General features: G+C 32.1%; 10 protein-coding genes and 1 pseudogene across 19 annotated transcripts; 7 read left to right on the forward strand and 4 right to left on the reverse strand.

Annotated features, from left to right (window-relative positions):
* Nucleotides 1-8,260: 8,260 nt before the first annotated feature.
* On the reverse strand, nt 8,261-35,476 carry LOC139525531 (rhophilin-2-B-like). Of its 4 annotated transcripts, none has more exons than XM_071320929.1 (16): nt 35,283-35,475; nt 28,307-28,422; nt 27,427-27,555; nt 26,823-26,898; nt 26,059-26,136; nt 25,592-25,710; nt 24,617-24,672; nt 24,284-24,336; nt 23,667-23,816; nt 21,728-21,823; nt 21,274-21,430; nt 19,080-19,199; nt 18,312-18,432; nt 17,505-17,658; nt 15,404-15,553; nt 8,261-14,003 (listed from the first exon to the last, which is right to left on the reverse strand). In XM_071320929.1, exons 1-16 carry the CDS (start codon nt 35,349-35,351, stop codon nt 13,656-13,658), a joined length of 1,992 nt encoding a protein of 663 aa, XP_071177030.1. In that variant the 5' UTR covers nt 35,352-35,475; the 3' UTR covers nt 8,261-13,655. The 4 variants fall into 4 exon arrangements, with proteins under 4 accessions (XP_071177030.1, XP_071177032.1, XP_071177033.1 ...); XM_071320931.1 differs by lacking the exon at nt 24,284-24,336 and adding an exon at nt 24,354-24,406; XM_071320932.1 differs by lacking the exon at nt 24,284-24,336 and having other exon boundaries at nt 24,564-24,672; nt 35,283-35,476.
* A 2,503-nt stretch (nt 35,477-37,979) lies between these two features.
* LOC139524674 (RING finger protein 151-like) lies at nt 37,980-40,778 on the forward strand. Its single transcript, XM_071319665.1, has 2 exons — nt 37,980-38,307; nt 39,213-40,778. Exon 2 carries the CDS (start codon nt 39,225-39,227, stop codon nt 40,077-40,079), a length of 855 nt encoding a protein of 284 aa, XP_071175766.1. The 5' UTR covers nt 37,980-38,307; nt 39,213-39,224; the 3' UTR covers nt 40,080-40,778.
* An 11,982-nt stretch (nt 40,779-52,760) lies between these two features.
* Nucleotides 52,761-116,941, reverse strand: LOC139525532 (protein virilizer homolog). Of its 2 annotated transcripts, none has more exons than XM_071320935.1 (38): nt 116,819-116,941; nt 115,536-115,648; nt 113,919-114,005; nt 113,649-113,697; nt 112,446-112,587; nt 111,121-112,107; nt 110,676-110,767; nt 110,462-110,521; nt 109,934-110,035; nt 109,156-109,289; nt 108,806-108,885; nt 107,117-107,277; nt 106,486-106,692; nt 105,317-105,405; nt 104,009-104,123; nt 103,450-103,728; nt 102,684-102,798; nt 101,889-102,038; nt 101,252-101,395; nt 99,514-99,717; nt 98,971-99,056; nt 97,899-98,045; nt 97,126-97,294; nt 95,874-96,010; nt 95,369-95,568; nt 93,393-93,599; nt 92,312-92,417; nt 77,241-77,312; nt 76,040-76,200; nt 74,914-75,175; nt 72,963-73,065; nt 67,447-67,726; nt 66,780-66,841; nt 63,650-63,873; nt 61,876-62,008; nt 61,290-61,395; nt 60,173-60,289; nt 52,761-52,921 (listed from the first exon to the last, which is right to left on the reverse strand). In XM_071320935.1, the coding sequence occupies exons 1-38, from the start codon at nt 116,882-116,884 to the stop codon at nt 52,843-52,845; spliced, it is 6,027 nt and encodes a 2,008-aa protein (XP_071177036.1). In that variant the 5' UTR covers nt 116,885-116,941; the 3' UTR covers nt 52,761-52,842. The 2 variants fall into 2 exon arrangements, with proteins under 2 accessions (XP_071177036.1, XP_071177035.1); XM_071320934.1 differs by having other exon boundaries at nt 72,858-73,065.
* Nucleotides 64,344-66,217, reverse strand: LOC139522549 (tigger transposable element-derived protein 6-like; annotated as a pseudogene).
* Nucleotides 78,607-83,169, forward strand: LOC139525533 (lachesin-like). Its single transcript, XM_071320936.1, has 7 exons — nt 78,607-79,008; nt 79,252-79,361; nt 79,942-80,200; nt 80,578-80,741; nt 81,193-81,394; nt 81,830-82,063; nt 82,933-83,169. The coding sequence occupies exons 1-7, from the start codon at nt 78,948-78,950 to the stop codon at nt 83,067-83,069; spliced, it is 1,167 nt and encodes a 388-aa protein (XP_071177037.1). The 5' UTR covers nt 78,607-78,947; the 3' UTR covers nt 83,070-83,169.
* A 10,580-nt stretch (nt 116,942-127,521) lies between the features above and the next one.
* On the forward strand, nt 127,522-129,456 carry LOC139525282 (uncharacterized). The gene has a single exon (XM_071320484.1). The coding sequence runs from the start codon at nt 127,522-127,524 to the stop codon at nt 129,454-129,456; it is 1,935 nt and encodes a 644-aa protein (XP_071176585.1).
* Nucleotides 129,457-138,223: 8,767 nt separating this feature from the next.
* Nucleotides 138,224-155,246, reverse strand: LOC139524675 (cysteine desulfurase-like). Of its 2 annotated transcripts, XR_011664833.1 has the most exons (14): nt 155,059-155,246; nt 148,611-148,702; nt 147,727-147,843; nt 147,153-147,290; nt 146,179-146,277; nt 145,495-145,588; nt 144,756-144,890; nt 143,983-144,140; nt 142,583-142,688; nt 141,569-141,650; nt 140,775-140,858; nt 140,286-140,375; nt 139,216-139,780; nt 138,224-138,642 (listed from the first exon to the last, which is right to left on the reverse strand). XR_011664833.1 is itself a non-coding variant. In XM_071319667.1 (13 exons), exons 1-13 carry the CDS (start codon nt 155,177-155,179, stop codon nt 139,717-139,719), a joined length of 1,380 nt encoding a protein of 459 aa, XP_071175768.1. In that variant the 5' UTR covers nt 155,180-155,235; the 3' UTR covers nt 138,224-139,716. The 2 variants fall into 2 exon arrangements, 1 of the variants encoding a protein (XP_071175768.1); XM_071319667.1 differs by having other exon boundaries at nt 138,224-139,780; nt 155,059-155,235.
* Nucleotides 155,247-158,995: 3,749 nt separating this feature from the next.
* LOC139524676 (pyruvate dehydrogenase [acetyl-transferring]-phosphatase 1, mitochondrial-like) lies at nt 158,996-164,108 on the forward strand. Its single transcript, XM_071319668.1, has one exon. It carries the CDS (start codon nt 159,283-159,285, stop codon nt 160,792-160,794), a length of 1,512 nt encoding a protein of 503 aa, XP_071175769.1. The 5' UTR covers nt 158,996-159,282; the 3' UTR covers nt 160,795-164,108.
* A 7,634-nt stretch (nt 164,109-171,742) lies between these two features.
* Nucleotides 171,743-183,096, forward strand: LOC139524677 (uncharacterized). Its single transcript, XM_071319669.1, has 10 exons — nt 171,743-172,162; nt 174,250-174,468; nt 175,754-176,035; nt 176,505-176,663; nt 177,809-177,973; nt 179,457-179,594; nt 180,680-180,712; nt 181,379-181,451; nt 181,804-181,903; nt 182,630-183,096. The coding sequence occupies exons 1-10, from the start codon at nt 172,027-172,029 to the stop codon at nt 182,774-182,776; spliced, it is 1,452 nt and encodes a 483-aa protein (XP_071175770.1). The 5' UTR covers nt 171,743-172,026; the 3' UTR covers nt 182,777-183,096.
* A 3,249-nt stretch (nt 183,097-186,345) lies between these two features.
* LOC139524678 (uncharacterized) lies at nt 186,346-200,487 on the forward strand. 5 transcript variants are annotated; one of them, XM_071319670.1, is made up of 10 exons: nt 186,346-186,476; nt 186,701-186,857; nt 187,514-187,732; nt 190,638-190,919; nt 191,358-191,495; nt 194,313-194,474; nt 196,685-196,729; nt 198,425-198,485; nt 199,139-199,238; nt 200,234-200,487. In XM_071319670.1, the coding sequence occupies exons 2-10, from the start codon at nt 186,713-186,715 to the stop codon at nt 200,405-200,407; spliced, it is 1,326 nt and encodes a 441-aa protein (XP_071175771.1). In that variant the 5' UTR covers nt 186,346-186,476; nt 186,701-186,712; the 3' UTR covers nt 200,408-200,487. The 5 variants fall into 5 exon arrangements, with proteins under 5 accessions (XP_071175771.1, XP_071175773.1, XP_071175774.1 ...); XM_071319672.1 differs by having other exon boundaries at nt 194,322-194,474; XM_071319673.1 differs by having other exon boundaries at nt 194,325-194,474.
* A 24,880-nt stretch (nt 200,488-225,367) lies between these two features.
* Nucleotides 225,368-240,377, forward strand: LOC139522550 (uncharacterized). Its single transcript, XM_071316020.1, has 3 exons — nt 225,368-225,548; nt 237,721-237,957; nt 239,728-240,377. The coding sequence occupies exons 1-3, from the start codon at nt 225,479-225,481 to the stop codon at nt 240,267-240,269; spliced, it is 849 nt and encodes a 282-aa protein (XP_071172121.1). The 5' UTR covers nt 225,368-225,478; the 3' UTR covers nt 240,270-240,377.
* Nucleotides 240,378-254,130: the final 13,753 nt, after the last annotated feature.

Below are 254,130 nucleotides of genomic sequence, written 5' to 3' on the forward strand. Positions count from 1 at the left end.
TTTTGATTTTGCCATTTGATCAGGGATTTCGTTTTGAATTTTCTTCGGAGTTTGGAATTTTTGGGATTTTCTTTTGTCTATATGCCTTTTTGTTTTTCTTTGTTTGCATATTTGTATTTTTTTAAAGTGATTAAGATTAAAAGACAATGTTCACTGCTTAAACCCTTATTTGACATTTTTATTATGTCTGTTTCTTGGTTCACACATCGTTGTCAATATAATGGAATTTTATGCGACTGTTATACAAGTGAGGGGTTTAGTTAGCTATAACACTAGGTTTGATTCACCATTTCAAAATAATAAAATGCCTGTACCAAGTTAGGAATATATGACAGTTGTTATCCATACGTTTGATGTGTTTGATCTTTTGATTTTGCCATTTGAACAGGGACTTTCCGTTTTGATTTTTATTCGGAGTTCAGAATTTTTGTGATTTTCTTTTTTCTTTTTATATGCCTTGTTGTTTTTCTGTGTTGACATATATATATTTTTTTATAGTGATTAAGATTAAAACACAATGTTGACTGCTTTAACCCCTATTTGCCATTTTTATGGTTTCTTGGTTCATACATCGTTGCCAATATAATGAAATTTTATGCGACTGTCAACAGTTATACAAGTGAGAGTTTTAGTTAGCCAAAAAAAAAAAACAGGTTTAATTCACCATTTTCTACATGAGAAAATGCCTGTACCAAGTCAGGAATATATGATAGTTGTTATCCATACGTTTGATGTAATTGATCTTTTGATTTCGCCATTTGATTTGAAACTTAAAGTCTTTCTGTTTTAAAGTTTCTTCGGAGATCGCGATCGGTAATTTTGGTTTTTTTTTACATTTTTTGTAAAATACTTGTAGTCAAAATGATCGTGAATTAAATTAAGTTCTGTCCTCATGGACTTCATTTTGCTTCTTTTTAAAAAAAAAACTTTTTCGGTTCGAGCGTCACTCACAGATAAGTCTATTGTAGACGAAACGCGCGTCTGAAGTACAAAATCCTCCGACAAAATCATAATCTGGTATTTATGGTCAGTTTATTTATAGTAAAAACCGTTGTCATCAAAAAGTCATATGGATTTTAACAACTCTTGGTAGTGCATTAGACATGTTAGAGTTCCGAACTGTCATTGGTTCAGTTGGCGGAGATCTATACACATGCGAATCTTCTTTTATGCATTAAGCGTGGATGTGGATGTGGTTGTGGATGTGGAGTTCTTTATGGAATCTTTATGGGATTCTCTCATGTTTTGTTTGTTACCTTGGTTTATATTTTTAAACGATTTATGAGATTTAAACACTAGTTAAATCTGTTGCATTGATACATCTCGAAAGAAATGTGATAATATATTGTAATTACTTTAAATATATCAATTGTTGTAAAAGCTGGTTAGAAATGTATTATCGCACAATGACGTTATCACCTAAGCTATGACTAAGACAAAACTTGATTACAAGTCATCATAGTTTACTTAGTGAAAATGTCGGCATATATATAAGGTGTTAGTTTTAGATTGCCAATGTTATTTTTGTCAAGTTCTACAACACGTCATACTTTCTTTTTATTGTTTCGGATTCTCGTATGTGCACACCTTGAAAATGAAATATACTGTCTGTCTTTAAAAAAATTCAATTATGAAAGACATATTTATTTCTAGAGGTATATTATACAATCATAGCACTTGTTCAAATCACTAGTACACCTGAGTTCATTCGTTACACGTCGAGATCAATAATAAGAACATTGACCCGGAAATATTGTCTGGAAACTAACATTCCACCGTCTGACCGATATATTCATACGCCTTAGAGTTGTAAACAAACAAATGTTATTTGTAAACATGACACAGCATGCTATTAATACATTTAGTTGGAAAAGTTTTTCACATGATGTATAGTCTTATTTTCATTTTTAATACGCAGTTTCAACTAAATTCAAGATTGTAATACAGATTAGAAGTGTGAGACTGCAACAAACGGTTTACATGGTTTAACTCGTTACTCTTTCCGTTTCGATTTCATTAACCGAATACAAATACTGCAGAATGGTATACTAAAACCGTGAAGTCTTGAAAATATATCAAATAGTATCATAGTAACAAAATTCTAGAAAACATATCAAATAGTCAAGTATAAAGTTTAAAAATCACACTCATTAAAAATCCCTTTCCAGGAAGCTGCTCATCATGATAGGAGGCCGGTTAAAACCAGATTGCAAATTGTTCTGTGTGTATTTTACACCAAATGAAATGCAAAACTTAGTCTAAGTCTGAATCACTGTCATAACTAGTAAAATGACTTAAACATTCACTATTTCCATCTTCAGACTTATAATGATCCCTACTTTTAGATGTTAATAAAGATTTGAATTGGAGTCGCCGAACAGCTTCCTGTATTAAAGTTTGTTCTCGTAATAATTTTTCCAATGTTTTAGATGAGTCCATAATTTTTGCTTGATAAGTCTGTTTTTCTTCATTCGTACAAGAGCAATTTCTAGAAAAACATCTTGAACATTTCACCGGCAAGAGTGTGTGCAATCCATTACAAGCACGTGTTCCCCGGCTGATTGTTTTCACAGGATCATGTCTATTACATCTAAATGTCAGCTTTTCACTAATTCTGTGACTTAAAGTTTCCACTTCCTTTAAATTAAATGTATCGTCTATATCCACACGTTGAACTTCGTGAAATTTCATTCTTAATAATGTTACCAATCAACAGCACCAATGCCGGAAATTTCTTTGTTTACGATCAATTTGTTTGACCTCAAAATATTTAACCTTCCGAGAAATATAGTCCGATTGAGTTTTTCTACGAAAATTGGTAGGAATAAGTTAAGGATACCTTATATTTTATCTTCAAATACTCTTAAGATCTTGTTTAGCTCACCTCTAGTAAAATATGAATCATTGAAGATATTTTCAAGTTTTAAAAAAACAGGCGCTTATTTTGATCATTCAGTGAGTGACTGATATTTAAATGTTGTTTACAAACATCTGTTTAAGGTGATTCACTTCTTGGTTGTTTATAATTTTGAACATTGTTTTGTTTAAAATTTAAAATGAACATATGTTGCGTTCACCACTATTTCTGAAAAGAAATAAAAATAAAAATGTATAAACAGTTATTAATAGAATATATATATATGTATTGTTGTTACGTAAAAATACTGAAAACTGCATGGGCATATAATGCCCTGCTTAATGGACAGATAACATATTCAGATTCTTTTCTGAAAATTTACGTTTAAACAAACTGAAACGCCTGAAAGTATTTATTTGAATGCGTTTTATGTCTCCGGTATCAATAAACAATTATTATATTCAGCATGTTGATGATATCAACAATTACGTGTAATTAGTAGACAGTTATCACTATATCGATTTTTGTAAATAATTTACTCATTAATCAACATGTTAAGCAGATGCATCATATGAAACAGAAAAATACATTTTCCACTAATTTAGAAGTGGTTATTTTCCTAAATATTTTCCCTATATATACTCTACTTTCGCGATGGCAACTCATCAAATATACAGACTAAAGATAGAAATTGTTACAAATTATGTTTGAGTGCTTCTTGCTTTTTTTCAATTATTATGTAGGTCAGTATGGTAAAATAAAGGGGGAATTACATTTCTAGTTACTTAATCAGTAGTATCATGGAAGTATTTCATTGACAATATAATGTTTAAACAATTTGTTACGAAAGAGGAAGATAGTTTTACAGCCGTGTAAGATTTACTATTAAGTATATATAAGCTTTATTTCATATTTATCACACAATGGGGTTATACTTTTTTCTGTGATTTAAGACATTTTGAATACAAAAGTCTCTCTCTTATTTGAATACCCGAAGCATATGCTGTTCATATTGACTTTCTCCATTTTTACAGACCTCAGAAATTCTTGGATACACGGGCACTTTAAATATCTTCCTCTTTAAATGGCAAGGTTATGAGCACTAACTTTTAATTTACACAATTCCGGCGATCTGGTCTATTTCTTGAAGCATAAACATAAGCTGCATGTTCACTCATTTTGTAAATAAAGGCAACAGAAGTATACCGCCCGGCTGTTCGAAAGTCATAAATCGATTGAGAGAAAATAAAATCCGTGTTACAAACTAAAACCGAGGAACATAATAGTACATTTCCACATGCTTATAGTTATCAAATATACCAGGCTTGTAATTCAATACGCCAGACGCACGTTTATTCTACATAAGACTCAGCAGTGACACTCAGATCAAAATAGTAGGTGCAAATTTGATGAGCATTGATGATCCAAAATCCAAAAAGTTGTGCCACATACGGCTAAGGTCATCTATGCCTGGAATAAGAAAATCCTTAGTATAATTCATACTTTTACAAACAGTAAATTTATAAAAATGACCATATAATTGATATTCATGTCAACACCGAAATACTGACTAACTACAGAATAAAAACGAACATGTAAAACACTCTAGACAAATGTTAATTTTGGAGATGCTGAAATATTTGCATGTTGTTCCTGAAAACCTTGGCCAATTATTCTTTGTTTCATAAAACTGAAATGGGGTTTAAAAGTGAGTTTAACGTTTGACAAATATGATAAACTCATAATTATCAAAAATATCATTATACATTATACATTTGAATTATATAGAATAGAATTAGCTCGTCCAATACAACATTTATCTCTATTTCAGTTTAGATCACAAATTGTGAGAGCCTTAAGGAAACATAATGCCTGTACAAAGTCAGGGATATGACAGTTGTAATCCATTCGTTTGATGCGTTAACTTAGAGCTTTTGATTTTGCCATTTTATTAGGAACTTTCCGTTTTTAATTTTGATTGGAGTTCAGTATTATTGTGATTTTACTGTTCGCATACACATACTCGATTTTTGATAACTCATCTTTGTTCGATAAATACGACACTTATTTTCATAACGCAAATGAAAGCGGATATTATCAGAATGCTATATAAAAAGTGATGCAATCTCAAAATTAATGACAAATGATTAATGCTGACTGTATTAAAAAGTTTGCAAAATTATTTTCTTTGTAACTAAATTTGAAAATTTAGTCTATATCCTATTTGTATCCCTATCAGTGGCTATAATTAAAAAACAATCATTAGCAGTTATAACAAGACCCCTTTAACATGGACTGATTCATTCCCATTTTTTTCAAAATTATAATCAACAGTCGTTTAAAGTAGTTCTAAATTAAAAATTTGAAATCAATAAATGCTTCAAAACAAGTCATAACTTTTTTTTTAATATTTCCTGAATTTTTTTTTTTTATTCACCATATAAATATATAAATCAGTTTGTAAAACAGCAATACCATTTACGAACCGGTCAAGGTGACGGATCCGATACTGTTTTATAGCTAGTTAAACCTCGTACTTATACAACAGTCGCATCAAATTTCATTATATTGACAACAAACAAAAATTGAATCATACCCATATAGATTTTACTACAATGGCATTCCTTTACTTCAGAATGCACGCAACAACAACAAAAAAACGATGAGTATAAGTTACCACAGACAAGGAACGCATTGCTGCTTTACAAAGAGTACTTCGTATGCAATAAAAAAAACTATCGATTTAAAACTTGTAGATTAGAATATTTGTATATTAAAGATACCGTCTCTAATGGTAAATAGCATCGGAAACAATGATGAGCATAAAATTCGTCAATAACAAAAGCCCTAGAAATAGTCTTTTTCATACTAGAATTCAGATATACTGGACTGGATAAAAAATGAAGATGTATATCGAAAAAGACAGTAAACCTTCCAATAAAGGCAACAGTAGTCTTACGCTGTTCAATAATCATAAATAGATGAAGGCAGCGATCACAAACCAAAACCAATGGACAAATTCAAAATAAGAATAGCTCAAATAGACAAACCGTACATGAATCATCACTACACGACTCATCCTAAACGAACCGCGTCTGCACGATAATAGAACCAACTAATTACATATTTTAACTCATCATAGATGCCAGGATTTAAATTGTGTACTCTGGATGCGCATTTCGTGTACAAAAGACTCATAAAAAGGTCGAATTTAAAAAGTGAAAAAGCCCCATAAACTACGCAGTTGAAGAGAATTGATGATCCTAAATTCGAAAGTTTTGTCAAATACAGCTGATGTAATCTATTCCCGGAGTAGAAAATCCTTAGTATTTTGAAAAATTAAAATTGAAACCTCATCACAACCAGGAATATTTCATTCAAAATAGTCATTGTAGAGGTCTCAAATACATTTTCCAAGAAAAAGAACGAAGACAATTGAACACGGATATTGACGCCGTTGTTAACCAAATCAAATTATGAGTGATTACCACATGATTAAACATTGATAACCACTTGTATTGCTTATGTTGATGACGACATCGACTGCTGACGTTTCAACATTACGGTTTCGATCCTTTCACATCCTCGGCTTTCAAATATTTGGCTTTGAGCGTTCCTGATGAAGGTAAATCCAGAAAAGCGCTTCAGACACATGAAATTTTATAGCGGGTTGTTTTCATTTTTTTTTACAATACTGAGTCGATACTTCGGGTGGTGGATTATCAGTCCCAAAGAATATCATCAGCTCAGTAGTCAGTACTCAGTCCTGACATGATTTATGTGACGTATAAAATTTTCTGACGTCAGACACACAAATCAATGAATGTGTTTGTAGATAGATGTTTTTGTGTTCTGTTAAATTGTTCCTTTTAAAATTGTTATACCATGATGACTGATGTACCCATATTTTGACTATTTTATTTCTTGTGTCTGTTTAGTTAACACATAAATGTAAATATAACGGAATTTGATGAGACTGTCACCAAAGTGAGAGGGTTAGCGCTATAAAACCAGGTTTTATCCACCATTTTCTACATTTGAAAATGCCTGTACCAAGTCAGGAATATGACAGTTCTTGTCCATTCGTTTTTGATGCGTTTTGTTATTTGATTTTGCCATGTACTGCAGGGAAAGTTGGCTTCATATGGATTTGGCAATTTTTTCAGGTGATATTTGATTTTAAATAGCTCTTCAAAATTTTCGACCCTTTTATGTCCTTGGATTTCAGAGTTGAAATTAAATCCAGGAAAGTGCTTCAGACGCATGAAATTTATAACTTGTTGTTTTCATTCTATTAGCCCAATTTTAACAAGGAGTTTCAGATTTAAGTGTTGATATTGCAGACAGCCACAATCATAAATCCATTTAACAATAAAAATCATTGATCTGATCTGATTGGTCATTTTGAAAACAAGTAAAAAATGTTGATCTCAAAAAAATGGAAGAAAACTGATAAGATTTATTGAATTTTCAAATAGTCAGACCAGAAAAAAATCTGAACTTGATCTGTAACTTGTCATGATAAAACCAAATATCAAATCCATATCTTCAAGGTCGGAGAAAAATTTCGTAAAACGGATTTACTGACTGACGGATTGACAGACAGAGTGATAACCTTAAGACTAATTACAAAAGGAGGGAAACAATTCTTTCTTCCCAAAGGGGCAATGTCGTTAGATACCATACATATCTGCACAATTATCAATAAATTCATATACTAAATTAGGTACATTATATTAGCATCAATATACCATTTTTAGAAACATGCGTTTTTAAACTGTAATAAATATTTGAAGTTAGCATATAAAAGCTATTTTGGAAGTCGCTGTTATTCCTCCATTGAACTGATAGAATAATTGTAATGTGATGTCTACCAACAGGTATACATTCCTAGACAGGGTTAAAGCATACTAATGGCATATAAATGTATAGCCTGATTTCTACTTGATCATCACACAGTTGTAGATTGTTTAACTAGCTAGGTAGCAAACAGGATAACAATCTGTAGGAAAACATCTGTCCTAAACTTAGACCGAACTTTGACCTATAATTGTTTACTTTTACAAATTGTGACATGGATGGAAAGTTGTCTCTTTGGCACTCATTCCACATCTTCTATAAATATATTTTCTGACAGTGAGCAGAACAGCATTTCTCCTAAATTCCAGTCTTGGAAAAGAGGTTGTTAGTAACAGTTTAAAAAAACCAATTTGGTTTTGTACCGTACAGAATCATACAATCCACAGTGTGACATTTACTTCCACAATATCATTGAGGTATTGAAGCATGCTTCATAATCTTTGGTCGGGTTGTTGTCTCTTTGACACATTCCCAGTTTCCATTCTCAATTTTACATGGAAAAAAACCTTCAGGAAGTTAAAAGTAAATGTCAAACTTTAAACATCACATTGTAAGTATTTATTTATTGCTTTTAATTGCTTTAACATCACAATTTTGTATACATGAATACTGTGATCAAATATATATGTAAATATTCAACATAAAATATCTATTTCATAACAACCTCTTTAACAATATGTGACAATAAATCTAATAAAATTTCACAGCTTATTGGGATGTGTATGTTCACACACTTCACAGACATTGGGATGTGTAGGTTCACACATATTTCATTTGCTTTGATTAATACTTTAAATTCGTTGGAAAGCAACAACTGTGTTACACTGTGTAGATATCAATTCACATGAAAATTTATCTGGTTTCACTACAAGTAATTAGATGAAATATAAGATAAAATTAAGCACCTGTTTGTATGTTAAATATACGTTAAAAATGTACACAAAAAATTAAGTTTTGTCAATATTTTGATTATTTGTAATAAAATTATAACTAGCTTAATGCTTTTTAAAAATGTTTTAAAATAATGCAAAAAATACACATGGTAAATAAACTACAAGTTACGTTTTTTGATTTTGACAAGTTTTAGAATTCAGCAATTATTAACATCACATTACTCAATGTTGCTTGTTCCTACAGTTTTAAATAGCTACTTTTTTGAATTAAATTACAAATGTATTTAAAAAAAAAATTGTAAAAGGAAAAGGACAAAAGATACCAAAGGGATATTCAGACTCATTGAATTCGAATCTAATTAACCTGCATTATACAAATTAAACAATTCACAACCATCAATGTGGATAAAAAAACACTTTATTAACCATATTGTATATATAGGGCCAGTGTTCTACGCTGGCCAATTTACACTCCAGTTAGGCAGAACCTGACATAATATTTTTTAACCCTGATCATACCACAAATGACCTTCACAGTGTTTAATTATAAAATTCAATTGACCCTGTTGACTTTAATTTATTATTCTGGTTATATGAATTGCCTATTTGCCAGTTTAGGTTCAACATATTTTATTTGGAAGATAAGCAAAAAGCATTAGACATAAGTTATAACAACATCATAGAACTGTTATATACTTTGTCAAATTTGTCTTTCATTACCTTTAAATTCTTTATCATGGTATTCCCAGATATCCAGTATCATCCACTTTTAGCCCCATTAACAGGACTACCTTTCAAATTTCTTATATAATAAAATCAACATTGTTTGTCAGATAAATTAAGTAGAAATAAAAAACATGCTGAATTGTCCTAATAAGATATATAAATAATGTTCATACATGTAAAAAAATATTTTTGAATTCTTATCTACTAGTTATAACTTTAATTCAGAAAAAAATGACAACATAACAGCAGTATTTTATACTGTGTGCACAATAATAAAATTAAAATAACACTATCTTTTTTATTGATGTTTGGACGTAAAATAATACAAGTTTGATTATCAAAAATACCATTGTCTATAAATAATGCTGATAAGGTTATTTTCAAGTGCCTTTCTGTGTAAAGAAAAAGATTTATTGGCTGAAACCCTTATTCATCAAATTCTAATTATTTCAGCTTATATAAATACAATTTGTTTTCTAATGTTTTGGGACCAATACTGCAATAATTCTTAATTTGAGGCTTAAAATACAGAATAGTATCGACAGAAAATCAACTTTCTTTTACTTACAAATTTCACACAGAAAAGTAACCTTTTGTCAAGTAGGTTCGTTCAAAAGGACCTTTCAACTGTAACATGTATGTGATCAAATTCTTTTCGTCTTTTACACAGAGAAGCTTTTAAAATACAAGATGGATATAGCTAAAAATTATCAAGAAGAAAACATTTTACTACACAATTTTTTGGATGGAATCATAATGAAACAAAAACATGCATAAAACAATCTTATATACTTTCCTAGTGCAAATAATGGTTATACACAGTGAGTTTCTCTTAAATTTAATTAGTGTACATATGTGTTGTACCACAAACTATATATGACTGCTTACCTTAACAAAACAAACATATGCACCACAAATCATTAAATAAAACATGATGGTATCTATAACATAACACGTGACAAAAAGCTCTGTAGAAAGCATTAAATAAATCTGATTAGTTTATGTCAAAAATAAAATGTTAACATTTATATGTGAAAGTTTTCGTAAACAAAAACTTTTAAATTTACGATTGATTTGAAGATTTAGATAGTCTAGATCTTCTATTTTGATTATTCCTGAATAAGGTTGCCTCATTTGAGTTTTATTTAGTTTTTATGCCTCTTAAGAATCTTAAGGATTTGGTGTACAAGTAATTTATTTTTTTGTACGACAAAACCAATATAACGCTAAGCCATTTGTGAATATCCATTCTTAAGAATGTTTATTTATATACTGTGGATTCATTATTATTTGTTGTATACCAACTTTCGTGGATTTCGTGGGTACAGGTAAACCACAAAATTAAATGTCCAACAAATGACAAATTTTCTATAGGTTTGTATGCAGACTTCTGCAAAACCACTAATAAAATATCCAAGAACATTACAAGTTCTCCTTTATCCAAGAAAAATTGGTACCAATGAAAATAAATGAATTCACAATATGTAGGACTAACAGTAACAAACCAGTGTGAGCAAAGTTATAATACTATCTATCTGAGTATACGTGTATATAATAGAAATATGAATAAAATATATTTATATATTGCATAATATCATAAAATACAGTGAAATTGTTTTTATTTAGGAACTAACTAATATAGTAATTAAACTAATACGGCCAATACACTATGGCTTTTAAAATTATCTATAAATATAACATTTTTTAACATAATGTGGTTAAGTATATTTCTGGCTTGGCAAGTACCAGTCTTTATATATATAATAAACCCTGTGATTGCAATAAAAATCATTTATGAGTTAATAACTACAATACTAGTTGGTAATTACATCCCTAATGTAAGTCTGTTCATTTATCACTATATCACAGAAAAGCAGAGACCAGATGGACAATGAAAATAAATGGACTTGACTGTTAACTACATTTCATGAAAAATATATAAATTACTTCTTTAATGAAAATCTGCCCTAATCAAAGCTAAAACTGCTTATATTGGTATGGACAATGTTAATGTCATTGTAATAATAGGTATGTCTATAGACCAAAAAAAATGTATGGTTGAACCTTTATAATACATAGATAAAATATATTAGACTCTAATATCCATCATTGGAGTTATCCATAGCACATCATGTTTTTCCTTATCTATATATTGAAATATGTATTGTCAAACTTGTATGTTAAGGTTGGAGACATACTTTATATTCAATCTGTCTGATTACGTAATACATGTAGTATTGAAATAATAATTTATTTCATAAAAAACTGAGACAGAATTAACAGTACACATCATATGTTTACAGAAGTACTTGCAGAACAAAATTCTTGCAAATTAATGTATTAACCTCAGTCCTTTGCCTCTTTCTGTAAAGGTCAAGTAAGAATCTTATACACAGCTTTTATCACTTCAATTATAACTTAATGAATCTATCATCTTTCACAGATTTTATCTAACTTGGGTCTAGTAAGTAAATTATTTATTATAGTGACATGTGTAAATTATGTACAGATTATAAACATATAATATATGATAAATATTAATACACCTGGCCCAATGGACCTATAAGTCACCTTAATGTATTCTGTTTATATATGTATTAAAAATTCGATACATAAGAATCAAAAATGAATTGAACCAACAGGAATTTTACGGGGACTAACAAATTACTTGTTCCCAATTCTATGCCTGAAACCCAAAATTTCTCACAAAAGAAATAATTTAACTCAGTGAAACAAATACAAAATATGCAAAACTTAACAAATTACCAACCAGCACACAAACATGATAAAAAAGCACAAATATATATATAGCACTGATGTGTTATAAAAACTAGTGATTTTTTTCATTTGACACAGGGGAATTTTGATTGTTCCATGGCACAGGATCAATGTAATATATACAATACTAGTGATGTTACAAATCATGTGCTAAGTGTATCATTGCAAAAATATATATACAAAGCTGACATTTTAAAACAGTGCTAAAATTATTGAAAAATATATAAGTTTTAAATGGAAAAAAAAATCAAACAACTGAATAAGATTTTTTTCTCTCATTATTACAGTACAACATTTTTTTCTTCTTAAACCAATGCAAAGAAGAAGAAAACTTATCGAATCCTCTTATAAGGCTCTGTTAGACTTAAAATTTTTAACAAATTAGACCTTTTGCCATCATTTTCAAAGAATGGCATTTCAAATCAATCTTCACAAAGAAGCATTCATTCGTCAGAAGATGATAGAACAAACAACTTTATACGGTTTTAAAAAAAATTGTCACAGAATTTAAAAGAAATTATAGATTTTCAAATGAATATTCATAAAAGACAAACTGTGTATAGTTTTGTTGATATAATGGTAAAGTTATTGCACAGTTAGAGATAAATGTTTATCATTGATGAATAATGGCAGTATGTATCTCTGTTTAATTATGCTTTTTCAGAAATATTTTTTTAAAAAGATGTTCTTCATAATGTTTTTGGTTTTAAGGTCATATTTTGTATTTTAGGACAATCAACATTTCATGCATGGACAAGCTCTGCAAAATGTTACTCTTTGACCATAGCTATTTTATCTGCTATTATAGAACATAACATAAGCAAATATTTATTTATACCACACTTTGTTTTAGATAAAACTGTCAATCCAGAAATAACATTATGACCAAATAAAACCCTTTCTGGCATGAAAGTAGAAATTACCCTGACTGTATTATTTTATACTCCAAATCTACATTTATACACTTTTGACATCTACATGTATTACACATTTGACATTTACATGTATAACTCATTTAACATTTATATCTAACTTTCTACAACTATACAATGTGCAATCTATTCTATGGATTTCTGATTACTAGTCTAAACATAGGTATAAACACAATGCTGTCTTTGGTATACAGTTGTACTCATTATTTTCTTTTGATCAAAATGAACAATACCATAAACTCAAAATACACATAATACAATCTAAATGTAGTTACTTATTTCTCTTTCCAAAAAATGTAAAAATAGAAATGCATTTACATATAAACATTGAACATGCAAATTTATCTTGAAAATAAAATATTTGATCAACACTGAATTTATCTTAATTCCCAAAAGTATGTCTGACTAATTATTAAACTTCATTCTTATATCTCTGTTATAAGAAACCAATTGAGAAACATTTTAAAATGGAAAGTAAAAAAACTATATTTTGGCAAAAGATCATTAGCAAAGTACTTTTTTTCACTAAAGATAACAATTTTTCGACCTGCTTAAAATAATTTGAGTTTATAAGTGTGTTATCCCACCAATATTTAGCAGTATAAAAAATTATCTTAGAAATATTTCTCCATCTTCTAACTCTTTACTCTTTTCAGGCCTGTCTGACTTTTCTTTTGAACCTTTCCTCATGAAAATCCACGGAGCACTAAGTCTACTACGATTACTTTTAATACTGTGACTAGACAAACTGTCACCCTTCATGTTCATTGGTGACCTTGGGGTACAGGGTGATGATGACCCTCGTGAGGAATCAGGGACTTCGAGCGGTGTTGTCAGTCTCAGTTCTAATGAATTGCCACACTGTCTAACATAATTAACAACCTCTTCATGTTTAGCCCACTTAGTATCTCTGCCACAAACAGCCACTACAAAATCACCAACCTTCAATCTACCAGCCTGAAAAACACAGTACCAAATATTTATAAAACTGGATGCTAATATTGTATTAGATTTATTACTGGTTTCCGACATTGTGTAAAAGTTATGACTGTTACTGATTATGTGACACATTTTTTACTGGTTACTGACATAGTGTTAAAGTTATGAATGGTACTGACAATGTGACATATTAGATCATATTACTGCATGGTTACTGACATAGTGTTAAAGTTATGAATGGTACTGACAATGTGACATATTAGATCATATTACTGCATGGTTACTGACATAGTGTTAAAGTTATGAATGGTACTGACAATGTGACATATTAGATCATATTACTGCATGGTTACTGACATAGTGTTAAAGTTATGAATGGTACTGACAATGTGACATATTAGATCATATTACTGGTTACTGACATAGTGTAAAAGTTATGACTGGTACTGACAATGTGACATATTAGATCATATTACTGGTTACTGACATAGTGTAAAAGTTATGAATGGTACTGACAATGTGACATATTAGATCATATTACTGGTTACTGACATAGTGTAAAAGTTATGACTGGTACTGACAATGTGACATATTAGATCATATTACTGGTTACTGACATAGTGTAAAAGTTATGAATGGTACTGACAATGTGTCATATTTTTTACTGGTTACAGATATTATGTAAAAGCTATGACTAGCATTTTATACTGTGTAATATTTATGACTGATTGTTTCACAATGTGCTGTATTTATGATAGATAATCAACATTACACATTCTTTTGATTGGTTACCAGCATTGTTTGGTATTCAGGCTGGATTTATTACTATCACAGAGAGATACCAGCATTGTTTGGTATTCAGGCTGGATTTATTACTATCACAGAGAGATACCAGCATTGTTTGGTATTCAGGCTGGATTTATTACTATCACAGAGAGATACCAGCATTGTTTGGTATTCAGGCTGGATTTATTACTATCACAGAGAGATACTAATAACTGATTTAAAGCATGGTGCAATATTTGACACACTTGTTCAATGGCAATATATAATATCTATGACTGCTATAATAGTATTGAATAGCTAATAATATGATATACATATCACTTGTATAACAACTTATATCTTTTCCACAGCTTGTTGGTTTATGGTCAAAATATACAGTTTTTAGATAACTGTGAAAGTTCATAATTATATTGGTACTTTTTTTTGTGTTTTGAACAACAACGGCTTTAATATCATACACAAGAAGTTTTCTACGGTTTCATTATGTGTAATTTATATATCCTGAATTAAAAACATAAGAAAATTCAAAGTATCATAGATATTTTTAGTTTTCCTTGTCTTAACAGTTTTTTCAAGTTATTTTTTATAATGTGGTAATACTTAACAGATATTTTATATATCAATACACTAACCTCAGCAACACTCCCCTGTTCTATCTCAGCAATCCTAACAGGACAATCTCCTCGAACACTAAAACCAAATCCTTGCTCATGATTCTTCTTCAGAATTACTGTCCGTGGAGCAGACCACTCATTCTTAGCATTAAATATTGCAATAGGACCCTAAAAATTCAATGTATAGTTCATTATTAGCATCAAATATTGCAATCAGATTATTATTAGATTAAAATATTTAAAGTGTATTCTAATACAACAACGTTTGTAACTTTCATTGGATAATGTCACTAATTTTCATGGCATCAATTGATAATTGATGCTATGGAACGTATGCACAAGGGTAGACAACATGACAGATTTTGAATACATGTTTTTACGTTGTTTTCTGTCAGTTTCATTAGAATGCAGATAACAATATTGTATTTTAAGCTCTGACGGCATCAATTGGTGATTTGATGGTCGCAAACACCTGTTTACTGTCTCGGCTAACGCGTCATTAGTAAACTTAATTTGCGACCATCAAATCACCAACTGATGCCGTGGGATCTTAAACTAGAGGCTCTAAAGAGCCTGTGTCGCTCACCTTGGTCTATGTGAATATTAAACAATGGACACAGATGGATTCATGACAAAATTGTGTTTTGGTGATGGTGATGTGTTTGTAGATCTTACTTTACTAAACATTCTTGCTGCTTACAATTATCTCTATCTATAACAGTACTTTCTGTGGAAAATGTTATTGAAAATCTTCAAATTCTCAGAAAATTGTTAAAAATTGACTATGAAGGGCAATAACTCCTTAGGGGGTCAATTGACTATTTTGGTCATAGTGACTTATTTTTAGTTCTTACTTTGCTGTACAGTTTATCTCTATCTATAATAATATTCAAGATAATAACAAAAAAACAGCAAAATTTCCTCAAAATTACCAATTCAGGGGCAGCAACCTAACAACCGAATATCCAATTCATCTGAAAATTCCAGGTCAGATAGATCGTGACCTGATCAACAATTTTACTACCTGTCAGATTTGCTCTTAATGCTTTGGTTTTTGAGTTATAAGCCAAAAACTGCATTTTACCCCCTTGTTTTATTTTTAGCCATGGCGGCCATCTTGGTTTGTTGGCCGATTTACCGGACACATTTTTTTAACTAGATACCCCAATGATGATTATGGCTAAGTTTGGTTAAATTTGGCCCAGTAGTTTCAGAGGAGAAGATTTTTCTAAAAGATTACTAAGATTTACGAAAAATGGTTAAAAATTGACTATAAAGGGCAATAACTCCTAAAGTGGTCAACTGACCATTTTGGTCTTGTTGACTTATTTGTAGATCTTACTTTGCTGAACATTATTGCTGTTTACAGTTTATCTCTATCTATAATAATATTCAAGATAATAACCAAAAACAGCAAAATTTCCTTAAAATTACATATTCAGGGGCAGCAACCCAACAACGGGTTGTCTGATTCATCTGAAAATTTCAGGGCAGATCGATCTTGACCTGATAAACAATTTTACCCCATGTCAGATTTGCTCTAAATGCTTTGGTTTTTGAGTTATAAGCCAAAAACTGCATTTTACCCCTATGTTATATTTTTAGCCATGGCAGCCATCTTGGTTGGTTGGCCGGGTCACCGGACACATTTTTTAAACTAGATACCCCAATGATGATTGTGGCCAAGTTTGGTTTAATTTGGCCCAGCAGTTTCAGAGGAGAAGATTTTTGTAAAAGTTAACGACGACGGACGACGACGACGACGGACGCCAGACGCAAAGTGATGGGAAAAGCTCACTTGGCCCTTCGGGCCAGGTGAGCTAAAAACAATACAGTTATCTCATATCTTCAATTCTAGAAAGTCAATCAATTTTAGATGATACAGTACTGTTATTATGCTTGTACTCGTAAAGTATATTTCCCAACAATTATCTTCATTTCTATAAAAGCTGTAGCATGCAAACATAAACTACAGTTAAACCTGCTATATAGATAACCTCTGTTAAAAAAAAACTGTCTATTCAGGTCACCTTTTTTTATGCTGTGCATTTTTAATCCCAATGCAAAAGTCACCTTTAAATGAAGGTTTCACTGTACAAAACTATTTGCTTAAACCTACCAGTCTAGCGAATATATCTTTGACCTTGACACTTTTGAAGTCTGGTGTAAGTGTTTCTAATGTTCTCTCTGACCTGGGGACGATGGTCTGTGATAGAACAAGATCTAAATTGAAATTATCTTCTTCTTCTAGTTCAGAAAACTTCTTTAAACATCTATAAAAAAAATTGGGTTATAGATCATGGTTGAATTTTTGAACAGCATATAGAAAAATCTGCAAAGATATCATGGCAGGTCCAGCACCACATGTGGCACCCATTGTGTTGCCCACATAAGTACAAACCTGATGATAAGCCTAGAAACAAAAGACAGGATTAATGTTACAACATTTGAATATATCGGTCATCATCTGTGACACACTCATTCCATAATGGTCAACCTACTCATAATTGTGTTAAAAAATTTCAACTTTACCATTTGGAGGTGTTTGAAATCGAGATAGGAAATGCAAGCTCTGGAATATTGAATATCCACTGGGAGATATATACTCTATATACTCCATATGCAGTTGCTGCTGGAATGTTGCTACATAGAAATGAAAAGCTCACAATTGGGAAGCTGAAATCATCTCTTTATGTGGTAAAGTTTTCTTCTCCACCGACCCTTTATACTTTAACTGTTACAGTCCAAATAAATTTAATCAGATTACTAATTCAGTCCTGGACCCCTGCTTTTGAATATGTGTTCTAGGATATATGTAATGAAAGATAAATATGTTTACGTTCTGATGTAAATTATACATACTATCGTGAGAAGTTTTCAGTATATCAAGAAAGGTGTCAATATTTTTAATGTAAATTATACATACTCATCATGAGAAGTTTTCAATATATCGAGGAAGGTGTCAATCTTTCTAAGTTGTTTACATAAATCATGTAGACGTAAAGCTTCTTCGTAGCAGTTCAATGATTCTTTCAAATGAGCTTTCCCTAAAAATAAAGAAAATAAAAATAATAAATTGCTGTCCTATCTTCTATAAAATTGAGAAAGGAAATGGTGAATATGTCAAAGCGACAACCACCCGACCATAGAGCAAACAACAGCCGAAGGCAACCAATGGGTCTTCAATGTAGCGAGAATTCCCGCACCCGTAGGTGTCCTTCAGCTGGCCCCTAAAATATCCCTAAAATATGAATATATAGAAATAAGAAAAAAAAACAGCACAATAAAGGATGAACGGATGGCAGATTGGGTAATGAATTGTAAATTTTTACATGCATATCAGGAGGGAAACATGTTAACATGAGAATATTATGAGACCAACATTTTTATTGAGGTCTACAAGGTAACAATCAACAAAAAGATATGTTACCTTATTACCTGAACACATTATTCTGAATCTTGTCTGACTAGTCTTGCTCTAATTCCTAATTGCAGCATGCTTAGCAGAGAAGCAGCAAATACTAATTTTCAAGTTTTTGTTCATGTTCGTTGTTCTTTGTCTGTGATTGCCTGTCGTTTTTATTGGTTTTTATTCCGAGTTGGGCATTGTTGTGTGTGGTCTGTTATGATGTCCACTTATCATGAGGATTTACCAAAATTTCAGTTTTTTTTTAAATATTTAAACTAAACCTACCTATCTGAAGTCTTTCTTCAGGACTACGTGGGATTTTCATCTTGCTATTCTCGTTTGTATCTTCTTCTGTACTGAGATGAGCAGAAAGGAAATACTGAAGTGAATATTCATCCTCTACATCTGTAATGTAAAAACATTGTTTATACATGGGAGTATACCAACTGATCGAAGATATTTCAATGAACTATGTATACCCTTGTAAAGAAATAACCAGGGATTTCAGTATTTTAGCATAAATCAGGCTGTTGGTTGTCTTTATTAAATTGTTTTACAATTTGTCAGAAACAGCCTTTTACAACTTGTTATATAGTATGGGTTTTGTTCAGTGTTGAAGGTGGTTGAGTGCTTTATAATGGTCTATATCCTCTAACTTTTGTCTTTGGTGGATAGTTGTTTCAATGGCAATCATACATATCCTTTAATTAGAACATTTTCTTCCATATTCATGTTTCATGAGACTTTTGATATGCAAAATTTTTGAATGAAATATTGCCAAACTTTACATTCTTCCAAGTCATAAATTTCTATGATTTGATCTTTATTTAACATTTAACAGCTGCCAAAACAATATTATGTAGCTCTGGTGATGAAAAGCTTATACATAGATTGGTATCAAACTTAAAAGGAAAACTAAATTAAATTGTACTGCTAGTACTGTTGTCAAAAAAAATTTCACCTATGAGAAAAATAATTAACAGTTTAAATCTCAAAATTCATATATCTCAATGCTGAACATATGATGGCTACATTGATTTTTTTGTGATATTTGAGGTATTTATAAGCAAAGTACAGTACATTCCGGTTATTTGCATAGCCTATTTGTCAGACGAAATTATGCAATAAAGCGGAGTATGCTTATATCCGAAATGCCAAATTACGGAGTCAAATAACATCGATAGTGCAGATCAACAAAGAAGGAAGATGAACGTCCATAGTCCACTTACAACATATTGAATGCTTATTTATTCTAATAAAAGTTATTTGTCTAGTGTCATACATTTTATTTCATTGTGTATTCTTTCAATAAAGATTATAAACACATTTTGTTTAGTTTATTTATGTACCGATTTTTCCTTTACCTGAGATACGAAAATAAAATTGTTCTAAAAATAGATTTGTTTCTATGACCCAGATGTACAAATTACATTGTTACACCTTGTTTAAAATAAACTGTTTAACAATACTACACAGTTTATAATCATTGTAAACAATAATTGTGCAATGAACTGCCTTTGATATTCAGTATTTACCGATTACACAGTGATGTGACACTGTTACTTTAACACCGCTAGTTTCGTTTATGCAAAGCAGTTCACAGGTGATGGGGCCATGCACGGGTTATTTGCTGGACACGAGTGTTGAAAGTGAGAAATATATAATAATCAGAAGTTAATTTTCTTTTAAAAAATATTAAAAAGAAAAGATTAATGTATAAAATTCTTCAACCATATATAAAAGCCCTGTAATATTTAACATAAATGTAGATCACCCAAGCTGAATTACAAGATTACACATTGGATAATGATCGATAATTAGCAGGCGTTAATGTTTTAAAAATTCACCCAAAATGGAATCTATGAACAATGTTTGAAATCCAATCAATAATTAACACCTTTTGAGATAGAAGATCATAGAATGGTTGTGTTTTTACAACAATCAGCTGATTGACATTTTTATGACCTCGAGGCTTAAAATAGAATATGGGAAACTTTACCTGTGTACACATCGAGGACTTTTTTATAATCATATAAACACGAAAGATACTGTTTTAAAACTTTATTTGAATTACACACAAGTAAATGTGAAATAATAATGAAAATTATGATGCATTCAAGTAAAATATACTTACCAAATTGCCGTTTCCAGTCAAAAATCTCGTCAGTTTTAACAGAGCATATCTAGCTGGCGATTATTTTCTATGCAATAAACCGAAATGCCACTTGTAAGGCTATGCATATAACCGGACAATTTAACATTAGGTGAATGGGAAATGGTTTCGTGCAGGAGAAAAGTATGCAATTAACCGAATTATGCTATTAAGCGGTATGCAATTAAGTGGAATCGACTGTAATATAAAGAGTACAAATGTTAACATTTTTTATTTTTTTTTAATTTTCAAAGTTTCTTGCCAAAAAATTAAATAAATATTTCATCTACGAAACCCTCATTCATATATTTTGACTGATTTTCTCACCATTAGGATCTAATATTGCACAAGCCATATTGTGGTGAGCCAGAGCTTTGAAATACTCATGTTTAACTTGAGCCATTGATATCCACGAGTAAGGTATGTAATCCTTTACTGGGTCAGAGGACATCAATAATGCTGTCTCTTCATAATACACAGATACCTGTAAAAAATTTACAAATATAGCTATAAACAAAGAAACATGAAAAAAGTACAAATGAAGCCATAAATACAGACAACTCAAATGTAGGGAAACTAGATTTTTTGAAAACACAAGTAACAGGAAAGTAAAGTCATTCTTAAATATGAAGATTCCAGACAAAAATGTTGAACTGGTAAAACTGAAAATGCAGATACCTTAGAATAAGATAAACTGTTATAATTGAACAAAAGGTTCCTAATATTAAAGTTACTTATAATTCATCAATAAATATTTCTAAAAGTTGAAAATATGTCTTACCATCATGGCTTCTTGAGCAGCTTTGATATAAGGCACCATTCCATCCTGCAGATCCTTCATAACAAATCTTTCAAATACACATTCTTGAGCTTGACACTGAAATTATAACAATGAATAGGATACTGTTTATACATAATTAATCGATACCAAGGCTATCATTATATATTGATAAATTGATTGGTGTTAAACGCCACTTCTAACACTCTGTTGATATTTTTTGGTGATCAGTTTATATTGACGTGGGAAATAGATGTTTCTGGAAAGAATCACAGGCCTTTGGCAAGAACTAACAATCCTTTTGAATTAAGATTGGAGTTGAATGCACATGTGGGATTTGATCTGACAACCTTAGTGTTGACAGGCTAGTGATACAGTAGTTAGACTAATTAGACCATGTGGCCACCGAGGTCGCCATCATTATATAGGAATACTATTTACAGCAGATTCCAACGAGTATGAAGCTAAATGTAGATTATTTGGTTAGCTTCCTTGCTAGCTCAACCATGAAATCATTATTAGGTAAGGTACGTCAATCCTTTGGGTGGAGTCAATAGTTAAACAGAGAACCAATCAGAACTAGTGACAGAATATAAACATTGTAAAACTTGTTTTACAAGTCAGTTTAAAAATAAGTTTTCAATCTAAATTTAAAATTTATTGATAAGTATAAGATCATTTACAAGCATGTTGTAGGTGTGTTTGATTTGCCAATTTTATTTCAATCAATTACTCTGTTCATTTATAAATCCAGTTATGTGTATGTATAAGGTTAATGACCCCTTCTGTAGCCTTTGAATTACGAATGTTTCAAACTGCAATAATATAAAAACAGCAAAGATAATGAATAAAAGAGATGGGCCATTTTGTACATTTACAATGAGGAAACTTCGATCAAGCATTATTATTTGTAGTTTTATTGCATTTAAAAGTTAAACGGGATTTTGTGGCAAATAAACCAAGATTTTTTGTAGAAAATCCACAGATATTTTTGTTATAAAATTTTAAGCATAGATTACTCACTGGATTTTCTATGATGTGCTAGCGTTTATTGTTTACAAAAAGTCCTAGACAACCGTTAATGTAAATTAAAAAAATTTGTCCGAAGTTACGAAATTCGAGCGCACCCTAGAAGGTGTACTTGAATTGGTCCATATATATATTTGTTTAAACCAATATCTAAATTTATAAACTTGCTTTAATGAAATCATTGCTAGCACTGCTTGCAAAAAATCCTCCATATATCAAGTACTAAATTGCCAACAATGAAAGTGCAAGGGGAAATGCTGTGGATTTTCTATAGAGTTTCAATTTGTTGAGCATTGAATCAACACAAGGGTACATCATCCTTGAACAAAACATAAACCGTAACTCCGCTTCTAATTTATTGTAATACATAAAAAAATTTAATTCAATCAAAAACTATAAGAAATGAAATTTAATTTGCAAAGTTGTTTAGGGAAACCTGTCAGTTGTATGAAACATACATATTATAAACAGGCCATTGATATGAGTGTTTTCATTGGATGATGAATTGTCCTCCCAATTTTGAGGTAATAATCATTTCATGGTTGAGCTAACAAGGAAGCTAACCAAAGAATCTACCTATAGCTTCATACTCGTTGGAATCTGCTGTAATATATAATGAATCAATACCTATGTTACTTGTCCTACTTATTATATTATCTAAATTGATTATCAATGTTTTGCCATCAGTCATATGACAGATATCTTATTAGTAAGAAATATAAAATAGAATAGTCAATCTAGGCTTGTCCTGTATATGTCTTTTGAATTATTTGAGTTGTTTGGTTGCTGTCTCACTGTTGTGTGAACCAAATCTCTATTTATTCAATCTGATATCATGTTAAATGAACAAGATTGAGTGAAACAGCTCTGCATAAATAAAGGCCTTATTCGTATAATGAGAAGCACCACCTACCATCATGAGCTGTACTAACATTGTCAATGATTCTGGTTGCATGTCCATACTGGGAGGGTTTGTGAAGTGATTGTGTATGTACCCTAATGTTCCCGCTGCCAACTGGAAGCTCTTTATAGCAGATTCTATTCCAGATTCCTTTGTTCTATCCTAAAATATACCAAATTCTTAAATTTACTCATTAAAAGACTATCATTAACACTAAGTGACATTCAAGGCTGTCAGATGCATACTCAGAACACTATATTTACTTGCCTGTCTATCAAACAATCGTAAGGAAACCAACATTATTGTCTCTTCATTTAAATCTGTGTAGTTGTAAGTGTATTTTCTCATTATTCTGACAGTTACAATCTAACTAATTCAATTTTATATAAATTGCTATGATTTTATAAATCTTCAAAAATATGAAATTTGTTGCTATAATTAACATCATCAATTATGACAAATAAGTTGTCTTTGTATATAAAAAGTACCTTGGTGCATGTATATTGAAATGATTTTGTATGAAGCATCGATATCAAACAGTACAAGTCTTCTATCATTTGTTATTAACAATAGATATAAGAAGATGAGGTATGAGTGCCAATGATGCAACTCTCTGTCCAGTCACAAACCTGTTTACAGCCTATCTGTGTATATAAAGCACCAATATTAAACAGCACACTGCCTTTCTCAATAACAAACCTGTTTACAGCCGATCTGTGTATATAAAGCACCAATATTAAACAGCACACTGCCTTTCTCTATAACAAACCTGTTTACAGACAATCTGTGTATATAAAGCACCAATATTAAACAGCACACTGCCTTTCTCTATAACAAACCTGTTTACAGACAATCTGTGTATATAAAGCACCAATATTAAACAGCACACTGCCTTTCTCAATAACAAACCTGTTTACAGCCAATCTGTGTATATAAAGCACCAATATTAAACAACACACTGCCTTTCTCAAATCCTATTGTCTTCTGTGTGTTTGGCACACCAGTTAAGGAATCATACCTGAATGGACAGAAAACATAAAATTCATTTATTTTTGTAAATTTTTCAAAATGTTTGTTAAAGTTTATTGTACATTCTTATATGACACTCTTCTTTGGCTTTGGGTACAAAGCTATGTTCTAATTCCAATAAAACATGGGCTGCAAGTGATTGACGTCACAATTAAAATTGCAACATCAGTTGAATTTTGAACAAGGCTGGAGATCAACATGGACATTTGTGTTGGTGTTGCTGGCTAGGAAATTAAATAAAATCATTCTAAAAGTAAGTTGAAAAAGTATCTGTTCAATTTTTTAACGTCAAACTGTATTTTTTTTATAACGTGTTTTGTTCATCAAATCATAATGGATGCCTTTTGAGTGTGAATTATAGGTCCAGTTTGAAGTACAAATGTTCAAAATTGTCCTATTAGAATCAAAATAATTCTATTGTGTCATGCTCTATGCCTATTTTAACATGGGTAGGCATTATATTTGTGAACATTTAACACCTCGCTAATGCTCGGTATTAAGATATTAACAAATGTAATGCCTACCCATGTTAAAATGGGCATAGAGTATGGCATGAAAGAATTATTTCTTAACTATACTTCATATACCTGTATGAAACAGACCATGTTTTTCTTAAAGCTATACATTGTTAATTCCATGAATATCATATGACCTGAAAACAAATAATATCGAAATTTGATGCCAATTTTGTTTCCTAGTAAAATGTTACTTTCCTTATTGTATAAATAAAAACTGATGTAACTGAAACACTAACTTATTCACCTGTAATAAACAAGGAACAAATTCTATATGAGAATATGAGAAAGACTGAATGACTTAATGAGGTTAACAATAAAATTATAAATTTTACCAACTTAAAAACTACAGAAACATCTTTCTCTCTTTAAAAAAATCTATCTTTTGCTTACCAGTGAAAATGTAAGCCAGTCATCTTATCAGAAAATCTTTTCTCCACATAATACAACTGATTGACATACTCTGTTAACAATTCAACTCCTTCTTCATTTCTCTGGGGAGTTCTTATAGCCTGCAACAAATATCATAATCAGCATTTGTAATGAGTTACATAAGAGCAATTGCAATAAGCTTTAAAGTTTCAGTCAATTTTTTTAAACAGTATATGTACATGTAAATCTAATAATTTAGTGAAAAATCACTCTACTAGTTTGGAGTGATTCATATTGAAATTGGGCGGTTTTTATCCTGTCAAACATTGTATAGAATAGACTGACTAATATTTCAGATAACACCCATTCACTGTGGAAATTCACGATCAGAATTAACTTTTAATTGAATCACCTCACATGTACAGTGTATAAAGAGTGATGTCAAACGAACTAAGGAGCAAATATATAATTGTCAAAGAGATGTATACCTTTCTAAACAGTAATAGTTCATCAATCTCTGTCTGATAAACAGATCCATCTTCACTGTAATGTTCCAATATAAAGTCCTGCAATACAATATACTTCTACATAAGTTCATTTCATATTTATTTTACATGATTTATATTTTCCAGGATTACAAAAAATTGAAACAGTAAGTCCTGGCAGTGCTTGATGGAGGTACCACGATCAACAACCTAATTAAATTGGCAAATATTCTGTTCATTATTAGATAAAAGTTTGAGTCAACATTGCAATAACTGTATGCCATACTTTAAAATTCAACCTAGATAATTGCTTCCCTATAAACTGAATCTGATTAATAATTACTGTACGTTCACAGTAGATCTACAACAGGAGTTTATCCAATCACACCCCAGACACCCACCTATTAACGGCTATTTGGAAAAGGCCTAAACAAGTAACTGTTTAACATTCATATGATATCACTTCTACAGTCTCAGTCTTATTTCCTATGGATTTTGCTTCTTTTTTTTTGGGGGGGGGGGGGATTTACATTTCCAAGTCATGTACTGTAATTTGTATTTTCTTATTTTGAACACTTCAATATTGGGTTTCTTTCAAATACTATTTTGTTTTCTATGCAATGTTAGTATCGTCTTATTTCTTTTCCTTTATTCTTATTGTGATATTCATTCCTACCCTTTATGTGTTGATTAGAAGATGTATGTTCCATATATAGTGATTTTGTTGGCTATTTTAATTATAAGTATGTATTGCATTATTTGATTACCTTTATAGGTATTTCAATATCACATTCTGTTGTTTCTTTCAGTCCTAATGGTATCATAGGTACATTACTGGTACAGCTAAAAAACAAAATTAAAGATCAATTACAATCTAAATAATCATCAACTTTTTCACAAGATAAGAGTAATTCACTGTTTAAATTCATTTTCACATTTAGAAGTGTATAGTTACAAATAAATAATCATAGGTGTCATTGCAGAGGAAATTGTTTTAGGGAGAGACTTGTTAATAAATCTATTTGGCATTATTGGACCTACTGTTTAAAAGACCAGTCTTCAAATACTACTTTAAAATATTTGAAGGTAGAACCGAAAGATCCCCAACTGTATAGCATTGTTTGTGCACCAACAAATATAGGAAAGCTTTAAAGCAGAGGCATAAAAATTGAATCTCTTACATAAGCCCAGATAAATGAAATTGATAAAACTGTAAAGTTTTAAGTGACATTTTTAATACCTGATATAGGCTAAATGCACATGTATTACCATTTAGTTGCACGTTTCTTTTCATCTGATTGTAATTTTGTATTTCAAGGTTACAATCTATATTAAACATAATGTTGTACTAATATTAAGATGTATACATACTTTTCATGCTGGTAAACGATGACATTGCTGTTTAGATCTGAGAGTTCTTCTTTCAATAACTGTATATTAGAATTAAAGAAAGATAACTCCACAGCCACCAACTCCTTTAGTCGTTTGTTGCCTGTAGCCCTGTAAAACAAATTATAAGTGTTATGTACATAAAGGACCTTAGGTGGACGAACTATATATAGCTACAATCAAAATTTTCATCTGAACAAAAATTTCCACTGGACAGTGTTCTAAGAATCAAAGCATTAAGGGCTGTAAAAGCAATTGCTGCCTAGTTAATATTGCTGTGTCTCTTATTTTTCATCCACATATATTTGTTTGTCCATAAAAACATTGAACTTGACTATGACAAAATCATTGACATTTTTTCTGTACGAAATCAGAGGAGCATGCTTCTGGTGAACCATATGGCTTTCACAATAGATATGTACAGAAGTCATCATTAGAAAACTCTCAATAAATGTTTTGGTGGATTCACTTTTATTGATAAGTGAATAAAGTAAAACATCAATTATATTAGTATGTATGATCAGATACATCTGGGTTGTGAATCACAAATTCTCATTACATTCTTTAGATGCTAGTTATGACCTCTATTTCAGTGACTGACTTAGCCAGGGAGAATTTTCCCATGTCTATTTTTTTACTGACAAATCCCACATAATATATTGGTACATATAGTTTTAATTTGGATCCATCCAATCAATATTATTATAGAAAATTAATCGGGAGAAATGGGCATAAAAAATGTCCAATTCTTACAACTTTAAAACTATCAAAATTACATTCACATTCTACAAGTCAGGATCCGTTAAATTAGTGCATTTTACACTTATTTTAGGTTTTTTAGCCCCAAAAAGAAAAAAATTACCTAAAAAGGTTCTCTGCTCCATTTCTCATACGTAGTTCACGATTGATCTGATCATTGAGTTTAGATCTTCGTGATTGTAACTTCCCTCTGGCAGTAGAGATCAAAGGATCTGACCCCTGAAAAATTAAACCATCAAGCATAAAACATGTTATATATATACAAATTGATGATTGTGACCCTTAAATAATTTAAATTAAATGGTCAGTAGCTTATATTACTACAATTTTACATTGTCTCAAATTAATCTGTTGATCTTTGGTTCCCTGGACTGACTATGAAATGGAATAAAGGTTGGATTTGACAGTCGGATGAGCTTGTATGTCAAACATTCCTTATTTAGATAGGAAATGTTTTACATGTATTGATAACAATCATTCCATGTTTAAAATCAAATCTAATGTGACATTTAAAATTCAATAAATCACATTTAAAATTGTCAAAATATTTTTTCTTCATGCAATGATCAGTAATAAAATGTCACAAATATCTTGTATTTAGTTTCATAACATAAGTATGAATAAATTATTTTCTAATATTCTGATTTTTCCTTTTTTTTATTGTAAACATGTGAATAAGCCAAAATACTTTTCCGCCATAAAACTTTCAAAGCATCTTATTGGAGATTTAGAAATAAATACATTGTATGTGGGAACTGAATATGTAATTTCACTAATTACAGTTGATCTTGTCATTATTGACAATAAAGTTCTCCGACTGAATAAATTTTAAACAATTTAATAACAGTCCACATAAAAAGGCCACAACATTTAAATTCCCGCATACCAATTCAAAAGTGAATTTAACGTGATTAGTGAACCATGTCAAATACTATTATATACAGATAATAAAGACACACATCATGTGTAAAAAAAATAATTAAAATATTTTCCCTTTTAAAATAACAGAAATACCTACATTATGATTATTTATACATCCAATGATTAAATCTATATTATCCATCAGATTCGTCAAATAATTGTATAACCCATCATGTAAAATTATGGGATAGATAGATAGAAATTGCCGTGAAGTGTTACAATCCAAAGACTAATGCTTGTTAAGTGTGGTCGTAATACTGACAGTTTTTGCCTGAGGATTATAACGAATATTACTACCTGTAATACATGATGTTGCAGAAGGTTGACATTAAAATTCAACCTTGAATTAAACATGTTTTTATATAATGACAAACTATCAAATAGTTTTTATTCTCTCCTGTTTCCACCAAAGTCACCACTCACAATCATAAACATTCATATTGTATGCAATAAAATCCATGTTTTCACATTTTGTATGTCAAAAAACATTAAATCCTGCAACATAACTGCAAAATCTTTTATTTGATAAAAGTTAATGTGAGCAGAACTTGCTGCTTGCATGCAAGAATCAATTTTTATAATGTTGAGACGCTGTAGAAAACATTGATGAACATTTCATCACATAATTTTCATGAAATAAAATTAAGAATGGAAATAGGGAATATGTCAAAGAGACAACAACCCAACTAAAGGCCACCAATGGGTCTTCAACGCAGCAAGAAAATCCTGTACCTTAAGGTGGTCCTCAGTTGGCACCTACATAAAACTGTGTACTAGTTCAGTGAAAATGGAAGTTTCTGACGGTGTATGTTACACTGTTACAGGTACCCTTGGTCAAAATAGAGTCTTGTTTCTGACAGCATATCTTGAAAACAAGAATGTGTCCCCAGTACACGGATGTCCCATCCGCACTATCATTTTCTATGTTCAGTGGACTGTGAAAATGGGGGAAAATCTCTAATTTGGTATAAAAATTAGAAAGATCATATCATAGGGAACATGTGTAATAAGTTTCAAGTTGATTGGACTTCAACTTCATCAGAAGCTACCTGGACCAAAAACTCGAACGGTTTACCAAAACTTTAACCTGAAGTTTGGACAGACGAAAGGACGAACAGATGCACAGACCAGCAAACATAATGCCCATAACCACCATAAATGAGACATAAAAACATGACATGTTGAATAACATACTTTTTTCACAGTCCCTGCTATTGAATTCACTATATATATGTTGCATTATGTTCTTCAGTTCATTCTGCTTAATCAAAAGGATTGGACAACTTTTAGATAATTAAGACTATGAAAAGTAAAATATAGACTGCCAGAGCCTCAATGATTTGTGTGTGGTCTTTAACCCTTTCATGCCGAATGTATCCTTTTGGCACACCCGCACGCATGCCGAATGTATCCTTTTGGCACCCCCGTGTAGATGCCGAATGTATCCTTAAGGATACATAGATTTCTATTTTTAGACGGTCACAGTGCAAACAGTAAAAATAACGTTTAAACATGTTTCTTGGCCCCGTTGCTCCATGGATGTTATGATAAACACCAAATGCATTCGATATTTTAGTATCGGGCGTAAAAACACTGTTAAAATATGTTTTTTCAAAGATTGTTCAGAAAAAAAAAACTCGTGAAAAACAAAATGGCGGAATCATAAACAATCGTTGTACGTATATTTTGGAGTTGTGAGAAGGATATTTGTAAAACAACCTGAAATCGAGACTTTGATTATCGCCATCAGGTGCACGACTGTAAATAATTATTTCTCGTTGCCGTTTGACAGTCAACCTTTCATTACCGATTGAGTCAGAGTCTTTTATCATCGTTATAGACACTCTCAGGAGTCTGTAGTGCTACAGGTTTTATTTCTTTTCATTGAAAGGCTGTACTGCAGTATGTAGGTCGACAAAACGAAAGTCCACTTTCATTAAAAATAGAATCGGATATTGACAAAATTGACAGCTGAGTCTATAAATAGTGCAGTTCATAAAAACACGTGTTGTTATATCTCATAGATTTATTATTGGCACTGGCTACGGTTACATGGAAATGTAACAATAATGAAAATATTATTATTACGTTGGAGACTAATTGCCGGAATGCAAAGTTGGGTAAGGAACCGATTAATTACGAGTGTAACAATAATTATTGAGGCTACGGTTACATTGCGTTATTGTTACATGAAAAACAGCAATGTTCGATGGGACTAGTAATATGTACTAAATAATAAAAGTTGAAGACATTATCTTATATTAACAATACATACAAGTATAACATACAATTTTTTGATTTTTTTTATAGTACGTCCTCCATTGATTCTGAAATCGGACCCGGACATCTCTTAAACTGAGTTTTACTATGCGTAGTGTTGTGTGTTTGTTTTTTCTACATTGGCTAGAAGTATAGGGGAGGGTTGAGATCTCATAAACATGTTTAACCCCGCCGCAATTTTGCGACTTTCTCAAGTCAGGAGTCTTTGCATGGCCTTTGTTAGTCTTGTATGATTTTTTTAATGTTAGTTTCTTGTGTATAATTCGGAGTTTAGTATGACGTCCATTATCACTGAACTAGTATACATATTTGTTTAGGGGCCAGCTGAAGGACGCCTCCGACGGGCGCGGGAGTTTCTCGCTACATTGAAAACCCATTGGTGACCTTCGGCTGTTGTCTGCTCTCTGTTCGGGTTGTTGTCGCTTTGACACATTTCCCATTTCCATTCTCAATTTTATACATGTATACAGAAGTTCACAGTGTTAGTTCACAGTTAGCAAACTTTGCTTTTGATGTATCAATTTTTGGTAAGTGCGTTTGTATAGCTGTATGAAATTTGTGTCTTGATACTGTGTCAGTTTCGTTTCAAACGCATCCCATGCAAGATTTAAATTTTTCACCCAAACAAAATTGGTAATAGGAATCTCTTCATCTTTTGTTCAAAGTATAGTGACAGTAATACGAGTAGGTGTGCAGTTAAATACTTAAAAGTGAACAGTTTTCTCAGCCCGAGTTTTCAACAACAAACCATTGAACAATATTTTTCGCCTTTGGCACTACTAATTTGAAGTAGTATCTTAAAAGAACATCAAATCCATTAATACCTAAAACTATTTAAACACCATTTGTTGAATAAAAATATTTATTATTTATTATTTATTATTATAACAAGTATTATTTAGTAGACATGAATGAATTAAGCAACAAAACTATATAGAAGATTTAAGTTTAATAAATCTAGCGTACATTGCTGTTTTTCGTGTAACAATAACGCAATGTAACCGTAGCCTCAATAATTATTGTTACACTCGTAATTAATCGGTTCCTTACCCAACTTTGCATTCCGGCAATTAGTCTCCAATGTAACAATAATATTTTCATTATTGTTACATTTCCATGTAACCGTAGCCAGTGCCTTTATTATTTTACATAAAAATGGTTTCGAAAGATGAGACAATATTCTGCAATCTTATTCGTTTTTTAATCGAGTGTAAATTATTTTCCATGATGTATCTCGTCTTGTGACAGAGGTTTTTAAAAGTCTTGTTCAGCATACAAAAATTTTAAAAGTTGTTTTGAAAAACAAATAATGTTGACAGAGAGTATAAAAAAATCCTGAAAGATGCCAAGATGATTATTTTTATGTAACAAATTGTTTTCTTTCTGATTTAAAGAATGTCAAAGAAGGGAAGTGACAAAAATTCTATTTGTTTTAGAAGGGAAGGGAAAATTATTTTTTTCAGAATTAGAAAGGGAAAAAAAATGTTGCTGAATTAAGGGAAGTGATTTTTTTTCCCAAAAGTGAAATAACATAAGGTGTTGTCTGTTGCTTTTGATTAATCATGTAGTATGGAACATTGTATTAAAAATTCAGAGAGATTTACACTTAAACTAGAGTTATTGTTCAGAAACTAAATGTCTTCGGATGCCACTGATGACGACAACATGATGCCATTATACCTGAAGATAGTGTAAATTTGTAAAATACATTGAAAATTATGGCATAAATAGATTTCCTTGCTACAGACTAGGACCAATGTTGGATTTGTTTATAATGCAAGGTTCAATTGGTTTTTATAACAGAAATTATGCTAGGAATTCATTTATCGTTCTTATAATTTTTGCAACAGTTACATTGTATTCATTGTATTTGTTAAGTCCTTGGATGCAACCCAATGATGTAGGATATTCAAAAATTAAGGATTTTTTAAAAATGATAGTATTTTTTGTTTGTTCATGTTTTAATGTCATAATGTGAAATTCAATTACAAATTAAAAAGTTTAACAAGTCAAACTCATGCTTTTAAAATTATTGATTTACACAGTCATTGACAGTCAGCATCGGACTCTTAATTGTAATACAACATATTTTTATCATAATCATGATAATGGAACACTTTACAATCCTTTAGTAGTTTAAATTAAAGTAAAAACTCAAATATTAACTGTTACTTGATTATCTAAAGAAATTATATATCTTAATTTCAAATTCATTTCATAGTTTTATAATCAAATCAATTAGTACAGTTTACATTCATAATCAAAAGATGCATGTTGCATGGTCTATAACTGTGGAATTTACAATTTCTAGGTCATTAAAACAATTTCAGTTTTAAACTTTGTCCTCTACAAATCTATATTCAACATACTACAAAAACTTGTACTAAATTTCTTGTTGTTGATGCTGCAAATCATCAATCCCAGTTCATAACTTTTGAATTGAATTTGACACTTAAAGGGGTGTATGACGAGGGGGGTAGAACTAGAAGGGGTCCTAATCCCGAAATCCCTCGCTTAAAAACATGGATCCTGAGGTCCCGATATTAAAGAAATTTAAATCCGACATCCCGAAATTCTGAAACAGAATTCCGGGATCCCAAAAGGGTCAATCCCAAAATCTTGAGCTTAAAAACACCTGATCCCGGAGTCCCGATAAAGGTCCTACCCCTCCTCTATGACTGTAAGAAAAACTTGTAACAAAGTTACCAAAACAAGAAAATGTCTCTTGTAACATTGTGATGCAGATAGAAAAAACTTCAACACTAAATTAAGGCTGACAGCTGAATTGAAGTTATCCATGACTAAAAGGAGAAGCCATGCAGACTTGAAATTGGAATTTTTACAAATGACAATTCATGAAAATTTTGGTTATTCTTTATTGAAATGAATTATTGAATATATCTACATGTATATATAATTACATTTGTATATCAGCCTTTTCAACACTTTTTATAACAATGAATGTAGGAATGAAATGTTTTGAGTCACGACACATGTTTTTTTTCTTGAGTGAGTTCCTTGTCATGAAATTTTCATCTAAAATGGAGATCCTGAACATTTAAATATGGACTCTGTCTTCTTTTATAGGTAACACCTGCCTCATTATCAGCATGACAAATGTTGAGGGGGGAAAACAAATATGTATTGCAGAAATGAGGGGGGTAATGGGAGTACCTTCATAACGAATAACAATAAAAATTCTTGCCAAATGACGTAAACAATTTTTTAATGCAAGACGATAAAATGTACATTTTCTTTTAGATGAAAAGAAAATTGACTGATTTTAACGAATCAAGTTAATTTTTTTCCTAAAATGACGGTAACAATAATTATTTCTTCCTCTGACGAATCACGATACGGATATTTTGACAAATCACATTAAAATTTTAAACCAATTTGACGCTAACAGTAACCGAAAATGACCACTTGAAGCCTGACAATAAAGAGCATTACTACCCTTAGTCCATTCAAAATAATATGACGTCTTGAAAGGCTTTTTTTTTGCTTTGATCGACTATAGTACCATCAGAAATGTGACTAAAGCAAGTCTATTGCAAATTCCAATACACCTTATCGCTATTCCCGCTTGACCCGAGAATCTGTCCCGCTTGAACTTTTGACGTCATACAACAATCTCTTTTCCATTGTGGCGTCAGATATTTTCTTTTATGACGTCAAAATTTTACGGGAACTTGTGTGATGTCCAGTAATGGCGGACAAATAGCGATAAGGTGTATGTTATTGATACAAATATGTGATAAAAAATTCACTGTTTTGATATCATTTTTAAAACAGACAATACATCTATTTCATGCAACGAGCAGGTGAGTGTATAGGTAGATAAATGTGTAAATTGTAATTCATAATAGATTAGAAACCTTTCTCTTGCTTTTGTCTTCACTCTTGGGTGTGACTGGGGTCCCGTTTGTAGTCACTCCATTCATCATGACAGGCGTGAAACATAATCCACTTCACGGTAACATTTTAGACATCTTCCTCTTTCACTTGAAACTTTATCTCTAGAAACCAAAGGCAAAAGGTGTGACGTTAACTGTATACAGGATACCAGATCAGAATATAGGAATCCAGTCAAAATGTAAAGGACAATATGTGTAAGTTAGTCCCGTAAAGTTTGTACTTTCAAATCAAATTATGAGAAATTATTGCAAATTTTAGGACGCCTAAGGGCATATAAATTTACAAACAAGAAAATAAATGAAAGACACACATTGTATAGATCATTTTAGAGAAAAACATTCATTAAACATTATTTTATGAGAGCAAGCTGGGTGCAAGAAAGATAACTCCAATCTATATAGTCACTAAAAACTTAAAAGAAACTACTAGGCGATGAGTTGAAAAACATATTTAATTGTAACTTTTTCATTGCTGAAAGACATAAATTTATACCTGTTCATATCAGCGTTGACTGAAGTACATTTTGTATGAAGCGCAGAAACGCTTCATTCTAAACATGTGCACACGGTCAATGCTTTTCACCCCAATGTTATGAAGTTACGAAAAGAAGCATTCAATACTTATAATTACGTTTTTTTTTAGCTAAAATCATGAAAACACGAATTTTATCAATTTTTTTTTATTTAATTCACTTGTGTACTTTTTTATGGGACCTGGCCTTTAGTGAAATAAAAAGTTTCAGTCAAAAGTTTCAAAGTTTTAAGTTATTTCAATCAGGAACATATACTGTTCCCAGTTTCAATTTGGTAAATTTATTTTAGTTTTCTAGTTTTAAAACTTATGTTCAGGTATTTGTACTAACAATAACATACCCGATTTGGTAAAGACAATGTCAGCTGCTATATTTGGCTGACGTGTTAGATTAGTCATACGAGAGTCAGCATTCCTCAGATTGGAACCAGTTGTGTTCAGGCCTATTCTCACGAACTCGGTTCCTTGACACACGAGCTTCTCAAGAAGAATGAAGATGGACGGCTAGCATTATCCCTCAACTTTACATTTCAATCCACTCTGCCTGATAAAATGTCCTCTCAATTCAAATTTCAAATAGTTTATTTGTTATAGTAGTTGAATTAAGCTATATAGGACACAGTCGCATATGAGTTCTTATGAATTGAAATTAATAATATCACAAATGCAGTTAGGTAACTTTATAGCTTGACTGAAATCTATAATGAGAATCGGTTAAGGACAAAACTTAACACCAAAAGAGACCATTACAATTGTCCCATTGTGACTTTTAATTTACGTGTCACTGACTTGTATATTACAGATAGCCGCGCACCTGCACATAGAGTATATATATAACTCGTCTAAACATCAACCCAACAATGTTAGATCTGTTAATTTGCTTTCGCAATTTTTTTGTTCATCCCTCGCCGGGATTCGAACCCATGCTACTGAGATATCGTGACACCAAATCGCCTGCACTGTAGCCTTCCCGCTAGACCACACGACCACCTGGGCTTCATAAAAATGAAGCTTTCGGTGGCCAAGTGTTACCTTTCCACGTCAGTTTTAATCTAGCGTCGTACTACAGTACATGCTATATAAGGCATGAAGATGTTATTCTTACAGATCAGCTAAATTATCTATAGTAAAGGATCCTACAGATTAATGTAAGATACAGTCACAGAAAACTATTATATTTATAAGTACGGCTGAGCCATTGACAACTCTACAACAGATTTATCCATCGGATCACCAGCAGTGATGGTGATACATGGCTGTTTACATTATATATATCAATATAAACAAGTCTAAATTGAAAACTACGTTCAAACCTATGATTGCGTTGGATAAAAACCGCAATCATTTTATACGTGTGCATGTAAAACAAATTTCGTTGTAGAAGGGTCTAAATACAGCACAAACAACATTTTCCAAAAGACCCAAAAAGTGAAAAAGGATATTTAAACAAAACGCAGGTCGAACAACTGATGTTCTTTAACCCTGCTGACTGCAGGATATATATATCTCAGACGTACTTATATATATAACAGATAAACTAATTAAAAGATTCAAAGTAAAAAAAAATTAACCAAATAATCTCTCTTCAATTTAGATATGCCAATTCTAATAAAATACTGCATACCAAATCTCCGTGATTGATCTACCCTAGTGGTTCCCATAAATGAACACATTTAAGAATAATGTATATGGTGTTTGTTGGACTTCGTACGTCCTTTTACTTTTTGTTTATTTGAGCTTCACGGATGATCTTTTGTAGACCAAACGCTCGTCTGGTATACACAAATATAAGCCTGGTAACTTTCGTGCGTTTTTTTTTATAAAGAATATATATATAAACCAACTGACGATTGGTGCATGTAAAAATCTATTATGAAACTATTTTGTACTTTTTTTCATAGTTTAACAATTTATCACAAGATTTCAAATTTCAACGCAAAAAATCTGTTCTTTAGAGCCATTTTACTACTGCGTGCAATTTGAAAGTTTGGTTGGCCTGCTTGCTTGCTTTGGTTGTATAAATGTTTGCTCAAGTATACAAGCTGAAACCTCTATCTGTTGCATTGATTGCAATTGTAAAACTTAATAACAATGGCATGCTTGGGCAAACAGTTATACAAACAAAGCAAGCAAGCCAGCCAAAACTTTAAACTGTATGAATTAGGAAAATAGCTCTAATCGATTTCACATTTAAAAATTCGTTCGATATGACATGATATTAAAACTTGTAATATACGGCTCATCAGATTACAATTGTGCTTTAAATAGAAAAGGGGGTGAATCCATCCGAAATGTCAAATATATCTAACAAGCGCTTAACAAAGTGTTATATCTAGATAAGCTCAATTACCCCATTGTTTGCCAAAACTTGGTACTTTAATAAGCATTTAAACAAGAGAATATAAACATTGTCGACCTGCTACACATCAGCTGTTTTGAAAGGGAAACTTTCAGGTAAGTACGCTAATTAAGTTTAAATGAAAAAAATGTAAATTAAACGTTTTATATACAACATCAATTATTGATAGGTTTTACTTTATATATGTACAGATACTATTGTGTTTTATTGTCAAGTTCGATGTTTTTTCCTCAGCAAACATTTTAGTTCTCTTTTGCTTTAACTTGTATCATCAGCTAAAAGATAATGGCTTAAAATTGTTTCAGTTTAATATGATGTTATATCTATCGCTATATAGGATGAATTGATTGACAATTAATAAGTCATAATTATGAGTTATTGTATACAACAACTGTTTAACATGCAGCATATGGGAATACTTCTACTTTCCATAATTGTCATTTCAGTTTCCAAAATAAAAAAAAATAAAAAAACAGAAACAAGCAAAAACAAAGATTTTTTTTTTATAAAAATCAGCATTTGTTTCTGATTAACTTAAATCAGTTACCGATAATTATTGTAGTATGGTTGATATAACTTATAGATATCAAAACATGTTATTAAAGGATATCAAACACAATCGAATACATATAATAAAACCATCTTTCATTTTATATCTATATGTCATTTAAATTGAAATTGAAAACTACAAACCAAGTGGATTGAATTTTTATGGCATTCAATCTAATTACTTAGCACAAATTTTACTGCCAAATGGAGCAAATATTTAAACTGCCTTTTAAATTAGATATTTGCATAAAATATTCGGTCATCTTTGATACGTACTTACAAAGTATGCTTACTTTTAGAACCTAAATTATTCCTTTGAACAAAGTCAAGTACAATGTATGTTATAAACAATATTTCCATATAGCCTTTCTGACCAAACACTTACTATAGTTTGTATGCATGGTTTAAGTGTCACCACAACATAGTCTTATTTGACCTGATTTCTTTACAGACACATCACAACATGGGGTTTGATGTGGACAGATTTTTGGAGACTATAAATGAAGGATTGTTGTGTTGCATTTGTCGCGACGTACTAGAGGACCCAGTTCAGGCTCCGTGTGAGCACGCTTACTGCAGAGCCTGCATTGAAGGGTGGTTGGTTCACGAAACGATTTGTCCAGAAGACCGAAAACCTCTATCATCTTTAAGTCTGCGACCGCTTTTTAGATATATGAGGAATGACTTGAACCGACTTCAAATTCGGTGTGAATTCTATAGAAGCGGATGTGACTACATTAGTGATCTGGAATTTATCCACGGCCACCAGCAGGAATGTCATTTCAAGCAAGTCGAATGCACCAACGTGAAGTGTTCTACTCTCGTACTGAGAAAAGATCTGCAAGACCATTTAAAGACATGCCAGTTTCATGCCATGGAATGTCCGAGTGGTTGTGGCTATTTGATGGTCACTCCAGAAGACACAACTCATAATTGTATAACTGAACTCAAGACGGCAATGGACGTACTAAGATCTGAGATTTCATGTAAATACGAGGAACAAAAAAGAGAAATGGAACTTCGATTAAATATGCAACGAAGTCACATGGTTCAGAAAGAAGCAACAATGCAATCTCAGATAGATGATATGAAATCAGAAATCTCCAAACTTTCACAAAAGTTGAAATTAATGATGGACCTGGAAATTCAAAGGAGACAAGATGTTGAAAAACTAGAACTTGAGAAAAAGGAATTAATGGAAGTGTTACGAGATACAAATAAGCGGGAAAATGAACCATCCTCGTCTGCTAGTTGTAATGCTAGTGTTTCCCATTGTAAACAATGTTCACCCCTTCATGGGAAAGTAACAACAATATAATTGAAAGTGATGGCGAACGAGTTGTCCCATTGGCAATCATGCCATACATATTCTTATATCTATGAACACATTATAAAAATACTTGGTGTGAGTTGAATATACATGTATTATGTGAATTTGTGTCTTCCGATTTTGGATATGAATGTTATGCATTATTTATTTCAATATCTACTTCGAGTCCTCGTAGAGAGTTATAATGTAAGAAGATGTAGCCGAAGAGAGTAAACGGTTTGTCTCACAGACATTATTCCGACTCCCTTCTTATATGATATTGAACTCTGATAATTCTTAATAATCTTTGAAATTTGCCCGTCACAAGGCAGAAGGACATTATTTAGTTTTTTGTTAGAGTGGGGAAAAAAACATACCATGAAGACAAAAAACCCGTTGAATGTCAAGAATGAATGTAAAAGTATTATTTCTGACCGAACAAATGAATTCTCAGTGTGGTTAGGTGTGTCAAAAATGGAAAATAATCTAAAATATTTGTGGTATTTAAAAATGAATTTATCATCGGACAGTAATCCCCTCTATATCCATACCGTTGGTGATAACGGTAGGATCTACTGACTAGTACAACGTTATCCCGTTTGTAAGTTAAATGAAATGACCTCATTTGACCTACAAACATACAATACCATATTGTATGTTCAAAGTCCAGAAATACTCTTTCATTGTATACTTTTTATGATGTAATAAATATTTTATCCATATATAGTTGTTTTACCTGCAATATACATTTAAACTAGGCCATATCTAGTAAAAGAATCAATAATTGAAGTTCTATATATGCTAACAAGCTAATTTAATTTCTACTTGTTAGCCAGATTCAAATGAAACAAATTATTTGTGTTTTAGAGTACCTTTTTGGAGTGGTTAAAATGCCAATAAAGTGCTCGTTCACAGATCTCATCTACCCTTGGTCAAGATCGTTTACAAGAGGGACTAGATGTCTTATCCATCTCTTTATATATTCATCTTTTACAGCGATCATATCAAGCTGTAATACACAGTTCTGTAACCTTTAAGACCACAATTGTCCAAATTAAAACTAATGTAATACGTTTTATGCCTCCTACAAACAAAGTAAAGGATAATCAGGAACTACGTGTCCTTCTGTCTGGCACATCTTGGATTATTACTTTGTTCTTCTGTATCTCAATGATAACATGACCTTACTTTCTTCTACTACTAAGAAAAACCTGATCATAATTATGTTTTTCTGTATATAAGGAACAATCTGACCCTTTCTATGTTCTTATGTTACTAAGGAATAATCTGACTGTCACTATGTTCTTCTGTTACTAAGGAATAATCTGACTTTACTAGGTTCTTCTGTTACTATGGAACAACCTGATAAATAATATGTTCTGCTATTACTAAGGAACAACCTGATCATTATTGTATGCATGTTCTTTTGTAACTAATGATCAACCTGATCATAGCTATGTTTTCTTCTGTAAAAAAAAACCCAACCTGATCATTACTAACTTATTCTGTTTCTAAGACACAACCTGATCATAACTAACTTCTCTTGTTACCAAGGAACAGCCTGATTGTTACCCCAGTCTTTTGTTAACTAATAAAAGGAAACCTTATCTAGTATTTGTTCTTCTGTTCTAGATAAAGCACAACCTGATTTTGATTAGGGACGACATCAAAAGATCGATGTACGATAAAAAACTTAAATAAAATAGTTTGGGGTGGGGTCAACATTGCTTTGTTAATCTAAAATCGATTTTACATATATCTGTATATGAGTATTTGGACCATATGCGTATATTTTTATGGTCCGACCGTACGCGTATGGTCGGACCATATGAGTATATATACTCGTTTGGTAATAAACGGGCCGGACCATATGAGTATTTGGACCATATAGGTATATTTTTCAATAATATGCATGAAAATAACAATGATAGCTACATGCAATTGTATTATTTACAATTCAAATAACATTAAATATTGATGCCAAAGTTAGTTGTCATCGCTAATTGTATTCTTGCATGGATGCGTAGGGCGACATTTACGTCCACACGGTATCATAGCTTTTCTAGGGTCCTATGTCATTCCGATGTGTCTACGGTGAAAAAGCTCTAGATCTCCAATATCGTAACATAACTGAAGTACATCATATCACCAGACAACTTTAAAAAATAAACTAGTGTCCTTGCCGGTGACGTCATTCATTTTTTTTTAAACAAAATACGTATAAGTATAAAAAATTATAAATATTGCACTGCTAATGCTAATCATATTAAGTTTCAAAAGTAAGCAATTTATTAGACTCTTTATCCTGTCGACTTTTACGTCAGGTTATAGTAAAACAGTTGACTTCTTGTGTAACAGTTCATTAAAATATTTTTGGAAGTTATCTTCCCAGGTCGACACTTGGCCATGCATTCACGCGTAATAACATATCGGTATGAAAAAAAAAGAGTGTTTACTATAGTTTTGACTAGTGATGAAATTTACTGTGTGAGACTGCCTAATCTTGTTATTACTAATTTATAATGAAAAAATGACCTTTGGTAGTGTCTTTTTAATGACGTGACAACTAGACGGGTTATATAAAGATGTAAGTATAAATGTACCTGTAATTACCCCCGACCATATGAGTATATACCCATATGGTCATGACCATACGCGTATGGTCCAAATACTCATATGGTCCGGAACATATCCCTATTGGTCAATAAACTTTTCCCAAATTAAGTTAAGACGGGGGTGTTGGGGTCAGTGAAAAAACTATGTGAATTAAGTTTTTTTTTATCCTTCATTGAACTGTTGATGTCGTCCCTTATGTCCAACAGTTATTCGAAAAAATACTTGATCGATTTCACATTCTTCTCTTTCTAAGATGGGAAACATTGTCATAATTATGTAAAAAAGATATCATTGCCAATGAAACAACCCTCCACCAGAGACCAAATGACGTAGAGGTTGACAACAATTCATAACTGTATGGGTCTCAACAATGAGCGAAACCAGTACTGTATACTAAGCTACGCAAGGCTCTGTAATGACAAATGTAAAACAATACAAACTAGAAAACTAACGAAGAACAAGTATGATAAACCACTGAATTATAGGCTCTTAACTTGGAACAGGCACACTGAATTATAGGCTCTTAACTTGGAACAGGCACATACATTTCTTTTGTAGATAAGAAAGGACACCATTATCTTAATTATTTACTATATATATTTTCCTGTAACTAAGATCAACCTAACCATTACCATGCTCTACTGTTACAAAGAAGGGACAACCTAATCATTACTATGATAGAACAAACTAATCATTACACTGCTCTTCTATTCCTATGAAGGAACAACCTAATCATTAATATGCTTTTCTATTCCTATGAAGGAACAACCTGGTCATCCCTATGCTCTTCTATTCATATGAAAGAACAACCTAATCATTAATAGGCTTTTCTATTTCTATGAAGGAGCAACCTGGTCATCACTATGCTCTTCTATTCCTATGAAGGAGCAACCTAATCATTAATATGCTTTTCTATTCCTATGAAGGAGCAACCTTATCATTACTATGCTCTTCTATTACTATGGAGATACAACCTGGTCATCACTATGCTCTTCTATTCCTATGAAGGAGCAACCTAATCATTAATATCCTTTTCTATTCCTATGAAGGAACAACCTTATCATTACTATGCTCTTCTATTACTATGGAGATACAACCTGGTCATCACTATGCTCTTCTATTCCTATGAAGGAGCAACCTAATCATTAATATCCTTTTCTATTCCTATGATAGAACAACTTTATCATTACTATGCTCTTCTATTCATATGAAAGAACAACCTAATCAGTACTATGCTCTTCTATTCCTATGAAGGAACAACCTGGTCATCAATATGCTCTTCTATTACTATGGAGATACAACCTAATCATTACTATACTCTTCTATTCCTATGAGAGAACAACCTAATCATTACTATGCTCTTCTATTCCTATGAAAGAACAACCTTATCATTACTATGCTCTTCTATTACTACGGAGATACAACCTAATCATTACTATGCTCTTATATTCTTGTGAAGGAACAACCTAATCATTACTATTCTCTTCTATTCCTATGAAGGAACTACCTTGTCATTACTTTGCTCTTCTATTCCTATGAAGGAACAACCTAATCTTTACTATGCTCTTCTATACTTGTGAAGGAACAACATAATCATTTATTTACTATGCCCTTATGTTCCTATGAAGAAACAACCTTATCATAAGTTAACTATGCTCTTTTAATCCTATGAAGGAACAACCTAATCATTACTATTCTCTTCTATTCCCATGAAATAACAACCTTATCATTACTATGCTCTTTTATTCCTATGAAGGAACAGCCTAATCATTACTATGCTCTTCTATTACTATGAAGGAACAGCCTAATCATTACTATGCTCTTCTATTACTATGAAGGAACAACCTAATCATTACTATGCTCTTCTATTCCTATGAAGGAACAACCTTATCATTACTATGCTCTTCTATTCCTATGAAAGAACAACCTAACCATTACCATGCTCTACTGTTACTAAGAAGTGACAACCTAATCATTACTTTGCTCTTCTATTCCTATGAAGGAACAATCTAACCATTACTATGCTCTTCTATTACTATGAAGGAACAGCCTAATCATTACTATGCTCTTCTATTACTATGAAAGAACAACCTAATCATTACTATGCTCTTCTATTCCTATGAAAGAACAACCTAATCAATACTATGCTCTTCTATTCATATGAAAGAACAACCTAATCATTACTATGCTCTTCTATTAATATGAAGGAACAACCTAATCATTACTATGCTCTTCTATTCCTATGAAGGAACAACCTTATCATTACTATGCTCTTCTATTCCTATGAAAGAACAACCTAACCATTAACATGCTCTACTGTTACTAAGAAGTGACAACCTAATCATTACTTTGCTCTTCTATTCCTATGAAGGAACAATCTAACCATTACTATGCTCTTCTATTCCTATGAAAGAACAACCTTATCATTACTATGCTCTTCTATTACTACGGAGATACAACCTAATCATTACTATGCTCTTATATTCTTGTGAAGGAACAACCTAATCATTACTATTCTCTTCTATTCCTATGAAGGAACAACCTAATCATTACTATGCTCTTCTATACTTGTGAAGGAACAACCTAATCATTTATTTACTATGCCCTTATGTTCCTGTGAAGAAACAACCTTATCATAAGTTAACTATGCTCTTTTAATCCTATGAAGGAACAACTTAATCATTACTATTCTCTTCTATTCCCATGAAAGAACAACCTTATTATTACTATGCTCTTTTATTCCTATGAAGGAACAACCTTATCATTACTATGCTCTTCTATTCCTATGAAAGAACAACCTAATCATTACTATGCTCTTCTATTCCTATGAAGGAACAACCTTATCATTACTATGCTCTTTTATTACTACGAAGGAACAACCTAATCATTACTATGCTCTACTGTTACTAAGAAGTGACAACCTTATCATTACTTTGCTCTTCTATTCCTATGAAAGAACAACCTAATCATTATTATGCTCTTCTATTACTATGAAGTAACAGCCTAATCATTACTATGCTCCTCTTTATCCTATGAAAGAAGAACCTAATCATTACTATGCTCTTCTATTCCTACGAAAGAACAACCTAATCATTACTATGCTCTTCTATTCCTATGAAAGAACAACCTAATCATTACTATGCTCTTCTATTCCTATGCAAGAACAACCTAATCATTACTATGCTCTTCTATTCCTATGAAAGAACAACCTAATCATTACTATGCTCTTCTATTCCTATGAAAGAACAACCTAATCATTTCTATGTATTTTAATAGCTATTTCTCACTAATAATACCCTTGGTCAGTATTGTGGACCATGTTTTGCAGTAAATATTTTTTTTAATATCTGTTATACAGTATAACATAACCAGATGATGCTTGATGACAAATATCAAGGAGCTAGGACTTCTGTAGTATATATAAGAAGACGTGGTATGAGTGCCAACAAGACAACTTACAATCCAAGTCACAATTTTTAAAATTAAACCATTATAGGTAAAAGTACGGACTTTAACATGGAACAAGCTTTAAAGGCAAGTATAAAATATATCAACAACAAAAACTGAGAAATCAGTAACAATTAACAAAATAAGAGCCTGAAGAGGCTCCTGAGAGCCTAAAACACTCACATGGAAGATTTTTTTGTAGATCTTGCATCATTGATTATTTTGTTGTTTGATGTATATTAATGAATGTTCAAACCTGTCATTTAAAGGTTCTTTCCATCATAGTTTCTGTAAACACTATTAAAAAAATAGAGTAAAAATCAACTTTCAAAGGCAATGACTCATATAAATGACCAATTGATATATCTGGACCTTAGACTTATTGATAGAAATTTTTTTACTGAATATTTTTGCATTTACAATTGCTCTTTATTTGTATTTTTTTTTAAGATAATAACCAAAACATGAGAATTTTCATAATATAAAACAGGGGCAATAACTTCAAATTGGGTAGTCAGATACATATCTTATATATTTCTTACATATAAATCTTGACCTGCTGGTCATTTTTATACGACCGCAAATTTTGAAAAAAATTTCGTCGTATATTGCTATCACGTTGGCGTCGTCGTCTGCGTCGTCGTCTGCGTCGTCGTCCGAATACTTTTAGTTTTCGCACTCTAACTTAAGTAAAAGTGAATATAAATCTATAAAATTTTATCACAAGGTTTATGACCACAAAAGGAAGGTTGGTATTGATTTTGGGAGTTTTGGTCCCAACATTTTAGGAATTAGGGGCCAAAAAGGGCCCAAATAAGCATTTTCTTGGTTTTCGCACTATAACTTTAGTTTAAGTTAATAGAAATCTATGAAATTTTGACACAAGGTTTATGACCACAAAAGAAAGGTTGGGATTGATTTTGGGAGTTTTGGTTTCAACAGTGTAGGAATTAGGGGCCACAAAAGGGCCCAAATAAGCATTATTCTTGGTTTTCGCACAATAACTTTAGTTTAAGTAAATAGAAAATAATGAAATTTATACACAATGTTTATGACCACAAAAGGAAGGTTGGTATTGATTTTGGGAGTTTAGGTCACAACAGTTTAGGAATTAGGGGCTGAAAAGGGACCCAAATAAGCATTTTTCTTGGTTTTCACACCATAACTTTAGTATAAGTAAATAGAAATCTATGAAATTTAAACACAAGGTTTATGACCATAAAAGGAAGGTTGGTAATGATTTTGGGAGTTTTGATCCCAACAGTTTAGGAATAAGGGGCCCAAAGGGTCCAAAATTAAACTTTGTTTGATTTCATCAAAATTGAATAATTGGGGTTCTTTGATATGCCGAATCTAACTGTGTATGTAGATTTTTAACTTTTGTCCCTTTTTCAAATTGGTCTACATTAAGGTCCTAAGGGTCCAAAATTAAACTTCGTTTGATTTTGACAAAAAATTAATCGTTTGGGTTCTTTGATATGCTGAATCTAAAAATGTACTTAGATTCTTGATTATCGGCCCAGTTTTCAAGTTGGTCCAAATCGGGGTCCAAAATTAAACTTTGTTTGATTTCATCAAAAATTGAATAAATGGGGTTCTTTGATATGCCAAATCTAACTGTGTATGTAGATTCCTCATTTTTGGTCTTGTTTTCAAATTGGTCTACATTAAAGTCCAAAGGGTCCAAAATTAAACTTAGTTTGATTTTAACAAAAATTGAAATCTTGGGGTTCTTTGATATGCTGAATCCAAACATGTACTTAGATTTTTGATTATGGGCCCAGTTTTCAAGTTGGTCCAAATCAGGATCTAAAATTATTATATTAAGTTTTGTGCAATAGCAAGTCTTTTCAATTGCACAGTATTGCGCAATGGCAAGAAATATCTTATTGCAAAATATTGTGAAATAGCAATTTTGTTTTTAATTAGAGTTATCTTTCTTTGTCCAGAATAGTAAGCAAGAAATATCTAATTGTAAGAATTTTTTTTATTTGGAGTTATCTTTCTTTTTCCAGAATCAACTTAAATCTTTGTTATATATACAATATACAATGTATATTCACTTTTTACTACCAACTGATAAATTAAAATAATCTTTACCATTCAGTGATAACAAGCAGTTTTTTTACATCTTAATATTTTATGATGTATTTAAATGAGTAGTTATTGTTGCAAACTCCATTAGAAATTTTAATTGAGATTAGTTTTGGAATAAGGGAAAAGGGGATGTGATTAAAAAAATTGGGTTCAATTTTCTCATTTGAAATTTCATAAATAAAAAGAAAATTTCTTCAAACATTTTTTTGAGAGGATTAATATTCAACAGCATAGTGAATTGCTCTAAGAGAAAACAAAAATTTTAAGTTCATTAGAACACATTCATTCTGTGTCAGAAACCTATGCTGTGTCAACTATTTAATCACAATCCAAATTTAGAGCTGAATCCAGCTTGAATGTTGTGTCCATACTTGCCCCAACCGTTCAGGGTTCAACCTCTGCGGTCGTATAAAGCTACGCCCTGCGGAGCATCTGGTTACAAATGTCTTAAATTTGCTGTTCCTGTTTTAGTTTTTAAAATATAAGCCAACCAGATGCTCCACAGGGCGCAGCTTTATATGACCGCAGTGGACGAACCTTGAACAGTTGGGGCAACTATGGACACAACATTCAAGCTTGATACAGCTCTGAATTTGGATTGTGATTAAGTAGTTGACACATCATAGGTTTCTGACACAGAATGAATGTAGTCTAATGAACCTAAATTATTTTTTTTGCTATTGAGCAATACACTATGCTGATGAATATTAATCCCCTCAAAACAAAATATTTGTAGAAAAATTCTTTTTAATTTCTGAAATCTGAAATGAGAAAAATTTTACCCCCTTACCCCCCCACCCCCTCCCACATTTATTTTTTCACCTTCCTTGTTTCCTTATTAAAAAATAATCTCAATTCAAATTTCTCATGGAGTTGGCAACAATAACTACCCATTTAAATACATCATAAAATATTATAATATAAAATGACATACAGTCATGGTTAAAATTAATATTAATAAACAGTAACTTTAAAAATAAATTTACAGCTACACATCTCAAGACGATCATCATTTCTTAATGCATAATTTTCAAGCAGTGTAAGGGTGGTAATCAAGTAATGACACATATATATAACAGTGGTCTTTAAAGTTTAATTAGATAACCTCCCCTTCACTGCTTTTAGTTTCTAAATTGTCCTTTAGGTTGCACTTTGAAAATACAGCTGTTTCTCAAAACACGCCTCTTTTGGGGAGTAATTGAATATTCATAGAAAATTCATTTTGTTTACATACTGGTTCCCAGTTATGCTCTCTGTGTTCCATATCGCAGAGACAGAACTTGGGAATGTTACCAGTAAATAAACACGTGCATATTGTTTACATTGAAATCTGTGGTAACCTTTCATTCGAGGTAGGGGTTGTTAAGAAAATTAGTGTAAGTTTAAACTCTGAGAAGTTCAGGGCATATAAACGTTGAAAATATGCCGCACAGCCCTATATTTTGACCTTTGAAAAAAATTGTGGTGCATATGAACTTTCAATTCTAGGATAAGATTTTTTTCAAAACTTCATGTTAAAAGTGGTACAGTTTTAGCCGTAAAAGGAGTTCCTATGGGAAATTGCATTGTCAATATTTACAGAAATGCAACCTATATAGGGTGAAAAAGGGGAACATTCAGAATTTAACCAAATTTGCTTTATTTCACAGATTTTAAAGAAATTAACTCAAATAAGAAGTTTTATAAATATTTAATGAAGATTGATAGAATCCTTGGCCTTAAATATGATGACTCAGCATAAATTCACAGTTTACAGTATGCATAGTTTACTTAAAGTCCTGGATACAAAATTAAATCATAATATTTGCATATTTGTAAGTTAAATTGTTAAGAAGTGCTTATATTTACTCTTCACAGTCATTGAAACTCATAGATCCTTCCTGAATATTATTTATGGGGTATTTGTGTCCTTTCGATAACCCAAAAGTAAGCCGCAACACCTAAATCTGCTTTTTTGTCACCACGGCATAATAAATACAAGCTAGAAAAACAAAAATATCTCAAGAAAACTTACAATAGTGTGTTCTATCCTGAATATGTACTAAATATTCCAAATTGCTAGAAACAACAGAATTATTTAGGAAATTTGAGGCCCCAGGGGCAAGAAACATAGAAAATTGCCTACCCCCTGGGTCATAAAACAAATAATTTAACTTGTAAATGCTATGATTTTATGATTTTATAGTTCTTGATATAGTAAACAATAACTATGCTTGGAAGTTATGCAAAAATCAAATGTTAGCAGTCATCTCTACAACATTTTAAGTGAATTTATATCTCAGACTGGTATCTGCATACATACAACTATTGCAAATATGGCTTTGTTTGAACACTTCTAGTATATATAGTAGCTAAATTGTGTCAGATATATGGTTAAAGATGATACTGTTGTGACAAGAATTCTAAATTGACTATTTGAGGCAGAAAATGTGTTCTTTAATTGACAAATAGGCATACAGTAAGATGTGGACTGGAGATAGAGGCTGGATTGGATACTTTATATAATCTTGAATGTTGTAATGATTGACTGCTAAACATTACATTTATGATATTCTGATATGCTTTCAATATGTTATCAAAACAGTTTTTAACAGGTTCTAGGCATTTTTTATCAGAAAATACCCAAATAGGGTAAGCTGGCAATAATTAAAGTCTTGTTTTCAAATTCTTTAAAAAATTGAAACAGGGGAGGGGGTATAAAATGTATAGTAAAGAAAAACTTAGAGTATACACAGTGATTTCTTTAAGACTTTAATTCTGATAAATGAGTATTAATATGAGAAAAACTGATTTTAGAGAGTTTTCTATTTGAATAAATGTCTGTATAGGTTGCACTTTGTAAATACAGCTGTTTCTCAAAACACGCCTCTTTTGGGGAGTAATTGAATATTCATAGAAAATTCATTTTGTTTACATACTGGTTCCCAGTTATGCTCTCTGTGTTCCATATCGCAGAGACAGAACTTGGGAATGTTACCAGTAAATAAACACGTGCATATTGTTTACATTGAAATCTGTGGTAACCTTTCATTCGAGGTAGGGGTTGTTAAGAAAATTAGTGTAAGTTTAAACTCTGAGAAGTTCAGGGCATATAAACGTTGAAAATATGCCGCACAGCCCTATATTTTGACCTTTGAAAAAAATTGTGGTGCATATGAACTTTCAATTCTAGGATAAGATTTTTTTCAAAACTTCATAGTAAAAGTGGTACAGTTTTAGCCGTAAAAGGAGTTCCTATGGGAAATTGCATTGTCAATATTTACAGAAATGCAACCTTTAACCAGAAAAACCCTTGTTTCCCCCTTTTTTGTCCCCAATAGCTGGATGATTTGAACCATATCCCCCCCCCCCCCCCCCCCCAAAAAAAAATATCATCCCTTTGTAGTATGGAAACTTGTGGTATAATTTTAGAGATTTATACACTTAAACACAAGTTATTGACTGAAAACAAAAAAAATGCTTATTTTGGTCCCAAATTCCTACACATTTGGGACCATAACCCCAAAAATCAATCCAAACCTTCAACCTGTGGAATTAAACATTGTGGTACAATTTCAGAGCAATTGAAATGCTTATACACAAGTTGATGTCCTAAAAGCAGAAAAATGCTTGTTTTTGGCCCCTAATTCCAAAACGGTAGGGACCATCATCCCCAAAATCAATCCCAACCTTCCTTCTTTGGTATTGAACCTTTTTATAAGATTTCATAGAGATCCATTCACTTAAACTAAAGTTAGTGTCCAGACACGCAGACAACGACATCATACCATTATATGAACGCAAAATTTTTTTGCAGTCGTATAAAAACTGCTTTTTAACCACATTGTTCTATTTTTAGCAATAGCAGCCATGTTTGGTGACTGATTGGAATTAAATACACAAATTTTATACCATAAGGATCTATCAACACAAATTTTGGTTGAAGTTTGTTCCGTAGATGCAGAGATCTTTGAATAAATTTACACTCATGAAGGATGCTGAAGGACACCAAGTGATGGCAATTACTCACTTGGCCCAAGGATCAGGGCAAATTTGTCCATTGATTTTTTTCCTTCAACAATGTTACTGTCACAAAGTCCTTGAATCTGTTTTTAAAAAACTTCTAATGTCATAGACTTATATGTTTACTTTGAGTTTATGATAAAACCTTACCATATTTAATACATTCTATCATGATACAATTGCTTATAGATCAAAAACCACCATTTTACCATTTAATTATTCTTCATATTAAGAATATTCATAGCCAAAATAAAATTTTATCAAACATCAAGCTAGTATGTCTGTCAAATAATGATTATTTCATTTTGGTTCCAGTTGACCATTAAAGATTTTTTTTACAAAAGCTTGTAAAATTGGTAATATTCATATAAAGCAAAATCTAGGCTCTGATGATGCTTTTATTAAAAAAAAACCACCAAATAAATTTATTTTAGAAGATAATTCAGAAATCCAATTAGGATTCATAAATTTATTGATATTGGAAATGAAGGTGATCAAACTAATGAGAATGTCAATGACATAAAGATCTTTGAATGTACAATATTTATTTCATAAAATCATATTTGATGAGTTCTGATCATGATCTAATTGTCTGTATGAACAATGCCTTTTATTTTGTGAATGATCGAACATGTCTTGATGGATTGTGTTCATCTCTTCTACCATAAAACTGAGAGGAATTGTTAAATCTGAAAGGAAACAGACAAATTAATATTTAGGTTATAAAAGCAATGAAATGCTGTATTTATTCAACAGAACATAAAAACAAAAAAATTATTGTACATGATCACTTCAAGTAAAGTTTAGGCTTGGGTTACAAAGAAGAAAATGTCTGTTAAAACGTGAATAACTCTTGAAAAGTAAATGTTCTAAATGACTTACAACCCAAATGGAGAATGGTTAAATAGGTACTTATATGTTATATAAGTTATGTTTATACATAATTTGATTTTAATTACTCAGTAGTCATTATTTTAGGATTTTCCCAGGATGTGTATTTTCTTTGCTGTTGAGATGAAACAGATTTATTATCATATGTCAATCAGTTAGATATGAAGTTTATCACATGTTCTTAGCAGGAGGTCTAATTTCATCAGTTCCAATACAAATATACATGTCTTGTTAATTAGTGACCACTTGTGGCATTTGGCTTCCTTTGTCCTTTGTTTCTTGATACATTAATCTGGGTGCAGTTTTAACTCCTCCCACTTAGGAGTATCCCATTAAGAAGTTGTGTATTAAAAACCTGTGTATGCTGCCTTGAGTATTCATTTATCTAAATGCAGATTAAGCAGTTATAGAATAATCTTGGCTAATAGTGCTAATAGTGTTTTAGCTAAAAACTTGAACTTTCAGTGTTTGGATTACTTTACAAAAGCTATATGACAGTTTTAAACAACTAAATATAATTCAAACTATATAACCTGAAACAATAAACATTATTTTGGATTAACTGACAACAAAATGTCTGGCAGAGGAAAAGGTGTTCGAAGGAAAACTAGGAGTTCTCCGTATGAGACCCAATGGGATTCTAATAACCCTTCTAATTGGACAATAAACAAACTAAAAGAAGAACTTAACAAAAAGGGAATAAGAACACCTTCTGGTATGTCAAAACAAGTGTTAAAACAACTTTATTTAGAGAATTGTTTTGATGGAGTAACATCTTTAGAGACACAACAGACAGACACCGTTAGTGATGAGATTAACACAGATTCCTCACCAGAGAGCACTCTTCCAATTACCTTAGCAGAATCAGTGAATCAACACAGAAGCAGTGTTTCAAATGGTGGAACAGACAGGAACATAGCTCAGTGTTTTGAAGGACTTCAAGAGACCTTTAAACAGCTAATTTACAGAGACAATTGTACTCATGACACAGGTAGAGATCGCGAATTCAACCTTCAACAGTGGTACAACCATGCAGGGATTGGGAATAGGAGTGAAATTTCTAACAGAGGAAATAATACTGTTTTACATGGAAATACACAAGAGCATGCATCTTTCATCTCAGGACCACAAGTTGGAAATGTTTCATGTGGAGTGCGTTCGGATGAATATTCTAATGTGGACATTATATCTCCTTCTATTCAAAAGCAAATCATTGACGGTAAGGATGTTAATTTGGCATCTCTGCTTATCCCAAACTATGAAACTCCCCAAATTCACTCTGTTGCAGCTAATGGGTTAGAGTTAAATATTTCTGGGAAGCCAGATCCCCGTCTTAATAGAAAACTCACAATTCAAGAATTCATTAAGGCATTTGGCAAGTTTAAGAGGGTCATGTCATCAGTTTACCCTGACCGTAGAGCAGAGCTAGATGCTTATGAAGATGAGATTATAGATATTAGTAATTTTTATGGTGACAGATTTTATGATTACCATAAATTGTTTTCTGCAAAATCAGCAGCTCTTTTAAGGGAGAGAAGGATTAAGGTTGACTGGAGCAAAAGAGATAGGGATCTTCTTTCATTAATAGTTGCTGGTGGGAATGTAAATGTTTGCAAAATTTGTAATTTGGTTGATCACACTACTGCTTTTTGTCCTATGCAAACCTCCATGACATATCAAGACTACCCAGATAAAGTATCAAGGCAGGTAGACACTACTGATAAGTTAGGTAGAAAGAAAATTTATCATTCTGGGCGGGAGGTGTGCAATAATTTTAATACCAGTAGGGGTTGTACCAGGAGTTTTTGTCATTTTTCACATATCTGTAGCAGATGTAAAGTTGCTGGTCATACCCTATTATCTTGTCAAAAAGTTTTCCCCTCTCAAGGTAGGACTGAAGTACAATCTAAGCCACATACAGTAAACTCTTCACAAAAGTTTGAGAAAATAACAACAAATAAGCAAGGTCAATGACTACATGATTTCCCATATCTGGCTACTACTCCAATTAATGTTATTATACTTGCAAAAGAATTAATTTCTCATCCTGACAAAAAATTTGTTAACTATTTATGCAATGGCTTAGAGAAAGGATTTGATACTATGGTATCTACAACAGATTTACCTACAAAAGAATGTAGGAATAGTTTATCTGCTAGGACACAACCAGATGTGGTTTCTGATTTGATAGAGAAAGAAGTTTTTAAAGGTTTCTTGTATGGGCCTTTTAAGGATCCCCCTTTTCAAAATTATAGGGTAAGCCCAATTGGTATTGCAGAAGGGAAATATTCTGGTAAAAAGCGTTTAATATTGGACTTATCTTCACCACATAATGATGATAAACATCTAAGTATTAATGATCTTATTGACAAACAGGATTGCTCAATGTCTTATGTTAGAATAGATGACGCCATTGATGTTATTTTGAAATTTGGAAGAAATTCCTGGCTTTGCAAGTTCGACATATCCGACGCGTTCAAAAATTGTCCAATTGTACCAAGTCAGTGGCCTCTTTTCTGCATAAAATGGGAAAAAATGTATTATTTTTATGTCCGTTTAACTTTTGGATGTCGTTCAAGCCCCAAAATTTTTGACCATTTATCCCAAGCTTTGTGTCATATTGCAGAAAACAATTACAAAGTTAATAGCATTTTGCATTTATTGGATGATTTCCTAACCATAGATCCACCAGATGCTGATGGTGAGAGGACTATGGCTATAATGATGATGATTTTCAAAAAACTGAACATTCCTATAGCAAAACATAAGACAATAGGTCCTGTAAAATGTTTAGAATATTTGGGTATTATTCTAGATTCTGAAAAAATGGAAGCTCGACTACCTCTTAATAAAGTTGATCGCATTTGTGAATTCATCAAAAAATTATGCAGGAAAAAATCTTGTACAAAAAGGGAATTGTTGCAGCTTTTGGGTCACTTAAACTTTGCTTCACGTGTCATTTTACCTGGTAGATCCTTTGTTTCATACCTCATAGGGCTGTCCACTACTGTCAATGATTTGCATCATTATGTTAAATTAGATAAGGAATGCCGTGTTGACCTAGAATTTTGGTTACTTTTTCTGAGCAGCTGGAATGGTGTGAACATGTTTTACAGTAGACAATTTTACTCAAGTTATGATATGGAACTTTTTACTGATGCCTCATCAACAAAAGGATTTGGTGGATATTTCAAGGGAGAATGGTTTTATTCATCATGGCCATCAAACATTGCTTATCCTGACAAAACATTTTCAATGGCTTTTCTTGAATTATACCCCATTGTAGTATCCGCAATACTGTGGGGCTCACAGTGGACAACAAAACGCATTCTTTTCTGGTGTGACAATGAAGCTACAGTGGCTATAGTAAAAAAGGGCCGTTCAAAGTGTTTACAAATAATGAAATTAATGAGGAAACTTACATGGTGTGCTTGTAAATACAACTTTCATTTTAGTGCCAAACATGTTCCAGGATATCAGAATGATATAAGTGATGCTCTATCTCGTTTACAGATAGACAGATTCCGCAAACTAGCTCCCAGTGCAGCACAACATCCAATGAAGTGCCCAAGCAGCTCAGATGTAATGTGGTCCTAAATCAAGCAGTGAATGAACTTTGGAACAGTACTATTGCTAATACTACAGAACTGTTTATGATACTGGTTTCAGAAAATTTGAGACTTTTATGTTATTGAATGGTTTTCAATTTTCTAATTTACCTCCTATTTCTGAGGATATTTTAATTTATTTCATAGCCCACTGCTTTAAAGTTCTGAGTTTACAATACTCTACCATTAAACTATATTTATGTGGAATTAGGTATAAATATGTACAGGGTAATCAAAATGATCCCTTACAATCTGCTCATAATACACCTTTAATCAGACTTGATTATGTTTTAAATTCTGTAAAAAGACTGCAAAAAACAAAAAATCACATAAGATTAACAATAACTTTCGAAATTTTGGAAAAAATTGTAAATTGTTTGAGAAAAGGTTTTTGTTCCAAGTTTACTGATTTAATGTTAAGAACTGCATGCATTGTCGCATTTTATGGATTTTTGAGATGTGGCGAGTTTACAGTGTCAAAGGCCTCACAGTTTGATCCACATATTAATTTATGTATTGAAGATGTTGTATTTCACTCAGACTTAGTAGTTTTGAAATTAAAACAATCAAAAACAGATCCTTTTAGAAAAGGCATAAATATACAGCTACATAAATTAGGTCAGCTTATCTGCCCTTACACAATTTTGTTAGAATATATACAAATAAGGAAAGAATTTTCTCCTACTAATCAAACTGATCCACTTTTCATAACCATTGATAAGAAACCTTTGGAGAGACAATATTTCATCACTTGTATCAAAAAAGTACTGGATATATGTGGTTTCAACTCAAGTCATTATAATGGTCATAGTTTTAGAATTGGGGCAGCTACAAGTGCTGGTAAGGCAAAAATAGAAGATCACTTGATAAAAACATTAGGGCGCTGGACTTCAGATAGTTACATCAGATACATTAGGGTAACGCCAGCATCTATTAAAACAGCTCAAAGTAGGTTAGGTAGAATTTAAGGGCATGCTCATTTTCAAATATTCCATACGCATGTTTTTTACAGAGATCCTAGATAATATTGTTTTTGTTTGACAATTGATTTTGATATTGTGTATTATTATGTGATAACATTTATTATTTTTATTATTTTTTTTATTTTTTTTTTTATTTTCATGGCTTTATTGAAGGTACCCCCTCCCTAACCTCACAAATCCTTGGGGACACTCAGCTGTTACCATCTGTGTTATGGCCATTTATGAAATTTTATCACTGGTTGTTTCAAAAATTTCACTCATCCCCCAAGAATTTCTGGGGATAAACTGTCAAATTTCATACAAATTCATTCCAACACCAATTCAACATCAACACTACTAGGCTTCCTCATAGCCTCCTTACAGGCTTCCTCATTGTCTCATTATATGCTTCCTCATAGCCTCATAGGCATGATAGCCTCTAGGAATGATAGCCTCATAGGCTTCCTGATAGCCTCATGCATTTATTTTGAACCATCGTTCCAATTGGATTGGTGTGATGTCAAGCCAGGGGTCTATACTTTGCTACTTTTCAGTATGCACATAGCTAGGCTCTTGGTTTAGGCATGGAGCAAAAAATTAAATTTTTTAGCTGAGTAGTTTCCCCAAGGGCCAAATTATAATCGTGATGTATATATATAAAATAAAAGTTGCAATTAAATTATGATTTATGTTTAATTCAAACATGGATACCAATGGCATTGCTACACAGTATTTCCCAGGAGTTTATTTACAAGATAGGTGATAGCAGGAAAAATTAGGTTGATAATAATGTGAGCACTAAATCCTTAATTTTACATATCATGAGTTCAAACAGTGTGTTCTGAAAGAAATCAGGGGTAATTAAATTATTTAATATTACTATGAAATTAATATGAACTCATTATGTGTGACTTTGAGGATTTTGTTCACTGACACATTTATTAGCAAAATTAAAATATAGGGCCGAAAGTTAGATCAGGATGGTTTAATTGTCAGGTCAAAGAATTTGCAAGAAGACATGAGGTTGGATGTTTGCTCAGGTGTATACACACATTTCCCTATTACATAACAGATTACCACAGAAAAGATACAGTATAAACAAAAGACAATTAAAATAAGATTAGAACAGCATCACATCAAACAGAAATAAATTTACCTTAAAAAATATTTACAAAGAATCAGAACACATTGCAAACATGGAACAAATGACAATTAAACATATTCAGGATCATTTCTGAGAATTTTGTATAAAGATAACACTTAATGCCCCCATTGCCTACATTGTGGGCATAAATATATACAGAGCAGTTCAGCTTTGTTGTTGGGTTGCTCTATCATGGAAGTATACAACACATCAAGTTTATTCTTGAATATTAAATTCAAAGTAATTAACAATCAACAATTATTTTTTTTTAAAAACAAACAAATCATGACTCAAGGTACATGTACCAGTAGAGTGGGGCGCTCATATTCGCCGTGGACACAATTTCGCCGTTTTATGATTTTGAGGTCTAAAAACTTCAAAGGATGGTTGAATTTGAAGGAATATGCCGGTAAATTACATTTTAATAACAAATATGATTATTTTTGAAGATGAGACCAAATTTCGACACCTACCGCAAAGGACCGAAAACGGACAACAATTTTCAGCCAATTTCCTGAATGAAAAAAACGATTTCAAAGAAGTATTTCTTCAGTAATTCTTTAACTGATTGCCCTAAATTTCATTTTTTTACACCTTTCAAATGTCTGCTATTCATCTATAATGAAATTTATTTGATAAATATTGTTTAAAGCTGCAGTTATTTGGTTTTAAATAGATGTGTAACAACGGCGAATATGTGCCCCCCATTGACAAAACATCAGGAAATTTCAAACACCCTTTAATCCAACATTTCAAATGATTTTTCGCAAAACAAACACGTTTTAAAGCTAAGAATATTTCGCATTTGAAGTTATCTTCATATAGAAATATCAGTATACTTCAAAAACATAAAGACCTGAACATAAACTGAAGAAAACATGGAAAGATATGGCGAAAATGAGCACCCCACTCTAGTCATAATTCTAATTTCCTTGAAAATAACTTTCTGACGAGTGACTAGAAATATCTTTAAACAGAGAAAAAACAAATTTACTATCTTTTTTAAAGTTTGCATGAAGATAATCTGTGAAGAATGTATCTGGTATCTTAAAAAATATTAAAAAGTGCATCTATCATTATCTGTTTCAAACCTACCTATCTGTTATATCTATCAAGTTATACAGTGTAACCTGTCTAATCCGACACTTAAAGTTTTCCAACATCCTGCTTTAACCAACACATTTTTCTGGTGCCAAAATATGCCTTTCCTTACAGAAAAAAACTGAGCATTCAGATAATCTACTTAATCCGACATTTATATCTGGTCCCCACAGTGTGTCAGATTACACAGGTTACACTGTATAGTGTACCTGTTTGTATTTGTATAAACCTTACCTGTCTCCATCTGATTCTTTATTCTGCCAGTAGCTACCTCCCCCACCACCTCTCCCACCTCGAGGAGAAAATCGGAAATCTCTTCCTCTACGGTCATCAAAACTTGGTCGATTATTCCTATTAAATACATATACAATACAATATTTTATTGAATTCCTACTTATAGAACTCGTTACAAGCATAGCAATCAGGTAAAATCAAGATAATACAATACAATAATGATTTTTTATATCAAACAATAATTGTTCAATAATAAAAGGGAGGAGTCCGTCCATACAAAGGAGGATAACTCCTTGTCTAGATCAATAAACTTATTGTTAATAACACATTTTTTACAACTTTTTGTACAGATACAATATTTGTTTTCAGATCTTTTAAGATCTTTTGTCCTTGTTGTTTCAAATAAAGAATTAAGATAACCACTGACTACTAATATGAATCACCTCTGTTATCATTTGAAATAATCGAGACCAAATGATTATCTTAATGTAATGAAACTTATCAGAAATGTTATTAAGATTTGGTTCTCTACTATTTTTATATAGAGGGCATGTAAAGAAAAAATGAGCTTCATCTTCAACTGAGTTGAGTGAGAAAAACGTTTTGTTATGACTCACTTGCTCAGATGGTCAGGTTTTTTACTTCTATGGCAATTAAAACATTTCAGTATATGTAAGAGCTTGGGTTATACATTCATTACATAGCAAAAATTTATTTTACATAAAAATATAGCTTGCTGTTTGGTGTGAGCCAACACTTAGTTTCGTATTGAAGGCCTTACTTTTACCTATAATGGTGTACTCAAGTTGTTGTCTCTTTGACCTATTCCTTGTTTGCATTCTCAATTCCATCTTTAGATAGAAGAATCAACTACATTTGTGAATGATTCCTTATTAAGTTATAATGATATCGATAATGGATAAAAAAAAATCCACTAAAGACCCACATTAGGCCAAAATGACAAATCGTCTTTATAATTCATTATGGATTGATTTGAGGAAATTTGACTTTGGTCCTTTTCCTCTTGGCTGGAAACTTTGAGAGTTGGTATTTTTGTATATTTTTTTGACCACACAAATGCCTAAGAAAGTTTTTTCTTTGTATGATTTATACATACCCTCTACTGAAAGGTCGTGTAAAATTAGTTTTCTGTCTATTGTCATACTCTCTGCCACCACCACCACTGCTGCCGCCGCCCCCGCCACCACTGTCTCCTTGAGTAACTGGAAAAAATAAATCATCATCAGTGGGAAATACAGTGGTAAATACAGATACAATTTGTTGTTTTAATCAGCATGTTTTAGGTTTTAGGGTGGGTTTTTTCTTTAAATCTATAAACTTTAATTTGAACAAGGTGAACCAACACCTGAAATGGTTATCGTGCGGTTGGGTAATAGTGGGTGGACACCTTAAGGTATTTATTTAAATCTATAAATCATAAAAAGTAAGAAACAAATAATTGATTACTGAAAACAGGCGCGGATCGAGAGGGGGGGTTCTGGAACCCCCCTTTTTTTTGGACGATCAATGCATTTGAATGGGGACATGTAATTGGAACCCCCCCCCCCCCTTTGTCCTGGGTTAGGAACCCCCCCTTTTTAAAATGGCTGGATCCGCCCCTGGAAAATTAATCAAACTGAATGTCTATCTGTTTATATCACTTATCATAAATAAGTTATGGCAAAAATTGATTTGCAGCTTACTGTATATATTATTAGATGAATCCCGACTTCTGATATTGCCAGGAGGTGTGAAGAAGCCTCCTCCTCTATTTCCTCTGTAGTTACCACGACCTCTATCAAAACCTCGACCTCTAAAACCACCTCTGCCCATCTCCTGCGAAAATTTCATAGAAATATCATTAAATTAATAAATTATCTCCCAGCTGAGTGATTTTTTTAAACGATACATCACTGCTCCATGTAAGATGCATAATACAAGGATATTCCAGTTTTATCAATGTAAACCAACTATAAAATTTTACAGTTGATAAATATTTCAACTTTCAGGAGTAGATAAAAAGCACAAGTTCAAATAGTCACAAACTTTGAACTTCTCTTATGTGAAAATGATACACAAATTAAGTGAGAAAATAAATAAAAAAGAAATCTAAGTGAAATTGATTAATAAAATGCTTCGGTAAGTGCAGCCTGATACGTCCACAGAGGTTGAACCCTGAACAGTTGGGGCAAATTTGGACACATTATTCAAGCTTGATACTGTCTAAATTTGGATTGTTATCAAATTTTGACATTATATAGGTTTCTGACACAAAGTAAATGTGGTCAAAGATCTTACAATTCTTTTGCACAATTGTTCTCAATTGAAGATTTCTTCTTGAAACTTTTCAAAAATTCGAACTTGAAAAATTTTGAAAAAAAATTATAAATCCCTAAAAAAAAAATGGGGAACCGCCCCCCCCCCCCCCCCCACCACCTTGGAGCAATAACCCCAAATCTCAATCCCAGCCTTTTCCTTGTAGTATGGAACTTTGTAGTACAATTTCAGAGAGATCAATGCACTAAAACACAAGTTATTGTCTGGAAACTAGAAAAATGCTTGTTTTCAGCCCTTTTTTGACCCGGAAATTCCTACATGTTTGGCGCAATTAACCCCAAACTCAATCCCAGCCTTCCCTTTGTTATATGAAACCTTGTGGTATAATGTCAGAGAGATCCATACACAAACATACAAGTAATTGACTGGAAACTAGAAAAATGCTTGTTTTGGCCCCTTTTTGGCCCTTAATTCTTAAACTGTTGGCCCCATAACCCCCTAAAATGAATCATAACCTTTTACTTGTGGTATTAAACATTGTGGTACAATTTTAGAGCAATCAAAATACTTATACACAAGTTATTATCCTGAAACTAAAATGCTTGCTTTTGGCCCCTTTTGGGTTCCTAATTTCTATAATAACGGTTGGGACCATCATCCCCAAAATCAATCCCAACCTTCCTTTTGTGGTATTGAACCTTCTTAAACAATTTCATAGAGATCTATTAGCTTAAACTTAAGTTATTGTCTGGACATCGTTGTGTCATCGGACAATGCAGAAGACGAAGACAACAATGACATCATACCATTATACGATCCCAAAAAATTCTGATAAATGCTAAAATATGGTAAACAGTATCATTTTACTTGGGATGGTCCCTACTGTTGTAACCATTTAATTACATTCTACAAGAGAAATCCTGATATTTTGGTTATACTAAGACTATGTTATTACCTATGTGAAACATTCTAAAACAAAACCAATAAGAAATCAGGAGCTGCTCCATGGTGGTATGTTATGCCTATCACTTTTTAAAGTTTTAGAACTCCTTAATGTCTCATCAGAAATTTATAAAAATAACTTGAGGGATGTTATTCTAATAGATACAAACCAGTCAACAAAATTACATGAAAATTGTTCAAAGCTTTCTACCAGAAAAGTTCTTGTGATTTGGTTGAAAATAACTATATAATAATTACCTTGAAATCCATTCTACGATTGAAATCCTCTTGTCGTGGTTGACCAGGTTGAGGACCGCCTCCAGCCCCACCTTCATAATTGCCACCTTTCTCCAATTTCATAAAATCGTCAACATGCATTGATGGTGGTCTACTAGTATTAGGTGGTCGACATCGGAAGTTATCAGATCTACCACTATTGTTCAGTAGGCCTCTGGTTATGCCACGTCCTCTCATCGGTGCCACTAAAAATATATACAGCTTTAAATAATGTACATCTACTTTTTAAAATTGAAATGCGTAGAAAAATAATCTTGAATCATAGTTTTAAAAAATCTTTTAAAACATCATATTTGCATCTGTTAATCTTATTGACCTAAAAAATTTCAAATCTGTCGTGTACTGTAAATCAATTTTGTTTTTTTTCTAACTATTTATGAAATTTTAGGGAGCTGAATGACAGGGCAAATATATATACTTGTTAATATAAACTCATCATAGATACCAGGACTAAATTTAGTATATACGCCAGACGCACGTTTCGTCTACAAAAGACTCATCAGTGACGCCTAAATCCCAAAAAGTTAAAAAATGCCAAATAAAGTACGAAGCTGAAGAGCATTGAGGACCAAAATTCCTAAAAATTTTGCCAAATATCACTAAGGTAATCTATGCCTGAGGTAGAAAAGCCTTAGTATTTCAAAAAAAAAAGTGTGAGCACTAAATGTTACAGTTACATTCACAAACATTACACAAGAAAACTGTCAATGGCACATTGCTTCTTTTGGCACTTCTTTTTCACTATAAGGGCTTCTAAATCTGTGATCATTGCCTGTGTTGTTGATAGGATTGATGTTGCTGATGTACTGGCATGAATTCTTCTGATTTCAGCTAAGGTTTTCTTCAAGTGTCATTTTCTGTTCTGGTTCTTGTTCACTTTGACCTGCTATGTCATCTGCGGTGCTATCAACTGTGTCTGGGTCAGAAGATGGAAAGCCTGCTACTCGAAAGCACTTCTGAATTGTACATTCTTTTGTGTTGTTCCATGCTCTTGTTACCCAGTAGATGGCGCCCTGAACATTGATCTCTCTGCAGAGTTCAGAAGCTGACTGTGTCTGGTCTATCTTCGTAAGTAAGGATGAAATCATCAATTTGCGGTAGAGTGCTTTAAAAGCTCTAATGATGCCCTGGTCTAGTGGTTGAAGTACTGATGTTGTGTTTGCTGGTAGGAACTTAAGTGTCAGATTGCTTAAATTCAATTCTTTTGAGTGGGAAGATGCGTTATCCAGGAACATGAGTATGTGTCGGCGCTGCAATCTCATAGTTGTGTTGACGGTGCGTAACCAGTCGATGAAGGCATTAGTTGTCATCCAGGCTTTCTTGTTAGAGTAGTAGGTGACTGGTAGGTTTCCTTTGTTGACGTTCTTGAAGCAGCGTGGGTAGTACGACTTCCTATGACAAGTGGTTTCAACTTTTCACCAGTGGAGCTGCAGGCGAACATGACAGTGAGCCTCTCTTTTGCATTTTTTCCACCTTTGCAAGATTGATCTTTTATGCTGAGTGTTTTATCTGGTAAGGCCCGATAAAATAACCCCGTCTCATCACAGTTGAAGATGTCTGCTTGTGTGTAGCCTTTTGTGATGTCTGGTAACCTGGTGCGGTATTCTTCTACTGTTGTTGTGTCTACGCTGGCACTCTCTCCATTTACTTTAAATGCGTGTACAGAGTAGCGGGACTTCCATCTATCTAACCATCCATTTGAAGCTTTGAAGTCTGGAATGGTGAGTTCATCTGCAATCTGAAGTGCCTTTTCTTGGATTATTGGTCCGGAAATGGGTATGCCTTTTGCACGGGCAGTATTGAACCATTTCCATACAATGTCGTTGATATCAAAGAATTTGCAGTTGGTGTTAAATCTTTGCTTTGAAGAATTGGCATTAAGCTCAAACTGTTGCAGATAAGTATCTTTCTTGCGTAGAATATCGCCGACTGTCGACTTGCCTACTTTATACTTTTCGGCAAGCTCTCTCTGTGATGGCTTAGGTACTGAGTCATGATCTTTTATCAATTTCACTTTATCACTAAGTGATAACTCTACACGTTGACGTTTCACTGGACAAGACATTATTGATAAATTATTGCAGTAACTACCCTTTTTATTTCATTAAAAGCGTGTATCATTAGTTTAAATTAAACATCAATAGATTATCCCGACGATATCTATTTACGATTTATTTTGAAAGATCAAAGTGATTAATTTCTGTAATTTGCCTAAAATTTTTTTTTTTTAAATGATCAAATAAAGTAGCCAAGCTAAAACATTTAATGAAAATTAATTATCATCATTGATTAGCGTGGGTGAAGATCGTAATCTCTCAACCGATAATTTATTCGGGTATTGATTTGACATTGACAGGTAAACACTACTCAGTGGCCATGCAAGTGTCTAATTGACCGGATTAACTTGTTTGTTTATATAACAGTATTCTATATGGACTAATGATTACAAATGACAAGGCCGGTTTTATGAGGTGATATTTTATTGATTTTGATTACACAAATACACAAATATCGGCCGGTATCCGGTTTAAAGGGGTGGCTGGTTTTATAAGCTTACCTGACCGTTTATTTACATACACGCCGGTCGGGACTTGTTATTTTGGCCAGTATGAAGGGAGAACCGGTATTAAGAGGGACCGGTTTAGAGAAGTTTCACTGTATAACCATATCAATGACAATTCATGTCAGCACAAAAAATGCTGACTACTGGGCTTGTGATACCGTCTGGGAAATACATCTCCACCAGCAGTGGCATCGACCCAGTGGTTGTAAATAAACTCATCATAGATACCAGGACTAAATTTAGTATATACGCCAGACGCCAGATATTTTAATCTTAATTCTTAACACACCAACAAAGGGAGATAATTGCAAAATATTTTTTACTTTTATTTGCAGAAATATGAAAGGCCAATATAACATCCAAGAAAGACTTAATTTTTTACATCTAAAATTCGTAGAATTGAGGCCGAAAGAAAGTATTTCCCAAAACGTTTTTGATATGACTTTTTTTATAAGAGGAGTAATGCAGCGTATGACTATACCTCGCTGTTGAACATTAATCAGTAGTAGATAAAAAGTTGATACTAACCAAAAGGTCTTTTTAGTCCTTTGCCTCTATATAGATTGATTTCTTGTGATTTTCTTCTATCTCTGCAAAAGATAAATTAAAGATGTTTATATTTACAACTTACATCTAGAGTTTTGAACTTCATGTCTTAGTGGATACTAAGGGAGTTAGTGGATACTTGTCTAATTGGCGATAATTGCTACATCTCATTATATTAATTCTGAAGTATTGTATGGCTAGGACTAAGGACTAAGTGAACAAAGCTAAAATACCTACTGTTTCAATAGTTTAAAAGTATAAATAAATGAGGTAAATCATTCAACACATCTACAAAGTGGAAAATAATTTGAAGGAAAATATTCATTACAAAATATCAAAATACAGAATGAGCTCTTTTGGTCAGTGTTACAGCCGATTGCATTGAGTGTGTAGGCAAAGGTAATATCTTTGGTTAGCTTCCTTGCTAGCTGAAGTCATTACTAGGTTATGTAAACTACTCTCCTTTAATAGTAGACAAATAACCAATCTATCTGTCTGTAGAACAAGGCTACTTCAAAAGGAGGGTAGTATACCTTACCTAATAATGACTTCACAGTTCAGCTAGCAATCAAGCTAACCAAAGATATTACCTTTGCCTACACACTCAATGCAATCGGCTGTAAATTACAAACATAGAAAACTTTCCTACCCATGTCTTAACCTCCTTGGTTTAGTTACTTCCTCATTTGATGACACAGTTGTCTTTTTTAGTTCTTCTTCCAAGTTATAATCAGGACAGTATTTACTGCAGATCTCCTCCATGTCCATTCTAATCAGGTCTGGTTCTACATCTGCCTCATCTGTGATAGGATTCGACAGCCAATAGGCCTCATTAAGTCGTTCATCCTCCATATTACTTATCTCATATACAGACCTCATCACAAATAAGTTAGATAATGACTCTGGTTCAATATTAGCAGGTTCTGGAACTGTTAATGAAAATTTTAATTAAATTGTCAGTCTAGAATTTTTGTTAAATGACTTGGCATGTACTATGTTATTTCATCAAAGATATTACTGCTAAAATTGAAAATAACAATTTTCCATGAATGACGTTTTTTTTCCTATAAATAATGAATGACACAATAAAATTATGGAAAAATAATGATTGACCAGAGTGTTTGTTTTTGAGATACAAGCAATTGGTAGGATATTAGTGTCTAACGCTAAGAACTCAACAATACAACGTTTTACTTTCAAGCTGCAAACCAACCATATCTAATTTCTAGTATCGTGATTGACCATCAAAGAGAGTACTACAAAGAACAAAAGGATAGAATTATAAATAGAAATTACAGGAGTGGCATTTTGTTGAAACACAATCATGCAACAAAAGAAATGGGTCATTTCAAAATATTTTGTTTACAACATTATGACCCATTTATGAAAGCATCTAATTTATGTGAAAAGAACATAAGATCAAGGTCAGATAAACCTTGCCACATGCTATGTGCACCTAACATTATTATATACCTTTTTTATAAATATTGACATTGATCACTGAACTATGAAATTGGATCAAACCAGATCAACCCTATCTGATGGATATGTATACTTCATGAAGATTATGTATTACACATATTGTTGGTCTACTACTCATTTTAATTGATAAATAAACTGTTATCACAGAGATATGTCTCACTTTTTTGTAATTTTGATAAGGCAAATGATGAAATTAAAATATCAACACTTTAACATGCAAGTTGTGCAAATATTTATAGTCAATGAACCATGACTGGAAATACATGGCTAAACAAACTCCAAAGAAATGAGATGTGTCAATGCTAATACAACTGTATACCAAATACCATTGACTTGAGTAGTTTCCTTTAAACAAACCTAATCACAAACTAATACATGTAAACTAAGCAAAAGTTTCAAAGTCAATAGACCATAACTGAGGGGGCGTGGTCAAATAATCTCCATGGTTATGAGATATGCTGATGCTTATTCAACTGCATTCCAAATACCATTGATGGTCTACCACTACTGGTTATCCATAAACCAACCTAATCACAAACTAATACATGAAAACTAAGCAAATGTTTCAGTCAATAGATCTTGACTGAGGGGGCAGAGCCAACAAATCTCCATGGAAATGAGATATGGCAATGTTTATACAACTACATACCAATTATCATAAACTTACCACTAGTGGTTCCCCATAAACTGACCTAATCATAAACTATTACATGAAAACTAAGCAAAAATTTCAAAGTCAATAGACCATGACTTAGGGGTGGTGCCAAATAATCTCCATGGAAATGAGATATGCCAATACTTATACAACTGCATACCAATTATCATTAACTTACCACTAGTGGTTCCCCATAAACTGACCTAAACACAAACTAATACATGATAACTAAGCAAAAGTTTCAAAGTCAATAGACCATTACTGAGGGGGCGGTGCCAAATTATTTCCATGGTAATGAGATGTGCCAATGCTAATACAACTGCATACAAAACACCTTTGAGCTACCACTAGTGGTTCACCATAAACTAGACCTAATCACAAACTAATATATTGTTGACCCAGCCGCCGCCGTCAACAGCATACCTATGTCTTGCTTTATGACTCCATCAAGCGAGACAAAAAATTATAGTTTTTTAAGCAGTGACTCAACCATGAAAATGAGTCCAAGGACATCAGATGAAAACTTAAGACCATCATACATTATGAAATATATACATAAATAGTAGTATTCTTTTGTTCCAGGCATAGTTATATTTAGGTACAAAAGTGTCCAATATAGCAAACACCTTTTTTCTTTCATTCTTTCATTCTTTCTGTATATTTCTTTCCATTCAGATTTTATTATCATTTTCCTTGTATTCTCAGGATTTTTCAATTAAACTAGACAAGAGGTCATGGAAAATGTTACATATCACAGACAAAAATAGTGATATGTGTATTTATATTTTACAATTTCATAAACATATTTACCAAATAAGAAATAGAAATCCTACCTTTAACAGTCTTTTGTGGTCTATCTGCCACTGTACTAGAGATTTAATTTTAACAAGTCCAAACATTTTTTGGATGGGTAGTTAGGGCAAGGTGTTTAAGTGGACAAACATCAATTCTGACTATGCAGTTTAAACATTAAAATGTAAGCTTCAATATAGAAAAAGAATAATAAACCAGGTGCTCCGCAGGGCGCAGCTTTATACGACCGCAGAGGTCGAACCCTGAACAGTTGGGGCAAGTATGGACAAAACATTCAAGCGTGATACAGCTCTGAATTTGGATTGTGATCAAATTTTTGACATTATATGTTTTTTTTTTACACAAAACAAATGTCAAGATTTTACAAATCAATTAAAGATTTCTTCAAACTTTTTAAATCTAAAATTAAATAGTTGACACAGCATAGGTTTCTGACACAGAATGAATGTGGTCTAATGAACTTAAAAGTTTTTTTTTGCCTTTGAGCAATTCACTATGCTGTTGAATATTAATCCTCTCAAAAAAATGTTTGAAGAAATTTTCTTTTTATTTATGAAATCTGAAATGAGAAAAATTTAAACCCCCCCCTTTTTTCACATCCCCGTTTCCCTTTTTCCAAAACTGATATCAATTCAAATTTCTAATGGAGTTTGCAACAATAACTACTCTTTTAAATACATCATAAAATATTAAAATGAAAAAATAAATTGCTTGTTATCACTGAATGGTAAAGATTGGTTGGTAGTAAAAGTGAATATACATTGTTTATTGTATAAAACAATAAAAAAAACTTCATCAGCAACATTTTATATTGGCAAATTTCCAATGAAGTTATTTACATAAAGTTATTGGCAAATAAAAATAGAAAATGACATCATAGTCATGTCTGGCAAATGTCCAACATACATTATCTAAAAACATTTTAGATAAGATAAGGAAAAAAAGATTCATCAGCAACATTTTATATTGGCAAATTTCCAATGAAGTTATTTACATAAAGTTATTGGCAAATAAAAATAGAAAATGACATCATAGTCATGTCTGGTAAATTTCCAACATATATTATCAACTACTATTCTATACAAAGAAAGATAACTCCAATTGAAAATTAATTGCTATTGCACAATATTGTGCAATAAGATATTTCTTGCTATTGTGCAATACTGTGCAATTGAACATTTCTTGCTATTGCACAATACTTGATATGGAATCCTGATTTGGACCAACTTGAAAACTGGGCCCATAATCAAAAATCAAAGTACATATTTAGATAAAGCATATCAAATAAGCCCAAGAATTTAATTTTTGTTAAAATCAAACTTAGTTTAATTTTGGACCCTTTGGACCTTAATGTAGACCAATTTGAAAACTGGACCAAAAATTAAGAATCTACATACACAGTTAGATTTGGCATATCAAAGAACCCATTTATTCATTTTTTGATGAAATCAAGCAAAGTTTAATTTTGGACCCCCATTTGGACCAACTTGAAAACTAGGCCAATAATTAAAAATCTAAGTACATTTTTAAATTCAGCATATCAAAGAACCCCAAGGATTCAATTTTTGTTAAAATCAAACTAAGTTTAATTTTGGACCCTTTGGACCTTAATGTAGACCAATTTGAAAACGGGACCAAAAATTAAGAATCTACATACATAGTTAGATTCGGCATATCAAAGAACCCCAATTATTCAATTTTTGATGAAATCACACAAAGTGCAATTTTGGACCCTTTGGGCCCCTTATTCCTAAACTGTTAGGACCAAAACTCCCAAAATCAAACCCAACCTTCCTTTTATGGTCATAAACCTTGTGTTTAAATTTCATAGATTTCTATTTACTTATACTAAAGTTATGGTGCAAAAACCAAAAATAATGCTTATTTGGGCCCCTTTTTGGCCCCTAATTCATAAACTGTTGTGACCTTAACTCCAAAAATCAATCCCAACCTTCCTTTTGTGGTCATAAACCTTGTGTTAAAATTTCATTGATTTCTATTTACTTATACTAAAGTTATTGTGCGAAAACCAAGAATAATGCTTATTTGGGCCCTTTTTTGGCCCTTAATTCCTAAACTGTTGGAACCAAAACTCCCAAAATCAATCCCAACCTTCCTTTTGTGGTCATAAACCTTGTGTCAAAATTTCATAGATTTCTATTAACTTAAACTAAAGTTATAGTGCGAAAACCAAGAAAATGCTTATTTGGGCCCTTTTTGGCCCCTAATTCCTAAAATGTTGGGACCAAAACTCCCAAAATCAATCCCAACCTTCCTTTTGTGGTCATAAACCTTGTGTTAAAATTTCATTGATTTCTAATCACTTTTACTAAAGTTAGAGTGCGAAAACTAAAAGTATTCGGACGACGACGACGACAATGCAGACGACGACGCCAACGTGATAGCAATATACGACCAAAAAATTAAAATTTTTGCGGTCGTATAAAAACAAAAGGATGCAGCTTTAATATAAGGATTTGGGCCTTTGACGTAAGAAAAACATTTAAACTTCTGAAAATATCCATAATTCTATTGAAGTCAAAGGGTGAACATTTTTTGGGGAAGTATCTATCAATATGATGGTGAACTATATGAAAATGTATGTATATATAAATGAATATGTATGTAAATATATATATTTATACAAAAAACATGCAAATGTTAAAAAAATAAATGATTACTACTTCTAAACTTGTGACACATCCAGCCAAATATATTCTTTTGAGAAATCAAATGAAGTACATGTATAATCATTATCAGTTAGAATAAATAGAAAAAAAGCAAACTGGGTAGGAAACAAAGAAAGCACAGAATTTGTTAAGCCCAATAAATTCAGTGTTTAAAATAAGGCCAAACAAATAATACATGTGTTTCCGCTAACGTGCTGAAAATGAAATAGGGAAGGTAAGTAGGTAGGTAGGCAATATTATTTTATTTAACAAACATTTTTTAGCTGATTACCATTAGGAAATCCATCTGACTTTAACAGTGCTTAATCCAAAATGGCATATAAAGCTTAGGGTAGGTAGGGTCAGAGGAAACACTAGTATTATTTTTTTTTTGGCCTAAGCAAGTTAAATAAAGTTGTTACAGACTACACTGATTAATACCTGAGTCTGCTTCCTTTTCATTCTCCTTTTTCTCAAAATAAAACTTTTGCCCAGTTTGGGCAGTTTTGGCTGGATGAGTCACATAAATGGATATTGTGGGATTACTTGTTTTCTTATCCTGTACTGTTTCAGGTTCTCGTAGCATCTTCATTAAGGCTGTCATACTGTCCAGTAAACTCTTCATTGCCTCATCCTCCTTAGCAAACTCCTACACAAATAATTTAAAATTTTAATTCTTTTCTTTTAGTTATGATTATGATTTATTTTCTAAAATTAACAAATTTTAAAGTTATAGATATTTATGTGTTCAATGTATAAGAAAATCAATTTCTTTCAATTTCTCAACCTTGATTTCAACAAGGCCATAATAAAAAGAAATGATTTAGGATTCCGGTCTCTCTTTAAAGAAGATTGTAACAGAAAAGCAAATCTTATTCAATTTCTCTTACTTATATAGAAATGAACCAAGAGAAGGTGAACAGTTTTCCTATGAAAGCGAAAATATGAAAAATATATATGAAAGAAGTATAATCCTATTAATGTTATATAATGCCATAACAGATTAAATTTTGTATTTAAAATTAGTTAATACATCTTGTATATACACAACATGCATTTTGAAATATGAAATTTATGGTATTTTCAAAATGATCAATGATTAATATAAGTAACCTTCAAGTGTTGAAAGAATACCTTTTAGTTTTACACATTGTCTACTACTTTCACACATTGTGTACTTTCCCTGTAGTAGTTTTACACATTGTGTTCTTTCCCTCTTTTGCTTTTACACATTGTGTATTGGCTATTTACCTCTAGTACCTTTACACATTGTGTATTGGCTATTTACCTCTAGTATCTTTACACATTATGTACTTTACCTCTAGTTATTTTACACATTGTGTACTTTACCTCTAGTTATTTTACACATTGAGTACTTTACCTCCAGTACTTTAACACATTGTGCACTTTACCTCTAGTTATTTTACACATTGTGTACTTTACCTCTAGTACTTTAACACATTGTGTACTTTACCTCTAGTTATTTTACACATTGTGTACTTTACCTCTAGTACTTTAACACATTGTGTACTTTACCTCTAGTTATTTTACACATTGAGTACTTTATCTCCAGTACTTTAACACATTGTGTACTTTACCTCTAGTTATTTTACACATTGAGTACTTTACCTCCAGTACTTTAACACATTGTGTACTTTACCTCTAGTTATTTTACACATTGTGTACTTTACCTCTAGTACTTTAACACATTGTGTACTTTACCTCTAGTTATTTTACACATTGAGTACTTTACCTCCAGTACTTTAACACATTGTGTACTTTACCTCTAGTTATTTTACACATTGTGTACTTTACCTCTAGTTATTTTACACATTGAGTACTTTATCTCCAGTACTTTAACACATTGTGTACTTTACCTCTAGTTATTTTACACATTGAGTACTTTACCTCCAGTACTTTAACACATTGTGTACTTTACCTCTAGTTATTCTACAGATTGTGTACTTTACCTCTAGGAGTTTTACACATTGTGTACTTTACCTCCAGTACTTTAACACATTGTGTACTCTACCTCTAGTTATTTTACACATTGTGTACTTTACCTCTAGTACTTTAACACATTGTGTACTTTACCTCTAGTTATTTTACACATTGAGTACTTTACCTCCAGTACTTTAACACATTGTGTACTTTACCTCTAGTTATTTTACACATTGTGTACTTTACCTCCAGTACTTTAACACATTGTGTACTCTACCTCTAGTTATTTTACACATTGTGTACTTTACCTCCAGTACTTTAACACATTGTGTACTCTACCTCTAGTTATTTTACACATTGTGTACTTTACCTCTAGTACTTTAACACATTGTGTACTTTACCTCTAGTTATTTTACACATTGTGTACTTTACCTCTAGTACTTTAACACATTGTGTACTTTACCTCTAGTTATTTTACACATTGAGTACTTTACCTCCAGTACTTTAACACATTGTGTACTTTACCTCCAGTACTTTAACACATTGTGTACTCTACCTCTAATAGTTTTTCCAAATCTAATAACGGATGATTTTCCATGCTTGGATTCCACGACAACACTTGGTGAAGTTCTTTCTGAGATAATGTATAAGTTCTTGTCACAGTTATTCCTGCCATGGGACTCTCCACAGAGACAAGCAGACGTAAGAATTCCAGTAATGTGGATAAAGTTAATAAACAATCAGAACTGTCTTTACTGAATGTTGTATTAATTCTAACCATTAGACGTCCTAAAGCAGTGGTCTTCTGTTCTAAAACCCTGATAAATACACAATAAATATATACTGAATGATGTATGCTGCGGTCATTGCTTTATTTATAATGGTACTGCTGGAATTAAACTAAATTTGGAGCAAATTGTGTACAACCATCATTTAGAGCAAACTCTTTATCATCTTGAATGCAAAGCATATTCGTGCACATCCTACATTTGGAGCAAAAAATTGCACAACATAAATTTAGATCAAATTCTTGTACATCCTACATTTAAGGAAAATTGTTAGCCTTATGTCATAAATACAATCCTGTTCCCTTTTCACGAATGTAACATAGGGAATTAGACTATTAACCAGGTTTGTAATAACACAAGCAACACAATGATTGCCACATCTGGAGCAAGATCTGTTTACCCTTCCCTAGCACCTGAGATCACCCCCAATATTTGGTGGGGTTTGTGTTGCTTAGTCTTTAGTTTTCTATGTTGTGTCTTGTGTACTATTATTTTTCTGTCTGTCTTTATTTTTTAGCCATGGCATTGTCAGTTTATTTTCGATCTATGAGTTTGACTGTCCCTCTGGTATCTTTCGCCCATTTTTTATACAGCCTACATTTAGAGCATACACTTGTACATCCTACATTAAGAGCAAATACTGGTACATCTTAAATTTAGACATTTATAGAAAATACTTGTTCATCTTACAGTTAGAGCAAATTCATGTAAATCAAATCTTTAGAGCAAATTCTTTTACATCCTACATTTATGGAAAATTCTTATACATCCTCCATTTAAAGCAAATACTTGTACATCCTTTATTAAGAGGTGATTCTTGGTCATCATACATTTACAGCAAGTCCTTATACATCCTACATTTAGAGAGCCAATTTTTATACATCCCATACTTACTTTTTTAAGAAGTAAAATCCATAATCATGATCTGTTAACATGACGAGGGTCTTAACACACGGTAGGATTGAGGCGTAATTGTGATCAGCACTTCCCATGTGGTCAAGTAAAGCTGTTGTTATCATTACCATATCACTAGGCTGTGGCAGGGAATAAGCAATCTGCAAAGAAACATAATGCAAATGGATTTTTATCTAATTTATCTTAACTTGCAATAATTTAATTTTGGATGTAACGCGTCTTATGATTGGCTGACATAGTTTTGTTTATCAGCCCATAGACATAATTTAGTCATGTCTTGTGACCGTCACGTCATCAACTTTTTTTCATGATTTATTCTGATTTAAAATGGAATTTAGAATTAAATTATAAGAAATAACTGTAATATTTTTCTGTCTATTCGAAATAGCATAAAAAATGTGGTGCACACTTGCACCACATTTTTGATGTTATTTCTTCATAGACAGAAAAAATATTACAGTCATTCCTTAAATAATACATTTTATGTCTGATATTGTTTGATAGATTTTTGTGTGTTGATCAGATATCCAATCAAAACATTTACTATAATTTTAAGATATCTTGCACTGTTTGGATAATACCTGGACATAAGTCTTCAGCTTTTGTAAGGTGTGAGTTTTTATCCTTCAATGTTCCTTTAAGTGTCTTTGTCTCTGTCCATTTGTGAATTTCTTTCTTTCTAGTCGATTCAATATTGATAACAAGCACATAATTTTCATTGAACTAACGCCTATTCAATATCTTGATTGTACAATTGTGAATTTATTACTCTGTAACAGTTTTAAATAAACCAACAAATTTTACCATTACTTTAATAAGCTTCTTTACTCTGCAGAAATCGTGTAGCATTTTCCATAAGAATTATATGGCTAGCAATCATACGACTTTTACAACTGAACAGTAAGTTCTACTGCTGTGGATTCATTTATTTTTGTGGGTCTCAATTTTCGTGGATTGAGGAAAACCAGCATTTTCGTGGATATTTGATTTCAAGGTTTTGCCAATCTCTGTATACAAAGCCTATAGAGAATTTGTTATTCGCTTAACATTTGATTTCTTGGCTCACCTTTACCCACGAAAATTGGTATCCAACAATATAATAATATTACAGTATACTAATTTTGCTAGTGTTAAAAAATTTCACTAGCAGGTTATGACCTATTACATTAAGTTTACTCACCTGTTTGTCGGTGAATTCACTACTTCCTGTCAACATGGAAACTTCAACATCACATAAACTTTGGATTATTGACTGAAAAATTAAATTTTAGCTTAAACAATTAAAAATAAAGAAAGGAAAATAACTATTAATTTCAAACTGTGTTCAAAACAACAACCTTTTAACCACAACTAACAATATAAAAAGAAGATGCGGTGTGATTGCCAATGAGACAACTATTCAAACGAGACCAAATGAACTTTGTTTGTCCTACATTGAAGGGAAGTCTATCCCTGAGGGAAGGGGGGGGGGGGGGTAGGAGGGTCCTGATCCTGAAATCCCGGGCTTAAAAACACGAAATCCCGATGTCCCGAATTTAAATAAAGTTAAATCCCGTATCCCGAAAGTTGAAAAAAAATATTCCCGGATCTCAAAGGGGTAAATCCCGAAATCTCGAGCTTAAAAACATCTGATCCCGGAGTTCTGATAAAGGTCCTATTCCCCCTCATCCCTCCACAAAACCAATTTCATCCAAATTGTATTTTTGAAGAACATTAGAACTGAGAATACACTTCAAAATAAATGTCAATAAAAGTTGACCTCCAAATGTATGGAGAGCCATGGAGCCAAATAACTTGCATCACTTTATCAAACAAGCACCACTTAAAATAAAAAGAAATATAACAAACATTCCATACAGACTCTATCCTGGTGTACAAAGTTTTGGTTGTATTTTCAGTTCTATATTTCAAAATTCTGCTTTATATTATCTATCTGTAATGTTCGGTTTTTTTCTTCATATTCTTCATTAATCATGGCTTCTTTCATTTTCAATTGCTCTTTTTTTTTGAATTTTTTGTTTTCAAAATTGTTTTAATTCCTTCATCTGATTCTATGTATTATTTAAGCCTGGCGGATAACTTGGAACCAGTTAATAGATAAAAGATGTACTACAGATCCTGACTATGCGATTTTCGCTTATGTCATATTTTTGTCAATAAATTTATAGTTGGCACAAAACACGCATTAGGCCTGATTTGAAAAATGCAAAAACTTTGTTTTCCCTATCTTTATAAATAAGAAGATGTGGTATGAGTGCCAATCAGACAACTCTCCTTCCAAGCCACAATGTATAGAAAGTAAAAAGTTATAGGTCAAAGTACAACCTTCAACATGGAGCCTTGGCTCACACAGAACAGAAAGCTATAAAGGACGCCAAAATGACTAGTGTAAAACAATTCAAACTGGAAAACCCACGGTCTAATCTATATTACTGATTATATCTTTAACAATAAATTGAAAAAAATTTCATATATTAAAACAGGAAAAGGGGAAAGACAATCCAAGGTAAATTTAGAAAAAAAGGAAGACACATTTGTTTTTTGTTGATTTAATATGTAGAATAAATCGTAATTAGGGAGGAAATAACATGTCCTGTTTGAAGGATGTAAAAAAACTTGTATTATTTAAAAAAAATACATAGTTTTGATCAGAGACATTTTTGCTTTTGACGTAGCAATAGTGCTCTGATACATTCAGGTTTTACAACATTTAAAAGAGGCTTGTTGTATTGGTGATGATACATAAATCAATCATTTACCTGATTACCTGTGTAGATCACATGACCAAATAAGCGACAAATTGAACCAGAGAGTGTTTACCTGTAGCAGTGGCACGAAAAAAGAAATAAGTTGAAACCAAAATTTTACTGAATTCAATTAGCCCGAAATGTTAATCAGAATGAGAAATGTGTTATCTGCAGTGGTTCTTTCGTCAATATTTTGCTCAGGTGAGTATTTTCAATTACTTTTTTTCCTGAAACAGCGTGGCAAAACCAAAGTGTCCAAATTAAAACATAACATAGATGAGATCTCTCATCCAAAGTCACACCCATATGTGATAGTACTTGGACAAATAAAATATTCATGTATTAGTCCCCAATTCTTTAACAAGTTGTATGGAGAGATGGCCTTGTCATACTTATACATGTTCTTAATGTATTTAATTAAAAATCTCATTTTTTTTTCTACAGTTTTTGCTGCAAGACCAGAAATAGTGGATGATATTTTACCAGAGGTTAAAAAACAAGGTCAAACAGCATATCTGAATTGTTCTATTATAAATTTACAGTCTCCAGCACAGGTACATCTACATATAATCTCCTAGTAAGATTGCAAAACTTATCCAAAAATAAACATGGGGTTTCTATACCTATAGTATAAGTTTTATAGAAATTTGGCAAGAATTGTAGGTGTGAGAGCACTTACAAGATTGGACTGATGGATACACGGACAGATGTTTCCCGAAATGCGTTATGCAGGGGACATAAAAATAGTCATGGTAGATATGATTGATGGTCAAGGACTATAAAATTTACTATTAAGAATACTAAAAATTTAGCTAGCTAGGCCAGTTCAATATCTTTTTCTAGTACATGTACATGTTATTTGTCTGTTTAAAATGAAAATAGCACTAATTGAAAAAAACAAACCAATTTGAACTTTACCAAACATTGCATATTCAGTCGGGCCCAAACATTGCATATTCAGTCGGGCCCAAACATTGCATATTCAGTCCGGCCCAAACATTGCATATTCAGTCCGGCCCAAACATTGTGGTTGGAGAGGAGAGATTCATCATTTAATTTAAAACTTTTGAATTATTTTGATACAGATATAATACTTTTATCCATTCTAATAAACAGTATCTTATGTTTAAACAGGTACAATGGATTAAACTGACCACACCATCTGGACTTCCTAAACACATTTCCTCAGATGAAACTGTTCTTATTGATGAAGTTGTTGAAGGACAAAGGAAATATGATGTAGTGAAATACAGATCAAACGATAGCGACATATACCAACTGATAGTAAGATCATTAACGGAGACAGATGAAGGGAATTATACATGTCAGATTTATCTTCCAAATCAGAATTACACAGAATGGCCTCGGGAGTCTGGGAGTTTAACTGTGCAAAGTAAGTTGTAACAGGTGATTAAAGTTTACCATGACATAGATTGACATCCTTTTAACCCACACATGTAAACTTTGTTAAAATAAACAATTATATTTTTTTTGTCAGTTACATGTATCATGTGTAATGTGAAAAAAGGAGATGTGGTACATGTATGATTGTCAGTGAGACAGCAGAGACCAATTCAAATGCATTTTTCTGACTTAAAAGCTTGAGGAAACACTTGGCCTCAACCTTTGTAAATGTTTCGTTGTATGTGAAATATTTACATTAAAACTGAAGCTCAGATGGCACAGAATTTTTTAATCATTTCATTGTAAAAAAAATCAACAACAAAAATCTTAAATTGACAATGATTTTTGTCTTAACAAATTTTCCAGTTGCTCCTACTATAAAAGCTGATAGCACAAGTGCTGCCAGTATAACTGTCCAGGAAAATCAAAATATCACACTGACCTGTGAAGCTAATGGAAATCCTGCTCCCAATATTACGTGGAAAAGAGGAGATGGATTCCCACTACCTAATGGTGGATTCCAGCAAATGGTAAGGAAAAACAAAAAATATATTGCTTCTGATGTCTGCTGCATTGACCATGTAAATTAGTTTATTCTAGGTCTGTTTTATTTCATATTGTAGGTTGAAAATAAAATTGAGAATGAAATAGATTTTGAAAATGCATAACTTTGCCTTATAAGTACTGGAAAAAAAAGTTGGCACAAGACAGGATGAAAGTAAATGTTCTGCACTATAAAACGCAGGATGCAAATGTGTACAAAAGTACCAATAAATTTTTTCATGTGGAACAGATGAAAAAAAAATGATAAATCTGAAAAAAATCCTCCTGACGGCACCCCATCCAGAGCACCAGCTGGTCTTTCCCTACACATTTAAAACAAGAGGATAAAAGAATAGTTAGCACATTTACCAGATCTGCTTCAGTAGTATTGAATTTATGCATCAAACTATAACTATAAATATAATTAATCACTTTTAGGGTGGTACCTACAACATAAACCAAATTCAGGCTACAGATCGTGGACAGTTTATTTGCATCGCTGATAATAATATTAAACCACCAGCATCCTACAGAGTACAGCTTGAAGTCAGGTTTGCTCCTTACTGTACAGCTGTCCGGGATAGAGTGGGTCAGGCACAAAATCAGAGGTTTCATGCAAAGTTGGAGTGCTTGGTAGCAGGTAAGCTTTCAGAAGTGAATCTACCATAGCTATTCATTTGGCTACCGATTATGTTGATAGTGGGGAAATTATTAATTTCAAGTTCTCTTTTATGTATTTTTCTTACTGTTAAAAAATTTCTGTGTTTACCTACTGTTACAAATCAAAACATGTTCCTTTATTTTTATATACTTTCAAAATTGAATGTCTCAGCAGAATCTATATCATGTTTATTAGAATTAAGACCTCATTGAACCTTTAAATTCTTGGTTCATCTTTACCCATGAATTCCACAAAAATAGGTATCCCAAGAATAATAATGAATCACAGAATACTTTATACACATACTAGTATAAATATTGACCTTTATTTTAAATTGATTTTTCTACTGTCATCGGAAATTTCAAGGATAATATGCCATTATTGTGGTTCATATATGTATATTTTTATACTAAGCTAATCCTAGATCAGAAGTTGTATGGTATAAAGAAAACAAAGCAACACCAGAAAAAGAACAAATTCAGGATAATGACAAATACAAATTAGAACAACAAGATGATCAGAGATTGAAAGCTGATGAAAAATGGTACACTCTTGAAATAAAAAATGTACAAGGAAATGATTATGGAGATTATTATTGTACAGGCAAAAACAAATATGGAGAAGGTCAAGCTCAATTTCAACTTTTTGGTATGTATATTATGTATCATAAGCTGTCATTGTTCTGCTTTTGGTCATTACCTAGGAAATGTTGAGTGTGTGTGTTTTGTCCATCATAGATATTTATTATGCATATTCTTAAATTTGAAAATAGTGTAAAGGACAGTATTCTATTAGGGCCTTGTTTATCTTTACTTTGAATTTTGGAGAGTAAAGATCAGGGTTTCCCCTGGGTCAATTTCATTTTTCTCCACCTCATTCGCCAAAAAATATATTTTTGTCGCTCTAATTTATTTATGCCAAGTATTACATAAACAGTTGTTTAAAATTTTCCTTCTTTCTAACAAAAACCAAATTCAGTGTGCAGCATTGTTGTCTATAATTTTATATATCTATCTTTTAAATCGACATTGTAATAAATAGACACTCATTTATAACAAACATTTATTTTCTAAAAGATACTGTAAAATTACAATATAGACCATTAAATCATATTTCTTTTGTTTTGGGAACTCAGGATTAAATCTTCAATATAATAAGTCTATCACATACATCCCAAATAGTTGAAGGATAAAGTCAGAGGTTTTTTTACTTTTAAATAATTTTCTTTTCTGGGCTATAGTTAAAGTTGACAATAATTTCTATTGTTACAAGTTTAAGGTGAATTCCCAGTTTATTGCCTGATCTGGGGGAAGTCAGAAACCCAAAAATAGTTAACAAGATGAACAAAGTTTAACCGTTATATTTCTTACCCTAGTTATGAGTTTCGTTTGTCACACTTTTCAGAACTTTAAAAACTGTCAAAAAGTATGATTGAAGTTGATAAAATACATGTAGTTACCAGAAAAATTAAATATTAAGATACAACTTTAAAGCATACTTTTTATTTGATATTTTAGAAACTATGGAATGTCAAGGACATTACTGTCCATCTGTCATAGCAGGGAAGGCGCCATCTACATACCAAGTTTCCATGGTTACATTTATGATTGGACTCATCATTAGCTTCAGTATCAATAAGTGCTTACAAAGATGAAATTTTTGTCAATAAACATGTAAAACTGAAGCAAAAAACAAGCATAATACTTGCATTAATACAAAATTTAGATAAGGCAATAAACCTATGTTGTAAATAATAACATTGAAATTTATTTACAACACATGTAAATATTCATCAAGTTTGAGCCATGTTTTATTTTTGCAGTTATCTCCCTTGCTTATTGATTAATCTTTAAAAAAAAACAGAACTACTTTTAAAATTGAGAATGGAAATGGGGATGGGTCAAAGAGACGACAACCCAACCAAAAAGCAGACAACATAATCTATAAAAGCCCAAAATTTAAGAAAGACACAAGAGTGCACACACTGAAATGTCTCACCTTCTTTACTTATCATTGTTACTATGTTGATGGCCCTATTAAAATATAAAGCTTTATTACAACTGTTAAATAAACTCAACATTATCCAAGAAAACTAATCATTGATCAATCAACCATGAAAATGAGGTCAAGGTCAGATGAACCATGCCAGGCAGACATGTACAGCTAACAATTCTTCCATACAACAAATATAGTTGACCTACAAATGTATTGCTTATAAATTAAGATAAACAGACCAAACACACAAATACTTAACACTTAGCAATGAATCGTGGAAATGAGGTCAAGGTCAAATAAAACCTGCTCGACTTACATATAGATCATAAAATACTTCCATACACCAAATATAGTTGACCTATTGCATATGGTATTAGAAAAAATAGACCAAAAACTCAAAAACTTAAAGGGAAACTTCGCAAAAAAATCAAAAATTGATATTATGTTCATTCTGTATAAAAATGCTCAAATTCATAGATATTAAAGTTTTATTCCGCGAGATAAGCGATCACCATCGATTTTAAATTTAGAGTATTAATTCTCTGCGTTCCGCCATTTTGTCCTTCATTCCAGATTAATGAAACGATATGTCTATAAACCACAAAGAAACAAAACTACAGTAACCGATGTAGTCGTAATTGCGTGTCGATATCTTGTCAATCGTACGGTTGTTTTATCCGACTAACTAACCATGGTATGTTGTTTTTAAACTTGATATTGGAATAAGGTGAAAAGTCAAAGTTGAAATCATAAATAAGTGTTCCGTGAAAATTGTTTTCGAAAATCTAATTTGTTCATAATTCTTTAAAGTAATAAACTGTTTTCAAATAAATTTTGATCTTCCCTCTTCTGATCACCAGCATGGCTAAAGGTATTACTTCCAAAGGTATTGTGAGGGGTGTGAGGTGACACGTCCAGGTATTCAAGCGAAACCTACTGTCGGGCTTGCAAGTTCACGCATCGTTTCACTTCTGCAGGTATTGATCAGTGTACACGGCTGATAACATTTAACTTTCCATTTTGAACTATCAGATGTATAATATACAACTCTGTCTTACTTGTCATTACCAAACTCATACGCTTGTTTATAAATAACATTTCTGGTGTAAAGAATATTATTCATAAAAAATATAAATAACTAGAACACACCCGTATATCGCGGGTCCGTGACTGAATTAAAGTATATAACTATGCGCAAGCCTTATTTTAGTATTAGTATTGTCATCTGATAAAGTCATGCTGATTATAAGATACACAGTTTTCTCTACTTTCAAATCTTTCTGTTTGAACCCGTCGAACTGGAACTTATCAATTATTGATAATATTAATTATTTGGAAAACAAAAGGTCCTTGAACACACCCGTATATCGCGGGTCCGTGACTGAATTAAAGTATATAACTATGCGCAAGCCTTATTTTAGTATTAGTATTGTCATCTGATAAAGTCATGCTGATTATAAGATACACAGTTTTCTCTACTTTCAAATCTTTCTGTTTGAACCCGTCGAACTGGAACTTATCAATTATTGATAATATTAATTATTTGGAAAACAAAAGGTCCTTGAATGGAGTATTTTTTAATCAACAGCATTGTATATTAGTAATAAATATTGAATTCTTTGATTCGCTGTTTTACGTCATGCCCGCTAACAAATTGAAAACTGTACCTATACGCCTTACTTTAGTCCAGATTTTTAGTATTCGTATTGTTATCTTAGAAAGTCTAACTGATTAAAATACTACAATAGGTAACAATTTGACAATTAAGTAGTGTCAACCCTGTGATTATGACCCGTGTAATACTATATAGCATATTAATCCTGACTACACCGTTTGGTGGTGCGCCTGTCAGATGCGGAACGTACAGATAAAGTAATCGGTAACAGGTGAATATACTATTGGTATCGGTATCGGACCCGACCCGGAACTTCTTAATTATTGGCAATATTAATTACGTGGAAAACAAAAGGGCCTGGAGTGGTGTAATTTTTAATCTACACCTTTGTACTATATTAGGTTATAGATAATGCATATTTTAAGGTTTTTCTTGTCGTAGAACACACCGAGGGGTGTCAGGATTGATCAAAATAAAATATATTAATTTTATAAAGTTTTGTAAAATTTAGTATCCTATTTTACCGACAACACTAAAGTGGGATATTCCTTTCTAATGCGTTCAGGTTTTAAGTACGCCCTGCGGCTCATTTAGAATGTGAAATAAAACTCACTAAATAATTTAGATATAAACCTTTTAAAAAATTATCCATACACAATAAAAAATATTACTGTAACTGCATGAAGTAAGACACAAATGTATTGTTACCATCCGATAACGGTGTATGACAAATACAAGACACATTGTAAGTAATTTATTGTACCACATAGCTTATGGAAAAGGGGAAGGGGTATGTTTTTTTTTCTATTTGTTATGTTATTTATTTTATTAAAAGATAATCTGGATATAAGTATATACCCTCCGCACCTGACCCTTTCGTTATTCAATAGAATATAAGATTATCTTATTAGTTGATCATTTGATAGAGTAAAAGGTATACGTAAATTTTAAAAAGTTAAGAACTGACACGAAGACGAATATAAATACATGTAGGTCACAGTATGATTTCCTATTCAGTATGTATCGTTCTGAACATGCATGAAATATTTGCCACTGGACGTTAAGCAAGCAACCAAAATCAATCAACCTTTTCAGTTTGACTCAATAAGATTTTCAAAATCTTACACACGAATATGTTAAATCTGGATTTGTTTTATGAAAGTCTACATTAAAATTCATCTGACATAAATGATAATGTTTCTTTATTGTAGCGATAAATTAACAAAACTTCACGTTATTTGTTTCTAAAATTAAAATACGGGACTACGATGACGGCTTCTTTTACACCTTTCATCGATTGAACTTTAAAAAAATAAATTTCCAAATCGGCAACAAAAAACTATTAGACGAATAAAGTTTTGAAGTAAATCATAGATTGCATGTTTATCAAGGAAAATAATGACCTCGCACAGGTAATTATTTTATGCCTTGGAGCATATATCATTGAAACATGGTATCGTCCGGGTTGATTCTGAAAAAGAATGACCTGTCGTTCTGAAAGAAAATAACTCCATATAGCAGTGGCGGATGCAGGAATTTTCGAAAGGGGGGGTGCTAGCCCAGGGCAAAGGGGGGGTGCAGGGGGGTGCAAACATATGTCCCGATTCAAATGCATTGATCGGCCAAAATAAAGGGGGGGTGCGGACCCCCGGAACCCCCCCTCTGGATCCGCCACTGTATAGGTATATATATAAAGTTAAATTCTTTGATTCGTCGTTTTTACGTGATGACGGCTGACAAATTGGACCTCTTAATTTTAGTATTATAGATACCCAAAAAATAAGATTTGATGAAATTAAAATCTATTTAAATATTTTTTCCAAGGGTGAATTGGGAAAATGTAATATATACTCATTGTCAAAAGTGAAGGACAGATTAGAACATACCAGAAATATTGATTAAAAAAAATGTACGCACTTGCCGACGATTCGTTTATACGACTGGATAGAAAGTTACGGAACTATATCGCAATTTAAAATATATACATGTATACATTGAATTGAACATAAGAAAAAAACATATATTTTGAATAAATAGGGATAAAAGTGTTGTAAATAGACTAGTCCACGTATGCCAACAGTATGTAATCATCGAATGTCGATAGACTATTGTATACCAGAAGAAGAAGAGAACCAATTTGATTTAAATACAGGTCGATGTATAACTTTTGCTTTGGTTCATTGAAGTTGTGGACATAGTAAAATCACAGATTTATATTTCAATAAGATTGTTCTCGAACAAAGGAAGGAATTCGTCATCACAATTGTTATATATGCCACTGGACGAACACTAATTATCCCGAAGGGATGTGAATATTTTGCTGGGAAACTTTTGAGTATCAAAGTTTCAAATAAATTTCGGAATTTTTGTTTCTTCTTGGTATTCAATAACAGAAAAAAGAATAAATTACTTGTTCGCTAAATAAGGGTATTCTTGTCAGATGAAAGACTTTTAGTTATATTTAAAAAAATAGGGAAATATGACATTAAATTAGTTCTGTCTTTTTTTTAAACATCGTTAAAAAGATGTGTGTCTAAGGTGAACGCCACAAGAACCCTGTAATACTAGTACGAGAGTATAGCATGTAAACATTCCTTCTCAATAATATGGTTGTATTGGAAATCTTTTCATACAGATTGACAACTCATTGTCCGATATGCATGTAATATTTGCCACATGACGCCCATAATTCTTTCTACCATCATCATCTTATTCTTTGATATAATGATTGCTGTCAACATCGATGGTTCACACCCAAACAAAATGGGAGTAATGGACCTTCAGAGCTTCTCCGTGTTATACACTTGTGAAATATATAGACGAAATTTCTGTATTGAAATGAATATACATCTCACAAACAGGATTTTCAAATAACGATTTTGAGTAATCAAATTACAAACCAATATAAACATATGGCAAGATATAACCATGAAGGAATTTAGTTTTTGTCAGACACAAGAACTCATCACTATCATAAACGTATACGTATATATGCATACAATTTCAAATATCAAGAACAAGCGGTCGATGTCGATAGTCCGTTTTCTAACTGTTCGAGTTAGACATGTCACTTGTTCATTCTTGAAAGCCTTCATATTCCCCGTCTAACGATGGGAACTGTTTCTGATTGTGTTGACTATAAATGCTTGTATGGTAATTCTGTTGTTTATCTGTACAAGCGGTTGCATTTCCTCTCCTTTCCTAACAAACAAACGAACGAAACGCTACTAGTCTGCTTTCTCTGGAGCTCATCCTCAATGGCTCTTATACGTCAGGAAACTTACATGTATACTAATAATGATTGTTTCAAGAACAACGATGTATGGACGAACTATTCTAAATTCGTCTATATCAGTTATGCATGACTAAAATATAACTTTTATTACAAATACTGTATTACTTATTTGGATTAATGACGGCTATCATGTTCAACATTGCACAACTATTATCATAGAATTAAAAAAAAAATCCTCAAAAATCCTTAAAAAAAATAATGCCTTAGCTTAGATAATTGGTATTTTTTCACAAAAAGTTCGTGTAAATGATTGTCAAATGAATTTAATTATGTAAGAATAAAATGTTAAAAAGAAACTTAAAAAAAAATCATGTATGTTGTATTTTTTTGTCAATTAAAAACTTTAAAATTGCAATAGTTTTATTAGCATTTAAACACAGCCAGATTTGAATACAAGTTAAGAAATTCCGGTAAAGTCAATGATATCAAACAGATGTACAATGGTATATCAAATTGGGTAATATTGCATTTAGTTTTTATTAAAGATTAAAACTACTATTTTTTACTTCATATTTGAATCTTTACGCCAATTGCCGCTAAGAAAGTAATCAAAAATTGTTTCCTTTTATTTTTATACATTTTCGGATTTACGAATCTGAATTTTATTTTCAATTAATTTACACAATTTAATTATTGAATCTTTATTCTCATCGTGTATTAAATCTTAATGTATTAACATCGTGACATCATACTCTTTCTAATCCTTTCTGTATATCCTTTCCAAATAACAACATTTATACCTGTGTACGCTTGAACTCACACCTGCGGCTAAATAGCACATGGTAAACGAATTGACCTCAAGCCGAGAAATATACAGTGACCTTTACAAAATAATATACACACTCTGCTCACACATTAGTTGCATTGAAATGATTATCAAAACAATAACGGTAAATAGACAAGTAAATAGTAAAAATATTCAATAAATATTTTATGAATAAAATCTCAACAATAATTAATTAAATTTATTCAAAAACATTTACTAGAGACAGAGACATATAATTTTATAGGAGTTTAATTCAATGAATACAAAACGGTATATGCATATTCATTTTCGTTCATTATTATATTGTGGTTAATAACTACGACCATTCGTCAGCTGTGCGCTTTTAATTACGTATATTGTCGATAAGCTATAAGAGTTAAACAGATTTTATTTTTTCCCAGAATTCAATAAATCGGGCTAATACGTCACGACCCACTCGAGAATTCAACCAAAAAAGTTACAAATACTTGATTTTCTCCGTTATTAGAAGGAATATAAATTTAAAACTTTGCAAATGTGTTTTTTATGTTAAGATGAACATAATTAGATGATAAGTAAAAAATCGCGGAATTTCCCTTTAACTTTGACCACTGAACCATGAAAATGAGGTCAAGGTCAGATGACACCTGTCAATTAGACATGTACACCTTACAGTCATTCCATACACAAAATATAGTAGACCTATTGCATATAGTTTAAGAACTAGAGGCTCTCAAGAGCCTGTGTCGCTCACCTTGGTCTTTGTGCATACTAAATAATGGACACAGATAAATTCATGACAAAATTGAGTTTTGGAGATGGTGATGTGTTTGTAGATCTTACTTTACTGAACACTCTTGTCGCTACAATTATCTCTATCTATAATGAACTTGGCCCACTCATTACAGTGGAAAATATTTTCTAAAAATTTACAAAAATCTATGAAAATTGTTAAAAATTGACTATAAAGGGCAATAACTCCTTAAGGGGTCAATTGACAATTTTGGTCATATTGACTTACTTGTAGATCTTATTTTACTGAACAGTATTGCTGCTTACAGTTTGTCTCTATCTATAATATTAAATAATCAAGATAATAACCAAAAACTGCAAAATTTTATATAAAATTACAAACAAGAGGTTGTCTGATTTGTCTGAAAATTTCAGGGCAGATAGATCTTGACCTAATAAACAGTTTTATACCATGTCAGATTTGCTCTAAATGCTTTGTTTTCAGAGTTATAAGCCAAAATCTACATTTTACCCCTATGTTCTATTTTTAGCCATGGCGGCCATCTTGGTTGGTTGACCAGGTCACGCCACACATTTTTTTAACTAGATACCCCAAAGGGTGCTATAAACAGTTTCGTACTAAAAACTAGGGGTATTTCCCCAGTGAGATTTACATACTGATGGAATTCCCTGCTATTTATATACCACTAAATGAAAAAGTTGATTGTTTTTTATGTTCAATGTGAAAAACATATATTGAAGTTCAATTAAAATGCCACTTTTGTCAAGATTTAAAAAAAAAAAAATGTTTTTGTGACTTCCTACTATATGGGAGGCAACTCCATAAACAGCTGATTTTCACCTGTTGCAAAAAGCACTTTGATTTGTCAGGTAAGATAGCTCCTTTTGGAGCAGGCGAAAGTAGGCTGAAACTACATTTTCTTAAATCAGCCGGATAAGCTCTTCGAAATGCATATTATAAAAAATCTCAAATATATGCACAGGTTACTGATCCGTGTGTCCAAAGGTGGTCTGTTTTTAAGGTTTTTTAGGGGGAAAATGCCTAATTTCCAGCTGATAACTTGTACCAATTTGCATGTTTAAACAAGAGATGTTGGATTTTTTTTTATTTATTCAGAAAGTTCATAGAATTATCTTTCCATTGATGTATAGATATCTATATAACTATGAATATCTGACTTCTGCATGATGGGTCCACTATTACATGCCCTGTTACAGAATGACATCACGTAAAAAACTGTTGATTGCACCCAAAGATGATTGTGGCCAAGTTTGGTTAAATTTTGCACAGTAGTTTCAGAGGAGAAGATTTTTTTAAAAGAATACTAAAATTTTTGAAAAATGGTTAAAAATTGACAATAAAGGGCAATATCTCCTTAAGGGGTCGAATGACAGTTTTGGTCATGTTGACTTATTTGTAGATCTTACTTTGCAGATAGGCAGATAGATTTACCTAATAAATAAGTTTCAGAGTTATAAGCCAAAATCTACATTTTACCCCATCATTCTATTTTTAGCCAAGGCAGCCATCTTGGTTGGTTGGTTGGGTCACACCACACATTTTTTAAACTAGATACCCCAAAGATGATTGTGGCCAAGTTTGGTTAAATTTCCCACAGTAGTTTCAGAGGAGAAGATTTTTTTAAAAGAATACTAAAATTTTTGACTTATTTGTAGATCATACTTTGCTGAACAGTATTGCTATTTACAGTTTATCTCTATCTATAATAATATTCAAGATAATAACCAACAAGAGCTGTCAAAATGACAGTAAACCGGATTCTTTAACATTTATTTGTGTTCTGGCATTTATCAATATTACAAGGACCAAAACTCCTAATAGGTAAAATTTATGATTATCAATATCAAACTTGACTTCATGAGCAAATGCACGAACACGACATTTTTTAAACTTTCAAGAACTGTAACTCCTGAACGGTAAAAGTCAAAATCGTCATTATTGAACTTGACCTCCATTTTGTTGTCAGTAACAACATATTAAAATTTTAAAAGGTTTGGTTGAACGCTTCATGAGTAAATGCACAAACAACATTTGGTTGCCGCCCGCCCGCCTAGCATACATCCCCAAATCAATAACCGACATCTTTGACACAAAAATCCGGTTAAAAACTTCAAAATTCTATTTAAAATTACTAATTTGGGGCAGAAACAGAACAAGGGTTTGTCTGATTTGTCTGAAAATTTCAGATTTTTAGATCTTCATCTGATAAACAATTGAATCCCTTGTCTGATTTGCTCTAAATGCTTTGGTTTCAGAGTTATAAGCCAAAATCTAAATTTTACCCCTACGTTCTATTTTTAGCCATGGCGGCCATCTTGGTTGGTTGGCTGGCTCACGCCACATATTTTTGAACTAGATACCCCAATGATGATTGTGGCCAAGTTTGGTTAAATTTGGCCAAGCAACTATTTTTAAATGGTACGGTTAAAGATTCTTACCATTTAAATTAGTTATATTCATAGTGTACTTACAACAATGCATTCTTGAGCTTGTACATGAGGAAGCCTGTCACATACTGAATTTAAGATTTCCAAGAACTGGGTTAATAGCTCTCCATACTTCTCGTCAGAGCCAGATCTGAAAAAAATCCACATAATTTGATAATATTTAATATGTTTTTTGTTCGATCATTAATGAAAGTAAAATAGTGAATTAAATTTCTCTTTTAGCAGCCAGTTTGGTTCAGTTTTGTCAAAATAAGAAAAGAAACATTGCTTGTGAATTATTCACTTGCAAGTGAATAATTTGACCTCATTAAATCAATATTCATATGAAGTTCAATTGAACCTTTTAGTAAGAGATAGGTTCCACATGGAATATGTGTGTTTGGCTAGAAAAAGGAAAAGAATGTCAAGATTGAAAGTGAAAAAAGGGTAAATTATTTGATTGATGGCTAATTCGATCTACATTATTGTATAGGTAAAAACGTTTATTAGCATATTATTTTAACCTATAATATGAAATCAAAAAGACCTAGAAAAATCAAAGTTCACCAGTTCCCTATCTATTAATATCTATGTTTATGTTTACATCAGAAGATATTACTGTCAACAGTCTTTGGAAGATCAACTTGATGGTAAACTAGGTGGCGTCTAGACTAAAATACACATGAAATGCTGAAACATAATTTTGAGTTTATGTATTGTGAATTGTTTATTTGAGACTTTTTTAATTTGGATATACGTTTTAGTATGTTAAAAATCAATATGAGAATTAGAGTCAAATAAAAGATTGGATTGTGGGACCTTTTTACTGAAGAACCTATAGTTAATTGTTTTGACAATATATTAAGTGATTTTCTGACCTTGTTTCTGTATTCATATAACAGGAGATCAACATATAATATATTGATAACAATTTATATGTGATATTTTTCTATTCGGCAAAAGTCACAAAAATAGTTGGTTTACAGTATAAGGTCACCTAAAAAAGTAACACCAGTTTAGCTTTCTGTGTAATTCTTGCTAGACTGCAGAAAATAAAGTAAGGACAATGATTTAAACTGAAAGAGGAAAGCAAAATGTATCAGTATAATAGAAGTGTTCAACAAACCCTGCTTTCAGCATCAGATGTAGTGTGGCACATTTGATGGGTGGATGTGCCAATACAAATGCCAGTAGGTTTAGCATTTTACTAGCATAAGGGGAGGCAACCCTTTCAATTCTACTTTCTTGATTTCCACCTTCCTCAGCCCCTTCTACTGGAAAAGGTTTGGCTCCCAGTGTTTCAAAACTTGTTACTACCATATCCAACACACACCTATTGAAAAAAACCAAATGCAATGTGACTTATATTTATCATAAATGAATCATTTTATGATCTCATAGTATGTTTTTTCAGAACTAAGATTGAAGCATTCTGCATGGAACCCTTTCCCCTTTAAATGAAATTGCAAAACAGTGGAGAGACTTTAAAACATTGGCTTTTACAATTATTGGAATTGGTACACTAACTTATGACAACCATGTAGATTAGGATTATCAAGAAAGTGAAGACAAATTGCCGAAAAAATCTTGCAAAATGTTGTAGATTCATTAATATACGTTGGATACCAATTTTTGTGAATTAAGTGGGTAAAAGGAAACCACGAATTGAAATATTCAAAGAATTGCTAATTTTCTAAAGGAATGTATGCAGACTTTGCCAAAACCACGAAATGAAATATCAACAAATATGCAAGTTTTCCTCAAACCATGAAAATTGATACCCTTGTAAATAAATGAATCCACAGTAGTTAAATTACTACCAAAATTTAAAATGTGTTCTCTTTAAAAACTTCTACACAAGAATTTTTTATTTGTTTGGTATACAGATGTTCCTTAGTTGATTCTCTAAGAGGCTTGTAGATCTGCTATAAACTGCAAAAAACAACTTTCTTGAAACCTGTTGTAACCTGTTGGGAACTAAATTAGGCTAAATCTTACTTTAAGTTGTTACCATGGTAGCAGCATATGCTGAAAGATCAGACAACTGCCAACACACATGTCTAATACAGGGCTTCCAAAAAATGTTTGAGCCAGCCGGACATTTCATATATGATCCCGATTTTAATCCCTTAAGACTTAGTCACAAAAGGCAATTATGGTAATCAGATGGCCATTCCAGTGATTGACATTACATTAAAAAAACGATTTTAAACTTTACTTTGATATGATATGAATTTGATGTTCGGATTTAACTGTTAAATTGGCAGTGCATCATTCAAAGTGTGCACATCAGCGTGCTCATATCTGCCTTAGACTTTTTATTTGTGCAAATGACATTGTCAAAACTTCAGTTTCGTTTTCACATTGTTCTAACCGGATGTTGACGTAACAATGGTAAAACATGGACCATAAACGGATACGTAAAATCCGTGTACGTTTCAAAGCCAACTGAGTGAAAAAGCTCTTTCCACGTTATTTCTTCAACAAAATACTTGAAATAAACGTTAGATACAGATATCAAAGATAATTTTAGCATTTTTGAAGAAATGTAGGATGCATAATTAAATTTACCTCCTGTGCACATGCGCACACGTGTTCTAGTTCATACGACGTAATTCTGACGATTTTTCATTTAAAACCTTTTTAAATTTTTCATCAAATTATGTTGATAAACTAATTTCTAATAATTTTAATCTTTTGGACTAAATCAAGTAGAAACAAACCGCTGAAAAGTTAGAAATAAATTGTGAATAAACCGATCAATTTATACGATGTCCGGTACTGAACATAGTTCACCTGTCACCTGAACAGGTAGATTTCAGCTGTCTAACTACTAATTAGCCTTGATTAAAATTAGAAAGTATTGAAGTAGGTGTTGTTTTGATAGCCAGACTTTTACCGGACATTATACAAATGACCGGAATATATGACCGTTTTGGAAGCCCTGGTCTAATAACCTGTTGTAATGGCTGACAAGTAGATGTGGCTAAAACTTACTTTGTTACCATGGTAGCAGCAGATGCTGAAAAATCAGACAACTGCCAACACACATGTCTAATAACCTGTTGTAATGGCCGAAATGTAGATAAGGCTAAAACTTACTTTGTTACCATGGTAGCAGCAGAAGCTGACAGATCAGACAACTGCCAACAGACACGTCTGAGAACCTGTTGTAATGGCTGACAAGTAGATGTTGCTAAGATCCTGATCATCTCTTGTATCTGTGGTGAGAGTGAATGAAGATGAGCACTCCATAACTTTCTGGAATTCACTGCTAGGCTTATCTCTTCTTCTGTTAGCTTCTGAAATAACAAGACTATGTTGTTTTGATACTTGATTTTGGCTAAATCTGCTAACAAGCTAATAGAAAATTTGTATTTCTTTATCACTTGAATTCATGGTTGATTTTTACCCACAAAATCCACAAAAATATGTACCTTACAAACAATAATAAATCCTCCGTAGTTATTATTATTTAAAAGTATATTAATCCTTCAAAATCTCAATTTATTTCCACAATTGTTAGTGAACTTTGAAATGCTATCTTCAGGCTAAAGCTGAATGTGTAAAAGTACCCACAATGGACCTGTCATAAATCATGTCTTACCTCTTCTGTCTGGAGAGGTAACGGCAAGGGAAGTAATTCTGAAATCATCAACAGACCACTCAGATAGGTATATGGTGCCTTTGTTGTGTATTTAATCAGTTCTTTCATAGTCTTGGTCCAAAGACTCTCAGTTAGTGCTACAAAAACAACAACAAATTATAAATTAATAAAAAATTACATTTTGAAAATTTGATAAAGATAGAGAGATGATAAATCATATATTCTACCTAAAATGTTTTATTGTACAAATTTCATCAAACAACTTAAGTCAGAAAATCTTTGTGTATGACTAAAAAGAAATATCAAAGATATGCCAATGTGACAGCAATCCAGCAGCAAAAAAAACACCCAAAAGGCATGGTCAACATGATCTTCTAAATATTTCTGTTTGACTCAGAAGATTTGATTCCATTTTTTCAAGATCTTAAATAAGGAATTAAATGGTGTGTCACAATGTGTTGATAGTTCAAATTTCAAATATTGTATGAGTCCAATATAAATGGTCAAACCAATTGACGCTACAATACTATAGACTTCACATGATGGCAAATTCCTACCATGTATGAAAGCATTCTGTAGAAATGATTTCATAGAAGTTGCATTCACAAGATGACACAATAACAATACACAAAACAATATTTAAGTGTCCCTCCACTCCCATAAAAATTCATTGAATCAAAATGATTTTATAAAATGGTCAACTATACATGATGGCAAACAATATTACCAACTTAAAAGTAAAAACACAAAAATACTGAACTCCGAGGAAAATTCAAAAAGGAAAGTCCCAAATCAAATGGCAAATTCAAAAGTTCAAACACATCAAACGAATGGATAACAACTGTCATATTCCTGACTTGGTACAGGCATTTTCTGATGTACAAAATGGTGGATTGAACCTGGTTTTATAGCTAGCTAAACCTCTCACTTGTATGACAGTCACATCAAATTCCATTAAAAGAGCTTTCTGTCCAACATTCTCAGAGGAGTTGCACTCACAAGGTAGTAGTGTCACAAAACTGAAAACAAAGCTTTCTGTCCAACATTCTTAGAGGAGTTGCACTCACAATGAAGAAGTGTCACAAAACTGAAAACAAATTGTTCAAGTCCTATAACTCTTACACAAATGGTTAAATCATAACTCCACCGAATTTTGTTAAAAAAATTTCTGTGAAATAGTCTCTGAGTATAGATGTATAAGGCTGAGACATGCAATCCAACACATGGGGGCCAATACTATGAATGTACAAACCTTCATCAGTGTCCTTAGCTGTAATAACAGGCTGTGTATAGGCCAATAATGTCCCAATCACGTTCTTCTGTATCTGGTGGATATCCTCAATAAAGTATGATGACAAGGGAACAGAACACATGATTGTATGTAGTTCAAATAGAACAGACAGGCTGGTAAGGTCTTTAAACTATAAAACATATTAACAAATAGGAGTAATAGGCGCTGGTAAGTTAACTGTCACGTCCGTTAACTGTAACATATACAAAGTATCTCTTAAAATGAATTTGATGAATTTCCTACATATTAAACTATCCTGCATCCAAAACTTATGTAATGGTGATACAAAATATACAACATAAAAATTTGTTTACTAAGGCAATTTTGATTGCATTGTTTTATTAGATAACTTTACATTCTTCCTCCAAAATGCTATTTGCAATGCCTGATGACATTTTCATTGATCTAAAATTTGTAAAGGAATCGATGGGACTCTGTACTATGTCTTCAATAGCTTCTGCACAGTAAAAGTGTATGATGACTACAAAAAATTAGTCCATTAACCAGTAAAATACAAAAAATCATTTTTTTGTTATTCTTCAGATGCTATTTCCTGATCAGCCTTCAGTGAATATTAGCCAATATTCATAAACCTTCTTTGAGTACAGTCCAAACATGTGACATTTATTGATTGAATGACATTTAATGCCACTTTTAGCCAGAGTACCCAGAGAGAACCACCTACCATTGGTTAACATTTAATAGTTTGTAGCATAATTACAAATTTGGCTTACCTCCCCTCCTCTGGATGATATTAGGAAACACAAAGTAGACTTGACAATTTCTAGACAAGGTTTAACAACAGCCAGATAGTATGTCATATTTTCTGAACTCTGTGGACATCCCTGCTGCCATTTTCTGATCAATATATCATTTACTTTCTGTAAAAAATAAATGTAGATTTAAGGTTGATATATTGTTCACTTTCTTAAACAAATAAATGTAGATTTAAAGTTGATGGTCATTTGAAAAACAACTGTATCATTCAAATGACATTTCTATGATGCCATTTAAATTGGTATATAAGCTTAGTTAATAGATATATAGCCTTGAGAATTGAAAGGTCAATTTATCCCATTCAACAATAGTTGATAAATTTGGCCGCATGCCATTAATCTTGTTCAAAATTTTAGTTTCTCTATTGTTATTGTGATATTGTTAAAGTACTAAAGAACCCTATAGTCTTACCAATACTTAAACTTGAAAATTTTATGCCATTTAGACTTATTTACTGTAAATTCAAAAATTATTGCGATGTTTTTATTATTGTGAAATTGCAACAGGGTTGTAATTGCAATAATTAAAACTCACATTTTGAAATTTTTCATATGAATCAAACAGAATTTTTCTGAAAATCTAAAAAATTCAAATCGCACTTTAGTTTGAAATGACAAGATCATATAATATCTGAAAATTGAATAATTTTGGTTTTCTTTTCCTTTTGATTGCACTTTACATAACATCGCAGTTATTTTGTGTAACAAGAAAACACTATCTGCATGGTTAGATCTGTAATAGAAATATTTTTGACATGTTTTTGATTACACTCTCCACACCAAAATCTCATATTCAGTTGCAAAGGTTTCAAATGAGAGCTGAAATTCTCTCCATCTTAAAGGTTCATCGTAACAAATGGACACAAGGCCTATGTTGAAAAATTTGCTCTGAGTACAGACAAGCAAGTGCAGTTGGAAAATTTTAAGGCCAATATAGTAAAATGCATTTTGTGTTTCGGAAAGATAGAAATAGCTATTTTCTTTTCTTTCTTGTAAGATTGTGTCACATAATAAAATATTGGAATCTTACCTGTAGTATTGTTATGAAGATAGGGAAAGCATCCTCTCCATAAACATCAAGTAAAGCATATTTATATTTTATTTCTTCTGGTACATCTGAAAGCATTTACAATAAATTCACTATGCATATAAAAAATCTTGAAGAATGAAATAAGCTACATTAAATATATTAATTATATAATGTACATTGACAGAAAAGGCACTTTTGTAATGAAGGGTTAACATTAGATAAAACTCTCAAATTTCCTGGTTTGTTGTAAATAAAATGAAAATGTAATATTTATCTATAAATGTTTAACATTAAAAAATCCCTTCATACAAAGACTACATGTAAAACCATTGATAACATTTTCTGTCTATCGATTTGATATACATATCTTTTTATTTTTTATTTATTTAATTTTTGTGTGTGTGTGTGTGTTAGTGTGTGTATGTGGTGTTTTTAATTTCATTTCAGTCATTATTTTTCAGTCAATCATTAAGGGTTATTTTTCACCCCACATGAAATAGAACATTTACAAGTGGGCGTGGTATTTTCTGTACCCAAACTTACCCTCAGGGTACTCTGTTTCTTTAGGTATGGTCATATGTCTCAGTATTCTACATGTAGTTATGAGTGGGCGTGGTATTTTCTGCATGCCTTCGACCACCTGTTTCAGTTGTTGTACAGCAGACGACACACCATCATAGTTGTAAGATGTAATGTATTTGATTGGTGCCAACCATTCCTGGAGTTCTAAAAGTTTACTACTGTAATCTACAAAGACAAAGTCAACAAATATTAACAGGCTTTCTGTAAACTTTGTTCACATATAAAGTTGACTGGAAAAAAAGAAATAAAACAAACATCCCCTCAAAAAAGACAACCTATGTAAAAACAAGAATGTGTCCAAAGTACACAGATGCCCAATTCTCACTATCATTTTCCATATTCAATGGACCGTGAAATTGGGTAAAAAATCTAACATGGCATTAAAATTAGAAAGATCATACCAAAGGGAACATGTGTACTAAGTTTCAAGTTGATTTGACTTCAATTTCATCAAAAACTACCTTGACCAAAAACCTTAACCTGAAGTAGGACAGACGAACGGACGAACGAACGGACAGACAAACAGACCAGAAAACATAATGCCCCTCTACTATTGTAGGTGGGGCATAAAAACATGAGACAAATGCAGATTATTGGTAAATAGTGTTGATGGCTAAATTAGATTTAGCATATTGTTGTTATTGGTTTTTTTTATTTTAGTTTCTGCTTAATCTAGCTTGGTTTGAATATAAAAAAAGATGTAGTATGATTGCCAATTAGACAACTCTACACAAGAAACCAAAATGACACAGAAATGAACAAATATTGGTCACTGTACGGCCTTTAATAATGAGCAAAGCCCATACCACATACTAATAAAATTGAGAATGGAAATGGGGAATGTGTCAAAGAGACAACAACCCGACCAAATAAAAAACAACAGCAGAGGGTCACCAACAGGTCTTCAATGTAGCGAGAAATTCCCGCACCCGGAGGTGTCCTTCAGCTGGCCCCTAAACAAATATATACTAGTCCAGTGATAATGAACGCCATACTAATTTCCAAATTGATTAAATAATTTAACCCAATCACATGTTAAGACTATACCAGGTCATGCTATCAAGTGTTGTCAGCTGATGTTTGTCTTTTGTTTGTATGTATATTTTTTGGGGTATGTGTAGTTTGTTGTACATTGCAATAATTTAGTTTATTCCTATTCTTCTTTCATTTTTACTAAATTTCTCAAATTGATGTCAACAGTTATGTTATATTCACTTTCATCTCTCTATCCAAAACCAATACTAATGCTACTTTCGTAAACTTAATTGAAAAAGTTAATCTAACTAAGAACTTCTATAATGATTGAATTAATTAAAGAACTGTGAAATGCAATAATACTATCAATCCTAACATAACCCTTAATTTTGTAAAATAAGTCTATCTAACAAAAATGTGTCCATAGTAAATGGATGCCCCACTCTCACTATCATTTTCCATATTCAATGGACCGTGAAATTGGGTCAAAACTCTAATTTGGCATTAAAATAAGAAATATCATATCATAGGGAACATGTATAAAAGTTTCAAGTTGATTTGACTTGAACTTTATCAAAAACTACCTTGCCCAAAAACTTTAACCTGAAGTGGGCCAGACGGACAAAGAAAAGAAGGGAGGAACGAACAAATTGATTCACAGACTGAACAACATAATGCCTATTAATGGGGTATAGAAACACTGATGTATAGTTTTTTACAGCACCTGCTTCACAAATCTGTACAAGTCTGTTACTAAACTTCTCCAGTAAACCAACATCACACGAGTTTCTGATCACCAACAGGAGTAACTGTAAACTGTAACTGGCACACACACTCTTCTTTAACTTAGCATCTCTCTCTTCACTTCCTAAAGTAAACAGAAGCATATGATCATATAGTTTTTGTAATAAGAATTCATTTCTAAGTGATATTTGTTCTGTTATTTGTCTATGTAAACTACCAGTACAAAAATATTACCTAGTATAAACATATTTTCACTTGTTTCATATCCCATTTAATTCTTTCACAGCCTTAGCATTTTTTTGAGAATACAAATTTTCTTTTGTTTGAAATAATTAGTGAAAAGAATGTATACATTGCTGTGCTATGCATATCCCCATTCAACATTTTAAGTTATTGAAAAATATGAGGTAAGTGTCTGACAGATCAGAAAAGCCTTAACACATTGGAACTCATTACTGCAAACTCTATGACCATATAATATGTCATTTTGCTAAGCAGTACAGGAGAAATGTGTAGAGAAAGCTTTTATGAGAGATTTCTCCATTTTAACCAATATCACATTTACATTGAGCTAACAAAAGCCTATATTTTTTTTTCAAAACCTTTTCTTATCTCACCCGTAAGTTCAATGAATGGTAATAAAGATTTAATATTATAATCAGCACTAAACACTCTGACAAGGGCATCTCTGCCAACAGCTGTTACTGTCATGGTATATAAGTTATGTAGTGTGGCCAAAGCTCCACTGTCATCAAGCTCAGTATCCTCTGTAATGCAAAAAGTAGAAAAATTTAGTATGAGCTTCTGCTCACTTTTTTATACTCTGCTTTAGAGTAAAACAAAATGCAGATACCAAACCATGTAAAAATTAACAACAGAAACTATATAAGTTAACCTTACTAAAACTTGTTATCAATTATTAAGAAGCTCTTATTAGTAGATGCAGGTAAAAAAGGACAAAGACAGAGGTAAACAGAAAAAAGTTCTAGTGAGATCAAAGGTACATTTCAAAGCAAATGAAGTTATATAGTGTAACTAGAGTATAACTGCCATCCTATTTAACATTCTCTAAAAATTAACAGTTTCTGAGTTTTGGAATTTATCTGCAGCTTCAATACCACAAATATAAACTTGGTTTCTTGTATAGTTTAAAAAAGCAATAAAAAAACATTTAACCACAAAAACTGTCAGTATGTCTGTATAATGACCGGCCTATCTTTATATTCAGACAGACCTTTTTGTTTCTATTATATCAAGTGACCATTGTTTACCTGAAAAATTGTTCTGAGATTGTTCAATGTTTTATTATTGATAGCAGTGACTAAATATGTATAAAACTGTTACATTGGTGGTTGATATGTAAAGCTATCAATTTTCTATAGAACTGAAACAAAATGCAGGAAGTAAAATACCTTTGTTATGGAACTCATTGAGTTGATCTATGTATTGAAGTGTCTGTAGATGATGTATCACCTCTACTCCAAATATCTGTAGTGGGTTGTCATCAGAATCATCCCGGCCATAATCCTACAATCACCAATATATACAATTAACACAGAACTTAAATTAGACTTCATTTAACTTACAAAAACTCAAAAACAGTAAGACTTTACTCATATAAACCTACTTTTATACCTAGCCCTAGAACCTAAACGGAACCATTATCGTGAAGTACATTTTCATGAAATGTCAAACTTTATAAAAATATGTTATTTCGATATATACCGGTAATACTTGTTTGTTTAAGGTCTTCGTATAAATTGTGGAAACACTGTATAAGATCTATGAAACCTCTTACTCTTTAGTTTTAGTTGATATTGTTGATGTTGGATAGCTGTCTTGTTTACAATTTCTTTTTCCTTTTTTAAATTACATTGATAACAGGTTTTAACAAAACCCTCTTTGAGCTCCATTTTTTATTCTGTCATATCAATAGGCCAAATAAAATAATATGTGTGTTTCTTATTACATCTTTGAAAAAAATAAGGTAGGTAGGTATGGATTTTTTTTTATTTTACATGTTTTTTTTTACATCGAGTCTAATTGGGAGAGAAACAGTGTTTATTGAAAAATGACCAAAAATACTAGAAGGTTATTTCTAGGCTTAAAATAAAGGATAGGAAGGGAAATAGGAAACACACATATTTTTTTACTTGGCCTTAGTACACATGTACTTACTGGCCCATGAATCAGGAATTTAACAATACTGTTAGTGACCTCTGTCTGAGAGCTGAGATACAACAGTCCATGATGGGTGTGTAGAAATAACTGCAACAGATTTATAATGGAGGACAAAATTATAGGATGGTTCCCTGTAACAGGTGAAGAAATAAGAACCAGTAGACTCTGTAACAGGTGACATTTGTTAGCATAGTGATACAGATTAGGATACGGATCACTAATTGGCTCAGCTACTTCAAACATGGTCTTCCCTGGCAATCCTCTCTTTGGCTGAGACTGAAACAAAACAAAAGCACTATTTTAAAATCTAATGTGGACACTGTGATGTTTTAATTTTATCTTTTATCATGCAAAAACTTTGATATATTTGTAATGAGAACCTTTCCCCAACCTTAAAAAAAGAAAAAGTCATGTGAAATGATAGTTTTGAAGTTGTAGCCTATTGATATTTTTTTCAATTGTTAAGTAATTGTGTTGCCAACTAACAAGTCTCTAATTCCAAATGTGGTGAAAAAGAATGTAATTTAAATGTTTGTCTGTTAACACTCATACTTACAATTAAATGTGGTGCTATAGAGAAGACTTTAGTTATGTCAGCCACTGTTTTGATCATCTCTTGACAGTCCTCATTATTTATGTTGTCATCTTTGCTGATATCAATGCTTATAACCCTAATACATAAAGAAACAAAAAAAGCATATTTTTAAAAGTTATAAAGTTTACAATACAACTGTTTTACCGATTGTTTAGTAGATATTGGCCAAGTGCTGTTCCACTTATATTAACTGTAAGGGGAACACAATTTCCCAAAGAACCACCAATAAATTACACATTTAGATATATTTTCATTGGTTAAATTACAAGGACAGTTAGGCACTTTTTTTATTCTAAGGTTCTTTTTAAGAGCATATCAAAATAAATTTCAATGCACAAGTTCAATGTTTTTTTGAGAAAGAAAAAAAACAACAACATCAGGTATTCTTCAGTTAAAAAAAAATTAATGATTTGCTGGTTTCGCCAAATTATGCAAACAAGCATAAAGAACATTTGTATTTCATTTAACAGTTGGAAAATTGGAAATTCATGAAAATTGGTATCCTGTTATAATGAATCCACATTAAATCCACATTAAATGTGTGATAAATATTGATTTCTCTAATTTTTAATATTTTCACATTTCCTGACCGGTGTGAGAAAAATATTTCTGCTCACTAGTGAAAAATCTGTTCTCGGCAAATGATTGGTTGAAATTTAATTATGACATTAAATTGTCTTGTTTTCTTCTGAATTTTCTTATTGTGACGTCATGAACAAGAATTTGTCCATAGTACACGAATGCCCCAATCGCACTTCCATTTTCTGTGTTTAGTGGACCGTGAAATTAGGGTAAAAACTCTAATTTGGTATTCAAATTAGAAAGATCATATCACAGGGAACATGTATATTAAGTTTCAAGTTGATAGGACTTCAACTTCATCAAAAACTACCTTGACCAAGAACTTTAACCTGAAATTTGCACTATCATTTTCTATGTTCAGTGAACCGTGAAATTGGGGTAAAAACACTAATTTGGCATTAAAATTAGAAAGATAATATCATAGGGCACATGTGTACTGAGTTTCAAGTTGATTGGACTTCAACTTCATCAAAAAATACCTTGACCAAAAACTTTAACCTGAAGCAGGACGAACGGACGGAAGGACCTTGTAATACTTGTGAATTACGATATTTCTCCACTCTCAACAGTTAAATTTTAATTATTTAAAAAGCTTGGCAAGCCTCGCGCTTTAATTATTAAAATTTAACTGTCTCCAGTGGAGAAATATCATAATACACTTGTTGCAGTTGTGGAATCTCTTTTTACCTTTCAGTGAATGCTGATAATCTGCTCATAATTTCATAATAATGAACTTTCTTAATGATTGCAGTTAAGGCTACCATTACTCTGACAACCTGTAAATTAGATGAATGATTGATATATATTTACTGCTATAATTATAGCTTTCAGTGAAGAACATTTCATAAAAAATATTTTTGAACTTTGGGTTGACAGTACAAGTTGCTATATTAACAATTAGACAACAAATATTTAGAAGGAAACTGTCAGTGTAATAAACAAATCAGCTTCTCTATACAAATTCAAAGAAGACATGCAGCTCTTCAAACAAAATAAGTTAACTTGGTGCAATCAGGGGTGTAAATTATAAAATATAACTCAAACTGAGTGAGTGTTTGTATATGTTCATATCAAAATCAATTAAAATGTTCTTAGATTCAGAAATAACTTATATGTAGTGAATTTCAAGTGAACAAAAAAATGTTTCTATCATCTGTAATTTTCCTTGTGTTTTCACTAGGTGATTTAATATAGCAGAAACCCATGCATTAATGCATCAACTGTTATATAAGCCCAATCCAACTCATGACCACCATTCTTTTAGGCAATCCCTGATTCTAATAAACTGCTTCCCTGAGCACAGCTGGATACGCCCACAGAGGTCCAACCCTGAACAGCTGGGTCAAAAATGGACACTAAATACAAGCTTGATGCAGCTGAATTTGGATTGTAATAAAATATTTGACATATTACATGTATTATAGGTTTCTGAATAAATGTAGTCAAAGAACTTGAAATTGGTTATATGAATTGAATTTTTATTCAGTTAAAGATTTCTTGCTGTTGTGCAATTCAGCAACACTATGCTGTTGTGCAATACTTAGTAAATCTGTTGTCAGACTATAAACAAATAAAGTTCAACTAATTATAAATGTCATATTAGAAATTTGTGAAAATCAAAAGGGAGCTTACATTATAAACTTACAAACAATTCACCAAAGTTTTATGCAAATTGGCATTTTTGAATTAATGTCCGACATGTTGACGACGGACGGACGGAGGGATGGACAGACAATTAACAATATACCATAATACGTCCCATAAACAGGGGTATAAAAAGTGTTATGGAAAACTCTGAAACTATTCATTACAATATCAATGGTCTTATATTTTGTGACCATTACAAGAGTATATACCTGTTTTGTCTGCATTACATTGAGGATTCTTTGATAGCAAGTTTCTTGACCTGTGTTGTCTTGGAGACTATGTTTCCCTAGTAACCAGTCCATACCACAAGACAGCCTTGTTGATTGGTCTAGAGCTTGAACAATTTGCAATTTTACAGAAAATGATGTATACTGGTCTGTAAAAATGTCTAACAGCTTATGTTGTACATCTCTGGACTGAAAACAATGATAAAGACATGTATTAATGTATTCAATTTCATGTAAACTGGTAATATTGATTGCTCTATAATTCTTTTTTTTAAATCTTGGTATAGAATCATAGGGATTAAACATATTTTCCCAACAAGATTGTTTAAAAAAGAAACTGGGATACTAACTCCCAATCTTTACATAAAATCTCCTTGAACATCCTACTTTCACTATTGGCCTCTTTTTAATTTCCTACATGGAGTAATAAAACCTGACTTTTTCATTCAACATCAGCATCAAATTGACAGAAAATTCAATATTATCCTTCTTTGAGATAACAATTATACTGAATAGTCAATATGCATTTGACAAGTAAAGCATGTATTGTTAATACCAACATCTGTAATAAAGTCATGTTTATAGTATTAAATAATGATATAAAGAAACAAACCAGAACATTAGTAGCTACAGCTTCATCACAACTACAGAGACTGGCAGCCACTCGGATCCCCATCTTTAAATGACGCACTTTATAAGCTGCATCAGGCTGGCTGATTACCTGCTCTAGGTTCAAACCCTCTAATGTCCATTCTGTCAGTGTATCTAAGATATCTTAAATAGAAAACAATAAGTTTCATACAATTGGTTGAGACAAACTGAAGTTATAGAACGGAAACCATCTTTGGGACGTACAGACGTCGGGACAATTGTACATATGTACAGACAGACAAGGGTTAAACTTAATGCCACCTCTGCTACGGTGGGGACATAAACAAATTTATTACAAAAAGACCAATTGAACTGTTTCATCCAAAATTTTTCATTCGTTATCAAATATGGCTGTACATGTACACTATCAGTAGAAAATGGAAAATTTAAAAATAAAACAAACTAATATTTTTAATAAACTATTATCACAGAGATATGTCTGGCCTTTTTGTAATTTTGATTATGCAAATGTTGAAATCAAAATAATAATACATTAACATCTTACACAAGTTATGAAAATATTCAAAGTCATTGAACCATGACTGAGTTACATGGCTAAACAATCTCCATGTAAATGAGATGTGCCAATGCTTATACAACTGCATACCAAATACCATCATGACCATTTACTAATTATAAGTCATTCCCAAATCTAAATACAAACATTAACTAGTAAACTATAGAAAAGTTTCAAAGTCAATAAGAAGGGGTGGGACTACATAATCTCCATTGAAACCATTCTTGCAAATGCCAATAAATTTGCATACCAAATATCATTGCCTTTACATTAGCAGTTCATCTAATCACAAACTTATACATGTAAACTAAGATAAGTTTGAAAGTCATTAGACTGTGACTAAGGGGTGAGTCCAAGTATTCTCCATGGAAATAAGATGTGCCAATGCTTATACAACTGAATACTAATTAAAATTGGCCTACCACTAATGGTTCCCCTTGAATTGACCTAATCACAAACTAATACATGATAACTCAGAAAAAAATTCAAAGTCAATAGACCATGACTAGGGGGGCAGGGCCAAATAATCTCCATGGAAATGAGATGTGCCAATGCTTATACAACTGCATACCAAATATGATTGACCTACCACTTGTGGTTCACCAATAAACTAGACCTAATCACAAACTAATACATTGTTGACGCCGCGGTCACCGCCGCCAACGCCAGAAACAGCATACCTATGTCTCGCTTTTAAACTTCGTCAAGGCGGGACAAAAATGAATCAGCAGAATTTAGAAGTAATCTATAGATCTATAGGTCACAATAGACAATCTTCTACCAAAACTTAAGAAGCTTCCTTGCAAAAGATAAAATCACCTGTAAAAAATCAATGATCTAAAAAAAAATTACCCCATAGATAAGATAAAATTTCAAGCCTTTACATTTTATATTGATATTAAATTTGATTGTACATACAGAGATAAAACTGCAATAGATTGAGAAGCTGTATAGTTTTCAGTAAAATAAAAACCAAGGGAAGGAAAATAATGGCAGAAACAACAGCTGTAAGAGGCAATTTCAGAAATTCTTTTAATTTTCCAGTGTACTGAGTTTTGCTTTACATCATCCATAGTAGAGATTAAGAAATCCCTTCTGTGGGTCCCATGTATGTTTTTATGTAACAACTCTTACCTTTTCTGTTATCCTTGTATAAAAGATAAAACAGTCCTTTAGGTAACAGACCAGGGACACTCTCCATTGATTCAATCCATCTGCAAATTTATTTGATCATTGATTTAAAATTTTGTTTTACAAAATAATGAGAATGTAAATTATATATCCTGTCTCGACAAGCATAGATTTTTTGACTCACAAGAAATAGAAAAGACAAATTAAAGCTGGTTTCTTTAAACTCATAGCTATAAGGGTGTGCTGTAGAATTATTATGAGCTTCAAAAAAAAAGATTTTTAACATGTTATTGGTCATCCTGATTTTGTGTAAATACTCTATAAAATATAATACAGTTACTAGAATATCTTACTTAGCATGGTGATCAGCATCTGTAAACTGCTCAATAAAAGTCAGTAATGTAACAGCTTCTTCAGGTTTTTCTCTGTGTTTTATCAAAACTTGTTTCTCCTGTTCAAATTTTGTTTGAGAAATGTCAGGAAATGTCTGTAAAAGTAAAACAATAAATTTCTTTATCTAAATAACCAAACCAATTAGCTAAAACTCCAGAGTATATGTTACTGTGTTTTCCTTTTTGATCATTATAATTAGGTCTAGAAATGCTATCAAAATAATTTACCTTTCAGTCAAAAATTTACCAGTTTTTAGAGATAAAAAAACTAATTGAGATTTCATTGTTCTATGAAAGCATAAAAAACTTTTCCATAAAGCTGGGGGAAAAAACCCAAACAGAATAGTTAGTTTGCAGATTTCACTTAAATTTTTAATTAATGTTTACCAATTTCAAGTTACACAAAAAGTTTCATGTTATCTTGCTGAGAATCCCTCCATTTATAATTCAATGTGTTGTCAAACATGGGAAAAGTGTGGAAAAAATATTTGTTATATGAATACACAAGCAAAGTGATATCGTTCCAACAGGTAAAATACATTCTCTTCTCTAACAGTGGGGATGTGAACAACTTGGTACAAGACTAAACCATAAACAAAAATAAATATCACAAATTTTCTTCCTTGTCAAATGAATCACATTTTTTACCTATCTTACCTTTTTTCATAGAAGAAAAACTTAGAAAAAGTTATTTGAACTAATCCATTAAATCATCCAGGAAGGATATTTATAGACTTACAGTAAGTGGTGTCACTTCAGCTCTAAAGGGATTATAATTCCCAATATCATATGTCCAAGAATCATCTGTTAATTCATCTGTAATCTCATACATATCTATACCCTGTAATAACATGGACAATACTATATCTACTGTAAACTTTTGCATATCAAATAGTATAAACAAATTCTACTTTCACTTTTATTTTTGGGAAATTCCCTACTCTAAAAATAGAATTAATATTTTTTGAAAATACCTTTCATGTTTAGATTATATTTCGTTTTTCAAAACACAATTTTTGTCTGTTTAAAGATAAACATATCTTAAGATTTTTAAAAATTATTTCAAGAATATGATAATTGATGATATTTAACAACAATACATTTTAGAAAAAAAAAATTAAAACTGTTTATTTTTATATAGGACAGCTAGCTAGTGAACTTTCTCCATTACAGTAATGTATTCAAAATTTTTGACTAGATGTGACAGTAAAAAATAAACATGTGTTAGTGTTGCAGACTGTTACTATAGAAACAAATGGTCACTTACAGCAAGTTCTGATGGTTCCATCATGTCTTCATCTGATGAGATATTTTCATAATTATCATCCTGAAAAAAACTCCACACTTTTAAACAATATTAAACTTTGTGTATATTTATAACCAGCTATTCACAATCAGATTTTTATTTTTATTATATAATTCACCATCAGATGAATATTTCAATAACCAGTTATTCACCATTGGATAAGTATATTAAATACCTGTAATTCTCCATCAGACGTCTCAAACATTCCTCCCTGGTCAGGGGTCAGTGGTTCTAAATATTCCTGTTCCCCATCATCCATAATGTCTCCTAAAATTGTAATATTTATACCTAAATTACTCCTAAAATAATATTTATTCCTAAATAACTTCTAAAATGGTTATACATATTCCAAAATTACTCCAAAAATGGTAGTACATATTCCTAAATTACTCCTTAAACAGTATAGCTGACTTATATAAACCCTGAAACCAAATTTTAGACTTCCTTGTATTGTAGTTCCTCAGAAAAAAGTGCCAAAAATTTTCAAATTGGCTATCTTGTGAAGTTGTAAAACAGTAAACCCCCACTTTTTTAAAGCGGGGTATAAAAATGAGAATGTCCCATTACATAGTAAATATGTTTTTGTCTGGCACAATAACACTGTTTAAAATAATACAGACCAGCATTATGTTCCTCTTCTGGTGGCATTATGGGAAATTCTCTCATAGGAGGAGGCTGTATGATACCTATAGGTACTGGAGCATCTCTAAGCTGATGGATAACTGTTGGTACCTGAACTGCATGAACTGGTGGTTCCTCAAATGATTCTGACCTTGACCTCTGTGGTGATGGTGAAGGTGACCTTGGATGCGCTGGCTCTGGTGACCTAACAGGTGTCATGTTTGGTGTATTTGACCTCTGCCTCCTTGGTGATCTTCTAGGTGACCTTGATGGTGACCTTCTAGGTGATCTTGTACGTCGTGGAGACATAGATCGTCTAGGAGTTCTAGATCTAGCAGGGGATCTTGAGTATGATCTAGATCTTGACCTTGAACGGGACCTTGATACTGATTTTCTTGCAGGACTTCTATTCCAATCTCTCTCACTATAATCCCTCGATTTTTCATTTTCTCTTTTCCTAAATCTTTCCCAAGCTTCTTTTTTTCTTCTTTCTTTTTCCCTTTCTCTGCTGTTATCTCTTACATCCCGATCATGTGAGTTTTCACGGGAACGTTCATATTCGTCTTTCTTTCTATAATCATAAGAATCCCTAGACCTATCATCATATCTATCAAATTCTCTGTCTCGTCTATCATCTTTAAAGTCTCTTTGAGAACCACTGCCTTCACCATGACCCATTAACTTTGGACTTTGTATGAACTCCTGTAATATATCTCTATGCTGTGGTGGATGGCGATCATCTGGTCCCCTGTATCCTTCTCCTGCAGTCTGCCCTGCAGGTGATATCATCTGTCTCTGTGAACCAGGACCAGTTTGAGGGGGAGGATGTGACATCTGAACCATGGCCTGCTGTTTTTTCTGTAAATTTACTTGCTCTTGTATATAGTCCAATGGATGCTGTGCAGGTGGAGGTTTGGCACCTGGACGAGTTGTCTCCCATTCTTGTAGTGGTATTTCTCCAGACACTGCACTTCTTGGTTCAACAGCTATTAAAAGGAAAGGAAAATAAATACATTAAGATTGAGGAAGGATGTCTTTTACTGTGTAAGAGCTGACTATGGATTTTTTTTAATGATTTAGAAAATAAATGCTTTTTATTTTTTCTTCGCATATAATTGTCAAAAGCTATAATCTTCTATTTGCTTTTTCAGCCATCAATTTTCTCCAGGGATTTAAAACAGCTAATTGTTGACTTTTTAGAAGTATTCATTAACATTAAGCCGTTCCAGTGCCTTACAAGGAAATAACCTGCTTCTAATTACAATTTTAGACAAAAATTCTTGATTTGCATAATAGGTTTATGGCTATATTCTGGCACGCTTACTTTGAGGTTTAGCCCTGGGCTGTGGTGGCGGAGGAGGGGGTGGGGATGAATGATGATCCTGTTTTACAATGGTCAGTTCTCCGTAGATAGCTACAGTAATAGTATTGTACCATCCCTTTAAAATCAGTCCATCAGTTGGTACCTGCAATACATAATTATTAACATTATTTACTACGATAAACATTTTATAAATATTCTGAAGAGGACATTTTTTTTTTTGTACTAGCTGCATAAAGAGATCATGGTTTATCCAGCTATCTCCTCCTACAGTTTTGCAGATACAGCTTTAATATTTTGTAGGATGTTCAAACACATAATGGAGGTGTGCATGGCCACAGAATTTTGATTTTTTTTTTTAAATTTTCTGCCAAGTGTATATATTTCAAAATTTTCTTTCCAGCTAAAAATATAAATGTACATGTTCATTGTTCTTTAAAAAGAAAACATACGTTTATAGAATTGTCAATAAACAAGAGGCTCTCAAGAGCCTGAATCGCTCACCTTGATTTTTTGGCATTTATCTTTCGTTTTAGAGTTTAAGTGTCCAATTTCATCGTAGTTTTTTTTTCTTCTTCAAAAATTGTGTTTTTAACGGGTCAATTTATTTGATCATATAAACTTATTTGTAGATCTTACTTTGCTGAACATATTTGCTGTTAACAGCTTATCTTTATCATGAATACTATTTAAAATAATAACCAAAAACTGCAAAACTTCCTTTAAATCACCAATTTAGTGGCAGCAACCCAACAATGTGTTATTAGATTCATCTGAAAATTAGAGGGCTGATAGAACTTTACCTTATAAATACTTTCACCCCTTGTCAGATTTGCTCCAACTGCTTTGGTTTTTGAAATATAAGCAAAAAACAGCATTTTGCCCCTATGTTCTATTTTTAGCCATGGCGGCCATGTTTTTTGATGAAACAGAAAATAAAAAACACATTTTATTCAAGACACCCAAAGAATCATTCAGTTTAAGTTTGGTTGGAATTGGTTCAGTACTTTCAGAGAAGAAGATGTTTGAAATAGTTAACACCAGACAGACGACAATGACGACAGACTACGACGGACGCCAAGGGATGGCTAAAGCTCACAGTTCCTGCGGAACGGTGAGCTTAAAAGATGAAGTGTATATAATTCAAGCATATCCTTATGTAAGACCACAACAGATATATATACATGTAACCTGTATTGTACTTACCTCACTGTCAGTCTTTAGCTGGATATTCACATTTTCTTTGTAATCCAGCCTGATTATGTAAAAAATTAAGAACAAAATCTAGCATTTATCATCACTGTTTAAAACCAACAATGTCAAATATTAGATAATACATTATTTTAAAATTTTTAAACAATATAAATTAATAAAATTTCAAAACAGATTTAAAGTTATACATGTAACAGTAAAAATGCTATAGATATGGTCATGTAAAGTAATGTTTTTAAATAGTTAGAGTATTAGCTAACTTACACTCCAAGACTCTCAAAGGTAGCTGCATTAGGTTTACTGAGGTTGTTGACAAATAGTTCTAACTTGAATATAGATGGGTTAGTAGCCCTGAAATAAAATAAAAAAACAAAACTTAAGAATACTGTGGATTCAATTGTTTTTTTGGATATCAATTTTCATGGCTTAAGGAAAAACTGTTTCATCATTGATATCATATTTCATGGTTTTAACAAGCTCTTCTTACCAAGACTAAACAAAATTTGCAATTAGTCAAACATTTAAATCCCAGGTTCACCTATACCACTAAGTCATTGATTTTTTTATTCAACAATTAATAATCAATCCAAAGTAGAGAAGAATCACTTTAAGAACAGTATTTCAAGGAGTTTCAAAATGAAAAATAAAACCTTCCTAGATCTACATGTACATACATATGTATATATAGATGTACATAACTTAATAATTTCATGTCACAATTTTTTTTTGTATGTGTTTAACGCCATTTTTAGCAGCATTGGCAATATCATGATGGTGACTGATTCTTATTGGTAGAGGAAGCTTGTGAACCTGGAGAGAACCATACAACTATATATGTCAATCATTTGTTTAATATGAACAGGGTAGTTTTGAATGGAATTTGAATCACCATGTTAAAAGTGGACAGGCTAGTGATTACTGTAAATGAACTAAATTTTGTACTATGATCACTCTGAGGACCAACTGTCACAATTGAAATAGTAAGGAAAACTTTCTGCTGATAGTTACAATGTAGGTACATGTATTTTCATTGCCATGTTATCATTTTCATTTTTTTTTGCCTAGTCATGATAGTAGTATAAACCCTTCAAATATTTGAAATTTCTTGTTTCAATAACCAATCCCAAGGAATACAAATATATGTATAGATTTAACAGGTTATGAATGTTTTAATTGTTATGTTCTGTTTTCAAACTTTTAATACCACTTTACCATGTTTACTGAACTGCAGATCTAGAGTATTTTTAATATTTGTAAAATTTGGCTTTGTAAAAAAAGTTCTTCCCTTTAAACTAATATTGTTTTTCTTTTCGAATACTGCATGGGATGAATAAGTGCTGCTACAGGTACATGGTTGTGGGGATGATTTCTTATTATCTAACTAAACTCTAATAAATATTAAAACAACAGCTTTGCATTTTGGTGTATACTAGTTAAGAAGAAAAGATAAGATGACGTCAACCTTGGATACAATGTTACTTCCGAGATGTTGCTGGTTATGCTGTTTTCTCAACACTTTCAGGGCTTCAAAAAAGTATTATATGCAGAAGAGAAAATTGAAATACAATATATACATGTACATATAACTTAAATTAAATTTAGATTATTGTCATCTAAGAATACATGTAGTTGTCTTTTTCTAGGCAAAATATAAGGTGACATTGATCTTGGATACAATGTTACTTCTGAGACGTTGCTGGTCCAGAGGTCTTCTGGACAATGGTCAACACAGTGAACACACTGTATGTTGCATTGTTGTATTCAAGACATGGAAGTACATTTTATTCCTTTTACTAATAGTTTGTGTACATGCATATGTCTCTAATCATCAAGATCATTATTCTGATCCTTTATCTTTTACTTGATGTACATGTAGCTTACCCTAGCCTAACACCTCCTGGTACATCTGCTTCAACTTTGGTTTGCAGGGGTATTACCCTGATTTCCTGAATAATAACTGGCCTTGGAAACTGTACCAAGTCTAAATTTAACTCCTATAAAGAGAATAAAAGAAAGTGAATACAAATTCTCCAGTGTGAAGAGGAACACTGTGGGGAATATAAAATTTGTTTAGTGTTAAAGTAAAATATTCAATGCATTGATTCATGCAAGGTAGGGATTTTTTGCATTTGTTAAAGGGTACAAAAAGCATCCAAAGTGGAAATGGTTGTGACCTATAAAAAAATTGTAGGCCACCTTCTTCTATTTATATAGATAATCACCCTTCCCATGGATAGAAACAAGTGTCTGTGCCCAATCGGATAATTATTAAATCAATTAATTCATATTATATGTGATGAACCATGATGTTGATCAAACTATGACAAAGCGGTTTCTAATGAACAGCTCATGAATAAATGTGTACATATTTAAAAATAATTTAAAATGATGCTTTGACACAAATCCATCGATGCAACTAAAAAGATAATAAATGTAATATTTTTTAGATCCAGTTTCATTTTAAGGTTCATCATAAGGAATTGAAAAATATGGCCGTGTTTACACCTAAAAAATTACTATGAGTGCAGACAAACTGGTACATCCAGGAAAGTTTTAAGGCATGGCAGGAACTAGATATATAAAAGTTATACGAAGTCTACGTTTCAGAAAATTAAAAACTTACCTGGATTTTCATGTCCAGTTTTTTTCAGTCTGCAGAAGATAGCAAAATAAACAAACACCCGAGTTTCATTTGATACGGTCCACTCAGTTACACAGTTTAAATCACCTATTGTTTACAGGTGTCTATTGTCCATCCATTGTCCATTTAAATCAATACTACTCACAACATTGATTATATGAGGGGAGCTTCTCAATCGTTTTCACTACTTAGTTAATTTTTGCACCTTCTGCAGGAACGAAAAAAACTGGAAGGCAAAATCTAGAAAAGTTTATAATTTTCTAAAACATAAAATGCATTTAAAATTTATATACCTAGTTCCTGCCATCCCTTAAAACTGTTGCAAGTGCATAGGTTAGTCTGTACCCAGAGTAAAATTTGGGGTGTAAATACGGCCATATTAGCCAAAAGGTTATGATGAACCTTAAAAATAATAATACACGTCAAATGCGGCTATTTTATGTTGCATTTAATGGATTTATACACGAATGAAAGTTATTTGTGTTTGATACTGGAATAAATACACTCTTTATAAACCATATACCTCAGCGCTTTCGTGAGAAAACGTATCAAAAAACAACAACTCGGGTTCCTGCCCGGTGTCAGCCATTTTTTGGAAATAGTAAAAAATGGATCGAAGATGGTTTGGTACAGAAAATACGGAACGAGAATAATTGTCTTTGCTATCTCAATATTGTTAGGTGAATTGTCGTATTGTTTGTATTATAACCCACATTCCGTGTTATTTATATAACTCAGGTCAAAAGAAATATGCATAATAAAAACGATTAATCACAGTGGTCGAAAACTCCCACATTATTATTCCCAGAAATCTGTCTCTCATTGAAAAATGTTTTCCTATACAGTATACCTTTAATGATATATTAAGATATCATAGGCGGATCTAAGGGGGATCGCGGCCGGATCCCCCCCCCCCCCCCTTTTGTAGAAAAAAAATGAGTGATTATACGGTAAGTCAGTGGACCCCTTCTAAGAAGTTCTGGATCAGCCACTGGGTATAAAGTGTTTTTTTCCAGAGACAAAATTCCTGTGAATCACGACGGTGGAAAGATTGTATAATTCAAAAAATATAATATGTATTTAGGTATAGTGCGAGCAATAAAACATTTATAATATATAGCACTATTGTAAGCAGTTGCATTTTAATATATATTACTGCAGTTTTCAAAAATATATAACCAATTTGTCAGCGGATTGTCGTGAGTCAATATGATAGCAGATACTATTCATGATTGGCATAATGTGACAACTTTTCATATCATAATCAAACAGTATGTGCATTGCGGTCAGTTCATGTTTTAAATTTTCATCTATAAATAAAAACATCAAGATCAAGCACGTACATATGTCATTATTTTATACGTCTTTACATTGACATGTTATTTTCCTCTTCTTATAATTGAAACACTTAAATATGACACTCAGTAAAGCAGCAGCGTAAGAGTAGACTGAAAAGACACAGAGAAAAAGGGGGGTGGGGTAGTATTCTGTGAGATTGTATATTTGTTCTGCATAATATATGTTCCACATATATATGCATGGAACAAAAAAGTATGTTATAAAATTCCTGGAACTTAAATTACATGATATTTATTGAGGGTGAGGCAAAAAATATATAAATACTGTAAGTGGAGCATGAATCATCAATTAAATACATGGCATGGGCTGCGCCATCCGCATGATCCGCGAACGACCTAGATTAGAGAAACACATAAACGATATGAAAAGGCAAGCCAAGAGAAACCTTGGTTGATAACACTGAAATCTCTACATAGTCTGAAGATTCCTAAAAAGACAGGGTTATAAGATATACGTAAGACCAACAATGGAATATGCTTCGACAATATGCTACCCATATCAGTAAAAGCCCAAAGTAACAATCGAAAAAGTACAAAGACGAGCTAACTGCGCGGTGTGTAAGAAGAAGACATGGAAAAAGACCAAGTGACATCAACATGATACAAGAACTAGGATGGAAAAACTTACAAGCGAAGCACAAGGCAACAGGAATTTTTGTGTGCTGTACAATTTAACAAATGACCTGGTAGCTATAGACAAGAACAACAAAAAAATCTACAGAATCCAACAACAAGCTCTAATGGAACAGGAAATCATACATGATACATCAGTTATAGCTGACAACATATTGATTTATTTGTATTTGATTCTCGCAATTGCAAGCATATTTTTTAGCGGTATATAATAGTATTTGTTCTTGTACTCGTGATATTCTTTCCTGTTTGTTATATTTGAATGTTTTGTCATTAGAGAATTTAGTTTGATGTTATATTTGCTATCTACTCTTCAATCTTTATTTCATTTTTAAGACTCAGGTGATGTAGAGTTAAATATGATGTCTGTTGTTGTATAGTTGAAAATTATGATGCCTTGTAGATCGACGTCCTTCGAATATTTATTTTAGTACAGGTATTGTTCATATCTTTATATTCAGACTATAAAATAGTATCACAAAAATACCGAGCTCCAATGTACTTGAGTATATTACAAGTGGAGGTCTATAAAATACCGAGCTCCAATGTACTTGAGTATATTACAAGTGGAGGTCTATAAAATACCGAGCTCCAATGTACTTGAGTATATTACAAGGGGAGGTCTATAAAATACCGAGCTCCAATGTACTTGAGTATATTACAAGGGGAAGTCTATAAAATACCGAGCTCCAATGTACTTGAGTATATTACAAGGGGAGGTCTATAAAATACCGAGCTCCAATGTACTTGAGTATATTACAAGGGGAGGTCTATAAAATACCGAGCTCCAATGTACTTGAGTATATTACAAGGGGAGGTCTATAAAATACTGAGCTCCAATGTACTTGAGTATATTACAAGGGGAGGTCTATAAAATACTGAGCTCCAATGTACTTGAGTATATTACAAGGAGAGGTCTATAAAATACTGAGCTTCAATGTACTTGAGTATATTACAAGGGGAGGTCTATAAAATACCGAGCTCCAATGTACTTGAGTATATTACAAGGGGAGGTCTATAAAATACCGAGCTCCAATGTACTTGAGTATATTACAAGGGGAGGTCTATAAAATACCGAGCTCCAATGTACTTGAGTATATTACAAGTGGATGTCTATAAAACACCGAGCTCCAATGTACTTGAGTATATTACAAGTGGATGTCTATAAAATACCGAGCTCCAATGTACTTGAGTATATTACAAGTGGAAGTCTATAAAATACCTAGCTCCAATGTACTTGAGTATATTACAAGGGGAGGTCTATAAAATACCGAGCTCCAATGTACTTGAGTATATTACAAGGGGAGGTCTATAAAATACTGAGCTCCAATGTACTTGAGTATATTACAAGGGGAGGTCTATAAAATACCGAGCTCCAATGTACTTGAGTATATTACAAGGGGAGGTCTATAAAATACCGAGCTTCAATGTACTTCAGTATATTACAAGGGAAGGTCTATAAAATACCGAGCTCCAATGTACTTGAGTATATTACAAGGGGAGGTCTATAAAATACTGAGCTCCAATGTACTTGAGTATATTACAAGGGGAGGTCTATAAAATACTGAGCTCCAATGTACTTGAGTATATTACAAGGAGAGGTCTATAAAATACTGAGCTTCAATGTACTTGAGTATATTACAAGGGGAGGTCTATAAAATACCGAGCTCCAATGTACTTGAGTATATTACAAGGGGAGGTCTATAAAATACCGAGCTCCAATGTACTTGAGTATATTACAAGGGGAGGTCTATAAAATACCGAGCTCCAATGTACTTGAGTATATTACAAGTGGATGTCTATAAAACACCGAGCTCCAATGTACTTGAGTATATTACAAGTGGATGTCTATAAAATACCGAGCTCCAATGTACTTGAGTATATTACAAGTGGAAGTCTATAAAATACCTAGCTCCAATGTACTTGAGTATATTACAAGGGGAGGTCTATAAAATACCGAGCTCCAATGTACTTGAGTATATTACAAGGGGAGGTCTATAAAATACTGAGCTCCAATGTACTTGAGTATATTACAAGGGGAGGTCTATAAAATACCGAGCTCCAATGTACTTGAGTATATTACAAGGGGAGGTCTATAAAATACCGAGCTTCAATGTACTTCAGTATATTACAAGGGAAGGTCTATAAAATACCGAGCTCCAATGTACTTGAGTATATTACAAGGGGAGGTCTATAAAATACCGAGCTCCAATGCACTTGAGTATATTACAAGGGGAGGTCTATAAAATACCGAGCTCCAATGTACTTGAGTTTATTACAAGGGGAGGTCTATAAAATACTGAGCTCCAATGTACTTGAGTATATTACAAGGGGAGGTCTATAAAATACTGAGCTCCAATGTACTTGAGTATATTACAAGGGGAGGTCTATTAAATACCGAGCTCCAATGTACTTGAGTATATTACAAGTGGAGGTCTATAAAATACCGAGCTCCAATGTACTTGAGTATATTACAAGGGGAGGTTTATACCGAGCTCCAATGTACTTGAGTATATTATAAGGGGAGGTCTTTAAAAACTGATCAAATCAAACGTTAGACTTTATCAACTAACTACGGGGATTTTTCAGAAACAATTTTTATCGTATACATGTGCTATTTTGTCATTGGCAGATGTAATTGTTGAGGGGTGGGTGTTGCACTATTAACACATTACCGTACAACCTCTCAATGCGACTATTCAAAAGTAGGCGACAACGATGTCGTCTTTCTATTTATTTTTATGCCCCACCTACGATAGTAGAGGGGCATTATGTTTTCTGGTCTGTGCCTCCGTTCGTCCGTCCGTCCGTCTGTGTCTCCGTTCGTCTGTCCGGTTAAAGTTTTTGGTCGAGGTAGTTTTTGATGAAGCTGAAGTCCAATCAACTTGAATCTTTCTAATTTTAATGCCAAATTATAGTTTTGACCCCAATTTCATGGTCCACTGAACATAGAAAATGATAGTACAAAGTTCAGGTTAAAGTTTTTGGTCAAGGTAGCTTTTGATGAAGTTAAAGTTACATCAACTTGAAACTTAGTACACATGTTCCCTATGATATGATCTTTCTAATTTTAATTCCAAATTAAAGTTTTGACCCCAATTTCACGGTCCACTGAACATAGAAAATGATAGTGGGAGTGGGGCATCCGTGTACTATGGACACATTCTTGTTGGAATGTTATATTGAACAATGTTAAACCAGTAGTGTAAAAAGAGCGACCTTTGTTCATTTCTAAATATTATACTCATCAGTCTGCTGAGTATCTCTATAAAACATGTTATAACCTTATAAAACAATTCTTTGGGAAGTAGCATTTAACAATTTAAAACCAGTGATTTGGCATTTTTTGGACAATACGTAACTCTGCTGAATATCTCTGATAAAACATTTTAAAACTTTTGGGAAGTTACTTTGAACATTATGTTATTTTTTTGGTGTACAATACGGCATTTCTCTGTTTCAACGTTAAGAGAAATTTTAATCAGCGGAGACCAAATATAATATCACGGAGATGCCGTGTGCACGGAATATATAATACTCGAAATATTATAACATTTTCTCCAACCCTGGACAATACGACACTTTTTGTGTTGGCTTGTGCTAATGTTTTAAGTAGACAAAAACCAAAAAAAAACAAATGTCTTTGAATTTGATGAGACTGTCGTACAAGTGAGAGCTTTAGCGCTATAAAACCAGTTTCAATCCACCATTTTCTACATTTGAAAATGCCTGTACCAAGTCAGAAATATGACAGTTGTTGTTCATTCGTTTGATGTGGTTTGTCATTTGATTTTGCCATGTGATTAGAGACTTCCGATTGAATTTTCCTCGGAGCTCAGAATTTTTGTAATTTTACTTTTTGATAAATGAAACTTTTGAAAAAGTGTTTCATCATAATAATAATCATTTTCAGTTACAATAAAAATATCAAAGAAGATTATCTTTTCTTCCCAAAGTTAGAAAGATTTACAATTACAAAGTTGCCTTGTTCTGCTCAATATATTGGAATACTAGTAAGTTGTTGCTAGAAACGGAAATGTAACCCTTTTAATGGAGATTACCCAATACCAAAGATGCATTTCTATACAGGTTTAGGTTATCCTTTTTATCACACCGCTCCGTTATAAAAACTTAGAGATAGAAAATGAAACCAAAGTCATCGAAACGTAGGATAGAGGTCAGAGTAACCCATGTATGTCTTGAAGTAGCCTTACCACAATATATGATACATCTCTGCGTAGCAAAATGAGGAGACGTTCTGTGATTTTCAATGAGATTTTTTTTCTAGATAAAGGCAACAGTATTATATCGCTGTTCGAAATTCATAAATCGATTGAGAAGAAAACAAATCGGGGTTACAATCTAAAATATTATAAATATAATAAGGGAAACACATCAAATATAAGAGGATAACCACGACACAATAGAAACACAACATTAAATGCAACAAACACAGAACTGTAATATAACAATGGCTATTTTTCTGACTTGGTACACGGGACATAAAAAAAAAAATGGTGGGTTGAACCTGGTTTTGAGGCTAACAAAAACTCCCGATTTCATGGCAATGTTAAATAAAGATCATAGGACAGGGATGTGAACTACTGCAGGTGAGTAATTATGAATAAACTATATACCATAGGAAGGAAATAAACGGCTTCGGAATAAGAAGTTTAGATGGACCTCTTACGAAATTCTGTATTCGCAATATGAACTAGGAGATAAATTCTAAACTCTATCATAAGCACTCGCTGAAACACAAAAAATGTAAGGACAAGGACATATAAAATTTCGGATTAAAGTCTTCAACCAGACAAAAACATAAAGTCAACGCCGTCACATTCACCGCTGCCGATTGTATCCATATTTTTTTTAATCTTCCTTGCAGGTCAGACACAAATGAACTAGGAATCTGTACTTTTTCAATTTCCTTCACAAAATAAACTGACAGTATGTTCCTTATAAATTTCCTTCTAAGGATAAAATAATTCTTATCAATGTCCGATATTAATAATTCATTAGAATTTGGTCCTGTACGACTGGACACGAAACTGAATAGTTATCTTTAAAAAGTCTCCACTTGTATATAAAACAGGAACAATTTTAAAAAATGTATTTTATGTTTCATGTACTGTTTTTGTTTGTCGTTGCACACATATTGTTTAACATATAAAGCAGAGAGGATACACGTTTAATCATGTAAAACAAGCAGAAAGCTTATTGTAAGATGTAAAGACATTTAACTACGAAATTTGTGCATTGAAAAACCGGAATAGAAAATTTATGACAAGCAGCATAAAACGTGGTAGAAACACTCATTTTAATTGGAAAGATATCACTTCGTTATCGATTCGTTTTAATAAATAGTTAAAGGAAGTAGAGCTACGGTTCTGCAGACCTACATTTACGAAAAGTATATACATGTGCAAATTGTACCGATAATTTGGACAACGGAAAAGGATGTTGTTGTTTTTTTTTAGCAAAATATGTTTTCCTTTTGATGTTTATCCTATTTGTGAAAGTGTATGACCAAAAACCATCTTCATATTAGGTATGCACGTTTAGATAATATACAGATCAAACTAGATACTGAACAGGACATACGAATGTTATTATTAGATTTAAATGGAAAATCTTGTAAGTTCATCAATGACAGACATATCAAAGCAGATATATCAGTTTCTTTGCGATGAAGTTGTCGGATCAGAAAAAGTTGTCAAGTACAGAAAACTTTTCTTTAAAACCTACGAATATACACAAAACAATTGTTTGTCACTTAGTAAACATTTGATTACAAGTGGAAGTAAAGCCGAGGGACTTGGTCTTCCAGGAAGCGACCTTGATATCATGATTGTTTCAAAAGAACATATAGTATACGAGCCAAAAGTACAACCGAAGAAATATCGGCTGGAAATAATATTCTTTCTCTGACAATTGATTATGATAATGCCCAACCTGGATTTGTTCTTCTTAAAATAGACGACAGGTCACAATTTGACTTTGACGACACCTTAATCTTGAAAAGCGATGAAGGACTATTCTTTTCAAGCAATCTTTTTTTACAAAATCTAGCTTCTAAATATCCGTTTTCTTATATATCAATAAACGGACCATGTCTAAGTAATATAGCCGCGGCTTTGGATGTAGCTCATTCATTGAAATGCCAGACATGGCCGAGAGTAGCAAGATGATGGATAAATCGACATCGGTCCTCTGGTTGGCCATCTGCTGTTACAATTCTTAAGGTTGTCAAAGAATCTGTTCTTTTAGTTCTAATTGGAAGTAAATCTCATTCGGGAGAATGTCATCCTCCTCTTGAATGGAGAATTTCATTTTCAGTTCCAGAAAAGAAACTTATCCACACCTGGACTCATTCTCATATGATGTGTTATGCTCTTTTGAAAATATTAATCAAGGATGTTCTAAGGAAAAAATCTTCTATTTCCAATTTATTGTGTTCTTATTTTCTAAAAACTGTTTTATTCTGGTTATCAGAAGAACTTGAAGGAACATGGGGGACGCATTTTTTTAGACACCTTTGTTGCGTGTTTAGGGAGGTTGACATACTGGGTTTTCACAGACATATTCCAAACTATTTTATTCCACATCACAATATGATTGAGCGACAATTAACACATCAAACATGGGACGAATTACTAGCGTTGATGGTTTTTCTGCATGGTATAGGATGCGAAAGTATATTTCCCTGCGATTCATTAAAATATGTAACCAGATGAAATTAGAAGCTGCTTTACAACCAAGTCACAGTGGATATCCAGATTTCGACAAAGCAGTCATTCCGTTATTAGCTGTTTTCAATTTTACTTTTTATGATGTTGAATATAGTTCAGTTGTTGAAGCTTCAAAGAAATGTATTCGTCTTCTAACAAAAACAAACATACCGACAAAAGTTAGAATACTATTTCTCCTTTTTCTGTCAAATTTTTTTCATTTTTCTCTAGATAGCGGATTGATGTGAGTCAATATGATAGTAGATCTATTCATGACAACTGTTTTCATATCATAATAAAATAATATGCGACTTGCGGTCAGTTCATGTATTAAATTCAAGTTTCATCTATAAAACAGCAAGATTAAGGACGTACAAATGTAATGTATACGTCTTTGCATTGACATATTTTTTTCCTCTTCATATAATTGGAACACTAATATGACACTCAGTAAAGCAGTAGCGTAAGAGTAGACTGAAAACACACAAGGGAAAGGGGGGGGGGGGGGGGTAATAGTCAGCGTGCGACTGTATATTTGTTCTGCATAATGTATGTTCCGCATATATATGCATGGACCAAACTTGTATGTTACAAAATTCCTGGAACTATTGATATTAACTGATATTATCTGAGGGGGAGACATCTAATATCAAGCCAAGAGAAACCTTGGTTGATAATGACACTGAAACCCCAGCATCAGTTCAGGATTCCTAAAAAGACATGGTTATAAGATATAAGTAAGACCAACAATGGACTGATATGCTACTACAATATGCGACCCACATCAGTAAAAAAACAAAGTAAAAATCTAAAAGTTACAAAGACGAGCTGCGCGGTATGCCGGTAAGAAGAAGGCATATAAAAAGACCAAGTGACATCAACATGATGAAGAACTAGGACGAAAAAGCTTATACAAACGAGGCACAAGACAGCAGGATTTTTTGTGTGCTGTACAATAAAACAAATGTCCTGGTAAAGTCTAAAACAAAATCCACCAATAAGCTCCAATGTGGACAGGACATCATACATACCTATATATCTAATTACTATATTTTTTGGGATGTTTAAATACGCAGTTTCTGTTGCAATTGCTCTACCATTTTAAATATTATACCAGCTAAGATCGGTCAGGACTGTTTATTGGGACTGTATTTCCACGCAGTTGTTTAACATCTCAACTGTCACCACCTTTGGGAATTTAGAGTTGTGCCAGTTCACATCGTAAATAACTATTTTTATTTTGGCATATCTTTGTAGTCTTTGCGCCGTGTTTGGAAATTTTAAAATTGTTCCAGCGTTCGCTCAAATTGTATAAATTTCAAGATTTTGATAGAGTCTTAATTTGAATTGACATGATTCATTTGTCATCGTGCAAATACCGAGGAAGGATATCTTTTATCCGAAATATCAAACATATTGTTCGTTTTATTGTGTTTTTGGTGATGTTGTACCCTTTTAGACTTGTTATATATTATATTTTGTAGTGTACTGAATCATGTTTACATGATCCATCTGAGTAAGATTTATCGTTGACTATTTATTCAGTCATTTAATATATATAAGTCTGAAGATTACACCCAACAGCGTTAGAGAAATAAATGACGCCGTCACATTCACTGCTGCTGGTTTAACACCCTATATATATATGTCTTGTATCATGCAAATTTTTGACGCAGGCGTGACAAACATAAACAAATTATCTGTTCTTTATCCATTGCTCGTAAAAGACAAAAATGAACTGATTTTTTTTGTTCTTTATCAATTTCCTGTAAAGGATAAAAAAAACATTATTATTTATCCAATGTCAAATGAATAATTCAAATGTTGTCCGGTTAGACTGGACGTGAAACTGAATAGTTATCTTTGAAAAGTTTCCACTTGTATATATAGCAGGAAAATTTAAAACGTATTTTATGTTTCTTGTACCGTTTGTGTTTGTCGTTGCACACACATTTAAGTGTTTAATATCTAAAATAGACAGAATATTATACTTTTAATCATATAAAACAAGCAAAAAGCTATATATAAACCGTAAAGGAATATTTAGGACATTCGAAATTTGTGCATTGAGAAACACTAGTATTGACTGGAACAATATCACATAGCAATGGATTCGTACCATTCAACAAGTAAAGGAAATGGAGATCCGGATATGTAGACATGCATTTATCAAAAGTGTATGTATGTGCAAGTCCGACCTGTACCAAAAACTCACACAACGAAAAAGGGTGATTTTTGTAAAAGAATTTGTTTCTCCATTTGGTGTATTTCAAGTTTGTGAAAGTCATAAAAATCATCTAGACATTTATGGTTCATCTTAATATACGGTAAACACCTTTTGGTGATTTTTGCAGACTAAACTAGACACTGAACAGGACACCCTGATGGTATTACTGAATTTCTTTTTTTAATTTGCGTTTCCGTACAAATTGTATAAATAGCTTTGATTTACGTGTTGCTTAAGACACGCCCTGAAAAGAATAAGTTACTTTTTTTCGTTGAAAATGGAAGCCAAATCAAAGCAAATTTACAAGTTCCTCTGTGATGACATTGTCGGATCAGAAAGAGTAGTGAAGTACAGAAGACTTTTCTTTAAAACATACGAATACGCACAAAATAAATTCTACTCACCAAGTAAATATATTATTACAAGTGGAAGTAAAGCCGAGGGACTTGATCTGCCTGGGAGCGATCTTGATATCATGCTTGTTTCAAAACAACATATAGTACACGAGCCAATACCGCAATTTGAAGATAAATCAGTTGATGATAATATCCTTTCGCTGAACATTGATTATGATAATGCACAACCTGGATTTGTTCTACTTAAACTATACGAAAGACCACACAAAGACTTTGAAGATAGCTTGATATTGAGAAACGAAGATGGATATTTCCTTTCAAGCAATCTTTATTTACAAAATCTAGCTTCTAAATATCCGTTTTCTCGTATATCAATAAACGGACCTTGTCTAAGTAATATATCCCTTGCCTTAGATGTAGCCCATTCATTAAAATGCAAGAAATGGCCGACAGTAGCCAGAAAATGGTTATTTAGACATCGGTCTTCTGGATGGCCATCTGCCAACTTAATTACCATGATTTCTAAAGAACTTGTTCTTTTGGTTCCAGTTGGGAGTAAATCTGATTCAGGAGAAAGCCACCCCCTTGAATGGAGAATTTCTTTTTCAGTACCAGAAAAGAAACTTATCCACACATGGACTCATACACATATGTTGTGCTATGCTCTTTTAAAAATATTAATCAAAGATGTCCTAAAGCAAAATCACACTATTTCCGATTTATTGTGTTCATATTTCCTCAAAACTGTTATGTTCTGGTTATCAGAAGAAATTGATGCAACATGGTGGACACCGATACATTTGATGGACTGCTTTGTTGCGTGTTTAGGTAGATTGACATACTGGATACTAAACAAATATATTCCAAATTACTTTATCCCACAACACAATATGATAGATAGATACTTTACACAGCAAGCTTGGGACGAATTACTAGCATTGATAACCTTTCTGCATGGTATAGGATGGGAAAGTATTTTTCTCTGTGACTCTTTAAAAAAATTAGCCGGATTAAAAAATAACTCAGCCTTACAAGAACATGCCAGTAGATATTCAGAGTTTGACAAAGCCGTTATTCCATTATTTGATGTTTTCAATCTATACTTTTATGATGTTGAATATAGCTCAGCTGCCCAGGCTTCAAAGAAATGCCTTTGTCATTTAACAAGAACAAACTTACCGACAAAAGTTAGAATACTATTTACAACTTTTCTGTTTAGAATTTCTCACTTAGTACGGAATATAGTTTCTCAAATTGATTCTAGAAATAAACAAATATACTGGCAACGCAAACAAACAAAATCAATATCTTTAATTCTAACACAGCTAGCTGGTGAACGAGGATGGATGTCATTGGCAATGAATTTCTATCTATGTGGACAATATAGGAAATCTATCACAGTTCTAGATCATGCCAAATGTATTTCCATTCGGAATACCTCCATAATCTCGTCATTCTCAAATACTGGAAACCTGATACAAGATTCTTTACATATAAACAACCATACAGGTTATATTAGTAATACAATGAGAAGGTTGATATGTCATAATAAATTTAAAATGCGCGATTTTTGCATCTTTGATATCCAAACATATGATTATCTCTTGCAGTTGTTTCCTCAGCAACACTTCATACTATTTCCAACTGAAGTATTGATCTACTATCTTCGATTCGCTTGCTGTCATCAGCTGCAAGATATTTATGAACGGCAACAATGTCTGCATGATCTAACATTAATCACAGAGACAGCAATATCAGACGGGTTATTGCCTGATGTCTGCTCCACGTACTTATTCCATGCACACCAAATAGCACACGATAGAGACTTCGAGCAACGTGTAAAATATGAAGAATGAAATATGAACAATGAAATATGAAGAAAAGTACAAATACAATGGCTATCTCCTACATCAGGTATAAAATGCAAAAAAAAGCAGTGAAGAACAAATGAAGCAAATGCGTTTGTCATTAAGGATTTTTTTTCATAATATTCTCGAACATAACATTAAGAATTGTACAATTTCTATTATAACAGCAAGCGTAATGCTAACTATCTGTTCTCTGCGTTAAATAATAATTTTCAGTAGAGTATTATGTTTTCAAGCAGGGACTCTCTGTACTAAAGTATAGTATAGAAAGTCCCCGTTTCAGGTTGCAGTCAAATAGTTCACTTAGATTGATTGATTAATTTGATGTTTCACACTCAGCTATACCGTGGCGTAAATGGTAATACTAGGCATATATATCGGAGTGCCACGTGCAACCTCAGTGCAGTCAGACTACTGATACTGTGGTACTCGGCTACCTGGACCCCGACTTTTTTCTGGAATGTACTAACGAATCTACAATACTATTTTTTTGTTTGTTACATGTTTGTTTGTTTTTAAAATGATTAAAATTATATCACAATTTTGACTGCTGTGCCCCAATTTTTGACATTTTTACCTCATATTTCTGTTACTTTTGTCCACACATTGTTGTCTTTATAATGGAATTTAATGCGTTGTCATACACGTGAGAGGTTTAGCTAGCCATAAAACCAGGTTTAAGCCACCATTTTCTACATAATCAAAGAGCTGAAAGCTCTGAAGAAAAATGACGCCACTGTCTCTAATATTGGGATAGTTTTTATGCAAGTCTTGATTTTCACATACCGTAATTAGTTTAACAATGCAACATGTCTCGTAAGCATATAATTGATATTCGTATATGTGTGTGTGTGAAGTGAAGGTGCCAACTGGCTGGTTTTTTTTTAAGACAAATGAATAGGTCAAGACTACCTGAATTGTACAAATAAATACCGTAGAAAGGCTTCTATATTTCTCACTGGTACATAGGCTGAATCCGGGTCCGTTCGCGCCATTCACGTTTGCACCAACTCATGTTCGCCCCCTTTCACTTTCACACCCTACATGTTCGCAACTAATCTTAATTGGTTTTGTGTTTAATAACTCTGTAAGCAAGTGTTTTCTTATAAGTATAATTGTGGTCATTGTCTCAAAATAAAGTGAGACAGCATTTTTTTTTTGTGTTGAATAAATCTTAATCATGTTTTGGATAGCGTATTGTTAAAGATAATAATAATCGTTTCTAAATAAAGTGGTATTTTGTCAACGTTTTATTTAGCGTTGAATAACTCTTAATCATGTTTTGGTTAGTGTATTGCTATACTTTGTTTCATTGACCTCTTTCATAATGAAGTGAGATTCTGACTATTTTTTTCTGTGTGTTGAATAAATTTTATCATGTTTTGGTTATAATAGTGGATTGCTATATTTTGGTTCCTATATTTTATTGTTTTGTTGTTTCAGATCAAAGGGCTTAAAAACAATTATCTTTTGTGTTTTTCCTTTAAAATCTTCAATGTTTTACTCATACCAAGCTAAAAATACATTCAGTATTTACACCAAAGCAATTTAAAACAACAATCATGATTTTTCAATTATTCAACTTGAATTTGAATTAAAATTGGGCGCGAATGAGTAGAGTGCGAACGGACCTTGGGTGTGAACGTGCGAGGTGCGAAAGTATATTGGGCGCAAACAGACCTGATACCACATAGTCTGAACCCCCTTCTCCCACAAAATATGATGTAAATTAAAAACAAATTGTTCAGAGAACAATTGAAGTCTTTCCACTAGAAAAGATCTATTTTTATATTGAAATATGAAAAATCAGTTTAAAATGTTAGTTCCTATGGCTTTATGACGTCCTATTAACCTATGACCTTGACCTCAATTTCAAGGTCACAAACCATGGACCTTGAATCAAAATATCCTAGGTCTTTAATATGTTTGGTTAATGAGTACTACCACTTGACGCGTAATTTTAAATGTAAGATGGACAAAAACTCCCTTTTATTGTATGCGCAGCCTTTCAACCAAAATATACAAGTAAGGACATGTCGCAACTAATAATTTATGAAAAATTATTTGTCAAAATGTCATACAGTATTTGAAAAGAAGTGAAAATAAGCCAAAATCAAAATTTATAATATGACCTTGACCTTTGACATTGACCTCATTTTCATTTTTAGTACCAATGACCTCATGAAGACCCTAGGTCTCTATCAGTTATGGTTTACCAGTTGAAAATGCATATCGCTTGAATCAAATGAAAAAGGGGGAATAACTCTCATATGGAGTCCCCATAGAGCTATGGTTCAAACGAATATTCTTATCCTAAATATGTAACGAGCAATTTGGTAAAATAAAATCTTTTACGGTTACGAAGGAGAGGTGGCCACAAGAAAAACAGTGTTTGGGGAGATAACTCTTACAACGTAATGTATTTTGTTATAATTACATTTGATATATGTTTCATTATAATACTTTATTCTGATTGGCTAACTGCACATCACATGTTATTCCTCAAGCAATTGCATCACTCAATAAAACTTTTCATTCATGATAACACGTGGTCCCACAATAAAGTGCACAGATGAATTGAATAAAAAAGTTATAAAATTCGTGTTTTCATGATCCTAGCTAAAAAAAGTAATTATAAGTATTGAATGTTTCTTTTTGTAACCTCATAGGGTTGCAAAAGCGTTGACCGTGTGCACATTTTTAGAATGAAGCGCTTACGCGCTTCATTCAAAAAGTACTTCGGTCAACGCTTTTACACCTCAATGAATTTACAAAAGAAAGCATTCAATACTTAAATGCAGTTGTAAATTTTTTAAGCAAAAAGAGTTAATACTAACTTTCACTTTTTTGGATGTTCATGTACATTTTGAATGTATTTATTTTTCTCAACTACATGAATTTTTTGGTGTATTTTTAATGATATATATGAGTAGTCAGTGGCGGATGCAGGAATTTTCGAAAGGGGGGGTGCTAGCCCAGGGCAAAGGGGGGGTGCAAACATATGTCCCGACTCAAATGCATTGATCGGCCAAAATAAAGGGGGGGTGCGGACCCCCGGAACCCCCCCTCTGGATCCGCCACTGGTAGTCCAAATAATTATTACGTCTGGCAAGGCTTTTTAAATTTTATTCTGGGACACCTTCCTATGACCACAAGGCTTATGTTAATTTTTTTCTGGGACGCCTTCTTAGGAAGCCTTCCTACGAACGTCTTAGGAAGGCGTCCCAGAAAAAAATAAAATAGCCTTATTGGATATTTTTATGCATTATTTAACCAGTTAAGTCTTTTACAGGATTGTTTGTTTAATGCTGTTTAAACATTACTGAAAAAAAAACCACCTTAAATTTGCTAATTATTTGGCATGAAAGTTTGATTTATTGAAAGGGACTCATAGTTTTTCATTTAATTTTAATAATTGTCTAATGGTTAAAACAATAGCTTCGTTGTTTACTTTTATACACAACAACATATTCACTTTGGTCTCGTTGTTTACCTAATATTCACTATGTACTTGGTAACAGTTATTAATTAATTGAATAGAAAATATTATAATAAATATTATTGGAAGCCGAATTGACGTCAAATAGGTGCCGATTTGACTAGATGCCAATTTAACCAGGTGCCGACTTGACTTGTACGTTTCAATTCCTCTGCGATCGTTTGCGGTATTTTCTTGAGAAAGCCTATTTTCCATCATCAAAGAGAAGAAGAAACTGCTTGAAATGATTCCCGAACGCTTCGTGATTGTTAAAATAAGTTTAATTCACTCAAAAAACAATTTTAAAACTTGCGATGTTTAAACAGGAAGTTTCAAAAGCACGTGTAAAAGAAGAAATTAACCGGTGAGAGTGGAAATCCGTACATAACATATATCACTATAGTACGACTTTTAAAGCAAAACAGTTTCATCCTTTTGTAAAACAGTCTTTAATATACCTATCACATTAATGTTTGAAGGGTCTTAAGCTTATTCAAACCATATAAGTCGGTATGAAACACCAAAACGGAATGATAATAACCGATTACGTTTTGTAGTTTACAAAATTCTGGACTGGTTCCTGTCAAACTACAACACTTTCTTCGACTGTAGTGAAATACAAACAGAAACCAGTTAGTTTGTAAACTGGTTCCTGGCTGATTACTACACAATGCTCATGCATAATGATAACACAAGCACATTCCTCCAGTTTGTATTGAAATTAGTAAATACGAAACCAAGCGCGGTAGGCAGAGAAATCAGGTCGGCAGTTATGGAACAATGACTGCGTCATTTTCCAAAAATGCTTGTACAAAGTCAGGAGTATGAAAGTTATTATCCATTCGTTTGATGTGTTTGAGCTTTTAATTTTGCCATTTGATTCCAGACTTTCCGTTTTAATTTTCTTCGTAATTCGGTATTTTGTGTTATTCTACTTTTTGTTAATTCTAAGTTATAATACACATGTTCTTATTGGTCTATATTCGAACGATGCTTCTAAAGGTCTTGTTTGCTTAGTGAGGTTGTTGATGTGATAGAAGTTTAAAACATTAGGTCACTGTACATCATTCAACCATGGCCAATACCAATACCGAATAGTCAGCTATATAATGCTTCGAAATGATAAATGTAAAACAATTAAAACGAGAAAACTAACAAACTAACAGCATGATCTATGTACAAAACAACGAACAAAAAAAAATCATGATATACTGGAACAATTGACAACACTCTATAGTGATTTCATTTACGGATAAAACCTTATAATTTAGAAGATTTTTTTTGTATTGCTTTTGTTTAATTTTGTTTAATTTTTAAGTTATTGATATTCTCATAGCAACATTACCGGTACCAATTTTACTGCACCTGTAAAGTTCAAATTATTTTTATTTTGTTTCTTTCAAAATCTTATTTTTAGTCAGGTTTAATCGGAATACCTTAAAATCAGATAAATGTGCAGTTGTAACTCATTTATTTTTCTCTTTGTTTTGAACTATAATTAGGCTTAAACAATAGGTTTATACCTTGCTAAGAACATGATTTACACACATTCTTCACAATAAAAAAAAACCACGAAATCATTGATCGAGAGCACTTTGCTATATATACTGATTTTCATAAATCGTTTCTTGTAAACCATTGAAGATAATTAGGTGATTCTTTGACCGTGACTGTGACTATAGGACTTATTAATGATGGTCCTGCTTTTTACTTAAAGTATTCAAACATACCGAATTCCAAGGTTAATTTCAAAAGAAATTTATAAAAACTGACTAAATCAAACGGTAGACTTTATCAACCAACGAAACTAATGAAAAATTAAACACCGTCATATTTCTGACAAGGACCTGAAAATTTCCGACGAAAATGGTTCGTAAAATCTGGTATCATCAATAGCCAAACCTTCCACTTATATGACAATTGTTTATAGTTCTGATATTTTGACAAAATAAGCTGATCAAAACCATCGGACATAATAGGTTAATGTGACAATATCGCTCGTTGATATAAGAAAAGTTTTTATCGAATCGCTTCTTCCATAGACTGCAATACATCTGGTCTAAATCGACTTGTGACTTATTTGAGTTTTCAAGGTCTAAAATAAGTTTGTTTAAGTCAAAAAATAGCTTCCGAATTCAATAGAAAGTCCTGAGGTATGTTTTGTATGTCGTACTTCGTCTTAACAGATTGTTTGGTATTTTCACGTGCTATTTCAGTCATCTACTACACTAGATCCTCGAGTAGATACGTAAAGTCGTTTTGAATCGTATTTCGGCCGTTAAGTATACAACAGCTTATATCAGATAGAAAATCGCAAAATATACTTCCATACGTATTACATTTAAAATCAACTACATTTCGTTCTGGTAAATAATCTACGCCTGGTATATAGTCTAGCATATCACCACATCGGCTATTCGAATCTCCACATAGATAAAACATATTTTCATTCGGAATTGTATAAATATCACCGATAATATTGTCAAAAAATTCTTGTGCGTTTACAGCTCCAGTAGAGTTCTCTGGTCAGTCAGGATCCTACTTCGTCAAAATTATCTCCCCATTACGCCAGTTCATTTTCACAATCGGAGAAATGGAAGCCATTGTAGCGATGACGCGCTACCAATTTTGCTCTTGGAAACCGATAAATTTATCCACATTGCACCAATACGATCCTTATATGTCAGTTATATTTTAAAAGACAAATGTATCAACTAGCTAATGAGCATCAGTTAATGATCTTGTCTGCATTGATTCAACTTAAAACTATTGTCTGATCGGTTGTCAGGTGGAATTTTCGAAAAATCATAAACATTTAAAAAAATTCTAATTAAATATTTCGTGGAAGGGCAGACTAGATTTGTTTAGTGGTTGAAGACTATAAACCCTAGTTATCACACACAAAAAAATAGAAGTTTTCGAAGATATGCATTTTCATCATCCAACTTTCAGTAGAAAAATAGCTATTCGAACACACCTTCTCTGTTTTTGTGACTCATTAGATAGGTATTTCACTTGACCCATATATTTCATCTTTTAGTACTGTTATTTTTTTGTGTTATAAAGTCAAACTGTAGCTTTAATATATAAAAATGATAGAATCTGAAGCGAGACGATGTATGAAATATTCTTACTTTGTACGATATCAAGACAAAATACTCAACTCAAACACGCCCTAACATAAATAGGTGCACTCGATTTTCTCTTTCGATACAATTGGTACCTATTTTTTGGAATTTTTTCTTCAGACACATAATGGAAGGGCAGACACGAAAATTACTGAACTAATAGATTGACATGTTTTCCGTCCGTGGTAATTTTTTCAAAAAAAATCGGAGGTTATGCATTTTCATCATCCAACTTGAAAGATACCCATGTCGTCGACTTGATATCTAATTTTTCTGCTTAACTATGTACTAGATAAATTGAAAACTTATGGAAATGGTGTTTTTGAAATAAAACACCTCGTTATTGAGAAGAAAATTGCAGTTTTGTTTGTTTCTATTAACTTTTAAAAAATTTGTCACTATAGTAAACAATACAGTAAACATTTATCGCCTTCTCTAATAAAGAGCTTCGATTCTTTTGTTCTATTTCAACCTGGTTTCCGACTGTGGTGGCAAATACACAACGCAAACATAAAAACAGTTTTGGACAGGTTTTTTTCCGTAAATCGAATCCACTTGATTCCATCTTTACTGCTTTCGACAATTTCTATTGAAAACTGGTCAGCAAAATCGTTCCTGACTAAAACACCAACTCCACCCAATCCACATTTCGCACGTTTATGTATATTATTTCGGTTATGGCCAAACCATTGATATCCATTCATTACAATAGAATCATTTCCTCTTTAGTGTGTTTCCGCCAGTCAAACTATATGCAGATTACAGTGTGCGATAATATCGGTTAAAAGGTTAAATTTATCCCGTTTACAATCAGTATTCCATCCATTTAAGTTCCAAAATCCACATTAACCTAGTACCCTCTTCGTTTACCATTTCGACCTCTGACGCCACCATTTCTATCACGTCCAGAATTATTATTTGCTGGTTGTGTTTTTGATTGTCCATTCATTTGATTGACATCGCTTTTATCGGCTACGACAGGACTTTTCTCCCTAGACACACGATTATCATATGATGTTGGACAACAGTGGCGGATCCAGAACTTTTCCTAAGGGGGGCCCGCTTCAGTCATGCTTCAATGATTCCCTATATAATCAACCAAATTTCCCCCCCCCCCCCCTGGATCCGCCTATGGACAAACCCTTGTTCCTCTCATTTCTAGCTTATTCATGCCGATTGCTTTCACTATATTGCGCAAGTTGTATCATATGTTCTAAATAGACAAAGGGGGGTGTTTATATGCACATAAAACTAGTTTGACCCTACCATATTTTCCCCAGTACCAAGTCATACTGTCTAGACCTGAAGTATTGTTTATATATGTTGGCATTTGTTTTTGTTGCACTTCAGTGTTTCTCTTGTTTTGCTGATTTCCTCTTATAGTTGATGGTTACCCTTGGTTTAAGTTTGTGATCTAGAATTGTTTTCTTTAAGACGATTTATGACTTGTGAACACCAGTATACTACTGTGGCCTTTACTGAATGTGTATTTTTTGGGAGGTAGTCTGATGTTGGTGGTATGATACCCGTTATCCTTAGTAAAGACTAAGCATCCTGTGGAACTTTGACCTTGAACAGAATTTTTCACCTTTAGAGATACTTTGACCTATATTGGTTTATCGTTACAAATTGTGACTTGGATTGAGAGTTTTCCCATTGGCACATATACCACATATCTTCTTATATCTATACACAGCCTTTTTGCACACTTGCATCGGTTTCTTGCTAACATAGACTCTTAACTGCTAATATGATCATTGTAATGAATGTTCTCTGCAGATAACTGACAATTTACACACTTGTAAATAGTGCTAACAATTTTCAAACTATGACAAAATGTTTAGAAATCAAGCCAAACAAATGCATACATTAACATGAATTACTCCTCAATTTTTAAGTTTATTCATTAATCTTAATCTGGTTACACAATTGAAAGAAGACTTGATTTCAAAAAATAAGCACAATTATTTCCTTTATCTGCAGTTCATCAATCTTTGAGAAAGATTCACAGTGTATGTTACTAGGCAATGGCAAAAATGCCTTTCCACTAACATAATAGTATAAGCAGAATACTAGCATTTTTTTCACAAGAGTATGTAAAGCAATCAATATAAAGGCTAATTGATATACAAGATAACACACAAGATATTATCACATATTTTTAATAACACAAGGAAACAACAATACCATGACAGATGATAATAAAAAGTTTTTAAATACAATCACAACATATTTACTCTTATTTTAAGCACAAATATCATCATGCAGTAAATATACTTTTACCTAATTATTAAACTTCAATGAACTATATGTTAAAAATATTTACATTTGAGTTTAATGCATGTATACATTAAACGGGCTATAAAAGAATCTCTGAAATAACAAACTTTGGTTCTGGGTGATTTTAGGGAGATTGAAGGGTTCTGCATTGATCTTTAATAAAATATTGAGTTTATGTTTGTGTGAGGTAGGAGAAAATCAAGAACAATCAAATAAAAATTTACAAGTAATTAAAGTCAACAAACAGTTCCCTTCACTCCCTGGGTGCTGTAGTGAAGGTTATATATACTGAACCGCAAAAGAAATGTCGTATTTTTCAAAAGCTAAAATTTTCAACTGCATTGAAAAAAAATATTTATTCATTTTGGTTTAGGTAAATTACCTTCAAGAGGTGCAAAGTTTTTGTGTCATCTTAATCTGTTCGATGCAGTACTGGTGCCACGAATTAACCCACGATAAAGAAAACAGGCAATATGACCTTTGAATGCTGGACAGCGATCTCAAGTCGTTGCAAATGCATTTAACTGCCATGTACGCACTATCCAACGTCTACATGAACGCCACAATGCAACAAACAGTAAAATTGAACGTCCATGTATTCAACGCCTGAATGAAATAAATCTGTGATATGGTAGTGGAAAACTTTATCAATGGACAGTAAATGAACTGAAATGATGTGAATTTGTTAAATAACAAGGGTATTTATACGCCCATTCAATAAAAAATATAGCATTTATTCTTCCATTATGTTTGCCTAAAATTACTGCGACGTTTCTTTTACGGTTCAGTATATATATTTTCAAGCAGAATGATTAAAATAAAATCTTACTGCCGTGAGAGGACTGTAAAGTCGTTAAAAACTCCCATCATCATAGAAAATTGATAACTCAAGTGCAACTGTTTTAATGTTAATAATGCCCTTAACAGATCCTATCATTTGTCTCATTAGTAAGGGAAAAAACATTTTTAAAGGTTTAACCTTAATTTTGTAGTGCGATGACATCTATTTTTTTTCAATTTCAGAAGTTGTGAAGACAACAGATACAGAAAATTAAAATGACTAATTTCTGAAATCAAAATGATATTGATTATAACACTAGAACCAATGTATGAACTTAAAACATTGATACACTTATAATTTCATACTTTATATAATATAACAAAACTGCAATAACAGCACAAATTAACTTTATGAAACCAGCATAATAAGATGTTTCCATTTATAGTTGTTAACTATTATTTACATGGTAGGCATATATCTCTATATAAACATTGTGGAATTATATCTTGATCCATTGAAGTGTTTTGCCATGATTATGAAAGTCACATGGTATATTCACATGTCTATCATGTGATTTCTCTTCAGTGTTGTGACCATTTGATTTGTTTGATGTCAATACCTTCTTGTACCATTTCCCATAAAGGACTGAAATAAAAAGGAAACAATCAATAACTGTAAATATTCAACATAAACTGAGAAAATTATTATTCTTTGGCTATCAATTTTCAAAAATTTCATTGGTATAGATAAACAACAAATCTAAATGTTTAACAAAGTATAAATTCAGCATTGAATTGTATGCAAACTTCAGAATAACCAGGAAACAAAAAAATCAGTAACTTTTCCATTTGTAAAGCGCAACTCTAAAATGGTTAAAGTTACGTCACCCAAATTAAAACTTGATCTGTGTTTTGTGGAGATAAGCATTGTGTGTAAGTTTCATAACATTTGATTGAGGCAACTAAAGTTAGAGAAGAGAATACTTTATGAAGTAGGTATGGAGGGATGAACAGATGAACAAAGGTAAAACTTAATGCCCGTCTGCTATGCTATTTATAATTATGATGTGTATCCAGAATAAAAATTAATGTTATAAAAACATTTGAACCTACAGAATCATTATAATAGAATTTTCTACTTTATATCCTACCTCATTTCTCTGAGTCTTGTTACATGTTTGACTGTAAGATCAGCTGTATAATCTATCTCTTCTTCTGTTGTAAATCTTCCAATACCAAATCTAAACACAAAGAATTTCATAATAAAATATGTCCCTAGCTATTAAAATAAATTTAATAAAAGAAAGTATTCTGCTTAACTCATCCAAACCTTTACAATTCATTACTATTACAAAGATAATCTGAATCAAACTTGTCAGAAATATTGAACTGAAGACCTTTCATATAGAAATCTCATTTATCCACATCAGGCAAAATAGATGGCAGCTAAAGGCAATCTCTATTATTAAAATGGTCAATTCTAAATGATTCTTCTCTGAAACTACATGTAGAGGCCTTTTCCGACTTTACAGGAATGATGATTTAGAGATACTCTATAAAGCATCTTCAATTAGTACTGTTGACCATTTTGATTAATTTTTCATAAAGAGTAACAATTTCTTAAATAAAATGTTCATTACCTGATTGAGGAGTGGGCCAGGTCATCATCAGCTCCTACAGCACGTAACACATAGGAAGGTTCTAATGATGCTGAAGTACAGGCACTGCAAGATACAACAGGTAAACATAGTGATACTGATTTACATGTAATTGAATGCAGGAGACATGGTACATATTAAATAGTTAATACATGTATAGAAAATTTAGGATTTACATATATCTATCAGATGGGATACAGGAACTGACACTCAAGAGTTATTCATATATTATATGATGCAGAGGCATTTTAACAATAGAAATTCACTTCAATAAGATTAATATATATTTTGCATGGCATCTCTCTGTGTCATAGGTACACAATTAACACAATAGAAATTTTAGTAAAACAATGTTTACCAAAAGATATCATACATTCCCACACAATATGTGCAATCTTCTTATTTTTCTTATTTGTTTTAAAGTTTTTTTTAACAAGTCTGGTTATCGATATGCTATTAATTATTTGATTCATTGTATGTTTCTCAATATGGGTGTTGTTCAAGTATTCAAGTATTTATACATCCCTGGCTTTCAAATCTTAACCAATATGCTTATGAACAGTGTTTTTTTTAATAGGAGCTTAAAAAATTATCCTTACATCAAAAGTTTAGATTTTTCACTATGTTTATAATTTTATATCAATAATTTTAAAGTCTCAGGTGATTGACATAGTGAAAAGTACAACAATCATGGCTGACTGGTTTGTTATCCTATTCACCAAGGACCTCTATAAACTATATTTCAATTTGATCATGATATGTAAAGAATATTTTACCTTCCAGAAGATAGAGCAATATCTTTTAGTGCCATTAACAAACTTTCTCCTTCCACATAAGCAAAGGACAGATTTATGCAGCCTGAAATTATAATCCTCATATTAAAATGAAATACAATTTAAATGTTGATGATTAAAACATCTTTTGGTGAAAAACATTTGTATGCAAATGACAAAAACAGCTTTATGACTTTAAAAGATGATTGTCACGAAAACATTTTCATTATTCAATCAAATGAGATATGATTTTAGAATACAAAAATAGCAGGTTCCCCATTACCTCTTGTTTATTTCAATAGCTGTAGATGAGAATTTTCAGATTAAGTTCCCTTTATCTTAAATATTTCATGTGAACCATTTAATTATGTATAATAGATATAAAAAGACGTGATAATAGTGCCAATGAGACTACTCTCCAACCAAGTCACAATTGTAAAAGTAAACCATTATAGGTCAAAGTGTGGTCTTAAACATGAAGCCTTGGCTAACACCGAACAGCAAGCTATAAATCTGGATTATTGTTTGTACATGTCAAAGCCTAACTCTACTCAGTTGTCTACCCTATTCATACACCATCAGCAGTTTATGTACTATCTATCAGTATTTGAGGGTATGTGTTAGTAGTGTCAATGATGAGCATAGAGAAGTGACAAAAACTTCTTGGTGATATTATCTGTATCAGCAGTAAACCATAGAATTTTGTCTGCTAATCATAATGCATATTTTGTCTTCAAATTAATTTCGTATAAAATACAGACAATCCATACAGGTATAAATAGTAATAAGTGAAAATTTCATATAAGAAAATGTTTCTTCAATCACTTGCTGAACCATAAAAAAGAGGTCAAGGACAATGGAAATATGATAGACTGAAACTTTGTATTTTTAGTCATCTATATACAAGGTATGAAGCTTCTGAAATATAAAGTATTTAAGCTGGCAGATTAGAATCCCATTCCACATTTTAACCTTCTGCCATTTTTATTGCAGGCAATACAAAAACACTATACCAACCTGGATAAGTCATATCTGGGTCACCATTCCTTATGACTTGTGGAATAGCATCTTGTACCTTGTGTAATAATCTGTTCGATAATTCTACTGTTCTCTTATGGTCATACTGGAAAATAGAGAGCAGAAATATGGTCATACTGGAAAATAAAGAGTAGAAATATGGTCATACTGGAAAATAAAGGGCAGAAATATGGTCATACTGGAAAATAAAAAGCAGAAATATGGTCATACTGAAAAATAAAGAGCAGAAGTATGGTCATTCTGGAAAACAAAGGGCAGAAATATGGTCATACTGGAAAATATAGTGCAGAAATATGATCATACTGGAAAATAGAGAGCAGAAATATGGTCATACTGGAAAATAAAGAGTAGAAATATGGTCATACTGGAAAATAAAGGGCAGAAATATGGTCATACTGGAAAATAAAGTGCAGAAATATGGTCATACTGGAAAATAAAAAGCAGAAATATGGTCATACTGGAAAATAAAGAGCAGAAGTATGGTCATACTGGAAAACAAAGGGCAGAAATATGGTCATACTGGAAAATATAGTGCAGAAATATGATCATACTGGAAAATAGAGAGCAGAAATATGGTCATACTGGAAAATAAAGAGTAGAAATATGGTCATACTGGAAAATAAAGGGCAGAAATATGGTCATACTGGAAAATAAAAAGCAGAAATATGGTCATACTGGAAAATAAAGGGCAGAAATATAGTCATACTGGAAAATAAAGGGCAGAAATATGGTCATACTGGAAAACAGAGAGCAGAAAATATGGTCATACTGGAAAAAAAGAGCAGAAATATGGTCATACTGGAAAATAAAGAGCCGAAAAATTGTCATAGTGGAAAATAACGAACAGAAAAAAAACCTCTAACTAATTGTAAACATTTCATTTCATGTTACAAATGCTGTTAAAATATATAAACTTTTATAGAATTTTCTTCTTTTTTCAATTAAATATATATATAATTTTTGAAAGCATGTTTAGTCATTTGAATATAAGTTGGGTCAAACAGATGTTACAACCTGAATCCTAGGAATTAAGAATAAAAGAGGTCAAAGATCTTGATTCTAAAAAAGTACAGTTTATTTACATTTTGGATAAAAGTTGAAGCTGGTCTTACTGATATTTCAATAATTTTCATAAAAAGAACACCTCATATATCAGCTACAACTATGATAGACATTGTGTATATATGTGGTCAAGGCTCCGTGTTGAAGGCCGTACTTTAACCTATAATGGTTTACTTTTTAAATTGTTATTTGTATGGAGAGTTGTCTCATTGGCACTCACACCACATCTTCCTATATCTATTGTTCTGCAAACAAGACTTAAACGATTAGTTGCAGTTTTGTGGTTTGATATTTGGTTGTATCTGTAATAAATATACCTCCATCTCTTCCATAGCCACAGCACAGGCTGACCCCATTCCTACACAGAGAGGGGTGGGGACAGTACCACTCCTCATACCTCTCTCCTGTCCTCCACCACTCTGTAGAGCCTCAACTCTAACTCTGGGACGTCTTCTGATATATAAAGCTCCTACTCCTGGGACAGAAAGGAGAAGCTCAATATTAAAAATTATAAAATATATCTCATCTCACATATGCTATGATTCATTTACAAAATAATGAAACTGGGTTATAATGTGCAACTGTACAATAAGTACTTAGATATATTAGAACCCATTTTAATGCCAAAAGGTTAAAAAATACACTTTAATAACTAAAATATGTCAGTAAATATAAGGAATCTCAAATAAAGGATAACATCTATTAAATATTAAGCATGTTTATTTTGAGAAAACAAAACTCACTAGCTAGAGATAAATCATTCCATTATACAGTAGCCATTTTCCAATCACAAAAACCAGCGGAAAATAATACTATCCCCTGTCATCAGACTAGTGCTGGTAATCACTGCTACTATAATGTATAAAAGTTTTTTTCCATATGTTGGTCTACCCGGATTCTAGGGTAACAGAATTGTCAATCCTGATACAAATGACACAAGGAGAATGGTGAGGCTTAATCAAATTTTATATGTAAATATTTGAAAAGAAACCAGGTAATCTCTGGTTTATAATTGAGGTATGTCAAATAGCAAGACTGCAATTCTGAAACCTGGGCAATACAGGTATTTAAATGTTACATGTATACATACCTTTTGGGCCATATATTTTGTGACCACTGATAGACATAAGGTCAATATTCATGTCATTAACATTCATAGGAATTTTCCCTATGGCCTGAGCAGCATCTGTATGGAAAAATATTTTCTTGGATCTGCACAGTTTACCTAAAATATCAGAAAAATTTTGCATGTGAAAATTCTAACAATGATTAAAACAGCCTTTTTTACAGTTTTTGTTTGGTGTATTATTGGTTAGTTGTTTTTTATTTACAAAGAAAGTTAGATCCACTTATTAAGACTTCAGTAGCCCAACATCCTTAAGGTGACAAAGTAACTAATTTCACTTTAGTGAATTAAAACGGAAGAGAGTTAATGGCACCTTGGTCTTTTGTACATATAATGTACCAGAGGTGAATACATTTTCTAATGTAGCATCAATAAACATAGACAGAAACTACGTAGTAACATTCATTTTCATGGGCTTAAAAATTTCATGGTTTTGTCTCTATATAAGATGTCATGGGGATTTAATTTCACGGTTTCCAGTGAATAGAAGTGATAGTTAATGTAAGTTAAATTTTTGTGAGATTTTTAATTTCGTTGATATATTCTTTCCACAAATTAACCAAATGAAATCCTCCAAGAAAATTTCTGCTTTAACAGTATATATGGTTGAGAATGCTTGTAATTGTATAGGTATTGCAACCCCTTCCCTCTAATTATGGTGGTTGAGGGTTACAGCATACAAACTATTTAATAAAATAATTACCAATTTCATTGACTGGTTGTTTGACCCCTATTTCATTGTTAACTGTCATTATGGAGACTAATACTGTTTCATCTGTCATTGATTCTTCTAATAACTGAAAACAAAAATTAATTATATATAAACAGGTTAATAACAGAACACAAATTGTTTATACACAGGTTTATAACTGAAAACAAAAATTCATTAAAAACAATTTAGGTTCTATTTACATTGATTGTTATTTGGGTAATACTTTAGAAATTAGTTCAAGCTTATCAGAGTGAGAAAAAATTTAAACAACAAAAAATTGTATCATTTGCAAAAATGTGTCAACTTGGATGAATAATAGGAAAAGAGGACTGTCACTACAAAAAAGAGGGTATATAAGATAAGGGCAGACAGTCTGCCCTACCACTAGCCACCTACAGTGGTTATAAGGGTTCTTTAAATATGCAGAGAGCAAGGCACTCTCCAAACACATCCTTTAACATCCTCATTTCAATTGGGTGTCTTTTTATTTACAACATTTAAACTTTTTTTGTTCATTGTTTTTGTAGTGCAATAGAAAGGAACAGAACAATACAAAAGTTTTAGAAAATTAAACGACAAATTCTAAAATCTTGAATTGTTTCTACACTACACTACTTACCTTTAAGTCAATTATTCCATTTGGTTGTACAGGTAATTAAGTAACTCTAGACTTACCTTTAAGTCAACAATACCATTTGGTTGTACAGGTAAATAAGTAACTCTGAAACCTTCTGCCTCTAAAGCTCGACATGAATCCAATACACATTTATGTTCCTACAAAATTATCAATGCTACATATAAGTCTTACTTCTGTTTTATGAAATTTGAATATTTCTTTAAGGATTAAGATGCAAAAATATGGAAAAATGCCTTGATTGTTAATAAACTAAATAGATTAAATGTGTTTTATTTCTATATTTAGGATTTCTTAGTTGAGTTTTTGACTTGTTAAATTTGGGAACACAAGGGGGTCCAGGTGGGGGTTTCTCTTCCTATATCAAGCAATACAGGTCTGTCGCTTGAATGAGTCTATTTTTTTATATGTCCAATATATCAATTGGTTGCAATTTCGCTATGGTAAATTGTCAATGGGTTAGTAATTTTCATCTTTTGCTGAAATCCCAGCTGCACATTCGTACCCAAAACCCCATGTTGACCTCCCCATGTTTTGGAATTCCTGGCATTTAAGAAGGGTCCTATTATTGAATCTCAAAGTAAAAATTGAATATGCAAGAAATCATTTCTCATAATTTTCATTTCAGCAAAGAATCACAAAAATACTTGCATGATCAATATGATATCAAAAACTTACAATTTACAACTTACATGTATAATGATTAAATCAAAAAAGATGATTAACTGTTGGTAATTTAACATACAGTTGCAAATATTTCATACTTAAAATCAGGCAAAAACAAAATTTAACAATACAAATATTTTGAAAGGATCTGAGATGTAATAAGTGGACACATTGAAGAACAGATAATTTTAATATTCACAGGAATAGCTGACTATTTCAATCTTTTAGAACTCTTAAGTTATTGTTACAGTAAAATTTAAATATCTTTGCATTCCTCAATCATATGCTATGAACTATTATAGCATTGCATTCTCCAAACATGTGCTATGATTTATTAATGGTGACTTACGGTTTGTGTTGTTATTACATGGTTTTTCTTTGACTTATAAAATCTGGCAGTTCCTTTAACAGCTATGTTATTGGATTCTGTTGCACCACTTGTGAAAATTACTTCCCTTGGATCAGCTCCTATAAGATCAGCTATTTGCTGAAACATAAATTGTAGTTATGATTTAGTTATGCAGAATATGATGGATATTTTATAATAACATATTTTTTTTCTTGAATGTAGAAATGATAAACATTTTGGGCCTTTTATAGCTAACTACGCGGTATGGGCTTTGCTCATTGTTGAAGGCTGTATGGTGACCTATAGTTGTTAATTTGTGTGTTATTTTGGTCTCTTGTGGAGAATTGTCTCATTTGCAATCATATCACTTCTTCCTTTTTTTTTTATATATATATAATAGGGCATGTACTAGTAGGGCTCACCCTACTTAAAATTCATAGAGAAAATGACTTCTTGAAACCTTAATGCCCCTTATGTCTAGGGGCCCTGGGCATTATCAATAATAGAGAACTTCTAATTTCTATTACAAATCCAATAACAAAGTAATAATTGAACTGTAAAAGATGATACAAACTTTTCTGGCTTTTTCTACAGCTGCTTCACTTTCCCAACCATAGGCATGAGTTCTGGAATGTGGATTACCATAAGAACCAACAAAGTACGGTAACATTGCATCCAATACTCGTGGATCCTAAAAATTATCAAGTGTTTTGTTTTAAGTAGAAATTACAACAGTAAGGTCAACAAATCACAGAATCCTCTAGCTCACTATTGATATTCTGACCAGATGCACAAATATGCATATACAAATGTACTAAAAGCAATATATCAAGAATATTCTAAATACTCAATATAAATGACATTAAGATAAAATGCAGAGTTCTTACATGTAGATTTCTCAATGCTCATCTTTAACCAGAAGCAAAATTCTCAATTCCATGGTAGAATTTACCCGAACACTGGTCAGAGAGGGAAATCCATTTGTTTGTCTAGACTGAATTATTAAGAAATACATGTTTCATGTATTTACAGATTATATATTTAACTATATTCAGAAATATGTAAAGAAAAGCTTATAATAAGTCAGCAAATTGAATCAAAATGTTGGTTTGACGCATCTACATCAGACAATAAAACAATATTAATACATATCTAAAATTTGGCAGGAAATTTTTAAATATAACTTGAGGATTCAATTAACTTTCAGGTTACCTAATTGTATGGTTTAATATTTTGCTCCAATTAAAGTATCTAAATATTTGATTGAGTAATTTTTATTTCCCCATCATGGCATAAATCTTCTATAGATGTATCAATAATTCTACAGGAACTGATAAATATGTTGTTGGGGTTGTGAACATTACTTCATTACTTTTACTCTGAGACTTGGTTTTCATAAATTTATTAATGTACCTATTCTGTTACTTAAAGAAATTTATTCTTAATATATGCTATTACCAATGGTGTGGTTGACTGAGTATCCATATACAGTGGTCTCATATCTTCTGGTGGCATGTCCTTCCTGGTCTCAAAAGTATCAGGATGTTTAACTAGATAAAATATAAAAAAAATATAGTTAAAAAAATCTAATTAAAAAATAACCCCAACATTAAATCATTAATTCATCATAGACAAGTATCACAACAATCAGTGAAAATTATTATGTCATTGCACAATTAATTCTCCAAAACAAGCCATAAACTTTTAAATATCTCCATGTGTTATCATAAACATGATAAATTACCAGAATAAATAGTATAGCATATAAATATCTATATACATTTTTTTTGTACCTATAAGCTATTAAACTTGAATGCCCTTTATATCAATATTTAATAATAAACTGTTATCACAGAGATATGTCTGGCCTTTTTGTAATTTTGATTATGCATATGTTGAAATCCATATAGCAATACTTTAACATCTTACACAAGTTATGCAAATATTCAAAGTCAATGAACCATGACTGAGTTACATGGCTAAACAATCTTCTTGTAAATGAAATGTGCCAATGCTTATACAACTGCATACCAAAAACCATTGACTTATTATAAGTCGTTCCCAAACCTATATACAAACATTAACTTGTAAACTGTGTAAAAGTTTCAAAGTCAATGAACCATGAAGAGGGGATCAGATTTTATAATTTCCATGGAAACAATACTTGCAAATGTAAATAAATTTGCATCCCAGATATCATTGACTTAACATAAGAAGTTCATCTTAAATTGATCTAATCACAAACTAATACATGTAAACTAAGATAAGTTTCAAAGTCATTAGACTTTGACTGAGGGGCGAGGCCAAATATTCTCCATGGAAATGAGATGTGCCAATGCTTATACAATTGAAAACCAAGTAACATTGGCCTACCACTTATGGTTCCCCTTGAACTGACCTAATCACAAACTAATACCGGTACATGATAACTTAGAAATTTTTTCAAAGTCAATAGACCATGACTAAGGGGGCGGAGCCAAATTATCTCCATGGAAATAAAATATGCCAATGCTTATACAACTGTATACCAAATATCATTGACCTACCACTTGTGGTTCCCCATAAACTGACCTAATCACAAACTAATACATGTAAAATAAGCAAAAGTTTTGAAGTCAATAGACCATGACTGAGGGGGCAGGGCCAAATAATCTCCATGGAAATGAAATGTGCCAATGCTTATACAACTGCATACCAAATATAAATTACCTACCACTTGTGGTTCCCCATAAACTAGACCTAATCACAAATTAATACTTGTTGACGCCATGGTCTCCGCCGCCAGAAACAGCATACCTTTGTCTCGCTTTTTGACTCTGTCAAGGGGAGACCAAAATAGGGAGAACAAACCCAGGGCAAACAGGCTTTAAAGGTGAACAAACTCAGGGTGAAAGGACCTAGCTATATAGGATAAACATGTAATCAGGGCAAAGGGACATGACTATCAAAACTCCTCTTTTATTATCATTGCAAAAATAAGATGCTTTCTAATTAGGGATGATATAACTTTACACTTTTAAGACAACCAATAAGTGATTGGAATTCATGTGAACTACTTTTAGCTATTTAAAGGTCAACACAGGTTTTACATCCTTGTTAATCACAACCACATCTTTCTGGCAATATGACTTGTGATGCTTGTCTGGATTATATTTTAAAAAAGATGTTTTTTCTTTTAATTTTTTTTGTCAGAGAAATAACTGGCACTTGTACCATAACACTACAGATTTATGCCTTCAACTGGCTACTTTGGAAAGCTCTGAGTTGTACTACAACCGGCTGCACTCCTTCTAGTGTGAACGGTAGACTTTCTGCACTGTGTGCTTCAGACTCAAAGACACACATTTAGGATTTATTTGTTGAGAAAACTTTTCTTTATAGATCTTATAGGGATTCTACAGACATTCAAATAAGAAATTGATCCGACCTCAGATTCCAATTAGGAAACTAGAAGAATGATAAAAAAAACATGGGTTGCTTTTGCAATTGCTATGTATCCTTGTGTATTGTATTTTCGACCTACTAACATATTTTTCCTAATTTCTTTTTTATATGTTTGAACATACACATGCCTAATATTTTGAGAGTCACTAGTATACTTGTGCATAAAATAATTGTATCTGAAATATATTTCTATCTTTAATAAATTTTTTTAATTGAGTTCATTAGATCGATGGCACCTTTGTTGACAAAAACAAGCGTCTTGTGTTTTCGACATATCTAAGAAACAGGTCCAAAGTCAGAAATGACATGTCGTACAAATCCGGAATTGGTTATGAATTTGATACCAAAGTTTATATCAAAGTGTTAGAGGCAATCAAACATATGACTTAATGAATTAAATGGTTACATATATACAGCTATAAGATATAAAATATTATTTTGATATCTTTTTTGGACAAGTTGCAGACATTTCACAATGACAAAAATGAATGAGGTACTTTTGGAAGCCTTGTTGGTCTTGTATAGATTCATGGTTTTGTTAAATAATTTAGTTTATGCATTGTGAAGTGAGGTTGGTGAGTATTGTCTTTGTCTGTAATTTCTACTGACAGACTATTTTTTCTGTAAATAAAAATTAACTGATATTTTAATTTTTCGGTAAAAAGCTGTAAGGAGCATCAGTCAGGGGACTTACTTAAATGAGTGATTTTCTAAATCACTGATTCAAGTAACATTATTTCCATAAAGGTTGGAAGTAAGAGTTGTCTTTCTTTAATAATCGGCTATTTAAGTAGTACAAATTAATCACTAGAAGAAGTGATTTAATTTTATTAGAGCTTTAAATATAGAATACTAATGATCCAGGGACTGATTATGTTTCTAAAATTATCAGAACCAACATCTGTGTTGTTGGGATGACCAGGTCATTTCAGGTGATGACCTTGTACTGAATCTAGGATAATGACATAAAAATCACTTGTTTAAGTATCCTACCTCAATTTCCTTCCCAAAAATCACTTCTTTAAGTATCATTATTTTAATAATCCCCACTAATTTCAACACCCCCCGAAAAGTTAAATTTTTATCGCGAACAGTAGAATTTTATTACATAATCTGAAAGATGAAACCTTGAACTTTACAGGAAAAATACTCCCACTGCTGGTAAAAATCTGTTAAGAAAGTAATGATTCAGTTCATTATGTAAAGCCATTATTATAGCATTTTTTCAACTAAAACAGAATTTGCAGATAAATGATAGCATCAAAGGCATAAACCTTGCAACATAAAAGAAGCAAAAAGTTCATTTTTTTAATTTCATTAATGAAAAGATATTATTTAAAACTATGTGTTTAAAATTTTGGTAAAACTACAAAATCACAATTTGTGACAAACCGGCTTCAAATTTGCTACTCAAATTAGTGATTTAAAAATCACTTATTTCAATAAGTCCCCTGACTGAGCATGCATATTTCAGTATTCATATTAACTTTAAATTTTACAACTAACCACATGAAAGGCATGTGACTTAATCATTAATGACCTTGAAGTTAACTTTGCATGCAATAAGACCTCTCTCATATTTTTAGAAAATTTGTTTATTTTAGATTGATTCTTTTGGAAGGTATACACCTTATCGCTAAACCCGGCTGACCCAGCCGCTTGAACTTTAGACGCATACAACAATCACTTTTCCATTGTGGCGTCAGATATTTATGTTTTATGAGGCCAAAATAAAAAGATTGTATGTTTGCCCAAACGCGACCGACCCAAAATAAACCCGCCGACTCAAATTCTTTTTTTGACGTTTTTTTAGAAGATTTTTTTTTTGCGGATTCTTTTCATGTCCGCTCCGTCATTGTATAAAACTTAATGTTTGTTATCTTTGCGTTTGAAAGTAACTGTGAATGAGATTAAAAGAAAGCGCATAAGAGACGCAGTTAATTGATCTTCCATGTTCTCTGTTTTTATCTTCTGATTTAACGAACGTAAAGAAGTGAAAAATGTGAAGTGGCACAGTTTTTGTTTTACGCTGTAGTTGTCTGTACTACCAAACCCTTACCTATATGCTCAATGTTAATTTCATCGTGTAATCGAAGATCTGATAAGAATATTCAGGTAGATTTGTTCAAAACCATGTGCAATCGAATATTTTCAATGTTACTCTGACAGGAAATGGATCCGGAAGTTGCGAATTTACAATCTTGCAAGAAGATTTTGTATTTATTGAATAAAAAGGGATTACTTCTTGATAAATTGTTGTCTTTAATTATAATCTTCCTTTATCATGTGAATTAGATATAATACACATTCATTAAATGTTTATTTTAGATTGATTCTTTTGGAAGGTATACACCTTATCGCTAAACCTGGCTGACCCAGCCGCTTGAACTTTAGACGCATACAACAATCACTTTTCCATTGTGGCGTCAGATATTTATGTTTTATGAGGCCAAAATAAAAAGATTGTATGTTTGCCCAAACGCGACCGACCCAAAATAAACCCGCCGACTCAAATTCTTTTTTTGACGTTTTTTTAGAAGATTTTTTTTTTGCGGATTCTTTTCATGTCCGCTCCGTCATTGTATAAAACTTAATGTTTGTTATCTTTGCGTTTGAAAGTAACTGTGAATGAGATTAAAAGAAAGCGCATAAGAGACGCAGTTAATTGATCTTCCATGTTCTCTGTTTTTATCTTCTGATTTAACGAACGTAAAGAAGTGAAAAATGTGAAGTGGCACAGTTTTTGTTTTACGCTGTAGTTGTCTGTACTACCAAACCCTTACCTATATGCTCAATGTTAATTTCATCGTGTAATCGAAGATCTGATAAGAATATTCAGGTAGATTTGTTCAAAACCATGTGCAATCGAATATTTTCAATGTTACTCTGACAGGAAATGGATCCGGAAGTTGCGAATTTACAATCTTGCAAGAAGATTTTGTATTTATTGAATAAAAAGGGATTACTTCTTGATAAATTGTTGTCTTTAATTATAATCTTCCTTTATCATGTGAATTAGATGCCCTTTTATTCAAATAGTTCAAATTTACAAGCCTCAGTTGACAAAATCAATAAGTTGCTGTTTGGGAGAATTTGATTAAACTATAATTGCTCACAGAATAAGAAATATAATCTTAACTGAATGTAACTCTTTCTGAATAATTTAGTGCAATATAAATCCCCTTTGACAAGAAAAATCTGGCTTTTGTCAGAAATATTTTTTTCACATGTGCAAAAGTAAACACATGATATGGTTGGATTTTTATACAAATTTGTGAGGAAGCCTCTAGAACCATGACCTAAAAATAAATAGTCTTCAGAAATTGTTAACTTTATGCAATTATATTTTATCAATAATGATTATTTTCAAAAATTTAAACTTGATTATTTAAAGAAATAAAATTATAACAAATACGTTTTTAGTTTGGAGATTCTACAGAACATGTTTTGGTCTATTTATAGCCAAATTAGTTTACCTGTGTGATAATGTAAAAATATAAATTTGTTTTCAAAACATAAAAAGACAGAAACTATGGATGGTAGATAATAATTCATATAAAATATTTTAGGACATTTAATCTATTTTAAAAGATATAGGATTTAAAAACTGCAAACAAATTAAATTATTACATACATCAGCTGATATTTTTTTTTCACAAACATCTTGTTGATGTAACTGTTGAAAATCACTTCATAAATCCACCAACCCTTTCACACAGTCAGGGTTATAAACATCTCAGGATATAAAGTAGACTAATTTATTTATAGAGGTTTTAAATTCATGGCTTTTGGTTGACTCTACAAAGGTTTGACGGAAAAAAAAGATGTACTGTTTTAAGACCTTTTCATATTTTCATGCAAATTCTGAAAAAAAAAAAAAAGAATTTGCCAACCTACGTACCCAGACCCAGTCATCATGGGTCGGGTTTGGGCAAACTGAAATATTTTTAATTGTGGCCTGACGTCAAAATTTTACAGGAACCTATGTGATATCCAGTAATGGCGGACAAATAGCGATAAGGTGTATTAGGGAAAGGGTACAAAAATGTAATATAAAATAAAAAAAAACGTAAATACTTAATTAAAATAACTTTATTAAGAAAATTTTCACCACACATGTTATCATTTGCTATTCTTATTCTTACTAAGAATAGCAGCCGAATATGACGTCACATGGGCATGAACTGCATACAGGAAGTGAAAGTAGAATTAGGTCGAAAACGTAAGATCGTCGAAAACACAATACGTTGAAATACGAGACGATACAAATCAAAACAAATATTTATATTGGTGTGTAAATGTACATGTCATGTTCTTTAACAAGATCTATATTGCTATCAGTCTACTTATTCTGTCTAAATTGATGATTTTTAATATCTTAATTTTAAGAGTTCCATGAACATTATGAAACAACGTGTATGTATCTTTCAATGTCTTTTTGACACATGTAATGGCTGTATACCTGCAACTGCAACTTTCTGAGCATTGTCAGTCACATTCGCCTGTAAATATCTCTTAGTTGACTGAGTTGTGCTGTTCACAACTTGTAATACAAAGCGAAAATTTCTGAAAAGTCGTGCCATTTTATATTTATTTTCTTCTGTCGAAATTGCTTTACATAATTGTAGTACTATGCAGCCAATAATCAACAGTAGTATTGATTATAACCAGAATCACTCAAACAATATCCGATTACCAAATATACAAATACCAACACGAATATTCGAAAACGTACATAATTGCTTCATGTTCAAGATAGAATTTAAAGAAAATTCATACCTGTCAACTGTCACTATTTGTGGGGGATTTCCCCCATGGAGGCTCCCAAATTAAAATTTTGAAAGAGCAATTTTGTCCAAAATTTAAACAAAAAAATTAATTTTACAATAACTTTAGGCTTATAAAAGTATGAAGAAGCCAAAAAACTACCTTAAATGTATTTGCAGGCCCCGTTTATGGTTTTTTAGGACTATGACAGCCATCTTGCACGCAAAACCCCCATGGGCATTTTGAAAAGTTGGCTGGTATGAAAGATTGATAATTTATTATTGAGACTTCTGTAACACATGTGGTTTTTTTCTCAGATTAGAATTAGATAGAAATAGTACAAAAAGTTAAAACTATAGTAATAAAGCATCAGTCTCATGTTGATAAATGTTTTAAAAAAAAAAAATAGGATAAGAATGATAGGTCACAGCGCATTTGCTCAAGCTACAGGTTTTGACAAAATGACACATTTTATAATAAGAATAAGAATTTTATTAGTCTAAAATCCAAACAATAGGATTGTTACTAAAATACAAAACAAAAACAAAAACAAAGAAACAGACAGACAGGCATATTAATTACAAAACTAGGCATTAAACACTACAAACATGTAGCATTGAAAAAAAAAAGTTATTAATATTAACTATAATACTATTTTTGACAGCATGTCTCCTCTTTCAAATTATCAATTCAAATATTATGCTTATATATATATATAACATTATAAGTTGGGCCATCAATTACACAGTTCATATTGACATTATAATTGTTTCTCTCATTATACATTTCATTTATAGACGTCACGCGCGATGTTCGTACCTCATTGGAAAATCGGTGTAGTTGGCAAGATCCAAGTCCAAAATATATAGTTTTGTGATATCACATTCATTGCTATTGTACGAATTTTTGAAAAAATAATGTTTTTTAAAATAAAAACGAAAAAAATAATTGTTGAAACTATGTTTAATGCTGCATGCGACAAGCTTCATTTAAAAAAACCGGCTATTTTTAGGCTGTCCCGCGTAACATATTTCATTTATTGTAACCACTAAACTATGATTTTCGTCTAAACTATTTAATATTTTGAAAAACGTTTTTTTTCCCATTATTTAACATAAAGGTTCCTTCAGTTTGTTATGCATTCTTTATGACGTTATAATGACGCAATAGAAAAAAAGATCCATACTACAAGGGCAAACCTGTCCCACGGGGAAAAAAATTTGGATTCCAGATTTGAGAATTAAAAAACATTTATCTAAAATGGAAATGGGTTAGTGTAGTGTTTGTTTTTACTACATCAATGTTAATTTGCTTAATTTTATGAAGTTAAAGACAAATATCATGGCCAGAAAAATGATATATGGTAATTTATGAGCGATTTTTCAAAGGCTTACAAGGTTGTCGCACTGCCATTTTTTGACGTAAAAACGAACTCACCTCAAATTTACGTCAATTGTTTGCTTATCAGTGCTCTTTTAATGGTAGAATTTTATGATTTTTGAAAATGTTATTTTTCTTAATTTTTCAAAAACTAAAATACATCAATTTTCAATAAGTAGTTAAAAAGCACCGACGATTTTGCGGAGTCTTACAAGAATGTCGCACTTGCTTAAAAACAACGTTTTAGTCGAAGTTTTGGTTTGAACGTTACGAAATATTCGGGACGTTGTGTTACGCTTACATGTACGAACATAGCGCATAACGTCATAACATTATAAGTTGGGCCACCAATTACACAGATCATATATTGACATTATATTTTTTTCTCTCATTATACATTTCACTTATATAGTTAACAATGATAAGTAAAATATCACATTCTTCGCAGGAAAATATAAAATCAAATTTGTTTTCTTCACTCATTGAATTAAAACTGGGGACAATACTAGAAATTTCATTCAACATTTTGATCTAGTTTTATTAATTTCTGAACATAATGATAAAATGAAATACATCTTCCACCTCTTTATGACATAAAGGACATATTCTATTTTCTAAAGCTGTTTTGTTGTATCTACCGCGTTCAATAGCCAGTATACTATTCCTTATTCTTATTTTAGCATAATTTTTTGTAACATTTTTATCTATTTCAATAAAAGGTACTTTTCTAGTTCACACTTTACTTTAAATTTTCTGTAGGTTCTTAGTTTATTTCCATTTATTGAATTATCATCATTAAAGAGACAATTTTTCCAAAATGTAATGTAATTTTCATTGAGCTTCTCTCACGACGGCTAAAAGTAATCTTTTTTTTAGAAAAGGTACATTGATTTTCCCAAACATGAGTGAAATTCAATTTTGAAAGTAGCATTTTCAGTGGCGGATCCAGAACTTTTCATAAGGGGGGACCAGCTGACTGACCTAAGGGGTGGGGGGGGGGGGATCCAGTCATGCTTCAGTGATTTCCTATATTAGCAACCAAATTTTTCCCACGAAAAGGGGGGGCCCGGGCCTCCCAGCCCCCCACCCCTGGATCCGCCTATGATTTTTACTTTTGAAGCAAATCCATCATTTAACTGCTTGTTAGCTTTATAAACATTATATAATAAAGACTCATTTTCATTTGACTTTAAAATATGTAACCAAAATCCTACAGAAGACTTAAGGGCCTGTATACCAATAGGGTACATTCCCAATTCAGCTAATACAGCTGTATTTACTGCCTTTGAATTAACATTTAGAAGACCTTTTGAAAATTTGATCTGGAGTTTTACTGATTCCATAGATAAGTATTGAGATTTAAGAGTTTTATTGTTCTTCACAATATTTAGCGACCATATCTCACTGCAATACAGTAATATTGGGCTAACACAGGAATTAAACAGTTTCATATGGGGAAAAACATCCATCTTATCTGAGTAGAGTATTTTTTTAATACAAAACAATGCTTTTTTACAGAGGATATTTGCAGCATTAGTGAAAAATCCTGATGGCTTGAATAGTATACCTAAATATTTATATTCTGTGCAACATTCAATTACTTCATTATTCAATACAAACTTGTCTTTAGTAAGTTTTTTACCACTTTTATTAAATATCATTGTTTTTGTCTTGTCAAGATTGACAGTCAAGTTCCATTTTTCACAATAAGTGTTTAACTTGTTAAGACAATTTTGTAAACATTCTGAAGATTCTGATATTAATACTAAGTCATACTAGACAATTTTATGTCATGCAATGTTACAGGATCACATGTGTTATCAAACATTGAGGTTAAATCATTTATATAAAAAGAAAATAAGGTAGGGCTTAGAATGTTTTACTCCAACTGTGGAAGGGATTTATGAATTATGTATACAGGAAAAACATTATGCTCAGAAGCTAAACTAAATGATAGAATTGTAAAATTAAATACGATAAGATAGCTTTTAGAAAATGCTTTGAGAATACCATAACTCGGAAAAAACCCGTGTGTTTTCCACGACTAAAATACAAAATAGGAAAATTCCATGTAGATTCCTTAAGAAAATGCACTATTTCATCTTAGAATCTTATACATTTGTTCTTTTACATGAACATTCACATTAGTTATCTTCATTCCTGCATCAAATTTTGCTAACTTGATTGAAAATCAGGACCTGCTATGTTCTCTAATTTTTACAATCCAACCTTAACCGTTTTTCATAACTGAGACGAGCCAGTGCGGCTCAATTTGGGCGAGTTGGTTCCAGACAGGGCGATTTTTTACAAAGTGGGACGAGTTGTTGAAAAAGTAGGGCGAATATTACAGTGGGTCGTGCTGTTCTTCTTCCAGTGTTACCCTTTTTCGGTAATTAATGAGATTTATTAGAGTTCTGATCAGTGATTATACTGCATGCTCCTGTTAAAGGGAGACTAACCCCTTGAGTAAGGTTGACAAGCAAAGCAGTCGAAACCGAAAAGGACAAGATCGAGTGACTTATGTTTCGTGCAAAACAGAATGTTAAGAACTTGTCCTCTGAAGAGGATTGATATAGGTTTGAAGAAAAAAGTTTTTTCACAACCTTTTGAAGAAGTTCATACGAAAGGACAAATTGAAAGCGTTAGAAGATTTTTCTTAAAATTTAAACAGAGGCATGGGTATTTAAGTTCAGACGTCGCACTGTTGACTCGAAAACAAGTCTCATCGATATTGAAAATAAATGAAGTATCAGTGGATGCAGATGGTCCTATTAAAAACTTTGAAGTGAATAAATTACCAGCAAATAAACCAATTGAAGATCGTGACACAGTAGCAAAGTTGACTCATGGAGATAAAAACAAGTACATTTTCGGTGTTTATGATGGACATGGTGGTAGTGCATGTTCTCAAGCTCTCAGTGAACGATTATTTAACTATATTTCAGTCTCAATGTCAACGCAAGACATTTTGAAAGACATTGCATGTGACAACGAGGGACATGACAAACTTGTAGACTGGTACCCTTATCAGTCACAGTACTTCAATCATGAACTTGATCAAATATACAAGGATAACTTGGCTAAATTTGCCAAAGAAACATTAGCAAACTTTGAAGAATGCTCAGTAGAAGAGCATTTGCGGCACGCTTTTCTCCGTCTTGATCATGACATCATGTCAGAATGCTTGCCAGTAGGTCATGACTTGAGCATAAATGACCAAGCTTTAGAGAATGGTTTGTCAGGGTCTTGTGCTTGTATTGCATTAGTTGATGATATAGATTTGTATGTTGCTAACACGGGTGACTGTCAAGCAGTTTTAGGAGTTGAAGTTGATAAAGACCATACGAATACAGTAGAAATGTCACATGCACACACAAGTTACAACTCCAAAGAAGTAAGAAGAGTTTTAAAAAGTCATCCCAATGAATCTTCCCATGTGATCAAAGGAGGTCGTCTCTTTGGCAGTTTAGCACCATTAAGGGCATTTGGAGACATGATGTATAAGTGGTCTGTTAAGGAACGTAATCAACTTCTGAAACTTTTCAAGCATCACCCTAATTTCAATGTATACAGCGAAGTTTTGATGCATGAACATTACATTACGCCACCTTATCTGACAGCAGAACCAGAAATCATTCACCGTAAATTAACTCCGAAAGACAAATTTTTAGTTATTGCGTCAGATGGTCTGTTTGACATGATTCCACCTGAAAAAGTTGTCAAACTGGTTGCAGGACACATGGAAGGAAAACAAGTACTGGTGGCCCCTAATTTTGATATTAAGGGCCTCACGATGAATGAAATTAATCAACGTCTCAAACAAAGAAAAACTCATCTGTCTAATGTGCCTACGGATGACAATGTTGCAACACACTTGATGAGAAATGCTCTGGGTCCAGAACATGGAAGACTGTCCACTTTGTTGTCATTGCATGATGATGTTGCCAGAAGCTATCGTGATGATATTACTATAATTGTAGTTTTCTTTGACACAGGTTATGTGAAAAATTTCTATGTAGAAGCTGAACGTGATATAGATAGTTTAGAATGAGTACTGGTGTGAATAACATTAATAATAAGTTTACAATATTAGCAGTACTGTAGATTTATGTCTCTAGCTTTGAATTGTTTAAGAACAAAATAAGTTGAGAATACTTTTGACAAATGTTTGATACATAAAACCTTTGCTATATTAGATCATCTAGCTACAATGTACATGTATGAATGTAAAAAAAAAATAGTTGCCCTATACATGTACATGTATGTATATAATATAAACATGATAAATAGGGGGGAAAAGGCTGAAGAATGCACCAAATATTTTAAAACTCTTCAATATATATTTATATGCATTTGTACATTTGTAGCTATAACATACATGTACTGTACATTGATTATAAAACTTATTGAATTGAGAGAGGTTTTATTTTTCATTTGTACATGTTCATGTACATGTATATCACAGGACTTTTTTGAAGGTTGTTGAAAAGGGGCATACATGTATATGATTTTAAATATGAGTTTTGACCATCACGATCAACATAATCATGATACTGCATGATCATGGTAATCATCAACATGATTGAGACTACAATTGTAATAAATTTTTGAAAGCCACAAGGCATTGTCAAGTGTACAACTCCTTATAATATGTCTTTATATATATTTCAGAGATATTTTAATATGAAATGAAAATACGATTGGAGTTTTGGTTAAGAAACCCTTTTTTTTCTTTTTATTTCTTGTACATGCATATAGTATAGCTTTTGGTGAATGGGAACATAATTTGAATGAAAGAATTTAAGTACCAGTTGCTCAGTGCTATTAGCATGATTAGCATGATCAATTTAGGTACTAAAGAATTCCTTAATGTACTACATGTAGATGTTTCAATTCATTAGTTTATATTTTTATCCTTCTCCCCAAAAATTAAAGCAGAGCCACAGAAATGTTGATTAGAGTTATTCTCGTCTTCATTGAAGTGACAAGGACAATCACCTGCTTGTCTTATGTGCAAAATCATGATAATGTCCAGAAAAAAATCTCATCAGCTAAAAACAATTAAAAAAATATACTGAAATGTAGTGCATGTACATGATGTAGAAATACATGTAGTTTATCATGTTTATACTTGAAATGATGCATAATAATACACTACAACTATATAAATATGTACCATATTACCATAGACATCAAACTTTTCAGAAGAAAAAGGGCATGGTGTCAGGAAAAAAGGGCATGGTGTCACACCATGCTTAATTGCCTTAGATAAAACACTAGACATGTACACATGTAATGTAATTGTTAGTCCTTAGTTTTCTACCATACTGTCATATTTGTCGTTTACAAAATGTATATATATACTACATGTAGGGAAATGTTTACATTTTATCTTTTATTTTAATTTTTGCATTAGGATAAACTGAACGATATATAGTTATAGTTATAAACTGCACATATATTTCCACTAGAAGATGGGTTAGAACCAAGATAATTATTTTTACATATCCACAAGACAGAGGACCATTCATACAGTCTCTCACTTGGACAAGACTGATATTATCTTGTCTTATATTCCTGACTGAATTAAATTTTTCTATACTAAATATACAATTTTTCTGTTCCGAATATTTTTAGGGTAAAAGTGCAAAAAAATTATAAAAATTTATTATATATCTAACATGTTCAATTTTGCTGTCTCTTGATCTTTGCACCTTAGACCAAACAAATACAAATACACATGTTTTGTTCATAAACAATATTGGGCATTGTTCTAAATACTTTAATGGTGCTAAATAAAAAAGTCTCATCTTAGCTATAGCCTTACTTACATTGTAATCAAATTGTTCATAACATATTTTAAAGTAGGCATCAAAATTTATAGTAGATAGATTTTGGGAAATAGGAAGCAGAATTTATTTTTTTGGGCCTGACCATAAGGTCTGGTTACTGCTAAAATAGAAAATACATTTACCTTCAAAGATTATTTCAGAGTTAGGATTAACTGGCCATAAGAAGGAAAAGCATTTAACAGTGACGGTCACATTTAATTAACAAAATCCTATTAAAAGTGTTGTCTTATATTTTCTGTAATTTGAATCATAAAGTATGAACAAATGTTTGAAAGCTTTTATCTGTTCTCTGTTTTTTCTTTAGAATAATTTGTTCTAAGATGATAAATCATAAATTAAATGATAAATGAGGTGTGTACATGTCACATGTATTGATCATGTAAGGTCCATGATATTCTAGAAAAATGCCAAACAAAAAAGTGTTGAAATATAGAAAAATATCAATCTTATTCTTTAAAAACTCAATTTTATACAAAGGGAGATAATTTCACTTGTTATTTTTCAATTTCTGCAAAGAGTTCCTAAGTTAATAAACATGTTGGTAAGTTTTCATAATAAAAGGTTTAATGCATTTCAGTCTTCAATGTAAGAAGTCAAAATTATTGTGAAATAATGCAATAATTGGTAATAGAAAGCTATATATATCATGTATATTCAGACAATATCCATGTATTTCAAATGGCTATTATAGGCAACATGGTGAAAGAAATGTGCTGAGTTGTGAATGATGAATTTAGAAGTGCTGTTATCTGCCCATTCCACTGTATATTATATCATATGACATTCTTTATTTGTTTATTTTACATGTTTTTGTTTGAATTTTTATTGTGTTTGTAATTAAAATAGTTGTTTTTTTTATCAAATTTTACATGTACAGTGCTAGCAGAAAGGATTGAATTTTTGAAATGTCAGTCATTTTAGTTAGCATTGCATGATGTAATATAAAATACTCATTGAATATTATTGTTATGAAATTAATCAATTTTGGTTCCATGCAGTTGTTTAAGCTAATTTAAATTCAACATTTATTGATTTATAGGACATTGTAATCTCTACAATTATAACTATACATTTAGTTAATTTGACCATAAATTGTTTTGTCTTCCAATTTTTACTGTTGCTTTTCCCGTTATTTCATATGACTTTGTCTCTTTTAGTTCCATTTGCAATAATTGAAATATTTGAGTAAGCCTGATAAAGCTTCTTCACATTTAAAAAATTAAGGACGAGAAGGTTGTCAGTTTTGAAGACTTATATTTACATTTTTTTTTGAGAATTCACCTAAATTATCAACGAATAAAAGTACTGGAAGATTGAAAAAGTTTCTGTCCATCTTGGTTTAAAACAATGTGGACAAAAAATAAAAAAATAACCTCTTTGTGAAACATGCAAATATTAAATAACAGACATGATCTAAATATAGGTAAAATTGTTTATTCCTGGTATGTTACTTATGTTTACAAGATCTTTGTTGTGTTTTGTTTGATGAAGTTAATATAAAAGTGAAAATAAATGTTTTTATTATTGCTCCCTTTAAAAATTGTCATGACATAAAATCAAATATACCTTCTCTTTTGCTTTCTGGTAGTGTGCAGTGTGGAAGGTCATGCTAAGTGTCTTACTGTTGCAAGGTCAAACAAGACTTGGAAATTGGTATTTGCTCTATCTTAACCAATGCAGCATTTATGGATAAGAAAAAAGATGATTGGGCTTGGTTTAAGAATCATTTGTCTTGGTAGGATGACATGTCTTTCTGCTGACCATGTTAACTTACACGCTAAAAATCTGGCTCAGACAAAGCTGGATTATATTGATAGCACATAGCCAAATTATTGTCTCAAGTAGTAGGCATTTAATTGCCAATAGATGTTGAATATCCATTTATATATCACATCAAATATACATATATTGTATTTTCAATGGTTAGTAAATAAAATTGAGAATGGAAATGGATAATGGGTAATGTATCAAAGAGACAACAAATTAACCCGATCAAAGAGTTAAAAAAAACCCAGCTGAAGTTCATCAATGGGTCTTCATCACAGTTGGAAAATCAAGCACCTAGAGGCGGACTTCAGCTGGCCCCTAGATAAAAATGTGTACTTATTCAGTAAAAAAGCAACACATATGAATGAAAAAATCGGTAATCAGCTGGCTAAACACAATTTGGAATCACTATATGGGACAATAATTAATAAACTATTGAAACACAAACAGTGGTACCAACATACATTGTACCATAGAGACATAAACAGTGGCATCTAGAAATACATGAAACCGTCTGTAACTAACTCACAATAAGTGGTATTGCAATATGTTTAAAACCCTCTGTAACATACGTTTACCAGCTACACGTGCATGATGTCATGTGTTAACACACAATCCATGATGTAGACCCATTTATAATGCCATCTGTGATCGACTATTAACACAAAATCGGACACCTGTATTGTACCATCTGTTTCCAACACATCTGTAATCAGCTATATACACACAATCTTGTATCAACACATGTATGGGATTACCAGTAATAAACGTTTGGGGATCATATATTTTAGTGGATTGACGATAAAATGGATTTTCATGGATATTTGATATTTTTGTATTTGCAAAATATAAAAATAAGAAGATGTGGACAGATTGCAAATGAGACAAGCCTGTATAAATGCATATGCAAAAACATTGCTCTTCGTTGAGCATTTTTCGTGGTTTACCTGTACCAACGCCATCCACGAAAAATGTTATCTATCGACACGTAAACAGTGGTATACACACATGTATGGTACCATCAGTTACAATCTGTCGAGACACAAACAGTGGTATAAACACATGCATGGTACCATCTTACACGATCTATCGAGACACAAACAGTGGTATAAACAAATGCATGGTACCATCTTTAACGATCTATCGAGACATAAACAGTGATATCAACACATGTATGGTACTATCAGTAGCCCTCTGTCGATAAATAAACAGTGGTATACACACTTGTATGGTACTATCAGTTACCACATGTCGATATACAAACAGTGGTATAAACACATGTATGGTACCATCAGTTACAACCTGTCGATATACAAACAGTGGTATAAACACATGTATGGTACCATCTTTAACGATCTATCGAGACACAAACAGTGGTATAAACAGATACATGGTACCATCTGTAACGATCTATCGAGACACAAACAGTGGTATAAACAGATACATGGTACCATCTGTAACGATCTATCGAGACACAAACAGTGGTATCAACACATGTATTGTAACTTTGAACAGTAACCATCTATCGTGACACAAACAGTGGTATCAACACATGTATGGTACTATCAGTAACTATTGATTGAAACACAAACAGTAGTATCAACACATGTATGGTACCATCTGTAACCATCTATTGAAACACAAACAGCGGTATCAACACATGTATAGTACCATCTGTAACCATCTACTGAGACACAAACAGTGGTATCAACTCATGTGTAGTACCATATGTAACCATCTATTGAGACACAAACCGTGGTATCAACACATGTAGGGTACAATCGGTAGCCATATATAGAGAGACCAACAGTGGTATCAACACATGTATGGTACCATCAGTAACCATTTGTCGGAGCACAAAATTGGTATCGACACATGTAGTGTACAATCGGTAACCATCTATAGAGACACCAACAGTGGTATCTACACGTGTATGGTACCATCAGTAACCATTTGGTGAAGCACAAACAGCGGTATCGACACATACTAGTATATGGTACAATCGGTAATCATCTATGGAGACACAAACAGTGGCATCAACACATATTGATACCATATGTAACAAACTATATACACATAACAAGTGGTATTGTCACATGTATAATACAATCTTAGTTTTCTAGTTTAAATTGTATTACACTTGTCGTGTCGGAACATTTTATAGCTGACTATTCGGTGTGGATTTTGCTAATTATTCAAAACCTTACAATTACCCAGAAGTTGTTAATTTCTGGTTTATTTTGTCACTTGTGTGAAATGCAATCAAACCACGTCTTATTCTACATCTGTAATCAAGTATAAATTACACACAATTAGTGGTATAATATTGTCACATGTTTGATATCATCTGTAAACAACAATCTACACACCATAAGTGGTAGTAACACAAATATGATGACATCTGCAACCAGTATATACACACGCATGAATGATGCCCTCTTTAGCCAAACTATCTACATATAAACATTGGTATTGTCAATTGCATAATACCATCTACAACCAAATATCGACAGTCATCAGTGGTATTGACAGTTATTGAGTTACACATGTAACCAATGAATACACTTAATCAGTGGTATCATCGCGTGTATAATTCCATTTGTAATCAACTATGAACACACATTCAATGGTATCGACACATGTATGATATCATCTGAAACCAACTTGTTTTCCCTCTTTTGAGACGGTTATACTAGTACTAGTAATACCATCTTCAGAATCCGTGTAATCAATACAAGCATAATACCATTTGTAGCCACCCTTCAACAACCTATTATAGTATGGTATTCTACATGTGTTAATACTTTTGTTTATGTGTAGATAGATGATAACAGATGGAACATGTGTTGATGTCACTGCTAGATGCCACCAACTTCGACATTATCCTTCATCATAAATCAGTTCACTCGATAATACCCCTTTAATCAACTATCAGTCTGTATACATATCATTTTTATACCAAACCAGTTGCAACTTAAGTTTTCAGTTACAAATACGTGTTGCAGGATAATGATACTGACGACTTCAAGTGTAAGATTGCTCCCCATTCACATGATTCATATATAATCATACTGACCACACTTTTTCTTACTCCTGTTAAAATGTCCTTTGTCCTGTACCAAGTCATTTATATGGCAGTTGTTATCAAATAGTCCGTTTCAGTTTTAGTTTGTTATCCGAATTTGTTTTTTTTCTGCATAGATTTATGAATTTCGCACAGCGACATATAGCTTTTATTTTTGTGTTTCTCTGTCCTGTATGTTCTCCCATTTATTTTTATTGTAGTTCTGTCATGTAATGTTGTCAAGATAAATGTTATATTTAACGTTGCCAGAAAAGCGGGAGATTTGGCTAGCCACAAAATAAGGTTCAATCCCCCATTTTCTTATTAATATGTCCTGTACCAAGTCTAGTAAATGGCCATTGTTATATTATAGTTCGTTTCTGTGTGTGTTACATTTCAGTGTTGAGTTTCTGTTGTGTCGTAGTTCTCCTCTTACATTTGATGTGTTTCCCTTAGTTTTAGTTTGTAACTCGGATTTGATTTTTTGTCTCAATCGATTTATGAATTTCAAACAGCGGTATACTACTGTTGCCTTTATATATGCATGTTGCCATTTGCTTTTGTGAAGCTGTTTGCTATTTCTTTTATTTCGCAGATTTCCCCATTCCTCGGTTTTGGTTTGTGACGCATACTAGTGTTTGTTTTCGATTAACTGATTTATGACTATTGTACAGCGGTATACTACTGTTTCCTCTATTAAACAGAGTCGTACACTTTGTCAGTGGCAATTACCTGCGAAATATTCTATCCAAACGCTCAACATAACAAGAGTCGAAATCCTTCAACTTGAACGCGGTTAATTGATCACATTATGTAAAGACACTAATGAAATTAAGGTATCCAATATAGAGACGGAATATTCAGTTCTTCTTCTTTGGCTGAAATTCTAAACGGAACATATGATCCATTACTAGTCGAGAATTCCGCCATAGTAATTGATATCGTGGGGGTATATACTCAGTTTCAAAGTGAATTGTCAAAACCTGATTGATTTATTTAATTTGGTTATGTGTGTCTTTGTTTACTCCTTGGTTTTGATTGTTATTGTCTTCACAAATAACGTTTTATGGTTGGTCTTCAAAGTGCTCCCTGAAAACTTTTTTGTAAGTTATTTACATCAATTTTATCAGCAATCAAAGCTGGGCTTCAAACCAGTTGTATAACCTACCTATTTCAGAGGTGACGTGAATCTGATGTAGATACTAAAAAATTCCAACGATCTGTTAGAGTACATCCAGTCTAAGGCTCCTTCATCTTGCAATAGTATTAAAACATTTGACTTTTCTAAAGTTGACATAAGTGTTCTCCGTTCAAAACTAAACTATAAATTGAAATTTAGGTGCTGCTTTATTTCATGTAAAAAAGAATGGTCATTAAAGATACAATGTACAAGTATCTTGTCATATAGAGGGACAAATCGTTTGTAAAAAAAATCTCTCTCGTTCACACAAAAAATTCTCTAAAACTCACATAATCAAAATGCTTGATTTCCTAATCGACAACATATTTGGAGAACATGTTTTAAACAAACAATTGGCATTTCTATGGGAACCAAATATGCTCCTTTTCTTTCCAACTTGTTCCTGCATTCATATGAAGTTGACTTCACACAGGAGCTTCTTAAGAAGAATTAGGAGAGCAAACAATTAACTTAAAAAAAAGGGTAGGGAGTAAATTTAACACTATAAGCTAAGTATGGGGAAAATCTGGATTCAGAATATTTGGTCCTCTGCTTGGACAGAATAGTTTTTTTCATCAATTTAGGAATCGGAATATGTTTAAGGAAAAAACGTTACCCCTCGGTCCCCTTGAAGTTAAATGGTCGTTTCCTAAAAGAAGCTAGCATGTTATGCGTTTACTTTACTACATTGATTAGAGGTATAGGGGGAGGGTTGAGATCTCACAAACATGTTTAACCCCGCCGCATTTTTGCGACTGTCCCAAGTCAGGAGCCTCTGGCCTTTGTTAGTCTTGTATTATTTTAATTTTAGTTTCTTGTGTACAATTTGGAAATTAGTATGGCGTTCATTATCACTGGACTAGTATATATTTGTTTAGGGGCCAGCTGAAGGACGCCTCCGGGTGCGGGAATTTCTCGCTACATTGAAGACCTGTTGGTGACCCTCTGCTGTTGTTTTTTATTTGGGCGGGTTGTTGTCTCTTTGACACATTCACCATTTCCATTCTCAATTTTATTTACCATTATATATCGTCGTAACGATAACCCAGTTTTCATTTGCCCGATTATAGTATTTCGAAAAAAATTAAATAACACAAAAAACGAACTCAGAGGAAAATTTAAAACGGCCTTCAACAATGAACGAGGTACATACCATAGTCAGATATACAACTTTCTAGTTTATCCTGCCTAATGGCTCCCACGGACTCTTGGTGCACTTTAATAGTGAAGGGATACACGCGATCCCCTCTATCTGATAAATGAGTCATCTTGCTCCATAAATTAAGGCATACAGAATTCACGAAGTTTTCTGGTGAAGGACATAATTCGAAAGTGGTCTATTAGTATTGGTTGCCTGACTCGGTACAGACATTATCTTGGGTAGAAAATGAAGGATTTAAACTGATTTTATAACCTAGCTAAACCTCTCACTTTTATGAAAGTCCATTTTCTTGACAACAATGTGGGAACATAAACAAACAGACATAATATGTCTCAAGGTAAAAAATGTGGGTACAGTCAAAATTGTGTTATAATCTTAATCATGTTAAACATTTGTTAAAAAAAACAAACATGTCAATGACGAAAAACAAAAAGATCCTCATATAGACAAAGCACATAAGCAAAAACGAAAAACAAGAATACAATAATTTACCAGAGCACAATAACACAATACCACAAAGTCCCTTTTAAATGGATTTTACCAAAAAAAGAATAAACAGTAAAAGAAATAATTTACGAAGACAAATAATAGAACACTATTCAGCACGTCTCTTGGGTGATAAACAAAGCCAGCACCTTGAATATATACTTCAAGAACATCATTCGGTATTTGAGAAGTGGTTACTGAATATTTATCATCAAGGTATTGGTATCTTCCAATGAACTAATTCAGAAAAAGGACGATACGTTATTTGAAATAACCTTGGTTCATCAACTTTCTTCTTAAACACTGATGATGTTTTACAAAGTCTGAGTAGTAGCTGCAGTATCTCAAATAACGAATGAGTTGGGAAATGTATATCTAATATGGAGGTGAAGTTTGTATATTTCAAATTAAACTTATCACCGGGCTTTTACTTACACGAGTAACCAAATTTAGTATGTCATTGGTACACATACATTCTTTTGACAAGAATTTGTCGGATGCGAAACGAAAACACGGATGTTATGAAGACAAATGACAACTAAGACTGCTGTAAATAAAACATTTCTGACATAAGGTTGTTAGGATCTTTTATGTTTCGTTAATTTGTATATGTTCAAATTTGTTTCGCTTCCCTGTCATTTTTGTTAGTATAATATTGGTCATTGTTATATACATTTTAACATTTCATCATAATTATAAAAAAGAAAGATGAACCAGGAGCACCAATTAGAACATGAACAAACAAATTATCTCAATTTATCATATTATACATTAAGTGAACACCATATTCTTACTTTATTTAAATCATTTAGATGTAAGTGCATACACCGTATCTTATTATTGTGTATAAGGAAACATATACTGACACAATAACTCAATAGTGTAAAATAACAAAAATACCGATGTCCAATGAAAATTCAAAACAGAAAGTCATATAGGATAATCTCCAATAAACGAAGGCCATATTCCATACCTGGTTATGGTAAGGGCAATTATTTGTGAAGACAAGGTGGATTAATTGGAAATTAGCACATGTTTTTTTTTCTATTTTTTTGTGTGCCCGAAATACAATGCTCTTCAACTTTGTACATGTTTGGCTTTATCAATATTTCGATTTGAGCGTCACTAATGAGTCTTATGTAGACGAAACGCGCGTCTGGCGTCCTAAGTTTTAATCCTGGTACTTTTGATAACTATTTGATCCAATCAAGTCACAAACATTTTTACTGCTTTTTAAGGTACACTTCTGCATTTCTTTTTACATATTATTTTGTTGTCGATTTTTTTTTATAGTCAAAAGGAACAGATTTAGTCATGATAAACTCATACTTATTTGATCTTATTTGGAAAAATATTAAAGGTAGTACAATTAATATTGTGATTCAGTGCACAATACAATTATAGATCACAAACATGTGATATTTGAATCATAATATTACATTTATGTTCAGGTCCATTTAAATTCTATATTGATTAGTTTTGTCGGCAGTTTACATGAAAATTACAAGAACTAGGTCAACTTCACATAAAGGAATAGCTCTGCTATTATTGTTATTGAATTTTGCAGTAGTTTCTTCTCACTTATGGTATTCGCATATTATTATTGTATGAATGTTTATGCTTTGTACACTTTCCATGGAAGCCCATGTAGATTTATTGAAGTTTAAAACGAATAATAGGAAGAAAGTACAAATTTAACAACAGTGGATACCCAACTCGGTTTTCATGCATTTTATTTTATCGTAAAATTTAAACAAAGTGAATCACAGGAAATGGAACCAACCAGAATTAAATTGGATGATATAAGGATTATTCCATCGGATGATTATCCACTTCAAACGTTTCTTCTAAAAATTGGTGATCAGCTAACAGAAGAAGACTTTAAAAAACTTAAATTCTGCTGTGCAGGTATTTATTATATACATAGCTTTAGTAAGACAGAAATTTAAATCACTCAAGTTTCTTATTTTTTGAAAACATAGGAATAATATTAAACATTATAAGAGATGAGCTATAAGCTTTTTTTGGTGAGTTTTCAGTCATTATTTCGTCTGAATTACTTAACTGTGTGCCGTCAATTTTTATAAGAATCACCAAAAGGATTAACTTACATTATATTTTAATGCTTGTTACTGTAGATGGGAGAAAGTTGGATTATCCCCAACCGATTACCACAATGTTGACCCCATCGTTCCCAATGGTATATGTAACCAGCTCAAATGACAGTATCTTTTGTGTTGACATGAAATATCATTGATACGTTAATTTTCCAATGGTCTTCCAATTTTAAATCGGATTAAGTCTCCAAAATCTTTAGATTTGAGCGCAACTGAAAAGTTTCATATAGTTGCAACAGGCGTTAGGCGTTCCAAATCAAATGGTTGGTAACTGTAACTTCACAATTTTGTGTTTACATAAACTATGTCATTGATGTAAATGTGCTGTAAATGTACTGTTTATAAGATGTTGAATAATTCAAAGAACTAGATTCTCCATGCTCGGGCATCGATTGCATTAGTCTTATTTGAGGTAAGTTTTATGAATGTTTGGTTTCCAATTCTCTTCAACTTCCTTAGTTTATGGCATTCCAACTTATTTGAATCAACCATCACTATCGAGTCTTATATAGTCAAAAACGCGCGTCTAGCGGGCCAAATTAGAAGTCTTGCTGATTGTGCGACTTTTTGCAACCATTGTGTTGTTGGCACTGCCAGTGGACGTATCGTCCTCGAGGGCATCACAAGCTCAGAAAGTTGTACTTTTGTGTTGATAAAATATATCGTTTATAAGTTCATTTTCAGTTAACAGTTATTGTTTATGAAAGGTTTAATTATTCGAAACACTTAACATTTTTGAAATACTAAGGCTTTTCTACCTCAGAAATAGACTACCTTAGCTGTATTTGACAAAATTTTTAGGAATTTTTGTCCTCAATGCTCTACAACTTTGTACTTTATTTGTTTTTTTGGATTCGAGCGTCACCGATGAGTCTTTTTTAGACGAAACGCGCGTCTGGCGTAAAAACAAAATTTAATCCTGCTATCTATTATTAGTTTAGTTACTCCCACTGGGTCGATGCCACTGCTGGTGTTGTTTTAATTCCCCGAGGGTATTACCAGCCCTGTAGTCCGCACTTCTGTGCTGACATGAATTATGATTGATATGGTCAGATTTATAAATTAACTGAATAAACTTTTGAATTATTGAAATACTAAGGCTGTTCTTCCTCAGGAATAGATTACCTTAGCTTTATTTGTCAAAACTTTTAGGAATTTTGGTCCTCAATGCTTTTCAACTTCGTACTTTATTTGGACTTTTTTTACTTTTTTGGATTCGAGCGTCACTGATGAGTCTTTTGTTAACATCATTGATAAAAATACAACCAAAGTTAACGACAAACAACAGACAAATAAACTGATCATAGATACCAGGGTTGATATTTTTTCATTTGGATCAGACGCGCGTTTCGTCTAAAAAAGACTCATCAGTGAATCAGTGACGCTCGAATCAAAACAAATTTAAAAAGGCAAAACAAAAAAAAAGTACGAAGTTTATGAGCATTGAGGACAAAAAATCCCTAAAAGTTTTGTCAAACAGTTTTATGGAGAAAATTATTAAATATGACAAACAACAAATGGAAGTTTTTAACGACCTTGACTGGCTATGCAGCTCTTGCGCGGTCGGTAATAAGGTTCAACCTCTCCAGGCGACAATAAGAACCAGTTATTCGGCCAGTTACAAAGCTCTTCCAGTTTTAGAACATTCCACAGTCATTGCATTCAGATAGATCTTTACTGATTTTGTACAAAGGTGAACATTTGGATCCAATCAAGAATTTTCTTTAAATTTCTTTTTGTGTGTTTGCGTGTTTAATGGTGGCCATACACATACTAGTATAATCATATATTGTTAATAGGAAATATCATTTCTTCAATTTATAAAACATTGGCAGAAATCGATCGAGTTGCTACATCATGTATATTGTTATATTTCAGGCGAGGGTGGTTTGACGAAAAATGTTTTAGAGAAGATAACAGATTACATGAGTCTTTTTACTCATTTAAAAGAACGACGGATTCTGACTAAATACAACCTTGCACCATTACAAGCAATGATATGGCATTTGGGAAGGAAGGATTTATATAAGGATTTCCTGGAATATTGTAATTCACAGGATAAAACACTTCATTTCTTTGTTCCTTCGGAACATCCAGGTAAGATAAAAATTCTAGATGATATTCATGATTTCTGTACAAGCTTCCGGTACTTTTCACAAAGTTTCATGTCAAAGGATGATAAAATGTGCGAGAATATACAGGTCAAGAATACCAACTTAATAACGGTTAACTAAAAAACAAATTTTCGAAAAGAAAAAAAAACACATGACAATTTGTTTTAATCTTAATGAAAATTACAAGAGTATTAATACAAAATTGTGTTAGCAATGGTGTAATTGTATGTACTTTCTTACCATGTAGGATTTCTTCTAAATCAAAACTGCGTAAAACAAATATAATCTGTGCATATATAGATATAGGAAGATGTGGTGTGAGTGCCAATGAGACAACTCTCCATCCAAATAACAATTTAAAAAAGTAAATGTAGCTGCTTTCAATTAAAAATCATAATATGAACCAGCTTATCATCAGTTATCTTAACTTAAATGCAATATAGAAAATGAAAATAGAATTCAAACTATAGTGGATAAGACGTTACTAAGTTGTACATTTTGAACAATAAAATATGTTTAAACTAACATAATTTCGAACCAGACTTACAAAAGAAACACCATAACTAAATACAGGAACTTTGGATGTATAAATTACGAAACACTTTACGTTTTAGAGATGCGAAATCCTACTCTACAACACAGTCTTATTTGGTTATTAAGTTGCTGATCTTAGCATGTATACTACAAAAATATTAAATACCAAGAACTGTTCCTGCGATAATCTAATTTAAGTTGCAACTTAAATTAAAAAAAGGCTACATAATAATATCAGCAAAAACAATGTGTCATTTATTTATTGTTTTACTTAGAAAAAGCACAATGCATTATGAAATAATTTACACATTTGTGTGTCATTATAAACTATTTATTTAGAAAAAAATATATAGTTCAATAATTTGAATAACAAGGTATACAGAAAGTGTTAGGGACCATTGTTATGCTCATAATTGATTGTCCAGCCACTACTCAAGTATTGTTGATTTTTTTTACAAAGTTAAGAGGTAAATACTTTAAAATTTAAATTTAAATGAAATGGTATATAGGCCATTCGAAGTAACGTAAAGGAGACAACATCCAATGATTGTACTTAAAGCCCATCTTTGATCTACCTCAGTTTTTCAACTTTTAAATCCTTAATCTATAAAGAACAACGTATATCCTCCATTAATCAGTTATAAATATTTGAACACATCCAAGTATACACACGCATAAATACATTAACGACATCACTTACTTGTAACTTATTTTTTTCTCTGTGTTTCTAATAGTAAATGGTTACAAACATGTGGATTTTCATATCAGAGGAGCTGATCTATTTAGTTCAGATGACATGGAATCACTGAAAGGAGCCATGTCAGTTTTACTACGCTGTCCAATGCATCATATCATTATTGATGGTATGGAACCAACAGGCAGCATTCATATTACTTTTATGATACCAGATGTATGCATTGAAATTCTCTTGAACTTAGGAGAACTGGAGAAAAAAAGACTATACTTGCATGGGGTAGATAGATTCAAAGTAGACGAACAACTAATAGACTGCAAAGGTAATCATTGCTACAATTTGATTAAAATATTATTATCATTGAATCACGTTTTCAGAATTCACAGAATCAATGTTATTAAAAATGCGGCGAAAAAAAATCTCGAATAATTGGTTTTTTACTTATGGCAATTTGTAATGTTTCTTGTTCAAAAATGCATATAATTAAAATTGCATATTGCGGCATGATCTTTACTCATTGTTGTAGACCATACATTAGTTGTTATTTTCTGTGTCATTAGTTTTCTTGTGGAGATTGTCTCATTGGCAATGATACCACATCTTTTTGAATTTTCATTGGCTGAAATATGTTTCTCTATGGCACACCTGCGTTCATACAGTCTGTAATATTCAAAATACCTCAAAATTGTTATAATTGCCCCACTTTTAACATATTTGCTGTAAAAATAAAGAAAATTTTCTGTAAGATGGTATCCCTATTGGCATAACGCAAATCATCTCACAACTTTCAGATTTTAAAGAAAATGAGGAAAAACCAACTCTTGATAAAGATGCAGCTGTTCAGAAAATTCTAAAACAAAACAGAGATCTGCAAATGGATGTTGAGAACTATCAGCTGGCTTTTGAACAAGAAAAGCAAAACACCAAAGAATATATATCGAACATGACAGGTATCGGTTTACAACTGTAAATAATATGTTTTTGTTTGTTTTTAATGATTTTACTTTAAATCTGTTCAACTGTAAACTGGTTAATAATAAAAAGTCCTATATTACAAAAACTTTGCAAAGATCTTATGCCATAAATATAAATTAAAAGATGTGACATGCTTACAATTAAGACAACTCTCCACCCAAGGCGTAATGTATAAAAATGTTAAAATTATTGGTCAAAATTAGGCCTTCAACACAGAGCCTAGCTTTCAAACATTACTTCATTAACTGCAGTTTCTCGGAGATTGGTATTTCTAATGTCTTATATTTGTTTCGACAATTATAGATAATTTGCTGCCCTGACGAGTTTTGTCTTTTCAAATTGATGGTCAGAGTTTGGCTGTTTGCGTTTGCACTCCTGTCTGATATTCATCTTACAGGGTAGGATTGACTACATACACAACGAGATTTATATTAAATACTGTTACTCAGGCCGTCCTTGTTTGTCTTACTTTTATTGATAACAATATATTTGACACTAGATTGCCGTTTTGAATTGCCATTTGGTTCATAGAGGTGATATATGGACCACGCTTACAACAAAGACAAAGACATTATCGAATCGAAATTATTAGTACAGATCGAAATCCAGCTTCGTGAAAACACTTACGTTTTAGTCCGCTCTGTTGTTAGAAACAAGCCCAAAGTGCACTATATATAACAAAAAGGAGATGTGGTATGATTGGATGTCAATGGGACAAGTATCAAGCAAAGTTCACATGAAGTAGGTACAAGCAATTGTATGCCACATAATGAAAATGTGCTGTGCTCCACAATATATTCACCAATATACTCATGTATATCTGCACCATATACTTTTGTCCTAATTCATAATCTTCAAATATAACAAACTAACAATGTAATTAATTGTTAGAGGTAAACTGTAAATGAAAAGACTTGAAATACAAAACCAGAAACTTCCAAAATCACCTACTACCAGATATTGAAAAAAGTTTTAAATTTACATTAAATTAATATTAACAGAATAACATACCTAGAAGCTATATAAAATCAGACACATATTCTAATATCTACATAACCACCAAGAAAAGGAAATTGAACATTTTTAATTTTGATCAGTTTGTACGATCTTTTACTATCAGATGCCCTACTAGAGTTAAGGTATGCAGTGGAAGTATGTGAAGAAGAAAAAGATGAAATTACTCGCAAGCTTCAGAATATTATTGACGAATACGATGAGAGATGTTTTGAATTAAACACGGTCATTGAAAATGCTGATATTGTAACGACGGAAAATTTCTGCAAAGGTATTGTTTATAAAAGATTATTACATATTGCTATGATTAAAAGTTTTCAGAAGAATTTTAAAACAATCTATAGTCTAGATGTATATGGCATAAAATATTAAATTATAACTTCGGAATTTACTCGTCGTGCAAACCATGGATATATATTTTTATTTTTAATTTGTGAGTTGTGCAGTTGCACTAAAACTTTAAGAGTCAATATAGGATGAACGGATCATATAAACCAGAGGGAAAATATGATACAAGCCCAAACGAAAAATATAAACGAGTCTAAATTGAAAACTACGTTCAAACCTATGATTGCGTTGGATAAAAACCGCAATTTTTATACGTGTGCATGCAAAACAAATTTCGTTGTAGAAGGGTCTAAAAACAGCACAAACAACATTTTCCAAAAGACCAAAAAAGTGAAAAAGTATATTTAAACAAAACGCATTTGACTAACAAGTCGAACAACTGATGTTCTTTAACCCTGCTGACTGCCATTGGCGATTGCCAAATAAAATTGATCACAAGATGTAACAAAATGGATCTTTATATAGATTTAATACTAAACAGAAAAAAATATGTATAGACTTACTTATCAATATAATTATTTCTGTGACTGTATCTTACATTAATTTGTAGGATCCTCTATTTGTCGAAATGCGCATCTGGTGCAGCAAAATTGGTACCGTTAATGTTATTACTATAGATAATTTAGCTGATCTGTAAAAATAACATCTTCCTGCCTTAAATATCATGTACTGTACTGTAGTACGACGCTAGATTAAAACTGACGTGGAAAGGTAACACCCGGCCACCGAAAGCTTCATTTTATGAAGCCCAGGTGGTCGTGTGGTGGTCTAGTGTGCCGGTTACAGTGCAGGCGATTTGGTGTCACGATATCTCAGTACCATGGCTTCGAATCCTGGCGAGGGAAGAACAAAAAATTTGCGAAAGCAAATTCCCAGATCCATTATTGTTGGGTTGATGTTTAGACGAGTTATATATACAGAATGTACACAGCCATGTATCATCATCACTGCTGCTGATCCAATGGATCAATCTGTTGTAGAGTTGTCACTGGTTCAGACTTACTTATAAATATAATTATTTATGTGACTGTATATTTCATTAATTTGTAGGATCCTTTACTATAGATAAGTTAGCTGATCTGTAAAAATAACATCTTCATGCCTTATATATCATGTACTGTAGTACAACACTAGATTAAAACTGACGTGGAAAGGTAACACCCAGCCACCGAAAGCTTCATTTTATGAAGACCATGTGGTCGTGTGGTCTAGCGCGCCGTTAACAGTGCTGGCGATTTGGTGTTACGATATCGCAGTAGCACGAGTTCGAATCCCGGCGAGGGAAGAACAAAAAAATTTGCGAAAGCAAATTTACAGATCTAACATTGTTCGGTTGATGTTTAGACGAGTTGTATATATATATATTTAACGACAAGTTAATATAGATCAGAATATTTATCTTTCAGATGCTTTAATGGACATTAAGTACACCGTTGAAAATTGTGAAATTGAAAGACAAGAAATTATTTGTAAACTTCAAAACATTGTTGATGAAAGTAACTGTGGTGAAACTAAAACCAGAATTTCAGAATATGGGTCTACAGGTAATCTTAAGAAAGTAAAACAGAAATCTAATTATGGAGAGAATGTATAGCGATATGAATTTATCAATCGCATTGATATAAGTGCCAAATCATTTTAGAATTTGGTTTCATTAGATCATATAATATAATTGATAAAATACTTGTCTCTACTCTTTGGTCGGCTTGTATTTCCTTTGAAATATGTCCCATTTCCATTCTCAATTTTATTATTTCAAGTGAAGAACTTCTTTACTGAACATTAGATGTAATTGCATCTCTGTTTTGATTTTTTTTTTAGTATAAAGTAAAGAAGCAAAAAGACCAAACTCTTACAAAATTTCAAATGGAAAAGTCCCTTATCAAATGGCAAAATCACAAGATAAAACACATAAAACCAATAAAAAAGAAGTCACATTACCTGCTTGTAATTGGGTGGTTTGGTAAGCCACAAAACCAGGTTCAACCCACCATTTTTTTTAAATGTCCTGTACCAAATCAGGAAAATGGCCATTGTTATATTATAGTTCGTTTCTGTGTGTGTTACATTTTAATGTTTCGTTTCTGTTGTGTCTTAGTTTTCCTCTTATATTTGATGTGTTTCCCTCAGCTTTAGTTTGTAACCCGGATTTGTTTTTTTTTCTCAATCGATTTATGAATTTCGAACAGCGGTATACTACTGTTGGCTTTATTTGTAAGTTGTAAACATATTTATGGGCTTTATACCACTGTCCCAGGTTAGGGGGAGGGTTGGGTTACCGCTAACATGTTTAACCCCGCCACATTACTTATGTATGTGCCTGTCCCAAGTCAGGAGCCTGTAATTCAGTGGTTGTCGTTTGTTTATGTGTTACATATTTGTTTTTCGTTCATTCTTTTACATAAATAAGGCCGTTAGTTTTCTCGTTTGAATTGTTTTACATTTTCTTATTGGGGCCTTTTATAGCTGACTATGCGGTATGGGCTTTGCTCATTGTTGAAGGCCGTACGGTGACCTATAGTTGTTAATGTCTGTGTCATTTTGGTCTTTTGTGGATAGTTGTCTCATTGGTAATCCTACCACATCTTCTTTTTTATATTTGTATCCATGTCTGTGTTTTATTTTGCAGAAACGTTATTGCATTCAGGAGGAGATGCTAATTGTAAGTTTTCTATATCAGCATATCATTAAATCAATACAGTGCATTTTTATAATTATAATAAAAAAACTACTAAAACAGTCGTGATTACTTGCTCTATCACAAAAAATACCGAACTCCAAGAAAATTCAAATTATAAATTCATTTTCAAAATGGCAAAATAAAAAGATCAAGCACATCAAACTAATTGAACACAATTGTCATATTCCTGACGTGTTTCAGGCATTCTCTTACGTAGATATTATTGGATTAAAAATTGGTCATATGTAAACATTACCAAGGCTATTGTAAACTTTTAATTTCTATAGAGAATGCGAGCAATAGGGGTAATATAAATTCTTCATGCAAAAAACACTAAGAGGAAGATATTTACATATAAACACTAATATGTATACATATACCAAAAACAAATTATTTTCCGTCTTGATTTGCAGGAAATTGTATCCTATTTTTTCTGAAAACATTAAAATAAGATATTCGTTTTTGTATGTTCAGATATAAAATCGCCAAACAATTCAAACATATTAGGAAACAGGACATTATACAAATGTATTTAAACTTTGCATCTTCCGAGTTGTTTATTTAAAATAATCACTTATCTTTGTGAAATGAAATATTAGCAAATAGAATGACAATATGTTATTGTGCTATACATATTGTATTTTATAGTACGTAGATCTTTGTCTCAGCTTGATAAGTTAGGAATAGAAGAATTGGAGGGAAAATCGTGTGATATTCAGTCGTAAGTAATTATAAAAAGAATACTTAATCTTTTATTTTTGCATTTGGGATATAATGTATATAATGTCAATTGAATTAAATGATAAATAAAAACTCATCATTAATACATTATAGGGAAAACACTTATATCAAAATGTACACTTTCAGTAGAAATTTCTAGAATTTAATATATTTAGTTAGATTGAGGTGTGTTTGAATAGCATTTAAAAAACAAACAACATTGGTAAATTCTTCATTTGCTGATTGAAAATGTTTAAATCCATTAAATTATATGGTGATTTATTATTTAAAAATAAAAAAAGTGTACTTTTTAGAGAATTTAAAATTAATATCTGTATTATCATAATTTTTAGGCAAATTATAGAAATCTTACAAACTAGTCAAGCCTGTGAAATAACATCAGATATAGTGCAAAGCGTACAAACAGAGAGAAAAAATCTAGAAAAACTAAAGGTATATTTTTAAGATAATTTTTGATGACTGAGTAACAGATTTATCTATAGAAAGAGAAATTGCAGGTCTTGGTTAATTTGTATGTTTTTATCGATTTTATCACAATGGTTCACAATTGTTGCCAATGTGACAACTCTCCAAAAGAGACCAAATGACACAGATATTAACAACTTTAGGTCACCGTACGGCATTCGACAATGAGGAAAGCCCATACCGCATAGTCAGCTATAAAAGGCCTTGAAATGACAAATGAAAAACAATTCAAACGAGGAAACTAACGGCTAAATTTATGTACAAAAAAGAACAAAGAACAAAATTGTAACACATAAACAAACGACAACTACTCAACTATAGGTACTCCTGACTTGGGACAGATACATACATAATGTGGCGGAGTTAAACTTGTTAGCGGGATCCCAACCCTCCCCTAACCTGGAACAGTGGTGTACCTGCACAACAAAAGAATGAACTATACAAATCAGTTGAAAAAGGCTTAACTCATCAAATGGATACAAATAGAAATACTACACAGAGCGGACGCGGTCAGGTACTTGTATATCCAAACAACAAAACCACTCAAAGTACAGATCTGAGAGTATTCGCAGTTACTGACACCTAGTTTCAAGCCAATAACCCTTAATTGAAATTAACATTACTTTTTAATCAGGTTTATTAAGGCTTGATAATATGAACTTTTCAGATCAATATTTTCTATTTCTTTTAAAGGAAAATATCCAGAATCTAGTGGATGTTGATGTTTTTGACAAAGTATATGCAGCTGTTCAATGGTTAAAGAAAATAGAAGATGTAATTTTAGTAAAGAAAAGGCATCGAAACACATCTTCAACTTGTTCTTCAGACCAAGAAATATAAAATATACAGTGTTTAAACTTGCCATAACGATAAACTGATCAATTGTGACTTGCTCCACCTAAACATTTTTATTATAAGGAATCCAAATAACTAGTCTACTGATTAATACAAAAGATATGTTATGTGTTGGAAAGTTTCTATAAACATTTGCAGTCAGTTAATGGGTGGAATAGGTTTAGGGCAAGCACTAACTGATAGTTGAAATACTCTAAATAACACATACAAGCATTTCCAGACAAAAAAATAACAACATTTAGGCCACACTTTACATCAAAAGATTGATATTTGAACAAATAATTAAATATGTATGAAAAGAAAAACAGATTTAATTTCTGGACTCACAACCTTTGTCAGTTTGATCGTAAAAACAAATTTTGACTTCCTGATATTAAAAATTGAAACCTGTTTGAGAGATTTAGAACGAAAACTGCCCAAATAATACACTCCAAATCTGCTACGGTGAATAAAAGTCGTCTACGCCCTACACAATTGCAATTTCATTTTTAAGCAATAACATAATTTGATAAACATTATCATGGCCAACTAAATTGTCCCTCAAGTGCAGGGAAGAGGAGGTTAACATAACGCGAGTTAGTCGCGGTTACATGGGGATTGCGTCGTATAACATCATTCATATTTCCTACCTTGACAAAAACATTTAAAGAAGATACAGCGTTAATTCTGTGATGTACATACAGGCAAAATCTTAGATGCATTTTTCTACAAGAAAAAATGTCACTCTATGTCTAATGAGTACATGTATGTTTCTTCAATAATAATGAGTTCTATTCTTACATGTATCATTTTTATCATATATGAGTATTTGTTTGACTATATTACAATAACACTGACAGGTCGTTATTAGAAAACATGAATTATATCCTACTTAATACAAAGATTACTTATGGTAATTGCATTAGGCTAAGCATGACTAAATAAAAAATTATAAAAAAAAATATGTAGTTATTTTTAAGCTACAAGTCAAGGAGAGAGGGACGAAAGATATTAGAGGATCATTCAAACTCATAGATCGAAAATAAACTTACAACGCCATGGCTAAAAAGAAAAAAGACAAACAGTAAAAACAAGTACACAAGACACAACATAGAAAACTATAGACAAAGCAACACGAACCCCTCTAACGAATGGTAAGCACATCAGGTCCCTCATGTGGCACCCGTTGTGGTGCTAATGTTAATACAAACAAATTATTCTAGAATGCGAGGAGCATGTTTTCATTGTTAGCAATTTTGGATCTTGTTAAACAAATTATTTTGGGTTAACTACTTGTCATACTTTGGATATTCAATCACAAGTTCTGTTAATTAATTTACTTGATAAATAATTTTTTGAGGACTTGATTCACATTGTAAAATGCATCCGCGTAATTTTTTGATATAAAAACTAAATATATGTTCTCTCCACTTGACTCTACTATACCAATGCAAATAATAACTGCATAACATTGAATGATAAATTTACTTACTAGCACTGCCCATTAGTTTGAGTTTTATGATATGTTATTTTTCAATGACTAAATGATCGCCAGACGTGAGAGTTGAGATTTGTAAACTACAACAACAACAAAAAAAGAGGGGCACAGCTGGTTCCCATGGAAATGCCAAATGTCTGTTAAGAGAGAGAGGGGAGATACCAAAGTTGCGTTCAAACTCATCAATCAAAAAATAAACCGACACAGCCTTGCAAAAAAATATTGCATAGAGACAAACAGCAGTATACATTACACACCATTTAATGATTTGATATGCCAGCAAAATATTACTTTGAATATTGTAAGACCTTCACCGTAGGCACATATCAAATATGAGCAAGGTTTACACCTTATTTATCTGATACTATAACTTGTTATAAGTGTTAAAACTAAGAGATATTAACAGATAAAAGAGGCATTCACTATATGTGCGAATCGCTGACTGCATGAAAATTTTACAAGAAAAATATTATCAGTTAAAGTTGGTGTGAATTTTTCCTTCCCTTTCCCCTTATCGACCGAGGAAAAGAAGCACATGTAAAAAGTAAAATAACAAAACTTCCGAGAAAAGTTCAAAACGGAATGATTTATTTAGAAAATGGTTGATTAAACCTGGTTTAATAGCTAGCTTTACCTCTCACTTGTATGACAGTGGCATAGAATTATAATATATTGACAATGATGTGCGAACAAAACAAACAGACATTATAGGCAAAAATGTCAAAAAAGGGGTACAGCAGTTACCATTGTGATAAAATTATTATGACTATTAAAACAAACAAATACTAGAATGTCTACAAAGAAAAAAAAAAAGAAGGCACACAGACACAGCACACCAGCAAAAATGATAGACAAGAATACAAAAATTCACCATCAGGGACATTACCAAAAACTATGGTTGTTTCTTTCCTGAGGGTAACACTAGCCTCGTAGTCAGCACTTTGATGTTGACATGAATATAAATTATATGGTTGTTTTATGAATTTCCTGTTTACAAAACTCTTCTTATCCCATCAATAGACTACCTTAGCCGTATTTGGCACAACGTTTTGGAATTTTGGGACCTCAATGCTCTGTCAACTTTGTACTTGTTTGGCTATATAACTATTTTGATCTTAGCGTCACTGTTGAGTCTTATGCAAACGAAACGCTCGTCTGTAATAAGACAAAAAACATTTTTTTTTGACATTTGTAAATCTTGGAACTTGCAATCAAATGTGAGATAATAATAGATATGTATATTGTGCAAATGCATTAAATTATCTTTTGATTTTACAGGTTGCAATCTGTAAATAACGACAATGCAATTCCCATAGGATTTCCTTTTTACCGATAAAACTGTATCACTTTCATTATGCAGTTATGAAAAAGTTATATCCTAGGATGGCAAGTTCACATGCACTACTATTTTTTCAAAGGCCAAAATATAATGCGGTGCGGCATATTTTCAACTTTTGTTTTTTTGTATTTTTTAATTTGACCGGTACGCATATGTATATTTACTGGTTACATTCCCAAGTTATGTTTCTACGTGATGAAACAAAAAGATCATATCTAGTAACCAGTACGTAAACAAAATTGGTTATCTATAAATAATATATATCTCCCCAAAACAGGCGAGGTTTGAAAAATATTTGTATTTACAAAATGCAACCTTTAAGCTTTTGAATCATTTCATCTAATAGTAATTCAACATTTATACGACAATGCAATCCCTAGCATAAATATTTTAGACTTATACTGCACTCGATATGAATATATATATTAAGATGAAGTGCTAGAATACATGATATACCAATAATTTACCAGTACTGCATGCAAAGTATCAAAAACAGTAGGACAGAAGTTTTAATTTTGGTACAAAATACCTCTTAAGAAAAAAAGAGAAGAGTAATATTCCTATCAAGCCTTCTTTTTGTGTGCCAAAAAAGGAAGCCATGTTAGAGTTTTATCTATTTGGTAGGACTTTGACAAATAAACAATAATATGGGTTATCGGCAGTGTCTTACTTTAAAAAGATTTTAAATCGAAATTGATATGTATTTGGAATTTTGCCATTGAAAACAATATAAGTTAAATGACATGTGTATTCGGTATAGAATATCGATAACCGGTAAATTGCCATTGTTGTAAATTGATTAGGTAATGTCGGCTGTTTACATGTAGGACGACGTAAAGGTAATGACGTACCATATGCAAGCCAATAAGGTAATGTGATGTTTTTTTACAATTATTTATGCATATTTATTAAATTTCATTTATTTCTTACATCATTAACATTTTAACAAAAAGCTCACTATTATGCATATAATCTCTACTATATTCGTTTTAATATGATGTAATTGAGCTTTTGATTTTGTCATATGATTAAGAACTTTCCACTTTGAATTATACTCGGAGTTCGGTATTATTGTTATTTTACTTTTTTCCAGCTATGATGAGAAATGGAACCTGATAATGCTAAAATCAAAAACTTAGATGGCATCAGGCTAAATCCATCAGATGATTATCAACTTCATGTATTTTTAATGAAAATTGCAAGGCAAATAACAGATGAGGAATTCAACGAAATAAAGTTTTATTGTTCAGGTACGTATGTTAAAAGAATTCTCGTTATTTTTCATACTTCGCTTCACTTTCTTATTTAGTTAGACCATATAGGAGATACGAAAAATGGAGGATATCCTAAGTCAATCCCATGTTTTATTATCTCCACATATTCACCTTATTAAATGTTACCTTCCATCCGGATTCATACATTTGTTCTCATTTATGTGCGTTATTTGTGCAAGGATAAATTTGATTTTTTCATACTTTATATTACATATATAGACCTTGCTATTATACAGTTTAAATTAAACAAAAGAAATGAAACTTTTTTTTAAGAAAGCAAAAAACAGCATACATCTGTTTCCATGACCTTTGAAGGATCATGTTAGTGCATAATTTAATATTTGTTGCATCTCATATACATGTCTTGACTCAAACTATAGTTTGGAGCCTAAAGACATATGTAAACTTTTTACAGTACTTCAACTGTCATATAAGGATAGTAATGGTACCATGTTGATAAATTTAAAGGTTATCAAAAGTAGAACAGTAGCGCGTGATCCTTAAAATTCCTCCATTTTAGGATTGAAAGTATTAGGTGGCACAACGGGGAGATAATTCAGACGAAGTATATTCTACACTGTTTGTATGTTTAACTGTATAAAAAGGTACCTTTTCCTTTGTTTTATCACCAGGAAAAAATGGCATGGCAAAGGGAATCTTAGAAAAAATAGAGGATTGTATTAGCCTTTTCAGACACATGAAAGAATTAAATATGTTGTCAAATGAAAATCTTGCAACGTTCCAAGCAATGATATGGCACTTAGGTAGAAAAGATTTGTATAGACAGTTTGTAGAATTTTGTAAAAATCGAGAGGATATATTGCATTTCTTTGCATCATCAGATAAACCAGGTAAATATTTAAACAGTAGCAAAATACATATTTTGTGAAAGATAAACAAGAACATTGATAATTTTCTCTCGGAATGTTGGCAAAATATGCAAATGCGTGGCACCAACAAAATTGGTTCAGAACTATCAAGCAATATATCATATATTCCTAATTTAAATGATTTGCTTCAATCTGATAACGTATACTTCATTGTGTCTTGTTTTGATAAGTCAAGTTCAAGTTCAATCTTAAGACAGAAACTTTAGATACAAGATTTGATCATATTAATTACCAATAGAAATTAAAAAAAAATTCTTATTTGGTTGGTAATTTGACGGCTTTAGGTATTAATATACGCCATTCATAATTGTATTCATATACTTTTATTCATATTTAATGTTCAAATCTGAATTTTGGGTTATAGATAATTTTTAAAGTTTACCATTAAGTCTCATGGAACTTAAAGTGCGAGATGCATAATATTTAACCTCGCCTCATCTGTTTTACACTCTATATTGACAGCTGTAAATTTGAGGAGATTCCATAAGGATACTACTGATACTAGAAGGACTGCTTCATATCTTGATCTTTTCCTCAATATTGACGCAGATGGACGACGTCACATGAAAATCTATGATAAACGGGACGATTTCAACTTCCCAATTATCAATTTCCCATTTCTCAGCAGTAACATACCCTCTGCCCCTTCGTTTGGTGTTTACATATCTCAATTGATACGTTATTCTCGTGCTTGTTGAAACTATGCGGACTTCATATACAGGAGTGTGCTCCTTACGCAGAAACTGCTCCAACAAAGTTATGAGGAGGACAGATTAAAATTGACACTCCGTAAATTTTACGGACACCATCACAAATTAGTTGATCCATACGATGTGTCTTTGTCCAAACTAGCTATGGACATTTTTACCACATGTTAGATTGTGGTTTGTCATTACGTCGTCTAATCTTTTAATTACCGAGCGTGACTTATTCCCGATTTTGACTGTTTTGCTGAGTGTGAATTCGTATTGCTATATGACGTGTTAAGGTACTTTTCTATCCCAAATTCATGTATTTAGTTTTGATATTATATTTGTTATTCTCATCAGATGTGACAAATGTCTTGACGTCTTTTCGGTTATATTCATGTGTTATGGTAAAGAAAATTAATCACCGCCTTCATTTATTAGATTTGATTTGGTTCAACGTAATTTGTACGATGCATTACGTTTGCAGTTTGATTCAGAATTATCCCGACATAGTTAATTGTCTAATTGCTACCTCAGTATTGCAATTTTCATTATTATTAAATGAAATATCAGTATTTAGTACAAATATAATCTTAAATCAATCCTTATTCTATCTTATTTTTGATATATAGTTTTATTCATTCAAATGTGACGTCATTTTTTGTGTGCTGTTTTAGAAATTCAAATGTGACGTCATTTTTTGTACTTTTTTACAATTTCAAATGTGACGTCACTTTTTGCGTTGTGTCCTTGACTATCTCGGGTTGGTTTATGTATCCGTTTTTTTCTTTCTTCTGTAATTAGTTAATACTTCAGTTTTATCATGTATATCTTTTATATAGTCATTTTATAAAATTTACTGTTTGCAAAAGTATAAATTATTCTAAATAATAAGCATGTTCTTATCGCAAGCATAAAACCCTAGCCGTAACTTTTGGTCCTCAGTGCTGTTCAACTTTGTACGTGTTTTGGCTTTCGAACTTTTGTATCTGGGCGTCACTAGTAAGTCTTGTGTGGACGAAACGCACTCCTGGCGTATTAAATTTTAAACCTGGTGCCTTTTGTTAGCTATTATTCGTGTGTTTCTTTGTCTAATATGTTCTCCTATCTGTTTGTATTGTAGTCCTGTAATGTTTTGTTGTCATTTTGGTGTTATATTTAACATGGCCATTAGAGCCGGAGGTTTGGCATTCCACAAAACAAGGTTCAACCCACCATTTTGTCTTTAAAAAATGTCCTGTACAAAGTCAGGAATATGGTCATTGTTATATTATAGTTCGTTTCAGTGTGTGTTACGTTTCTTTTGTGTCGTTTGTTTCCTCTTATATTTGAGTGTGAATTCACATTATAAGACGTGTCACGGTACTTTTCTATCCCAAATTCATGTATTTAGTTTTGATGTTATATTTGTTATTCTAATCGGATTTTGTCTAATGCTTAGTTCGTTTCTGTGTGTGTTACATTTTAATGTTGTGTCGTCGTTCTCCTCTTATATTAAAGGCGTTTCCCTCAGTTTTAGTTTGTGACACCGATTTTGTTTTATTTCTATCGATTTATGAGTTTGGACATCGGTATACTAATGCTGCCTTTATTTATTCATACAACAACGAAATGAACAGTGTAGAAAGAAACGATTTTGTAGAATGCATGCATTTGTATATCATTTTGATATATAAACATAAAAAGAAACATCAAGTCCTGGTTCAGACGTTAAGTGATAGAATTAACAGTAATATCAAATGCACGTGTATACAAAATGTGGAACAAAAGGGACCTAAAATAATCATCTTCAAAGCGTGCATAAATGTTACCTGCCAAATCATATTTATTAAATAATGTCATTTGTAATTAGTGTAAAATTGAGAATTGAAATGTTGAATGTGTCAAAGAGTCACATTAAACTCCAAAACATACAAATGAACTAAAACTAAAATCATACAAGACAAACAAAGGCTAGAGGCGCCTGACTCGAGACAGTCGCAAATTGCGACGGGTTAAACATGTTTTGTGAGATTTTAACCCTATGTTCACTCCTAAAATGTTGATGTGTTAGACTGTATTTACGTTTGACTATTACCAAGAAAACAGAGGTTTCGTAACACTTATTTTGATAATTATGTATGTTTGTATAACTTAATTCAATTTCCTTCCCTAAATTGATCGATCTAATTTAACAGCAAATGGTTACATCCATGTTGATTTTCACATCCGAGGTACAAAAGACTTTCGTCTACAAGATCTGGAAGAGCTCCGAAATAGTTTGTCAAATTTGCTTTGTTGTCCACCTAGACATATTATCATTGATGGAATAGAACCAACAAGTAGTATTCACATAACGTTCATGATTCCAGAGTTCTGCATTGAACACTTACTTACGATAACAGAAGCTGACAAAGGACGATTATATGCGTGTGGTGTAGATAGATTCAAAGTCGAAGAACAGCTCGTTGATTGTATAGGTAAGGTAGAAAGGTGCAATGACATGATTAAATTTTATGTTGTGTTTTGTAGATAGATATACAAATCTCTTTATTTTCATAAAATAGAGATTACATAAAAATATATGTTGACTTTCTAAATTTAGTGCGACCGAAGCGCTTTTATGTATATCTGTTCAGCAGGAACAGAAAGTATATTGTATGACTAGGAAAACTAGTATATAACTTTAGGTATAAACGCATAAATCAATTGGAGATATACAAACGTAGAAACAAAATAGCTTGGGTAGTATTTAATAAACTCGACATTGATCGACAAGGTAAGTGTCTAACAAAATAAAAATATGTCTTTGTCTTCCGTTTTCTCTTTCCGATGATTTTTCTTTATACTAGTTGTCTTATATCAATCAATTATAAAACTCTATAAATAAATTATTGTTATTTTATCCTACATTTCAGATTTTAAAGAGAACGAACATATACCTAGTTTAGATAAAGATGTTGCTGTTACAAAACTTCTGCAAACTAAAAAACAACTTGAAAAAGATTTGGAACGGTATCAGATAGCATATGAAGATCAGGTTTCATATCACACTGGTATTTATTTCATCATTCACATTTTTAAACTATGCCTTTAAATTGAATTAAGGGAATAAAGTTATTTTTTAAAGGAAAGCCAAAAGCTGAAAACATTTCAACTTTGCAATTCTTATTATGTAAAGTTTCAACTTGATCATGCAAAATTGACTTTAATTGGATTTTGCTGTTACGTTTTTATCCCTTTTTTATATAGCTTCACAACTCATACATTCTTACCTTTCAAATATTCAACATTGAGCGTCACGGATGATGATAGATCCAAAAACGCGCTTCGGACACTTGCGATTTTAAGTTTTAATCTTTACAGCACTTGACAGCACTTGATCGATTCCGCTGTTACTGACTATTGATATGATTTACAAAATATCTTTCATTGAAGAAATTGAGCCATCAAATCCCTCAGGCAAATTCAGGCATAAATTTACCGAGTTTCATTTATCTGACGTTTATTTACCGAGTTGCATTGTAACATATACAGAAGAATTAAAGCGTTAGTTATTAAAAGTTACATACTAACAATTAAAAAAGAAATACAATGTTTAAAGTTTGATTCCTTGGTTTTCCATAGTTTCAGGCATACTCATAATTTTCTTGTCTCAAATTTTCGTCGACTTTTTCGTTAGTGTTAAAAATTAGTGTTTTTCAACAGACAAGTAATCAGTTTTGAGAAACAACTTTGCCAGATTACCAGGAGTAACATTCCACAGTCCCATCCTCTTCGTTTCAATTGTAAAATTGATGATTTACGTGCTATGAATAGCACATATAATGACACTTATAGATCAGCAATTGCTTACCCTTTCGAAGCATATGATTATTATTTTTATTATTATTTTTTTTGTCTTTGTTTTTCAACTAGACATTTGTATTGTTCCCGTCTGTAGCAGTCAAATAGAAAAAAGAGGCCATAACAAAATCAAATTAAAGAGTCTTGAAATCATAAATTCCCCCAAAATGTGACCTATTGTGTTGAAAACATGGTGTCTAGGAAACATAAATCATAGATTTGGTATCAAATCTTGTTAAAAGGTCATCACAGATATTGGGCTCAAATACTTTGTAAAAAGACACATTATATATATACTAAACATTTGACTACACCTGTCATCCCAATAATAGAATCTATGACAAACGATATACTGACATTGTCGGAAAATACAATATTCATCTGTACGAACTTTAGAAACAAGACGAAAAGCGAGGCTCGTCGAGCTTTACTCTTGTTTTGTAGCTAGTAAAAATACATTTACTTCCCCCGACTATGTACATATATATTGTTTTTATCCTGCAATTTACACCCGGTACTTGATCGCTAGTTGTTTAAATCCAAATCATTGATTCTGATTTTACCAAGAAATTGAACTGTGACTCTGAAAGAAATACACATTTTACCGCTTGCTCAATATGGAAGCGGGTAACAGGAGACTTTATTTGTAAATAATGAAACAGGGTTTTTCGAAAGAAATGCACATGCTTTTTCTCCAAAAAATGATTGAAACGTTCCAAAACCCAAAAGATTACAAATATTTAGTATCTATTTTAATAGTGATGGTTTTGAAATATAGATTTTAGCTTTTGAAGTTTTAAATCTTTTTATCTACTTTACAGTTTCCCTATATTCATATTTGTCTTATCATGTTAATTTTTAGTCGCATGACTCGTGACGTGACTAGATATTTGTGCATCCCGCTATCGGGATTTTGGCATTATGCATTTAATACTGGTGTGAGAAAGCAAGGTTTTTTTTAAAGTTTATTTTTTCATTATGCATTCAGTAGTATAAATTTTAATTGTTCTTTATTGAGAAACTGTACACTTGTACGGCATTGCGTTAAAATACGCTCTATGTACTTTTTACTCAAAACGTAATTGTTGGCATTTCTGGCATTTTTATATTTATTTTTTATTTGAATTTTTAAGCAAGTTGTGTTGTATGTCTGTATTGTATGTTCACACAATTGTGGCTTATTCATCCCAATTATTTTCGAATAGAGGTAAAAGGTAAAATTTCAAAATAACAGAACTCATAGGAAAATCCATAAAGGAAAGTCCGTAATCAAATGGCAAATTCAAAAGCTAAAACACATTAAACGAATGGATAAGAACTGTCATATTCCTGACTTGGTACAGGCATTTTCTTTTGTAGAAAAAGGTTGATTAAACCTGGTTTTATAGCTAGCAAAACCTCTCGCCTGTATGCCAGTCGCACTAAATTCCCTTATACTGACAACGATGTGACAAAGATATCAAAGGAAAATTAAAATATTAACTCATGAGTAAATAAACTCATCATAGATACCAAGACTAAATTTAGTATATACGCCAGACGCGCGTTTCGTCTGCAAAAGACTCATCAGTGACGCTCGAATCCAAAAAAATTAAAAAGGCCAAAATAAAGTACGAAGTTGAAGAGAATGGAGGACCAAAATTCCTAAAAGTTTTGCCAAAAACAGCTAAGGTAATCTATGCCTGTGGTAGAAAAGCCTTAGTATTTCAAAAAATTCAAAAAATTGTAAACAGTATAAACGTACAACGTCATGGAAAAAAAATGAAAAAATACAAGCTGTATACATGTACATAACAACGTAGAAAAATAAAGGCTGAGCAACACGGACCGCACAAAATAGTTATCACTGTTCAGGGTTCGTGGCTGTTCTGAGTTGTCTCATTTGTTTTTGAATTTCAACGCTTAATAAATTGCTTTACAAATTTGATTCGAGCCAACCTTTATTTCTGACAAACCTTTACTACATTTGAGGAATCATAAAAGATTTTTTTTTATAAAACTAACGTTTAATAATCAATCTTTTTTAGAATATTTAGGAGAACTGGAAAATGCTAAAGAAAGAAGCGAAGAACTACATGCAGATATAAGAAAACTTAAAAATATGATTCGCGAGTATCAACTGAGTTGCTTACAACTATCAAATGATCTTGAAAAGACTCGGAAAGCAATATTAACCGATGACGATCAAGGTAATATTAATTAAAAATAAGTAACTTTCATGATATACGTAATAAGTCATGGTTATGATAAGACAATTCGTAATAAGTAACTGTTATGCCATGAAGTGGAACCATTGTTGAATGAAGATGCGGTCAACAGCTGTTTGGGAAGCCTCAAACAGGAACTGTACCTCGGTTTCTGATAACAGTTCAGTCTGAAAGGCTTTAAACGATAGTTCAATCTTGAGTGCAAAACATTTAAATAACTGCTCTAACATACTGCCATCCCATGTCATCAGCTGTGTTTAATTCTGAAATAGTGTTAATACAGTCTGAATTACCACAACAGTAGTTTACCTTATAGTTTGTTTTATGTATTTCTGTGTCCGTAGTGTTCTTGCATTTACTTGATCTGTATTCCTGTCACGTAATGTTGTCATTTTAATCGTATTTTTAACATTGTCATAAAAGCTTATTTGGCTAGCCATAAAACCAAATGTTCTGTACAAAGTCAGGGATTGACAGTTGTTGTCAAATAGTTCGTTTCTATGTATGTTACATTGACGGTTGTTTTAATGTACTATAGTGTTTCTGTTCCGTTGTTTTCCTCTTATATATATCGTTGATGTGTTTCCCTAAGTTTTATTTTGTAATCCTCTTTTTTTCTCATTCGATGTATGACTTTTAAACAGCGGTATACTACTGTTGCCTTTATTTATCGATGTTCAAATTTCATGGACGATTAAGAAAAAAATCAAGGTAACTAGCAAATAGTAAAGAAATCGCTTGAATTCCAAATAGAACGAGACTGGTTGCGACGAATCACCCGCCATGCGAATCCACTCTATGTCAAATTGTTACAATCTGGAATAGAATATGATCTTTATAACTACTAAGACTACTACCCAAAAGATCTAAGACTGCGAAAACATGTAGCTAGTTAGTTAAGACAAAGAAGTCGGGTAACCAAACCGTTATGGTGACCGTTAACCTTATGTAGGCAATCTTCATCATAACGCAGCAGTTTAGGTGAATGGAGGACACATCTGCAAATAAAATCTGTATAATGAAATACTACACAAAATACATGTTTTAAAAAGTTGAATTCATAGGCCAGAAAACTATATAATGGTTACTTCTGAAACAGATATATCATCGATATAAGGAAATAATTCGTAAATATAAATCAACATGCATACATCTTATACGTTCAGGTATTTCACATCGAATCTTTTATGGTAATGTTCTTTATAAAGCACAAAAATGTCAGTATTCACCCCAAAAGCTTACAAAACCTTTAAACAGACTTATTACGAAGGGATATAGTTACGATACTGTTGTCAGGTCATTAAAGATCGCATATTTTTGCTTAAATATTGATTCACTTATAGGTTCTTTGCATCGGAACTAGACATATGTATTTAAAAAAAAAACAGTTGTTGGCATGACACGGGTTATGTTCTTCTCATACATTCTATGTTAGTATGATAACAAACTAGAGGGATTGTGTCTGATTTTCATATGATGAAGACATAATCTTTCAATCCGTTTAATTGAGGTCTGGAGCTGGCATGTCAGTTAACTGCTAGTAGTCTGTTGTTATTTATGTATTATTGTCATTTTGTTAATTTTCTTTTGTTACGTCTTCTGACATCAGACTCGGACTTCTCTTGAACTGAATTTTAATGTGCGTATGGTTATGCGTTTACTTTTATACATTGGCTAGAGATATAGGGGGAGGGTTGAGATCTCATAAACATGTTTAACCCCGCCGCAATTTTGCGCCTGTCCCAAGTCAGGAGCCTCTGGCCTTTGTTAGTCTTGTATGATTTTTTCTTGTGTATAACTCGGAGTTTAGTATAACGTCCATTATCAATGAACTAGTATACATATTTTTTAAGGGGCCAGCTGAAGGACGCCTCCGGGTGCGGGAGTGTCTCGCTACATTTTGGGTTGTTGTCGCTTTGACACATTCCCCATTTCCTTTCCCATTTTTATAACGCTTTTATATAATAGTTTGAATTATTTAAGAATACTTTGAAACTTATCCCAGGTTTTATCAAGGTTAAGTCCCCTATTTTCTACATAAGGAAATACCTTACCAAGTCAGGAATATGACATTTGTTTTCCAATTGTTTGATGTGTTTGAGCTTCAGATTTTGATTATTCGAAAAATTAACAATGCAAATATTATATCAATTAAATAACAAATGATTTGGTTTCTAAATTCTTATCAACAGAAATAGAAGTTTACTCACGTAAAAGTGGTGGAATTACTGTATTACGTAAGTTTGGTAGTTGATGATAATATTCATGTTTAGATGCCATACTTTTCTTGGTTATATCTGTATTATAAGTGTTAATAATATTAAAATAGCACTTCAAGAAAATGGTTTATCAGAAGCGCTTTTCTGAAATAACTTTCACCAGGAACGTCAAACTCCAAAATTTAGAAATTCAGGAATATATAAATACTTGAGAAACTAAATGACTAGAAGAAACCTAAACAAATTTCTACATTTTGACTGCGTTTTTCGAACCTTAGTTATTTGATAATGTACAAAATGTATCAATTATCAATTGAATATTGTTTCAAAGGTACCAGAATTATAATTTAGTACGCCAGACGCGCGTTTCGTCTACATAAGACTCATCAGTGACGCTCATATCAAAATATTTATAAAGCCAAACAAGTACAAAGTTTAAGAGCATTGAGGATCCAAAATTCCAAAAAGTTGTGCCAAATACGGCTACGGTAATCTATGCCTGGGATAAAAAAAGATCCTTAGTTTTTCGAAAAGTTCAAAGTTTTGTAAACAGGAAATTTATAAAAATTACCACATTATTGATATTCATGTCAAAACCGAAGTTTTGACTACTGGGCTGGTGATACCCTCGGGACCGAAACGTCCACCAGCAGTGGCATCGACCCAGTGGTGTAAATAGTTGTGTCAAATACGGCTAAGGATATCTTTGCCTGGAATAAGAAAATCCTTAGTTTTTCGAAAAATTCCAAGTTTTTTTAACAGGAAATTTAGAAAACGTTCTACAATTAACTTCATCATTTAACAATCATATCAGTACCGAAGTACTGACTACTCAGTTGATGATACACTCGAGAACAAGCATGCAACCATCTTTATCTTTGTTTAAAAAAAAAAAAAAAACTCTTTATAAATTATTCTGTTTATGTTAAGAATTGTATTATTCATTTGACGAACTGTACAATTATGGTAAAAGAGGGACGAAAGATACCAAAGGGACAGTCAAACTCATAAATCTAAAACAAACTGACAACGCCATGGCTAAAAATAAAAAAGACAAACAGAAAAACAATAGTACACACGACACAACATAGAAAACTAAAGAATAAACAACACGAACCCCACCAAAAACTAGGGGTGATCTCAGGTGCTCCGGAAGGGTAAGCAGATCCTGCTCCACATGTGGCACCCGTCGTGTTGCTTAAGTGATTACAAATCGGGTAAATAGTCTAATTCGGTAGTAAATGATGTTACATTAATGGTATGGGCTGTAAAATTATGTTAAAAGCTGTACAACTTATACTTGTTTTAAAGTTATATATTAAACGAGGTTATTGTTATAATGCAAAGAACATTGTCGTGCGTACCAAGGTACCTATTGGTGACCTTCTGTTGTTGTCTGTTCTATGGTCGGGTTGTTGTGTCTTTGACACATTTCCCATTTTCAATTTCAATTTAATGTGTACTAAACTCATCTACGCACGTTGTTAAAAATTTAACTTGAATCCTTCGTATAAATAACAAAAAAGGATTTCATTCAGTGATTGTTGATCATCAATGTTATCTGATTATTGAAACTGTGAGCTTTTGATGGTGAAATTACCGTGGAGTGCGGTTGCCGAAATTTGTACGAGAGGACTTAATTTTGTGAGGATTAGATATAGAGATACGCCTATACTGCTTCACATGTTTATATTAACTTTGCTTACATTTTAGGAAGAACCCTCTCCCAGGCAAATAAAGCAGAGTTAGAGAAAAAGTCTAATTTCTTCCAATGGTAAGAGATATTTTTCAATAGAGTTATCTGATTATCATTTAATAACTTGAGGAATAACAAGAGAACTTTACCTCTTAAATACAGTCTTTTCCTAATAGCTTCTTTTGGAAAAAATACCACTGAAATGTTATATAAGTCTTAACATGATACAATCACTCCAATAAAATGAACATGAGAAGATAAGATTTGATTTAGTTATCATGAATAATGAAAGGTTTTCCCAAGAAAGGCAAACTGACATGTAACATAACACCAATGTTTAAAAATGTGTTTGATTATCACGTTTGTATTACACTTTATAAAATCGTTATTTTGTAATGTCAAGGAAAAATAAATTAACTTGATTACTTTTGTTAGTGAATAAAAAAAAAACAACATAAAATACATTTTTTTTATATCTTTATTTTTAAAACAAAATATGCTGATTGTAAAAACATAGATAATCATGTACGAATGATGTTGCTTGTGGTCGACAAGATACTTATTTCTATTTCTGATAGAACAGAATAACTGTTATCATCCTTAGTTTAAGAATGATAACAAAATTTACGGATTGAAAGTGTCGATAAAACTTTTTATTGAAAGAATGACAGAATTGCTACGTCAAAATTTCCGAATCAAACAAATGTTATTTTCAAAATATTTTTCTTTAGGCAAATTATAAAAGCACTTCAAACCAGTAGAGCATGTGAAATAACTTCCGACATTATGAGAACTGTACAGAAAAACAGAAAGGACATCGACGTATTAAAGGTATTTACATGTAATATGACATGTGGTGATAACAGTGACATTGCAGCTGTTTAATTTTATTTATGTTAATGATGGTAAAATGTTTACGATTCAAAAACATTATCCTGCCATCATGCAGACATTTTCAAACAGTTTTAATCTCAACAAATATTCACATGATTGTCCAAAGTACGAAACATTGCGAAATCCCATCAGTAGTTTGCTTCTGTCTATATTCTTGTTTTCTAAATGTACTCTTTTAGATTGTTTCTGTTATTTTTATTCATAACTTAGTTCACACTCAATAAAACCAAAGCTTATCCATAGAAATTCAGAAAGATGTTATTGTTAAAAAAAAGTGGATCATTTGTAGTGCCACCCACCTTAAATATTCATTTTAAGTCGAGAGATTTTCATTAAATGCTCGCTTAACAAGGTATATCTATCATGACAAAGTACAATGCACTGAAGGATGGAAATACATAAATTATATTCATGAGAAAAATATCTGAAAAATTACTTATGGAAAGTTTGTTTTATTTGTCACGTTGTGTACTTTTTATTCATTACAAAATTAAATATTACTGCAAATGATTTTTATATGTTTATGTGTTAAGTATATGATACAAAGAGCATGACATATCTTGTGCCCATTCCGTTGTGAAAACTAGTTCGTATCGTAAAAATAAAATATAAATTGAACTTAAAAAATAAAATATAAGATACAAAATATAATATGAAGATAGTTCTAAAGCAGAAAAAAGTCGAAAATGTTCCTTCACTTTAATCTATTTACAATGTGTCAGATATTTGACTGGAGAACAATAATAGTTGTTTGATAAAAATAAAAAAGGAAACAATAAGAACGATTAAATTTCACCTTTATATTAAACTCAGATGAAGAAAGTGTGGTATTTTGTGACTAGTAAATTATATCAGTAACTTTTAATGGAAAATAATTTCATGCAATATAATTTTTTTTTGTCAATACATGCTTTATAAAACTGATGTTTCAGGATCACATACACAGACTAGTCAATAGTGAAATCTTTGACGAGGTTTATGCGGCAGTTCTAAATTTGATCAGTATAGAAGATGCAATTGCAGAAAAAGAAGGCTCGGATTATAACCAATTATCTACATATTATATTGACACTGATGACGATGATGACTCCAGTGATAGTGATTAAAAGTGTGTGTGTGTGTGTGTGTGTGTGTGTGAGAGAGAGAAACAGAGAGACAGAGAGAGACAGAGAGACAGAGAGACAGACAGAGAGACAGACAGAAAGAGAGACAGACAGAAAGAGAGAGTAGTTATTGTACAGTTAAATACATATGTTTGAGTATATTAAAAAATAAAATACCGAACTCCAAGGTTAATTCAAAAAGTTGAAGCCATAAAATACGATAATACCAAAAGCATCAGCAAACATTCATCGGAACAACTAGAATACAGGTGTCATATTCCTAACTTGGAACAGACATTTTTCAAAGAAAAATAGTTTGTTAAACCTTGTTTTATAGCTATCTAACCCTCATTGCATGACAGAAGTTCTGTGTTTATACTGACTCATGCTGACAAGAAGAATCTAGTATAGTGTTTTATATGCTTTGAAAATGTCATAGTTTTAAAATGAAGCGGAAAATCGCAATTAAGTTAAAATAAATAAAACATTGTTTTGAATAAATAAAGGACCCATAAAAATATACGAAACACAAAGACTGATGAACATCCGAAAAATTCGAGTGTGTATCGGGTCCTCCGACACGTAAACAGATTCTACTCCAAATGTAGCACTCGTCGTGTTTCTCATGAAAATATATCGGTACTCTTTGCAATTCGGTCTTAAAAATTATCGAAACGAGAAGAGACTAGATTACTTGGGTTCTTTTTTTTTGGTGTATTTTATTCATGTTATAAAACATAAGAAATTATTTCAGCTTCCAATTTCAAGTTTTCATGTTTTATCCACAATGCTACAATTATCCCACACTTCCATGGTATATTCAAACACAGGTACAGTTCTCGGAATTATTTCGAAACAGTTTAATGGTTGTCGTCTGTTTATGTGGTTCATAAAGGTTTCTCGTTTTTCGTTTTTATATAGATTAGATCGATGGTTTTCTCGTTTAAATGGTTTTACACTAGTAATTTTTGGGGCTCTTTATAGCTTGCTGTTCGGTGTGAGCCAAAGCTCTGTGTTGAAGGTCGTACCTTGACCTATAATGGTTTACTTAGATAAATTGTTACTTGGATGGAGAGTTGTCTCATTGGCACTCATACCACATCTTCCTATATCTATGTATTTATGTTTATGCAGAAGGTGTTTTTTTACACTTGTGGTTTTCGTTTCAATTACACTGTTCAGTGTTGAGTCAATTCTTAATGTTACTTATAGGGGTATTTTTGTCATTAAAGAAAACATGAAAGTTTGAAAACTAAATATTTGGGAAAATCATAATTTCTGTTTTTCCAAAGTCGAATGACACCAGCCATTCAATTAGTTAAATAATAATCACAGATTTTCCTTGTACTCCGTCGTTACCAAAACAACTGAATGAAATGTCAATGGCAGTTAATATTTATTTGGATTTCCAAATACTCACTATTTAGTTTTGATCCATGTTCAGTAAGCTGCATTTCTCCTTATCTTCATAAACAACACGATTTACACATTTCCTTGGCTTAACTTTGGAACTAAAAAATTGTTGCCATCATCATGGTAACTGAGAAGTGTTTTTTTTTTTAGTTAGTTTAATTAATTTGAGAATGCTTCAACTTTAAATCATTAAATTTTAATACAATGAAGTTGTCCTCAATATACAGGATTAGGCTGATTTTAACAATCATTGGAATTACTATGTTGCCATGGAAACTACACCAAAAATTTCAAAAATATCAAAATGCTTTCAATTTAATGAAACTTCACAGTAACGATTGGCAGCATTTGTAGATGTGGAATTTGACATAAACATTGCCAAAATGGCTGCCGTTATCATGAGAACAGTGCAAAAAGAGGTCAAATACTCAAAAAACCTTAAAGTAGCATTTACTTTCTTAAAATGGTATGTCAAATCCATTGAAATCGATCTATTTTTGTATACATTTCATTGTTTTATACTTTCAGGCATTTTATGAAAAACTATACATGTTTTTCAGGCATTTCAAAGATGGCATGACAAAAATAGACAATTCATAAAAATGCCTGAATAACACAGGCATTTTGGAAAAAATAATGCCTTTACTTAGGAATTGGCTGTAAAATATACATTAAGAGACATATTTTTCATTCAAAAAAATAAATTGAAATTAAACAGATAAATATTCTTATAATATAACAGTCATGTTTATAATTATCATGGTCCACAATAGGAACCCGAACTTGATAACAATTTATCCATGCAGTGTTTTCTAGTACGTTTATAACCGTTATATTACGATAACAATTATGCTCAGTTATTTTTAATATTCGTGACATACAAGTATGTCATAAGATGTTTTTGTTTGTGGGATTACACGAGTGCTAATTTATTCTTAATTCTTTTACACGACACTCGTAGTAGTACAATTTGCATACAAAGACACGTCACGAATATTTAAATTGTTTAATGTACACTTTGCCATTTACACCATGTCAATTTGGTTTAAAAGTCCCTTTTCTACCAATATTGAGCTGAAACACATATATATTAATTTGGATCTAAACCAAGACAAATTTGATCAAAACCATAACGAATTTCTATACCCTTAACTGAACCATGTCATAGCTTAACCAAACCATAGCAATTTCGATAATTTACTTATTTTCATATTCAACCATCACGTGACTTTGAAACTTAAGTTGTAAGTCATTAATGGCCGATTGGTTGTCAATGAAAGTGAACGGGGTACATATATTAAACGGTCATAACTTTTTTGTTATATTGTGTATTTTACCTCCCAACCCCGCGTTTTACAGTATACAAATTTTTATATTTAAAAATGTTTTCAGTTTCAGTTCAGATATATGATTCCGTGTCGCAATAAGTTTGAAAATTGAGGTGACATAACAACACAGCCTCCGTTGACTTCTTCGTTAAAACTCGATAAAATCGCAATGGGACCTTTTTGTATTATCAATTTTCTAAACTTATTTATTGTTACTTATATCCTCCCAACCCCTAAAAAGATTGACAACATATTCATTTAAATGAAATCGAAAACACATCAGTTTAGGTATCAAACTTTTTGCTTCAAAATTTGATTGAAAAGTTCATATTTTGGCATTCGTTTATAGCAATATTTTCAAAATAGCAACGACACGATATGCCGGTATTCATTTAAGTATAAACCAAAAAGTATTATTTCAAATATTTATCGGAGTGTGTCTTTTTGTATTTAAAATTTTTCTTTTTTTACATGTTCTTTAATATATTTATTAGAAACAGTCTCTCACACTAAAAATAAAAATTTATATGCATGAACCATGCAGTTTACATTGAAAGCTTGGGTCGACATGTGAATATATATTTTTAAAGATTTGTACGATGAAAATCGAAAAAATGTTAGATGCATGGCTTTTCAATAACTGTCTTACCTTAAAGCATCATAGAATTAAACATTGTTTCTCTCTGTTAAACTGGATACATGCTATTGGTTTTGATAAAATTTCGAAGTTACATAAAACAAAATGGCGACCAAATAATTTTCAAACGTAGACGATGTTTGACACTTATTTTGCTTATGCAAAGAATTCAATATGATTTAACTGTTTATATTGCAATTAAAAACGACACGTTATTGTAACTTGTATGATAATCAAAGATATAGCTACATACTAATTAAGTCATCAACGTGACCAAAGAAAACAAACATGGCAACATGGCGCAATCACGATGTTTTGACAAGACCTATATATATATATATATGTATTAATTGTGCGATTGTTTATGAAATCATTTTATGATAATATTTTATATTAACAAAACAAAACCTCGAATGGATGGTAACAAAGATGAAATATCTATATATCTATTTTTAAAATCATCACACGGGTAACCAGTACATTTTACAAAATCCTAATTAAACCAGTCACATGCAGAGTTATCGAACGTCATTATGACTGGAATAGTTGAAAACAATAATCTTAATGTATATAGTTTGACTAGGAAACAGATTTAAACATAGTATATGCTTTTTATTTGCACGTTTGAATAGAACTGAGGCAATCGTTCGGGGAAGTTACATAACACAACCATGTCTAACTTAACCAAACTATGACAAAATCACTGTACTAAACGCTTCTCGATATGGCGAGGTTACTACCCGTGTATATTACGAGAATAATTATGCTCATTTATTTAATATTCATGACAAACAAGTATCATCTTTTAATTTGAAAATGTTTCGAAAGAATGGAATATAGATTCCACATAATGTTAAATGACCGAACTGTTAAAAACGGAAATTTGATTTTTCCAGATAGGAAAATAATTTGCGTTTGTATCAAAATGAAAATTTTTAAGGTAATAGTCAATATACTATGAACATGAAAACAACACAAACATCTGAACATACGAATGAATTGATTTTCCTCAATATCTCAACATTAATTATTTGTAATTCATATTTTCAGTGTTTGTTCTAATCTTAAAAATCAGTCGATTGTCACAATACATATCTGCATGTTTCCATATCTATGTTCGACATGTTAAGTTTTTACATAACCCATAGATTTTTCAATTAAAAGATAAGGTCTTAAGATTTAATCTTTAAGTTGCTCCGTATAAGAATTATCCCCTTTGTTTTTGACCTTAAACAAAAAGTTTTTTTCATATTTCTTGATCGATGTTACTGTAAGAAAATATTTCTCCTCACTAGTAAGATAATTGTTCTTACCAAATAATTGGTCGAAATTCAATTATGATGTCAAACTCTAATGGTTTCTTCTGAATGTTCCTATTTCGACGTCATGAAAAAAGGCGACCATGTCTGATGACGTAAAATAGAGAGAACGCAACTTTCTGCAAATCGTTGAAAAAGTAGAACAAAAATATTTAGAGACAGATTCGACAACTGAAACTCGTGTATTACGATATTTCTCCACTCTCAACAGTTAAATTTTAGTTATTTAAAAGTAAGCCTCACGCTTTAAATTAAAAAAAAATGAACCGTATCGAAAAGAAAAATATTGTAACACACTTGTTGCAGTGATGGAATCTAATTTTTTTTAGAAAATATTTTTCTATAGAATAAACAGCTTATTTTCCTCATCATTAAAGTAATTGTATAATGTCCATATCTACTGGCAACTATCGGAGGAAATTCATGGACTACCACCACGTGGTTACTTTGTAAATTGTGTCTCAGGATGTTGATATTTTGGTAATTATTGGCTATAACGCCATTCAACAGACTGTTGTTGTTTTTTTTTAATTGTTATGCGAGACAACTCTTACAAAAAAAGTATTTTTATTCATGCTTTCTAATATAGATAATAGGGAAATTGATTTTGTCTTATAATAAATAAGTGTCTGAATTAGGAAAATGAAATTTAGTTTGGAATGTGGAATACTTGTGTAAAGAGTAGAAAAGTCAAAAGTTTTAATACTGTTACAAGATGAAAGAGAGTTAGATTGTATGTACTCTAAAAGATCTTTGGAATTTTTAAGTATCCACATCTGATTCACGCCACCTCTAGAATAGGCAGTTTCACAATAACTTTGAAGCCCGCCTTTGATTGCTGATAAAATAGATGTTAATAATTTAAAAAGAGGTTTATTGGAGCACTTGGAAGACCCAGCAATATACCGTTGTTTGTAAGGACACTTATGTAGTTTAGGTATCCAATACAGTGATGGAAGATCCAGTTCTTCATTTTGGTTGAAATACCAAAGGAACAAAGAACAGACCTATGATTATCCAGGATTTCCTCTTTAGTAAGTGTCGTGAGGGTATATGTTGAGTTTCCAAGTGAATTGTCTATACCTAATTCGTTTATCAAGCAATTAATGTAGTGACTTTTACAGACAAAAACGATATTATTTGGGGTTTTGTCTGCGGGGACAACAACATATTTATCATGGAGGTCGGAAAAGTGTTTAGCAACATTTGGGTCTTTAAAGATTGACGTAGCATGGGCATTGATGGACCCATTCAGTTTCTTAATTCTGATTTGTATTAACGACCTCACTGCCTTAATCCATTCGGATAGTGTGTCTACGTCTTCCGTTTCACGTTTAGCCCATTGCCTGGCATAATCCTCAACTGAGTCCATCAAAATTTTAAAGTTGTATTTCCAATTGATGGATTTAGGCTCACGATATTTCGGACCTTTCGATAACACATTTCGTAGAGAAGTGTTATTAACAATGTTAAGGTCACCGGTAATAACGTGGCCAGCAGGATTATATGTGAATTGGGAACTAGCACAAGTGCAACCAGGAGGTTTAGACTTGAAGTCGTCAATATCGAGATTCTGCAAAACGCGTTTGTAATTGAAAATTTTAGTTGCAATAGGTTTGGTATAGGTATAAGAATTTATTGGTACAGACTGGTCTTTGAAATATGGAGGTATTTTCGATTGAACTAATTTATGATGAAGGATATTGCCTAGGTTGACGCCATCCAGACCTTTGTTAGCAAAGGAAAGATTTAGAAAAGATCTTTTCTCTTTTTCATCTTTTCCAATGCGAACTGGCTTGAAAAGTCTGTGACTTGCAATATCCGAAATTATAGCTTGAAGTTTGTATTGGTTTGAATGAGGGTTTGTAACAGTGGATTCCAAACATAAATAGAACAGAGAATGAAGTTTTGAAAGGGGTAATGAATAAAGTTTCGTGCGAATGTGATGAATACCTAACGGCTTTTGTATGAATGACAGCAAGTCATTAATAGAGACATCATGCAGAGAAGGTATGTATAATGACGATGACCATGACTGCGTCTACGTCGAGGAGTCGACTTGAAAATATTCATCACATTCACCGAGTTACACGAAGGACTAGATATAATACCTATACCATCAATTTTGTCATTGCAGCCATACGGTGTTGCAGTTCCCAATTGTCTAATCCGGTAGTCTTCTTTTTGTCTACGGAGAGTTGTTGAAAGATTAGGATTGTTAGAGCTATGGTATATCTTATCGATAATGCGAACTGTCATAGAAACGATGGAATGATCGGGCTGATTGAAATGCTGGTATAGAATGTCGTTAGCATTGAGATTAATGTCTGATCTATGACCGCACATACGTTTGTTAAGCCTTTCTTTTCGTTTCACCGACGTATACCAATCCGCAAAGGTTGCACTCTAATCCGTAGACGACATTTATCGATTTACAATTCAGATCATCGTAATTTCTGGTAAAATATGACTTATTGGTCAAATTGCTAGTAAATTCAGCATCTGTAATTAAAATAGCACAAGTTTTGCAGCCTTTGGTCTCGCATTTTGAAATGCGACAGTGTTGTACTGTGTCATCAAAAACCAAAATGTCTGTAAGGAGAACTGAACATGGCTGTATATTTGTAATATTGCTATTGTCACTAGGACGATGATCTGAATGAGTCGTGTTTGAGATATTTGTCATGTCTGGCGATGAGGGGACACCTGCCATATCAGACGACACCGTGTCCATGGTGACGTCTGTTTCGGACCTTTTTATACTGGGAGACGTCCGAGCCAGTTTCCTGTTTGATCTTCGTAAGTTCATGCAATTGTGGTTTTGCTACTGGGCGGATGATGTCCTCGGGGACAAAATGTCCACGAGCAGAGACATCGACCCAGTGGTAATAAAAAGGGACGAAAGATACCAAAGGGACAGTCAAACTCATAAATCTAAAACAAACGCCATGGCTAAAAATGAAAAAAAAACCAAACAGAAAAACAATAGTACACATGACACAACATAGAAAACTAAAGAATAAACAACACGAACCCCACCAAAAACTAGGGGTGATCTCAGGTGCTCCGGAAGGGTAAGCAGATCCTGCTCCACATGTGGCACCCGTCGTGTTGCTTATGTGATTACAAATCCGGTAAATAGTCTAATTCGGTAGGTCACATTCATGAAAGGGAAGGGGATTGTAGTTACGACGTAAGGAACATATCCGATATCATTTGTGAAACGGTTATTCCATAACGGTCAACCAACTCGTGATAGTGTCCATAAAATTTACGAAGTGATGATTTCAACTTCACCATTTGGAACTCTTGGTTTAATAACTTCCTTGTGAGCAGTAACCCTCTATCAAGAAAATCATGATAGGAAATGCACCCACGGGAATATCGTATCAATTGGGAGATATATAGCCCGTATGCAGGTGCTGCTGGAATGTTGATACTTAGAAATGGAAAGTTCACAATTGGAAAGCTGAAATTATCTCTTTTGTCGTAAAGTTTTGTTTTCAACCGACCCTCATTGTCAATTTCTAGATGTAAGTCAAGATATGAAGCCGATTTAACTGTATCTGTAGTATCTTTTATCTCCAATTCGATGGGATAGATGCGTTCCACATAGTCACCAAATTTTGAATTTTTTAGTGAAAGAACGTCATCTATATAGCGGAAAGTAGAGTTAAAGGATATTGCTAACTTCTTATCTTTCTTCCTAAGAAGTTCCTGCATGAAGTCAGCCTCATAATAATAAAGAAACAAGTCGGCAAGTTGGGATGCCGACAGTCTGTTGAAAAACACGTCCTCCGAACGTTACAAATATGTTGTCAATCAAGAAATCAAGCATCTTGATAATATCGGTTTCAGAGAATTTTTTGTTTGAATCAGAGTGATTCTTTACAAAGTATGATTTATCCCTCCCTAAGACAAGATACTTGTATCTACGTTGGCCATTCTTTTTTATGAAGCAAAGTAATACCAACTCTTTCAATTTGTCTTTTAGTTTGGAATGTGGAATACTTGTGTAAAGAGTAGAAAAGTCAAATGTTTTAATACTGTTTTAATATATGTGACAAATCAAAAATTATTCTTTCTTTTCTGTACGCTGTGTTCTTTTTAACAGGTCTTGCTCTTTTTTTTCCTAGGTGTTGTCTAAAGGACATTGAGGATATAAAATGATTGCGTAGAGGGATAAAAGTGGAGCTGGAATAACACACATGACGGATATAATATATCAAGTAAGCTATCATTTTTTTCAGAATGGTAAAACAGTTTTTGTCAAGATATTTCTTTGATTCTTTGGGTCAACACAGAATTAAAAAAAAACTGTAAATAGTTTCAATATTTAAAAAAAAATTATTACAGAAAATCTTTGGGCAAACAAAAAAACTGACTTACATGAAAAAAAACCAAAACATTATTATAAACATTTTAGTTTATTTATATGTTTAACTATTTACACCAATGGGTCAATGCCACTGCTGGTGGACGTTTCGTCCCCGCGGGTATCACCAGCCCAGTAGTGTATATGAATATCAATAATGTGGTCATTTTTATAAAGTTCCTGTTTACAAAACTTTGAATTTTTCGAAAAAATAAGGATTTTCTTATCCTAGGCATATATTACCTTAGCCGTATTTGGCACAACTTTTTGGAATTTTTTGCAATGCCCTTCAACTTTGTACTTGTTTGGCTTTATAAATATTTTGATATGAGCGTCACTGATGAGTCTTTTGATGACGAAACGCGCGTCTGGCGTACTAAATTATAATCCTGTTACCTTTGATAACTATTTACACCACTGGGTCGATGCCACTGCTGGTGGACGTTTCGTCCCCGAGGGTATCACCAGCCCAGTAGTCAACACTTCGGTGTTGACATGCATACCAATAATGTGGTCTTTTTTATAAATTTCCTGTTTAACAAACTTTGAATTTTTCGAAAAACTAAGGATTTACTTATCCCAGGCATAGATTACCTTAGCCGTATTTGGCACAACTTTTTGGAATTTTTTGCAATGCTCTTCAACTTTGTACTTGTTTGAGCGTCACTGGTGAGTCTTTTGTGGACGAATCGCGCGTCTGGCGTACTAAATTATAATCCTGGTACCTTTGATAACTATTTGACACATTTCCAATTTTCATTCTTGATTTTACATAAACTGTCTGCGATGCAACAATGCCGTAAAAATGTCCTAAACAAACTACCTTAGACTTTTTACCTTTATTTGTGACATTTTTACCTATTTTGTCTGTTTATTTTGTTCACGCATCATTATCAATACTATTAAATTTAATGCGACTGTCGTACAAGTGAGAGGTTTAGCGCTATAAAATCAGGTTCAATCCACCATTTTCTACATTTGAAAATATCTGTACTAAGTCAGGAATATGACAGTTCTTGTCCATTCGTTTTTTATGTGTTTTGTCATTTGATTTTGCCATGTGATTAGGGACTTTCCGATTTGATTTTCCTCTGAGTTCAGTATTTTTGTGATTTAACTTTCCACTAGACGCGCAATTCTGAATATCTACACCTTATTGTCTATCTTATCAAACACTGACAATGATTAGAATAAACAACGGGTCAAAGATTTGAGTGTCTTTTACGTTACGGAAGACAGATCCGAGGAAAGGACGTAGATTGTATGCTGTACATAGATTTGACTATATGTATATACATTTAGAAACAATTGTATATCGTAATATAATCCGAAGTAAAACAAATATGTTATGGCAATCGACTTATTTTTGAGATTAGTAGATTCTCAAACTGTAAATATGAATTGTAATAAATAATTGATATAGATTCAAAGCGTATTTTCAGGTGTGGTTTATGTTTTTTTTATGTTTATAGCCAATTGCCTATTTACTTTTAAAATTCCATTTCATCACGAAAGCTAAATATTTTCCCATAGGGAAAAGTTAAATGTTCGTTTAAAACAGTGTGGTCTATTGACATTATAAGGAACCTATATATATAATTATTTCGAAACACTTCTCAATGAAAAGATGATACATGGCTTGTCACGATAAGGATGCATAACAAATTTAGTTATACTTTTCCTTGTTATATAACGGTTATAAACCTACCAGGCGACAATGGGGATAACGTCATCAAAAAACATATAACGTGTTTTCTAGTGTCCGTTAACAATATACATGTCCGTTAAATATAACAGGCATGCCAAAGGGGGACATTATTGCTCAAACAAACGCGAAGGGTCCATGCTACTTGCTTGTATCCGTATTTATTTTTTTAATTATTAGAAAGTAGGCAAAAAAAACATATACCCCCCCCCCCCCCCACACACACACACACACAAACTCACACCGCCTGTCGGACAAGGAAGGGCAGAATCTGCAATAGATCCATACGAAGTGTAATTTTCATCGAATAGCTATGCTAACCATTTTCTTCAGACAGAAAACCAGATAATACATAAAGTTTATAAGATATAAAGATATAATCTATTTTTATATTATATACGTTATAAGATACTTTCCAAAGCTCATAAGATATCTTCTATAGTCTATAAAGACAGGCCTGAGATAATGAATACATTTGGATTTCTACTGGGACAATGCCTTTTAAACTTTTAGGTAGGTAAGACTATATATCAGAATAGGTACATCTGAAAAATATAGTAACAACACATTTTTATCGCTGTTGTGTCACTTTTTTTTATCGCTTTACTCGGAGGTCCACCACACTGTGATAATTGTACAAGGAAATTTAATGATAATATTTGGGATGAAATAAAGATTTATCAAAAAATCTCTGAAAAAAGGAAACCGGAAAATTGGTAAAAAATAACTCTATTGAACAGTAAAAACAAGATTATACATGTATACGGAAATTGAAAAAACGTCGTGACCAGAAATTATTATTTTGATTAAAAACTCAGATTTGTATCATAAAATCTCAGCATGTATAATGGAAACATTAGTTTCTTATTCCTTGTCGTATGTTTCAAGAGATAATATCCCCCCCCCCCCAAAAAAAAAAAACCCAACATAAATCCCATGTTGGATTGGCTTTTGTCAATTTCAAATTTAAAGCATTACATTCTACAATGCAATTAAGTGACATGGCATTGTGTTTGGCCCAATTAAAACCTCTGTTGATCTCAGGTTAGTTATTGTCACCACATCTGTATTCAGGTATGCAACAATAAAAATGTTAACTTTGCAATTTCCTTCACCCGAGACAATTTGTACGCATATATATCCGAAAGCAATTATTTTATTAAATAATTGAAGAATGTTGTCATTGATGAAATACGAAAACGGAACTGAAAAGAAACACCAGATTTTGCAATGTCACTCAAATCAATATAAAACAGTTCATTATTTTCAAAACGCGTTTTCTGAAAGTGACATGTTGATGGTCCAATAAACACCTTTGATAATCGTTGATCTGTTGATATCAAGATAAAATAATGTCAACACTTCTGACTTAACGTATGCAACATTTAAAGTTTTTACTTTTTAATATCCTTCAACCGAGACAATTTGTAAGCATAGCTTATATCCGAAGACAATTATTTTATTAAATATTTATTGATTCCTGTCATAATTGATATTAATTGCAAAATTTATAAAAGACAAACAAGTAAGTGAAAAGAAACACATTATTTTGCAATGCCCCATAAACCAGTATAAAAAAAACAATAGTTAATTATTTTAAAGAACATCATTTCCGATGGCTTCAAATTCTTTGACCGATTTTTTTCTCAAGATATCTAAATTCCGCGAATTTAAGAACCCACAAACATATCCCTTTTGCTTAAACCACGAAAATTGGTACCCAAGAACAAAATTTCTTTCACAGTATATTCTTCTTGAATATTTTATAATTTCATAATACTTAACCTTTAACGCGGGGAATTTGGCTGATATTTATTTTATGAAGACATAACATTTCAATTAGTTTATTTAAATACTGTAAATAGCATGACAGTTGTTATTAGTTTATGTTAACCATTGAGGTATTGCTTAGATTCTGTTTCATTGCGCGGTATGAGGGGGAGATTGAGACCTCACAAAACATGTTTTACATGTTGAAGCTCGCCTCCGGGTGCGAGATTTTCTCGCTGAGTTGAAGACGAATTTTAGGACTTTGGCTGTTTTCGCCCTTTCAGTCTTTGGCTTGTTCTGTTTTTTATTCTTTGGTCTGATTGTTGTCTCTTTGACACATTCCCCATTTCCATTCTCAATTTTACATAAACTGTCAGCGTTGCAACACTGCCGTAAAAATATCACAAACAAACTACCGCTAGACGCGCAATTCCTGAATTCCTGCAATTTACGAAAACAGATATTTTAAGTGCCACACGTAAAAGGCTACGATTGTTATTGTCTATCTTATAAAATAAAGACACTGATCAGAACAAACCAAGGGTCTAAGATGTGAGTGTCTTTTACGTTAAGGAAGCACTCCACAGTTAGAAAATAAAATAAAAATTGAACTACAAAATGTTTTATCATCTTTTATTCCTGGCTTTCTAATACATTAACCTAAATGTTTGTGTTATGCATGTGCATATGTATGTAATCAGTATCTGCCATAGATTTGATTTTTAAAAGTTAAAAGTGTGAAATTCAATCCTTTCTTGTGTATTCATGGCAACATTCTGCATTTATTTAACATAAAATATTGCAAAAAAGGGGGCTGAAAATGTCACATATACCTCCAAAATTTGGATCAAACTAGAATTTCAATGCCTATGAGTGATCATATGAAAAATGGGTGTCTTTCAAACATTTGGGAAAAAAACAGTAAAATAATTGCCGGACCAAGGTTTGGTATGGATATGCAAATACGGACCGACCTACAGAACACAGACTATATTACATACATTACATAATCTTGTGGTTCATATAAATCCACTATGATGGCTTTTTAATCCTCAGCTATCCAAAAAATAATTTTATTGCGTGACACTATCTCTTATATTTGAAAAATCCACAGGGGCCAAAATGCGAGACTTAACATCTAAATGTGGAGTGCTACCTAAGGAAGACAGGTCGTAGATTTTAGGCTGAGCATGGATTTGACTACAAATATATACACATAGAAACAATTTTATATCGTAATATAAACCGAAATGAAACAGATATATATTGTGGCAAGCCAATCGACTTATTTTTAAGATGAGTAGATTCTGAAACTGAAAATATGAATTGTAATAAATAATTGATATAGATATTGATGAAAGTCAATTCTATTGTATTTTTATGTGTGTTTTATGTTTTTTTTTATGTTTATAGCCAATTGCCTATTATCTTTTAAAATTTCATTTTATTACAACAGCTAAATATTTTCCCATAGGGAAAAATTTATGTCCGTTTAAAACAGTGCGGTCTATTGACTTTATTAGGAACCTATATCCAATTTTTCCGAAACATTTCCACATGAAAAGATGATACATTTTTTTACATAAATAAGGCCGTTAGTTTTCTCGTTTGAATTGTTTCACATTGTCTTATCGGGGCCTTTTATAGCTGACTATGCGGTATGAGCTTTGCTCATTGTTGAAGGCAGTGCGGTGACCTATAGTTGTTAATGTCTGTGTCATTTTGGTCTTTTGTGGATAGTTGTCTCATTGGCACTCATACCACATCTTCATTTTATATTGTCACAATACTTTTCTTTGTCATAGTCATATAACTGTTATCAACATATAAGGCGACAATGGGGATAACGTTATCAACAAAACAACGTGTTCCTCTTGTGGACGTGAACAATATACATGTCCATAATTTATAACAGGCAAGACATAGGGTACATTATGACTCAAACTAACGCTCTGATCCCTGCTACTTGCTTGTATCCTTATTTATTTTTATGGTCTGCGCGTCCATTCGTTCGTCTGTCCGTCCATCCGTCCGTCCGTTAGTAGTACAATTATCTTGAAACTTAGTTCACATGATCCCCATGCTATGATCTTTCTAAGGTTGATGACAAGTTAGAGAATAAGAGAAAATGATAGTGCGGATGGGGCACCCGTGTACAATTGACACATTTTTGTTAATCATGGGATCGTAAGCAAAAAAACACACATACTCCCTAAAGGAAAGTACAAACTCTGCAATAGATCTATACGAGGTATCATATTCATCAAATGATTCTGCTAATTTTGCTAAATGTTTTCTTCAAACGGAAAACAAAATAACCCATAAAGGTTTTAAGATACAAACATATAATATATTTTCATAGATATTTTTTAAACTTTCCAAGATATGTAATATACCTTATAAGATATTTTCTAAAGTTAATAGAATATCTTTTTTCATGTATAAAGAATATTTTGTAAAGTATAAAAGATATCTTTTATAGTTTATAAGATACATTTTGAAATTAAATGATATTTTACAAGGAAAATTATATTGATATCTTATAAAAAAAATAATATGAGATATCTTAAGATTTATAACAGATATCTTATAACTTATATCAGATATTTTAAAAAGTATGAAAGATAATTCTAAATTTTGAAAGATATTTTTAAGATCTTTATATAACTAGTTTTATAAATATCTTATAAAATATAAGTATACAATATCTATGGAACGCCACAGCTGTCTTATGTGGAACTCTGGTATTACTTTATGTTGTTTTGTCTTTACTTAATATGGTTTTGACATTACGTAATGATGTTTCAATATAACTCAATATGGAATAGTCATTACTTAATGATATTTCGATATTACATGATATAGTTCCGTTTTGACTTCATATAGTTTTATCATTACTCAATAAGGTTCTGTCATTACTCGATGTGGTTTCACCATTATTTAATATTGTTGTGTCATTAGTCAATGTGGTTTTAATATTACTTGATGTGTATGTGACTTAACGTAATGTAGTTGATTCATTACATGATGTGGTTTTGTTATTTCGTAATGATGATTTGTCTATTCTTTATATGGTTTTAACATTACGTAATGATGTTTCAAAATTTGACGATTTTACGCTACTTGATGTGTTTGTTTCATTATTTGATGTGGTCTTGTCATTCTTTGATGTGGTCCTGTCATTCTTTGATGGGGTTATCCCATTACTTGATGAGGTAAAACCACGTGACCAATTCGGAAAAACCTGTTCTATTTATAGATAGATTTCCATGTTGTATGTGCCTTGAATGATCTAATTAGTGTTCAAATTAAAGTTCGGGTTAGTACTGCAATATTGTTAATTTAGTACGCATATCCCGGAGCCCTCTTATCGGAAGCCCGAGCAAAAGCCCTTGTTCCGCGATAGAAAATTTACAAAAAGACATATAAAATAGCTCGAATTTCAACTCGAAATCTTAATTAATCTAAATTAGACTTAAATTCGTATCTTACTCAAAATCTACCTCAAGAAGTGACTCAAATTCAAAATTGTAACTAGAACTCTGACTTTAAATGTGACTCAAACTCGAAGTCCAATTCGAAACTCAATGCTAACTAGAACTTTAATTCTAAGCATGACTTGAATACGAAAACTAACTCAAAGTTTAATTCAAACAGTAACCTGAACTTTAATTTGAACACTAATTAGATCATTCAAGGCACATACAACATGGAAATCTATCTAAAAATAGAACAGGTTTTTCCGAATGGGTCAAGTGTTTTTACCTCATCAAGTAATGGGAAAACCACATCAAAGAATGACAAGACCACATCAAATAATGAAACAAACACATCAAGTAGCGTAAAATCGTCAAATTTTGAAACATCATTACGTAATGTTAAAACCATATAAAGAATAGACAAATCATCATTACGAAATAACAAAACCACATCATGTAATGAAACAACTACATTACGTTAAGTCACATACACATCAAGTAATGTTAAAACCACATTGACTAATGACACAACAATACTAAATAACAGTGAAACCACATCGAGTAATGACAAAACCATATTGAGTAATGACAAAACTATATCAAGTCAAAACGGAACCATATCGTGTAATATCGAAATATCATAAAGTAATGACTATTCCATATTGAGTTATATTAAAAAATCATTACGTAATGTCAAAACCATATTAAGAAAAGACAAAATATCATTAAGTAATAATAAAACAACATAAAGTAATATCAGAATTCCACATAAGACAGCTGTGGCGTTCCATAAATATCTCTTAAATGTGATATTAGACCTCGTAAATAGTTTATATGCTATCTCAAATAGTTTATAAGATAAGTTCCGTTCCCACGCTGTGATAATGATCATATTTGTAGGAAAACTAAGATTTATCATAAAATCTCTGAGAAAAGAAAACCGGAAAATTGATGAAAAAATTTAAATAAATTGAACATTAAAAACAAAATTGTATACGTTAACTGAAGAAAGATAGTGACAAGAATTTATCACAATATCTCGGAATGTATAATGGTAATATTCGTTTCTTTTTCCTGGTTGTAAATTTCAAGATATCATTTGATAAAATAATTATGGAGAAAAAAAAACATAGTTTGCTATCATCGAAATCCAAATTTAAGATAAGATGCAAAAACACGTTTTTAAAGTAAAACTCATCATTAAAGAGTTATAAGTCAAATTTTCTCAACCTCTATGTGAAGATCCCGACCTTTTGAACATTTCTGCAATTCAGATTTTCTACCTTAACAGCCGTTTAAAGATTAATGGACACATTTTTCATTTTACCCCTACGCACTATTTTTAGCCATGTCGGTCATTTTGGATGACGGGCAGGCACAATTTTTAGATGAGATACTTTTAGGATAATTGTGGCCAGAGGTTTCAGACAACGACGACGGACCACAGACTAAAAGTGATGAGAAAATCTTACTTGGTCCTTTGACCAAATGATCTAAAATTGAAAATTTCTTTTCACTGAAATAACGCAAAAGAATCTAGACTGAATAAAAACCGAGCCCTCCCAAAATGAAGACGAGCATGAATAACGCGCACCGATGCGATTTGGAATTTACATAGATTGTCAAAATAAATATATATACATGAAAGTGGTATGATTACCAATGATTAAACTCAAATTAAGTGGATGTAAACATGTTTTACTCTGCCAAATTCAGGCACGCGTCCCAAGTCAGGAACCTCCAGCCGTGTAAGTCTTGTGTGTTTTTAATATTATTTTGGTTCATTCGTATGTTTTGGAATTTAGTGTAGCGTCATTTTAAAACAAAACAAATATCTTCATAAAAGTACATTATAGGCTTAGCTCTTAAGCCAGCGCATTTGGATTATGGTGTAAAAACGATGATGTTTTGCATTAGCTACACCGAAGTGCAACAGAAAACTTTGACTGCAATATACGATAAAAAATATTTTGTGACCAAAATGGCAATGATTATAATGACTTCCTAGACACAGCAATATTCGAGTGTAATGCCAAGCTCCGAAACTGGGGTAGTGTTGTCTCTTACGCGACGCAAACTTTGCGTTTAGAGTATCGATGTTGACCTTATGTCGAAGATCAGCATTAAGCTCAAGCAATATTTACAATTTCTAAAACTTTTATTCAGCTGTATGTTTATTTATTATGTTTTAATATGATTCATAAAGAAAGAAGGAGATGAGCTTGCAACTCACAATAACACAAATAAAAAATTGTGTTTACACTCAACCTGCTTATTCAATTTTGTGGTATCTATCATATACCGTAAATTGGGTTATTTTGGTTTATTTGGTGCCTCCAATGAAAGTGCCAAAATTAAACACATGAAAATAAAGCAAACACTAAATATTGAACGCCAAAATTGAGGACCGGTACGACGAAATCGTTATGTTAATAGTTGGGGCAAATATCTTATGTCAATAAACATAAACGGGTAAATTTTAGCAAATAAGAATGAACTTGCACCCTTCTATTGTTCCAAAATGAAACATATCATTTTGGGCGAAGCAACAAAATTATACACCCCAAAATAAAACACATGCCTTTTGAGCAGCTAAAAAATCCTGACGCCAAAATTCCCTCAATAACTACATTACATGTATGATACATGAAATTCCGTTATTTTGATTTGGAATCGCGAGCCATTACAATGCTAGGTTTTATTTTCAAATAAAATGCAAAGTTTATGAAAGCCCATGCTTGAACTAACAATGTCGCGGCTATGCGATCCCCACATTGGTCGTGAATTTTTTATGTCTATAGAATCTAAGCTTTTCGGCTATGTCCGAGATAAAAGAAGTTCTTCGAAAGATTTTCCGCGCTTCATACAAATGTGCTTCAGTCAACACTTGTATATTGCCTAATCAAGAACTACAACGGCTAGTATTCAATGCAAGGGTAAATCAAGTGGTTTAAATTCTATTTCGAGAGAGACACACAGAAAAGAAGCAGGTTCAATAAAATGGAGAAAATTTGATAATAACAGTGTGCAAACTATTCGATATAGGAAAAACATATTTAAATAATTCAAACTTTTCTTCATTTTCTAAATCAATAAAAGCAGTTACAGATTTCATTAAGAAAGCAAACAAAATAACAAACAATAAATTCTCTATCTGGTGATTCTTATCTGTTATTTTGACTCAATAGTATCTACATTTGAACATCCTTTTCATGGCATCTCTCAGTTTTTCACTGATGGCTATATAGATAAGAAAGTTTGAAGCACAGCCAATGATCATTGACAATTTTAGAATTTCAGTGAGAAGTTTCAAATGTTCCAAGTTAATGTTAATATGTCCCCATATAATGTTCAGTAAGTAGTTCATTGGTTCACTGTACGGCGACGAAACAAGTACCACAACTGAGTTTTTAAATTTCTGTGTTTTATCATCATAACATGTGATTAAATTTTCTAAAAACGACTTGTTTTTTGACATTATACTGCAATATGTTATCAATGTAACATCATTGATGGACTGCTTGTACAATTTAATCCTTTCCTTTACACGAAAAGTGTAAACATCAACAAAGTCGTCAACTAGATATTCATAGTACGTTTGTTTCAATTGATCTTTATAAATTATATCGACTGCGAGCCGAGCAGCTTCTACCGATTGTTCTTTGTCAAATGTAGACAATGATCTATCCAAATTATTTATTTTATTATTTTTATTTAGTTTATTAAAACTAGAGAGGCATGGCTCCCCCGAGATATGACTGAGGCTATCATCGATACATGCTGAATACAGTTGATGAAACTCGGTCGTCAGTTTCTGTATAGAAACATTCTGCATACTCGAATTGGATTTATTTTGCATTAGTATAGAAAGTCCACGTTTTTTTGTGTAGAAAATTCTCCAATTAATTCTGATCAACAATTAAATAAGCAGATACACAAATATATATAAGAAAGTTTCTGTGGAATTAATCCTTTGAAGAAATTGATCCGGACGGACGAGCCCCGATCACAATGTATCTTCACTTTGTTAATCGTGTGTATTTTGAGATGTTGTAGAGTAACCAGTGACACATTACCTACCAATGGACCAAATGACATGGATGTTAGAAACTATAGGTCACTGTACGGCCTTTAACAATGAGCAAACATATAAACCACATAACAATGATTATACAATGATAACATCTTACAGTATAGTATCAGAAAACATGTCATTTTTAGAAAAAAAAAATAATCAAAAGTTATCATAAAACAGTGAAATTTGGAAACTCTGTTGGGGAAACTTGTTTTTTCCGGCATACAGTGAACCAATTACATTAACGTGGAACATTTAAAACTTCTCACGGAAATTCTTATAAATATAGTTATGAGTGAAAAATTGAGAGATGCTTTAAAAAAAGATGTTCTAACGCAGAGAACATCAGGAAAACATGTAGATACAATGGAGTCAAAATAACAGATTAGAATCACCGGATAGACGAATTTATTGGTTTGATATTTTGTTTCCTTACACAAGGGGGTTCGCGGGTCTAAATCAATTTTTTTAAATTTAATATAGGATTTCGCTATATTTTTCTATAAATGAACTTATATCTTATACTTAATAGAAAAAAAGAAATAAAAGATGGGACCACCGTTCATTTATGCTCACAATCTGCCAGCATACATTTTTGTTAATGTCCCTTCTCTCTGTTGAACTAATAGGAGAAATAGCGATAATATCGAAATAAAAAAAGAACTAAATTACAGAAATCGCTTAGATTTTACAATTATTTAGTTTATACTCTTTTATTGTTTTAGAAATAATGAAAAGTTTAAATAATTCAATTCGTTGTTTTTCTTTACCTTTGGCGAATAGTGTGCTAATTTTTTAATCAAATTTTCACCATTTCATTGAACCTGCTTATTAAAGGGGCACTAGCTGTCAAATTCATTTTAACAGATTTGACTCAAATTCTCATATTTGGTTTATAACAATGTAAAACATTTATCCAAACTATCAAAAGTCTAAAATAAACAGTTTACAGAGCATGGGGTAGATAATATATAGGTTCGTTTCGTGTGTATTTTAGTCCGGACGCCATCTAATTAACTATCGATTTGACCTCAGATGACCATATAAGCGATGTAAACAAAAATAAAGATACGAATAGATTAAACCAACACGTGCAATTGCATTTTTATAGGTCTGTTTGATTTTATTTTATAGATTAAAAATAGATGTTTCTCATTGTTTTTAACCATATAAGAATGATTTTATGTGCATCGAATTAGTAATCAAATGATTTACCGTAGTTTCACTTTCATTTTTGACATTCTTTTTCTTTAAATAACCAGTACACGTACAATGCATGCGTTGTCAATCTCTAGCTAGGGGTTAACTTGAAGTTCACATGAATACCGGTTAGAATGATGATGACGTTTTCACTTGCAAGTGAATCAGTCAAAAATTATGTTTAATCGCTTATTTCAACGAAATTAAAGGAAATTGATTGCTAAAAGCAAATTATTATTTCATTATTCCAATTTGATTAATCATACTTTACTTTATTTTTTTTATATATATCGTAGCTAGTGCCCCATTTAAAGAGTTTGTTTTGTTATAATTATTCTTTACTTTGTGTCGCTCTCGAAATATAAAAAAACCCTTTCAAATTGCCCCTGCATTGCATACTGGCCGTTTAGTACTTTATAAGGGCAAACAAGTGTTGACCGGAGCACATTTTGTATGAAGCGCGAACATATGAACATTTATTCTATATCTCATTCTTTCTATATGAATGATATTAAAACATAATAAATAAATATGAATCAACTTCCAGTTGAATAAATATTTTAGATATTGTATATACTGTTAGAGCTTAATGCTGAACTTCGAAATAATGGCGACATCGCCACGCTTAATGCAAGTCAGCTTCGCATAAGAGAGAAGACACAACAGCTTTTGAGTTTAGCATTATGCTTGTTACTCGAAATTACTGTGTCTATTGTCATTAAAATTGTTGGAACTTTGGTCATAGAACATTATGTTTGTAGATTGCAACCAAAGTTTTCTGGTGCATTTTGGTGTGAAGAATGCAAAACATTATCGGTCTTACACCAAATTCCAAATGTGCTCACTTTAGAGCCTATAAGTACTTTTGTGAAGATATTTGTTTTTATTTTAAAATGACGCTACATTCCCAAACATACGAATGAACCAAAATAATAAAAATAAACACCACAAGAATAACACTGGCTAGAGGTTCCTGACACGAGACAGATGCCAAAATGCGGCAGTGCGAAATATGTTTGTCAGGTTTCAACCCTTCCCCTATACCGCAAAGTTAAAATAGAAGTTAAGCAAGATGACAATGATAAACATAATTAATCAATTACTGACATGCTATCTCCAGTCTTAGGCCGTATCTTGCAAATAACTGATTTTGAATAAATCGGTTCATCTCTGATTATAATTATAAGTCTAAAGCTGGTTTTACTGATACTGGCAACAACTGCAACTATCTCATTTTTGTATAGTAGCATTAGAGTTTCCAAGATTGAACTCGGTCCAGTTTTCAACTATAGTACAGACTGATCCATTCGACTTTGGACCAAAAAATAAAGAATAGAAAAGTAAAGGCAATAAAAAACAAAGAATAAAGGGGTGCTGAAATATAAAATATAGAGAAAAATGGGCAAACTTTGTAAAAGATATAAGAAAATGGCTTAAAAGAAACAAAATAAACAAAGAAGATACCCCTATTAAGGACGAGTAATCTCACCTATTAATTTATCATTTTGGTTCGTAACGTTCCTCATCTTGTGAACGTTTCGCTGAAGTACGAAAATAATTGTAAAACATTTGTCTAATGCTTAGGCCACTTATCGTTTTCCTCTGGTTATGAAAAAAGGCGACCATGTCTGATAACGTCACATAGAAAGAACACATCTCTCGAAAAGAAGGAATAACTTTGCCTGCATACTGCATAAAAATCATTTGAGAAATTGATTCCACCACCATATCTCTTGTCAAACGATACTGTATTTATTCATTGTGAACAGTTCATTTTTAAATATTTAAACACTAGGCCGGCAAGCCTCGCGATTTAAATTTGAAAAACTATATTTATCGTATCGCAATCGATGCAGTGGTAGATTCTATATATATCCAATCAGCAGGTTTACACTTTAATGCTTACAATAATTGTCAATGAATATTTTTCAAAATAAAATATATAATTAACTAAGAAACCATTTAAATACAACACAAAAGACATTGTATACTTGCATTTAACCGACATACTGCATTTATTGATAACGACAAATTTCAATTATTCATAGTAACACTCAAGATAAAGCAGTGGTGTTCATGATCTGAATTAGAAATGAATGACGCGAGACTAATTTGTAATTGATGTTAAAAGTGCATCATTTTCCAGCCACACTGCAAACTTAGATTTCACGATTTTGAAAAGAAGAGAGACCGTGTCCGTATCTAGCTAGGCGCGTATCAACCACCATGCGAATCCACACTTAGAATGGGACAAACAAGAATAATAGACAATTAGTAAATACAGATTATACGATTATTCTGATATCTAAAGATGAAAACACCCGAAAACATGTCAAAAGTGAGTCGTGATGGAGAACATTAAACGTATGCAGTGTCAATTCAATTGTTCCCATTCGTGAATCCATTGAAGCATGTTTTGTGTCAAAAGTACACTAATGTTAAAGTGTCGTATATTTCTAGCAAGTACGAGCTTAACATAAATAAACTCATCATAGATACCAATATTGGCATTTTGTATTTGCGCCAAACATGCTGTTCGTCTGCAAAAGAACAGTGACGCTAAAATTAAAATGGTTAAAAAGACAAAATAATGTATTTTGGTTAAAGAGCATTTAGGACCAAAAATTCCTACAAGGTTTGCCAAATAGAACTAAAAAATATGCAAACGTATTGGCGTCTTTGTCAAGTTTATTAATCTACTAATCCACCTTTTTTGGTGCTTTTGCGATTTAATTTTATGTTTGTTTGCATTTTTTAGGCGGTTGTGTTGTTGCATGTAATGTATACTATAAAGTTTTGACTGCTGGATCCAAAATATTGTTGCATTACCCTTTTATCTATGTTTCGGTTGCTTACCCAATTTTGTCAATATAACGATACAATAAATAACTGTCATACAAGGGAGAAATTTGGGTAGCTATAAACCAGGTTTAAACCACCATTTTCTTCCAGAAATGCCCGTATTAAGTCAAGAAGACTACAGTTTTATTTTTACTTTTCCATTAATTGATATAACGTTTGATTCTTCGATTTTTTATGGACTTTCCCTTTTTGAATTTGTTCGAAGTTTGATATTTTTTTATACCTTTTTTTGCATACATATCGTCTAAAAATAAGGAGAGAAATAGATTCTACTACAGTTCTCCGTGCAATTTGATATTTCTTTTATTTTGACAGTTTAACTATATAATAGATATTATAAAGTTGCACAGTAACAATTTATTATCGTTATTTGGTATTGTTTTTGTCCGAAGTTTTTTTTTTATCCAAAAATGCGTCCAATATTGTTTCCCTTGGTTCGACGGTTTTTCTGTCGCATTAAAGCAACATGCATCTGGTGGATCTCAACTTCGTATATACCAGTCCTCTTTCTGGTTGAGTCGCTGTGTATTTTTGGGATAAGCCTTGTCATCATGGGATTAAATTTAAAGTGCAAGAACCTGTGGAATTCTATACAAACTTATTATTGATTGAATATGTAGTATACGTTTTCAGAGAGAAAAGTATAAAACTGTTTAAACTGAAAAATTTGAACAATATCATAAGCAAAATTAATGTTGATTGACATGGAATAAATAGTTTAACCATTTTAAATGATTATTTGTTCCTTCTGCGGAAGTTTTAATAATTATTGTTTTATCAGAGTTGATCAGATAAAGGGTATAAAATGTAACACTCGATCCAAGAAGTTTTAATATTTGGATGTTTTAATTCTATGTTCACGGTATGATATTCATCAAAACAATTATATTTGGAAGTCGGTATGATATACTATGCACGGTATGGTATACATCAAACTAATTATATTTGGGAGTTTCTTCAAGTCGATTACGGAAAGCAAAGGTATGTTGATATATATATATATATATATTATTTTTTTTTGCGATATAGAAAACTTTATATTTAAACATCCGATATATTTTGTCCGCCAATTGGCACATGTATCTCTGTTGAATACCGTATTCTATTCGATAAAGGGTTATAACCCAAAATATATGATTTATTGTAAAAACTTATAAATGTACAAATTGTTTTTGTTTTAAATTCAATGAATTAACTGTGGTATATTTCTTGGAAATCCAAAGCTCATTAAAAGGATGAAGAGCTATAAAATAAAAATAAAAAGTATAATAATCGTGGCCAATCCCATCGAAATAGATGTTCGTACATCTTGTAACAAAAATGTATGTTGATGAAATGGAAATGGACGTCAAATTCACCATTTAATACAAAAACATGCAAGACTAAGAAAGGCCAGAGAATTTTGACTTTGGACAGATGTAAAAAAAAAACGCTGCGGGGTTAAACATTTCAGTGAGATCTCAACCCTCCCCTGTATACCTCTTGCCAATTTAGAAATAAACAAACATACATCATGATAATTGTAATGATTTTATAGTTCTGATGCTGCCTGGAATTAAATGTATGTGATTTTTATAGAATGAAGATAATAACATCTGTCTGAACTTTTCAATGTTTCACTTCAATATATAAAAATGTTTTTCAGTTACAAATCCTGATGTATTGTTTTATGTGTTACACAGTAAGTGTTATACTGCCCATCAAGGGCCCTTGATTGGAATAATAAATATTCTTATTCTTTTTCTTATTCATTTTTTTATATAAATATATAAAATAACATGTTCTCATGTAAAACTCATAAGAATAATGTGTAAATTCTGAGCAAGAATTCTGTTTAGATCTAGTTTTTGGGGGAATATTTCATTTTACATGTAATGATAGGGAATATCATGACGCAAGAAAGCATACCTACAATTGATCTCTTCAGTTGAGGAAATTTAAGTCATTGATAAGATAACCATATAAAATAACACTTACTTCCGCGAGTAACCATAAATTCTGGGACTTGAATATTTCTTTTAGTTTTGTTTTTGTGATCATTTACTGGGTGTTGTACATCTTGAATGAGGCGTATTTCTTTTTAAAGTTATGTAATGCCTTCGTGACATGAGGAGAAATTAACGATCTGTCGGTGTAGCATGAAAATAATTTCAATGTGACTTGAAAATTAATTGCTTCTCCTATAATTTTCGAACATAAATCGATAAGTTAACGTAAAATGATAAAACATTTACGATGCAGCAATTAACCAACACAAAAGAAAGAGAAAAAACCCAGTGTATACAGGAATCATAAAATATGTTACTTGATGTGTAATTTCTGTCATAAAAAGAAAGTAGAATTTCCTTTATTGTTTATTGAAAAGGTATAAACGTTTAAAAAATATTTAAACTTTGATTCCTACAGAGCTGAAAATTAAGAATTTTAAATTCAGGTGCCCAATTACTAGCTATGAAGAAATTCTTTGTTATTGGGGAAAACGGCATTTTTTTTATATTATTTTTTTTCACTTATCAGCTATTTGGAATTTTATTTTAAAATTTCATGTAAAAATTTATACCACGAATGTGTCCTACCGAATTAGACTATTTACCGGGTTTTTAATAACATGAGCAACACGATGGGTGCCACGTGTAGAGCAGTATATATACTTACCCGTCAGGAGCACCTGAGATCACCCTTAGTTTTTGGTGGGGTTCGTGTTACTTAGTTTTTAGTTTTCTATGTTGTGTTTTGTATACTATGGTTTGTCTCTTTGTCTTTTAATTTTTTAGCTATGGCATTGTCAGTTTGTTTTCGATTTATGAGTTTGACAGTCCCTCTTGTATCGTTCGCTCCTCTTTTATATTCATAACGTTGAGTTTTGATTTAAACAAATATTGGCGAAACCGTTAAATGTTGTCTATTTATGTCGACCAAACGGCTTTTTATATTTGTTAAGGGTTGCTTCTTTTGGCTCATATTCCCAAGTCAACGTCAGTCACAGTTTAAATGTTGACACGTGCAATGTTGAATACACAAATGTTCCACTCATCGATACGATTAATATTTGTTTTCTTTGTAAGATCATGAAGTCGAGACAAAATGTATATGAATATGCCTTCTAAATGTTTGTTAAAACATATATATGTTCACTTGATCGGTATGTTGATTTTTTTTTTATATTTTATGAAGTTCCACTGGTGCAAAATTTTGAAAGTGTTATTTTCTCAATTATTCAGTCATTTTCTTAATCTATATAAATACTGGTAACCGAATCATGAAGTAAAAATTCACGGAAACAATATACACTGTGCTGCGGTTTTTCAATAAATAAAGGTTGCATTTCTGTAAATATTGACAATGTAATTTCCCATAGGAACTCCTTTTAAGAACAGAACTGTACCACTTTTACTATGAAGTTATCCTAGAATTGAAAGTTCATATGCAGTTTCAATTTTTTTCAAATTTCAAAATATAGGGTTGTGCGGCATATTTTCAACGTTTATATGCCCTGAAATTTTCAGAGTTTAAACTAACCCTAATTTTCTTAACTACCCCTACCTCGAATGAAGGGTTATCACAGATTCCAATGCAAACAATATGCACGTGAATATTTACTGGTAACATTCCCAAGTTTTGTCTCTATGAGATGGATCACAGAGAGCATAACTGGGAACCAGTATGTAAACAAAATCAATTTTCTATGAATATTATAAATCTCCCCAAAAGAGGCGTGGTTTGAGAAACAGCTGTATTTACAAAGTGCAACCTATAATCACTTTGTAAATAAGTATCCTCTTGGTTAATGTTTCATCAAATCTCTGTTCAAATTGTACCTGATGAAACAAATTAGGTTACAGCTTCCTTTAGTTGAGCCGACATGACATTGACATTTAAATCTAATAGACTTTATACGTAAAGAAATAAGGAGATGTGGTAAAAATGCAATGATGCAACCATCCAACAGGGACCAAAGGAGGCAACTAGTGATACCCTCGGGAACGAAACTTCCACCAGCAGTGGCATCGACCCAGTGGTGTAAATAGTTATCAAAGGTACCAGGATTATAATTTAGTACGTCAGACGCGCGTTTCGTCTACATAAGACTCATCAGTGACGCTCATATCAAAATATTTATAAAGCCAAACAAGTACAAAGTTGAGGAGCATTGAGGATCCAAAATTCCAAAAAGTTGTGCCAAATACGGCTAAGGTAATCTTTGCCTGGGATAAGAAAATCCTTAGTTTTTCGAAAAATTCAAAGTTTTGTAAACAGTAAATTCATAAAAATGATCACATTATTGATTTTTCATGTCAACACCGAAGTGTTGACTACTGGGCTGGTGATACCCTCGGGGACGATACGTCCACCAGCAGTGGCATCAACCCAGTGGTGTAAATAGTTATCAAAGGTACCAGGATTATAATTTAGTACGCCTGATGCGCGTTTCGTCTACATAAGACTCATCAGTGACGCTCATGTCAAAATATTTATAAAGCCAAACAAGTACAAAGTTTAAGAGCATTGAGGATCCAAAATTCCAAAAAGTTGTGCCAAATACGGCTAAGGTAATCTTTGCCTTGGATAAGAAAATCCTTAGTTTTTCGAAAAATTCAATGTTTTGTAAACAGGAAATTCATAAAAATAATAGAAGAAAACAATTACAATTTACTAGAATATGTGTTTTTTTGTATCGTTCTTGATGACACGGTTCGAAGAGTTACCGGACCAAATACGGATAAATGAAAGTCATTATCTGGAGTTTCAGGTTGCGGGATTTAATTTCGAGTATGACCAGTGAAGGTGAAACAAGGCTGATAACCCTCACATTCAGAAAAAAATATGTGTATGCGTCATTTTTGTGGATAAGGCAGTTTTTAATATGAAAAAAATATGTTTTTTTAGAGAAATTGCAGCTTTTTGTTACACCCTTCTACCTGTCTGATCCAAAATCGGATCAAATTTTTCCAACATCCCTGTTAGTTTAAAAAAAAAATCAGATAATAAGGGCGGGTCACCTGACCACCCCTTTTCAGAGCACCCACCCGCCTCAACACGCCTTGTCAGGGACGGAGGAAATAATAAGTCTTAGGAAGGTTATTCAGAATAATATTCACAACTGTTAAAGGAAATGAACGAAAATAAAATCTTTTAAATTTTTTTTTGTAGGATTCCTTAGCTGCTACATGAATCGTGGGAGACGTCATTACATTTGTAGCATTAATCTAGTACACGTTTCTCGCTAGATGAAAACCCTACTGGGAGGGTAATAACAAATCATCCTGGTCTCTAGTGAAGAGTTGTCACATTGCCACATCTTCCTTTTTATATCGTATTGTTCCTTTCGGTTGCACCTCTTGAAAACTAGAGTCGTGTCTATATATTTGTTACAATTTTCAACAAGTAAAGTGAACAAATGTTGAAAGCATGGATGCATAACGCACACTTTTAAAGTAGAGCAAAATAATTTCCCATAAAATTAGATACATTGTATGTATATAGCATTTTTACACCAATCAATATAATTAATATAAAAATCCACAGTTTGTTAGAAAGGTCAAACTTTTAATTTACTTCATTTTCAAAATGCATATCATTGATGCGTTTTGTTTTAATCTGTGTCAAAATTACCAGACCGTAATAAGTGTTTGCACATAACGTAATAGGTGTTTGGACATAACGTAATAGGTGTTTCACATAACGTAATAGATGTTTGGACATAATGTAATAGGCATTTGCACATAACTTACATGGGGTTTGCACATAATGTAAGCGGTATTTGCACATAATGTAAGCGGTATTTGCACATAACGTAATAGTGTTTGCACATAGTGATGTAGTTTTTATACATAACTTAATAGGTATTTGCACATAAAGCAATAGGTGCTTGCACATAAGGTAAACGATGTTTGCACACAGGGTGAACGATGTTTACACAAAACGTATTAGTTGTTTGCCCATAATGTAAAAGGCATTTGCTCATCAAGTAATGAATGCTCACAGAGAGTATCAATTGTTCGGCAAAACGCATATGAATTATACCATGATATATTGTGTTTTTCACTGGAGATACATATGTATAAACACAACATAACGCCAAAAGACTATAATATCATGAGATTTACATAGAACAAAGGTGCACCGAAACAAACCTTCAGAACATTTGACATAACAATAACACTTGAGACTGGACGCAATTATTAACTGACTTACGTATTAAAAAGAAGAATAGACACAACATGGATAAAATATGAGAGAATGTAAAGGTGGTGGATCATAAAGTTTCGAAGTATTCACAGAATATATAGTAGTTACAGCATAATGTAATGCATATTTTACACAACAAAGTTTAGCAATGACATATCATACAATTGTTTGACCAAAGAAATTACTAATTTGACATAACACAGAGATGCCGTGTCAGGAAATAAAGACATCTGCACATGACATAAAGAAGAAATGACAGGACGTTCAGGCAAATCGACAAAACACATTAAATATTGACACTATAAGACAGTTCCGGCGTTCCATACAAATCCTTCAATGCACATACATAGCATCTAACAATCAAGTGCCAAAATAGTCCCAAACCCAAAATAGTGTTGGTAAAAGGGAACGAAAATTAGATTCAGAAGGCTCTTCGACGTTCACTCACTTAATAAAACAACATTATTATGATTCAACATATTAAAAAATATAACATTTGAAAATTACAAGTCCTGGAGATTATGAATTATAAAACCGTCATAAGATATGGTCGTGCATTTGTCTGTTTTTATGTCGACCTTTAAATGACTTAAGATTTTTGTGGGGTTGCTGTCCATTGGTGTTCCATTTCTTTTACTCATATTCCTAAGTCAACCGTCAGTTAGAATTGATGTGAGCGATGAAAATGTGGTTCACAGCATTTTTTTTAATAACTTTTTAAAATATTGAATACGCAAATATACTGCTCAGCTGTAACATTCATATATTCTTTTCTTTATAAGTTTTAACCTAACGAAGGTAAATAAAAGACCTAAGTGTTGGTAAAAGAAAAAGAACGATTTTCATCAGTATGTTGATCTTTCTATTATTCACAATGGTTTCCATTGGTGCAAATTTTTGAAAGTAACACAATTTTAATTTTCTTTTCTTTTTTTATCCAAATACTAGTATTCGAATGAGGAAGGAAGTATTCCTCCGAACAATATATCACTGTGTTGTTATTATTTCAGGGTTAAGTAATCGTTTAATGGGAGTTCGCTTTTCAGTTTCAAAATAAATAACTTTTTCAAATCACTAGTCTATATTGATTGAAGATTAATAAATGAATCAAAAGAGTAAACAAATAGATAGGCCAATTTGCTTGTTTTTGAGTTATTAACCATTGAAATTTTGGCGGGAAAATAGTCTCTCTTGACTTTTCTTAGCTTTGTCATTGACAAGTTTAAGTTCTCAAAAAATATCAAAAATAATTAAAATCTCATAAGACTTTTACAGATGGCTTATCATTATACATGTAAAAGATTTATAAACAGAAAAATGGGGGGTCAATGGGCATTTTTTTAAGGCATTCAAATAGCATATTAAACCAGAGGATTCCGAAATCTGACAAAACCCCTAAAACATGACAAGCAAGCTATAAGATAAATGAATTTACATGATTTTGTTCTCCATAAATACAACAGTGAAGAAATTCCTAAAGCAAGCACACAATTTGGACAAGAGGTTATCTCTTCAGAACAAGTAATGTATATGTTAAAAAGGTGAATATAGTATTCTACACGTTGCTAATGTTAATATTTAATTTAATTTAGTTAATTTTCTGTAAAACCAAGATGACCGTCACTGCTGAACACAGTTTGATATAGGGCTCTATGACTGAAACACAGAAAGAGATCAGAAATGATCTGGTGTTGCACAGCATGCAACTCAATGTAGAAAAAAGGTTATCTTACTAATAGGTATAGGAAGCAAATGAAAAGGGAAATTCCCTGTTTTTGTAAAAAAAAAAAATAAAGATATTCGACCCCTAGTTTCAGAGTTTTTAACACACTGCCATTCGAAACCTTGTGCAAACGATGCGCCTGTTTCTCCCATACAATACCTATACAGCCATTCCCCGTTGGCCTGTTTACTAAATTATACATCCCATTTCATTTTTTCGAACGTTCGTTTCTGACTTTTTTCTAATTTTCGGTTTTGACAATGTACCGATTATCAGGTTGTATGCGGCATGTTGATATTGTTAATTACCAGCTGTGAGTCACAATAAGAAGTTTTTTGTTGAGTGAGCGCAGAGAATGCGATCAAAAAGCTTTTATATTGTGTTGAGCTTCCTATACCTATTAGCATCAGTCTAGCAGATAACCTGACAATCGATTTATCGGGCTGTATTTGTGTCTTTTGGAAGTGTTTTCTTTGTTTCACTAGCAAATCGGAAGTTTTAATTTAAACATATTTTATTTGCAAAAGTAGCAAAAGGGATTGGACACAAGTTATAACAACATTAGAGACGTCCTCTCCCAATATAAATATAAACACAAAGTACATTAGATAATGACGAAAAAACATAGTAAGAATGCATGTAATACATACTACAGACGAAAATTAGAAATAAAAAAAAAAAATTAATATAATAAGGAATAATAATGAAAGAACTGGACTGGAGTGCAAGTTTGTAAAGTAGAAATTTAGAATGTTAATTGATTGTTTTAAATCTTTGTGTTATTCTGATATAAGATTGTACGGACTCAAAAATGTCTTTGTTTTGCTGAAAAGAAAGGTCACTGTCACCAGCTACATTAGCTCAATGGATATAGTATATCTTTCTAATTTTGAAAACAGTATTTCTCTTCCTTTGTTGTGAAAAGTGCACTCTAAAAAAAAAGTGTATACTATCCTCAACAGGGTGGCCACAGCTGCATGCGGAACTGGGTTTAATATTAACACGATGTAAATCTGAATTTAAAGAACTGCACATATTTCTCAAACGTGTATGAATGATATTAATTTTTCTATCCCCACAACTAAAATAGGAAGGTGGCTGTATCAATTTGGACTTCATCTTGAAGATGACTTGATAAGTTCGGGTCAAACTTGTTACGTCGCTGATATATCCGGGTCAACATTTTTGACGTCACAAGTCACAATGCCATAATATGCGAAGCTGAGCAGAGTGAAAGGTCATATAGACAGTGGGACGACCGATAAATAGAGAAGAATACATGGCAAAATCCGTATCATATGTCGTATCATCCCGAGACACCAATATCAGCCCAAGGGCCTTAAGGCCCGAAGGATGATATTGGTCGAAGGTAATAGGGCATGTGATACGGATTTTGCCATGTTTTATTTACGCTTTGTCATACATTTCAACAGGAGAGTATTACATTATGTGAACTGTTTTCTGATCCATAGCACTGCTCAATTACTTATCCGAAGCACCTGGGTTACCTTACAATTTGCGTGCTGTTTTATTTATTTTATTTATTGTATTGTGTGTTTTGTATTTTTAATAGTTGCAATAGTTCATTTGCCAATTACCGATTAGATTCTGTTATTACACACTTTTTAAGAAAATTACTTCCCTTTGTCAATCGTAGTCTGGTTCCATACCGGACAAAATTGGCTTTAGCAAATGCAAAGCATGCTGAATTGAAAGTGATGTATCGGCGGTTTAACTAATTTTTCACGAAAAATAATTTCTGATGTCATTAGTATTTGGTTAAAAACAAATTAATGTTATTAAAAGATTTGAAAACCTTATGAATTACTCACATTAAGCACAGATAGATTTGCTCTTTCTGCTAGCTCTCCATTGCAAATAAAAATTAATGTCCCTCATAAGGGAGACAACTTTTTTAGGGATCTCATTCTCTAATTACAGGGTCAATTACGGGAATTGGCAAATAGCCTATTAGTGTGCCAAAAATATGAAAACTTGACGTTCGTGACATCACATGCCAAACAATGACGTCATTTAATATACTTTACAGTATCCAAATAATTGTTTTGTACACAACTTTGTAATGTTTTTCACTGCAAACGTTGGATTGAGGTTCATTTTCCGGAATTTGCCGAGTATCACCGGAATGCCATGTGATAACGTTACGGCAAGGCATGTGATAACAATCGAAGCATGTGATAAACTTTTCATATCAGCCCGCTAAGCACCAATTCGTAAAATATGGAGTTTACGTTAATTTAATGTTATTATCATACAGTAAAAATCAAATGTTATTAGTCTAAGTATAGGATAAATATTTCATATCAGCCCGCTGAACACCCATTCGAAAAAATATTAAATTTACGCAAGATTAATGCTATTATCATATGGTAAAAATCATATGCTATTTAGCCTAAGTATATGATAAATATAGAATTATTTCATAGTATTTTTCATATCAGACCCCTTATCAGCCTTTGGTCATGTTATCAGCCTGAGAGCCGACATGCTCGAGGGATGATTTTGACCATGATATGAAAAATGATATGTTCTGGTTTTTTTTTAATCATTTACTGCAACAGAAGACATACAGACAACAACTATTTTTCAAACTTTGAAAAAATGCTTTTGTTGTAATGTTTGTTTTGCATTTTTTGATAATATGATTCCCTGATTCCTAATATGTTCTTTTGCTTCCTATTTTTGCACAAATAAACGTACCAGTGAGGAATATTTTCCTTAATGTAGTCGAAATGTCATCCGATAACGTTACAGCAAAGCAGTTGATAATAGCCGGAAGCGGTTAATATGAAACGGAAGCAGTTGATATAAACCGGAAGCAGTTGATAACAAAATTCATATCACACGGAATAGGCAATTCTTCAAATTTCATGAATAAATATATGTACAAATATGTTTTATGATGGGGTTCAATAATACCATTATTTTCTATATGTATATGATAATTCATCTTAATGTGCGCAAGTTATTTTCCGGCTAGCTTCAGTCTTGTCGTAGATATAACAATTTTTGGTATATTTATCAAGATCGATTCCTTTTGATAAAATTAACTAAAATCGAAAAGGTAATGGAAAGAGGTACATGTATGTTCTATTTATACAATCTATGCTGAATAAATTTCATGCAAATGTTTCTTTAATAGAACCAAAATATATACTTTTAATTATCCTTTTACGGAGTCTATGCTGTGAAAACAAGTACATCTTTTTACTAGAACATTCTAAATAGAAATGCGTGTTTGAATTTGAAAGTTTATGTTAAAAACCATAGAACTTTATTTACACAAGTAACTGCAAAGGAATAAACAGCGACGCACACATAATAAGGAAAACATATGTTTGATAAAGAGCAGATATGTTATTGTTAGGGGACGACCATTCAAAACTTTTTAAAGAGCAATAAGTGTCCTTTCTATATTTTGCAAAACATACATTTACCGATACAATGTTAAAGCCTTTATGGTTGCCTATAAATTGCTCCTATATACATCATTTTCCATTAGCATAATCTATGTTTAAATACTGAAAAATTCAATATGAAAGTTGTTACCGAACATTTCTTACCAAAATTCTTTCATAAGGTACAAAGATTTGATTTTGAATTCGGCGGTATCTTTGGTTACAAACTGGATATTCTAAATTAAATTTCACTTTGAGAATGTTGGAAAAGTTCGTAAATTTAGAGAAATCAATACAAACTATTTGATACTTTGAATAATAAAATTGAGAATGGAAATGGGGAATGTGTCAAAGAGACAACAACCCGACCATAGAACTGACAACAGCAGAAGGTCACCAGCAGGTCTTTAATGCAGCGAGAAATTCCCGCACCCTGAGGCGTCCTTCAGCTGGCCACTAAACAAATATATATTCTAGTTCAGTGATAATGAGCGCCATACTAAAGTTCAAATTGTACACAAGAAAACAAAAATTTTAAATAATACAAGACTAACAAAACCAGAGGCTCCTGATTTGGGACAGGCGCAAAAATGCGGCGGGGTTAAACATGTTTATGAGATTTCAACACTTTCCCTCGACCTCTAGCCAATGTAGAAAAGTAAATGCACATTAAAATTCAGTTCAAGAGAAGTCCGAGTCTGATGTCAAAAACTTCAGATTAGATTTCTATATGATGCCAATTTAACATCGTAGTAGATCTTTGAATATTATTTTTATCGAGACATACGTTGATGTTGTTTTTGATCAACTAAAGATAACTAAATATATTAAAGGTGATGTGGTATGATTGCTGATGAGACAACTATCCACAAGACTTCAAATAAAATGAATATATTAAAGCAATTATTAACAATCGTACGGCATTCAACAATGAGAATAATCCATACCGTATGGTCGACTAAAAAAGTCCCCGACATGAAAAATATGAAACAATTCAATTGAGAAAACTAACGGCCTATTTTATAACAAAACAATTCAAAAATAAATACATATGCCAGACATGAAGCAAAGACAACCATTAAGGCTCCTGACTTTGGACAGACAAATAAAGAATGCGACGAGAGTAAATATGTTTGTGAGCACTAATGGTGGTACATACGGTCAATAATTTGTACTTGAGGTAGTGTCCCTGCTTTTCGGAAACTGTTTGATACGTCTATACACTAAATCATTTGGAATTCTATTGATTGATACTATAATAGTTCTACTTATGCCTCTGTGTATACTAGCCAAAAAAAGGAACCGATACACAATATTTTTCAATAATAGATTTTTTACCAAAAAAATATGTAATGTCACTAGCTATATATTCGAAAACAGTAGATGCATGTTACTGCACTTTGTTTTTGCCCAGGAAAATGACGTAATTTTTGCACATTTTTGGAATATTGAGCAGAACCACATTTGTGTAGTCCGAACACGAGTTTTAAAATAAACACAGACTGTGAACTTTTTTTCTAGATCCAAATGAAATAAATATAGATGAAAAAACTGTCGAAATAGATGCAATTTGGGTATCCTGACGTTACTCCATATGCAGGCGCAGCTGGAATGTTTCTAGATTATTTTTTTTATATATCAATATAGAAATGAAAATTAACAAGTAGAAAGGTGAACTCATCCCTTTGGCCGTAAACAGTCGTTCTAAATTAAAAGCCTAACAATTATTATACTGTTAATTATCTGCTAGTTATTATTAAGAGGCTTGTGTAAACTCGTTACTATATATATATTTGCGACTAATATTTCTTATATCTTTTAGAATTAGAATGCAAAATAACAGCATTAGGGAGAGAATACAAAGGCCAGATAAACGTCACAATATCCGGCATTCAATGTCAAAAATGGAATACTGACTACCCTCACCCAACTTACTTCAAAGAATTGGTTGGTGACCAGGAAAATTATTGTCGCAACCCGGACAATGAACCAGGAGGTCCTTGGTGTTATACAATGAACCCGACTATAAGATGGGCATATTGCGATGTACAATATTGTGGTAAGCATATAGTTAGGTTATCTGCATGCTTAATCATCAAGTGCAGTGAAGTAAAGTTAAATTAATCATACCAAACCAAACTGTAGTTTTAGATAAGGTGTAACACTACTAATTTGGGCCAGGCCAGAAAGCAAATACCAGAAAGTAGTACATAATTAACACAAAATTGATCCTACGCATGAGTGTAAATTTCAAAATACGTAGAATATTTACATATTTGTTATATCAAATGAAAGCTGAAGGACTGGTGATCATTGTAGTATACGTTTGGACTTTTGAATATTAAAAAAAAAAATGTACCAAACTTTAAAAAGAGGGTACATTTTGTCTGTTTGTCAGATCTAAAGTAACTGTGTTGGTACATGATGGCTGAAGTTCCAGGAACCAGTTCTTTCTTATATGTGCCATTAAAGGTATATTGAGTTTTTCAGTACAAGACACCGTAAAGTGTTGCTTTGACATGCAATGATTGCCACTTTATTTGAACTTGAAACTTGTCTGTTTGAAATGGAGAAATTTAACATAGAAAGCAATGGGACCATGAACTAGTGGTGTACTTCTATAAACAAATTTTAAACATAAAAATTAAGATTTTTATGATTGCGAATGAGAAAACTCTTCACAAGAGACAAAATGACACAGAAATTAACAACTATAGGTCTCTGTACGGCTTTAAAAAATGAGCAAGTCAGCTATAAAATGCCAAAAGGACAAATTTAAAAGAATTCCGACGAGAAAACTAATGGCCTAACTAAAGCACAAAAATTTGAGCGAAAAACAAATATGTAACACAGCAACAAACGACAACCACTGAATTACATAATCCTGGAGTTGGTTGCACAAAAAAACTTTGATTGATCTTATGTATACCGAATTGTGCATGAATTTCATCAGATTGTTTTTTGTGAAACTGATCCCTGACTTGGGGCACATTCAATAGATTTAGTATAAAGACATCGATAGTTAATGCATGGTCCGTTTTATTGTTTATGATATATAAGCTATTGAAAAATAGGCGGGAAGTGATTCTCTCTTCAGATTTCATATAGCCAACATTGGCATCTTTTTTCTTTCATATTTTTTTTAAAAGATTTAGAAATAAAATTAAGATAAGAATACTAGAGGTTAACGGGAAAAATTTGAAATGAAACCAGACCAATAGTCAAAAACAAGAAAACCTAATACACCCTTTTAGTTTTGACGTTGGGTATGTGAAAAAGTTTGAACTTCTATCCACTTCCCTTTTCACCACAAATGTGATCTACCGAACAAGACTATTTACCGGGTTTGTAATAACATGAGCTACACGAAGGGTGCCACATTTGGAACAAGATCTGCTTACCCTTCCGGAGCCCATAAGATCACCCTCAGGTTTTGGTTGGGTTCGTGTTGCTTAGTCTTTAGTTTTCTATGTTGTGTCGTGTGTACTACTATTTGTCTGTTTGTCTTTTATTTTTTAGCCATGGCAATGCCAATTTTATTTTCGATCTATGAGTTTGACTGTCTCTCTGGTTTCTTTCGCCCCTCTTCCAATGTATTGTGACTGAAATAGCTACGTATGTCAAATACCATGCGTTAAACTCATCAGTCATCTTGAAGTAGATGGCAAGATGGCACCACAATAGTGACTGATTAGTTGAATATGTTTATATTGACGAATCAGATTTACCCTTTCATATATCGAAAGCTAACAAGCACAAACATTTTTGTTTAGTGACAGTTTCTTTTTAAAAATCGATCAACTTCATTTTGTATTTATGACTTTTTCAGTTTTTACAACACCAACAACATTAACAAACGCTGAAACTACTGAAAAAATGTCGACAACTGACAAAACTTTGTCAACTGATATACCAACAACAACTGACAAATCTTCTACAACAGAACTACAAATAACAACTGACAAAACTTCTACAACTGAACTACAAATAACACCTGACAAAACTTCTACAACTGAACTACAAACTACAACTGAAAAGACACCAACAACTGAATTTCAAACAACCAATGACATGATTTTTATAACTGAACTTAAAACAACAGTTGCTGTTAAGCCACATCAGTGTTTTTGTCCATGTGGAAACAAGAAATTGTCCGAAGAAGAATTGTATACTGTGATTAAAGAACTAGAGAAAAAACTTAAGGTTGACAAGAAAACTACGTCAGCGTATATTCGACGTCACACCAGTGCACGTGATGACCGAAAATCGTCTGTTACTATTGGTACTGTTGGTATAGTTGTTGTATGTTTACCTGTGGTTCTAATGACATTTAGTGATTGTATTGGTTTTTTTTCACGAAAATATAGATGAAATCAAAATCTGATGTATATGTACCATTTAATAGACATCGCCAAGGATCTGTTCGCTTTATTGCAAAGTATGGTCAATTGAAAACTAAGTTATGTTACTATCAATGAAACTAGAACACACCCGCGAAATCGCGGGCATTCAGAGCGTAGTTTAAAGTATGTAAAGTGTTGTTGGAAGAATTTTGTAAAATACAGAATGACTGGAGAATTTCAGCAAAATCAGTTTTTGTCGCGTTTCAGTGTCAACTGCTAACCTTGATAAAATATTCATTACTCGACCAATTTTCAAAAATAAAAGACCATTTTGCTCGATTTAGCTAGCAGAACACAGATAATAAGTTAAAAGGGAGAATTTGAAAAAAAATATTTTCTATTAATTAAGGTACAAATGTAGCAATACACAGTTAGGAGTTTAGTTTCGCATTTTGGCCCCTGTGGATTTTTCAAATAGGAAAGTTATTGTGTAATAAAATTCATTTTTAGACAGCTGAGTGCTAATTTAGCCTTCAAAGATGGTTTATAAGAGCATCAAGATTATTTTTTACATGTTTTATGGGCTGTTTTCTGTTTGACAATCCGTATTTTCATAGCTAGACCGGCCATCGTTCCAGAAATTAATGTAATGTTTACAAACACTTTTTTTCTACATGAAGTTTTTGACGCAATTTTACAAAAAAATGAGATGAAAGACATATGATTTTCATTGGATTTGCTGAATGATATATGTACACAGTTTCAGAAAAGGTATTACTTCAAGCAATTGAAATTCTACTTTTAGCCAAATTTTGGGGAAATATGTGACATCTTTTCCCCCCTTTTTACAATATTTTATAACAAATAAATGCTGATTGTTGCCATGGATACACCCAAAAGAAATTATAATTTAGCATTTTATATACTGGACATAAAATCTATGGAAGATTCTGATTACATCCATATGCCCATATATGACACAAACAGTAAGCTTGATATTGCAAGAAAGCAATGAAAAGGGGATGGTTAAATTCATAAGGGCAAATTTTAATATTTTTTCCTAACTGTTTATTGCTACCTTATGGCATACTTACCAAGCTCAGAATTGTATAATTTAAGACTTTTCATGCCACAAATCTATTGATATTTAGATTCTAAATCAACTTCTGAGGAAATTAAGTGTTTAAGAATTACAATACATGTTAATGTTATTTTTACAGTCCTTAGCAACCAAAATTAGACATTTTGACACAAGGCTTATATTTGTACTCTATCGGCTTAACTCTTGCTTCTGATGGTTTGGGCTGCATGTAGTAGCCTAAGTATTGAACGCGTTGTTTTTTTTTTCTTGCGAATATATCAAACTATTGTTTAATCAAGATTTTATGTTACATTTTGGCATATTTTAAATGTATAGTTAAATCAGAAGTGAGCAATTGATTCCCTATCACCAAGTTTTTTAATCAAGTCTTTGGTATGCAATAAGCATAAAGATTAACATTTTTATGCTTGAAATTGCTAAATTGTGTACTATTTTGCATCATCAGAGATTTTATTAAGATTTTCAACATTAAAAAACTGACAAAAGAGGTAAAGTTTTTAAGATTTTGCTAACAATTGAGGTAGAGACAAGATTTTACACTTTGACTTGACACCTTTCTTTAAAATCAGTTTTTGTCGCGTTTCAGTGTCAACTGCTAACCTTGATAAAATATTCATTACTCAACCAATTTTCAAAAATAACAGACCATTTTGCTCGATTTAGCTAGCAGAACACAGATAATAAGTTAAAAGGGAGAATTTAAAAAAAAAATATTTACTATTAATTAAGGTAGCAATACACAGTTAGGAGTTTAGTTTCGCATTTTGGCCCCTGTGGATTTTTCAAATAGGAAAGTTATTGTGTAATAAAATTCATTTTTAGACAGCTGAGTGCTAATTTAGCCTTCAAAGATGGTTTATAAGAGCATCAAGATTATTTTTTACATGTTTTATGGGCTGTTTTCTGTTTGACAATCCGTATTTTCATAGCTAGACCGGCCATCGTTCCAGAAATTAATGTAATGTTTACAAACACTTTTTTTCTACATGAAGTTTTTGACGCAATTTTACAAAAAAATGAGATGAAAGACATATGATTTTCATTGGATTTGCTGAATGATATATGTACACAGTTTCAGAAAAGGTATTACTTCAAGCAATTGAAATTCTACTTTTAGCCAAATTTTGGGGAAATATGTGACATCTTTTCCCCCCTTTTTACAATATTTTATAACAAATAAATGCTGATTGTTGCCATGGATACACCCAAAAGAAATTATAATTTAGCATTTTATATACTGGACATAAAATCTATGGAAGATTCTGATTACATCCATATGCCCATATATGACACAAACAGTAAGCTTGATATTGCAAGAAAGCAATGAAAAGGGGATGGTTAAATTCATAAGGGCAAATTTTAATATTTTTTCCTAACTGTTTATTGCTACCTTATGGCATACTTACCAAGCTCAGAATTGTATAATTTAAGACTTTTCATGCCACAAATCTATTGATATTTAGATTCTAAATCAACTTCTGAGGAAATTAAGTGTTTAAGAATGACAATACATGTTAATGTTATTTTTACAGTCCTTAGCAACCAAAATTAGACATTTTGACACAAGGCTTATATTTGTACTCTATCGGCTTAACTCTTGCTTCTGATGGTTTGGGCTGCATGTAGTAGCCTAAGTATTGAACGCGTTGTTTTTTTTTTCTTGCGAATATATCAAACTATTGTTTAATCAAGATTTTATGTTACATTTTGGCATATTTTAAATGTATAGTTAAATCAGAAGTGAGCAATTGATTCCCTATCACCAAGTTTTTTAATCAAGTCTTTGGTATGCAATAAGCATAAAGATTAACATTTTTATGCTTGAAATTGCTAAATTGTGTACTATTTTGCATCATCAGAGATTTTATTAAGATTTTCAACATTAAAAAACTGACAAAAGAGGTAAAGTTTTTAAGATTTTGCTAACAATTGAGGTAGAGACAAGATTTTACACTTTGACTTGACACCTTTCTTTAAAATCAGTTTTTGTCGCGTTTCAGTGTCAACTGCTAACCTTGATAAAATATTCATTACTCAACCAATTTTCAAAAATAACAGACCATTTTGCTCGATTTAGCTAGCAGAACACAGATAATAAGTTAAAAGGGAGAATTTAAAAAAAAAATATTTACTATTAATTAAGGTAGCAATACACAGTTAGGAGTTTAGTTTCGCATTTTGGCCCCTGTGGATTTTTCAAATAGGAAAGTTATTGTGTAATAAAATTCATTTTTAGACAGCTGAGTGCTAATTTAGCCTTCAAAGATGGTTTATAAGAGCATCAAGATTATTTTTTACATGTTTTATGGGCTGTTTTCTGTTTGACAATCCGTATTTTCATAGCTAGACCGGCCATCGTTCCAGAAATTAATGTAATGTTTACAAACACTTTTTTTCTACATGAAGTTTTTGACGCAATTTTACAAAAAAATGAGATGAAAGACATCTGATTTTCATTGGATTTGCTGAATGATATATGTACACAGTTTCAGAAAAGGTATTACTTCAAGCAATTGAAATTCTACTTTCGCCAAATTTTTGGGAAATATGTGACATCTTTTCCCCCCTTTTTACAATATTTTATAACAAATAAATGCTGATTGTTGCCATGGATACACCCAAAAGAAATTATAATTTAGCATTTTATATACTGGACATAAAATCTATGGAAGATTCTGATTACATCCATATGCCCATATATGACACAAACAGTAAGCTTGATATTGCAAGAAAGCAATGAAAAGGGGATGGTTAAATTCATAAGGGCAAATTTTAATATTTTTTCCTAACTGTTTATTGCTACCTTATGGCATACTTACCAAGCTCAGAATTGTATAATTTAAGACTTTTCATGCCACAAATCTATTGATATTTAGATTCTAAATCAACTTCTGAGGAAATTAAGTGTTTAAGAATGACAATACATGTTAATTTTATTGTTTACAGTCCTTAGCAACCAAAATTAGACATTTTGACACAAGGCTTATATTTGTACTCTATCGGCTTAACTCTTGCTTCTGATGGATTGGGCTGCATGTAGTAGCCTAAGTATTGAACGCGTTGTTTTTTTTCTTGCGAATATATCAAACTATTGTTTTAATCAAGATTTTATGTTACATTTTGGCATATTTTAAATGTATAGTTAAATCAGAAGTGAGCAATTGATTCCCTATCACCAAGTTTTTTAATCAAGTCTTTGGTATGCAATAAGCATAAAGATTAACATTTTTATGCTTGAAATTGCTAAATTTTGTACTATTTTGCATCATCAGAGATTTTATTAAGATTTTCAACATTAAAAAACTGACAAAAGAGGTAAAGTTTTTAAGATTTTGCTAACAATTGAGGTAGAGACAAGATTTTACACTTTGACTTGACACCTTTCTTTAAAATCAGTTTTTGTCGCGTTTCAGTGTCAACTGCTAACCTTGATAAAATATTCATTACTCAACCAATTTTCAAAAATAACAGACCATTTTGCTAGATTTAGCTAGCAGAACACAGATAATAAGTTAAAAGGGAGAATTTGAAAAAAAAATATTTACTATTAAGGTAGCAATACACAGTTAGGAGTTTAGTTTCGCATTTTGGCCCCTGTGGATTTTTCAAATAGGAAAGTTATTGTGTAATAAAATTCATTTTTAGACAGCTGAGTGCTAATTTAGCCTTCAAAGATGGTTTATAAGAGCATCAAGATTATTTTTACATGTTTTATGGGCTGTTTTCTGTTTGACAATCCATATTTTCATAGCTAGACCGGCCATCGGTCCAGAAATTAATGTAATGTTTACAAACCCTTTTTTTCTACATGAAGTTTTTGACGCAATTTTACAAAAAAAATGAGATGAAAGACATATGATTTTCATTGGATTTGCTGAATGATATGTGTACACAGTTTCAGAAAAGGTATTACTTCAAGCAATTGAAATTCTACTTTTAGCCAAATTTTGGGGAAATATGTGACATCTTTTCCCCCCTTTTTGCAATATTTTATAACAAATAAATGCAGATTGTTGCCATGGATACACCCAAAAGAAATTATAATTTAGCATTTTATATACTGGACATAAAATTTATGGAAGATTCTGATTACATCCATATGCCAATATATGACACAAACAGTAACCTTGATATTGCAAGAAAGCAATGAAAAGGGGATGGTAAAATTCATAAGGGCAAATTTTAATATATTTTCCTAACTGTTTATTGCTACCTAAGTCATGTAGTCACTACTTCTAATGATAGAACAGTACGTCGGACACGTATCACATGTACATATTTCTGAGGTTTCAGATGATTAGATACTATCTAGAATAGCCTTAACAGTATAAGAGGTAAGCTGAAAGACGTCTCACGTGAATTGGACTTTTACACCTTGCTTCAAAATTTCTGGTGTCTTCTTTAATTGTGATATATTTTTATGTAGCAACTAAGTAGGATGGGGGTTTAGGAGACAGATAAAGGGAACAAGAACTTATGTTTGTTGTCGACTGGTTTTTAATCAATGTTTTTGTTTCAGAAATGAAATAATGTTTTAGAATTGGTCGTTTGGTTATGCACGTTAGTAAATTTTTCGAAAATAACACAAACACACACGCACATAGATAGACTGCATGGAACATCTGTTCAAGTTAATTGATTCGGTACGGGACCCTCTGTCCTTTTTAAAAATAAGAATATCAAACGCGGAATTCATTGTAATTAATATTGTAACCATAATCCAGTTGTTCTTAATCGATTAAGACATTATTGAAGTTGTTGTATCACTGAATTTCACTTGCCAAGAGTGGCGCTATAGTGGAGTAGGAACTGCTTTCGGAGAACTTTTTTGATTTTTGGTGGTGTTCGTGTTGCTTAATCTTTAGATCTCAAACAAAAAAAATTCTTAAGGGGGCTCCTGGGTATATATCAATTTTTTTTTCTATTATACTATTTCGCTATATTTTTTTATAAATCAACTTTATCATATACTTAAAAAAAAATGAAATAAAAAAATGGGGTCACCGTTCATTTAAGCTCACAATCTGCCTCTGGAAGAAGCATACACTTTTGTTAATGTCCTTTTTTTCTGTTGAACTAATAGGAGAAATAAAGGTAATATCGAAAAATAAAAAAATAACCTAATTACAGAAATCGCTTAAATTTTACAATTATTTAGTTTATGTACAGCTTATTTGAAAACAATAATAAAAAATATAGGTCACCGATGAATTTTTGAATGTGCCAAAGCGACAACAACCCGACAAAAGAGCAGACAACAGCCGAAGGCCACCAATGGGTCTTCAATGTAGCGAGAAGCTCCCGCACCCCGGTGGAGGCGTCCTTCAGCTGGCCCCTTTAAAAATATGTATACTAGTTCAGTGATAATTGACGACATACTAAACTCCGAATTATACACAAGAAACTAAAATCAAAAATCATACAAGACTAACAAAGGCGAGAGACTCCTGACTTGGGACAGGCGCAAAATTTCAAAGTTGTTTGTTTTCGTCATTTTTTGGCTTGTATCTTTTAATTGGAATGATGTTTTTGATTGCATAATTGTTAATGATTTATTAAGAAATGACTCCTTGATATCGTTTGAATATTTTTCACCGGTTATTAGGTGTTTTAGCTGTTAAAATCTCTACACCATAGATTTCACTTTTCTCTTATGCTATAGAAGTTACGATATAAAACACTTGTTTCCATGTCTGTATGCCATGTCAATGCCTGTTTTAGTTATCGACTATCGATGTGATTTCATGTGCTCTAGATCTGAAAGCACAAAAAAGCGAATTGGTAATTTACTTTTATCTAACAGTAAGACATCGCTAAACGTAAACCATCGACTATATAAAAGTTTAGAATGTTTTCCATTGTTGTATGCCGTTATAGGTAGTACAGATATTCCTATTTCGGTCCCTTGTGTCGTTTGATCGTTTGATTATTTGGTGCTCATTGATATATATCCCATATATTGAAAAGATTTTTTTTTGAGAATGGAGATTAATTGAAAAAAAAAGACTATATTTCTTCGTCAATATTGGCGCCCAACTAAAAAACCCACTTTAGTTAGAGAGGAATTCTAGGTAAGGTATGTTTGTGTGAGAGTCATAATGGTATGATGACTCTTGAGGTGGGGGAAGTGTGACGGGATTGCTTCCCTTTGAACATTTGATAGATACTTAGTCAGCCGTAAGAGGTTGAGCTATTAAGGAAGTACTTCTTTAGCGCAGTCGGTTAAAGCGCTGCCTTGTAGCACAGAGGTACCGGGTTCAAGTCGCGGTGGAGACATACGATTTTGTAAGATGAATCATGCCCTCAGGTTACAATAACATTTCAATAAGTTTATTAATACTGTAAATAGCATGTCAGCTATTTTTAGTTTATGTTGACATATTGCTTAGAATCTGTTTCATTGTTCGGTATGAGGGCGGAAATTGAGACCTCACAAACCATGTTTTACTCTGCCACATTCTGCCACCTGTTCCAAGTCAGGAACCTCTAGACGGTGTTAGTCTTGTGTGTTTTTAATTTTATTTTGGTTCATTCGTATTTTTTGGAGTTTAGGGTAGCGTCATTTTAAAACATAACAAATATCTTCATAAAAGTACATTATAGGCTTATCTCTTAAGCCAGCGCATTTGGGTTATGTTGTAAAAACGATGATGTTTTACATTTTTTACACCGAAGTGCATCAGAAAACTTTGACTGCAATCTACGATAAAAATATTCTGTGACCAAAGTGACAATGATTATAATGACTTCTTAGACACAGCAATGTTCGAGTGTAATGCCAAGCTCCGAAACTTGGGTAGAGTTGTCTCTCTTACGCGACGCAAACTTTGCGTTTAGCGTATTGATGTTGCCTTATGTCGAAGGTCAGCATTAAGCTCAAGCAATATTTACAATTTAAAACTTTTATTCAGCTGTATATTGATTTATATTCATCTATGATGTTATAATATGATTCATATAGAAAGAAGGAGATGGGCTTGTAACTCATAATAACACAAAACAAATTGTGTTTACACTTAAGCCGCTTATTCAATTTTGATGTATCTATTATTAGTTTGTGAAATGTTATTTATGTCATATTTCAATAACTACATTACATGTATGATTCATAAAATTCCGTTATTTTGATTTGCAATCGCGAGTCATTACAATGCAAGGTTTTATTTTCAAATAAAATGCAAAGTTTATGAAAGCCCATGCTTGAAATAACATTGTCGCGGTTATGCGATCCCCACTTTAGTCGTGAATTTGTGATATAGTCTATAGTATTAAAGCTTTTCGGAAAAGCCAAGATAAAAGAAGTTCTGCGAAAGATTTTCCGCGCTTCATACAAAATGTGCTTCGGTCAACACTTGTATGTGCCTTAATCAAGAACTAAAACGGCTAGCATTCAAGGCAAGGGTAAATCAAGTGGTTTATATTCTATGTCGAGGGAGACACAAAGATAAGAAGCAGGTTCAATAAAATGGAGAAAATTTGATAATAACAGTGTGCAAACTATTCGATATAGTAAAACATATTTGAATAATTTTAACTATTCTTCATTTTCTTTATCAATAAAAGCAGTTACAGATTTCCTTAGGAAAGCCAACAAAATAACAAACAATTACTTCGTTATCTGGTTATTCTAATCTGTTATTTTGACTCAATAGTATCTACGTTTGTTTCCTTATGTTCTCTGCATTTAAACATCCTTTTCATGGCATCTCTCAGTTTTTCACTCATGGCTATATAGATAAGAAAGTTTGAAGCACAGCCACGGATTATTGACAATTTTAGAATTTTTGTGAGCAGTTTCAAATGCTCCAAATTAATGTTAATATGTCCCAATATAATGTTCAGTAAGTAATTCATTGGTTCACCGTATGGCGAAGAAACAAGTACCACAACTGAGTTTTTAAATTTCTGTGTCTTATGATCATAACATTTGATTAAATTTAAAAAAAAACGACATGTTTTTGACATTATACTGCAATATGTTATTAATGTAACATCATTAATTGACTGCTTGTACAATTTAATCCCTTCCTTTTACACGAAAAGTGTAAACATCAACAAAGTCGTCAACTAGATATTCAAAGTACGTTTGTTTCAATTGATCTTTATAAATTATATCGACTGCGAGCCGAGCAGCTTCTATCGATTGTTCTTTGTGTAATGTAGACAATGATCTATCCACATGATTTATCGTTTTTTGTTTATAAAGTGGCAGTTCATTAAAACTAGAGAGGCATTGCTCCCCCGAGATATGACTGAGGCTAGCATCTAGACATGCTGAATACAGTTGATGAAACTTGGTCGTCAGTTTCTGTATAGCAACATTCTGCATACTCAAATTGGATATATTCAGCGTGTCCAAATTAAATTCATATGTACTGAAAAGAGTTAAGTTAAAATTAGGCCTTGGTACTCCTGCGAGACAAAATACTATCATGACGCACACAATTAATATGCAAGATTTTTTTTCAGTTCCGGAAGCCGTGGCATGTCACGTACATGTTTCCGTCGGAATAGTATATATATGATATAGTATGTTGATATAATCATTGATGTTACTGCAATAACCAGAATAACGGAGAACATAATCGGATAAAATGATAGAATATACTTCTGAAAGGTACATTGTGGCTTTGAGACTAAACACACACCTTCTTCCTTCCCACGACTGAATTTGATTATGAATAATCTTGGCACATTTACGGCTAGAGTAAACATAAAACATGTAAAACAATGCAAGATTTTCGTTTATTGATCCTTGTTTTTTCTCCATGTTGGACATGCCACAGTGAATTTTCTGTAACCCAAGACACGCTGTTAGCAGTATAGACATATATTGGGTAATGACAAAACTATAGCAAGTCAATACGAAACCATATCGTGTAATATCGAAATATCATTACATAATGACTATTCCATATTGAGTTATATTAAAACATCATTACGTTATATCAAAACTATATCAAGTAAAGACAAAATATCATTAAGTAAAGACAAAATATCATTAAGTAATGATAAAACAACTTAAAGTAATATCAGAGTTCCACATAAGACAGTTGTGGCGTTCTATACCGTCGGCAAAAGCTAATCCTTGCACTAATAAGGTTGTGGGTGACCTTATCTTTTTATGAATCAAAGCAACAAATATGATAATGTTCACCACAATGGAAAGGTATGCAATTATTGGCCCTACCACCATATTCATCCAAAATGGAGTTCGTGCGTACAGTATGAAAAACATGTTGGTAAATGGATTGATGACTGACTTGTAGAATACATAAAAAATAATTGAATTTAGTTTGAAATTAGATATGATAAAACCTATCTGTTAGCATTGTATGGATAGGATAGTGGAAAGTTGTAATAAGCGGTTAAGGAAGAGTTCAATATACAAAATGGGACTCCCAAATAATGCAATCGCAAAGTCCATGATGTGGTAGGAAAACCAAATAATAAAACGGAGTAAAAAAAATTAACGTCATGAAAAATCTATCTTTTTGATTAAATCCGTTCACTGGATTTGGAGTAGTTGCGGATGAGGAATATATTAATAATTAGTATAGAAAGTCCACGTATTTGTGTAGATTCTGATCAACGAGTAAATAACCAGATACACAAATACATAAGTTATACAAGAAAGTTTCTGTGGAATTCATCCTTTGAAGAAATTGATCCGGACGGACGAGCCCCGATCACAATATATCGTCACTTTGTTAATCGTGTGTATTTTGAGAAGATGTTGTAGAGTAACCAGTGACACATTATCTACCACGGACCAAATGGCGTGGATGTTAGAAACTATAGGTCACTGTACGTCCTTTAACAATGAGCAAAAATATAAACCACATAACTATGATTATACAATGATAACATATTACAGTATAGTATCAGAAAACATGTCGTTTTTAGAAGAAAAAAATAATCAAAAGTTATCATAAAACAGAGAAATTTAAAAACTCTGTTGGGAAACTTGTTTCTCCGCCGTACAGTGAACCTATAACATTAACTTGGAACATTTAAAACTTCTCACGGAAATTCTAAAATTATCAATGATCATTGACTGTTCTTTAAACTTTCTTATAAATATAGTTATGAGTGAAAAACTGAGAGATGCTTTAAAAAAGATGTTCTAACGCAGAGAACATCAGGAAATTATGTAGATACAATGGAGTCAAAATAACAGATTAGAATCACCGGATAGGGGAATTTATTGGTTTGATATTTTGTTTTCTTACATAAGGGGGTTCGCGGGTCTAAATCATTTTTTTTTATTTAATATAGGATTTCGCTATATTTTACTATAAATGAACTTTGTCGTATACTTAATAGAAAAAATGAAATAAAAAATGGGGTCACCGTTTATTTACGCTCACAATCGGCCTTCGAAAGAAGCATACATTTTTGTTAATGTCCTTTCTTTCTGTTGAGCTAATAGGAGAAATAGCGATAATATCGAAATAAAAAAAGAACTGAATTACAGAAATCGCTTAAATTTTACAACTATTTAGTTTATGTACAGTTTATTCAAAAATAACAATACAAAATATAGGTCGCCGATGAGTTAAAAAAGATATTTCAATTTTAATGCCAAAAAATGGCATTTTTGTACCAAAGAGCTTTTTCAATGATATCTACATTTTAAAAGTCATCTGGGGCCAACACGAATTGATTTTTTGGAATGATTTTTGTACCATAAGATAAAGTAAAAACTACGAAAGGTAAAAAATAAAATTTGTAATGAAAAATAAATGTTTAATTTTTTTCTGAAATCTTATACCCGCGAGCCTCCTTAATGAATCTAACTACTCTTTTATTGTTTTAGAAATGATGAAAAGTTTAAATTATTCAATTCGATGTTTTTCTTTACCTTTGGCGAATAGTTTGCACATTTTTTTATCAAATTTTCACCATTTCATTGAACCTGTTTATTAAAGAGTTTGTTTTGTTATAATTATTCTTTACTTTGTGTCGCTCTCGAAATATAAAAAAAAACTTTCAAATTGCCCCTGCATTGAATGCTGGCCGTTTAGTACTTTATAAGGGCAAACAAGTGTTGACCGAAGCACATTTTGTATGAAGCGCGAACATATGAACATTTATTCTATATCTCATTCTTTCTATATGAATCATATTAAAACATAATAAATAAATATGAATCAACTTCCAGTTAATAAATATTTGAAATATTGTATATACTGCTAGAGCTAATACTGAACTTCGAAATAATGGCGACATCGCCACGCTTAATGCAAGTCAGCTTCGCGTAAGAGAGACGACACTTCCACAGCTTTTGAGTTTAGCATGATGCTTGTTACTCGAAATTGCTGTGTCTATTGTCATTAAAATTGTTGGAACTTTGGTCATAGAACATTATGTTTGTAGATTGCAACCAAAGTTTTCTGGTGCATTTTGGTGTGAAGAATGCAAAACATTATCGTTCTTATACCAAATTCCAAATGTGCTCACTTTAGAGCCTATAAGTACTTTTGTGAAGATATTTGTTTTTTGTTTTAAAATGACGCTACACTCCCAAACATACGAATGAACCAAAATAATAATTATAAAAAAACACCACAAGAATAACACTGGCTAGATGTTCCTGACACGAGACAGATGCCAAAATGCGGCAGAGAGAAATATGTTTGTCAGGTTTCAACCCTTCCCTTATACCGCAAAGTTAGAACAAAAGTTAAGCAAAATGACAATGATAAACATAATAAATCAAGTACTGACATGCTACATTTGTATCTCCAGTCTTCAAATAAACTGATTGAAATGTTTCACAATATGAGTATCAACCACAATCCATGCCATGTCATTATAAATGATAAAAGAAGAGCATAGCCCGTATCTTGCCAACAACTGGTTTTCAATAAATGGGTTTATTTCTAATTATAATTATAAGTCTAAAGCTGGTTTCACTGATACTGGCAACAACTTCAACTATCACATTTTTGTATAGTAGCATTAGAGTTTCCAAGATTGAACTCGGTCCAGTTTTCAACTCTAGTACAGACTTATCCATTCGACTTTGGACCAAAAAATAAAGAATAGAAAAGTAAAGGCAATAAAAAACAAAGAATAAAGTATAAAGGAGTGCTGAAATATAAAATATAGAGAAAAATGGGCAAACTTTGTAAAGGATATAAGGATATAAGAAAATGGCTTAAAAGTTAAAAAAAAATAAACAAAGAATATACCCCTATCAAGGACGATTAAGCTCAACTATTAATTTATCATGGTTTTCGGTTCGTAACGTTCCTCATCTTGTGAACGTTTCGCTGAAGTACGAACATAATTGTAAAACATTTGTCTAATGCTTAGGCCACTTATCGTTTTCCTCTGAATTTGAAAAAAGGCGACCAAGTCTGATAACGTCACATATTTTTTTATCTCTCGAAAACAAGGAATAAATTTGCCTGCATACTGCATAAAAATCATTTGAGAAACTGATTCCACCACCATATCTCTTGTAAAACGATATTTATCAATTGTGAACAGTTATTTTTTAAATATTTAAACACTCGGCCGGCAAGCCTCGCGATTTAAATTTGAAAATTTAATTGTCTCGAGTGGCTATATTTATCGTATCGCACTCGATGCAGTGGTAAATTCTATATATATCTAATCAGCAGGTTTACACTTTAATGTTTACAATAATTGTCAATGAATATTTTTCAAAATAAAATATATAATTAACTAACAAACTATTCAAATACAACACAAAAGACATTGTATACTTGCTGTTAACCGACATACTGCATTTATTGATAACGTCATTCATAGTAAC

This window comes from Mytilus edulis, chromosome 5 (genome assembly GCF_963676685.1).
Source record: "Mytilus edulis chromosome 5, xbMytEdul2.2, whole genome shotgun sequence".
Lineage (NCBI taxonomy): Eukaryota > Metazoa > Mollusca > Bivalvia > Mytilida > Mytilidae > Mytilus > Mytilus edulis.

Coding starts and splice junctions, on each gene's coding strand:
- LOC139524675 (XM_071319667.1), bottom strand. CDS start 155,179: ATGGCACGACTTTTCAGAAATTTTCGCTTTGTATTACAAGTTGTGAAC. Junction 147,291..147,726: donor CTGTAGAAAAAGCCAGAAAA/GTTTGTATCATC, acceptor TTTATGTTTCAG/CAAATAGCTGATCTTATAGG. Junction 140,376..140,774: donor CTGGCCCACTCCTCAATCAG/GTAATGAACATT, acceptor CTTTGTGTTTAG/ATTTGGTATTGGAAGATTTA.
- LOC139522550 (XM_071316020.1), top strand. CDS start 225,479: ATGCACGGTATGGTATACATCAAACTAATTATATTTGGGAGTTTCTTC. Junction 225,549..237,720: donor GTCGATTACGGAAAGCAAAG/GTATGTTGATAT, acceptor TATATCTTTTAG/AATTAGAATGCAAAATAACA. Junction 237,958..239,727: donor TTGCGATGTACAATATTGTG/GTAAGCATATAG, acceptor TGACTTTTTCAG/TTTTTACAACACCAACAACA.
- LOC139524678 (XM_071319670.1), top strand. CDS start 186,713: ATGGAACCTGATAATGCTAAAATCAAAAACTTAGATGGCATCAGGCTA. Junction 187,733..190,637: donor TGCATCATCAGATAAACCAG/GTAAATATTTAA, acceptor CTAATTTAACAG/CAAATGGTTACATCCATGTT. Junction 191,496..194,312: donor TCAGGTTTCATATCACACTG/GTATTTATTTCA, acceptor AATCTTTTTTAG/AATATTTAGGAGAACTGGAA.
- LOC139525532 (XM_071320934.1), bottom strand. CDS start 116,884: ATGGCTGACACCGGGCAGGAACCCGAGTTGTTGTTTTTTGATACGTTT. Junction 76,201..77,240: donor GTGAATTCACCGACAAACAG/GTGAGTAAACTT, acceptor GTTTCTTTGCAG/ATTGCTTATTCCCTGCCACA. Junction 60,290..61,289: donor ACACGACCTTTCAGTAGAGG/GTATGTATAAAT, acceptor TGTATTTAATAG/GAATAATCGACCAAGTTTTG.
- LOC139525282 (XM_071320484.1), top strand. CDS start 127,522: ATGGAAGCCAAATCAAAGCAAATTTACAAGTTCCTCTGTGATGACATT.
- LOC139524674 (XM_071319665.1), top strand. CDS start 39,225: ATGGGGTTTGATGTGGACAGATTTTTGGAGACTATAAATGAAGGATTG.
- LOC139524676 (XM_071319668.1), top strand. CDS start 159,283: ATGTTAAGAACTTGTCCTCTGAAGAGGATTGATATAGGTTTGAAGAAA.
- LOC139525531 (XM_071320932.1), bottom strand. CDS start 35,351: ATGATGAATGGAGTGACTACAAACGGGACCCCAGTCACACCCAAGAGT. Junction 18,433..19,079: donor TGAAGAAAGACTTCAGATAG/GTAGGTTTAGTT, acceptor CTTTATTTTTAG/GGAAAGCTCATTTGAAAGAA. Junction 14,004..15,403: donor AACAGGGGAGTGTTGCTGAG/GTTAGTGTATTG, acceptor TGTGTTTTTCAG/GCTGGTAGATTGAAGGTTGG.
- LOC139524677 (XM_071319669.1), top strand. CDS start 172,027: ATGGAACCAACCAGAATTAAATTGGATGATATAAGGATTATTCCATCG. Junction 172,163..174,249: donor ACTTAAATTCTGCTGTGCAG/GTATTTATTATA, acceptor GTTATATTTCAG/GCGAGGGTGGTTTGACGAAA. Junction 179,595..180,679: donor TTCAGAATATGGGTCTACAG/GTAATCTTAAGA, acceptor TTTATTTTGCAG/AAACGTTATTGCATTCAGGA.
- LOC139525533 (XM_071320936.1), top strand. CDS start 78,948: ATGTTAATCAGAATGAGAAATGTGTTATCTGCAGTGGTTCTTTCGTCA. Junction 79,362..79,941: donor ATTTACAGTCTCCAGCACAG/GTACATCTACAT, acceptor ATGTTTAAACAG/GTACAATGGATTAAACTGAC. Junction 80,742..81,192: donor ATGGTGGATTCCAGCAAATG/GTAAGGAAAAAC, acceptor AATCACTTTTAG/GGTGGTACCTACAACATAAA.